Below are 288,358 nucleotides of genomic sequence, written 5' to 3' on the forward strand. Positions count from 1 at the left end.
CACCGGGTGGTGAGGGACGGGACCCGACATATCCGGACGGACCACCCCCCGAAAAACTGGGGATTTTTCGACCCGTCCCGCTCTAGAGATCCGGGATCGAATCCCGGATCTCTAGAGCGGTAGGCTTTGACCGCTCGGCCATCCTGCCACTAAGAAAGAATAGACTGTTGCGGAAGAGGGGTTGAAGTTAATTCGATCAAAAGTAGTAGTTGACCGTCCTCTCTTCCGGGAGGAAAACAACGAGTACTAATTAATACCGGTCTAGTATTAATATTTGAAAAGTGATCCGTGTTAGACAGGTTGTGATGGCCTCTCATGTGATCGAAGTTTCTAACCTTAACGTCCTATTTAAACGTCATATGACTTGTTTAAATAAAAAAAAATCCTGTAGAATGTTAGAATAATTACTTTTATGTGATAATAAAATGTTTAAATTTTGGCAACAGATTGTATAAACTACGCGGGAAGTATGTTCTCGTAAATATTACGTTTTTAGAAAAATTATCGGGCTGTAATTTGAAAAAAAATTGTAGACCTATAAATTCCGATTGTCGTCCCCTGTCTGTCTGACGGTCCCTTTCCTTAATCTCAAGAAAGGAGTTAACCAATCACAATTTAGTTAACATCATCTTTTTGTCACGTGACTGCAACCCGCCGTTTTTCAAGTGAACCACGTGTTTTTAGTATTGTGCACCAGCATTAGCCAAATATTTTTGTGTTAAAACGTCATCAAAGAAAGGACAACGCAGTCAGCGAACTACAACTTGTCAGTTCCGAGTATTAGTTAAAACACTTCGGTTCTGTCCGGGGCCGGATTTAGGCATTTTGAGGCCCTAAGCTAAACTCTGTGTGAGGCCCCTTATCAACCCTTTACAATTTTAGATTTTAGAAGTCAATCATACAAAAAAGAGAATTAACATAAACACATTAATTTTAATAATAATTGTGTTATTGTTAAAAAGTAGTATTTGCAACATATTATAAAATAAGATAAAATTTAAAAAGGGAAGCATTAAATATTTCGTTTTCTTCATTTTTGATGGCAAATAAAAAAGCTACTAAAAGCCAAGAAAAGATACCTATAAAAGCCAAATAGATTTTATATTAAAAATAAAAAATTACTAGAAATGTAATATAAACAATAATGGTTATTAATATAATTAAATACTACACAAAATAAAAAGTAACCCATTTTATTGGTTTGTAAAAACAATTTATTACAAAATTTGACTTCAATTTTCTTTTGTAGACTCGAGGCCCCAAGCTACAGCTTACATAGCTTACTTGTAAATCCGCCCCTGGCTCTAGCTTTTATCGTAATTCATTGCATAAATGTAATAGTAATGGCTTCGGAAGACGACAAAGTTCTTAAAGCGTATATCATTCAGCCGAAAAGCATGATCTCAAAGACGAAAAACCGAGATTCATGACGTCTAATACTAATTTTCTCTATCTCCAATTGCTCGTGAAGTAATATCGTCCTTGCATGTTCTTTTTACTTTCGTTACGCTCCTAACGGCAGCTCGAGAGTGATCGATAAGAAAAGCTTAGTTATCGCACGTGGCTATCGGAACCGAAAACGAAACGTACCGCTCAGAATAGCATTTTCACAGTTGATTAAACGACAATCACGTGGTTCCGATAGAAACTGGTTTTTATCGTATTCGTTCGCTTAAGGATACGACTCAGAATAGGTCCCCAGATGTAGAAAGTTTAGGGCAGGAAGCCCATATTAACTATATACGAACTTCCGGTTTGAAACGGAAGTAACGTTACTTCGATTCAAAATTTTCCTCCGAACGGACTTAGATGACCGGCACGACTCTATTGCTAACAGGAAAAGTTTGATGTACAGGGGCAAAACACTATTAGGCCAGGAACACATGCGTAAAATTGTGTGGCCGAAAACTGAATCAGAAATCAACTTTCAGTTCAGTTTCTGTTTTACGCTTTTATGCCAGAACACACATACGTAAAAATTCTGGCCGAATAGGAAACACCACTGCCACTAACATTGCTAATTTTATTAATTTTTTCCTCTCATATATCTATCCCTTTGTACTTTCCATTTTTTCTCCGCTTCCTCTGATATAATATAAAGAATTCAAATTAATAGACTTGTATTCCGAATTCAAATAAAGAACGTGCTATCTAAATACTAGGCCTATATATCGATTCTACTAGACCTGCCTGTTGTTTGAAATTTTGCCCCTATAGCTATCCATAAACGTTGTTTAAATACAGTGTCCTTATACATGACACTGATGTGGTCGAACGGATTCGATAAACCCCTCTATTTCATTTATTTTTCGTTTTTTCGAGACCGTCACAATTATAGGGTTAACCCTCGTTGCCGCCATTGTTAGAATAAAAACCACGTGTCTACTTTGACGTCACAGAAAGACTTCTCTTTATTGGAGGAATTTTGGCGTAAAAATAGAGACATGCTCTACTCTTTTTTCAGTTCTGTTTCAGCCAAAATTTCAGAAAAATTTTTACGCTTTCTGTTTTATGCTAGATTTTATGCCAAATTTTACGCATGTGTGTTCCTGGCCTTACGCTCTAAGCAGGCAAGTGCTATGTGCTACCTGTCGCAGTAATGGCGTAATGGCGCGTCTATTTCGCTCAGTTTCATTGCCGCAGTAATTCAGTAAATATAATATAATTTAAAAAATATATATATCTTTTTTTGCAAGAATTATATTTAGTTAGTTATTTTGTTTAATTTTTTCCAATAGATGGCACTACATGTGAAGCCAGAAACCAAATGTAGACAGAAATTAATCGATATATAGCAATCCAATCGATAATTTATGGTGGGATGAACGACATGATCTAAATTAGGAGTATTTGAACGTAATTGTCGAGTTTCGTAGCAATTGATCGAACGGCCTAGGCATGTACAGCAAACAAACAAACATCCTCATCCAATTAAGTTATAAATTACCTTTTTATATATCTACAAATTAAGTATGCAAAATATTTAAATATTATGATTACTAAAATTACTCATAATCAATTAGAACTCAAATTTCTTAATTAGAAATTAACAGAAATTTTATACTTAAAATTTATAAAAATTTATTAAAAATAGAACTTTATTTGTCGCAGTTATCTTATATTCTCTTTGAAAATTTTTTCTAATTACATAAACTTAATATTAATTCTATTATTAATTTATTGGTGGACTTATTACATAAAATCTCCAAAAATCCTATTTTTTCAATCTGTTTTTAGCATGAATTTCTTATTAACAAATTTAAGTTATTCGTGGTTTATCGAGAATATATTGATTAATTTTTCGCGATGTCAGCATATTCATCGTAAATGTGTAAGAGTTTACTCGATATTCATAATCAATAAGATGATATTAAACAGTAGGATACTACAGGGTGTACTGTACATAAAAGAATATAGCAGTTTAAAGGTGTTTAATTAATTGCACTTTAAAGTTAACGAAGAATAACAAACTAAATGTGAAAAGTTTAATAATACAATAAATATAATTACAACTTTTAACAAAGATTAAACTTTGCCTCAGTCCTTCACTCTGTTGTTTGCACCATCCGCAGTTCATAAAATCACAAAACTCACGGAGACGACCTTTCCTTGTAGGCTACTGCCACCGTAGTAAAATATGTAAAGTATGATAAAAGCGTCATCTGGTGTCCTAGCTGAATTTATTCTTCTTTCGAACCACTTGAAATGAGTTTACAATCTAAATTCCTCGCTAAAACTGTGATAGTGAAAATCGGTTCTTAATGAACATAGGACGATAAGAATTCTAAAAAATATTAAAATAAGAAATATATTTTTAAATTCCCGAAACCTTCACTTCGATTTAATATCCATAAATTTTATTTGTAAACGTTTACAAATAAAATTTCTAATTTTTTTTTAAAATATAAAAATAGAAAGTCCGTTTCTTTTCAATGAGTCATCCGAGATCGTTGCCGGAGTGACCGGCAACGATCTCGGATGACTCATCAAACCGGATGGCGATAATTTATCCGTCGTCGACTGCAAGAAACCTCAAAAGGACGAAGTTCAAAATATCAAACAGTATCCTATTGATAAATGAATCGTTTTCTTGAAATACCGATTACCTGGCGACAGAAATTTAGCTGGTATTAATAACATTCAACAACTGTGACCAGTTTTTATCCGGAACTTGGCTGCAGCACGTATTCTTATACAAATAGAACTGTGTTTTCATTGTTTCCAGCCCAAAAGAGCCATAATTGTAAATTTTATTAATAATTCTTTTCCGGAAATGTCTTTTTCGTGTTCTGAAATGTCGCCACACCAAATTTGTTTGCATTTGGATTGCAAGTTATTAATTATCTCTGGATAAGGATACTTTAATTACGATATTACCCGGTATGTTAGAATCCTTTTCAATTCAATATTGAAAACTTACTGTCTCTCTGAAATACTATTAAATAGTTGCAGAAACAGTTTTTCAACATTCTCTTGTTATATAACTAATTCATAAACATTTAAAATATTAAAAACGTTTGAAATTGTATAACAAAAATATTGATTATGAGACAATAAAGATGCAATATAATTCCTCATTAGTAGTTTTTATGAGTCAAACAAAGTAATTTGCATTAGCGAATGAACATTGGATTATGTATATTCAAATCTGCTTCTTGATTCTCATGAATGAGCAGCTATTGAGATGTTAAAACATGAAATAAACATTGATAATTTCGTGTTATGACTTCAAAATATGAATAACATATGAATAATCTGAATGAATTACATTTAATGAGCGGTGAAGTAAATTGTCAGGCGCAAATTTTTCGTGGATATAAAGTATTGTTAAGCACATGAAACAAAACAAGTGTTTTTATATTGAAATTCTCAATTTAGAATACTCAATTTTTTTGGCCATTACAGATTATACTAAATAAGAAATGTCTAGTTATTGTTTATGGGTTTTCTCACTTTTCATATTCAGCAAAATTTTATAACAACAAACACGTGATTCAATAAAGATTTTATCAGAATAATAAAATTTTTATTGAATGATATCAAAAATCTTGTTATCACCCGATTGTTTTATTGCCTATTGTATTCCATTATCACCGCTTCCACTCGCATCTCAAATAATCACGCGAAGAGACATTAATATTCAAAATGTTTGTTGTAGTTTTTAAAATATTTAATAAATGGAATATAAATTTTATTTTGAAAATTAAAACAACTTCATAAAATATTTTAAATTTAAAAATAAAAGCATTTAAATATTTTAGAATAAAAAGGTATTCGAATCAAATTTAAGCTATAAACAATCCAAGTTCAAAATTATTGACGACAATTTTTTTCATTTTTTACCCTATTTCTCTGTGGACTTAAAAGGGTATCTTAATCATATCTATTATGAGCTCGGTCTCTTTTCTAAAATTGTTTCCGCCCTGTAGGTTTTAAAAGGCCCGTTTTTAAGCAAGTCTATTATGGGTTCGACAGCGTCCACGATTTGGGTCCAGGACGGTGAGGGACGGGGCCCGACATATTCGGGTGAACAGCCGCTTCGAAAAGTGGGTTTTAGATCTGTCTGGATTCGGTTCCGCATCCTCCAGAGACGCAGATTCTACGTTAAACCGCTCCGCCATCCGGCTGTTTCGGGTTCCATTTTAAACAGATTTACTGTATATATTTTATGTATTTTTTATATATAAACTTGTAAATAATATTATTTATAAGTATTATGTTAAATAAAGTACATTTGTCATTTACGTGAAATTTCTTTTAAAAAATTTATCCTCGTGTGTGTAAATTAATAATACGGCTTATATCTATATCTTTTAACTAATGTTTTAATTTTAAATATAATAATATAAATTATTTATTAATTTTTCTTGTAATTTCATTTTTATTATTAATACAATTAATAATTCGATTTATTTAGTTAATTTGTTTTGAAAAGTGATTTTGGCTATTATTTGGCTATCGGATGTTTGTTATCTTCTGACGTCATTTGGTATCTCAGTGCGAGGGCGGATCAATGTGGACGGCGACGTGTTTCTAGTCAACGGAAAGAATTGTTCTTTACTTATTGCTGTTTCTATGGATTCTTTTGGATATTTTGCACGTTTTTATATGATTTACGAATGAATTAAATAGACTTTCAATTAAACAATGAGTTGGGGTGTGGATCTTTGGGTAAGTTAGTGTGTTTTTTATTTGATCAGTCGAAGGTCAAGTGAATTTGAATTGTTTCACCTTTAACCTTCCGTTGTCACTCGATTTGAACTCGTGTTTTTGTATCGGTTTCCGTTATTACATTGATCCGCTTCTGTATGTGATTCATAAGTAATTCTGAATATTATAATGGAAAGAACCGATAATAGAAATTATTTATGTATTTTTAAACTCGTAACTGCTAAAATTTTCCATTTAAAAATATTTTAAATAACACTTTTGCTTTTTATGTGTATAATTCATCAATTGATTCTTATGTTTTTTTATTGTATTGAAATTTCATCGGTTGTCATTCCGTTGGATTAACAAGGATCGTTATTTAATTAAATTGGATATTGTAATTCGATCATAATGAAAAGTGATTCTGTTTTTCTACTGTTCATGAATTACAATATTTAATGTTTATAATTTGTTTCATGGTTTCAATTGTCAGTAATGTAAATCCAACATTATTAATTGTTTTCCTGATTATTTACACAGTTAAAATGCATTATTACTGGTGTTAAATACTACAAGTTTCAAAAATAATCTAACTAATTTATCTAAAATGAGCTCTAATCACATATAATATGTTCAAAGTTTGTTAGTTATAACAAAGAAACATGGTAATCATTGATATTTTTCATAATCGAGATATAATATTTAATCAGTCTATTGTATAATAATAATAATGATGAGTAATTTTAACCAATCAATGTATAAGAAGATAGCAAAGTTCAATAATCTAAGAAAATTATATTTCAGGAAATTATACGATGATAAATTTAAAAATTTTAATTGCATGTTAATTGACTAATACATTTCTAGACTTTGAAAGTTAATGTGGAAAATATTTTTCATATTTTTTTAATTGTATTTGTAGTAATGTATTAAATTTCTTTTAATCAGACTGATAAAATAAACTTGATAAATTATAGATATACTGAAGGATTTAGTTTAAATATAAATTTTAAATATCATTAAAATGTAATTTAATACATTATTAAATTGCTTTGATATATAAATGAATTTGATTTTGATTATTTAATAATAACTAATCACTGAATTTTTATGTAATTATTCAAGTTTTCATATTACTGTAAGATAAATTATTTATAAAGAAGGAAAAAAAGTATTATTTCTAAAATTTATAATAATTATAATTCGAAAACTATTTTAAAAGATCAAAAAATATTAAGAAGTTGCATATATTTTATAAAAGACTACATATATTCAATAAACATTGATTTATCACTATATAGATAATTTATTGATAATGTACAGTACTTCATTTTTGACATCATTCAAAAAGATTAAAAATTATAAAATATCTTATCTTTATTTTATAAAAGTTATTTATCTGTTATTAATTTTTTACAGTTTTTAATTTAAAAAATTATGATTTAACAAGTAAAAAACAAAAATTTTTATTATAAATATTTTTAAAAATATATTATTTAATATAAATGCTTACTTTGAGTGATAATATGACAGATTTCATTCAAAAAAATATCTAAAATTGATGACCTCATCTGATGATGATTTAATATACATTATTCATATTAGGATTAATGAAATTCATAGTAACTCTTTCTTTCTGTATTATTATTATTATTTTTTTTTTAATATTTTAATTCATAATTTATATTTAGAATTGCAAATGATTGATTAGTATTAAGAATTCTTTATTTAAACATGTTCATTCTCAAAGACAATGAAGTACTTTGTTATTGATTAATTGATTTACCACAACATATATGGATTCTCTAGGAGATGAATCCTTAAAAGTAGCAGATTTTTAAACTTCTTTAGATAAATGAAATGAGATTAGTTTACATTGAATAATCATTTTATATTTTTCATTTATGTACATAGTAGTTTGTAAATAAGTGCTAAAAATTATCTTAATTTAAAAAGTTATTTAATTATGTATAAAATGTGTGTGCTGAACCTTTTTTTTTTTTTTGTTGAATTGAGTTTCTCAATATGTATGAATACATTCAAAAAAAGAAAAATAACATACTTTTAGTAAAAAAATTATCTACTTTTTACCATAATTTTTTAAACAAAAGATTGACTAAAAGATTAAAAATAAAATTTAGTCCTTAAGATAAATTGTAGTGCTTTTTTTCTTTTTAATTTGCAGTTGAAAAATTTGTCTTATATATAACTAAAAGGAAAATAGAATTATTTTGACATCATTTTTTGTACGCTTTTAGTGATCTGAATAATTTTAACATTTTAAAATTACTGTTGAAATAGACTTAAAAATAGTTTCATGCAGATAGAAATGATACAATAAATCAACTGAATACCACTACTTGTGATGATATTTATTATTTAAAGGCACTTTCTGAATATTTCAGTTTGCTCTCAGATCTTTAAACCCAAATAATGCTGAAGAATAGCTTGAAGCATTGAAATATTGCTTAGAATTAAAGTTTTTATTATTATAAATGTTTTTCTTTACTAAATTTGATAGATTTTATATTTTACTTTGTAATCATAAGAATAGAAAAGTATGTTTATTGTGCAGTTTAGTTGCTAATATTTGAAAAAAATGTATATTAAAGTAAGAATATATTTCTAAATAAATGGAAATATATAAACTTTGCTATGAAGCAAAACACAGACTAAATTTTATTCGAGTTGTTATTATATTACAATTAATCATATATGCAGCAAAATGCTGACTTCTAGAAAGAATGTTGTTTATACAAGAAAAAGTAGACTTGCACTGAAAATTAAAAAAAATTTAATCAATGACTTTCGTGTCCTTTTGTTTGCTTGAAAATATATTTTTACTCTTTGAAATTCTTTCAAATCTAGTAATTCTTCATGGTTTTCTTTTTATTTGTTTTAAGAAAACATACTGTTCTTCAGTTCTAAGAAGTAAACAATCCGTTTTCCTTTGATGTTTGCCAGTAATGTGACATATCTAACTGGAAATGTTACAAAATTTGGAACCATAACATATTAATTAATTCAAAAAACACTGGTATTTTTAGGTTACCAAAAAATACATTTAAATATGAAATATTTTTACCTTAATATAGGCCATCTTCGACATTAAACACATTTAATTTTCTTTTGTTTTTTCGATATTTTATTTATTTGAAAAGATAACAAAATAGAATGTAAATTTTTTACTGAAACTAATTAATAGGCTTGGCTTCAGTAAAATAAAAAAATTTTTGATGTTTTAATGTCAAATTTCTGATAAACGTTACAAAAACGTCTAATGATTAGATAATTACTACTCATTACATTAATAATTTTTATCATTTTTACTGATATATAAAGTTTTTTTATAATTGAAATTTTTGAATATAAAAAACCTTTATTGTAAAATAATTCTATTAAATGAATACATTAGAATTTATAGAATGCATTTATATTTTAAAAGAAATCTGTTTTAAAAAACATTCTAAAAAATTAATTTGTCCAATTTACACATATTATGAAGGGAATTTTTCCAAATAATATACTTATAAAGTTGAATATATCCTATACCTTTTCAAATATGGTAATCTTGAAGAATATTTTAAATTAAAATTTATTAAATAATTAAAAATTTAAATTTCTTAATTATATTTAATTCTAAATTAAAGAAAAAATATTTAAAATTGAATATTTAATATGCAATGAAAGGAAAGAAAAGTTTCGTAAAGATTGTTTTTCTGTTCCTAAACTTATAACCTATATATTCAAAATAGGGGAAAAAAGTTTTAATTAAAATGTCAAATAAGTTATTTTAAAAATAGTGTAATTATTAATAAAATTATATTTAGGTCTAACATTTATAACCTTTACAAAGCATAAAATAATAATTTAAGTTTATAATGCCAATAAAAAGAAAATATACTGGTTTTTAGGTAATTATGTAATTTTTTTTAATGATAGCTTATTACAGACTTTTTAAATTTGTAAAATATATTATTTAAAATTATTTATAATATAAATGTATAGCAAGATATTGTTTTAAATGATTTGATGGCTGGTTTTAATAAATAACTGTACTGAAATACAATTCATGCATACTATCTGGTACTATGTCAACTGACATTACAGCTGTGTGTATGAAAGTAGACTGTTTTATTTAAAACAATGCTTAAAGTTTTATTTTATTTTTTAAAAAATAACTACACTCTTAAAGTATTTCTTATATGTCATTCTCTGCTGCAATAAGAGTATTATAATGTTAAATTCAAGTTCTATTTTTGTTTGATGTGAAATTTTTTCTAGCTTATAACCTTTTTTTTCCTTACACTTACAAGTTAATATTTTCACTTAATTGGCTTACAGCAGTGTTTAAATCATTGGTAATTTTTAAAATTTTTATCTGTACTAATATGATTCAGGTAAATTTTTATGTATAGTACATTAGCTATAATCTTTTGTTGGATATTTTTTCTTTTTATTAAAAATATTGGTTTTTCTGATTATTTTCATTAATAAGTTTGTTTACATTTTTTATTTGTTGACATTTAATATTTATTATTGTTGTTATTTTATAACTTATAACAACAAAAAAGTTGTTAAAATACAATGTATTTATATATCTAGTTTATGATGTATCCATTTCTAGCTTAGTTTCATTTTTTTGTCATGTCACTGCTTGATTATTTTGTAAATATGATGAAATATGCTTCTCTTCTGAAGATGAAATTAAAATTATTCTAATATATTAAGTAATTCCAGAAATCTTAAGTCAAAGATGCTTTTTTTTTAATATTTTTTGAAATATCTTTTAAAGTATTAACTTATTCTTTAATCTATTATCAATAAGTGCATTATATTGAATCTTGTCAGAACTAGATCAGAAATATTCAAATGTTTTGAATAATTTACATTTTTAGCAGAAAACAAGATAATTAAATTATTACTCTGTATAGAATATTGTACTTGTAATTATATGTAAACCTTAAAAGATTTACATATACAAGGGTAATCTCAAAAGTAAGGTCTCCTATTTTTTAAAAAATACAAAGAAACATTTATTTTCAATAATGTTCACATCATTTTAAAGCCTGAACATGTATCTATTTTTCTACATAATCGCCATTTCGGTCGATGCATTTTTGTAGGCGCTGTGGCAATTTTTGTACGCCCGTGTCATACCAGCTCGCCGACATGTCGCAGGACCCATCTTGCACACACCTTCTGATATTGCAACTTTTCTGTTAAAATCCTATGAATGGTGCTTTGGGAAAACCCCAAGAATCAAAATGCAGAGATCATCTAGAGTGATTCGTTGATCTCCACGCATGGTTTGCTCAACCTTCTCAACTGTCTCGTCGGAAATTGACAGTCTCCTGTTTCTTTTTTTGTTGTGAATTTCGGTATGATCAGCTGCAAACTCTCTACATCACTTGAGGATGTTTTTGACATCTATGCACGACTCGCCACACACTTCCGTCAATTGGCAATGAATTTCAATTGGTTTAACACGACGTGGCAGCAAGCTGATATGACATGGGCATACAAAAATTGCATTGACTGAAATGGCGATTATGTAGAAAAATAGATAAATGTTCAAGCTTTAAAATGATATGAACTTTATTTTTGGATAAACGTTTCTTTGTATTTAAAAAATTAGGAGATTTTACTTTTGGGATTACCCTCATAAAAATGCATTTATTGATAACAGATTACAGAATAACTTAATATTGTAACATGATATATTAGTCTGGAAAAGAATTAGCAAACAAGTTCATAAAACTAATTAATTAAAACCAGGATAAAAAAATTATAATTAAAATTCATCTGCACTTGTGAAGTTCATATTACTTCTATAATTCATTGATCTTTAATAACAAACATTTTCAGTTATGTTAATTAGCCACTAAAGATTACTTATTGAGAACAGAAATTATGGCAATAATTCAAATATAAGAACATGTTGTGTTCATAAATTATGTTATATACTATAAAAATATGATTTTATTGTATTCAGACATGTCATAATGTTTTTTTTAATAATTATGCTGATAACAGCTACTTATAACCATATGTATTTGTTCTCAAGAAAATAAAGTTCTATTGGATTGTAAACGTATTATGTATATATAACATGATAATAAATAAAATATTAAAAATTCATCAAAAGGAGAAAATTAAAGAGAATTTTTTATTAAAGTATAAATTTTAAATCCTGTTTTCTTAATTTTGTTAACATATTTGAAATTCTGAATATTCATTTTATACTCTTCAGTTATATTTATTCAATTTTTTTTTATTATTATTTAATTTTTAAATAACATCTTATGTAGTTTTGCCTTTAAGGTTCTCGTAAAAAAAATCAACAACCAGTTTATTATAAGATATAATTTTAAAAATGTATTTCTATATTAAAGAAACATTAACAAAATTATATTGGAGTTTTTTTATAGCCCGTAGCAAAATATATCTTTAATTTTTAGATTATCTAAACAAGTATTTAGAATTTTTTATTTTAATTTATAAGGAAAAATGAAAAATTTAAATAACAGATTTTATGGTGATAAATGTAGATTTTTAATAAGAATTTTTTAAAATATATTCTGATAAATTATTCATATTAATATTTATTATTTAAAGTGATTGATCTTCCTTTTTTTTTTTTTTTTTGTATAATTTTCCAATGAAATTAATTTTCAATAATACATTTATCTTCAAAAGAATCCATTTTTCTCCTTAACTACATTTGCACTTTCATAAAATAAATGAGAAAATTCATCAATGGACCATTGAGGAAAGAGAGTTTAGTGAGACGCTCTTCTGTATATTGTTAAGTAGAGTCCGTTTAAAGATGACATGAATTGCAGTAATTTGTCTGGAAAGGAATGTGTGGGAATTATATTAATGGAGGTCCTTATTACTTTTACTAATTTAATAAATGATATTGTGATCTTTATTATAAGAGATAATTTATTTTTAAAAACGTATCATTTTAATATGTAATAAAATTATAACAATTTAATAATACATAGTTAAAAATTAGATTTACATAAAAAATTTTTATCAGTTTATTATCTAATTTGATTACCTAAAAATGCTTGCAAGATTTGGAATTTTTATTAACAATTTTAAATGTATTCAAGCTTATTTTTTGTTAAATATATTTATTACAAGATATAAGATAAAGTATATAATAATATATTTAATCTGTATTAGAGATTTCTTTTGAGTAAATTTATTTGAAGGTTGTTTGTTTGTTTATTTATTAAACTGATATTTAATAATTTTGTTTTTATTTATATTTTTTTAACTATAATATTTGAGAATTGTGTGTATATAAATACAAATATTTAATTCTTATTTTTTTTATGCAGTTACATTAACAAAAAGAAAATAATTCTTTTAGACGGAACAAAAATAATAATTTAGAAATTTTTTTAAAGTATTAAACTATTTTTAATTTATTGTTATCATACATTATTTGTACGTGGTTTCATTTTACAGGATTTTAAATATTTTGATAATTTTTATAAAAACAATATTAGAAATTTATATTAAATTACAAAGGACTGTAAAACAGAAGTGACGACAGTTACGAAAGAAAATTATAATTGGTTACTAATTATGTAAAAGTATTTTATTTTCACGTAATAAAAGCAATTTTTTAATTTGTACTAAATTCGTTAGTAAATAAATGCATTCGTTGGCCCCAATTATTATCTAGCTTACGATCTTGTTCAGAATCACTTGAAAAATTAGTGCATAAGAACAGGTGGATCAAATAACTGTTCAGATAACGTAAGGTAAGAAAATGCTAAAAAAAGGAGTGTTTCCAGTTTTAATATCTTTCTGGCTTGTGATAAGAAATTTCCATAATCAGTATGTAGTATAATCAACTCAAAAAATAATAATAAAAATTTGCGAAACCTTGGAAATGAATTATTTGAATTTTGGAACATTTAAGGATTATTTCCAGTAATTATTTCATTATTTATCTTTAAATTTAGTTTTGTTTAATAAAAATTTTTATTTTATTTTTTTATTTTTTGAAATTTACACTACATTGCAAAATTTTGTCACATTTAAAAAAAACAGCTGCCATTGTTTACAGCATTGTTTAGACTATATACTGTATACTCTGGAGTGTCAGATGAAAGATCACAAAATATTGTTTATTTTACAAGGCTGAAAATTTTAACAGATTATAATTTATATTCTAAATTGCAGTTTTGTTTTATATTTATTTATATAGGCTGTAAATGGAAAAATTCAAATATTTTTTTTGAAATATTAAATTTGAGAATTAAGATATTTTCAGGTGCTTGAATTTCTAAAAATTTTGTTGTATCTAATTGTGCAATTGGAGAAATATTTTGTATTTCAGTAGGACAACTATCTACTTCCTTTCAAGATGTGTTTAAACATAAGGAAGCAGTGAGATTTATCTCATAAAGCAAATAAACAACTGTTCTCAAAATTATATTTTCAATATGTTCATACCACAGACAGTTACTCATAGAATAGCACATTAGAATAACGAATAATTTTTCTATTAATTTAATTTATAGTTGTAAGTAGTAAAAATGTTTCCTTGATTCATGTTTAAGAAATAAACTTCAGATAAAAAAAAATTTAGGAAATATATTCTGTATTAATTCTGTAAATGTTAGTTATTTTTAAAAATTGGTAAGTGATTAGTTCGTTGATGGAAATGACTGGTATTTATCAAGAGCAGCCTTCCTTGTAAAATTGTTTTGATGAGTCAAGTTATTCTACTTAATTGAACATTTCCTGGGAAATTCTTTTTATAACAGTAATAATTTTGGAATTATCTCTTATATATTTTATTAAAATTACATAGGAAAGTATGAGAAATTGTCATATTGTTTATATAAAAATGTTTTGTTGGAGTTATTAAACTTAGATTTATGTTTTAGTTATATAAGATTATTTTGTTATTAAAAAAACCAAGGAACTTAGAATTGAAATTATTATCCAATTTTGTTATATATCCTATCATTTAAACAATGAAAATATCACTTTTAACAGCATGTTTGATATGTCATTTAGTCATTTTTTAGTCACTTTTAACAGCATGTTTAGACAAAAGTTACTATCAAAACTTTAAAAATAATACAAAAGAATATATAAATAAAAAAACATTAGATGTTTTTCCACTTTTTAAATCTTATAGTTTCCTATAATAAAATTAAATGTCTTAATTAAATTCAACTTTCACAACAGTAAGTTAGTTATAAGCTAAATCAAGCTTACTAAAACTTGTTTTCTACAATTATTTATAGAAAGTGTTACTGGAAATATTTTTAATTGATAATGCTTTGATATTTCAAAAACCCATTTTTTTATTAATGTGAATAATTTCTATTTTTAATCCATTGGAGTACTTTTCTTTTTCTATTATTCAGTTCTGCCTTCTTGAACTTTTAAAATTTTCTCAACTATCACAAAAGTGAAAGCTTTCAATGTGAATTGGTTCAAAAATTATAATTTGAAGCAGAAAAAATTGAAATAGTTCTTTTAAGAATCTTAAACTGTTCCTGTTTCTTACTCATTTTCTATGATTTAATGATGCTGTAAACCAGTTATCATCATCACCAATCATTTGGAAAAACCAAAAAAAACTTTATCATATATAGGTTAAATATATTTTAAAATCGATAACTTTACACAAATAAAGATTTGTCACTAGGAAATTATTTTGATTATCCACCAGAAAGAAGAGAATAAATTGTCCATAGAAGGACACACTTAAATTGTTACAAACAACCACCTTTTGTTTTATTCATAAACCACTTCACACCATTCATTTTTGTAAGGATGTTTTTCACATCCTAAATGCCTTTTTGTCCTTTTATTTGTAAGTTGTCGGCGGTAAAAAATGTCCAGTAACCTTATTTTTAATATTTTCGGTACATCTCTATGTCATATCTGTACCCAAGGGATCCTACTAACCCACTTTGCATTCTGGTTTTCTCATTGTAACAACCTTGAAAGTTATAGGAAGTTTACATACATCTTATAAGCTGGAAAATTTAACTTCGCTTACATTTAAGCCAGATTTTCAGCAGTTGTTCGATTATGACCTAGAGAAAAATGGTTATGTATGTCACCGAATTGTCGCGGTCTCTGGAGCGGCTAAACCGTGTTTGTTTACTTGTACCTTCGAGTGTAAAAATGCCGTGTTTTTTGAGCGTAACGGCTTTTGTAACCCACCTATACTTTCTTAGATAACTGGAAATATTTTCTCCTTCGGAAACTATGTTATAAAGTAAATCTTCTCCAAGTAAAAGTCTACAGTGTTAATTTTTATCAATTTCGAATTGTTACTTTAAAAAACAATTTTTTTTAAGTATAATTAATTCGTGAAATTGAAACTATATTTAGAATTATCTTGAAAAGCTGCTATAAAATTATTAAATTTTAATTTAGTATTTATATTTTTAAAGTGAACAACTGTTTTATCATTAAAATATTAGAACATTTCCGCCATTCTGTGGTATTTAAGCATTTCTTCAACTAATTATTGATTTAAACTTAATTTCGTTAACGTGCTGATTAATTCTTATTTTAAACATGACTTGTCCATTCGAGTTTAATTTTTTAATTCGATATTTTCTGTTAGACGTCGTCTCCTAATTGTTAAAAACGTATAGAGCTACAGTAGCAGAGTTCATCGACACAGGAAGAGTGTGTTTCTAATCAAAATTCTCTGTTTTAAACGTTGCTGTAAACGAGACGTTAAATGCGTTGAATACCACGTTAAAAACTATTTTTTCTATTATTTTGAAAGAATATTTTAGCATTAGATAATTGATCTAATGAATCCGGATGTATAAATGTTACAAAAATTATGTTTTAGTTTTGTAATTTCTAAATTTTTATTTAAAAAAAAATTTGGTTCCGTAAAATATTTCGTGTTTATTCTGATTATTAAAAGCATTAAAAAGCACTTTAATTTTAAGAGACTAGAAAAAATATATGTAAGTAGCATAGTAAATGATCCGTTGACTTTAAAGACAAAGAACTGCAATGTTTAAGTGGGAATTAACCGCAGAAAAAACCATTACAAACGCCCTTTTCATATTAAAAATGGGAATGAAGAATTTACCGGATATTATGTAAATGATTTAGAGTCAGAAAATTAGTTTTAGAGAGTTGTTTGTCATAAAAAATCGTAAATATTTAAAATAAAAATTAATGGCAGAAAGAGGGGGGAAAAACATCGTAAATGAACCTAAGTGTCGAAGGGTCGAGAAAATCGTAAAGAATGACATATAAGTGTTAATACGGATTTAAAAAAAGTTGCAAATGTTACGAACAGAAGCGCTACAAATGCCCTGTAAAGTATGAAAGACGGAAAAAAATTGCTTACAAGAGAGAAATCTTTCGACCTCTTTAGTAGTACATATTAAAACTTAATTAGGCTAGCGCTTCATTGTATTTATAAAAGAAACAATGGTCTTTAGAATGAGACTTTCGAGAACCCATTTATCGTCCCAATTAGTACAGGTGTTGGTGGTTCGTCCTTCGTACGTATCAACTACCTTATTTGACGCAAGCGACCATTGTTCGATGCATTTTTGGAATGGTTCCAACTTACAACATTACTATTGCCATGCAACAAAGGCTTCAGGAATCAAAGGATCGAATCTGTTTCTCAGGATACTGTTTCGTGAATGAGAAACGTCACGAGTCACGCAGACTTCTGGTGGTAGTAGCGGAGTGCATCGATCCCGTATAATTTTCGTCTCCTCGAGTTGTGGGTCGCCAACCGTTTAAATATCGCCCTCTTGGCCTCGTTTCATTCTGTTTTTATCTAGTTTTTATTAATTGCTTCGTAAGGAAGAGGAATTTTTGATATTTATATATATATATAAAAAAAATCTCAGGAAGAATTGGTGGGTGGGTCTGTGTTTGTAGCGTTGGCAGAGGTTCTCCTTCTATGTCGATGTAGTGCAAGTGCAGAGGATGTTATGTACAGTAGGTGGAGCGGTTCCACCTTCAAATTCATGTCCGTTAAAGAGTGGAAGTATTTGAGGTCAAACCGAGCGTGAATAATTAAATTTCGCCCGAAAGTCCGGACGTTGTAATTAGCATCGATACCTTTATTTTGGTATATCCGAAGTCTTATAACCTCTATAAACAGCAGGGTTGTAAAAAGTATTATAAATCTATCGCTTTGTTTATAGTAACGGCATCAAAAATGCTACAAGGACAGGAAAGAAGTGCGTGATGTCATATTTCCTGTTGAGCTTTTGTCGAAATTCTAAGATTTTTGTCCAGATTTAGTAACAAAATCGGCTAAACGTGATTCTTACGAGGGTGTTTGGAATTCCAATACGTACAATAGTTGTGTTGGTATGGCAGTTATCGCTCTCCCCAGATAACAAATAAGGTTATCGTCAGGATGAAAGTATGTTTAGAATGATTGGAGTTACCATAAGTTTGTCTTTTATCTAAACAGGAATGGTATCATAAAATGGCTATGTAGAACTTACGTGTAAGAAAGTTTTTTTTTTTCTTCTATTTTTTAATTTAGATCATTCGCAGATGAATGATTTATTTTTATATACACGGTATCTCGCTCTTCTAAAAAATTAATCATAATAATTTAGTAAATGCCTTCAGCCATAACCCAGAACGTGGCCTTAAGATTAAAAAATAGCACCAATTATTTACTAGATAACATTTCAAGGTCAAGATGAAATACAAGTTTGTATTTATAAATATATATATATATATTTTTTTTTTTAAATTTGTATTTTGCATCCGTTAACTTCAAAATTTTTTTCATCTTTTGGTTTTTTTTACAGTTTAATATGCATCGTCGTCATTGAAATCGCATTGTAGTTTATTGGCTTTTTAATTAATATCTATTTCCGACATTACAACATAAATTTAATTTCTACATTGACTTCATCCTTCAAATTTTTGTATAAATCCTTGAAATTTAAGCAAGATTGCTTTTGATTTCATTCATTTTAAAATCTTTGTTATTCTTATCTGTTTTATCCTTGAAGTTTTTTAATATAGAAACTTCACGAAATTTATTGACTATGAATTTATCATCCGTTAATATTGTGGATTTTACAGGTGCCATTTTGGAAATTTTTTCGTATGATGCATTTCCGCAAAGAAAAGATATCAAATACATCCTCTCCACGTAAACAGAACACAATAAAAGTGTTATTTATCAGCCTTATTAAATAATTATCTTATTTTAAAATAATTTAACCGTTTTATCGTTAGTTTTTTTTTATTTTTAGAGCAGAAAACGGTTAATTCCCGTCTGTGACGAAATTTAATCCTTAATTAATCTAACGAAATTCTGATAAGTTCTTGTACAAATGTCCGGGATGTTGCTTAAGTGAAGGTAGAACTTTCATCATCTGTTAAATTAAATGAATGACTAATTTTACGGGTTAATGCCATTTGTCACCATATTGCAGCTGTCGGTTTTTCCGTTACTATGGGACCATCCTAAATTTCATAAAACACGTTATGATAAACAGGTTGTTCGTTAAACTATAGCTCATCACATGAGAATATTTTTCTTTTTGCATTATTCTGAGCTTGCTTATAGTAAAGAGGAGGAAATCTCGACAGATGTTCGACTTAGTTCCACACCGTGGGGAGTTTCCTTCCTTTATGTTACGTTCCACATCTGCTAGACAATTTCCTGTCGGTTAGGATCAGGTTGGCTGCACTAGCCTATATCCACATTTGACTCCGATTTTTAAAAAAAAACAGGAGCAGAAAAAGGGAAGTTTAATCCATAACTAGGAAATGGATTCTCCTCCTCCGTGAATCATCATCTATCGATGATACTACGTGTAAAAACAACACGTGCACTTCATTGTTGTAAATTACTTTCGTACTAAGATGGCCGTTTGACATCATTCATTTATATATATATATATATATTTTAATAATTAGACTCGTTTGGGTTAACGGAGAACGTAGCTCGAAGTATTTATATTGTTAGTGGTGCTTAATTATCGCTTAAGGCGTTACAAAATCCAGAACGTTTCAAGTTCAGGAAGAGTTGTAGCTTTAAGGAGACGTTCCCGGATATATGCAAAGGTTTTATGAAGTATCACCTGCTACTTTGTAAATTATCATTATAATCGAGTTTACAAGCAAGATGCTACAGATATATATATATATATATATTCTATTTTTAAATTGCTTAATTTATAGGTAAATTGCATAAATCTGTAATTATTTGTGACCTTGAATTGCCGAGTTTTTTTATACAAAAAATGTTTTTCCTCTTGTTTCTGATATTTAAATGTTTAATCTGTACTGGAATTGTTATATATATATACACTTTTCATTCCCAGTTTATTTTTGTAGAGTCCTAGATAGGTAATGTTGTTTATCTTTATGGGTATTTTTATCTGAAAGAACTGTCCGTTGGTCTGCTTTTATGATCTTGCTTTTTTTCTCTCTCTCTCTCTCTTTTCTAATGTTGATATTTTTGGTTTGCTAATTTGTTTATAATAATAGAATTGTGAGAATTAGATCTGACTATATTACTCTGGCCTTTAGTTGTAGATACAATAAAATGATGATTAAGCTATTTTATAGGTTTTTTTTCAAACAGTAATCTTAGAAAGTGGAGGAAAAAACTACAAATATGTTCTATTTTGCTTACTTGGAATTTTTATGATATGGTTTTCTAGAGTTTAAGTATTTTTCTAGAAAAATATTTAAACTGGAAAAGCTTCTTTCAGATTAAATTATATTCTTTTACAGTTTTATAAGAATACAATTTAATAGAATAATTTTTTAACATTGTTTTGTGAGATTTCTGTTCTTAAAATAATTCTTTTTTAAAAGGAAGAAGTAGAATTTATTTTAGTAAATTACATTACAATAATATACATGGTCCAGTTGTTTAAACAAAGTATATGCAAATTTCTTTATATACAGTTCAGATTTTTTCCGGTTTGTAGCTTTAAGCATATTCAATTAATTTATTTTAAGCTGTAAGCTACACTAAATTGCATTTTAAAGACGCGTGAAAGAAATGATTACATTAATTAATTGTAACTTAATAAAAGCAATTTTAACATTGAGTCATTTACTATCTTTAAAGTTTAATTGTTAAAATATCAAAAAATCATTGATATAGAAATGTTTACAGTATGTTTTGGAAGTGAATATAAAAGCTTTATAACAGTCATAGATAGAGAAAATAGATATCTAAAAATATTTATATAAACATTTATTCTATCTAATATTCAAGAAATTGTTATTAGTAGATCTGTTTTGTAATGTATGTCATATATATTACATTCTATATTATAGTGAATCCTCTGTCCATATAAACCAACTAAAATTTTCAAATTTAAATGTTCAATTTTTTCTAATGGAGTCATTAAATCTTCTGTTTTATATTCTAATTTATAAAGCTTGAAAATAGATTAAGAGATTGAAGTATAAGGGTGACACTTTTTTGGGTGACCACTCCAAATTTGTTTCTTTCTCTAGGTATTCCCCTCCATGGACTGACACTTCTCTTATCATTTTGGCAATGACCAGAGCAGTTAGATTAGAGGATAGAAGTCTTGACCGGTGTTGGTGCCACTGAATGACAAACTCTCTGACTTCTGCATGACAATTTTTTTTTTTTTGAAATCTGAGTGTTCTGAGTGAATGTTCTGTTCACCAAAACTTCTTTCAAAGGGCCAAACAATTGATAATTGCACAGTGACACATCCAGATCATAGACTGAGTGATCCAGAATTTCCCAACTAATTCACATGCAAGACCATACTCTGAAAGATTTCTATTCTAAAGGGCATAGCATTATTGCCAAAATGATGGGAGAAGTGTCAGTATGTAGAGAAAGAGTACCTAGAGAAACATGTAAAATGGTAAAGTTTGGATTATGTAAAACATACAGTTCATCATTATTACTGAATGTCTGGACAGAAGTTGAACTGCCCTGTTACTGTCTAACACATAAAATGAGCTTTGCTAAAAATAGAACCATTTTGTTATTGAATTTACTGAAGGAAAATAAGAAATTCAAAGATGTAAATCTAAATAATAATTTCCCAATAAACACACAAGCCATAGTCATTTAAATAAATTGCCTACACTAATAATATAATATAATATATTATATTATATATACATTTCTATGAAAGTTTTTAAATTTAAAATTAATAATTAAAAAAAAAAATCATTATATTTTTGAAACTGTTTCTTAAAGTATTTATAACTTGAATATGTATCATAATTTTCAAGCCTAGAGGCAGCTTGTTATAAAATTATGGCATCATAAACAAGTAGAAAAAATAATAACTTTGAATTAAATTTATTAAATTAATTCTTAGTTACTGTACAAATATAATTCAATAGACAATTGTATTTTTCATGTTGAGGATTATAATTATTAGAGCTTGCATGCATTCTTGATATTAAAACAAAAGAATGACAAAAATTACTTTTGTAGAATATGACCTTGATACTAAGATGACACTCCAGTTATGGTTGGATTCATATATGTAATAATTATAATAATAATATATGTATATAAAATTGTCATTATGGTAATCAATTTTTTAACATTTTATTAATAAAGGAGTTATTTTATTATTTTATAATTTAACATGCAAAGAAATAATTTTTTAATATGCCATAATTATTATTTTTTCTAGTAATTTTTTAAATAAAACAAATTTAAATTAAAAGGTAACAAAAATTTAACAAGAAGCTAATCCATTATAGAAACCTAGTTTCAATTGTCAGTATTTAGTCTTCAGTATTTTATATATCATTTTGCATTCACGAGTTTGTAAATACAGTAGAGCACCAATTATCCGAATACCAATCAACCGAAACATCGGTTAACTGAAAGCGTTCCAGTCGGCAAATTCAAATTTCCATTAGTGCTGTGGCACCACAGCACTCTTTCCCTCCCTGCCAACCTAAACTGTAGGCCTACTTTAATGTTCTACTTTATATAAGATATGTATTTGTAAGACATGATACAAAATATATATATACAGTACAGTTTTGTGCTAAATATATTTTTTTGTAAATGATCAGTTATCCGAAAAAGCTTTTCTAAATCGTTTCGGATAATCGATGCTCTACTGTAAAATCATATTTTGCTTAACAATTTTGAAGCTGAATTCATAAATTATATAATTGTTTAAGAGTATATAAAATACAATACTGGATATGAGCAAGAAAGGCATCAGAATTTAACATTTGGATTTTTAACTGTTTAATTCTTATAATATTAATGTTATTAATCACTAATGTAACTTGTAAGCATTTGTTGATTGTCAACAACAATTATTTAATTCAATTGTATATCATTTGTTTTAGTTTTTCAGTTATTTTCTTCAAAGAAGTTGATTTCTTATAAACGAATTATAATTTTTTTTAAAATTACAAATAAATCACTTATTTATTAAATGCAGAGTTATCACGACAGCATAAATTATTACTTGATTTTCTTTAGAAATGTAAATGTTATTTTAACAAATTTAATTTGTATATTCAATAATTAATGCAGAAAGATACTTTAAGCATTATACAATTGTAGCCTTAATTTGTTTAAGTAACATAAAGAAAACAAATTTCTCATTTTATTACCTTGTTCAATGAAAGTTAGTGTAATGGATATGAAAACTGCAAAGCGATTATGATGATATGGCCTATTCAATAAGTGATGACTTTGATTAATTTTTGGCTTTTTTGACAATAAGAAAGAGTAAGAATAAGAAAGTAAGTTATAAAAAAACTCAAAATTAATCCTGTCTTATGTTAAATAAGAAAAAAAATACAAATTTAACTGGTTAATAAAACTAATGTAATTTTTGTATCTTTAGTAATTATTTCCTTTAAATAGCAATAACTGTATCATCAGTCTTTTAGATTAAGCCCATAAAATAGTTTTATTATTTTGATATAAAGTCTAATTCAAAAATATCACTACTTAAATCAGTAACTCATTTATTATCCTGTATTGAATGTTTAATACAGGATAATAATAAATGAGTTGTATTATTAATTTATTTATTCGGATTAAAGAGACATTACGTATACACAGCTACCACATCTGACATTGAGAAGAATATTATTAATTTAGTTAGTGATTTCTGAATAAAGGAATTATATTATGGAATCAACTGGATAAGGAAACTTTGATATAAAGTATTGATGCTTTAAAAAACAAAATGTGATATAGAGTTAATTAAAGAAAGAACTGTTTAAGTTGAAAATGCATTTTATTATGTAAAGAAAATGTAAGAGATTCCTATCTCTATATTTTATTGAAAAGAATTATGAAGACATGTAGATCCAAGAATCACAAAAATTTTTATTTAATAATAATCTATTTATTTATTATCATCGTGTGCACTAGATCTATATTAAAATTAACTATAAGTATACTAATAGAAAATTGTAAAGTATGTAAACATGCAAGTATTTGATTGTTGTTAGAGGAAAATGCACTTTTTCAACAATTATAATTAATTTACTGAATAATTTTCTATTGTATTAAAAGAACTCATATATTTTGATATTAGAATACTTATCTCTATTCAGAAAATAATCCTACATTATTTGTCGCAAGCTTAAAGAAGTTATTAATGTAAGATTTTACGAACATTTAAATTCTCTTCTATCAAGTTTGCAGAGTTGAATTAATTTAACTAGATTTAAAATTTAATAACTTAAATATTTAAGTGTTATTTGATCAAAAGCATCAAAAGCTTTTAAAAATATTGGAAAAGTATCCACACTGAGATTTAGTCTAGAAATACTCTTTGTCTATATATAATGAATAAAAAAATTTATTTAGAAAGAGTTCTTAAAAACTATTTATTAAATATTTTAATATGTTTAATTTCTAACATTCAGTATATATCTAAACAATTTTTGTTTCTGTTCGTACTATTATTATATTCAAATCAAACTTGAAAACTTTCCAATGTTATACATACAGGATAAAAGAATAATATTGACGAAGTACCTGGCATGCTGCCATTAATTTATGATTACAGGGAAATTATATATACAAGCAGGAAATATTCTGCAAGTCACGAAGGGCTTAAATAAAGCTCTTAGAACTACACTTATATTCAAAGACTTTTAAAAAAAATGTCAGTAAATGTTTTACTGTTACTGTGAAATGAAGCAATACTCTTATCAATAGAATTTTCTTAGTAGATATAAGTTGCTTGTCTTTTTTTTTTTTTATCAACAGTTCATAAATGAATGGAGTTTTGTTATATTTTTGTTGCTAACATTTATAAACGAATTTTCAAAACATATAAAAAATAAGACTTATTCATTTCATTCTTAATAACAGTATTGAATATACATTTGTTCTTTGATTGTTCTTATAAATGGATGTAATTAGTATTGGCATTTCTTATTGTCATTTTATTTCTAGCAATTGTTTAGTTTCTCATAGATTCTTATTTTATGGTTGAAATAGTAAACACATGTTTTTATTTACATCTTTGTTTTTTGTAAAAAAAACCTTTTAAAAAATTCAAAGAAATGTTTTAACCTCTTTGACTTTTGTAAATTACTGTATTATATCTTGTTCAGAAGACATTATCTACTTTATTATTGAAAAAAAAAAAAAACTTTTATGAATATTTTGCTGATATTTATGAACTTTATTCATCTAGATAGCTGTGTAAGTTAATCTCAATTGCAATTTATTATATAATTACTGTTTAAGGTGATAATCTAGTAGAATAAATGCATTTATGCTTCTTCGTTAAAGAATGTAATGGATAAATTCAGATAACTGTTACTGACATTGGTTTATACATCATATAAAAATTTTATATAAGGATAGGAGGCCTCTTGTAGTTTAACAGTAGTTCTAAATTAATATATTTTATAATTAAATAAATCAACTTAAAATTCATTATGCTAAAAATGTTCTTTCAGTTATTAAATCTTAATGTGAAATTTAGGTCAGTTATTTATATAAGTATTATAATGGTATGCTAGCTTAAAAACTATTTTAGCTGTTGTTGTGTTTGATGTTTGTATGTTAGTGATACATTCCATGCGTACTGTTTCTTCTAGGCTGATATAATTTATTTTCTTTCAAAATTTGATAATATTTTGCTATTTTACGTAGTTATAAGACAAGATTATTTATTATAACTGATAAGTTAAATGAAGTTTAATTTAAAGTAGTGCATATTAAATTCTAGAATGAGTTTAGTCAGTCTAAAATTAAAAAACAATTAAGTCCACATTAAGGAAAATTATTATTTATTGAATTATTGTTTTTGTTTTATTTGTTGTAGAAAATGATTTTAATTAAAAGATTAATTATATTACAAATCTTATTTATTACAGAGTAATATTTCTCAATCACTAGATTGTGACTCAATAGAGGAGATAATTTAAATCCATAGTCCTTTGTTATATTGATAGAAATAACAAAGTAGGAAATACTTGAAGCTAGTATAGTTAATATGAAAATATACCATATATTTTTGTATGTGAAAATCTACATAGGCTACATACAGACACATAATAACAAATTTGTAAAATTCTGATATTAGCAATTCTTCCATGAAATAGTTGAGAAATAATGATCATTGTGAAACTAATTATGATGATGTGAATTAGATTACTAAATATAACATCGGGATTTAAAATCCTTGATTTGAAACGGACTTTTTGTTTTATTTAAAACTGAACAAATTATTATTATGTTATTTAATAGATGAAGAGGTTCTAATTTTTTTCGTTAAGACATCAGATATGTAATTAACATATCTATCAAACATAATAGAACATTTTTATCAATTTATAAGCTATGTATAATTTGTATTGAAAAATTCCAGCATCTTTTTGTAGTTTCTTAATATATTTTGTCAAGTTACCAGTTATAAAGCCATAAGTTTTATGATTTACTAAAATCAAAATAATGGATTTTTGATACTGATGCTGAAATGCTTACAGAATAGCTGAAAACTATTCTGTTCATTTCTTTGATAATTTTATTAAATAATACATTCATCAAGCTAATTCTCAAAAGACACTTTTATATTAACATCATAATGCATTAATATTGGCACTATGTATGTGCATGTTTTAGTTGTCAATGATATATCTAATTTTTTTTATGCGTTATGAAAAAATTACTGCAGATAATTACCATATTTACAAGTCATAATTTAAAACTGTAAATTTATATTTAGAATAATTAATGAAAATTTAATGTAGTAAACAAATACAGAATGATGAATATGATTTATTTTTTTTATCCATTTTTACTTGTTCAAAATAGAGGTGCATCTTACAATTGATACATGCTTACATTTTCAGTTCAAAATAATAATCAGCTATTGTCATTAGTCAGTTACATGGGCATATGAACCAATTACAGACATTGGTTAAAATGTTCAACAGTAACACTGATTTAAATGAGCCTTGTTAGTAATGAGCAGTTAATTTGAATCCTTTTTTTTCAATGTGAAAAATGACTGCAACATGACATTGGGATGCAACGTTAAAATGAAAAATAGAGCTACCGAACATTACCTGTTTCGTAGCTTTTTATTCTTTACTTGTTATTTAACAAGACTTAATAAAATTAATAAAAAAATTTTTTCCATCATAAAAAAAATCTTAAAATTATTAAAATATAAAAATTTAAACTTAAATCAATGAGTTCAACAGTTTATTATGCAATTTATTGTGTCTGTGTATAGAATAAGTAGTAAAACATGATAAAAATTGAATTTTATGATAACTGTAATATGAATTATTTGCCTATTTGAAAGATGGCTACTTTTAACAAAAGGAACAATTCTGATCTAAGTACAAAATGATAACTCGTGAAGATCTCTGATGAAATTAACATTTATCTTCGTAGATATTTACATTTGATGATACAAAAAGTATAATATTTTCCAACAAAAATCAGTTTGAAATGTAAAAATTTATCAAATATGAAAGAGAATATGTAAATGACTATTTACTATGCTGTAAGTGGCATTAAAACATATTTCATGGCAATAGTTTGTATCTTATTACCATTGGACTTTTGATATAATGGCTCTTGGAAAAATAGCAAATATTAATGTGTTAGAAAGAGCATTGTATTCCATGTTATTTTTTATTTGTGAAATACAACAAAATACCTCCAGTTTAATTAAATAGCTGTAGTTAAATGATCTGACATTAAGTCCATTGAAAATTTGTGGAATATAAAGATAGACTTAGAGAAATAAATTATATAATAAAGAAAAGTTGATTTTAGTTATATTATATATTGATTTGTTTATATCATAAAATGATTATCAAGTTGTTCGAAAATATCAAATGCTTCGAAAAACTAAATTAAATTCTAAATTTTAAAGCTATATTATCTCTTATCAACTATATAATTTATTTTAGTGGTCAATATAATTTTTATAACAATAATATCTGTACAGTTCGCACAGAACTATAAAGCTATACTTATAATTATATTAAAGTAAAATATCTTTCTTCTTTTCTTTCAGGATCAATATGACAATTTATCAATACACACTCATCGAGGAATTGATTTTTTAGACAAATATGGACAATTTGTTAAAGAAAGATGCAGTATTGAACATGAATATGCTTATAAACTCAAGTTAGTTCACATAAATATTTGTTTAAATTTAACTAATAATAATAATAATAAATAATATGTTGTATAGATAGAATTAAAATCCATTAAATATTAAAATTATGTTAAACTTTATTTCTTAATAAATCAATAATATATTTTCATTTTATAAAAGATAATATTAGATTATTAAAGCTAATAATATCTACAAAGGCTGTTTTGTAAAGTAAGAATCATTTGAGCATCCCATCTATGCATGACATTGACTGAAGCTGTTTTAAGGTCAACAGCTTTTTCTAGGCATCCTAGTCATTTCTGAGATTCTTAGTATTTGAAAACATATTTACTGATAGTGTTTAGAAAACCATATTAATTGCAATCTTGCTAATTGCAAAGTACAATTGATAATTCAATTTTTTAATGCAAAAAACATTCACATTGAGAAATTCAGCATTAGTATATTGAAGTTTATGGGGAAGATGTAATGAAGAGGGAAATGTTCATAAGTGGTATTTATTCAACAAAAAAAGGACAAACATCCATGACGAGCCAAGATCTGGGCACCCATCTGTCATCACTGAGGAATTGAAAGTCACTGTTGATATGAACATTCAGTAAAACAGACACTTCATGGTTTACGAGACCCTTTTATTCCAGAAATTGTATTACTTATTCTTAAGTACAAATTCATTGAATTAAAACATATTCACTGCACTATTGTACGTTTGAATATGGAATATTTTTATATTCCGATATATTTATAAAGTGGTACAGTAAAACACAGAATAATGATACAAACAAATTTACCTTATAAGCAAAAAGCACTGGAAACAATATTTGAGTTCTCCTTATTCTTTGTTTTATCATAATATTGTACTTTAAAGATTAATGCTGCAGCATACAAAATATTTCGTTAAGTATAGAAATTTGATTTTTATAATAAAAATAATATTTTGGGATTTAAATTATTTTCAGAAAACTTATCAAAAATCATTTACCAAAGAAAATTAATGAAGATGAGTATTACAAGTAAGTATTGTTTATTCTGAAGTGATTCTTGTTTCTGTTATGTCTTCTTTTTATAATATATTTACAAATTTAAAATGTTTTAATATATGTTATGTGTAAAAAAAATTGAAATTAAAATGTCTCATTTATAAATCTTAGTTTCATTATAATGATTAGCCAAACTTTTTGAAATAATGGAAATTATTTTGCTTTAAAATTATCTTATTTTGTAGAGAAGTGATATTTTGATGTTAGATGATGATCAAAAAATTTTAATTACATTTTTAATAATCTAAAGTTAGCATTAAACAAAGAATGTTAATAAAAATAAGATTTTTTGTTGTTGAAACATTTAATATTTTTCAAATTTATATTACTTTCCTGGTGTTATAACATGTGTTCTATCATGTTAAATTTGACCTCGACTTTTCGTAAATCTCAATGTTTTAAGACCTGAACCGAAAAAAGTAAACAAAAAAAAAGGGGGGGAAAGAATTGTGTTGGCATCTATTTCATGTATTATCTCAGAATGGGATAAAGATTAAGAAGTGAAATTTGGCATGGTAAGTTGTATATAAGGGGCATTGATGCTATTAAATTTTAGACTACTGAACTGAAGGGGAATGGGGAGATGAAAAGAGGTCATGTCATATCTTGAACTAGTAGCCCGAGACGCTCCCTAGTGGGCGTTCTAGCAGCAGCAGTGTCATTCCATGGTATAAATAAATTCATATCAATAATAAATTCCTATTACAAATAAAAATAATAATATACTGAATTTCTCATGGTGTACACTACTAAAACACAAAAATAGTATAGTAGAAGCCAAGTTCTTCAGGGTAATCCTTGATCCAGGGTATCCTCTCCTCATTGGGGGAATTTTAAAAAATCCCTTCTTAATGTGCATTCTCATGGCATACCCTACTAAAACACAGTCAAAAACGCAAAACACTGCATTTATTGTTAATTTAAATAATAGCTAGGGGTGCCCCTAGTGGCCATTCTAGGCATACCGTTACAGATAAACTGAGACGTGATCAATGGCTTATATTATTAAATGGGGTTGAACTTAAAGAAAATTTGTCATTATTGCCATTTACAAATTCATTTCTTCACTTAAAGTTAAGCCTTTTTTGCCTCTTTATAACAATTAATAATATAAAAGTTACTTTTTAATAACATCACATAACAGATGAAAACACAAACAATTTAACTCCAGCTAGTGTCATAGTGTTTTTTTAAACTTAAAATATCTCCATTTAAAAAAATATTTATTATAATTCAACAAAATTACTTTTTTTTAACCTTTTGTTATTACTTAAATTTTATATCTTAGTATAATTGAAAATTAATGGGCTTCCTAATGGTCTCTTAACCTCATGTTTGAATGCTGGAAAAGTCAGGCCCTCGCCAGTTTTTTCTTAATAATTTATCAAGTTATAACATTGATTGAATTGAATCAAATGGAACTATTCGAAAAAATTTATTTTAATTAATATTTACAGATTATCTTCATGTCAGGCATTTATGCAGATGACAAAAGAAATTAATGATCTAGCTGGTCAACATGAGCTTATTGCAGAAAATCTTACTACTTCAGTTGTAAAAGAAATAACAGTTCTTGTTAAGGAAATGAAAGATGAAAGAAAAAAGGTATAAAATTAAAAAACTTTAGGTTTTTAGTTTAAATTTTCTATTTCATCAAATATTTTAATGTATTTTTAAAATTTTACAGTATTTACATGAAGGTGCTAAACTTCAAAATACATTACAGAATTCAATTGCTCAGTTAGAAAAGGTAAATGATTATATATACATATAATATTTTTATTTGATATTGAATTTGTAATAACAATGTATTTTAGGCAAAGAAAATTTATGAAAAAGCTTTCAAAGAAGCTGAAAAAGCACAAGATAATTATATTAGAGCAGATGCAGATATTAATTTGTCTAGAGCAGAAGTTGAAAAGGTACATTATTTTATATATGTAAACAATTATTTATTATGATCAAATCAGTTTATAATAAATCTAAAAACATATATTATAGTTAGTTGGATAAGTTACAGTAGTTGTGTTGATATGAATTCAAATCTAATCCGAACACTTGTGATTATTTGTGAGTAGTTTTGATCATAGCTTTCTTCCCCATTCTTTATTTATGCTCACCAAGTTCAATACAGATGACCTAGCTCATAATTGGCAAAATGAACAAGACTATAAACTATTGTAAACAGATTCTTTGAAATAAATCCAATCTAATTCTAACTTTAAACAAAATCAAACTGAAAAATTCCAGAAATCTAAATCCAAATGTTCTATAAGGAACAAAATAAATCTTTAATATTAAGATAACTCTAATATATACATAAAGTACACAGAAATTTTATCAAAGATAAGATGATTAAATTATTGAATTTCTGTTGAAACTAAGCAAACAAACTTAAATAAACATGCAGATGTTCAGATATATTTTTATATGAACAGGTACACATACCATATTTCTTCAATTAAACCTTGGAAAGTTATTTTTAAAATGTATGTATCCTCCAGGGTTTATTACTTTGCAACAGGAGATGAGTGGATAAAAATTGAAAGAATTACCTAACATACCCATACATTTATTGACTGTATTTATGGGTTACAGATACAACATTTGAAATAATTACTGTTTTTATAGCTAACCTGATCCACCATCTTCCAGTTTGGTTATTACTTGTTATCCTTGTCTGCTTTGATGTTATTGTAGTAATCAAGATCTTGACTATCATCTTCTGGTTAAAATTCACCCTCTCCTTCCAATTTTCCTAATTGGCTTTAGTTGATAAGCTCTTGACTTATGAACTCAGTTGTGACTTTCCCACACTCAATATTCAACAACATTTATACCATATTTACTCGCATATAAGACGTCCTCGCACATAAGACAAGGTGTGACTTTAAAGATCAAAATAAAGAAAATTAGATTTATTAATACAATTCTAATTTTATTTTGTTTAATCACAAGTAAAATGAACATAAATGCACACATTGTCCTGCAAAAATTACTGGCATTTTAAACTTTAAGGAAAAATCTTGTATATAATTTGACAACATAATTTGTTCATATAAAGCCAGACAATCGGGAACCTTTTTTTTGCCAATTCTTAACAGTTGAATTCACTCTCCATCAATTACACTTAAGAGTTTCTCCGAATTTTGATTTCCGAATAATCATCTGTTTTCACGTAAGTTTTAATCATCCAGATTAAAACTTATATCGGGCTTCCTTGTGATTTTGGAATTCCATTCAAAACCTTTGCTTTTTCTATTGCTATTCATTTTTACTCTTGACAATACACAAAAATGATTCAAACGATCCAGGTAAAATACTTTTATCTTTAAACACCAGAGGTAAAAAATGCACCAGAGCATCCAGCAAAAAATGCAAATACGCGGTTCACAAAAATTATTTGCAAAAATGCAAAGAATCTTTCACTCGTGCATATAGGACGACCTAGGAATTTGAAGCTGTGATAAATGAATAAAAACCTTGTCTTATATGCAAGTAAATACAGTAATTTTAATAAAATATTCAATCAGCCAGAAATTTAAATTAAAATAGTTGAAAAAATTTTGAAAAGATTTTTTTAAATACAAGGATAATTTTCAATCTGCTCCAGCTGTAGTGGCGATAAAACACATTCTAACAACACCTATAACAAGAAAGGAATTATTTACAGCTATAAGTTACCTATAGTTGCATAATGAAAGTGAGAATAAATAATTCCTTTTTTGTTGTAAGTGTTGTTTGAATGTTTTTATTGCCACTAAAGCCAGAACAGATTGAGAATTATCCTCATATTTCAAAAAAAAAAGTTTCTATGAACATTGAAGTAGAAAAGGCTATCTGACTCTAGACAATTTAAAAAGGTAGAATTTTAGCTAAATTCCTTATCTGCCATTCTAAACTACATTAAAATATATAATACTTCAATGTGTTTTTAAGCTTTTCAATCCAGGGTTTATTTTTATCAGAGCCTTTATTTCCTGGGTTTATTTGAAAACCAATATTTAAATGAGGAAATACAGTGTGTATTCTTTTTTAGAAACAAAATTCAATTACTAAATAATAGATTTGATGGACAAGCTCAACAGTTTTTCATAATAACTTAAAACTGGATTTTTTAAAATTTTATTTAACATTTATAATTAAAATTCTTATCTTTGTCAAATGATTTTAAGCTCTAATCCCATACTAAAGAATACATACAAAATTACAATTTTTAACTGAACTTTTTATCTAGTAGCATCAACAAATAACAACCAACCATTATTATAAGAAATGCATTTCCTAAATGATTCAGTTGTATTCTAAGTGAACAGTTTTTGGTTTTGGAATCTGTAGATTATTTCCTTAGTTACAGCTGTGTTACTTTTCATTTGAATTTGATAAAGATAATCTAAAAACCATTACATTCTATGTTTTCTTTTAAAGCTGGTGGTGTTGAGCCTTTAAAAAATTTGATAAAATATGAAATTGTTTCATTTTTTATTCTATAAAAAAAGAAGAAAATCCCTCAATTTTAAGTAAGTTTTCCACGAGCATCGTCACAGTTCAGAAATTTATTCGGAGCTTTTACATATAGTCTTGTATTTCTTATTGCTTTTTCAAATCTTTTCAATGTTTCCAGAAAACAAAAAGATCTTAGATAAAGACAATTATTTCAATTGAATATATTGATGTGTTTAAAAGTCATTTTGTATTTCCTGGCATGCTTAAAAATGACTATTTGTAAAAAAAAAGTGAAATATTTAGTATGGACTTAAATATTTTTTAAAACTTTTTGAGAAATAACAGTTTAACGATTGTTTATTTTACATCTTTAATTGAAAAATTGTCATCATGTAAAGTTTAATGACTAGTTATTTCATCATTCAAAAAGTTAAAAACTTTTAAAACCAAACTTTGCCATTTGGACCAATATCAACATATTTACCTTACAGTGCTGCAAATAATTTAATTTTAAAAAAGTTCTGGAAAAGTATCTTTTAAATAATGTACCCATAGTTTATCATTTATATTGAATCAATGGAAATATTTAAATTGTGATTTAAAATGCTATAAGTGCTGCACTGATTACGAATAAAAATAATGTATCTTATTTTTTAGGCAAAATCATTAGCAACTATGAAAAGTCAGCTTTGTGAAGTTACGAAAAATGATTATGCTGATCATCTACAGAAGACTAACGAATGGCAAAAATTACATTATTCTGATTATCTGCCAAAATTATTTCAGGTAAGAACTTATTCTTAATATTAGATTAATATGTGAAAGTATGATCTGATACATAGATATTCTTTGTCTCTAGGTAAGTTTAACTTGCAGAAAAACAGAGTTATAACATGTTTTAATTTTATTACAAAAATACAATTTAGAGAATAAACTTTTAAATTTTGTGCAAGTTCATTTTTATAGGGAATTAGAAATAATTTTATTAAAAAAACTGAGAGTTTATGAAAATGCAATTGGTTAATAATATATAAATTGTAATGACTTGACATATTCCTAACTATGGCTTGTTTGGACTTTGTGGTTATTAGAATTGAAAAATCTTATGAAAACCATTATTTTATATAGTGTATAAAGCACAAAGCACATTGCATGTTGTATACAAAGGACTTGCACAAAATTATAATACTAAAATTACTTGTCTGTGATTTAGGTCCTAATGTTTTTGAGAAATGAATCAAATTTTCCATCAGTATTTATTCTAACAATTTGCAAATGTTTGATCACAAATAATTTAATCGCATAATTGTACTGCACAATCCTACATTAGACAGGCTTTTTTGTAATTCTAAACAAATTTCCAATGATATAATTGTATTTAAAATAACAATTGTAGAGATAAATATTTTGAGAACCAGAGAAATTATTAAAAATATTTGAGATACTATTATTAAATTGAACATTGGAAATACTTTTGGTTTGAAAGAATTAATAATTACATGTAAAAATATATGTAATTTAATTTGTTACCATGTCATTGATATGTTATCTATTAATTATCCAACATTTTTATTAGAACAATTAATCTTACATTTATTACACAGATTAGTAATCTGATAATTTATCAGATATTCAATTGTATATCAAAATATCAACATTCGATTAATGTTTTTAAGATATGCTGATAATTAGTTTTGTATTATTTTCAAATTTACAGTCAATAAATGATGATGATAATTTTTTAATTATTATTAATTGAATATAATTATATCAAAATATTAAATGTAAAATCGCCAAGTCTAATTACTCATAATTTAAAAACTATTTTAGTTTATATAAATCATTAAAATTTTAATAATGGTTTAACTAATCGGTAATATTGAAAAACTTATTTAGATTTTAAGCATATTATTTTATATTTTAATAATGTAACTTTATTTAATATTTATAAAAAGTACTTTGCTAATGGTCTGAATTATCACTGGGTAGTATTGGTCGATGATATATTCTAAAAGAAATGGACAAACAATATGCTTAAAATCTAAATTTATATTAATATATTTTGCTATAGTATTTATATTAGATTAATTTTATTATTGTAATTTATAATTGCATTGAAAATTTTTATCTAGCAATTACAAGATATGGAAGAGAGGCGGATAGCTTGCATCCAGAATTATATGAAACAGTCTGCTGATGTTCATAAACGTGTCTTGCCTATTATTAATAAATGTTTGGATGGAATGATAGACTCAGCAGAAAGTATTAATCCTAAAAATGTAAGTCAATTACATTATGTATAGAATTATATTATAATTCAATTATATATAGAAAATTTGTTACATATTCATACTAACGATGTATGTGGTTTTGAAATTAGGATTCCGAGATGGTTTCAGATATGTATAAGACTGGACTCTCGCCACCTGAAGACATTCCTTTTGAAGATCTCAGTAATATGAAAATATCCGACCAGACAGGAAATGGTCATGCCATACAATATAATAAAACAGACACTATTAAGGGGACGGTTTCGGCTGGAAAACTGAAAAAACGAGGAGGAATTTTTGGCATTTTCAGTTTGAATAAGGTAATTTTTGTTGTAAATTTTCAATATCAATCAGTTCACAGTTTTATTTTATTAAATCAAAGATACCCTCTATTGTAAAACTTTACAAATATTTATAGTAATAATCAAATGATAAAGCCAGATTCACTATTAGACTACAACTTGGCCAATTAATTATATGAATATCAAATGATTTTGACTTAAGATAGGTGATTAAGCTGCCATCCATCACATATTGTATTTAACTAGCTGCATATGCCAGGTATTGATTGGGGCTTTGAGGAAATGGAGGATTGATAAAGTTGAGTTGGTAGAAGGTAATAAGAATAATGGTCTTAGTTACTAAAATGTACATTTGTTGACTTCTGTATTTATAATAATGAAACTTCAAAAGGCAAAAAAATTGCTTGGGACACTAACATGTTTTTCCCTTAGACTTAACATTATATCTTTGCTCCTTATTATGCCTGAACCATTGCACCTTTCTCAAATCTCTCTTCAGCAGCATTATTTACAGATAAGGACTTTCATTTGATACCTAAATTGTATTTTTAATCTCTGTCATTTACTCAAACTAAGTCATACAAACTGAAACCCTGTTTCAATTAATATATTAAATTTAATAATAAGAAACAAATTAACACTTGAAGAAAGATCAATTTGGGACAAGACTCAAACCCACTTATCTTGCAGATGCATTAAGAACTACAATACCTAGATACCAGGACCTCCATCCAATCTTTGCTTCTCGACCAATTAATTTGAGATATCACCATATAAGTCAATTACTAATATGATTCCATCTCAGTAATTTGATGTAAAAAATTTTGAGACCAAAATTATTCAATATTTATTATGGTCGGTTATATCTTGTGAATTAATTACTCTGGAAGCAAAGATCAGACAGTGGTCAGACTAATGTAATTGACAATGTATTTGCATGATAAGCAGAAGGGTTTAAATCCTGCTCTGAATCTTTTCTTCAAGAATAGTCTAAATTAATTAATTCTTTTTTATTATTAAATTAAGCCATATTGTATTAAACCATCATGTTGCATTAAATGTAGTCCAAATTAAGTAATATCTGTATAAATTAATTAGCCAAGTTCCAGTCTAATAGCTTTATCATTTGATTATTACTATAGTTTGGTTTTTATATAATTTTGTTATTGATATATTAAAACTATTTAATTTAAACTTCTGCTTTAAGAAAGATGAAATACATTTTTTTATTTTGAATTTTTCAAATGATATTGTTATGAAAGTTATATATATAAATCATAATATTTAAATTAAAAAATTAAGATCTGTATGTTAATTATTAAATATAAAATTGTTACATTTAAGTGGTTTATAATCTTTAACTGTGTATAATTATTTACAAAATTCTAGTAACTTTTAAATCAGTTTATGAATATATTTAAGTTGTTTAATGTTTATTTTCTTCTGAAGTTATTTAAACACTAAAAATTATTGGTGAATTCTATAATGAATTTGTTCCTTTTGCATGAAAATATCACCCTTGCTGCCAATGCACTCTGGTTCTTCTCAAATTGTTTCTTGTAAGTATTAATGTGGAAGTGGTGACTGTCTATTAAATCAATTATTATTTTCTTTCAGTTCATTTATGCATGTTTCATTTATTTGGTTTCTTTATTTTGTTAGTATTTTTTAAATCTGTTTATATTATACAAATAATTTTAAAAATATACAGTCATAACGTAAAAAAAGAAATGATTTTTAGGTGAATACAATGCAAAATAAGACATAAATTAAGAATGTACTTTACTTAATTTATCAAATTATACCAATTACTCATCAATATCAATAAAATTATTAATGATGCAATTAATTTAATTTTTTTGACATGTATTCCATTATCTAATGATAACATCAATGATAAAATAATACAAATTAATTAAACAATATTAGAAAAATTAAGAAAACAAACAATTCAAAGCAGGATTTAAATCTACACTTTTTACTTACCATGAGAATATATTACTAAATATGGAACATACAAGATACTTTCTAGTAATGACGGATCAAATGCATAACATAGTTGTAATTGTTAAATGATTTTTATGATTTTGTTCTTAATTGAATAATGTGTAATTAATGTGTATTAAGTAAGATATAAAGCTTCAAATTAAAAGTTGCTATTAACTTTAAATATATAAATTAACTTTCTAATATATATATAGAATTTGTGTTTTGGATACTATTATTAAATTCAAATAATTAGTATAATAAAACATTAAAATCTAGATGCAAAACATTTTATTTTTTCAAGAAAATGCATTTAACTATAATTGATTACAACTGATTACATATAAATCCTTACTATATGCACTAGAGGAACTTTGTTAGGACATACATGAGATGAAAAGATGGTGAGAGATAGAACTTGACATACTGCACCATCCATGAAAAATTCTTGGAGATCCCCATTCACATTCAAGCCCATATCTCTGAGACTGGCAGGCAAACATGTTTTTCATCATAGCTCAGCCAGTTATGTATACAATTATTGATTGATATCATATTTTTCATGTTTAGTGCTTATTTAATAAGATAGACACACAAATTTGATTCTTGACTTCCCAACACACCGGGTTGAATATATATCGACTTATTTTAACCAAATAACCTGAGTGTTTGTTCTACTATTGCAAACATTCTACGTATATTCATTACAAGCTGGCTGTTAAATTTTGGACTTTATTTGAAAGGTATTTGATTCGGGGCAACAAATGCACGTGCATTCCAAGAGATTCATATATCAAAAAATACGAGTTTCAAATGCGCGTACGTTCCAATTTAAATCCAATAGTAAAATTAATTGCTATTGTCCAGTAGTACCTGCCACGCCATCAACAGCCGTAGCACAAGAAGTATGTACAGTACTAGTCCGACAAAGATACTGAAAAATGAACAGGAAGAGGATAGAGAGAGGATCCCTCTTTTAATCCCCATTTAAAATCATTGTACACTACAATTGCCAAGAAATGTAGGGTCAATATAGCATACGGGAGAAGACCATCCTAACCCCGACAGACTACCAGGCATTTATAGCGTCCCTATCAGAGATGGCAGATGGGATAAAGAAATGGTATATGTTGGCTCTACCAAACATTCATTGGGGGTAAGGTTAAAGGAACATAAATCCTTCAACAAATTTAATCGTTTCACAGTAATTTGAATCGGAAGGCATTCGATGTATACGTTCTAATTCTACACGTTCATTCATTATATTCCTGAAGATGGCCCAGGGTGGGCCGAAAACGTTAGAACAAACGTGAAAGAAATTAACTGGAAGGATTAAGGCTATATTAGAAGTACATTCATCCAGTACATTTGATTGATGTGAGTTGGAATTATAAATCCAACATACAACATAAGTGTGCAACGGCCTTTTCAACTTATGCGACAGACCTGGATATTGCAGCTGACTTTAACAAAGCTTGTATTATCCTCATCCGGAACACCTCAAATGGTTGGAGGCGATAGAAATATTTAAGGCTGGATGCAGGACACCTGCATTAATTTTAAAGAAGAGATGTCCCTTTCTATGGTGTGGCAGGTCCTACTGGACAATAGCATTTAATTTTATTATCGGATTTAAATTGGAACCTATGCGCATTTCAAAACTCATTGTATTTTTCGGTATATGAATCTCTTGGAATGCATGCACATTTGGTGCCCCGAATCAAATACCTTTCAAATACAGTAGAGAACCGAAAATCGGAATCAATTGGGGACTGGGGTTGTTCAGATTAGGGATTTGTTCTGATTACGGTCTATGTACGAAAAAATATATTAACCTGTCCGATGTTCAAATTTTTCTCCGTTGCGTGTCGCTTTGTGTTGAATTTTTCTCCGTTGCGTGTCGCTTCGTGTTGAATTTTCGTCGATTTTAAGCCTAACAAAAATTTTTATAATAATAATCGAGGCTATCGTATCGTTAAAAATTATTTCTTTATTTTGTACAAACAAAATAAATATATTGAAGAATATAAAAACATGAAAATTATACTTTAGAAGTAAATTTAGTATCAAAAACGTTCGATTCAGCACGACACAGTCCGACTGAAAATCGTGCCGATTACCGACGATTTCCGATTACCAGGGTGCCGATTTACGACTCTCTACTGTAAAGTCCGAAATTTAACAGCCAGCTTGTAACGAATATACATAGAAGCCTGAGGAAGAGCCCAGAAGGGGCCTCGAAAACATTTGCAATAATAGAATAATTCCACGTAGTTTGTCCTAAAAGCTTGTGGAACATTTAGAGCAAAAGAAAAGGAAAACAAAATTTTGTTGACTTTTGATTTAACTATATTCATTTTGACACATACTATAATCATACAGGATTGTATCAGCTCTCATATTCATAGTTTATCCACTGTAATTTGAACAGATAATAGACTGACTATTGTAAGTTTTATCCCTAGAAAATCTCCTGAGATGAATACAAATTTTATTGGCAATGTAATTAAAAATATAACTTCTGTGAAAAACATTTAATTCAAATAATGAATTAAATTATTATCTTCTTTCACAATATTTTAAATTTGACTTTGCAATTCTCAAACACTTCTGTATCTTGTTATGTGACTATTTTATTGATACATGTGTGTATCACAGATTTTCATTTAATGTATCTTTTCATCTAATCTTTCTGAGCAATGTTGTTTCTGTTAATACTAATTATGAATCATTTTTATCATAATTATATTTTTATATATATTATATTTACTTACCTTTTCAATCATTTCTTTGTTTTGTGCTGTTATATTTTTGAAATATTTGTATTTTTCTTCATTAATATTCTATAATTAATTTATAATTTTGTATGTATTTTATTTAAATTTCTTTTAAGCGCCTTTTTATTTGAACAATTACAATCTAAAGGAAAACAACAACATAAAAGTATAAATATTTTTTATAATAAAATCTTAAATATCTTTTTGTACAGTTTTGTTTGATGTGAAATAAAATAGTAATTAATAACTATAGAATAAAAGAAATTTCTAATAGTAATATAATTTCTTATATACAAGTATTTGTAATACTTGTGATTTATTTTACATAATACAAGCTTAGGAGATTTATAGCAATGAAAATATTATAATATTAAAATTAAATTATAACTTGTAAGTCATTTAAATCAAAAAATAATGAAATACATTACAAACACGTGCAGAATAATATTGATGAATGTAAGGAGGATTGTAGCGATTTGCCGCCAAATCAGCGGAAAAAGAAACTACAGCAGAAAATTGATAATTTAAACTTACAAATTCAACAAGAAACAGGAGCCAGGTAATCAATAAAACCTTTTTTTTATAATAATACTGCTTTCCTATATCAAATGATTAGAATTAACTGTAAATTTTAAAATTAAATTGTTGTTTTGTTGATTTTTCACCCTTCTTCTTATATATATTTTAAGTACATGCTTCAGATAATCAGACAGACTTGAATTCAGTTTTATGTAATAAACTTTATTTATTTATTTATAATTATAAAAATTTGCCTTAACATTTATTTTTGAAAGATGTACCGGTACAATACACTACTTAAAAAGATCTGTAATTGCTGCTTTACATAGTGACTGGAAAAGAATTTTATACAAAATAATGACTACTTTTTAATTATTTTTCAGGGATGCTCTTATGAGAATGAAGGAAGTGTATGAACAGAATCCTTCAATGGGTAATCCTTTAACTATAGAAGGTCAATTAGCAGAAAATGGACATAACTTAGAAAGACTTCGGTTAGAATTACAAAAGTACCAGGTATCTACTTTTATTTATTTTTAATATTTGAACAATATCAACAGACATTACCATCTATTTTAATAAAACACAAACTAAAATTTATTAATCTCTCTTATAATAGTTTATTAGTTTTAATTAATTTTATTTTTTTATTTAAAAAAAGCATATAGCAAGGTACCCATTGCCAAAAAAAAATTCTTTAGCAATTAAATTAATTAGTCATGAAAAATGTTAGTCAAATTCAGAAAACTTCAGCACAGCCCTTCATGCATTTTAAATTGGAGTTTTTGTCAATCCCTCTTCAATGTCTGTGACAGAGTTTACACCAATGTTTAGCCTCTAACATCAACCATAGATTATCATGATTGATGATGGAGAGGCTGAAAAAATTGGTGAATGTCAGATTTGAAGGACATAATATTTTGTTTTACTTGTCTAAAAAACCCCCCTTTTGAGTGGTTATAGAAGGGAATGATTATATCTAACAAATATTGTTAATTTTAGCTTCATACTAAATTAATTCATTATATTTAAAATTACATTAGGATGTTTTAAATATGGTACATTCGTTAAAAAAAAAAAATTGTAACTGCATGATGGGATCCCATGTGTGTTCCATAACCATGCTGTGCTATGAGTGCTAGATTGTTTTTTTCTTTTTACTTGAATAGTTATCAATCTGAAGTGCCTCAATCTTCACAGGAATGCAACCTAACAAAAAATACTATAGATAATTATCTGTATCTATCTATAGTATTTACTAACAAAGCACTATTGTGTGAAATGACATAATTTGCACTTTACCAATGAGAGCTTACAGAAATGAGAAGGTGTGGTCATTAACATCAGTATGTTAATGACCACCCCTTCTCATTAAAGAACACTCCGAACCACTATTTAAATTGTGAATAAAAATGATTTACAGAAAATCAAACTTGGTAGTTCTCATTTTAAATTTTAATTTATAACTTAAATTATACATTAAATGTATATAAAACATTTGTTCTATAGGACAGGGGTGGCCAACTTTTGTATACATAAGATCTACTTTTTATCTTAAAAATGCGTCGCGATCGACTTGTTGTCATAGGCATAGTGTAAGTGGGGAGGGGAGGTGTGAAATACATACTATGTTTATACACTGTGTTTCAGTTTGTGGTGCACTGCTTATGAGTCGAGTCATAACTGCATGCATACTGTTGTGTTCGGTTACAAATATAATACATTAAGTCAAGACATCGCGAGCGATCGACCAAAATTGGCTTGGCGATCGACTTGTTGGCCACCCCTGCTATAGGAAATAACAAGTTTCTTATCCCATGTCAAAAAATTTATTTAAGGCAAAACTGTTTAAAATCGCTTTAGTATGAAAAAGAAAAAAGTTGGAAAGCTTGAAAAAGTATCTAAAATACTAAAACAAAAGGAAGTCTCTACGTTTTGTAAATAATTCTACCAAAAATATAATTTTTATTAAAACGTTCATCTATATTTAGGGTTACTTGAATGAAGCAGATGGAAAAACACCTCCAGTTCAAAGAAGACATAGAAGTAGCCTCTCGGAAGATTCATTATCAAGAAGTGCTTCAGATTCTAGTGTCAGCAATCCCTATGTAAACAGTAACAATAATAGAAATCACAATCCAGATGCAACTACTTTAACAACTCATGGGTAAGAATATAATATATTTAAGACAAGTGAAATATAAACTGACTATAAAGTTTGAATTTAACTTAAATTTTTATTTTTATAAATCTGATATTGTTGTGGTTCTATTAATAAAGAATTGCATTTTCCAGAATGTCTCTCAAATAATACATTGCACTGTACGTCATGTAGAACATTATTTATATATTACAGTAGAGCGTCGAAAAGTGGAACCAATTGGGGACTGGGGTCCTTCCAGTTAATGATTTGTTCCAGTTTCCGACTTTGTACGAAAAAAATACATTAACCTGTCCGATGTTCGAATTTTTCTCCGTTGCGTGTCGCTTCGTGTTGAATTTTCGTCGATTTTAAGCCTAACGAAAATTTTTATAATAATCATCGAGGCTATCGTATCGTTAAAAATTATTTCTGCATTTTGTACAAACAAAATAAATATATTAAAGAATATAAAAAACATGAAAATTATACTTTAGAAGTAAATTTAGTATCAAAAACATTCGATTCAGCACGACACAGTCCGACTGAAAATCGTTCCACTTTCCGGCCATTCCACTTACCGGCATTCCACTTATCGACGCTCTACTGTATTAAAATTTGCTAATAATTGCCCTACTCATTTTTGAAATGACAACTAAAATGTTAAATTGGTGCAGTATATATTAGGTGAAATTTCTAATACAAATTACAATGCTTAAATTTTTGGCCTGAACATACACAAAAATTTGAGAATGTTATCTTATTTTCTCAGTACTGGCAGGTTAACGTCTTATCACCTCAACCTCCATTTATTCCGATAAGTTCAAAGGAACTGATGCTATATCATGTAATAAATCACTGTACCAAATGTTAACTTTAAGATGAAAAATAAACATAACTGTGCAAGAAAGATCAAGATAAATATTGCTTCATAAATTATATATACAGTATATCCTTTCTATAACATGGTTTCGTTCTAACACACATCGAGAATTGGAGACATTCTTTTATGAACATCAGTTTTTAAGTGCAAACAGTCGTTCGATTTTAGAGTATTGAAATTTTCAGTTGTTATGCACCTTTTGCCCAGTTTTCTTTAATGAGAATATTGTATAATTTTTATTCTTCCTTGTTCTAGCCCTCCTATAAGCAGTTGTTGTCCTGGTCATTGGTGATGTGAACCCAAATTGTGTCATTGTGCCTGTCATTGTGTTTTGCTTTTATAGATTAAATTTTTAATCTTTTAATATAGTATCAGATTATGAAAAAAGTAGAGAAAAATCAAGATATTGCCAATACTTCAGATTAAGGTCAACAGGAAAGCTCAGAAAATGATATTTTGCTAAAAAGAAAACATCCTCATTTAATTTTAGCAGTGAAGAAAAAATTAATAAACATTAACTTGCAACACTTTTGATTGTGATTATTAAAGCAATCAATAATTAACAAACATATTTCTCTTAATTACAAAAAGTGCTTTTGCTAACTTTTGATTTTGTTTCATATAGCATGGATTTGCCTAACAAGGCACTTTTTTGGAACCTAACTACCATGTTATAGAGATGCTATCTGTACTACTATTAATTTTGGCAGGCGTTCATTTTCTTGCAGATAAACTAAATTCAAAATATGTAATTATCAATTTTTTTTAGTAATTTAAATGAAAAAATTCAAAAATATACTTCAATAACTGAACATTAGTGTCCCTTTCACTTAACTGCCAGAATTTTTACAAAGTTTCAGAAAATATAAGCAAATTTAGCTGATTTTAATTAATGACTTGTCAGTTTCTTTTAAATGACTTAAAAGTTTTTGTGAATAGTGTAAAGACAAAGAAAATTATACCATGGAGTTACAGCAAAGATTATTATGCAGTTTTGGCCTCGGTCAACCATCAGTTAATATGGGTCCTTGCTATTGGTTCCGCAGGAGTTAACACTAATGAGAATCTACTGTAATTGTTTATTCTGTGTAATGCATGACCTAGAGTCATTTTTTAAAATTTTTATACCAAGAAAATAATAATTGAATATTGTTTTTGATAATCTTGTTTGTATCATTGATTAAATATAGATATGTCGTCACGGATAACCATGTTCTAAATTAAAATAATCAACTTAAGTTATAATTTCAAGATTTTTTTAAACAACAACAAAATGTGAACATTGTTAAACAAAAGTAGTTTTTTCCTGTGTGTCTTTAAATTGAGATATAAATCTTTGGAAATTTGTAAGAAGTGAATAAAACAGATTTAATTTTATTTGTTCATTTTTTTTCAATTTTTAAAATCTCTGCAATAAAACCATGAAATTTGCATGAATTGTAGAGAGACTGTGCAGATTTTGTATTAAAGTTTACAAATTGCTAAATTATGGAATTTTTAAAATTATCGATTCTAACATTTATTGCCAAAGTATAATTATTAAAATTTTATTTGATCTTTAGTTTGGTGTGTAAATAATTGTGTGTTTATTTAATATTAAGTAGAAGCTCCAATAGCCCGGAAAGTGGAATCGGAATGAGTCGAGCCAGTTTGCCGGACGAAGAAGAAGAAGAAGACGAATTTGACGACTACGGCAACGAATTCGATTCCGAGCCTCTACCGGTCATAGGCACTGCCAGGGCCATTTATGCATTCGACTGTAGGTCCAAGTTAAATTACATTAGATTCGAGTTAAGCATTTTTACCATTTTAACCAGTTTTAATCTCCATTAATAGCTCAGAGTGACGGATCTATATCAATTTACGAGGGCGAAGAATTCGAAGTGGTGGAATTAGATCAGGGGGACGGATGGACTAGAGTCCGCAAAAGTAATTTGGACGAAGGATTTGTTCCCACTTCCTATATTGAAGTGTTTGTTTATAACAACTGCTAATCCCTACAGCAGAAATATTTTATTAGGTAAATTATTTATAGTGATAAAAAAAAGCAAATTAAAATTGTTTAATTATAAACATTACATTTTTTACAGTGAAAGAATTTTAATATAGAATAATATGTGCCGAATGGATTTATTCGTAAAGAATGGCAAAGAATAGTTCCTGTTGACGCATCTTCGGCCTTTATAGATATATTTCGAGTTGTACAGACATTAAAAAGCCGAAGGAATTTTTGAAAATTAGTTGGATAGAAAATCATTTTTTATACAGTACAGATCACATTTTTAGATGTATAAATTTTTTTTTCTTTTATTATTATTATTATTATTACTTTTGTTGTAGACACAATGATCAAAAGTTGTGTCAAGTGCACATAATGTATATTTTATAATATGCAAATTTTTGACTATAAACTATTACTGTTTATAGGAATTTGAAAAGATTTCAAGCAAGTGCCTTACAATTGTTAGCGGTACTTGCAATAATGACTGTTATTTTTCTACACGAGAATCATATTTTTTATTTTTAGTTAATTTCTCCTTCGGTATCGTCGTGCTTCGATCGTGTTTAATTTTGAAAAGCAACCGGCGTTTTTGTGTAATTGCCTTCATAATTATTAATTCGTCTCATTACTCTTAACATGAAATCTTACGTGCGTATACTAACCCGTATCCTTTAAGGACAGACGTCCAAAGAAACCGAACACATATATGTACCGTACATCTAGCATTAAAATTCTTCCAAACAGAAAAAATTTCTTTAATTTTTACTTGTAAATTGATTAGTCCTGTTTGCATATACATCATTGTTACAAGGCAAATAAAAGTTATTTTTGTGCACTAGATCTTAAAATTTGCTCAGGTAATCCGCAACGATATAGAATCACTGTAAATATTTTGATGGCACTACACTATGCACTCTTACAGAATTTTCAAAATTACTTTGTGCCATTTATTTATCAAAATTTGACAAGTATTACGAAAATTTTCGAGCGGAGTACTTTATACTCGTGTGATTAAAAAAACAAGTATTTTGATAAATAACTATTTTATAATTAAAACTAGTTTTCCAGGTATTATACCGGTTTACAGTTAAATTATATTTAATCGGATATAAATAGTTATTTTGTCCGTTTCTATTCTATAACGAACGAAATTAAATTGTAATCTAAAAAACAATGTTGCTTGTACATAAATCTATGTTTGTGGGGAATAAAATTTTAATCTAAATGAATACTGTGTGTTTATTATATTCCAATTAACAAACAATGGTAAAGTCAAATCATTTATTTCTCTGTTTTCCCTCTGTTATATTATCACTTCACGACTAAATTTTTACCGGTAATGCCACTTTAATATGTGAATTTGATAAGAAAGTAGACAAATTAACTGAATAAAAATTAAATAATGTGGATCTTTAAAGATGAAGGCTGCTATTTATCATGTTTCCGGGAGAAAAGCAATGCATTTGTGCTTTCACGCATTCATTTTTTCTTCAGCTTTATTCAAAATTGAATGTTTTGTCTATTACGGGCATTTTGGCGACACGTGGAAAATGAGAGCGGAGACAAATCACTTCTTCGTGGCAATAGAATATAAGTTTACATTCGCTACCAGATGGGTAATACGTAGTTAAACACGTATATATAAAACAATAGTTGTGTAATGACGCAAATATATGCGATCTTCAACCTGTTTCAACAAATCCTCTATTTTTGACATTTGAATGATACTCCGACCAATCAGATGCATGTTTGTATATAAAGTTAGTGACGTGTTAACTACGTCATCAGTTTAATTTAAATTTTCAGTTTACACAATATAAATTATAAATCAAAAAGTTAAAAAATTAAACGACGATGTTCTTATTTATTCAATCAGTTTTAAAATAACGAATAAAAATTGCTTTTATAAAAAAAAAATTTTTAACCGGTAAAAAAGCGTATTGCGCGATTCACGTGCGCATTAAAGGCACGCAAAACAAGATGGCGGCAGACACGCTTTGTTATTCTCGACAGTAGTTTTTACGATCGGGAAAATACGGAAGATGAACGCGGCCGACGATCTCGTATTTATTTTAAACAAGTATTAAGTTTTATCATTTTCGTTGGAAATTAATGAAATGAAGGTAAAGGAAAATCTTTCGGACGATTTCGAGACCAAGACAAAAATCGCCAAGGAAGAAGCTCGAGAAGAGGAAATCGTTCCTTTTTTCAAACTTCCGGAAGAATCAGGTGAGAAAAAAGTCCCCTTATCGATTTATTTCCCTTCTCCCTATTTGTTAATATTTATTCTAATTTCGCGTAAAATCCGATTTAAAAATATCCCTATCAGTTCTAAAAATTGCATCTCATTATTTTTCGTATTAAATTTTAAATCCGATCGATTAAAAAAATAAAAAAAATCGAACAATGATATTGTTTACGTTCCGTGTATATTTTTATATCCTACATTTTTGTTAGTAACTGATACCGGTTGCTATGGCAATTAGGGGAATTTCTCTAACTGTTGCTTGAAAAATCCCTATATATTATATATATATACTTTTTTAAAATGAATTTTACAGGGATTTTTCCCTAAAAATTACTAAAATTTTTTCCCATATTACAAATAATAATCAAATAAAATTAAATGATTATTTATTAAAACATATTTTCCCTTATCAAAATGATATATTTTAAAGTAGAGAATTATTGATTTTGTTGGTTATTTTCTATGAGGTACGAATAATAATGTTACCGTTGTTGCCGCCGCATTCATTTGGGAATAAATTAATCCGGCGAAAGGTATGGATTGAGCAGTTCTAGAAGTGACTTCGGAATCTCCCGCGCCACACTTTTATTTACGAGATTTTATAATAATACTAAATTTTGACCTATAAGAATAATTTATGACGACGAAAGTTTACTTAGAATGGTTATATTTGAATTATTGAATAGCTCGAAACTCTGTTCCATTGGCAGTAAAAGTTCTTATATATTTTTCTTTCCAAAATTAAAACTTTGTAGTTGATGATAAACAATATGAATCATCATCATCCATTAATGATTCATCCTATTAACTATACAGGATGTTTTAAATGTAAAAGTGTTTACCGTTTTCATCCAAAACATTGTTTTTAAACAGATTTCAGTTAATTGAGATAAATAAATAACTGATTTCGCATTTCAAAATTTAATTTTCATTATTTAAATCTCTATAAATTATAAAGAAGCCGTTGCTGAAATAAATTTCTAGATTTTTTCCGTCTCTCTGGAAATGTTTCTGAAATCAAAATCCAAGAATAAATATTGATACTTTGTAAAAATAAATTTTTGGCCAGTCTGTGGCAATGTTTTAATAGCTTAAACTGAATCTTGGAGATAAACGAGCAATTGGATTTGAAGAAAAAATATTCTTCTGTGACGTATTATTCTCTCGAATCGTAAAATATGGTCGGATGAAAATTTGATTGCCGGGTCGTTCAAATTATTTTCTTTTAGGAGAATGATTTCGAAGGACCTTGTAAATTCCGAATTCATATCTTTGAATTGGACGTTGAAAAAGTAATAGAGAATTCAGTAGTTTCATAAAAATCAATATTTTCCATTTGAAATACATTTTACACATGAAGGGAAATCGCTTGAGTTTTCTTTATACTTTTTCTAATTCCTTATTTTTGTTACGGATGATTTTATAGGTCAGAAAATATCGAATATAAAATAATCCTATAATGCATTTGCAGAAAATATTATTTTTATGATTAAAATTTTTTTAAAAAATAGCAACATAGAAAATAACCAAATGATTAGTAAACTTTAAAATTACGCTATTACAGTTATTATTAGCATTTTACTAAAAAATTATCATCAATAATCATTTTAGAATAACTTCAACAACTTAAAAATAACATTAAATTTGCAAGATAGATTTTTATATATATTTTTGAATAAGAAAACAAATATACGAAGATAAACTGTTCAAATTTCATTTAAAAACTTGTTACTTACTTTTATCTTGGTTTCAATATCTATCAAAAATAAAACTATTAAATCAAGTTCTTTTCTTAGAGATGCCGTGGAAACTTCAATTTAATGTTGATTTTGGCATGTAACAAATTTGTTACGTGCCAACCATTTTTTACGTGTATAGACCATTTTTTAAAATAGTTTATCCATTTAAATACAAATTTCGGCTTTTAGATAAGCTTTACGTTAAAGGTATACGAAAGACCAACAACAAACTTGGTCTTCTGTATTCTTTTTATTTTCATAATGCTTTAAATAACTTAATTATTAATTCATTGAACTTCATTTCTCACTTTACAAATGTTCTGTTAATTGCTGTCAGTGATTTAGATTTAGCCAGTTGGGCGAGTTTACAGTGCACATGGCACAATTTGATTTTCAACAGAAAACTTCATGTTAATTATTTAATAAAAGATTACTCAATTTCTTTGCTTCAAAACATTGGTTATATCTGGTTATTAAAAGGTCAATAATTTGCTATTTGTATCTGTTATACATAAATTGTAATGACCATAGTTGTTTGTCACAACTACAAAATTCCTTTGCACGTGTCCTAAAAGCCCTAAAACAATTTCTTACAGCAATTCAAGCACAATCCAAGGAATAGTTTTTGTAGTGAAAGCATTTTAGTTTCCAATGACAACCAAAATAGCAGATTAACAACAACTTCCACAGTAAATCAAGCACGACAGATATGTAATCAAATCAACTTTGGCTACATAATGAAGTTCTGTATGTATTCATGCATAGAATTTTTATTTAACTTATATGTAACTGAGCCATCATCTACTGCTATCAGTTAAGTATACAACCATCAATACTGTATTCCATAACAGAAAATAGTATTTAAATGATAAATAGTTTGTAGTTGTTATATTAAAACTCAATTTGTATGACTAAGAATTTAAACAAATGCTTAAAAATCAACTATTGTTAACTAGAAATTGGTAAAATTCATTTAAAACATTAAATTTAAATATATGTTTTTGGAGGGGAAAAAAATCAGATAAATAAAATCCACACATTTAGAAGAAACACTAAGAATAAAGTGTCTTCATATTCATCCCCTTTTACATCTTGGGATTGAATAATGTAGTCTGAAAAAGGCTACAATGGAGTCAATCTTTACTTTGAGGATTTGTCCTCAATATATAAAAACAATTGTTATTACTTTAATTTTATCATTGTGCCATCATCAAAGAGCTTTTTTAACTTTATTGTTATTATTATTAAGGCAAACAAGTTTCAAAATAAAGCCTGGCTTCGCTGTAGCACCCTTCAGACTACATTATCCAAAGGTACAAAAGGGGATGAATTGTACAGATACTTCTACTCTAATTTAGTATTTCTTCTAAACTTGTGAACTTTAATTGTAATTGTCATCTTCGAGTTTAAAAATCAGATTTTTATTGTGGAAAATTATAAATATATTAAATGTAGTAATCTCAAAATGTAACATACCATATTATTAATTTTTGTTATTAATTAATTAAATTTGACACCCAATGTAAACAAACCAATGGTCGAGTGGTTATTATTATTAATATAATTCCGCCGACAAAATCTGATTAAACGTAATGAAATAGCCAAAGCTAAAAATGCCATTTTATTTAAAATAAACAAACATTTTAAATATTTTTAAAATAATTATAAATAATATTTCTTTTGTTATAATCCTTCATTATATTTCGGACATCAGAATTTTGAATGTTGTATTTTTGCTTTCACCCATATTAATTCTATTGGATTTAGATTGCAACGATAAGACGGCAATCGTAACACCAATAAGCCTGAAAACAAAGTAATTTTACCTGTTTTGTATTTCTCATATCTATACTTATTTCCTTTTTACAAGATTAAAAAGCTGTAATTTTAAAACTTGTGCATCAAAGACAGTGTTATTATTCAATTATTTCTCGCTTTCTTGAATTTGTTTGGAAATTTTTCTAACTTAACAGATTGATATGGAGCATTATCATATGTAATAATGTCTCCTCCATTCGGTTTAGGAACCAACACACACAAATCATTTTTTTGAATGTATCTCTGTGATAATCTTTTTTAGATGTTGGTTCAAAAATATTTAAAGCACTGTTGATAAATCTATTAACACTTCCAATATGACTTATAATAAGATATTTTCCTTTCCACAAATTATTTTTAAATCTGTAGATCAATCCAAAATAATTTCATCGTGACTAGAAGTAATCATAACGTCTTTTTAAACAGTTTGTTTAGTATGGCCCAATTAAATCAATTCAAGTTTCATGTAAATATTAAATTCTGTAAATTTTCCCATCTGTACTGTTTTATTTTACATAAGTATTGTTGTCATTAAATGACACACTCTTTTGAGTAAAGAGCAGTAAGAACTATGATAATTAATTTAAAGATTTTAACAGTTACAAATGTAGTCATTTATGAAAAAGTTTGGTAGATCAGATTGTCATTAACTTTCTTTAGAACTCCTATGCAGCAGGTAAATTGTTTCAGAAAAATACATGCACTTTATCTCTTATCTAGAAGCATGATGAACTAACAAAGTGTTTAATAAGAGGTATTGTCTTCATTTTCTTAGAAAAGGACCTGATTTTTCCTTGTATTGATATTCCTTTTGTATTAGTGAATAGTAATTGCTTGACACAACAGAATAATTCAATGTTATTTTCACTACATCGTTTATGGTTTAATTTTAAAAGTTTTTTAATACTAAAACCACCACAAAATCAACAGTCAACTTCTAACATAGAAATAAAAAAAAATCAGTCTTCTAGATGTTCTTCACCTTAAATGAAGAGTTAAACAAGGTTAAATCAACCACAGTTGTCAGCTGTTTTAAGCTTGGAGATTTCTAAGGCTGCAAACAAAGATGCTGCTAAAGAGAAAATTGAGAAAAACAATGATAATTCCAATATGTCAGTGTCTGATTTCAATGCATGGATGAAAATTGACAAAAGCATCTGCACTGGAAAACTCCTTAAATCTGTTCTGCTGTAATGGAAGCAACAGCTACAATGCACAATATTCATGAAGCTGAAGAAAGGGAGATAAAGTCAATGTAGCTAACACCAGAAATTGTGATTTAGAGTACAATTTCGATCAAACAATGAATTTTTTTACCACTTACAATAATGTAGGATATGTTGTTTCATTTTTTTCTTTTAAATGTTTTTTGGTGTATTATAGTATTATGGTAGCATCTTCCAACAACCCACCATCCTAACAATTATATATAATAGGAAGGTATCATTTTCAGTTTCCGTTTTAAGCACTTGGATAACAAAATGGTGTTGATGGCAATGAAGACGGATCGCCCACATCAATGTATGGGGTAATTCTAATCTTATGATATTTAATCGGACTGAGAGATATTCAAGGGAGAGCATAGCAGAGTGTGTATTGTTGATGTGATACTATTTGATAATGTACTCCTTCCCAATAACAGGTTGGTTCCAATGAAGGACATGCACAGGTTCGGGAAGTGCAAAATCGCTCATGGATCTTCCCCTCACGCAGGAGTTGTGTCTCTGGGCATCAATTGTCCTTGAATCTACACAGCAAAGCGACAATTTCTGCTAGTTTTTCTAATACGAGATTTCTGTTGTTTCCCGTGTCCTCTCGACAGGTCAGGCATTTTTGCACCTTCGGTTTACATCGGGAACAAATTAAATGTCTGGTGGGACATTGATATACAGGCGGAGACATTTGGTCATAGCATATCGGACACTCGAACAGAGCCATGAGAGTCAGATCTGTCATTGAACTTGGGGTGCAAGACCTTTCTGTATTCGATGTATTAGCAGAAGGCGATGTTTTCTGCTCCTCCATCGGTTCTAAGTTCTAAATAAAGGAAAAAGAAAGTTGGTTGAGTCCCGACTCTCTAATTGACCGACGATTGTAGTAGAAAAATACATGATTTAGGTTATATATATTCAGAGGTATGGGATTCCTCCGCGTTATTTCACAAACACCTCATTTGAGTAGGAATAGTTTTGACTCTGATGGGAAGTGTAATAATGGATTCTTCTTGTTTGGGTCTCCATCAACATCAGTTGATTGACTTCTAACACCTCTAGAGTCCTCTAAGGCGGACTCGTCTCCACATTTACCGGCATCAATTCAATCATCTCCACGGGAGCCAATTCCACTCGATTTTCTTGTCGGTGCATGGGATTTGTGATCGCTGATCTTTGTTTTCTTACACAACTTGGTCGTTTGCGACAGCTCCACATAATCACGAGAGCAACTATGATGACGACAACAACAGGGGTTACAAGTGCCAGACTCCATGTGGAAGATGGATAAGTCCATACATTTAATTGTTTCAAAGAGGTGGTATCCGTCTTTATTGCTTTTATTTCCTGACTTATATCTTGAAGTTTGGCTCGGTCCTAACATGATCACAATAAGCTACCCGCTTTACAATAATCTAAACATGCACTCTTCATAGATAAATGAATTTTATTTGTATTTTTAAAATTAGAAAAAGAAGAGTACAGGTTGTCAGCCAAGTAGCTTCTTAATTTTGTTAAAAATCCTCCTAATAGGAAAAAAAAAAACAACTAATTTTTAGTAGATTTTAGTTTAATGGACAACAATTAATATAACAACTGACAGTTTTTAAAATCACAAACCCTAAAATTGAGGTTCTTTTCAGTTTACTCATTTATTAAAAATATCAAGGCAGCTTAACACTTTTGAAAAAAAAAAAAAAATATATAGTAAAATATGTTATGAATGTAACAGTAAACTTTTATACGGATATATTAAGAATATTTTGTCAAAAAAAATAAAATCAGTCATATCATTCCAAAAGTTCCTTAGGGCCCTTTTTTGCATGCAAAGAATTTACATAAAAAATTTCATCAGTCAAGTACGAAAATAGCTGTTACTTACAAATGTGTATAAAATACCGTGTCAAGTTTTAGAAGCTTAAAAACATTCCCTGGAATTGCCATATCAGAAATGTATCAACTTATCTGGAATAGTTAATTACTTTTGAAAGTTCTTTACTAAATTATAATCATTCGTAGCATTAATTTCATTTAATCCAATCTCAAGAAATTTTAGGATTCTGGTATCAGAAAGCTGTAAATTTTACAATTCAAACAGCTAAATTGTGTAATTCTTAAAATTATTTTCAACAAATTAAATCCTAATAATCCATTTTTCAGTTACCAGCCATGTTTGTAAACTGGTCTGACTACAGTTGGATGAGAGTGAAATGTTTCAGTTAAGAGTTTGTGGTAAAATTGTATTTTGGGTGAATGTTGCATAATATATAATCACTTGATATTTAAACATTTAATAATTGCTAATTATTCCCAACATGTTGCATGTAAAAAGATCATTTGATTGAAAGTTACTTTTTTGAGCATATCCTATTGTACAGCAACAGATTTTTGAACTAAAACCATTCTCTCCATTTTTTAACTAGTATGTATGTACAAATTTTGGTGACATTCCACTTAGTTACAGAGAACTCCAAATAGGAAAATTTTAATTATAATTACTCTGTATGGGTAATCCCTGTATAGCACGGATTCACTCTAACACATTTCGAGAATTGGGTAAAACTCTTGTACAACATGAGATGTAATAAAAACTATTAAAAGCAAACTTTATCTAATTTGAAATTAGGGAAATCCCTGTACAACAGTTCAATAAACGTGATAAAGCTTTTAAGTGCGAAAGATACCTCATTTGACATTTTTCATTTGAGCACGTACGTACTATCAAATTTTCCTGCATAATTTTCGTGAACTATTAGTACTTAAGTACAGTATGTAAATTTTCTTTTCCCGCCTTCTGTCAATACATGTGGTCCTTCTCCAAACTTCTTTCAGTGTTGCCAGATCTAAATGCTTCTGCTTTTGATCTTGCCAGATGTGTTTCCCCTTATTCCGTCACCGGTTTTTAGGCATTGAACCATGAATATAATAGCATGTTTTTTAATTTTTGGAACCTAACCCCCCTTTTTATACTCGTTCGTTGTTTTGTATAACACAGCAATTTTTTGGAACGTAACTCCCATGTTATATGGGGGTTACCTGTATTTATCATAGATGATGATCATGAATTCTTTTTATCTTTGTAATATTTGTAAATGCTCTCAGAAATACAACATATAAACAAAATATAACAATGAATGTCTATTAAAAAAAATGTGCAATCATATCTTCCTATGTTATTGGAAGATTATTCATTATTCTAAGTAGACAATTTTGGTTTGCTAATCCAGTAAGTAACTCATCAAGATAAAATAGTCTCCAAATAGTCATAACAACAGTCATTCAGCTGTTAAAACTGGATCCAGTGTTATCCATTAACTCCTTCTTTTAATGATCAGCTAACTAATCCTGTTCATGTTTTATAGGTTGGTCTGATCAGTCCACTCAACCTCATGTCTATCGCCATGTTGTCTTGCAGCAGAGTGTTACCATGCTAGCCTATATGGATCACTCCACGTACAATGGCACTCAGCCTCCCAGCATTTCCGAACCAAGAGTGTTTTTAGGTTTTTCTATCAACGATTTGCCCATTTTGATTGGTGCGGCCGTTGGTACGTTTCTTTAAATCTTTTAAGTTTTTAATTTCCAAATAATAAAATTTAAATATTTTCAGGTGCTGCAGGTCTCATAATAATAATTTTGTTTGCTATTATTGTTTGGCACTGCTGCCGAATAAGACAAAGACATGATAAAGGTTATTGTAAGTATTTTTATATTAACAAATGCATATGAGATAAGCATTTCTCAGATGTACATTCTATCAGATATCGATGGATCTTGTCCAGAAGATGGTTGCACGAGAAAATTGGGAAGCACAAATATTGTTCAAAGGTCTGTGTAAATTCAAATTTCCTTATAAATTTAAATTTTTTAGATAAAAACCACTCAAATAATATCTAGTGATTCCGTCGTGTTTTTGGGAGTGTCTTCTGGACGGTCGGACAGAGTTCAACCTGTAGAAACTAGGACAGTGGTGTACCAAGGAACTTTGACTCGTTCCCAATCAGTACCTTTGAAAGAGCAGACAGTTCCTGTATGTAATAAAACTTGAACTATTAAAATTTTATTTATAAATAAATTATTATAAAATTTCAAATATATATCCTAGGAAACTAAAAGTGCTATAAAGAAACGACCCGTCAGTCAACCAGTTCAGTTTCCACTGGCTAGTTTGATACACTGTACGTCGACGAAAGCGCAGACATTACCTTCAGCATACACGAGACATATGCCAGAGAAGATTTATTATGCAACTCTTGGATTGCCAAGCATACCAGAAGTAGCTCTGAGAAGTTGTGAATATTTACAGGATATAGCAGTCTACAATCAATTTGCTTCGTGCAATGGTATGTGACATAACATTAAGATTATCGTCCTTAAATCTTCTAAAATATCTTTCATTCTAGCTTTGGATGAATCTTGTCACTACACGTGCTTATATCCAGTGAATCCAGATCTAACAATGAAATCACGTAGTCTTCCTACCTGGGGACGATGCCGCCCCAGGCCTCTTTCAACCGAAGATGATCTAAATGAGCTTTATGCCAAGGTAAATCCAATTTCTTCCCAGACATTATTTAAATTTTTAAAATATTTAAATTTACATTTGTTTACAGGTAAGTTTCAGTAAGAAACGCAAAAACAGAATGAAAAATGACAGCGCAGCAGCAATTGCAATGAATAAGAGCCGCAGCACTTTTGTTGCAATACCATTCACCCACAAAGATACAGATTCCCTGGTAGATAATGAAGCGGTAGTAGTGTATGATGAGCGTACTGCATTATAATTACCAGAGCTGCAAGTTTCCCATGGAAACTTTTTAAACTGCCTGTAATTAATCATTATTATTTAAATTATTGTACTTGGAAAATTTTGGAGTGAGTAGTGAATTTCTTTTTCATGAATGTTGCATGTTAATAGTAGAAAGAGAAGAAAAAAAAGATTTCATTCATTCTTCACATATATTGTGAACTTTAAAACTTAATGCTTAATCCAAATCATGGCAAAAACAATAAAATCAAATTTTCATTTGATAAGAATATTTTCCATGTGATCAGTTCACAGTTTGATAACTAGGATGCATAATTTGTTTCTCTAATAACGATAAATCTTACATTTTGATAGCAACGTCCTTTTTTTCTATCAAATATACATATACATGTTTTCTATTCCCGTTTAAGAAAACAAAGTTGATTGTTTTCTGACAAGTTTCTTGGGATTTTTTTTATATCCAAAAACTTGGATTTTTCTGTCACTTTTACAATCCATTCAGTATTATATTTAATACATTTATAATTAAATATTTAAAAAAATTGCCAAAATTAACAATTACTGCAATATAATTTGCATGATTTACTTTCTAAATGATGAATTATGGATCCTGGATTTCAAAGAAAGAATTTTGTCGGAGGATACAATTCTTTGTAATAAATGCTAGCAATCCATCTCATCCGAGATTTTACTCATTTCATTACAACAATATGAGATATTTTTGTCAAGAAGTTAAATATATTTTTACATTGTGCAAGACACAAATAATATTTAATTTTTTTGATGTTTGTAAATCTGTTTGTATTTACTAATACACAAATCTATGAAGAAAATATAAGTTAAAAGATTGTATATTAAAAACTTTTGTGACAATTCCCAAAATTACAACTTGGGAATCTGTTATGTTGTAATTTAAAACTGTTTTAATATCGTGATAGATGTTTTTGGATGAAGAGTTGTCGGCCTTTGATTTTTTAATAAAATATTAATGTGTTTGTCTGTCTGTAATCCATCATATAAATATATCTAGACATTTTGCATTCTATTACAATATTGAAATAAAAATTGTATTCATTAAAATCACAAACACCCTCCAAAACAATTTCTCATTAATCATTTCTAAAAATTTAGTTTTTACATTTATTTATTAAGAAAAAGAATTTTAAATATTTAAAAAGTTCATTATAAATTGTTAATTACATTTTTAAAAATAAATATGCATTTTACAATTCAATACAACTTCATATAAAAATGACAAAATGGATAATCACCTCTAAAATGAGTTGCTATGTAGATAAAATTTTGATCACAAAAATCACTAGACTTTAAATTTACTTATTTACATACACTGTGCCAGAGTTTTCTTTACCATTCTGTAAAAAAAAAAAAATAGTAAAGTAATTATTAAATATAGATTTTCATAAACTAAACCTAAGTTTTTCATTTTAGTACAGTAAAACTTCCAATTCTATACAATCTAACTTGGATTAAAATATGCATCATATACAATATAAAACTTACAATTAGGCAAATAATTCATGTTATAGTGAGAGAATCCCTCCCCATTACAAGTAATCTGAATTAAAAGTCCATTGTAAGGTTTTGGACTCATACTCTAAGATACAAATTTTTAATACAGGAAAGAAAATTGATTTTAATCTTAAGACATCTTTAAATAAGCATATTGACTTCTTCATAGATCACATCCATATAATTTCATAAAAGCCAATAAAATAACTTGTAAATAACTACGATGCTGTATAAAAAAAATCAGTTTACCATATTATTTCTGGATTTTACTAATTTAACGACTCGTTGCACAAAAGTAATCACAGCACCATTAACAAATGGTCCTCAGAATCCATCTTATTGTAATGCCATTTTATATTACGTTCAGTAAATTTTTGTATTTTTATATTATTTTATGTACATTTCACGTTACAAAACTTACATATCTTTACAATTTTAAATTTCTAATTATTCCAAATAAAAGTAATTAAATTGTTTTCATTCTGTAAACTGTATGATTGAAGTTGTCTTTTTAAAACTGTGTTAAAATTCATTAACACGATACAATTATATATTGTTTTTACTAGATTTTTCCATGATTTATTATTCATTATTTCTCAAATAGTTTTTAAAACAGACAATAACTTAAAAAATAAAAGCCGACTGTAACAAGTTTTATAGCCAAACTTGGTACCCAATCTCTGTATTGAAGGTCCTGCTATAATAAATGTTCTTTAGTACTTATCATATTAATAAACTTTTATCACAAAATTTCACTGAAATCATTTTTTTAACAGTTCATTATTATAATAGGTTCACTATCTTGTTTGTTTATATTCGTTGTTGCTGTTTTTATTCAATAATATTAAACATAAAATGTACAACAGCATTACATTTTTATTGTTAACTATTGCATATTAAAGAAAATTCAGTTCATATGTAATTTATAATAGGGATACTAAAACTTAACTATTGCATTACTACTTACAAACATTTCCTGTATTAAGAAACATCACGGTCATTAAAGAAAATGGAGTTTGTAATGTTTTAATATCATATGCTAAAAGCATGGTTGATAAGTAAGTAGGTTTTTTTAAAGTGTTTAAGTCATTTCAGGAAATCAGTTGGAATTATTCAGATAGATGTAGAACAATTCTTCTTCCCATAAGAAATAAATGAAAAAAATCCAGCAACAAGTTGCATAACTTTCCCAGCTGTTATGAATTTTACTTAAAAAATAACTTTTGCCATATTATAATAATTAATAATATAGAAATTTAATTTTGAAAGTAGAGACAAATTTTTTTTTAAATTGTAAATACTAATAATGAGTAAAATATTAAGTCTGACCTCTCGAGATTTGACATGACCCTCCATCTCCCAACTCCCTTGAACTTTAACCACCAAAATTTAATAGCATCAATGCCCTTATACACGAGATTACCATGCCAAATTTCATTTCTTAATCTATATCTCATTCTCAAATATTAAACAAAATAAATGCCAACACAAACACATCCACAGACTTTTCTTTTTTACTTTTGGGTTCAATGGATCTCAAAACATTGATTTGCAAAAAGTCCAGAAGATCAAATTTGACACAATTTCAATACTTTCCTTTCTTAAGTATAGACAACAGCCAGGAGCCAGGAAAGTAAAATTTCCAAAATTCAAACAGTTTTTAGGAACATCAGATTTGGGTAACATGTTACAGCTGTATTTATGTTTTACTTACAAGTTTTTCTTTATTTCTACAAAAAAATAAAAGCAATTTAAATTGTTTTAATAAAAACAAATGCTTACAAGTTATAGTATGACATTCACATAAAAATGATAAACTTGTCAACAAGTTGATGTGACAATTTAGTTTTCAATTAGATTATCTTGTAAAAACTTAAACTTTGTATGACGTCTTCAAACAAATTTCAATTTTAAATATAAAATCAAGTTTGAATTAATCTGATTCAATGTAAGTAATAAAAACACTTTTGATAACATTTTGTAAGTTTATTATTAAAAATTTTAAATATATCCAGTTTAATATGAATATGTTTAACATTTGCCGCTTGATAATTTCGCTAAAACCATTATTCAGAAAAACAAGATATTGTCTAAAAATAATGCTTCTACTAAGCTATCAAATGCAAACCACATTAAATAAAATAAAAAACAGAATTGCAGATATGAAAGATATTTTGTACTTTATCTTGCTTGCTTTGAAGATATTTATTATTTGTTTTAGGATTATAACTTGTGTGTTTTTATGCAATGATGATATTCATTTTTGAGAAAACTTTTTAATATTAACTTTAGTAAATATTAAAAGACATCTACAATGTATTTCTCTGAAATAAAATGTTATCCAACTTTTCTTTCTCAGCCTACTTTTTGTATTGTGTTCTAATTTGTCTGAGATGATTAGAGTAATTAATTAATTACAATTACATCAGATCTAAATTTTGTTTGTTATTAATCAACTTGCAGTATCAACAAATGAGGAATGGTAGATTAAGTATAAAATCAAAAGGGTTAAAGTATCTCTGTTCAATGCTGTCTGTAGAGATTTATAGCAGTCCAAAAGTAATTACATTTTATATGCTGATGTTTTAAAGACATGAGGAAGAGATTTCCACACTGAAAAAATTAGTTCCAAAATTCATCACTACAAGATTTCTGATATTGCAAGCAGCAAAAACCGTGTTCATACGATAATATATTGTACACTATGGGCAATTTGCACTGCTTGCAATGCCACATGTCCTACAGTAGAGCTTTAGAACTGAATTTACCTCTGTGGAAATCTCCCATATGTCCTGCAACAGCATACAAAATTTGGTTGCATTTGAATTACCACACATTCCTCCAAACAGGAATACTTTAGAGATTACAGGGTGATCATAATTAGACTTACAGTGTAAGAATGATAAGTTATTAAATTAATATTATGTAATTATCATCATTATTGATAAATATTTTGAGAAAGTAACCAAATAATCTTACCTGATGTTTAATTTTTACGGTTTTCTGTGAAGTTTGAGCATCTGTTAAATTGAACTTTTTCTCAGTTAAGGGCTTTGCTTCGTTTTCATTATCAGCATTAAATTCCTCCTATAATTGTTACTAAATTAATTTAGAGCTCTTACTTTATTAAACTTTGTTTATCACTGTAATAGTTATTTACTTTGTGTAACTTACTTCAATTTTAATTGGAATTGCTGAATGAACATTAGAATTACTCTCTTTTAAAGTAGTCCTAAACCTCCGTAAAATTCTTTCTTCTGGTGAAGTAACTGGAAGAACTCTAGGATAGGAATATTCCTTTCTCTGTGGTGTTTCTCCTGTATGTTCAAAAAATGTAGTATTTTTTTTTTTGGCTATAATATTAAGATATCAAAAATTAATCAACTACTTACCTGAAGGAACATCTTTTTTCCAGCTAGAAAGATATGATTCAAATTCCTTCCCACACTCACTCACTTTACCTACTAATGATTGTGCATCATGTTTTACAATATCTTCAATCATAGACACTTCAGTTTTCTGAGAGAGAATGTGCATTTCAAATTCTTCCTTTTGCTTATTTAAAATGTCATCTTGAGATTTACACATATCTTGAGCAGTATCTGTTAAATCCTAAAATTAAAAACATGATTAGCAATTTTCAATTCATAAAAGTACAGATAAAATGTATACCTTGAGTGAATTAAGATTTGTGTTCATATTTTCCTTTTCACATTCTGAATGCTCTTTCATGTTCTTCTTTATGTAGTCAACATTATCTTCCCAATTCTAGAAAATAATAAAGTAATTAAAATTTTAAATTATTTATACTTATTATGTAAAAAGTTCATTACCTTTTCTATCTGGTTTCCAAATGTAACAAAGTCTGATTTAAGATGTTTGTACATATTCATAATTTCTTTATTGACATCATTCATCTGTAGTAAAAATGTAAATGATTATTTATATACAGTATAAATGCTGAAAAAATTGTTGGAGTAAAAAAAATATCATTACTTTATGAATTTGTGAATCAGCAACTTTGACAAATTCCTTAGCCTGATTATCCACTGTAGATTCAAATGTTCTGGAGTCATCTGTCAATTTTTCCAAGTAGCTGAAAAAAAATATAAATTTGTAAAATAAATGTTTTTTAATTAATTAAAAACCTTTTTAGTAGTACATTACCTTTCTAATTCATTCTTATGATCATTAGAACTGCTCAGAAGTTGCTGATGAATATTTATAAGCTGTAAAAAAATTTAATTTTAATATTATTATTATTACAGTAGAGTCATTTATCCGAACACCGGTTATCCGAATGCTTTCCAGTCGGACTGTGTTGTGCTGAATCAAACTTTTTTGATACTAGATTTACTTCTAAAGTATAATTTTTATGTTTTTATATTTTTCAATATATTTATTTTGTTTGTACAAAATAAATAAATAATTTTTAACGACACAATAGCCTCGATTATTATTATAAAAATTTTCGTTAGGCTTAAAATCAACGAAAATTCAACATGAAGCGACACACCACAGAGAAAAATTTCAACATCAGACAGGTTAATATATTTTTTCGTACATAATCGGTTATCCGAACAACCCCAGTCCCCAATTGATTTGAATAAACGACTCTCTACTGTATTTTATATTAATAATAATAATAATAATAATAATAATATTTTTAATATTTTAAAACAAATGTAACAACATTAAAATAGTGATATCAATGTATCTGTAAGATAAAAGTTCACACAAAAGCTATGTGCATTATCCAAAGCAAAATAAGCTGTAATTGAAAGCCTGTTAAAAAAAATCATTTCAATTAAGATTTCAGGTTTTTATTATTAAAAAAACAAATTCTTTCTTAAAATAGCAAGCACATCAATTGTAGTCACATCAGCATTTGTGCATTTCTTTCATTTGTAACTTACCTGTGGTGAAGATTCATCAACTTTTATTTTAAAATTCATGACAGTTTCATTCAGATAATTAACTATCTCTTCAAGTTCAACAGATTTCTTTTCATATTCCTGTGTAAAGCAATATTAAACTATATGATCATCAAAATATTACCAGCAAACAATTTATTATTTAATCTAATGTTTTCAGCTGTCTAAACTGCCATCTTCAAAATATCATCATCATCTAACCAATACTTACTTGTAGGATACCTGCATAAGTATCTGCAATATATTGTGCACTTTCTGAGCACTCAACCAATTGCTTTGTTGTTTCTTCATTCATACAATGAAATAATTTTTCAAAATTATTTATTTCTTCATTAAATTTATTGACATATTGCTTGATTAATACTTCTTGTTGATCTTTCTATCAAAATATCAAAAATTTTACACTTAATTTTAAAATTTAAATTTTTAAAGAAAGAACATGATTGAAATATTATGTATAACATAAAATCATACCTCTTTACATATTAATTCTCTTAAGTTGCACATATCATTTTCCATTAATTGATGAGTATTAATTATTTCTCCAAATAAAGGCATCAATTCATTTGAAATAGAATTGTTGCAATGGTTTACTGCACTCTCCTATAAAATTAATTTATCTATTAATGAATCAGACATTCTTGTTAATTAAAAAATTTAATCAACTTTCAAACCATTAGTTCTTGTGCTGCTCTCACAACTTCTTCTGACCATTTCTCCCTAAATTTCCCCTGTTCTATCCATTGATTGCTTAATTTTTTAATAAGATCTGAATGCTTAGCAATAAAAGATGCCATCATTTTTGACAAGGAAACTGAATTTTCTTCGTACAGTTTTAATGTTTTATCTGAAATACATTAATAGATTTTTATTTATAGTTTAAACTTAATTTTTCCTAAAACAAATCTTGGTTATTTTCAATTGCTTCTCTTTTGCATTAAAAACAGCAAAAATTCTTCTTCAGAAATTAGACTAATTCCCAAAAAAATTTTTATATTCAAGAATATATCCTAGACTTATTGCTTTTTATGTTTACTATATGTTAAGTTTGAACAGTAAAAAAAAAAAAAAAAAAAACAATTTTACAAAAATACAAAGGTTTCAATTGAAAATATTTAAATTTAGTTACAAAAAAAATGCATATTTGCAAATAGTACTGAGTTGTAAAGTTAAAAATTTATTAACTTTTTGTATTATTGGTACTAAATTAAAATCCAAATTTGAAAAATTAAAAAAAAAATTTAAAAATTTAAATATTAATTTAGTACCAAACCATACAAGGACCACAGCAAAAATGATTAACAGTAAATATAAAAATAATGAACATAATGATCTAGAGAAAGATAATGTAGTTTATTCATTGGATTGCAGTTGATCACATAAAAAAAAAAGATATATTGGTGAAACCCAAAGAAAATTAAAGACAAGAATTAAAGAACATATATATGCCATCAAAAATAATTTAATTTCATCAGTGGAACAACATTGCAATATGGAAGGTTGTGCAATTTTAAAAGATAGTGTCGAGAGTATTCTGACAGAAAACAATCAATTACAAAGAAGACTACAAGAACACACAGAAATTCTGAAAGTACGCAAAGACATTAGAATAAATAACAACATGGGGCTGAAGCTACATGAGGGGTGGAGTGACATCGTTTCACATAACCTTGAAAATGATGCTGTACAGATGTGGGAGTAAAAGTCGCACTGTATTGTAAAATGAAAATTATAGCAAGGCAGTTTGCTTCACACTGTCTTATGGATTTGTTTTGTTTTGTTTAAAGGTCTGAAAACCAATTATTTTAATAATCATAAGTTTATGGTTTAATTTTCCCTTATTTTTTTGGTTTTAATATATTTAACAATGTTTTATTATTAATAATGGAATGGTCTATCAGAATTTGGTAAATGTGAAAAAAGTCATTTACTGGTCAAAATAATGATATATATCACATCAATATAAAAAAATGTTATGCTTGATATTTTTTAGTGCTTTCGTATATGGTGTTGCATTAAGTATTGTAAATACAGTGCACACTATATACATCAAAAATTCCTTTGTATTGGTTAACTACTCCTGTTATAAGGAGTCTTTGCACCCAAAATGCATCCTTTCCTAAATTTGATTGTGAGTATTAAAGGCTAATTTTTTGTAAAACATCTAGTCTGTTTTTCTGGTCAGCCTTTATGTGATAAGCCCTCCAAATTATTAAAACCCTATCTACTAGTTATCTAACTCTATCTAAATCTCTTATTGCAGTTATAAATCCTAACACTCGAAAACCTCTGTTTACAGTGCAATAAGCATTTCCAATTACTAAAGACTAATGATTTTATTACACATTTCCCATCTGACACTTGATAATTGCAGCCAGGTGTTCTAGGTCAATACACTTTTCAGTATTGATCATGTATGTTTGATTCTATTTATGTTATTTACACTATTATAATAACAGTAGACTATAATTACCAATTATTACACTATTATATGGAACAATTATATACCTATTTTTTAATGTATTATGGAAGTACCACAACAATTGAAAGTAGTGAGTTTCCTGGTAAATTTTTCGACTGGAAACTTTTGATAAGACATCTTTTAGTCTAAGTAAAGTCAAACAACATGAAACCTAGTGAAATTACAGCTAAAAACGATAAAAATAACCTTTCTCAACATTTGTTTATGTTCTGACTCTGATCACATGTCTTTGAAAGACCTTGGTTCTTCGCGAGAAAATCCTGAACAGACAGTTCTGAAAGAATGCTCATTGGTTAATATTGATTCAGTCATAATTAGAAATGACTAATTAGGAGTAAAAAGCATATAAACAACAACTTTAAAGCCAATTAACAGCAAGAAAGTCTTTCATAGACTTACTACATGGAGGTGGAGTTTTCCAGGAATATTTATTGCTACACGGTTTTGAAAACATATTTACTAGTTTAAATACTGTCAAACAACTTTTCTTTAGCAAATCAGAGATCAAAAAATGATTAAAACAAGCAATTTTATAGTGATTGTTTACATATTTCAAAGATCATAGATTGAGGGACATGGCACTTAAGAGGCAATTTTAGCTCTACTGTTTTCACAGGTGGCCAATTCATTGATATAATATCAACAGAGACAGAAATTAACCAACTACAGTTTAAAAGAAGTTGACTATCGATTTTATCAGCCAATAATCTACCTCCTTACCTCTAATTACTTTACAATAGTAAGGGATTTATTGATTGAGACAGTTAAAAGACACATACAAGAAAGCAAATCAGAGCTTAGATCGCTACTGACTTGTTACAAAATGCTTCTAAAGTTAAAAATTAATATTTTTTTGTTTTCTTTATAAAATAAATAAAAATGAGATATTTTGAGTGTTCTTTTGATAAAGGCTTTAAAAACACAATACAATACTTACCTATCACAAAAACACCAACAAAACTATAATTTTTACAAAATACATTAATAAAAATGGTGTACAGGGATGAACCACGTGCCTAGTATCAAAAGATGACGCCTCAGGGGAAGTGGGGATTCTAACAGGGTGAGCACTAGTAAACGTAAATACTCAAATATAACGAGATTTTCAATCATTAATGCTAATTATATGTGAGGGGACAGTTTTGTAGTCCTATACAAAAAGTTATACTCGGTCTAGAATGACGGACATTGTTGAGGTCATCGACAATGTCAGATAGAGGAAAAATCAATTTTACCCGATTAAAGATGCAATAAATAAACATTAACTTACTAATTGAATCATGCAATTTCTGATTATTTTCAGTCTGTTTTTCAGACAGCTCTAACAAATGACCTTCTAAAGATCTCATGCTTTGTTGGAATTTATTTCTAAACATCATTGTATGTTGTTCATTTGCAATTTCCACTGAATGTTTCCTATCTAGTTTTGCATGTAAAGCATTTACATCTCCTGTACTTTCATCTGCAACTTCAATCAGCTGCAATACATAAAATTACTTTTAATTAAATCTATTAAGTAAACAATTTTAAAGTTTTGAGGAAAAAAACTACTCAAATACCTTCTGTGCATGAGAGACAAGCTCTTTTTCTGTTTTAGCTCTTTGTTCAGCTAAATATTGTTGTTCTGCCTTTTCTATTTCTGTTTTATTTAATTTCTATAAACAAACATTAAAAGTTTTTAGATTATAAGCATTAAAACTTCTAACGATTTAAATGATTAAAAACTTTTATACCTCTTCTGTATTTTTCAGCTTCTGTGTAGTTACAGTTAATTCACCTTCTTTTTCTTCAAGATCTTTATTACATTTTTCAAGTTCACTTGCTTTTTGTACCAGATGTTCTTGAGTTTCAATAAATAAAGCATTCACCTTAAATAAAATATAAGTAAGTATCAATATTCGGTTAATGTTACCTTAGGTGTCAAGATGGCGGCTCGTCTCTGATTCCAGCAAGGAAACAGTGGGACGCACGTTCTAACCTAACCTAACCTAACCTATTCTAATAAATTACCATAATTATTAGCAACCAAATGATTAGAATAGGTTAGGTTAGAACGTGCATCCCACTGTTTCCTTGCTGGAATCAGAGACGAGCCGCCATCTTGGCACCTAAGGTAACATTAACCCAATATTCAAACTTCACATTTGAACATGATATTTTACAAAACTTGCCTTTTCCATTTGTTCTTTTAATGCTTCTATTTCTGACACCAACTCTTTGATTGATTCAGATTTTCTACTTAATTCATGTTGCATATTTCTGTAAATAAAAACAGATTAATTAATGTAACTAATCAAAATAACAACTTGTCTATGCATCCAAAATTGAAATTCTTTTACAATAACTTACTCATAATTTGTAGCATCAACAAATATGCCGTTGCGCTCTCTTGCTGCAGCTAAATCTCTTCGTAATCTCTCTATTTCTTGTGTATATTCCTAATAAAATAAAAATTTTATTGAATATATTAGTTTACTTTTCACAAAAATAATAAAACAAAACATATTAAAAAAATATTACAGGTACTCCTCACTTTACAACCTATCTGCTTAACGACCACTCGCACTTACGACCAATCGAGTTTCGACCTGCAATTCGGGGAATCCCCTTTCTCAGCTTGAGTGTCGGTCAGTGGCGAATGGTGACATGTGCACTAAGCATACTATAATAGGCTAATAGTGTACTATAATAGTCTTTTTATGAATAAATTTAAAGTTTGTTGCATAATTTGTATAATTTTACAACGATCCTATATTCCCGGCGCAAGCTCCCCGCTAATTGACCAATTTGCTTAACAACATAGTCGTCGGAACGGAACTCCGTCGTAAAGTGAGGAGTACCTGTAATATGACTGATTTTTATAGCACGATGTCAGCAAAACTTTGCAACATGATGTAACACTATACATTTTGTATTAATGATTGATAGTGATATCATGCTATATAGACTATGAAATAAAATAGGTTAATGTGTACCTAGGTAGCCAAGATGGCGGCCGGGAAAATTTTTCTCTACATTCTAGACGGCGACGGGGAAAAATTTTTTCCCAGAGTCGAGACATCGACGACGTGGGGATTTTTTCCCCGTTCGGTTTCTACCCTGCGTTCGACATTGCCGAGTATCCTGTAACCTCGAAACGGAGACGGTAAATTTGCGACGGTAGAGGGAGCCTTTTCGTGACGTCGTGCGAGAGTAAAATCGGCGGAAAATTCGTAGGGGTGTTACGAACGAATATACAAATGCATGATCTGCGACGTGATTTCTGTTCATTTCTGGGCAATTTTATGCAAATGGACTAGTTTTCTGTTGGAATCGTTTACTGCTGTGTTGCGACGAATTGCGTATTGTATTAATTGCTGTTTTTTTTTAGTTTATTGCCAATTGTCGATAATGACTAGTTTTGCCGATTTGAGTTGCAACGACAAATTTTGGTCGAGATGCACTTTCCGTGATTTCTACAAGTTAATGGAAGACGACTTTTCGGAGCAAGGTTTGCCTCCCCGTATCGATAACGCATCGAATATTGCTGTAAAATTAAGCATACAGCCGACCGAGTCCGTTTGCATTCATTGCGATGAAGATAAGAAATGCTTCATATGTCAGGTGAACGACAGATCAGAAAACACTGTGAATAGGATCGTTTGTAAATACGTGAATTCCGGCAGTACGATAGTAACGGACGAATGGAAAGGATATATGCACATTGACGACACAGAAGGAGTAGCGGTCAAACATAGAACAGTCAACCATTCGAAAAATTTCGTCGACCCCCAAAGAGGAGATCATACTCAGAATATCGAACAATCGAAAAGTGAGTAAAAAACTCCTCTTTTTGTTGTTTTTTATTGTTTATTTCGGTTAAAAAATCCGCGGAGTCTGCAGAGAAATTCAAGATGGTGGCCGAAACTGCGGCCATCTTGAATGCAGGGAAAAAATTTTTCCCCGTCGCAGTCTCCGAAGTAGGGAAAATTTCCCCGGCCGCCATCTTGGCTACCTAGGTACACATTAACCATAAAATATATTTAAAAATCATCTATTGCATCTTCTTGTAAATTCAATTTCACTGTAGCATTTGCTTCGTTGATAGAATTTGCATGCAACAAAAGTTTACTCTTGTTAATATAGGTAATCATTTCAATAATTTATCTATTGTGCTCTGTATGTCATTTTTAAAATAAATTATCAGTTTTACATACTAATTTAAATGCAAAAAAATAATCAAATATCAATGTATTGATGTGAAACACAGAAATATACTTTAAGTAAAACATGAATGCATAAAATTTTAAAAATGATAGTTTTAATTGTAAAAATTCTTTTATAAAATATTTTTAAATGTAAAGATGTTTTAATAATGAAATGTATTCAATAGTGAATTAAAAGTATGATATATTTTCGATTGTCATACTACAAGATATCCCAAGATGTAATGGTATGTTATAATTGCCATAATATAAAACTATATGATAGAAAGAACTTATATTTCTGTTTTTATTATGTAGCCAACCAAAGAGGGGCTAAGGCCCAAAACGTGTCTCGGCAAATAAGAAATTACCAAATAAAAGTTGATGATAAAATTGCCAAGTGTCTGTATATGCATCTAGTAGTGATAACAAATTAATTAAAATTTAAATATCAAAAATTTATGAGGAAAAAATGATAATTAAAATATCAATTTTTTTGTCTATCCTAGTTTTAGAGAGAAGGGGAGAAGTTAATATAAGTTGAATGCTAATTAGTTTCATTTATGTCAGCAGTTAGACTGGTCAGATTACATTTACAATTTTTTCCTGCATTTCTCCTACTTACAAGGAGAGACCACAAACTTCAGATCATGGATTTTAATGAAACTTGTGTACATTAATCTACATAAAAATCTATGTAGATTATACCAGTAGAAAATAAATACCAGAAACAGTATTTTTAAGTATATTTTTAATAAGTTCGGTATATAACCTGTATAAAAAATAAGTAGATACATGTCCAAGTGTTTTGCCAATGGGCCTTATTTAAAAATGAAATTAAATGGAAAAAATTGTTAAACTCATAAAAATCATGCTTATAATCATACGAAAGCACACAGCATCATCATTAATACTGCTGCATTATGTAGAATTACTACAATCCTACATAATGCAGCAATATTAATTATAAAAACAATGATCATAGAAACAAATAAACATATTTTCAGCAACATGTATACAGTATAAAAGCTGATAGGAATCAAATTTGGTTAATATTTTCAAATACAAATCTTTCAGCAGTTAATCTTGTAGAAAATCAAGCATATTGGATCATGTTTGCAAAAGCAGTAGCTATTAACTGGTAGTGCTCAACTGAATAAATTTTAATTTTGTCTTCTTGAGATGCCAAACTTTTTTTCCTTTAACACTTCATTTGCATTCTGTATTTTTCCATTAATTAATGACTTAATCAAAAAAATAATCATCATAAGGTTGACAAAACAGTAGGAAAAGATTATTTCTATGTGGGCAGAACATCCATCATCATCATTGATGAAAGTCAGCTCACATATTTAATTTTGGTAGTCAATTTCTCATTAAATAAGGCCCCTTGACAAACACTCAAACACATGATTAGTTTTTCACATGGATTAACATATAAAGTTGTTAAAATCCTTGATTTGAAGTTCATAGTTTCTCCTTGTTAGTACTTAGATGATGATCTAAATGAGTTTGAATATAAAAATTATTTTTCATAAGAAATATATAAACAATATATGAACAATTACTTTTAGTAATGCTTGTTTTGTCATCTTCTGATTAATTTCTGGACAGTTAGTGATCTTTTTGGCACGATGAGCATAATCCAAAGTGCTCAATGTTTCTTCTACATTGCTTTGAGCTGGAGAAATGGTAGCTATAATTGACGTTTTAGTGCGACCTCCAAGAGAATCTTGAAGAAGCCGAGTGAGTTTGCTCTCTCTGAAAATAAATTTATTCGAATGTTAATTTTTTTGTTTTGTATTGAGTAATTAAAACAAAAATAAATAAATAACATTTTACCGATAAGGAATGTGAGGAGCCTTCTCAACTAAAGAAGTGATAACTCTTCCAAGTGTCAGAAGACTTTGATTGATATTTCCTGTAAATAAAATAAAGATAATTTTTAGGAATAATTAATTTAACTGCAATTTAACTTTAGTCAAATTTACATTCATACCTGCTTCTCGTGCACGTCCATCTATTGCACCAGATCGGCCTATATTTTCACTACCAGCCAAATCAACCTGCATAATGTGTGTTAAAATGTTTATAACATTTACTTGTATTAAAATATTTTTAGACCATTTTTAAAAATAAAAAGATATCGTACAAGATTAAGCTTTCCAGTTTTGAGTAATTCATCACCATTATTAGTAGTTTCTTTAACATGCATTGTAATGGAAAATACGGTGTGACTACGACTAGAAGTAGCATTGAGCATAGTAGCAGCTGTTTTTCGTTTAGCCGACCCTCTTTCCAAAATTTTATAAACCTCGTTTCTTGAATGAACAGATATTTCTTCTAATCCTTGAATTACAACAGAACCCTATGAAATGACATCAAAAAATGTTTGATTTTCTACTGATATATGTACTTTTATGTATCTACAAAATTATAAAATTAAATCAGTTTAAACTAATAAAATTTATACAATACATTATCATAATTTTTAATAAGTTCTGTATATTACCTGTATTAAATGTACAGTACATTTGTGTCCAAAATTGATTACAAATTAAAATGTGATCTACAATGCAATTTTTTTTCTTTTTGAAATGTATTTAATATATCACACAGTTATTTAAGCATACATATATTTATTCAAATTGAAAATTTTCTATACATTTACATATTTTATAATTTAATAAAAAAGCTAAAACTTGATTACATGACAATATAAAATCATACATGTTACACGTAATATAAATATTTGTTTCAATGAATATTTCTTATTATATATATATATATGGAATAAAAATAATATTTCTATAAAAGCAACTACGCAAAAAATATGATTATAATATTTGGACCCAAAAAATTTTGCTTGCTAACAAAATTGTTTTTGATTTAATAACAAAAAATATCTTTTCAATTTTATCATACTGATGATTTATGTCTCCAGAAATAGATCTTAGGAACTTGTTCGCATATTTTTACTTCAAAAATTTTACATATTGTTTAGAATAAATAATGATATTCAATAATGTCAAAAATAAAAAATCCTTTAAATATTTGTGTCTTAAGACCAAAAAGAAAAAAAACATAATATTGTTTTAAGATAGCTACAATGACAGATTAACTTCTGTCCAGAATTTCAGTAATGACAAACTGTGTTACGTAGTCGTAATTTATATTTATTTTTCTAGGTATTCCTCCCTCTCCATATGCTGACACTTCTCTCGTCATTTTGCCAACAATGTTATGCCTGCAGAATAGTCTTTTGACTGATGTCGAATTATGGCCTAGTACACAGTGGAGGTATCAACTAACTTTGTGGACCAATCAACCTACAGTCCAGATCTGTCACCTTATTATTATTATTGCCTGTTTGGTCCTTTGAAGGGAATTTTAGAAAACAGGAGATTCATTCAGAGTACTAAAGTCTCTCTTTGGAGTTCATAATGCAGTAGAGCTCTTACAGTGATGTCAGAGCCACTGCATCAAAAAATTTCTATTCTGCAAGACATCATTGCGAAAACAACAGAAGTGTCAGCATGTGGAGATGATGTACAGTACCTAAGGAAAGAAACATAAATTGTGACTATGTTAACATGTACAGTACAGTTTCATCACCATTACTGAAATTCACTCTTGTATAATTTTCAAATTTTTTAAATGAGATTATTTATTTGATAATCTTTAATGAAAGAAGGAAAACGTCTTTCATAAAAACATTTCATTTTTGAAGTAAATTTTTCTTTCTGTTCCTTTTAAGAATTTAATTGTTTTCATTTCTTAAATTGTACACTTTTTATTCATTATTTTGTTTATTATTCATTCAAGATATACATTTGTTGGTAATATTCTAACAAACATGGAAATTACCGTATTAGCCCGAATATAACGCCATATTTTTCGACCATTTATTTTCCGTTAAAAAATCGACTTGCGCTAAATTCGGGGTTTAAGTAATGGAATGTAATATAAACAAGGACATTTTCCTACAGAGATTGAAACGCGACTGAACGTCAGACCTAGCTCCACCGACCACTTCAAAACAACCATGTGATCTAGTTAGTAGGCCTGCGCTTTTGTTTGCATAGCGCTACTATAGTAAGGCTGTGTCTCCGCTTGTTCGAAGTTCATTAGTCACGTGATTTTTCGACCTCCTTTTAGTCACGTGGGCTCTCACAGACGCCATTTTTTATCTTAAAATTGTGAAATTTTTGGCTTTGCTCGAAAAATTATTATTACATCTTTCTTTTCTTTATTTTCTCTACTTTTAAACAATGTAAAATATTTCTATATTGACAAAAATGCTTTATTTGTGTCGAATTTAATGTAATTTGATACGTAAAACGCAAAAAATAAACATATCAAATTTCAACTCGCTGTAATTTATCTCATGTTTAACAGGAGTCAATGTCCGATCATTAATTCTTGTTTTGGGGCGTTATTTTTATTTTGTTCTTTTCTTTTTCTTGGTTCCTTTTTTTTGTTGTTACGGACAAACTCCCAAGCACCAATGACCAAAAGAACAAAAAAACGAAAATTTTTAACTTAGTTTACATCGTTGCCCGATCCTGGAACATCATCCTATGTAAATTAGACAGTGCGGAGCTACACTGGATGAACAATTAAAAGCGGAACAGCCAGGACCAAAAGGAGAGAGAGCTTCAGGTGACCAAGGTGGTAAACGTCAGTGATAAGTTCGAGGAAATTGTGTTTGGCTGTACACTATTTATAGCTTGAGGAGGAGATAAAACGTTTTCTTTATTATGAGAAAGCTGTACAAGATTTTGATATTGTCTGTGGTTTGTGGAAATTATTAGTTTTAAATAAAGTCCTGGTCTGGTACTTGCCTCATTATTATGTAACCTATTGTTGTTTCCGAAAACGGTGAGTTACAATGTTTCACCGATTGCCATCGGGTTTGTTTGTAAATGGGGAAGAAATATGACTCATTCAAGTTAAGTCAGTAGAAATTTCGTACTACTGCGAGAAAATTTGTCAATAGACCCGCTTTACCCCCTAACACAAAAGTCAATAATGAATAACGGAAGTCAATGAGTTCTCATTCTGAAAACAGTTCAGATTCTGAATAAACATTTCCGTTTTTTGTTGTTACTTACGTAATATTAATTTTGTTTTACATTACTTAATTTTATTGACATGAATGTAACCTGTGTTATTAGCTATAAATACCTAAATAAATGCTTATCTGATTGAATTTTACTTTCTTTCAATTCTTTTATGAGTATTATTTTTTTTTCTAAATATCTTTATGAAAATTTTGGAGTCGCGTTATATTCGGGCTAATACGGTAACAATGCTTATTTTTGGGGATATTATATAGCAGATTCTTTAGAATTTATAAGAGTACATAAATATTCTGAACTCATTTTTGTATTAAACTATTTAATGCAACAATTATGTTTTCTAGTCAGTGTGTTTGTAACATTTTTTATTTAAAAATTCAATTTTCTTAAATTCAAAACTACATTGTTGTAAGATTTGCTGACTGTGTGCAATTGTCAGGACAATCGAGGGGTCAAGACAATCGTATGTGAACATAAAATTAGCATTGAGACAAGTTTACCATCTTTACTTGTTTAATAAAAATGTTTAAAGGTTTTTCTTACAAATACCTCTATGTGCCTGTTGACACAAATATACAAGGATAGTCTGGTAAAGTCACAAATATTCCTAAATGTGTCTTCCTCAGTTCCTCGTTATGGTCGGCAGCCCAGGGCCCACTGTAGTTTGGAAAAGGATAGCCTTTGTCATAAGGATGAAGCTTGAAGAGCACAAAAAACTTCAAGAGATCGAATGTCTTGGAGATAGATGAAAGTTGGAACAGCTGATTTTTATGATAAAACAAAAGGTTTGGAACAAAGAACGTCATGTCCTTGAAACACACGTTTTTTATCAGTTTTTCCCCTCGATTCCATGCTCAGATTGGACTCCCCTCCTCACCTGGTGACAATTTGAAACCTTTCAGGGCATGGGAGAGGTCAATTTCTTGACTAAATTCTTGAACCCAATTCCCGTTCATCTAAAATTCCCTCAACTTTGATATTCTCCTTGCTATTCAAATCCTCTGTTTTCCATTTTGTTGGATAGAAGTTTTATTGTTTAAGCTAGGCTTTTTTAAGCCTTGCTTTGTTTAATTCTGAAAGGTGAAAGCTTAACTCTTGCCAGATTTTCATCATTCAAAACACACAAGTTCAATTTCTATCCAGGGACCTCACATTGTTTCATGTTATTCAATGGAACAAAGAAAAATATTGTATACCCTATTTCCTCAATTAAACGCAGGGTTTCTTATCTTGCAGTAGCAGATAAATGGATACAAATTAAAAGGAATATTTTAATTCCTGTAAATTTTCCAAACTATCAAAACCATATATTGACTGTATTTATGGATTATAGCTACAAAATTTTAAATAATTACTGCTTTCATAGTTAATTTGATCTAGCTTCTCCCAATTCATTATTATGTTGTCATTCGTGTCTACTTTGATGTAGAATCAAGAGCTTGACTACTAACTTCCGATTCAAATTCACCATCTGTTTCCAATCTGAGATTTTATTACCCTTCAGTTGATAAGATCTCAACTTATGAACTTGACTGTAACTTTTCCATGCTCAATTTTTGACAGTATTTATAATTTTATATACAAAAATATTCCTATAAACCTTGAAATCAAAAGTGATAACTGACTCTAGACAATTTGAAGAGGCAGAATTTTAAACTCCTTACCTGCCATAAATTACATTACACAGTGGAGTATTTCAATGTTTCACATGCTTTTCAATCTGGGGTTTACAAAAAAGATAGAGAAAAACTGGACTATGGTTCTAGCCATAGTCCAATTTTTCTCTACCTTTATAATCAAAGAAATACAGTATTTATATGCTTTATTTGAAAGAGTGCAAAAATTTAAAGTTGTAATTGTTTTATTCAAAGCCTCTTTTAATAAATCTGTTGCTGATATTTCCAACTCCTTGTTTAACCAATGTTAATAAATTCTATTTAAATTTCTCTGCATAGGAACATAGAAATTCAGTTTCATGTTAATATAGCATTAAACATTATTTTTTACTGTCTTTTTCCCATAATATTTATACAATAGAATTTCTTACCACCTTCTATAACCACTACAGTTCATAATACAAATAACTATCACAAATTGCAGATCATCATTTGTTGAAAGAATTATTAGATTACTTCAAAATTGTTAACTATTTCCAATAATAAAATTATGAATATCAAAACATTTAACCATTTTTGATCATTTAACAATATAGGGTTTTTGAAGTTACTTTCATTCAACAAAAAATTTAAATTGTTCAAAACAAAAGTATACAATTTATAACAACTTATTTACTCTTATATTATACAGAATTTCTGTGTCGATTTCTCAAACTTATCCAATTGTTATTTCTGTATTTATATGTTGTTTACTAAGCACAAATAAAGTTTTCTAGCACTTAAAAATAAATTTATATAATTATCCTATTAAATTACCTTGCGTGTGGCATCTTCAAAAAGTCGTAGCTTTAAGTTGCTAGTTTCAGGACTCAAAAGATCAAACAATTCTTCGTTATACAACTCAAGAAAAGAAATATGTAAAGTAAACTCAACATCTTGTTTCTCAAGCTCGTCAAACAGATGACTAAGTGCTCTTGGTATTATTCCTATCTTTGGATGCTGAAAGAAGCAAGTTTTAAAATTTTTACCATTAACTTTTTTAAAAAATTAAAGAATATTTAGCAATTATTTAACAAAGATTTTTAAAAATATTGCTAAAAACATACTTTATCCCATGCTGAAATATCCAAGTTATGATCTCCTTCCATTGTATATGTCTTTCCACTTCCTGTCTGACCATAACTGATGTTTAAAAATAAGTTTTTTTAAACCATTTTTAATATAATTTGGTAAATCTTAAAAATTCTAAATATTCAAAAGCATTCCTACTCACACAAATACTGTACAATTATATCCCATCAACACTTCTTCAATAACAGGATTCATTACTGTTTTATAGATATCATCCTAAAAAAAAATATATACAAAATAATAAATGTAATTACCAAAAAACTAGTTTTATTTTAAATTTTAAAAAAATATCAACTACCTGACCACAACTTGGGCCAAATACTTTATCAAACTTAAAGACTTTGGTACATTCTCTACCTCCATTTCTTTCTTGAACTCTTATTTCTTTCAGTTCTGAACATACTTCCACAACTGAAAATGAAGTGCTTTTTTCAGCACTGTTTATAGGCCTAAAATTAAAAGAAAATAATATAATTTATTAAAAAAAATATAAGATATAACTGAAATTATTTTTGAAGAGCTTGAGATTAATAATAATAATTCTTCCTGGAATATAAATCCAACCTTTGCTTATAATACAGTACATTGTAAATTTCAATGACTTTTAATAATAAAACTTTACTGTAAAATTAAAAACCATTCAAATTATAACATTTAATGTATCATTAAAATATCGTAAAGATGCATTACAATTTAAATTTTAAATGCAGCAATTAATTTACATAATAAAAATTATAAAGCAAGCAACTTTATTGAACAGTCAAAAGGAAATGAAGAGGACCGAGGCATTGAGATGTAAAAGATGTAGGCAGGATAATAAATAATGTGTTTTGAAGATTATGTAAAGTTAGAAACAGATTAGTAAAACTTATCTTTCATTTTATTAATACACGCTGAGAGAATCTTCAAAAAGGTATCAAAATTAATACTTTTTATTCCTTTTAGAACTGTCACCAATAAATATAAATAATAAACTAGAGATTCATGTATATGAATTTACAGACTGTCTATATGGAAAAGTATTAAAAATTTATTTACTCTACGAAACAGAAAAGTATTTCATATATTAAATTCAGTTTTTTTTTTTTCATATGAAACATTATACAAATATAAACAAATTCTATTTCGCAAATTTTCACACATTTTACAGCCTTTTCTGTGCAATTATTTTTCATAAATGTGATAATCATAAACTCTTCTAAACAACCCTTTCATTTCATTTCTGAAAATTCTTAGCTGTTAATATTGTATCATTGGTATATATTGTAAAGATTAAAGAGAAACAGTAATTTAATGATAAAACTCGGAACACTTAATATCTCTGTATTACTTTCTTTACATTTTCACTAGCTGGTATACCTGGAAATGTTCAGATTATCTTAAGACAAGTGTGTCAAACTCATTTAAACAGGCCATTTAATGCAACTGATAAGATTCATTCGAGCCACATCGCATTTACAAATTTTCTTAAAATTATAATTTGAAGTGAGAATGCAGGAATATAGATAGAGCAATTAAAACACATTATGTAGTTCAGTATTCAACTCAACAATATATAATTGCTACAGTATTGCTTTTATTTGGACGTTTATTTTATTTAATGTACATATTTATAAAACTAAAATTAATTGTTTTTGAAACTTGCCAGCACTTTCTTCCTCCTGCTAGTTTTCCAATATCGGATTCAAAGAAATTAAAGTCCATGCAAATAATAATCAGACTCATAAACTATACAATAAAGTTAGATATCTAGCAAGAGAGTTTAAACCACACACACAAATAATTAAAAATGATGAAAATGAAATCATAACTGATGCGGAAGGGATTGCAGATGTCTGGAGGAAGTATTGTGAGAAACTTTATAAAGACACTGGACAAACAAATGGTAATAATCAACTTCAGAATGGATGGACAGAGGAAGTTGAACCATCTATTCTTAAATCAGAAGTATAAAAAGCCATAAATACATTAAGAAATCACAAAGCTCCGGGACCTGACAACATAACCTCCAAAATTTTAAAAGCAATGGGAGAACTGAGTGTTGATATATTTCATAAAATCTGCTCCTTAATTTGGAAATCTGAGAGATGGCCAGAGGAATAAATTGGAATAAATATTTTTATAAATTGGTGCTGGACATGGGTGCACCAACAGATTGTCTGTTGGTGCACCCATGGACATCTGTTGGTGCTGGACATGGTGCACCAACAGATTGTAGTAACTACAGAACTATCAGCCTAATTAACCATGCTAATAATGTTGCTCCAAATAATTAATATCCATTTGAAACCCTTCCTATTACCTGAAATAGATGAAGAATAGTCAGGGTTTATCCCTGGTAAATGAACTTGTGAACGCTTGACAAATCATTGAAAAAACCTATGAATTTAATGTTAAAGCTTAGCTTTGTTTTGTAGACTATACCAAAGCCTTTGATTGTGTAAAATGGCACAAATTGTGGTCCACTCTCCAGAACATGGGAGTTCTGCATCATCTTATTTTGATGATCAGAAATTTATATAAGAACAACTCTGCAAGAGTAAGAGTTAACAAAACTATGTCTAATACATTTACATCTGAAGCTGGTGTAAGACAGGGATGTATTCTTTCCCTTTTACTCTTTAATGCTTATTCTGAAATAATCCTAAGAAGGGTATTAGATAACTGGGATGGAGGCATTTCCATCAGAGGCCATAAAGTTAACAACCTGAGATATGCTGACGATACACTTATTACCACATCCAGTGAATCAGAACTTGAATATATTATAAAATGTCTTGAAACTGAGAGCAGGGAATATGGATTACTGATTAATGGAAGTAAAACAAAAGTTATGATAATTGATCGTTCCTTGACACAGACTAAGGAATTGCAGGCTATAAAATGGTGAATGAATTAGTTTACCTTGGACCACTTCTTACGAATAAAGGATGTAATAATGAAATTAAATGCAGAATTTGCCTTGCTTGTAATGCAACCTCTAAATTATTTAGAATTTGGAATGATTCTGCAATCACTATTTTTAATAAACTAAAGTTCATAAAAATGCTTATTTTTCCGATTGCCACTTATGCCTCAGAAACCTGGACCATAAATGCCATTTCTCAGAAGAAACTTTATGCCTTTGAAATATGGACATATAGAAGAATGCTGAGAATCTCTTGGACGGAACACCAAACAAATTGCTCCATCCTAAATCAACTGAGAATCACAGCATGCCTTACCACTAAAATATACCAATCCTATTTTTCTAAACTGCTCCATACGGCATCAAAAATATCTTCACCAGTTGTTGTTCTGGGAAGAGGGATCATTTAACAATCCTTCGGTGATCTTCATGTTATTACAACCACGAGAAAAAACAGCAACTTGTGCAACATCTCTTACATCGGTGCTTTCATCAACCACAACTGAAAAGCACTAGACTTTAGTAGATATTTCCTGTAGTTGTGAACTGACTTCATCTGCAATTTCTGTAATACTATCTGCCACCGTATTTCTTGATAATGAGATATCTTGAAATGCCTGTACCTTTTCTGGACAGACAAATTTGGTAGCTTTTATCATATATTCCTTGATTAAAGAACCATCAGTGAATGATATTGAATGTTTTGCTAATAAATAGCTTATTTCATAATTGACTCTTGTTACTAATTCATTACTTTTCATGAATTTTATAAGCACTAGTTACTGGCTATTAAGTGAATTCTTCATTGTTTTTAATTTTTCTTCTCTTATTTTTCCTTCAAAGTACAAAAATTGTTCTTTGTAATTAGTGTTATTTTATGTTGCTTAATGTTGTATTCTTTAGCAATGCTAATTGTTTCTTTGCAAATTAAGCATGTAATTTTATTGTTCACTTCCAGACAAAAATAGTTCAGCTCCCACCTTTCTTGAAATTTTCTTCCCTTGTCATCAATCTTTCATTATTTATTTAGTGTTGAAAGTGACATTTTCTGTATAAAAATTAGGGCTTATATTTAAATTTTAAAAATTAAAATAACTGCAACTACATATACTTACATTTTTTAAAAATAAGTTATAAAAGAAAACAACCCACAAATCCTTTAACACGTCAATCAGAAGAAAGAAACTAGCATAAATGCCTTTTGTTAAAATTCAAAGAAAATATGGTTTCGCACTTCAACTGTGGCAGCTGTACCTACCTACTGTATATGGCTCTGCAAGCAAATAGAAGATTTTTTAGCGAGTTTTGAAGCTTGGCATCTCTAGATTGAAATTAGCTTGAAGTTACTGGCAAGGTGTGTAACCACATCCTAGTTTCCCATGGTTGACCAGTGCATCATAGCATATGTCATATGCTATGATGCACTGGATCAGTGATCAGCAACCGGTGGTCCATGGACCATTGATAATCCACTAGAAAATTTGGGTGGTCCGTGGAGAAATTTGAACATTGATCAACTGAAAGTTATGCGAAGTATTACAAAAGAAAAGTAAAATGCTTAGTTGCATTAGAGGTTTTTTATTCAAATCTAAAACCAAATATGAAGTGACTGTTATCAATAAATAACGAACAATAAACAATAATGTGAGTGCAATTGTCGTCCTTCATGGAAAAGCACTAAAAATCCATAAATTTATTTCAAACAAGCAGCAACAAACTTTAGGTTTGCATTAATTTGTTAAAATTAAACAAACGAGTTTCATATTAATATAGTAAAATTGAACTTTTATAATCATTATTCTACAGATTTTGTATCGCTTAAACAAATTCATGATAGTGGTCCGCGAGATTCAAAATTGTGAGTTTAATGGTCTGTGAGGTCAGAAAGGTTGCAGACTGCTGCACTGGATCATAGCAACAAAACAATGGTTACTTACTATTTTCTTTGTAACATATTGTTCTGTTTTTCATTTTATCACAGAGCACTGTGATCGTGGGTCACAAAAAATTACATCGGAGCTGCCAGTTTGACACCTGTCTTAAGAAAAAAAAACATAATATAGGTTTGAAAACAGATGATTTTGATGGTGACTATGCACTTGAATACTTGCTTCTGTCAGTGTCAACAAATATTGTTGCTTTTCCTGTTATCCTCTCCCAATGAAATTTTTTATTTATGTACCTTTGTATAGTCTTGTTCCATAGTATTTTACTGTAGTGTCAAAAATTCAGACTAACTGGTACTAAAAATTCAGACCCAATTCAATTTGTCCAGATTTTCAAATTTGTATACATTAGCATATTGAATACTGTAAATATACTGTAATTCAAGTTTAAGCATTCGAAGTTCAAGGCAGTATTTCACAAAGAATGCAGAATACTGGCAGATTCAAAATATAATTTACAGAATCACTATATTTAAACAAAAAATACACTAATCATAATTTCAAAATTAAAAAATTCTGAATTCTGAATGAACAATAGAACACCACCACAAGGCCAAAAGTAGACCAACAACAAAATTATCATTTAAAGGATTAAAGAGAAAAAAATTGTTAAATTAACTAACATTGTTTTCATCTTCACTTGAACTATTAGTAATAATTTCTTCTGAACTATACATTTGAGTTGCTTCATAGTCTTCAGAAGACATAATAAATGATTCATTCACACTTCTATTAAATCATCTTTTATCCAATAATCTTCAAAATCTCTAACTCGAGCAGAATACATTTTCCAGTTTTCTTCAGAAACAGATTAATTCTATCATTTATGAAATGTAGCAATCTTGCTGTGGAAACAGAATCACTAATATTAAAGTTCTGAACATAATTTTTTAAATCTGTCCAAACATATTCAATGATATTAAGTCATAATGATAAGGTGATAATCTCAACACTAGAGCACCTTTCTGATTGAACAATGTGTCAAACTTAAATTCTTTATGTTGCATAACATTTTGCTTTATCAAATACAGAAGTTCAACTTTTCTTAAAAAATCACAGTAAGGTATATTATGTAAAGCATGCCAATCCATTAATTCCTGTTTTGCCCTTAATGAATTTGGAATTTTGTTTATTGGAACAGAGTGAAGAGCTGAATTATCAATTATCACAACAGCATTTTTGGGAATATTGGGTAATTTCACAGAAGTCCATTTTCCAAAAATAAATGAATTCATCTGCCCGCAATAATCGCTAGTGGTAGCATTTGACCTGTAAATTATAGTAGTATTTGGACGAAATTTGGTTTCATTTCCAGCACATTTCCATTTCGGGTATATGCCCCTCTTCTGACAGAAGAGGGACATATGCACGAAACATGCATTGATGTGTAAGATATTCCTGAATAAAGAGTGATGTTAAAGATGCCTAGCATCTACCTAAACACCTAGTTGTGAAGTAAAGAATAAATAAAAGAAGACAGTTTCAGAATAAGTCAATAAGGTTCATTTCTCCTTACATTCCTGGAAAAATGATAAGAACAATCATTTATAGATTTGGAATTTAATGTGTGTATATATATATATTTTTATCTTTATCTGATAACTCATCAATATAATCACACATTTCATATAGAACTAAATAATAAAATCTAAAATACTTAAAATATGTCAGAATACTTAAAATACTTAAATATTTTAATGTTGTAATACCTGTATTTATAATAATGCTGAAAAGTTAGTAATCTAACTTTTCAGCATTTTTTTAATGAAAATGTAAATGTTCACATCATTAGTAGACTTCTATTCACAAGTTACTGGCACTTTATTCTTACATCTTTATTCATCATCCTTACATATGGGTACCTTAAGTCTCAATGTTATTGTTACATACATATCCACAAGATTTTTAGATGATTTACATTATGTAATTAGTGACATGGTGGCATACTCAAAAAAAAAAAAAAAAATACCATAATCAAATTTGTAAACAAATTCAAAAAATGAGAATTAGATAACAAATTTATTCATTCAAGAAGGAAACTTTAAATTCTATAAATTTTTTTAATTCAAAATTTTTATATTCCCCAGGAAACTTATTTCAAGAAAATATCAGCAATGCTATAACTTTATAAACATTATTTTTTCAATAATAAAATCTCCAAATTTATTTATTTTTCATGCACATAACATTGTAACAATCTATACTTTAGAACCAATCTGATGATATTCTCTCATGTTTTTTTTTTTATTTACTAATGACAACGATAAATGAAATCTGTATTTTTAATCCCTAAAATGTCTGTTATCACAGCTGTAAACATCAACTTATTCCCAATAGAATTTAATACTAATATATATATTTAAAGTACAATAAAGTCCCACAAGTCTGAACTAATTGGGACCGGGCCCTGTTCGGATTAGCCGAATAATTCAAATAATGCAGAAGCAAGCAGTAAAACAAGTCCGGTTTATATAGAATTTTATAGATCCAACACCATCAATGACTTTTGTTTCTGTTTTTGTGTGTAAGTACAATATAGATCTGCTGTTTTAATAGGCCGTGTCAAACACTGATTTATTAATTTTGTACAGTATTAATACAGTACTACAATAAAATACAATCTTTTCGTTGTGGAATTCTAAATCTTTTTGTACTATTAATACCATTTAAATTCAACTGAAAAATACAAAAAACATATTTTGTGAGCTAAAATATTTCCTCCCCGCCGACTGAAACATGACATTCGGTTTAGGAAGACGTTCGATTTAGCAGTGTTCGGACTAGCAGGACTCTATGCTATTTATCATTTTAGGACAAATTACTCTTATCCTCATTTTACTATTTCTCTCTATTTTCAGATATTTTGAAAAAATAAGGCTGCAATTACTAATACAGTACTGGTTGCTTTCATCATATCAGATTGCCAAAGTCTAGTTGGAACTTATTACACCACCATTCACTTGTGTGTGTGTATGATGGATGCGTGTAGGATAGGCAAGAATCATTCATAACATGCATTCAAATCCAATTTGAATATACACATTAGACAAGCGCTATGTACACAATTTAACAATAGTGTCAAAGATATGTGCACAATAACCATAACAGACAATTCAGTTACGCTGTCAATACAACTGACATAATTTAAATAGTTTGATTACACCTAAGCCAAACAAAACTTTCCAGATTCTTAAAATACAATTTATAAAATATGTTTATAAGCTCACCTTATTTCTAGGAAAATTGTGATTTATACCATTGTCAGTTTTTCCCTTTGTATTTTATGTTACTGGAATTGTATTTAAAATATAATTACCTTTTTTATTATATTTCAAAATATCCTTACCTGCAACGTACATATACTTGTATATGTTGATTTTTTCTGGAATCTTTCTGCTTGCTTAGAGACATTTTTTACTTTCTATCGCTGTATTTCACTTTTTCGTTCGTTCGCGTTTCACCCAACATTCAAACAAACCGCTTCAAGTTTGAATTTTTAACTCCAAATATGGCCGTTATGTGTCGCCTCTCGAATCAAAGAATAATTGTGTGTAATTATTTTAAGACTCTTATATGATTTAAATAAAACGTATTAATTCTTTCTAAATGTTTTACCATATTTTTAAAATAAAACTTTAATAATAAGTTTTAAAAAAAATTGCTACTCGCGTAACACACAACACCGAACCGTTACTTAAATCTGCTTCTGATTAAAATTTGAAAATATGGATTAATAACGTTTTCAGGTATTTATTTCAAAAAATTATTCATTTAATATAAATATACAATTTAAATTTAAGTTATTAAAATAAATGTATGATAAATTTTGAAAGATATATCTGTAAAATTATTTATCAATTATGATATTGTTCTTATTTTATAAATATATGAAAAAAGCAAATATTCGAATTATATAATTTTTTGGTATATTTACTATATGTTATAAAAATTTCATAATAAAACCTGTCTAAAACGGAAAAAATTATTTCAGTTTACACAGATGTTACTGTATAGTGGTCCGGATTCACGAAAATATCGTTAGTTACAACGTCATATTCTCGCGACTTTGTTAAATACAACAAACTTACAATATCGTATTTATAATTCACGAAGTTCATCGTATCCAGATTTACTATTTACGACAAAATATCAGTTATCTGATTTCGAGAGTGTACTGTTTCGTCCAATAGAAACACAGTCCGAGAACTTTCGAATTACACGAGTTGTCTTCGACATGAGATCGGTGATAAAATGGAAAAGAGTAAAAGTCTTGTATTTCTTCCGAAATACAGGCGTTAAAAGATAGAGACGAAAAAAAGAAAATAATAATAATAGAAGAGAGGATACATCAAACTGTTACTTCTCGCAGAAAAAATAATTATTTGAGAATAGGCTTAATTTGAAAACACCTGAATAGTTTTTTTTAAACTCTTTCCTCCCTGTGGGCATTAAGAGCGCCTCCTTTAACAAGCCCATTATGGATTCGGCCAGGCGCAATGGGGGGCGTCCGGGTGGTGAGGGATAGGGCCACACTCACAGACAGACCACCCTCCGGATCGAAAAATCCTCAGGAATTTTTCGTCTCGTCTGGATTCGATCCCGGATCCCCCAAAGTGATAAGCTATCACCTTGATCGCTTGGTCATCCGGCTGCTCAAGTGAATAGTTTAATAATGTACTGTACAGTACAGTACGTAGAACCATAATTAAAATTCGACGTAAATGAAGAGAAATGACAAAAGCGTTTCAAAAAGAAAAGGCTAGTAAAATTTCTATAATTGCTTACTGTATAACAATTCTGTTAACAAATTTTAACATGATTAAGAGAATAGTATGCTATACATGTACGCCTCTCCAATACTATCTCCAATCTGATCACATTAAATCCGTTAACAAAATGTCTTCAATCAACAGACTAAATAAACAATAAATTTTCCACAAACCGTGTAATTCGTTGATCGAGAGAAAACTCAATACTCGTCGGCTAGCTTGAATTGTGTTGCCTTACGACAACCCACTGTATGTCGTATGTAACGACGCCTATTTATGATATTTTCGGTTACGACGCGTTTTGTGAATACCAAATTTTGTATCGTAACTTACAGTGGCGTAGCTAGGACGGTGCAAGGGGGTGTATCATGCACCGGGCGCCACTCGCAGAAGAACGCCCAAATGGTCTCCAAGACAAACTATATGTGTTTCTGGAGGGAAGAGGGGGGCGCCAATAAAGTGTCGTGCCCCGGCGCTAGTTATGTTCGCTACACCACTGCTAACTTACGACGAACGTTCGTCGTAAGTTGCGATAATACGACGCTTTCGTGAATCCGGGCTCTAGGCTTTCATTCCTCGTGTAATGACGCATTATTATTATTATTTCCGTTTTATTATGAGCATTAGCAGGCTCATTACGAGTTTGGCCATGCCTGCATTGAAACAATCAAATTATGAATAATGTCCGATTTAGCTAGGTAAAAATATTCATAATAAAATTTCTGAATTCTCAGGTGTTCTGAAGAAAATAAAAATTCAAAAACTTTTCATAAGTAGATCCAGATCCCTTTGAGAAATAGGTATATATTATAATTCTTTCCGCCCTGTGGAGACTAAAAGAGCTTTTTATTCATTCCCATCGTCGGTTCGGATCATGTGGAAGGCTGGGTGGTGAGAGACGGAGCAGCGCATATTCTAACATTCAACTGAACACAAAATGTATAATGGGAATTTTGAATTGAGCAGTGAGAACACCATATTCGTTAAAATTTTTATCTAAATTAATTAGTGTTAACGAACACTAAAGTTAAAGTTAAAGTTAAAACGAACGTTAAAGTTTGATCAAAACTGAACCTGAATAAAAAGGAAGCAAACAGAAACAGTTCTTCGGAATGGAGCGATTTTCTGTGTTAAAGAATAACCTGTTTAAAACAGAATCCTGCCAAACTGGAAAAAACATTCTGTACCATACGATTCCAGTTTACACAGGTTTTATTGTATATTTTATTAGGCCTACGAAAAAAGTGCTGTGAAAGGAACGTTGGTAGGATTTACCGTTCGTATTAAATATATACAGTAAATGTTTTTTTTTTTTATGCAGCTGCAATATCTACATTATCATTTAAATCAGAAGTTTCCAACTTATTTTTATCACGGAACCCTTTTCATCCCTTCAAGACCTAACTCGTACTTAGATTGTAAAAATATTGTTATATTGAGGGTTAAATATTACACTCACTACTTTAAATACTGATCTTACCTTCTTTATACTAATTAAATAAATTTTTAAAATAGTTAAATTCGAGATGAAACAATTTAGATTTACATCACTTATCTAATTGCCTAAATCTGAAATCTAGGGGCAAACAAAACAGTCTAGATTTAGATAAGAAAAATAGATTGTAAAGTGTTAATTAACTTTTTAAACCTTATTTTAACTCTTTCCCCAAGGCTAAAAGAGTTTAAAAAAAATTCATTTCGATTGTGCTTATATAATGAACAGAATTATATAAATTTTTATTATTATTTCAAATATTTATTACATTCACACAAAAATATTTATAAATTTGATAAATATGTATTAAAACAGTTTGTAATATTCATTTCAAACGAGAATTACAAACTTGAAATGAGATGGCACCACAGTCGACTGAATTTCCATTTGGCAGAAATAATATACATCTACAGTGCCCTCTCGTTAATCTGAACTAATTATTATATGTAGTTGTTCGGATTAGAGGGATTATATGTAAAGAAAATAAAGTCGAAGATAGAATATATACAAATTAAATTCGCTGGTTTCATTAAAAACTAATATGACTTTTTCAAAACATTTTCATTATTCTACTCATTATTACATTTTCGTTATTTGATATATATATATATTTTATATTTCCATATTTAATTTGCATTTACTATAATTAAATACAATTCAAAATTATATAAAATGCATCATTAACTTCGTGATTGTAAAAAGACTGGTACAGATGACTTCGATCAACGTTTCGCAGTTTTTCTACTAGAGTGCGCTATGTGCAAATGTGGTAGTGTCCGTTACTCGTATTTGTTTACTTAAGCATTCTTCTCTTAAATATTAATTAAAATAAAATACTCAAATATATATAATTTTTATAAAAAATCAAACCCAGTTAATTAATTTTATATTTGCAACTGAAAAATGCAATTGCTTAATAAAAAATTTTTTTAAAAATAATATACTTATAAATTTTTTAATTAATTCATTTTAAGTTGCAAAGTTTATTTCGAAAATTATTGATAAATCTTTTGATTAAATTGTAAGACGTAAAAAATATATATTTTAAACATTTTTTAATAAAATAAAATTTTATTTTTTTAATATGATCTAATAATTAATATTTATATTATAATAAAATTTGTTTAAACGAATAAAATTGTTTATGAATATTTCAAACATTTTAATATAAATTCCGATAATAGATGGCAGCACACACAATAATTAAAAGTTTAAGTGAAAAAATATTTTAAAAGTATATGTATATATAATATAAGCTTTAAAATACAGTGAGGAAGAAAGAAATATTTTTATGCTTTTTTAAAAACATAAAACAGTTAAAAGAAAGCTAAATGAATAGTTATAATTCTTTGAAATGAAAATACCGTAAATATTTAACAAAAATGTTTAAATTAGCATTTTTATGTTTTCTACACTTATTGAATTAATATGATGTTTTTCAAATTTTAAAATTTATAATTTAAAAATCAATCACAAATAAATATTCGGGTAATAATTAATTACAACATACGTCATAATTGTATATGAAAATCCCTATCGTCTCAGATATTTCCCTCACTTCCTGTAAGAAAAAAATTTCAGATAGGGAAAATTCAGAGGAACTTCGAACTCTCATTGGTTACAAAAATCCCTACCTCGAGAGCCTATTGGACACTACACTTAAGGACCGCCCATACTGTCTCGACACAATTCCCTTTTTCCCTACAGGGAATATCCCTAATATTCGTTACAGAGGAAGAATAAATCCCTAAACTGCTTCTTGTTCATAACTCGTATTTGATTGGTTGTCGTGCTCTATTTTTAAACTATTATTACCCGGAAATTTCCCTTTTTTTTATTTCCTGAAAGGATTTATCCCTATAATTTTCCAATACTAAGAAAATATGATGATATGAACTTTCGGTTTTGAAAGATATATATATATATATATATATATGAAAAAGTAGGTTATTTAATTATCTTAGTAAAACGATTTAAATAACGTATGCTTGGACATATTTACGTTATATTTATTAAATTTTAAGAAAAAAGAATAAAATGGCGATCGTTCGAAATCAGCACGATGAACCACCGAAGGAGATCATAATATTGTCATCGAGTGATGAAGAAAGCACGGTAAGGTGTTAATAAAAATTCTGTCAAATGTTTTGAATTCAGTCAAATTTTAAATAACAAAATTTGAATTTTTAACTTTATTACGAAACGAATATTTGATCTTTTTAGTAGAATTTAATTCATTTCTTTTTTTTTTTAAACCATATTGAAATTTAAATATTTGAATTTTGAAATTAGTCACATGGTGAAATTGATTAATTTTTCGGGACGCTGTTTTTAAATTTGAATATTTGAATTTTGAAATTAGTCACATGCTGAAATAGGTACCCTGAAATAGATTAGTGTTTTTTAACGCTGTTTTTAAATTTGAATAATTTGATGGTAAGTTTATACAAATAATTTTTCAGATGAAACTTGGATTGATTCGAATTGATTAAGTATACTGGATTATATTTATATTGATATTAAATGAAAACAGTATGTTAATTTGATGTAATCATGTCAGTTTCGTTCATTTTATGTATCAAATGCATATTTACAGGATGAATAATATGATTTTGGAAGAAAAATTAATGTTCATTTATTTATTTATTTATTTTTACTTTTTATAAAGAAAAGTTTTATGAATTTATTATAGGATGGAAAGCAATAATCTTTTCTTTGATCATTTTTGAAATATATCATTTGTATACACAGACTTATTGTGTGATTGTGTTAACATGTGATAATTTTTATTATTTTTCTATCAGTTTGCTTTGATAATTTGATGGAAAATTCTGTCATTTGCTATTTTATCTCAAATATGTTGTTGTTGTAATTTAAAAAATAAAATTTAAACCTTGATCTAATAAAATTTGTCTATAAATAATATATCCTATTTTTAGTTTATTGCTAAAAGAATGGAAGGAATTTTTCATTATTGTCTGAATCTATATTTTAATATATGTTACACTGAATAGCACGAGTAAGGTATTCGAGATTAAAAATGCATTGATGTATATATTTTTTTCATAAAATTTTAGAAAGTTTTGAACATCACTACACTTTATTTATTATGTAAATAGTTTACTTCATTTCTTTGGGCAAAATTAAATAAACTGTAATGCTTTTAAGCATAACAATATATTACAAGGAAGCTAATTGATTTATTAGATTAAACAATTTTTGAGATTATAAATGTTTTATCATTAGATCCTTAACTCAAAAAATATTATATTTGAACATAAAACAACACATTAAAACATATGCAAGTACTTTAAACAGACTAAACAAGTTTTAAATATTTTTGTGTTAATGTTTAAAGCATTTAATATTACTCATACTTGAATGTTATTTTTTTGAGTTGAGGATATGATGAGGCACATATTGTGTTGAAAAACATTTAATCCAATAAACCAATTCAACACTTTAAACTTTTTACATTACAAACTGTTTATTATTGTACATTATTGTTTGTTATTAGTATTTAGTTCGTATTACCGTATATTACGGACTATAAGACTCACTTTTTTCTTTCGAAAAATTGCCTCCAAAATTCAAGTTTGTCTTATAGTCCGTAGCATCTTATAGGTGTTTTTTAAAAAATTGCTTAAAAATTAAGATGCGTCTTATAGTCCATAAAATACGGTATGTTTTTTCCATTCTGAACTAATTTGACAATATACAGGGTGTCTACACATTTGGATGATGTGGATTTTCATTAGTGTTCAGAAAAAGTCTGGAAATTTTCTTCCTTTGCAGCCTTGTTGATTTTTTTGCTGACAATATGCTTGACTAAGTGTAGTTATCTGCAGGAAGCAAGAAGTAATGTGGTGGCAATACAATTTATGAAGAAGGGTGCAGAATATTTTCAGGACCCAAAATTTCTCCCAAGCTCACAATAAAATTTTTCCAAAAGTTTATAAAGTACACAAAATGATAAATAGTTTAAATGGTATTATTTATCAATTTTTCATTTCAAAAATTTTTATTGCATAACAAAACAATTTCTGATTTTTTTTCCAGTTTATTAATATTTTATAAAGCTCGGGAAATTTATTACAAGATAAATTTAATAAATATATACTTTTGTACATGGATTATGTGGCATTTGTTAATGAATAATAAAAAGTAATTATTGTGTACAGGCACAATGAAGTGACATTTTCCTCAACACTAGGCTAGTTGAATCTTTTATTTAGTTAGCTAACTAAATAATCACTTCACTTCATGTCACTTCATTGTGCCTGTACACAATAAGCAAATACAACATGGTTTCAACATCAAAAAAGTAATTAATTTTTTTTTCTTTCTTTCAAAGTCATTTAGATTTATAGTTGTGGATTAATAACAGAATAACAGAATTTTAATAATACATTTTATTTTTAATTTTAATAATTTGGCAATTATAAAAAGTATATAACTGTTAATTAGAAAAAATAACTAGCTAAAATGTTGGAGAAGCAAAACATATGTGCATAGTAAGTCAAATGCTATTTTATTTTGTCAATTTGCCATCCTGTAAGGCAGGGATGGGCAACCTGCGGCCCTTGGGCCGCATGCGGCCTGCAGTAATATTTTTTGCAGCCCGCATGGCATAAAATATGAATATATCAATTTTCCAGCTTAACGAGATATTCGACAAAAATTCAAACATTATTTTCTACAACTTATATTCGTGAATAGTTTTTTCACAATGAATTTAGTAAAAATTAAAACGGAAGAAACCGGCTAACAGACACATCAAAACTAATTTAAAACTAGCAGTGACTAATATTTAACCAAATATTTTCGATATATTACATTTAGATCAGTGCCAGAAGCTATATTAAGTATACCTATGCTAATTTATAATTATATATGAATAAAGAATTGTGATTTACTGACATTTTTCCCCTCTTTTCTCTTGTGTGCGGCTCGCGTCAGTTCAAAAGTTTTGAAATGTGGCCCTTACATAGAAAAAGGTTGCCCATCCCTGCTGTAAGGGATGTGAGTCAAGGAATCTGTACAAAGTTGGTCAGAGAAAGTCATGAAAATTAAAACAAAATTTGAGTAGGAACCCTGGCCCACCAGTGGCCAAGCGGTCTTCATATCCTGAACACTGGGAGTTCAGTTGTGGGTTCGCACCTCGCTTGGACGGGCTGGCCACGTGGAGTTTTACGGGTTTTCTCCACGTCCATAATGCCTGGTTGCATGTGATGCTGAATCATTACCCTATTAGAATTTTACAGTTTTGGTTATGTACAATAAGTAATAAACTTAATTATATCAAGACACTACTAAGGAGAATAAAATTGCAACATTATATACCAGGATTGTTAGAAAATATTAAAAAGTTAGTGAAAAATGTTGATGTAATTATTGTACCAAAAATTGATGATAAATTGGTATAATCATCAAATTGGTGAAAGATGTCTTGTTCTTTCACCAATTTGAAAGATATGCCAGCTGACTGCACACTCTCCACTAGCTCAATGAATCATTATAGGCATGGTTTAATAAATGTAGTTGCACATGTAGAAACCCAACAAGTTATATTAGTGAAACTGGAAGAAACATAGATAAGATTAAAAGAACACCTGCAGATATCAGATTAAGACACACACAGTCACAAATTTTTCAATGTATAAATCAGTTTAATTGCAAAATAAATAAATAAATTATAAAAATATTAACAAATGAAGATGAACTTGAATTGCTTTATGATAAGAAATCTCGATTTGTATTATTTGTATAAATAATCCCATGAAAATATTATGCAAAAATTTAATTTATTTTAAAATTGGTCAGTATGGCATTTTTTTTAGTGTATAATTTTACTTTCCTTTTGCTAGTTTTTCCAGCATGTATTAACTATAATTATAATCTCAAATATGTACAATTCTATGTATATTACATAATTTGTATAAATATTTTTGTTAACTTCATGGGGTTTTGAAAGTCCAGGTGTAAGCATTATTTAATACGATATAAACAATAGCCCAATAATTAGGAACTTTGTTTGGTTTAACTAATAAATTGGCTTTAGAGATGATGTTGATATAGAAATAGTTAATTTAAGTATGTAAAATAAATGATAAATGTTTTATAAAAAATTTTGATAGAATTACAAGTGCAGAGAATAAAATGTTTAAAAATATTCTCTGAAAATTGAGGAAATGATTTTATGTTAAAGACATTCAATAAATACAAACAATTCTACTAAATCCTGATACATTAATAATAAAGCCAACCACTGCCATATGTCGCCGGGCTATAGGCTACATAATACATATTCAATACATACATATGAATATATGAAGGTATATTAAGAACAATTTCTATAGTTAAAAATAAAGTTTTCATAATACAGCAAAAGATTTAAAATCCCATATGGATTACTAAAATAAAATTATCAAATATAAATGTTTTTGAAATTAGAATACTGTTTTTTAACCTATTAATATAAGAATTTCTCTGCTGCAAAGTATAGTATGATATACTGTATTATTCTCTCTCCTGATTCTCAATGGCTTATTTAATACTTGATAGCTTCTTGTTCTTTCTTTTGTCTTTTGGAATTAAGCACAAAATTGCTAAGTAGAACTTATCACACAGGAATACTGTTAGATAGATAAAATAGACTTTATTCTGCACACTGGAACAGATATGCATTTTGGGCTGTTTATCCGTCCTCAGACCACATTTTACATTTGTTAAAGCTGGAATGTTATTTACATGTGACTGCTGAAATAACAGAGTATTTAAAATAACAGGGTAAAAAGGGGATAAAACTGTAAAACTTACTAAAAATGTAGAAAAAAAAAACACAAAACCTTAAAATAAATAAAACAAGCAGCCCGAAATGCATATCTGTTCTGTTGTACAAAATAAAGTCTATTTTATTTATCTAACAGTATTCCTGTGTGGTAAGTTGTACTTAGCAATTTTGTACTTACTCCCAAAGTAACTTATTTACTTATTAATTATAATTTCTTTATAAATTGTAAAATTTAAGTACTGTACATGTACTTCCTATTTAAAAACAAAGTTTGGGTTATCTTATGAATAATTAAGTAAAAATTCAAATAAAGTAAAATTTTTATTAATTTCTTAAGATATATTTTAAATTGATAGATACTTTAATATTTGTTAGTATCATAAATGCAAATCATATAGAAAAAATACATTTCAATGCATTATCGATTGACAAATTACAAACAGTCTAATTTGTCAAGTCACATAATATGTCATTTTTTGTGATTCCTAGTTAAATTCACTGTAATTTGATATGTAATAAAAAACATTTTATATTGCCAAATTCATACAAGATAGCTCATTATGTTTTTTAATAAGTTCTCACTATTTTATTATAGTAATTTGTTGTAAAAAGAAACATCAGCTATTTCATGAACAGTATTTTTCAGTAGTTTTGCTTTTGGTTTTGGTTCTGGTTTTGGCTTCATGATTCTATATGTAAACTGAAATCGAAACCTAAATCAAGACCTTCAGATAAATACTTGAGATAATCCATATGATATGATAATACACAATGCTAATCTTTCCTTTTTCTGATTTTTTGCTACAATATATTTTTAATTTAGTATGTGATTTTTCTTGTTCTCTTTTTACTTTCCTGGCTATTTTAAATAACTATAGTGATCATATTTTTTTTGAGAAAATAAATGACAATTCAGAAATCGTTTCATAATAAAAAAGCAGATTGCATTTATTTGTTTCACTAAAAATAAAAAGTCTTATAACATTTATTATAAAATATAAGCATATACATAGCATTTTAATAAATTAGGTTTATATTTTAAAAATTCATAAAACTGTAATTTAATCCATATCAAAGTTGCATTTGGTATAAATGCTTGTTTCCAACGTTTCAATTTTTTATTGGGTTTTTTCACTGGTTCACATATTGTTAACTAATGAAAATGCTTGTTCAGTAGATGCATTGTATCCAGGGAAGCATAAGCAAAATTTGATTGTTTAAATTGGTTTTAAAAGGTTCATGTTTATCGGTGAAATATTTAAAAATTTCAACCTATCTATGTTGACAGGACTTATTGTTTTGTTGACATTCTTAGATTTTTTAAATTAATAGTTATGACACTGGTGACATAATTTTTAATACATAAAACTTTGTCAAATATTCTGCAATCATTAGGCTGCAATTTGAAGAGATTGTAGACCTAAAAATTTCCACTGTCATCGGTCTGTCTGTCTTTTTTTAATCACGAGAATGGAGTTAGATAGATGAGACTGGATATGGAAACCTTAGGGGCAGGAGGCCCCGATTATCTATATACCAACTTCTGTTGCAAATTGGAAGTCATATTATTTCAATTGAAAAATTTTCTCATGAAAGGTGTTAGATAGATGACCAGCACGACTCCATTGTTAAAGGAAAATTATGATGTACAGGGGCAAGCCACCACTAATTTGAGGTGGAGAGCATGTATTTTAAATTAAATAAATTAAAAATATGATTAAAAATTACAGTGAACAATCACTCATTTATATTTGTTTCAGTGAGTGGAAATGAATAAAATGTTTTCCTTGATCTTCTCTATCCACAAACGGGTTTCTCATAATAGGATCTATTCAAATATTTTCATTTCCATGAAAGAACTGTCCCAGCTATTTAAATAATCAATGCAAGTTTGGTAAAATTTATAAATTTCAATAAATAAATTAGGTAAATTGAATATTGGTGTCATGTGCAAGTACCAATATTCAATTTACTGTTTCCTTTCACAAAATAAAGCACAAAATGGCCATTTTAGAAAAAATCTAAAAGACCGAGCAATGAAATAAAGGAGTGCTTCTTAACTACTTTGAAGCTTAATTCCTGTGCCTTTTTGTCAAAAATTTCTGAAATTTTGCAGGGAGGTTTGTCTATTAGGAGGATTGATTCTATTAAATTTTAAGGGTTAAAGTTCAAGGGGATGGTGAGATAGATAGGTGTCATATTTTATATCTGGAGTCAGATTTAATGAAGATTTTACTCATTAGCATTTACAATGTTTTATAGAAATCATCTCTTCCTCGAAATTAAGTTTTTTTGCTATTTTATAATAATTAATAATATAAGAAGTTTTTAAATAAAATTTTTCATAACAGATGGCACCATGTATAATTTTAACTGTTTTTGCCAGGAAAGTTATGCAACTCATTGCTGGATTTTTTAGATCATTGAAAGTAAAATTGCTATAGAGAACAAATCATATAGAAACACCAGGTGATTTGATTATACAGACTTTATTATCTAAAAAGGAAATGCATTTTGAGCTATTCAATGGCAAATAGATAAAAATGCATTTCCTTTCACCTGGTGTTTCTATATAAGTTCTCTAAAGCAATTTTATGCTCATTTCCAATGGTTTATTTTTAATACTTAACAAAAATAAATGAAGTGGATGATTGTTCAAAATTAATTCAGGATTCAACAAAGTTTTTGTCTTAGCTTATTTTATTGACATCTCATATATTCTACGTTTTCAATTTGTTTTTTTTTTTTTTTTTTAATTTTTATTAGAATAATTTGAAAAATGATAGAAAATTAGGTATGGTTTGAAATTAGGTAGTACAATAATTATTAATGCCTGAATTGTTTATAAGTTTGAAGTATTTTATTTTTCAATCTATTTATGTTTAATTTTCAGAAATTATCTGAAAGCTATAGATATATTTACATATATCTGTTGCTTTCATATAATTTCTGATATGAAATTTTTTAAGCTTGTATTGCTAAACATTTTCAATTCCTATTGATTGTACATAAAATTATATTTGGATGTTTTTTCATATATAGTACAACCTCCAAATAGCAGATACTATCAGGACCGAGAAGTTTGTCCGCTGTTTAGAGGTAAATATAATAGATGTCCTGTTTGAAGGATCTGGAAATTATATAAGTATCTGTTAAGCAGTGGTGTTCCTTATTCAGTAGTGTTCATTGTTCATTAATGGATGTTTCACTGTATTGGCATATATATTATATTGCTTATTAATACAGAGTATATGCAATAGATACACTTTGTTTTTTGTTTTTTTTTTTTTTAGATATAAAATTATGAAACAGACTGTAAGTAATATTAAAAAATATAAGTTGAACTGTTAAATTACAGTCACCTTGGATTTCAGATGCCACCCTTTTTGAAAATTTGGTTTATGAATAAAATTTTGAACTCTTTTTTGCCCCAGTTGCTGTATGATAACTTGGTTGCTGAACAAGCTACTCAGCAGAACCAGCCACAGATGGTGAACGTCCTATACCTCCTGTGTTAGAGAAAGTTGACGGCCTGACCAATTAATGACGGGACTACTGATTCAGAAGTTAGTGGCGCTGAGATTGCCTCACATTATGATACAAATCATTTATGAAGTTACTATTTAAAATTTCCGACATGCACATTTGAAATTACATTTCAAATGTGCTTGTGGGAAAGATACTATTTCCATTTCTTGGTACATGCTGCAGTTGAATTTAAGTCAAATTGATTAACAAAAACCACGTTAATTGACGTTGACATAATACATTATATATTTTAATATTAATATTTAATATTTATTAATACTAGGTGACCAGTTAATTAAAACTAAAATTAAAAATAAAAATAAAATTGAAACATAATATTTTGAAAAATGTGGATAAAGTACTTGTCAGTCTTGATTGATTTGGTTATATTTCATCCAGGCAGCATTTATTCTCTATTTATAGCCCTTCTTTGTAAAGTGTTAGTTTCAGTTTCAGTTGGAGGTGATGGAACATTTTGCTTGTAATATATAAACTGGTGTGCAAAACTTAAGCAACAATGTAATTTTTAAGCAGACAGCCATGAAATTGTAGAAAAGGGCTTGTTGCAATCAGTAGAACTCCCAATGCAGTAGAAAGGTGATTCTTATGCAGGAAGAAGATATCACAAGTGATGTGAGGGCACGCAAAATGCATGCAGTCAGCATGTGCAGTGCAAGACTACAATAAAAAGAAGGCTTTGATTCAACACTGTAAACATTCTATTCATTTTTGCACTAGTATGCTTTCTTCATCCTTTAAGTACAAAATAATGTGTCTGCATTCTGAATTTCATGTCTCCCAGGTGATTTCTTGCAGAGTTATGACCCAAGGTTTAACTGTACTATAATATGAGGGTAGTTTGAAAAGTTCACGGCCTGACACAGAGATGGCACTAGTAGTATCAGATAGTGTGGATATTTCTCAAGTATGATCCATTAGGTGGTGTACTGTAAAGTTTCAAATATGTGCATTTAGTAATTTGTTTGTTGTGATTTAGCAAACCAAACAAGTTTTGATGTTTCCTGAAAAATGGATAAAATCAAGTGCTGTGCTGTGATAAAATACTTCATTTTAAAAGGTTTAATGCCAATAGATATAATAACGGAGTTGATTGCATTTTGAAGGACTCTTTGCCATTGTTTTCTACAGTGAAGAAATGGGTTACTGAATTTAAATGTGGTTGCTCTTCCATTTTTGATGATGACTATTCAGGATGTCCAAAAACTACAACTACTGAGGAACTTATTCCAAAAATTCACAATGCTGTATTAAATATCGATGAGTGAAAGCATGTAAACTTGCTGAAATTGCAAAATAGATCATGTTCACAACATCTTACATGCATATTTGCATATGAAAAAGCTCTAGGCACAATCAATGCTTCATTTGTTAACAGTTAACCAGAAACATATTCAAATGAACATTTCTTAGGAGTGCTTGGACATGTTTAAATGCAATTCAACTAAGTCTCCATGACGTTTTATCACTGTTGGTGAAACAGATTTACCACTACATGCCAAAGACAAAGAATCAGTCCAAACAATGGGTGTAAGATAGTGAAAGTGCTCTAGAGAAGACAAAATATGTTCTGTCAGTAGGAAAGGTGATGGCTACTGTTTTTTGGGATGCTCAGGGTGTTGTGCTTGTAGACTATCTAGGAAAAGGTAAAACATCAATGGAGAGTACTATGCAGCATTTTTGGAGCAATTGAAGGATGCTATTAAGACCAAACATCTGCATTTGGTAAAGAAAAAAGTGTTTTTCTACCATAACAATATGCGTGTTTACATTTCTTCTGTTGCAGTCATAATGCTCCATCAATTGTGCTTAAAGTTGCTGCCACATGCACCATACTCACCAGATTTTGGCATTCAGTGACTTTTTCCTCTTCCCAAATCCAAAGAAATGGCTTAATGGACAAATATTCATTTCAAATACAAAGGCCATAGCTCAGACAAATGCTTATTTTGTAGAGTTAGAGAAGTCATATTATAGCAAAGATAGTTAGAATATCATTGGGCTACATTATTGAGTTGAAAGGTGACTATGCCAAAAAGTAAAAAAAAAAAATTTGGTCAAAAATCTTGTGTTTTCTTTCTCAAAACTTTTTGAACTACTATGAAACAATGGCAATATAACTATTTTCCAACCTAAGGTAAGAATGCATTTATATAGTTGCTTATGTTTGTGTAAAAGTATATACATTAAAACTATTCAAGAACAGTAAACTTCTGTTAACTCAGACTAATAGGAGATGAAGGTTTCTGAGTTGGCAGAATGTTTTCTCTGATGATATGGAAAACAAGACAATGGTTATACATTACAGTAATTTATTATGGCCAGTTCTATACAAAGTTTTATTGATCTTTAGTAGGTTATAGTGCTGAATTTACTATTTTTGGAAATGAATTAGAAAATTTCATGACAGCACAGTATGCAGCAATGTAGTGTTTAGTAACAGTAATATTATACACAGTATCACATCTTTCAGATGTTGAAAGTAAGAATTTTTATTCAATGGAAAACATTATCATATACCAGTAATTTTGTTAATTTTTATATGAATTTATATTTTTTATGCCAATGAATTTTTAATTAATAAATTAAAAACATTTAAATGAAGATATCAAACTTACTAGGTTATAACAAAATGTAAAATTTTGTTTTTAATTAGAATTATATGAGTTTTTTATTTCATTTGTAGCATATAATGTTACATCTTCACTTTCTTTAAATAATTTTACTCATAAATTCTATTTTATAAAATTTGAATTACCTTATATGTTTTCTTAAATTTTTATCTTAGGAATTAATAAACAGCACAAATTTAAAAAGTATGTTTCAAATTATAAAAATGTTTATTTTCCCAAATTCATTTAATATATATAAAATTAAGTTATATTAATTATGATTTAAGTTTAATAATTATGAAATAAAGGTAAATTATTATAAAATCGATAAGTAATAAGTAAACATTGAAATGCTCAAAAATTTATAAAAAAAAAAATACTTTTTAAAATTTCGATCTCATTTGACAAATAACCCAAGTAATACAGTTGGATAAGCAAACAAATGACCATTTCAAAAGAAACGTGATGTCAATGGTTTTCTTATCTAGTTATTAAAGCTGCTTTACTAGGCAACTTGCCCAATATCAAGATGATTATACTAAATATTGGATTGTTTACAGATACGGATCAGTTGAGATTCTCAAATGTTTGAATTTTCTTTAACAAACTAAAAAATTCATTCATGTTTTTAATTATGAAGTATAGAGTGATCTTTCGAAACTCGGGTTGCTTCTCAAAGTTAGTTTTTAATGCTAATATGATTTTTAATATAAAAATTCAAATGCTACTTTATGATTAGCATATAACAGAGGTGGGCAAACAAGAGTTCAGTGGGAGCTGAAATGTAGGTTTTGCAAAGTGCATGGGAGCCGCAGTTCTGTACTGTCGTGGCGGATAGTATGGTAAGGCAGGGAAGAATAGGGTGTCCCCCATCCGGGTCAAGAACTTGTCTTAAAAGAATAGATTTGAAATGTCAATTTAATTTATTGCACCAACTTGGAAATAAATTACTAAATATTACATATATATAATTACATATTTTCACAAAATTGTGGAAATAAAATTGTAAAAATAATAATAAAAAGCAGAAATGAACACTTTCAGGAAGAGCTGCATGTAACTCAAAAAGAGCTGCATGTGGCTCTAGGAGCTGCATTTGCCCACGTCTGGCGTATAAAATAAAATAGATTTTAGAATTTCTTTATATTTGTTTTAGCATTAAAAATTTGATCTGAAGAGAGGTTGTTCTAAAAATCAACACCCTTTAACTTTGTCTTTCCCTTTTAAATAGTTATCGATAATGAATTTATTTGTTGATGAAACTATACTGCAATATTTAAAATACTTCTTAAATAATTTGTTTTATTTAAATTGATATTTTACAGTCTGTGAAAACTTCTTCTAATTCAGTTATAAAACCACTTTCTGACGACCAAACCTATAATAATAATAAAATTAAAGAAGTTACAAATGATTATCCTCAAGTAAGTTATATAAATAAAAATTATAAGTTTTATATAATTGATAAAAAGTTTAATTACTAATTTAAATATGTAAAATGCAATTTTATTTTTAGATACTTCACTCCTTTACTTTAAAAAATACAGAATCAATACATTCCATTCCAAGTAAAACTTCAGAAGAAACACAAAATAAAGCCGATTCAGATGTTCAGGTAATGATTTATTATATAAATAACTGACATAATTAAAAATATGATGGTCAACAATTATTTAATCTATTTTAATAAATTTAAAAAAAAAAACTCTTAGATATAATAGACCTCTTGCTTTATGATATTAATCTGTCTAAAAATCCCATTGAATTGTAAATGTGTATCATGTGTTTGAATGTGATGAAATTTTTACTTCAGAACTAAATTTCGCTTTTAAAAAAAGAAAAAAAAGATATAAAATAAAGATATAAGCAAGAAAAAGAAGTTTTTTTAATGCTAATAGAGTTGTGTTTTATTTACTGTTTTTTGTAATCAAAAGTTTGTTCAAAATGATAAATACAGGTTATTTAAAACACTCAGCCTTGCCTCGCCAGTGACTTGTTTATTACTTATGCTTAAATCTTATAGCTTAGTTGACAGCAATCCCAGACCCATCATATAGTGACTATCTTATCCTTATTTTATTATGGAGTCTGTTATAAAATAATTTGATCCTATGAAGAGCCAATCATAGAGAATATGCTGTATTTTTAAAAAGTTTTGATTTTGACAAAATGACTGATACCTGAGTCTGTGACGAAAAAGAAATATTAGACTACAAGAAGCAATTAATATTTATAATTGAGAAATCAATTAACATTCAGTAAGAGAAAAAAACATGAAAAATATTTTAAATTGCATTTCTGTGTAGATAAAGACACTTAAATATAAATACTACATATTTTACACATCTCAATACAGAACAAAAGATATATTTCTAAAATAGATTATTTAAATTATTAGAAAAAGTCTTTTAATCAATATCTTAATACTATTTTTAACAAGAAGTAATTAAGTAAAATTTTAAAACTTACAAAAATATCTTAGCAATGAAGATACTAAAGTATCATTTGCTTAATGAATAGAAATTTATATGTACAGAATAGTAGATTCTTGATTTAACAGACTTTTGATTTAATGGACAAAAAATTTATAACCTTTTTTTCTTATTTGTGATAGAAGACATTAAAAGGTTGGGTCATGAGTGAATGAGTATAAGTTACTCAATGTACAGTACATTATTATAATATTTTATTCATACTTATACATTATAATAAAATTTTAATACATTGTATGTATTGTTAGTTAATTATTAATATATGTTTTAAAAACACATTCAATTTAATGGACTTTTGACAATAATGGATGCCCTTTTCCCAATTAGTTCATTAAATCAAGGGTTTAATGTATGTGTGAGTAGCCCAGGAGGTAGGATGAAGTCATACCTCTTGTTGTTGGCAAACAGGTCAGTGACCTGCCCATGTGTCAGAGGATGGCTGGTTCACGTTTGTTTTAATGGTCCCGAGGGGTTGGGATTAAATTTGTCAGATCGAGTGGAGGAGGTGAGTGAGGTCATCGGTAAGGCGATGGCGATATATGAGTAAATGAAACCAAAATTTATTAGATAACATAAGCAACAATTACAAATTCTAACATCGAGAACTATCCGACTTGGCTCCCTAGCTTCCTAATACACATAGAGCGGTCCAAGAGAGACTTTACATTAGCTCTTTACCATACCTCCTCGATTCCTAGGACCGAAGCGGCTAATCTTCAAAGGGAGAGATTCGTCGAGATGATTGGGTGATCGGGTTGAGATGATGGTTTCAGTTCCTGGAGGGTCGTCTCGGCAGGTTGCTCGGGATACAATGGGCAGTTTTTCTTTCGGCTAACACATTGTTGCTTGGACTCCAGACTCTTCACTCTCCCCTTGTGTCTCTCCCTTTTTCTCCTTGGATTACATTATCTTTTTATGCCAATCACGAAATTTAGTGCTTAGTTCCCTGTGACACATTTGATGAGTTTTCTAGGGGAAGGAAACGACTTCGGGGAAGGAAATGTAATCATCCTCCAGTCATAAGATTGCCAAAAATTGTGAAAGAGGGGAAAAAGAGAATGATTCTTTACGTTTCCATTCAATCTGGCCCTCACATATGTATGTTTATTTTACTTTTCCAGTTCTAATGGATAATTAATATCTGAAAAATAATTTTAGATAAAATACAGGTAACCTAAATTAATATTACATGGCAACACTTTTTCATACTCAATACTGTTGGTTTTAGTTTCAATTAGACTAATTCTTCTTCTTAAGCCACATAAGAAATATGACATGATACTAGAATGCATATTGTAATTGATAATATAGTTTTGTTAAGGTGAAAATGCTTGCTATAAAATAACAAATGCAGTTTACTATAAATATTTTAAAAAAATCCTCTAAAAAATTTACAGATGAAGAAAGAGAAAACCACAAAATTGTTGGTTGTTTCATACCAACAATTCAGTTGGTATGAAACAACCATTTGAAATTCAGTTAGCGATTTTTATGTTATCGGTATAGAGGCTAGGGTAGCCACATACCTGTCTTTTGAGTATTTTGCCTCTGCCCAACAGCACCTAAAGCTGTATATTAATTTTCATCATTTTAAGGTATGTGAAAAAATAACTATAGTATATAGTATGTGAAAAAAAGAATTTTATTTTTATGAAATTATTAAAAAAAAAAAATACAATAAAGTTGCAGTTTTTTTAAGAGATCAAATTATAAGAAGTGTAATGGAGGACAATGGATTTAGGTCAAGATCCCACCTTGACATCTATATATGTGGTAGCCTATTGACACATATGTAATGTTTTCCTTGAAAATGAAGGATAATAACCCTAATAGAGACTATAACAAATTTTTCTTGTTTTAATTTTTATTGGAAGTGGAAAATAGAGATTAGCAGTGTATAATTATTGTATTTGATACATATTGTATGTCAAAATTAACATAATGCATGAAAGATAATTTATTTAATAAAATAAGGTAAAGAGAAGAGAATTGCTTTCATAAATTCTTAACTCTAAACAAAAATACAACTTGCAATTTTGAAAATGCATAAGCAATAGAATTGTAATTGCATAAAATATGATACAACTTGGGAAATTATTAGCCAGAGATGATATGTTATATACAGTTATGTAGAATAATAGAGTAAGCACATAATGAAGACTGAATTATGCAGGAAGCTACTATGAAAGAAAGGAAATAAAAAAGGAAGTAACATAAAAGCAGGGAAAGTGTTTAAAAAGTATGCTTTTAAGATTTTTTTTATTGTGCTCATTTTTCTCCCATTCATTATTATATCTAAAAGATACAGTAATGAGGATGAGAAAAATGAGCATGCTTGTCTGTATTTAACAATACTGGATATTGTTAAATATTGTATGAATAGACAAGAAATCATTTTTCCAAATTTGTTAGATATATTTGAATCTTAATTATCTGTGATTAAATTTATAGAATGAAAAAAAAATTATTTATATCCAAAACTGATAGATATAAGAAGAATCACTAAAGTAATGATAGCAGAAAAAATTTTAAATAAATGTTAATCATTGCATGAGAACATTTTATGCAGATTTATGAGAAATTACAACATTTTTCTGTACCGAATGAACATTCTGCTGTGATATTTTCAAAAAAAATTGAGGTGTATATTATAATTGAGGTGTAAATTAATAATAATTTATTATAAGCCAACAATTTTTTTTTTATCATTAGAAGTATCTTAAAGGAAGCAATATAAAATAATAATATAAATTTTGATAAAGACATAAAAATATTTATTTTAATGCTTTTTATATTTTATAATTGAAAGAGGAAAAATAGATTCTTATATTACTTATATTTATTTATTTAAATAGGATACCAGTTCTATCAAGAATGTTAATTCTTCTTCCAATGTTGGTGAAATTTCCAATTCTTCCAAACATTCTAATATACCAAGGACTTCAGGAAGCAGCAAGAAATTTTTTTCAAAACATGAAACTAGTTCATCTATAGTTTCTAGATTTAAAAAAGTAAGTATATTTTGTTGTAAACTTTTAGCAAAATTATTTTTATAAAAGAATTATGGTATTATTTTAACTTTTGAAAAATTTAATCTGTGTTTTCTTTGTAATCTTAAAATTAATTCTTTAATTGTCAAAGTAAACTTTGAAAAAATTTGATGTAGTGCATTTATATGTAATTATATAAATAAATTCTTATATACAAATATGAGGATAGCCAGAGATAGAGAGTCTGGGTTAGGGTTTCCACCACTTAATTGGCAACAGGATGGTACAAGTAAATCCCGTCCCTGAGTCATAGGATGGTGATTTTATGTGGATTAATTTTAAAGGAAGATCGTAAGATTGTGAAATCTCAGTCTTTGTCAGGCTCCCGACACCAGATAGGGATTCGCGCCCTATCACACATATAGAAACTATGAATAGGAGGGCTACTACAATAATGATGAGTAGGGAAACCATGGATATGCAATAAGATTGTGACTAACCAACAAGGCCATTATAAAACAATAACAAATTTAATGAAACAAATGAAGTGGAATACAAAATACAGAGAGACCACCAATTCTAGTTGCGAGAGAGAATTTACAATACTTAAATTATACTATCTCACTTGTGTAGTATTCGTCGACTTCTTCTGAGTATGAAGTATTACGGGAGGATGATGAATTTGCAGGAATTATCTTCTTCTTTATGCAAGTGCACAAGTTAAATTATTACCGAAACTTTCTATATGGCAGTGAACTGTTCGGAGTCATATGGAAATTCGGGGACTTGGAGAACTGCCTCTCTTATTGCAAGATCAATGTTATGGTGAACTGCCGTTGTTCAGGTGGCAAAATCCTTTCATCGTGGACTGCCTTCTATGGCATGTTTGGAATCTGTTGAACTGCCCTGAATGGCAGGAAAATTCCCTTTTTTTGATGGGCCATCTGCCCAATAGCGTCCAAGGGATCGCTGTTACTCTGGGCTGTGCGTTGATGTATAGAAAGGGTGGAGAGACATATGGCGGTCAGAATTTGAAGATAAGAGCTCATGAGGAGGGAATTGATTTCCTCTTTCTCCTTAACTACAAGTGCAACTTCCCCTCTTGTAAACAACTTTATAAAATTTTATGCATTTTCCAAGCTAAATTAATTATAAATCCCAATTCTCACACAAATGTCTATGTATTTATGTATATATACAATGCCTCTGAAATGTCTGGCAAAACTTTGGAATTATATTCTTCATACTAAAAGAATGGAAATCTTTCATTTTAATATTTCTTCTTTTACATGTTACAGATCTATTTCCAATGTATCTAGGCAAACATGAAATACAGTGGAAAGCCAAAGATTAAATTAATGCACATAAAAGCATAATTTTAGTCTTATTACAATTGAATAATAGTTGTTTATATCTTGTATTCAAGTGATATTTATATTGAAATGAGTGATTTGACATAGAAATTTAAAAATACCACTTTATTATAAACATCAATTTTATTTATAGTTAGATGGTTAATTTGTATAAATACAACTTGAACATTAATAGAATGAAATCTTTTTCTATTTATAAATGATTCCTCATTATATTTGGAGGCTGTAGGTGCCTTGATTGCAATATGAGTACAATCAATAGCTTCCTGCAATAAGTAAAGAAATAGTAAAAATCATCATATAATTAAACAAGAAACTTTATCATTTTATACACTAATTTTAAAATTATAAATTGTAACAGCTATTTAAAAAAATATCCCACAAATTTGTTCACGTAGGGCTACAAGTTATAAAGAAGTTAATTACATACTATATATCCTAAAGAACAAATAAAAACAATTTACTCACCCACAACTCCCGGCATTTGACTGATGGCAAAAAATCCAGACGACACATCCAATTGTTGTTCTCTGCTCCGAGGAAAAGAAATTTTATGTCCAAATCGGCGGATAATACTGTTTACTACAGAAGGCATAATTAAGGACACTGTCGACTGGGCAACTTTAAGTTGGCAGTGATCACCGATATTTCTTTGAAATCCACCAGAAGCAAAAAAATTGTAACATTATCAATAACTGAATTTCTGGTGGAATTATGGCCCGTGACTTTCTCCAGATTAAATCATCCCACAATTCGTTGCACAGCCATACGGTAGCTTCTTTCATTAGACGAAATCTTAAGTGAAATTCCTCATCGTCTAAATCAAAAGCATTATCTCTATCTCGAAATACTCTTTCTCGAGATAGGGAATGTTTTGTAATGCAATCGTACAGCATGAGTAGCATTGAGTCATCCATATTAGATATAACGAAATTGTAAGATTTGCCGACTTTCAAGGGGGTTAAAATTTATCCCGCGTCAGGATGAGCCTAAAGGAACCCGTGTATGTGGACGGTGGCGAAGAAGGCAAATGATAACAAGTGTTTACATGCGGAAAACCGTTTATTTGGACGAATTCATGCTTACGTCGGTTCGATTGTTCCAATTCTCAGCGATCTTCAGAAACGTGAGAGTTCGGTTGGTTGATCTATCCAGTCCCAGGCGGACGAGAACGGCCGTTGGACGATGGTGACGGGCGGTGACACACTTAGAAGTTCCAAGCAACGACACTACACACACCGTCGGCTTAATCCATAAAAGGTAGTCCGTAATTCCGATGTCCACTTTCTTTGACCTTGAAGTCCCAGTTTTTATATGTTTTTCTCGTGTACTATCCACCTTTCAGATTGGTCTCTCGTCCCTTTCTCCGTTTCCCGATTGGTCACCACTTTGTTTTCAAGCGCAAAATGAGACCATGTCGGGTCGCGGGAAAGGTCCGATTTGAGGTGTCTATTTGACACCCTTTGTCGACTATGCTCCAAGATTGTTGATAGAACCACAACACCTGCACTCATAATTTAATCCGTTGTTTGTAATTGATGTCATTTTGGAATTTTAACAATCACGCAATGTTTTTCTCTCTTCAATTTTTTCCCTTTTCTGAAATTGTTTTCCTAAGTTGAATTTTTCTCTTAAGTACTTGTGTCAAACTTATACCTCTTTATGAGCGCATGTGTCTGAGTTCTACCTTTGGATTGAACATTAACAGGTCGTTAACGTGCGGTGTCGTCGTCCCGAGACATCGTTGTTTACATTTTTCGTTGCGTTGTTTTGATCAAGAGTTTTTTTTTTCCTCTCTCTCTCTCTCTCATACAAAATATCGATATTTTTTTCACAACAGGATTCTGCATTTTTTTTGCGATTTCGGACCTCGTCTGGGTTCTTACAAAATCGAGGCGAAAGACAACTATCCACTCTGCTCTGATAAACAAGAGAAGCAAAGAGAAAAAAGTTATCCAGAATCACAGTTAGAGAGACGCGATAATCTCTCAAGATGTAAACAAACGATTAGCCAATCAGCAACCGGCTTGTGAGAGACGATGACCAGAATACGGCCCCAGATATGCAAACCGTAGGGCAAGCGGCCCCAATTAACTATATACAAACTTCCTATGCAACCAGAAATCATATTATTTCAATTTAAAAATTTTCTCCTGAAGGGTGTTAAATAGTTGACCAGCACAACTCTATTGTTAAAAGAAAAGTATGATGTACACGGGCAAGTCACTAATTTCAGGTGGAGAGAATATATTTTAAATTAAATAAATTAAAAATATGATTAAAAATTACAGCCTGGCATTGTGACAATGTCACAATAAATAATTGCTCATTTTTATATGAAAAGCTTTCATCCTTTTCACAAGTGATGTGCTTCCAAAATCTTATTAGGCATTTCAGGCCACCCCGAAGTAGGGAACTGGCCTCGGCATGGCGGGGATCTAGCGGCAAGAGGCAGCAGATATAGAGGATCCGAAGGTCTCGCTTTGGCCTCAGTCGTTGATGGAGTCTTTAGGCTTGGGCCTAAGATGTCAGAGGTGTCAAAGTATCATGGGCCTTGGGTCTATGTAACAGCCTTAGTGAAGCTTATTGTCCATGTGCTGTGTCCCTATCCGTGGCTTCTAGTGGGGTTTCTAACATCTCTCTAAACTAGAACCTATTCCTATTCAGATGGACAGCAACTATAGCTGCATTTTGGCATAGCACCATGCAGACTCACATAAAAATAGAAGGGATACTGGTACAGCTGAGGCATAGCAGTTACTCTCTTTGGCTTCAGCAATAAGATGGTCCCTCAGTAAGTCCGAGGCCAGAAGATGATTGCTATAGCTGCTACAAACAGGTTTCCCACAGAGGTCTTGTCTTCAGATGAGATAAGTGGAGTGTAGTTGATTGGACTTGTCTGATGCAAGTTGTAGTCCTGCTGGTGGAAGCGTGGGCACTGCTGGGTCTGTGGTATGGTGTCACTCGATAGGGGCACTGCTGAAATGTGGTAGGAGCCTTCTGCTTTGGCAGAACAGTCCTGAGTCCCCTACTCACAATGGTTAACACATCTGCTTGTAGGGAGATGATTGCTGTATCATGGCTTAACAAGTGAAGTCTCTGACTTGCCACAGAGGACACCAAAACTTCTGGATTCAATTCCCATGTTGATACAGAGGCTGGAAGCCATGGATCTGACAATCCTTACCCTCCGGAATCTGAGACACACAAAGCAAATTCCTGCATCTACCCTAGTGGTGTAGGGTCAATGTTTGCATGTTCAAAAGGCAGCCGAATGCAGTCGATGCCACCTTATTCCACAGTAACACAAACCACGTAAAGCTCCTGTCTGGTAAAGGAGAATCAGTTTCCCAGGAGGAAGACTGGGTCTTGCATGCCCAATGGTGGCCTGGGGCCATGGCCTGCATGCCAAAGCCAGTGGGACAAGGAGTCGTACTCCCATAGCTGAAGCCTCACTGGTGACCAGGGGGATAGCGCATGTAGTGGATTACAGGATACTGCTAACTGATATCTACTGTGACAGGCAGTCAGCAGAGCCAGTCTATGACATAGGATCAACTTCCCTTATGTCTTCAGGGAGAGTGGTGCATAAAGGCCTAATGATGCATTGGGTGGCTGTATACAGTCCTTGAGAACTGGAAGCTGAAAGGTTTCCGAGCAAGGATGATGGGGTGGCTCAAGCCAAGCAACCAGCTGGTCTGGGGTGATGTTGGGTAGGCATCCATTTAAATGGATGTGGTTTATGTACCCAAACCACTTGTGGGGATGCTCTTAAACACATACTGAAAGAACTCTGGGCATCCGTGAAAGGTTACGGAAAACACTCCCCCCTTTACCACCAGGGAAGTTTATGACGCTTTTCAAGGACTAAAGAAGGAGAATGCTCCCAACCCTGATGATATATCCCTGATAATGATTATCTCTGACTTTCTCCTTGACATGTACTGTACAATGCTTGCTTAAAGCATAGTATTTTCCCTGATCCCTGGAAAGTGGCCAAGATTGTCCCGGTACCTAAACCAGGCAACTATAAAGATTTCCACCCAATCTCTCTCTTGTCTGTACTTGGAAAGATTCTTGAACGTCTGATCAACAATCGAATATCCTGGTACTCCGAGAACAAACATCTCTTCCAGGAGAATCAGTTTGGGTTACGACCACAAAGGTCTGCTGAAGATGCACTTCATGCTGCCATTGACACCATTTGTAATTTATTGAATGACCACAAATATGTGCTCGCAGTCAGCTTGGACATCTCCAAGGCTTTAGACAGCACCTGGTGGCCCTTCATTCTAAAACAACTCAGGACCTTACATTGTCCCTCTAACCTATACTATACTATGAAGAACTATTTGAATAAGATTTGCCATATTACACAAGGGCCAACACAATGCCCATAAAAGGATCACCAGAGGATGTCTGCAAGGTTCCATATGTGGGCCACTCCTCTGGAATGTCACATTCAATGCATTTCTACAGGAGAACTTTGGACAGAACAGGTTGATAGCCTATGCTGACGATGTCCTGGTCCTGGTGGGGGCCGCTCTAGGGCTGTCCTCGAGCACAGTGGCAACCATGTGCTCAAGGAAATTCACTGCTGGGGCATAAAACATAAACTCAATTTCAATCCTCTAAAGACCAAAAGGATAGTCTTCAATAAATCAGGACAACTAAATTTATACTGAAGGGTACCACATATTAAGATGGACAACAAAACCATCAAAATTGAGAAAAACCTTAAATACCTGGGGGTTGTCCTGGATCATTGCCTCTCCTGGGATGTACATGTTGAGACCATCACAAAATGCACTGGCCTAATTATGCAGACCTTTGCCCAGGTAGCCAAGAAAACATGGGGCTTTTCTTCAGGTGCTATGAGCACTATTTATGATCATATTTACATCCCAATGCCTATGCCTGCGGCTGCTAGGGCTGGACATCCAACAAAGTCTATGTGAAGACCCGAATATAAGAATAACGAGATTTGATTTAAATTTTTTATTTTATTTGCCAACCGATTTTCAAAAGTTAGGGTTAAATCAAACACAGAAACAAAAAAACGGAAAAACACCCGACAAATTTTCTCGTAAAAATTAATCATAAACCTTCGTTCCCACGGTAATACTTCCTTGTAGAAGATGAGTTAACTGTTGAAAAATAATTATATCATGTAATTCACCATTGGTCAAAACGGTCTTCTTCCCTTGACGTGCATCGTGAAATCTCGAACTCGAGATCCCGAAATAAAAGGAAAACGAACGATGACGCAACTGGAGAAAAGTTTTGACAACTGTCAAGTGATTGTGTGTGTGCCGTGGACTATCATCTCCCTCCATTGAAGCCGTCCATCCCAATATTCTTCAGTCCATTTGACTCTTATACTCAAGCGAACTCTTGTTCTTCGGACTTTATCAACAAATATCAGGATTACTAAGGTATTTATCCTACTCGCGATGTTTTGTAAACTCTCTCTCTCCAGTCAATCGAGACGTGGTTTAATAATTCAATTCGATAATATAAATAATACTTCCAATTATGTTAATTGATGTATTTCATATCAATCCCAAAATAAACGGGTATTTTTATTTAACTATAGAAGAGTGTGTGTTTCTTCCTCCATTATCATCATCCGGCATCCCGTGATTCCGAAAATAACGCATATCTATCTGCGAGAAATTTGATAGATTGGTGTCAGTTCCTGACGTGAACAGGATACTACAATCCTCATCCGTAAATAAACATTGACCGCTCAATCCCTAGTCATCCTTCCGACAAACAAGGTCGGACCTCAAGGTCTTGTGCCGTTAAGAGGTAGAGAAGATAAGAATCATCTTTCATCTCCTACCCTCAGTTAACCTCACATTTATATTAAAAGAAAGCTCATTTCATCACAACATTGAGCACTCACTCTTATTACCAAATGTGCCCAACCTCAGCATTCAAGTTATTGCCAAAAAGCCCCCCCATTGACCTAATAATCCAATTTAACAGAAAAATTCAAAATATTAAGTGGGGTGAAGAAATCAACACCAGTGCTGGAGGGATTAACCTCAACAATTATGAGAGCCCTTATCCATTTATGGATACTTTGTTACCTGGTGATGAACTTCACTGCCTGGATGACAATGCCCCTTAAACTCCTGATGTGGAGATCTTCACCAATGGATCTAAAATTCAAAACTCTGTTGCCTGTGTTTTGTTGTCTTTATTAATGGGGAGGAAACTCACTTCGAAAAATACTGCCTTAGCAATATATGCACCGTCTTCCAAGCCGAATTACTCGCTATAAAGATGGGCCTCCTTGGGTTTAGTAACAAGTATTCCCAGAGCCATGTCCATATCATTACTGACAGCTTATCTGCCAACCATGTTATTAATAGTGAAAATTTCCACTTGATCTCTACTGAAATCAGGAATATCATCAACAACACCAGCAATACCATATCAATCGCTTGGACTCTGGCTCACCTGGGCACTCCTGACAATGAGTTTGCTGACCTCTTGGCTAAATCTGCAGTTGGGGATTACTCAATTCCTATAATCTACAACAAAGCCACCAAAAACACATTACACCAGTTCCTTTGGAAGGATACTCTCTCTGCCTGGCAGGATATCTGGAATGAAAAAAATAGCTGCATCACACTCAATTTTATTCAAATCTTAATGACTTTTTCAAACTTGACTGGTTCACTCCTAACTACTTCATGACACAATTCCTCACAGGTCATGGCAAATTTGGCACTTATCTTTGACGTTTTACCAATCATCCTTCTCACCTGCCAGGTGGACAGCAGCACACACTACATCAGGGATGGGCAACCTTTTTCTATGTAAGGGTCGCATTTTAAGACTTTTGAACTGATGCGGGCCGCATACAAGAGAAAGAGAAAAAAATGTTGGTAAATCAGAATTATTTATTCGTATATAATTATAAATTAGCATAGGTATACTTAATTTAGCTTCTGGAACTGATGTAAACATAATATATTGGAAATATTTGGTTAAATATTCATCACTGCTAGTTTTAAATTAGTTTCAATGTGTCTGTTAGCCAGTTTCTTGTTTTAATTTTTACTAAATTCATTGCGGGAAAAACTATTCACATACATAAGTTGTAAAAATAACGTTTGAATTTTGCTGCATACTTCCTTAAGCTGGGAAATTGATATATTTATTCACATTTTATGCGTTGCGGGCCGCAGGTTGCCCATCCCTGCACTACATCTTTGACTGCATTATCCTCGAAGCGGAACATCTGGAGATAAAACTTCTCTTAAATGACCCTGGGAATTCATGGCCTTGTCATCCCTCAGATCTTCTCCAGGATGGCTAAAAAATTCTGCAAACCGTCTCCTGTGACAACCTATTCCCAATAACCTTCCTCTCTTCAGACTTGTGACACAATAAACGTCCTGTACAATCATTATATATATTAACTTTTATATCATTTCTACTATTTTGCATAATGTATTATCATCAACTCATTTTGTGTTTTATGTATCTTTTATATTTTACATTTTACCTATTTCATGCTTAACTGCTTATTTTAATCCAATTTGCTGTAATATTTTACCTTAGTAATCACTGCAATCAAGTCCTGCATAATTTCACATATATATTTTTTATTACTACTTTGTATACTGTTTTATTATTAGTAGTTCATTTCATGTTTCATGTATCTTAAGTATTTTATCTATCTTATGTATTACTGACCTGATTTATACTATTACTATTACCTGATTTATGTATTATCTCAATGTAATATCCACTCTAGTTTATTGTCATACCTTATCTGTTTTGTATCATGGTTATACTTTATGTGATACCAAGCATGTACAATGTACTGTACATTAATAAACTATTGATTAAAAGGTTAGAATCACCTCAACCCCCTTCTCTATATTTTTATTTTTGTGGTGACAAACAAGAGTGTAAGCAAATGTTTAAATTGTGCATCAAGTGTGATTGATGTGCCAAACATTACCAAACTTTGAAGGTCACCAAAAATCCAGAAAGAGAGGAAGCAGGAGATACAGTCATCCCCAAACCGCTGGATAGGTGGGTCCTGCAAAAACAAAGACCTGCCAAAAACCTTCAACTAGGACCCGAAGGGGATGGGCCACAGGAAGGCGTGAAAGCATCTGTAGCAGATGGGGCCAGAGAATCTGATTCAGCCTCCAGCCCAGAAGAGGTGTTTAACATCATTTTCTCAAGTGAGGAAGATGACTGAAAGGCCGTTCCAACCACTTCAGCTTTTGCCACAGTAAGTAGGTAGCTAAAGCCAAAGTGGTGAAATCGGGGGCGATAAGGCAACTGAGGAAGTCACCAAGGTTGCAGGTGGAAGTCGCTTGGTGCTAAATTGGGGCTATATGTTGAATGTTTAAAAAGCTCCAAGCTGGGTGGAAGTTTCCACACCTTTAATGTGTGAAGACTTCCACCATTTTCTTGAACTGAAAATGTGGCTAGGAGAACAGAGGTTTGAGACTAATAGGATCTTCAAAACGATGTTAAGGCCCATCTCAAGTAACTGGTGGCAACATTCTATGAAGAGGAGATGGAAAAGCTCATCCACAGATATGACAAATGTCTCAATCTTCATGGTGATTATGTCAAAAAGTAACCGTGTTTGTATCTAACTTTTGGTAATAAATTAATTTTGTTATTTACATTTGTCTTTGTTTTAAGGACCATTGGAGGTTGGAAAAAAACTGCCCTCATATTTGTTGAATGCATTATGGAATAATGCTTATAATAAATATTAATAATTGAGGAAATCATAAAATGTAAAAAAAAAAACATATATAATTTCATTAATATGAAGAAGTTTGTTATTTTGTTCTTTAATAATTTTAAGTAATAATAAACTATACAGAGATTTTAATTATATCCAGAATATCCTCATCTTATTCATAACTTTTATAATGAAAATAAATAATTAAAATTTTAGTATTACATACTCAATATCAAGAATGATCAAACTTTATAAATTTATGAAAGAAATACTTATAGGACTCTGCTTACACAGATTGTTATTTCATTTAAATTTTACTTATTAATGATATATTTTTTCATCCAACAATTGGTTTTATATGCAGAGAAGAATGTAAGATATGACTAAATAGATACAAAACACCTTTTTCCGTTGCCGAGATTTTGTGAGATACAACAATCAAACAAATGTATCTTGTTAGCAAAGTATATTTTTTGAGATTATCAACAACAAAAAACAATTTAATTCTCTCAAATAATCTGTTATGGGATTGAAGCATTTACAGAAAGTTGCTCTATAAATCTGTATTGATGTGTAAACAGTTATAATTTTTGGTAATTTGATATTTTTGGAATCAACTTTTGTAAATTACTTTCTATAAAAAGAATTTTGTTTATTTGTTAAAAAGTAATATTACTTAAGAAAGAATGTTTTAAAATTAGATACATTTATACATTTTCTTTTCTAAATTCTAAAAAATTAAAATAACGTATATAAAATTATATAAAATGACTTATAATTAATTTGTATTTTAATCTATCAATTTCAGTTTCTGGAACTCTGTAGATGTTCTATGAATGACATTGATGAAAGCGAAAGAGAAAAAATTATTAATAAATTGAGGAAACGTTACAATTCAGCTAATCCTCTTTTTATTTCCTCTAAAAACTTTTATTCGTTCGTCGATAAAAAAATCGAAGATGTTGTAAATGATTATAAAAATATATATGTGCATATTGAGGAAGTTTATACTGAATTAAAAGGATTTTCTTGTAAAAGGCATAAAAACTCAAGTGAAACTTCTGCACCAAAAAATGAAACAAGTGCCAAAATTGGTGAAAGTAACACATCTAAGGAAAATGATGCCACTGTTAATTCGGTTGAGAGTAATTTATTACGAACTAATCAGTTTAAAGAAGAAAAAACTGGTGAATCACGTGTCAATAATACAATACAAACAATTGAACATAAACCAAATAGTAAACATATAAAAAGACTGGAGATATTACTAAAGGTAAGATAATTATGTAATTATATTGTATCTATGTCAGAGAAAATTTTTTTTTAAAGTCTACCTTCTGCCCTTTTTTAAAAAATATGTACCCCCATTAAAATGCAAAATACATGTTGCTAAAAGTGCTGGACTTCACTTTACTATGTTTCTTGCTGCTTTACCAACATCAAACATAGAAGTACGGTAGCCATACATATGTTGTTCAGTGATCTTACCTTTCTTTACTGTCTATCTCCTCTCCCTCCTTCTTCCCCCTTTCCCTTACCCTCTTTTCCGCCAGCTAAACACCTCGTGTATGGCCGAGGTCTTTCATGTATGTATGTATGTTTCAGCACTGTTGGCAGTACAAGGTTGGTCTCTGTTTGCTGCTCTGTGAGGTCATGGAGTCTTAACTTCAGTCATATATGAAAACAAAATGATAATTTTTGAAATTTTGATGCTTTTATTGAAAGAGACCATGAGTAGATGATGTGAGCAGAAAGAGTGTCACCTATGTGGATGCATAAACTATGAATGAAAGAGGATTTGTTCATACATGATAAAACCTTACAATACCTGTTGGACTGCAAGAAAAGATCAATGTCAACAATTAATTTGATTGTGAATTCAATCTTAATCAGAGGATACTGATTAAGATTGTGTATATACTTCTAGACAGTTATTGTTGTAAAGTGAAAAGTTATTTGTAAATTTGACAGGATGTAAAAAATTCAATAAAAAAAGACATTCTTTTATAAAATTATTGAGGGAGAAGTGTTAAGGTTTAGCTACTGCATGATCCCACAGCTGTTACAGCCATTGCTCTTCAGAGTAGGCTTTTCACTAAGTTCTGGTAAACTTCTGCTGAGATTTGTTTCCATTCCTCCTGTAGTAAAATAAATAGCTGTATATGATAGTTGACCATGTATGTCTAGCATGTAATCATCACTCCAGCTCATCTCAAAGATGTCAAATTAGGTTTAGATTGGGACTTGGATCAGTCAAGTCCTTCCAACTGCAAGTCTTCAAATCACAAAGATAATACTAGAGATTTTTGCCTTGCTGATACAAGAAAGGGCCTATTCCACACTATAGCCACAATACAGAAAGAACAGAATGTCTTGGTAGATACCAACATTTAAAGAGCCAATCACAGAAACCAATGAGCCCATTCCAAACCACAAAAATACTCACAAACTATTATGCTATTTCCAAATTTTACATTAAATACAACATATTCTTGTAATTTCTGTTTACCAGGCATCTGCCAAGTCTAGATTACAGCTGGAAACAAAACTAGGTTTTGGAAAGCTATGGTTTTTTCAAAACCAGTTTGGAACAGACTATGGTTTTTCAAAACCAGTTTGGAACAGATTGCCAGGTGGCCTAGCAGTTAAGGTATCAGCTTACCACTCTTTGTGACCTGGAAACAAATTCAGATGGATCAAAAAACTCTAGGAATTTTTAATGGATGATCATCCCAGATATGTTGGGCCCTATTCTCACCATATGGCTGTCCTATTGTGGGCTTGACAAGAAGGCCCTCTTATTATCCACAGGGCAGAAAGAGGGGAAAAAACATTTTGAACAGGTAAAATGATATGTTAAATTATGTAAAGCTTTTAGTCCTTATTATTACAATACACGAATTTGATAAAAATATAAATATCTGTAATGAGGGCAATCATATCAACCATTAACTGATTATGCAATTTTAGTTTTTTATTTTTGACAATTTTTTTCTGAGGAGTCAAAAATGATGACTCATTCATCAACACTAGCTTGATTTTTTTTTCTCTTTCTCACATCTGTTATTGATGTGTACTCTTTACCAGCTTCTGGGTCTTTGTAGAAGTGTCACTGGTGAGCTCATGTTCTTCACCTGTAGTACTAGTAGTTGACACTATTACTCATCATCTGCATAACTCTACAGCTTCCTGTGAAATTTGTCATCTTTTACAACCGCCAGTGTATTGATGCCAGAACCTTCACTCATCAGGTTGCTTTATTTAACACTTCATCCTGGTTCTACATTGTTCAGTTTCTGCCTTTTGCTCCTGCCCCTCTCTCTACGTCATCTGTTCCTAAATGTCTTCAGTGAAGAAACAACTATTTGCAAAACATGTTCTAATTATACATGTGTGTCTGCTTGTATCCAGAATGTGATGTAGAATGGGTATCAGGTCCAGAGAGTAGATGCCAAGAGTGGCTATTTAAAAGCAACTGTGTCACATTGATCAGGGTAGTCCTGCTGATCAAAGTAACTCTGCTCTAAGGTAATATGTCATTGTACAAATAATATAGATTTATTTAAAACTAAAATTTAAGTGATTATTTTATTTTATTTTATTTAGAAATATGCAGGATGAGCCAAAAATCCCCAAACTCTGATTTTAACATTTTTTTACATTGGTGTTAACGTGTGCCATGAATTTCTAAAATCATTTCCTTCCTCGCCTCTGAGAACATGTAAAGACAATAACAATGCCCCTAAACGTTTAAATTAGCTCTGAAAAGGACAAATTCCAAACCATACCAGATCTCTCCGTGTGAAAACATGATGATGCGCTAATATGTACCAGTTCCCTATTGGCTCTCTGACCTCATAAGTCAAAAATAACATGCATAAGCATGTTTTTTTGACAAGTACAATGTGGGTTTTATTTATTTATTTATTTTATTTTATTATTATTATTATTTTTTTGAGGCATTCTTTGAAACCAAATCTTATGCATGATGCAGAGAGATTTTCTCTCAGTTCTCCTGATTTGTCATCATCCAGTTTCTTCCTTTGGAGAGGAAGAATTGAAAGGAATATGCATATTGAGATAATCCAAGAGATCTGCAGTTCTTGAAAATGAACATTGCTGCTATCATCAATAAAATTTCTTCAGTTATGCTAAGATGCATGGCTACAAACATGTGTTGCTGCATGAATTTGTGCTTGATTCTTCCAACATCTGTAATATTGTTTTCAAAGCCCAAGAAATCAGCAAACATAACTATAATATATACCATATATTTTCACAGATAAGAAGACCTTCAGATAAGACGAGGTATAAATTTTAGTCAAAGTTTTATAGTTTTAGCATATATCTGTCCTATAAGACGACCCCCAAACTATCAATGGCCTATGAATTTAGTTTAGATCGTCGATCATCATCTGGATAATAATACTGTATAGCATATACGGAATTATGTCCTATTCATAATTTTTCGAATGAACAAAATTTTATTTTCTGCCTTGTTATTGTTGCAAACGTTCGCACTGATTCGGGCATTCGGGTAATGACCTTGACTATTCACAAAAACGTCGTATGGGTTATTCTATTTTGTGGACATGCCCTACTCTCTACTAGTAAATAACTACGGTTTGTCCGTTTTTTTATAATGGTTTTAATTTATATAAATTTCAATCTAATTTTTTTGTATCTGTCCTATAAGACGAGTCCGGATTTTGGGAGCCTTTTTTTATGATTCAACTATCGTCTTATCTGTGGAAATATATGGTAATTTTTTTTATTTGCATTAAAAAACCCACCAAAAGTTTTTGAAATCAGTGTTTGGGGACTTTTGTCTCATCCTGTGTAAATTAATGTTAATGTTAAGTAATTCTTTTTGAAACAACAGTTTCTGAAGAAGAAGGAAGATTTTATTCTCATATTTTTTTAATTTATAATTTCAACTCTTTTTGGTCGTCATGTACTAAAAAGGGACCTTTATTAGTGTTATTGGTTCATCTAAGCCAAGTAATGGGGATAGGATACCAAGAACATATCCACTCATATCAAATCACTCATGAAAATTTCTGAGATTCTAACCTGAACTTGAACATAAATTTCTAGGGTGACAACTTAAAAAATTAAAAATAAGTCTTGGCCAACAGTATTTACATTAAAATACATATTAATAAAATATATATTTTTAATGAACTGTATTGTGAATTATACATTATATATATTAATTACTATAATACTGCAACTTGAACACTAACTATATAGTGTATTTACTCGGACACATGGCAAATTTCATCACTAATTTTTATTCAGTTGATACGTGTATTAAGTGCTTGTACACGTTTCGGGCTGTTGACGCCCCTCTTCAGCTAACTAAAATACAAGTATACGATTACAAATTGAAATATATAAAAAATAAAAGGTTATGCTGTATAAAACATACCTTCAAATCACAGATCTTTGTAAACATAAAATTGTTTTAAAACTTCTCTGTACATTAATCAATTTTTGTCATCTGATGGAGAATTATACATTAAGTATTACTTTTTTATCAATTTCGATGACAATTCCATAAGTCTTTTTTTTATAATACAACATACCTAGTCGATCTTTTTACATCGAAGCCAGAGGTTCTATTGTACAAACAAATTCTTAATGATTTAATGCGTATGACTGTGTTCATTTACATAGTGATGTGGTAGATGGGCCACCTTGTGGCAAACTTATGTTAAAAAGACATTAATTTTTATTTTATTATTTTACATAGAGATAATTTACTTAATTTTTATTTTATTATTTTACATAGAGATATTTTACTTAATTTTTATTTATAATATGCCGAGCCAATTTTCGTTTATTTTTATACTAAAGTTTTTATTTATACATTTTTTACTTTTTATGATTTCTATGCTTTCTTTAAACTTTCTTCTATATGTTTCTTTTTCTTTATGAAGGATTTTCACATTATCTTTATCTATTTTGCAACCGTTCAGAGTACAATGGTTATGAAAAACGGAATTTATTCTATGATATTTTAGGTCAGCTATATGTTCTTTTAATCTGACTCCCAATTTTCTTTTTGTTTCTCCTAAGTTGTGTTTATTATTATTACAAGTACAAGGGATCTTATATACTACGTTTTTAGTTTCAGTTATTGCTTGTTGTTTTTTCAATGGGTTGAGGTGTTTTAATCTGTTAGACATTTTTTGGTATGACGGTGCAAGTTTAAAGTCCATTTTTTTGATTTCGTTGTTGATTTCTTTCGTATAGACCTTTGATGTATGGGAAAGCAGTATACTTCATATTATTTGCTTGTTCATTGTTATGTGGTATTTTTGGAGTATTTAATTTAATTTCCCATTTATTTAGTAGTCGTTGCAGATAGCCCGCTAAAAGAAATTTCTTTTTTTAATTCAGCTAGGTCCTTATTTATATATATCTTCTATGTTTAATCTTAGAATATTCCATTTTAAATGTATTATATTTGATATGTAGTGGCATATTAGATTGATATCTTATTGTTATGTTTCCCAAGCTTGGCTTCTTGAACGTTCGAAATTCCAAACTCTGTTTTAATCTTTTTATTGTGATATCCAAATAGTTAATTTCTTGACTGGTTTTTTTCTTCTACTTCTATTTTGAATTTTATTGCTTCGTGTATGTTATTGATCTGTTTTTTGATTTCTTCTATTGCGATTTTTGCTTCATTATATATTAATAGAATATCATCGACATATCTTTTATAGAATTTTACACCTCGTATGCTGCTAATTCTGTTATCTATATCTATCATGATTAGTTCTGCTAATTTTGGTCCTATTACTGATCTCATGCTTATTCCATTCGTCTGTGTATAGTAATCTCCATCAAATTCAAAGTAGTTGCTTCTGTATGTAAATTCTATTAAATTTATAATTTCATTTTTAACTTCCAGATTTTTTAGTTTATCTTCTATTAAGTTCCATGTTATTGACGATACATGTCTACAACGTCAAGGCTAGCTATCCTAGACTCTTCTTCAATACTGATTTGGTTTAGTCCTTCTATAAGTTCATCTGTATTTTTAATTGCAAATTGTGTGTTCTGGTATTGCTTAAGCTGCTGCTTTAGAAATTTCTCTAATTTTTATAACATGGAATACTTAAAATCTACGATTGGTCGAACCTTTTCTCCTATTTTGTGGGTTTTATGTTTGTAGCTGTATGTTTAGTTTTGGTGTACGATCATTTCCTTCATTTAGAATAAACCACTTTTCAGTTTTGTTGATTTCATGTAGTTGCTCTAATTTTGTAATTCGTCTTTTAAGTTCCAAATATATAACTTCAATAGGGTTTATAGGAAGTTTTCTAAATTTTGTATTATTCGTTCTTTCTTGTTTTTTATTTTTAACCCATTCCTGGGTAGCTATTACAATTTGTTTTGATTTATCAGCCTTTATGATCTCTATTTCATTTTCTCGTAAAAAATTATGTAATGCTTTGATTTGATTTATATACTGGAAGTAGTTCCTGTCTTTAATTATTGATTTTTTCCCCTCTTTAGTTACATATTTTTTAATTCTATTACTCAATTTCATTTTCATAATACTTGAATCTGCTTCTGGAAGATTATTACATAATTTGTCTAAATTTGGTATTATATCTAAAATAGCCCATTTATTCGGACCATTAAAATCTAGTCCTTTATATAATATTTCTTTGATGTTTGCTGGGATGTTGATTTTTGTTTTATTTAGAATAAGGTTCTCTTTCCATACGGTTATTTCGTCTATGGTTGGATATTGGAATTTCTTAACTAATCTTTTATATTTGTTTTCTTCATATCTCTGGTTATGTTCTATTTGCTCGCTAGTGCCTTATAACCTTTTATTTTTTATATATTTCAATTTGTAACCCTATACTTGTATTTTAGTTGGCTGAAGAGGGGCGTCAACAGCCCGAAACGTGTACAAGCACTTAATACACGTATCAACTGAATAAAAATTAGTGATGAAATTTGCCATGTGTCCGAGTAAATACACTATATACAGGTAGTTAGTGTTCAAGTTGCAGAATAAGTACCGGCACGGTTTCATAAATACTACTATAATACTATAATACTATAATTATAGTAATTGATCTCCAGAAGATGCTTTTATCCGTTTTGCATTTTATTGCGAAGGCATAGCCTCAAATAAAAGGTCATCTCCATAACTGAAAATTGTTTTTGGAAGTCTCTGGTGTTTTTAATGACAGATCAAGAAGACAATTTTGTAGCTTCAGTAAATTTTATTTATATTATATGAAGTAAGAATTGTCTTCTGTGTGAACTGTTATGACAAATCTAGTGAAAATTGGATAGAATAGCCAATCACCAAATTGACAGTTAGTATTTCTACCATCAAATCCTCCTAAATTCATTATTTGTATAATCGGAAATGTAGAAAATGAAAAATCAAACAAAATATTTTTAAACAGTAGCAAGTTGTTTCATTAAAAATCTTCAAGTTGCAAGTCAAGTCAAGTCACCGTATTAATGTATTTGAGTCTCAAGTCAAGCCACCTCAGCAACTTAAGTCCAACTCGAGTTTGAGTTGATCAGCTCAAGTTGACAACGCTATTTATGTGATGTTCATTCATTTACAAGTGGAATTATCATATTGTTATTTAAAAAATATAATAATCCTTTCAAGAGCAACATGCTATTGCATTATTCTTAATATGTAAAAATGGACAAATGTAATTACAGAGGATTTTATTCTTGATCATTGTACACAATGTTTATTATTAATCACTGGATTAAATAATCTACCAAAATAACTATCTGTATATTGTATTGACTTGAAGATGGTCGATTCTCTGCTTTGGCATAATAATAAACTGTTTGTTAGCGAGTGGACTGTAGTATTGTATAAATTTCACAATTCTGATATCAAACTAGCATATTTTGCATAATCCTAAGAATAGATTTCATAATACAAACTTCAAAGATAGTAACTCTCTTCTGATAGTAGCAAAAATGTTACCAAAACCCCAAATTATATTGTAAACTTATTCTGAGATAATGACATACAATTGAAAGTGAAAAAGATCTCATAAAAAATAAGATTTTTACCTGAAATAAGTGCTGTATATGAGAGATACATCAATACTGTATTATAATTATTAGTTTAAGAAACTTGTAAATTATTATATTTTATATGATTTTGTGTAAAATATTTTTTTATAAAATATATACATATATTTCTTTTGACCATAGAAAATTCATCATAAGATTAAAAGTCTCCAGCAGAAGGAACTGAGTTTGGATGATATGGATGATCCAGAATCAATTTATATCCAAGAAGATAGATTCGTTAAAAGATTTAACAAAGTATGGAAAAAAATTTGTGTTTTGACTGGTAGAACGACGAAAACTGGAAGGCAAACAGAAAGGAGATTCTGTTTTAATGGTTCTTTTTATTTCATTTCTAAATTTAAATTTTCTAGATATGAAAGAATAATTTAAAATTTTTATTAATATAGGTAGCAGATATCCAGAAATAAACAGTAAAGTAGAGAGATTTATTAATAAGAAGAAAATATTTCCAGATTATAAAGACATTTTAAACATTGTTATGTCAGTTAACGATGTTTTAAAGTTTTCAAATAATCAAGCACAGTCAGTAGGTAAATGAACATTTTGATTGTGTTCCATTTTTATCAAAATTTCCTTCATTCCAAAAGCCTACAACATTTAAAATTTACTTTTCACTATAGCAAGAGAAGTCTTTGAAGAAGTTGGAAAATTACTACAAAAACGAAGATTACAAGATAATAGGGACCTAATGGGTTGTTTTTTAACGGATGATGTTGACCTTAACAATGATCCTGCTTGGGAAAATGAAGATTTAAAAAACCGCTTAGAAGAAAGCTCAAAAATTGCATCAAAAAATTTAGAAGAAGTTAGTTGCAGATTTATTTTTATTATTGTAAACATAACTGGTTTTTTTTAATTATTGTTGTATTTTTATAGTTAATGGAGAGTTATGTATTAAAACAAGTAGAACAAAAACTTGAACCAGAAGAAGTGGACGATAATGCAGATTTGTCGCCATCACATTCCAGCAGACATGATGATGATGAGGAGGAGGAGGATGCTGAGGAAGAAGAACCAGAAGAACTCAGTGATATTGATCTCATAGAAGATATGCTAAATAATGACGGTAAAATTTTAATATTGGCATTAGAAATTTCTCAATAAATCAAAGTTTAGAATATAGACAAGAAATATGTTTTGGGAAGAATAAACTTCTTATGCACCAGTTACAGGTTCAAGTAGGTAGAATTTATATAATAGACAAGAAAATTCACATTGAAATTATATCTTAAGTTAGATGATAAAATAAGCCTTTTTTTTTAATACAACGAAGTGCTTTTTCATGGAAACGTAAAGAAGCAAAAGTATATGCACTCAAGCCTTTCATGTTCAAGAGAATTTCACATTTGGTTCTGCCATTAACTTATTCCATAGACTCAAAAAGCTTTTAAAAAATTAGTGAAAATAAAATAATAAATCTTTAACTAATTTCTTTCCTGTTTTACTCGATTCTATACGTAAATAAATTATTTATTGTGACATCTCACAATGTCAGGTCATAATTTTTAATTTAAAATATATGCTCTCCACCTCAAATTAGTAGTCTTGCTCTGTACATCATACTTTCCTGTAGCAATAGAGTCGTGCCAGTCATTTATGTAACACCTTTCAGAGGAAAATTATTGATTTGAAATAACGTGATATTTGTATATAGTTAATTGGGACCTCCTGCCCCTAAACTTTCCATATCTGATCTCGGCTTTCATCTAACTAACTCTGTTGTTGAGATTAAGGAAAGACAGACAGATAAACGACAGTGGAAACATGAAAACATTCATTGTTCTTAATTGGGCTGCAATTTGAAAAAATTGTACATCTATAAATTCTCACTACTGTCTGTCTTTCTGTCCTTTCTTAATTTCAAGAATAGTATTAGATAGATGAAAGTCGAGACCAGATATGGAAAGCTTAGGAACAGGAGGTCCTGATTAACTATATATGAAACTGGTCTAAACCAGAAGTCATGTGATCTCAATTCAAAAAGTTTTCCCAGAATGGAGTTACATCGATGACCAGCATGACTCCGTTGTTATCAGAAAAGTATTGGGTTGTTCGGAAAGTTCGTAGCGATTTTTGATAGCTGACAGTTGAGACACCGATTGACGCAAAAATGATTAGAATTGTACAAACCAATGAATATTACGATAAATGACCTTGAGACGCGTCTGTTACAAAAAAACCGTTAAGATTATTCAAATAGCGTTTAATTTGGCTCATTGCAAAAATGGATGCGAACAACGTGCATTATCGACACTTGTTTCTTTTCTTTTTTCGTAAACGCAAAAATGCTGCACAAACAGCAAAAAAGATATGTGATGTTTATGGTGGGAGTGCTGTATCAGAATCAACTGTTCGAAAGTGGTTTGCAAAATTTAAAACGGGTAATTTCAGCCTTGAAGATGCTCCTCGCTCAGGAAGACCTCCTGTTATTGAAGAGGACCAGATCAAAGCATTATTGGATGAAAACCCTCATTACACAACTCGAGAGATTGCAGACATAGTGAAGTCATCAAACAGTACTGTATTTCAACATCTAAAGAAGCTCGGATACGTGAATCGTTATGACATTTGGATACCTCACGACTTAACGGAAAAAAACTTACTGGATCGCATCTCCATTTGTGATTCTCTTGAAAAACGAAATGAAAATGACCCTTTTCTGAAGCGTTTAGTGACAGGTGATGAAAAGTGGATCATTTATAACAACATCAGCCGAAAACGATCGTGGGGTAAAAAAAATGAATCACCATTAAAAACTCCAAAGGCCGGTCTTCATCCAAAGAAGGTCATGCTCACTGTCTGGTGGGATTGGAAAGGAATCCTGTACTATGAGCTGCTTCCACAGAATCAAACAATTGATTCTGATAAGTATTGTTCCCAATTGGATAAGCTGAACATGGCAATTAAAGAAAAACGTCCGGAACTGGCCAATAGAAAAGGCATTGTGTTTCACCAAGATAATGCCAGACCTCACACGTCTTTACGAACACGCCAAAAATTATTGGAACTAGGCTGGGATGTTTTACCCCACCCCCCTTACTCACCCGACCTTGCCCCGTCGGACTACCATTTGTTCCGTTCTCTACAAAATTCCCTTCATGATAAAAACTTTGATACTTTGGAAGCTTGCAAAAACCACGTGGATCAGTTTTTCGCGGAAAAAACTGGAAAGTTCTACGAAGAGGGTATCATGAAGCTGCCCCATAGATGGCAACACGTCATTAAAAACAATGGCGCATACATAATGGAATAAAAGTATATTTTTAGTATTAAAACAATTTCTTTTATTTCTCTTAAAAATCGCTACGAACTTTCCGAACAACCCAATAGTTTGATATACAGGGGAAAGACACCACTAATTTGAGATCAAGAACATATATTTTAAATTAAATAAATTAAAAATTTCAGCCCGATGTCACAATAATTTTTGCTCATTTTTTTTCTTTTATATCTTTTCCATCTATTAATATAAATTATGAGATGGTGTACATAATAGGGTTTGGCTTCCAGGATTCCCGAATCTTAAAAACCAGAGGAATAAGACAAATTCCTGGGAATCCCATTTATCCCAGTTAAATGTCACATTATTTATTTCATTTCATCTTAATTAATTACAGATAATTAAATACAGTATATCAAATAACTCTAAATACAAGTATCATGATATGTCCCAACTAAAGTTCACTTTACGAGTTTACAACTTTAAAGTTGCTGGACCCTTAAAGTAGATTTGGATACATTTTTGTGCTATTATGTTAAAATTAAATTATTTTATGATTTTGATTCTTTCTATGATGTCAATAAATAAAATGTTCAGTGAATCCACTTTGCAGAAATACATTTTTTAGCAAACGATGAGATTGCAAAATGCAAAACATGCAGAATTAAGTATTTTTTTCTCATCTGTTTAATTAAATATGGTGCAAAGCTCAAGTATTAATTTATAACACCAATAACTGCCATAAATCATCGGGCTATAATTTTGTAATAATAATTATAAATTACGAATTAATTTGGCACTGTAAAGAGGCATTAGGCACCATCTCTTATTAAAATTAATAATTATAATATTTAATTAAATAATTGAGATTAAATTGGCACCTAACACCTCCCTCTAGTGCCAAATTAATTTATAATTTATGATTATTATTTCCAAATTATAGCCCGATGATTTACGGCAGTTGTTAGTGTGTTATTGCAATGCATCGGGTTAGTAGGGATGTTTATTTGTATTAATTTATGTCAATTCAAAAAGAATTAACCCATTCAAAGAGTTTTTACTTTGTGGCGAAGTTATGTATGAGCATATACTGTAGTATGCACCAAATTATAAAGAGACTGTGAGTGCACCATCAAGCTGAATGACCTGTACTAAAAAAAATTACATTTGAGCAAAAACCAGCTGCTTTCTATTCTCTAAGACATCAATATTTGAGTTACTTATAAAAAATATTAATTAATAGTCTGTAAGGTAAGGTGTTTATCAAATTTGAATTCTGTATCACGTGGCATAACAAAGACATTATATCTATGTTAATTCTGGTAAATTATGGGTTTGAGTAATTCAAATTCAATTACTAAAAAAAAGTTTATTAATAATTAAAATTTGACTGTTTCAGAAGAGTCTTCCAAGAACGTAAGAGAAGTGATATCGAAGGAAATGACTTCTGAAGATCATACATCAGCTAATTTAAACGATGATGATAATGAATGGATAGCCAAGCCACAGTTACAGCCTACATCTTCCAGTTACAATAGAGATGTATCCAAATGCAGCACGGAATCATTCCTACAGAAAAGAAAAATTAAATCCGAACGTACAGATTCCTCTAATAAAAAATTGTGCCTTAATAATGGAGAAAACAAAGAAAAATATGAAGAAATCATAATATTGGAATAATTATAAATTACAGGAAGAGAGTAATGATCATTTTTTTTTTTTTTTTTTTTTTTGACACAAATCCCAGACATATTTGTGTATGTGTAAATATTTTAGATCCGATTTGTTTTTATAAAACAATCAATCGGAAACATTTCCAAAAACTTTAAGGATCGGACAGAGAAAGTCTGTGTCATTCAGGTCAATCAAATGCCAAAATGCAATACATTTTATATATTTCTCATTGTACAAATTATAAGAGACTGCTTATTTATGTTTTGTTAAAAACTGTGTGTAATTAGTCATAATTTGATCAGATTTTCATAATTTTGTTTCCTGTAAAAAAAATGCAAATTATAAAATTTGGAAGTTGTAGTTGTAAGAGAAATTGATTAGCAAATACTTTCATGTCTTATATAGAACACCCTCCTTTTTTTTGTAGTATTTGTTATAATTTAAAATTCATTTATATTTTTGCATTATCTTTGTAAATTAATTACAATAGAAGAGAATATGCAAATATTTATATTAAATTTCATGAATTTCATGTTCTTTACTGTTTAAAAGTGGTTCATTTTCATAAATTTATGTTATAAATAAATACGAAGAGAGTCTAACAAGTGTACCTTTTTCATATTGATCTGATTTGAATTTTTTGTGAACATTGTATTTTTGAGAATAAGGCTAAAATATTTATTTATTCCATTATACATTACAAACTTTTTAGTTGAATTAATGTGTCAAATAAATATTTAAGCCTGAGAGAAATATAAATTACATGGAATTTGACTTATTCGTTTATTTAATTTTTCATAAAAACAATGTAAAAATGTTTAAAAATATATTGGAATCTACTTTCAGAAAAAAATTCTTGTTGAAGCTATTCATTTTTTTTGTAATGTATAATATCACTTTTCACGAGATCCTTTGAAGGTTGTGGCTGATCTCACAGATACATTTAGAATAATTTTTAAAATGTTACTTTCCTGGCCGTTATAAGACGGGAAGTATGGCAATCGGTCAAAAAATGACCCCAAGATTTTTACATTTTTAGACTCGACCTTGAAATACTAAAAATTTGGGAGTTTTTTTCCTATATGCAGGAACGTTTGTGGGGGAGCACAATTTCGTTCATCCTCTTTGAAGGTTAATAACTTGTGTGCTTTTTGTTGAAAATTTCTGAAATTTTGCAGGGAGATTTGTGTATTAGGTGACGATGCTATTAAATTTTGGTGGTTAAAGGTCAATGGGGCGAGGAGATAAAAGTGCTGCCATGTGTTGCATCTCGAGAAGGGTCAGACTTAATGATTTTACTCATTATTAGCATTTACAATTTTTTATAAAACCCATCCCTACCCTCAAAATTAAGCTATAGTAATTAAAAATATAAAAAGTTTTTTAATAAAATATAACAGATGCTGCCACCAAAATTTTAAATGTTGCCAGGAAAGTTAAGAAACTCATTGCTGGATTTTTTAAAGATGTTTTTCAGTTTTGTCTGAAAATTAAAAAATTTCACAAATTGAATTGAGAATGAGATGATGTTGAAGAATTACAGCAGCTGTTACTTCAGTCAGATGATAAAAGTTTGACTTTTGAATTTGAAAATAATATTCTGATACTGAACAAGAAATTTCTGATGAAGTTAAGCCTGCTAACATATGTTTACTAACTGTGCTAAATGCATTAATAAGCTTTCTCACATTATCAACTAAAACAGTGTTTCCCAACCTTTTTTTCCTCGCGAACCAAAAGAAAGGTCCGAAAAATTTGACGAACCCCCTATGTAGTCGTTAATGACAGGTAAAAAAAAGCAATAAAATTTGATAGAATATATATTTTACATATTGCAGAATAATATTGATTATATTAATCGTGAAACATTTAAATAAAACATTAATAAGACTAAAATGATGGCTATAAAAGTTGAAAACAAGATAAATTTAACAAACTGGTTCTTATGTTTTACATTTGGAAAAACTCTTAATGGGATATTTGTGGCTGTTTGATAGAACAAAGCAATTCAAAGTTAGGCTCAATATCTGACAATTTCAGTCTTAGATCAGGTTCTGCATTTAACCTGTTTCTGTATTTATCTTTCAGATAAGTATATGTTGAAAATCCTTTCTCGCATAGATATGTTGTGCAAAATGGTAATAGAACTTCAATGGCTTTTTTTGACAGAACAGGATATTCATTTTGTATACTGAGCCAGAAGTCAATTAAAGATTGATCTTTAAAAATTGCTTCTAGAGAACTGTCACAAGATAACTCTATGAGTTTTTCTTTTTCCAGTATATTTAGAGAGGTTTCTGAACTTACATTTCCTTGAAATGGATTACGTATCCAGTTGTTTGAGATGGATATATTGCATCTGTTGGGAAAATAGTCATCGAAAGTTAATCGAAGATAGTTCAGATGTTCACATATACTCCTTTTAATGTTTTCGTCAAGTTTAATTGAATTTTCTGATAAAAAAAGTGCTGACAGAATCGAAACATCCATACTCATTCATCTGCAGGCATTGAATCCAAAAATTGATCTTTTTCAACATAGCCTCAATTCTATCATGTACACTGAAAATGGTGACACCCTCGCCTTGTAAAGACATATTTAATTCATTCAGTTTACAAAAAATGTCAGCTAAATACGCAAGCTTTTGCAGCCAAAGAACATCGGATATACAAGAAGACAAATGAAACGGATGATCAATAAAAAATGCTTGAACTTCAGACTTCAATTCAAACAAACGCGTCAAAACTTTACCACGGGAAAGCCATCTAACTTCTGTGTGAAGTAGTAAAGAAACGTGGAAACTTCCAAAATCCTCACAAAGCGTACGGAATAGACGGCAATTTGTAGCACGCGATTTTATAAAGTTCACAATTTTCACAGCATCACTTAAAGTAGTAGATAACTCTGCAGGAATACGCTTACATACTAAAGCTTGTCTATGAATACAACAATGAGTCCATTGAATTTTCTCGTTGATCTTCTTCACCCGTGCCACAAAACCAGAAAATTTTCCTGTCATTGATTTTGCACCATCTGTACACACACCCACACAATAAGACCAGCTTATTCCATTCTTTTCAAAATACCCATTGATCATATCGAAAATCGCTTCTCCAGTTGTGTAGGTTTTCAAAGGTTTTGCAAATAGTACATCTTCTTGAACAATATTCGTAAAAAGATATCTAACGTAGACAAGCAAGACTGCGGCATTTGTTACATCCGTCGATTCGTCAAGTTGAATTGCAAAATAATTCAATTTTATTCTTTTTAGAAGTTCGTTCTCCACATAATTAGCCAAGTCGTCAATTCTACGCGACACCGTGTTGTTTGATAAGGGAACTAGCTCAATTTTCTTTGCTGCCTTTTCCCCAAGCATACATTTGGCGATATCTTTCGCACATGGTCCAATTAAATTTTCTGCTATTGTATGCGCTTGTCCAGATCTTGTAATTCTATAGCTTACTCGAAATGATGCTTCAAGGGCCATTTTACTATCTTCGTTTGAAGTCAAGAAAGAAGAAAGGCTACACTTTTTGATATCTGCTAATTTTCTTTTGAAATATTCAAGAGGTTTATCTTTGTGTGTCGGATGTTTTGTTTCAATATGTCTACGAAGAAGTGATGGTTTTAAACTGCTGTTGGCAAGAACTTCGTTACATATAACACAAAGCGGTTTAGGTTCCGACTCATCCCCAGTAAAATGAAAACCCAATTGTAGATAGTCGCTGTCATATTTTCGCTTTTTCTCTTTTCTATCATCATTTCCTTTGTTTTTCGTCTGGTGAAACGGTACCTCACTACAGCTTTCAGTACTATCATCTCGATTATCGTGTCTCGTTTCTAAACAACCCGTTTTTAACCATCGATCCATAATAAAAATAAGCTATAATAATAATTAAATTAATAATTATTAAATCATTTACACGAGAACTTGACAGTCACAGTATCACTATCACTCAAGCTTTACAAGTGCTAAGCCTATGTATGAACGTCAGTTAATACAACACTACTCTCCCAGTTTCCGGTTGTGAACAAGTATCTAATTCTAAAATCTGTAGTAAACTGCCTTAATTTGATATTTATTTCCAATTGTATTGTAAAAGAAAATATTACATAGAAGGGAAAACTGCTGCAATGATTTTAAATATAAAGCAGAACATGATACTAATCACATTGATAAAATGTTTTAAATATAAATAAATGTTTGTAATAAAAAGAAAATAGTATTTGATTACTTGAATAAGAGGAATAAATTATAATGTATAAAATTGTTGATATAATTTGATATTGATGAAGTAATTTTGAAAAACAAATAAAGAAAAAAGAAATGAAAATATTGAAATTTATTATAGATTTCTTAACAAACAGGCAGCGAACAATCTGTTTTACAGTGGGTGTGTTCTTTAATTTTTGTGTTTTTGTTTTGTTTTTTTTTTTTTGCTTTTGATTTTAATGGCGTTTTAAAAAATCCACCATTACAATATTATTTTCGCGAACCCCCTCTGCAAACACTGCGAACCCCAGGGTTTCGCGAACCACCGGTTGGGAATCACTGAACTAAAACATTCATAAACTGAGAATATTGACTATAGGCTATTTGTAAATCAATTATTGCAGTATAAGAGCTGTATAATGGCCTCTTTTATTTCCAGAGTTATCATACTGTCATCAGACACAAGTCTAGAAATAAGAGAGGCCATTATACAGTTCACTTATACATTTTAACCTACATAAGCATATTATGAGTTAGTGCAGGTTTTACTTCAATTTATTTCTGTAATTTTTTTTATTAAATTCTGTGAAAAATTTAATATTTCTTCTCATAATTAAAAAAAATTAACATTTTGATTAGAAATGTTGTTTTTCATTTAAACTTTTGACAATCAACACATTTTAGAGCAATTTTTTATTAATGTATCTTACACTTTGACCTCACTTGATAGTTTTGACACCACAACCTCACTCCGTAATTTTGACGCCGCGACCTCCACATGGTTAAATTTACTCGAAGAATATCGATATAATCCTTCAACCAAAAGGATCTTTGACTCTTCGGAATACAGCGAGATATTTTTCTCCACAATTTCGAGTTACTTTTTTACCTTCTTCCGTGCTGTCGAACAATTGTTGAACAACTATATCTTCTTTCTAGAAATAAAGAATAATTCAGATTATTTCTTTATAGTTATGATAACCTGGTATACAATTTATTTGATTTATGTTTGGCAAAATATCCTGTCAACACAAGGGCTGTTAAATGAATCCAATTTAGACCATAATGATTTTTCACAAACTGTTTGCATTAAAAAAAATTCTCCATTGTTCCTTTATGTTAATTCATAACAAGTAAAACAAGTAACCATAAAGCACATATATGGCCTAAATCAAAATTTTATAAATATGTATATAGAATTCTGTTTTCTAATAACTAAACTATTATTATTATTATTAATTAATGAATAGTTGTTTTGTAATTTTAACTGCAAGGTTTGAAATACAGTGTTACTGTTTTGATCTTAAATGAGAATATGTGTTGTGCAGTCAGTCTTAAATACACTTCAATGAAAGTAAAACTTTTATGCAAGTCTTCCAACATAAATAGGAAATAATGTTATAATCCACCCTACCAAAATATATAAAGATCGAGATCAGATTTAACCTAATTTTGTTTCGATAATAAAGATAATACTCTTCTGTTTTTGATCTTTTAATATAATTTTAAAAATTGCTATAGAACTATTGAATTTTTGCTTTTCTTCATTACCGTTCAAAAACTTTCATATTGAGAATTTGTCAGACCCACTTCATGTAAATAACATTCTAATTGAAAATTTTTTTAATTTAATGAGCATAAATAATGTAATAAGGAATTTGAAATGAACTTAAAGTTAACCAACATGGATACTCTGAATATAATCTAAATCTTTGGTAATATTTAATATATAAAAATATATATTAGAACAAACTAAATATGGAATACTTTATACATGATAAAAGTTTGGTGTATTTTTGGCTTTATTTCATTAATAGTATAAGTATTTACAGATGACCGTGTTCAAAATAAACACCTACAGTTACACATGTATTTTTTTTATATATTCAATGACTAGTTGCTCTAGTTGACTTATACCCTTAGCTTCCATTTGTTATTCCTGTCATCAAATAGGAAATCATCTATTTGGTCAACTATCTCATTACACCCATGATATAGCCCCTCAAACTTTTATCTGTTCCCTAAGATGAGAGAAATTGAAGAGTTGCAGATTCCAATTGCAAGTGAGAATTAAAGGTTTCACAAAAATGGCTTTTTAGGTATCTTTGAAAAGTGGTATAGACCAGCAGTTGGCAAGTCTGTGGACCATTGATGGTCCGCAAGAAAATTTGGGTGGTCATGGAAAAATTTGGACATTGATCAACTGAAGGTTACACGAAGTATTACAAAAGAAATGCAAAATGCTTAGTTGCATTGGGGGTTTTTTATTTGAATCTAAAACCAAATACGAAGTGACTTATCAAGAAATAACAAACAATAAACAATATTGTGAGTGTGATTGTCGTCCTTTGTGGAAAGTGCTAAGAATCCATAAACTTATTTTAAACAAGCAGCAATGAACTGTAGGCTTGCATTAATTTTTTATAATTAAACACAAGAGTTTCATATTAATATAGTAAAATTGAACTTTTATGATCATTATTCTACAGGTTTTGTATTGTTTAAAAAATTCATGATAGTGGTCTGTGGGATTCAAAATTGTGAGTTTAGTGGTCCGTGAGGTCAGAAAGGTTGCTGACCGCTAGTATAGAGCAAGGGTGGGCAACCTTTTTTATAACATGGGCCAGAATAAATTTTGTTTTTTCTGCGGGCCATAGTAGTTAATTGACACCTTTTTGTGACCTGTAATTTTTTAGTCTGCAAATATGAAATAAATAATAAAAAAAAAGAACTTAATTACTACATTTATCTCTCTTATCATTTTCGAAAAATTACAAAGATTTGGAAAAATAACTATTAATTAGTTATTTTTCCAAATCTTTGTAATTTTTATTTTAATTGTTATATTATTTTGATATATTATCTGAAAAGAAATTATTGAATTCATTATGATGTTATACAATTCTTATAGATATGATCCTCATTGTCTAAGAATTTAACTGAAAGTAGATAAGATAACATTTACTAAATTGGGATGGTATGCAACTTACAACTAAATGCAATTTTCCATTGTTTCCAATTTTGCTGTTTAACATTTTACAAATTTTATTCTCTCAGCAATTCTGATAAAAAAGATTGCATGGTAAACTGATATGTAGCTAAATGAGTCATCATTACAACACGCACACAATAAGATAACCTACTCAGTTATAAATATTCTAAAAATTACATTAATGTAGAAGAAAATTATTTTAGTTTAAAAATTAATGATTGTTTTAAATTTAAAGCAAAATTCAAACTAGATTAAAGTATTTAAAAGTTTAAAAAAACTTTCAAATTTTAAAGTTTCAATTTAAATGATAAATTACTAAGTTAATTTATCATTTTAAGAGATTTATTATTTATAGTTAGAGATATTTAAAAACTAGAGTTTATAAATAATTTTCTGAATGTTAAATTATTTTTAACATCTAGTTGTTTTTGGTTATTTAATTCTAATAAAAAGAAAAAAGCATTAGAGATGTTTAAACTAGACAAATAAAAACCAAAATCTTGGAAAAACACACATGATTTTTGTTATTTGTTTGTTAAATTTAAACATTTTTGTTATAAATAAAAATTAAGAAATTATTACCAATTCTTCATCTTCAATCCTCTCAAACAGAGGATGTTTAACAAAGTGTTCTACCATCCATTCATTCAAATCTTTAACATCTGTAATTGTATATGCTATGCCCTGTAAACACAAAATATTTTGTAATTGATATATAGACTATGAGTACGTTAAATAATTTCAAAATCTAACCATAATAGACGAATTTTGATCATCTTAACATTGTATTTGATTTATAGTTTTCATTTGTTAGATTAATGAAAATTAATCAAATTCAACTTTCTCAGATTTCTTCCTATAAAATTCTTTACTAGAAGCTATTTATTCAACTATTCTATATTGAATCTTAAGAAAAGCTAAATAAAAAAATTTACTTTCACTTAGATATCTTGATGTACAGTACTTTCCATTAAGATATCTACATTCACTTAATATCACAACGAACAATGTTAAATCAGAATATTTACTGGTTAAATATAAAAATTGAAATAAATCTTTTAAAATTAAAAAAATTTTGAACTGTTCTTTAGCTTATGTTAATCAGCATTTACAAATAGTAACACTGCAAACATTGAAATGTGGTCATACTAGATTGAATAGTGGTACTTTATGATCCTGCAATATAACAATTTAGTTCATTATATTCAGCTGCTTCATAAGACAAGAGATGCTTATTTTCTTTACAAATTGTATTTGCAAATATATTATTATAACAAATAAATTCATATATAAGTTATGATATTAAGGTCAAATTTTGATTAAAACTTTATCATTATGCTGTTATCCATACAGATTACTAAGTTCTGTTGAACATTAGAAAATTTTGAAGATTATGCTTTACTAACTCCAATTTAAAGGAATATAAATTGTCTATACATATTTTGTACAGATTTGATATTAATAATAATATGAAATCTTATAAAAAAATGTGTTAAAATAATTTAATTAAAATCTTACCCCAATTCTTAAAACGTATGCATATTCTGCTAATAATTGTGGACTAATTATTCTCCATTTATGCTTCTGTCTTTTAAAATGTGGATCCGGAAATAAAAAAAACATCTTTGATAACTAAAAGAAAGAAAAATTTAATTTAATAATGTTTATATACTTTAAAATTCCTGATTAAAAAATTCTTAAATTATATTTTGGATATGCATTTCACATTTTAAATTATATGAAATATGAAAATGTATAAAGCCACAAGTAACTTTAACAATCAAAAGCAAGCAAAATTTACAGAATAAAATTTGTATGTTTTAAAATAAAGTTTCATTTGTATATTTTTCACATATAATTTAAAATACAAAATGCATATCCAAAATATAATTTAAGAATTTTCTCCATAAGAATACATGGTCTGAATATTATTTTTATATGACAAAAAATTATAGTTTAGATGATAAATACTAACTCACTCACTCCCTGGTTCTTGGACTACAAGGACCTTTGACCAGAATAAACTATACTCAAGGTTTCTCTATTTTGAGACTGATCCAACTAATCTTCTCTTTTCCAACTGGTTTAATGTAGTTTTTAATTCCATATTCCTATTGTAATGGAGGTCTTTCTACTTGCTATTTCTATATTTGGAAAATATACCTTTCTTATGATGTACTTTTTTTTCCTAGTTTTTGAATCTTTCATGTGAAAAAAGTATTGTAAAAGTCATACAAACTGTATAACTAATTAGCGATTTTCATATGTTTTGATAAAGATTTTCAATAAAACTTTTAAGTTGTAAAAGTATTTGAATATCTTTTCTTTTCATATTTTAAATTATACATTCTGATTTTGTATATTATAAACGTGAAAATTACGTAAATATACACCAAATAAACACCATAACTATTCATATTTAGTTAAAGGAACTTAGTAGTAGTATAGTATTAATTAAATAAAGGTATAGAAAACAACAGATACTAAAAATTCTAAATGATTCATAAAATATTTATTTGTTTAAATTCAATCTTTCATACATGATATTTCAAATAATATGATTGTAACATAAATAAATTAGACATAACAACTTTTAAGTTAAAAATTATATTTTTTGTATGAATTTTTAGAATATCAATCTTAATAACATTTCTTAAAATATTTTTTCATAAATTTAAAACTTCCTAGTCAATATTTTTAATAAAATATAACTTATATTAATTAAATTACTTGTATAATTTGACTGATTTTATAACAACTTAAAATCATGCTTTTAATTGAAACCACACTTTGAAATGTGATAAAGACAGTCAAATTACTTGAAATATCTATCATCGTTATTCTTCAGCAATTAATATTTTTACTGGTATATATTATAAATATTCTGTTATAAATGTATAATGATTAAATTAATAACAGTTATATCTCACCTGCCCTTTATAAAAATAATTCGGTAGATATTTCATAGCATTTGTTCTCAAACATGTAATGTTATTGTATTGTCCCGGATGTTGCAATCTGAGGGCTTTAATGCGATCTTGAACATAATCAGACACTTTAACTCTGATTTCTAGTCCTACCATTAATACATCAGGATAAATAGTAGACAAGTTCACTAAAAAAATGAACAGAATAAACTGACTCCATGATAAAATAAGTATAAAATATTTTTAATAAAATATAATTATACATAATTATTCAGGATAATTTTCACATTTGAAAATCAAGACAATGCGAACAATGTTCAAGTCCTTTAAATCCTTTTTTCACTCCATTCAGGGACTAAACAGTAGGTGACTTGAAGCAAAAAACTTCGTAAATTGACTGATAAAGCGCTATTAAATTACACATTAAAAATGATCTCAATGTTGATTTTTCATTGTAGGATTTTCAAATGTAAAAATATTTTTTCAAATTAAAATATAATTTCTAAATCAATAATAAGTGCTGTAAATTAAATAAATATTTTTACCTAGTAAACCTCCATAACCACATCCAACATCTGCAAATTCAATTTTCTTTGAATTTTCCTTATTTTCAGATGTAAAATATGTTGGAAAGTAAGAAGACCAATCCATGCATTCTGGAGAAGGAGGACTAAAAAAGAATGAAAAATTTTATCATTTCACTGATTTTTATAAAATGAATAAAAGAAAATAAGAATTATTTTGGTACTGTTTCATTATTATATACAAGTACAGTATATTATTATTCATCAAAATCAAAGATAAATATCTAAATAAGATGTAAAGTTATCATGGATGAGGATAATGGTGGAAGTTATATTTGAGATGTGTTTTTGTGTGTCAATCAGTTTTCATTTCATTAAAATGATTTCTATTAGAGCATTTTCATGTCTTCTTACTCCCACTTTTGTCATTTGTAACACACACAACTGCAGAAACAGGTTGCATGATTGCAACTCCTACTATCAAAGTTTTATAAACCTAATCCTTGGTTAAGGTATAAAGCTAAAGGTATAAGACTAATTGCCTGTAAGGTATAAACCTGCACTTATGTCTACAGAACGCAGTTCCTGTCCATCTGCATAATATCTTCATAGACATGTACAAGTGAAATACCTTTTGCTTGTGACAGACAGTATCACCATAATTTTCCAATTTAACATCCTACAAATTTAAGATTACCTTCTTACTGAAGCAGCCAGACTTTACCATAACATAAATTTAACCAATTTCATACCATCTGGCTCTCAATACTGAGGTAATTCATTTATTTTTACAAGTATCATTTGTGGTAATACTAAACTGCACTTGTACATTTCTAAACTAAGCAATAACTTGATTTTTCAAGAAGCAATCTATTCTATCATTCAACTTTCTTCAACATGACATAAGCTAGTAATTATTAATTGCCATTTCAGGCTGATTGTGTTGGACTTCATTATGCTACTTTGTCAACTTCATTTCATATGTTGATCATACACTTCAAGCATTGAGTGCATGGAATCAGCTGCACAATGATAGATTTTGTGAAAGATTGTGCAAGAGCTGATGTAACTAAATGATTGCTTTGTCTTAATTATCTTCCACTGCTAACATATTCAGCTGGACAGTATAGTTTCAATCTTTCACTACTATAGCACCAACTTTTATGAATGATGTTGTGGCTTGCAGTTGCCATGCAAAATCCTATGAGTGATCCAGCAGGCATCATTGATCTTCAAAACCATTCAACATTAATCAATTGTCATCATCTACAGATTATCTGTACAAGTGTCATCTCTGTTCAATCATTGAAAATTTGCCAATTATATTGCAACCTGTGTGAGAAGCTCTGCACTTCTTTTTCCTATTGGCATCTGTGATCAATATACAGGCAGTACTACTACAACACTACATCTTGATGGCAGTTGATCAAGTCCTATCAAATTAAAGTTTCTCAACAGGTATTTAGTGGTTCTACAAAATAAATTAACCCAATCTGCAATAGTCAGAGACATCATATACACAATTATATGAGAAAGATGGGCAAAAATCACAAATGATGTTGCAATGTGCACCTCAGCAGTAGGTAAATTACTGTTCAGAAAAGCAATTGTTTGCACGTATTACACAAGTGCAATTGCACAGCACGCAATGACATGCAGATCCAGAGACAGTTGCAGCAATATATTTAAAACAGTGGAATCAAAGAGTTTTACATTATATTTTCTCATATTACTTTGGGTGAAGAACAAGAGCCAACAAATTCTGTGATGACACATGGTCAGATACATTGCTCTAGGAACAACAATAGTTTCTGACAGTTCAATCCAATATCAAAGTTGTATGGCTTTGGACTTCTCAAATCATAAACTCAAAAACCACAACTAGTGAGGGTGAGAGAACAGCTGAAATGATCATTGCAGCTGTTCTCTCACCCTCACTAGTTGTGGTTTTTGAGTTGTGGTAACTGAAGCAAATGAAGAGGCATTATTGAAATTTGAATTTTTTGTGCAGATTTGTTGACATTGATGATTCTGAGGCCCATACTTAGAACATCAAGAAATTGCTGGCTGAAGAAGTCCATTAAGTTGTTCTGAACAGAGTTGAGCCTGTAAGGTATAAACCTGCACTTATGTCTACAGAATGCAGTTCCTATCCAAATTGCCAACACCATTGTCACAATTCCAGCATTTTTTTGGGAAACATCATGGCCATATATCTAGATTCCATTCACAAGTGCCTCCAACTCTTCATAATCAGAGTGCCTGTAGATCAACTGCCATTCGACAAGCCATATTTTGAAGTCCCTACACACAAGGACAATAACAGCAGAGAGCGGATGATGACCCAGTGAGTGCATTTTGTGTGCGTAGTGCAGGTGACCAATTGATACTTGCAGATGTAAAACACTGAAAATGTGATTTTTAAGACAATATCAGGCATCTTTGACATTGATCACCAGAACCTAGCTGAGTTGAGGCCCAGTAGCATCACCCCATCTAGTACTGAACATCATAAGGCATCACCTGATAGCTAGAGGGCATCTCAGGGGACATGGACAAAGACTTTGTTGAAAGTAAATTTACAGTAGTTCTTTGCCTTTTACATTGGTAGTTAGAATAAGTGGTAGAGATAGCAGCATTACTAAGGGGGAAAGCAAAGGTGAACATATGCCCTAGATGCCAATCTTAGGGCCCCAAAATTAATCCATAGAATTTTTTTGTAATCAACATTGAATCAGCAGTGCTAGATAAGAGGTTTACCTCAAGTATGAAAACTGTTCAGTATACCTCTGGAGTTAGCCTAGAAGTGCAACACTGGCAAATCTATTTGTAAGGCAGGAATGACTGAATGAAACGTTGGTAAACATAGTTTAAATAGTTGACTGCTGTAATAATTAAGTGTTTCTTTATTCTTTATCAATAAATACTAGAATATCTAACCAGGCTGCTAATTAATCATGTAAAAGATTTTATATAGCACACAGTGTGATTCCAATCAGATCCCAGAAATAGAACTTTAAGCCATTTTTAGTAAAATGAAAATGGTTGATTTTAGCATTGTTTTGAGAAATAATGGCTGTACTATAGATTAACCTATGGAATTTCAGGACTTTGAGTATATATTTGAACTGAAGGGACTGAGATGAGTTCAACAATACCCTACTTTTGGACCGGAGACCAAAAATAAGAAAGTTATAATATTTATGATTTCTTGCCTTTCACAGTGCATTCCACGCCATTTCAGATTTTTCTGCCGCCTAGCGGTGACAGTCATCTCCCGGAGGGATAGATTAGGTTTGTTGGACAAGCTGCGATAGCGGCGCGTAGTACTAGCTGATACTGCAAGCGATAGCGATAGTACTGCAAGCGATAGCAAACGTGTCGGCGGCCGAGGGGCCGTAGATCCCAAGGTCGAGGAGCACAAGGGTGTGCAAAAAGGACTTAACTCCAACTGCAGACAATCAGTGTGCTCATGGATCAACATCTGCCTCTGTTGAAGACATATATGGCCGATTAGCTGAACTGCCTGTTAATCACATGATAGGCTTAGTAGAGAGAGCGGCGCAACTCCTGATCATCACGTGATCGCCAGAAAAAGTATGATAACTTTCTTACTTTTCATCTCCGGTCCAAAAGTGGGGTATTGTTGAACTGATCTCAGTCCCCAGTTCAGAAATATACTCAAAGTCCCGAAATTCCGTAGGTATCCCCTCTGTCTCCATCTATAGTATCCCCAAAATAATTTTTCACTTAAATTTTATCCTATATATAAAATATTTGAGGATCATCAATATTCCAGGTAGTCAAATTTTGTGGAGGTCCCTAGCTCACGAAGGATCACACGTAAACCATCGACTCCTTTGACTTTTTTCTCCTACAAGCAGGGTCTACAACTCTGATAAGGTCCCACTTGCTTCATTCAGAGCTGCATTTGTACCTCTTTTGGTACACAAGAAATTATTTAGTTCGTAAGCAGAATTTCATTAATCAACAATAAAAAGCGAATTTTTTCGTAAGCCTTCAAATTATTGTTTTATTTCAGCTCGCTTGAAGCCAATTCATCTACCTCCACCGCATTAGGTGCAAGTAGATTAAGTTTATCTCTATACGTTGTCCGCCAGAGAGCAAGGATTAGTTATTATCAATTGTTGTTCTGCATTAGAAAAGCATGTACGTGTTATATGGTGTCGCGCATATCGATACGGTTGTAAACAAGCTGTTCGCGTTCGAAGGATAGCTTACTTTATAATAATGGAAGAACGAAAATATTTTTTTAGGAAGGTTAACAACGGTACAATTAAAGGAAGAATTAAAAAAGTACAATGCCAAGTTAGCTGGTAGAAAAGCCGATTTAATAGAAAGGTAAGTTAAAATAATCTACATCTACATTTTTATCGTTAATTATTACATTTATAATTTCAAGTCCTTATAACTATTACATGATAAGGTAACTTACCAGTAGATGAAAGTTTTAAGGATAAGATTTCACAAAATGCACATTTTTCGTCGATAAAAACATTTAAAGATCAGTAAAGTTGTCATTGATTCCTTTCACATTTGTCTAACCAATACATAAGGTCAAAACTTTAATTAAAATAAATTTTTTTTTCCTTTGGAATATGGTCATGTACTGAGCCTGACATATTATAACCAATTTATACCAGTATCTGAAATGTTAACTGTACCAATAGGTTATCACTGTAATTTAGAACAACAATCAACACAAACAAAACTACTTTCTATGAAGTTCTAAGACAATATAAGAGATATATATCTTAATCTTTTACCAAGAGAAAACAATATTCGGAGTATTTAAAATAAATATAATCAAAATGTCTTTTTTATTGGTCACAAGTCTTCTTGTTTCAATAATTTAATGCAATAAGACTAATTTCTTCACCAATAAACTTTTTGTACAAGTGAATTTTTGCCCATTTTCTTTTACTAAATCTGGCATACACTATATATATGCCATATTTAGGTGCTTGTCAATACTGTTCAGTTACCTTATACTGTTTATTTTTATATTATATGTAATATATTAAGGTAAGAATATAATATATAATAATAATTTTTGCCTTTCCTGTCAATGAGACAGAAAAAACTAAATAAAATATTGGTGATCATATGTTAACTAGTTATTAAACTTGTTTACAATAATTTTCAGGTTACTGGCATATGAGAGGAATCAGAAAACTCATAATTTTTCTATATCCTGTGATAGCTCTCCTGAATTCAAACTTCCTGATTCATCTGAATATAAGGATCTCTCTCCAAGTTTACAAATACCAGTTTTGACTATAGAGACAATTGATGCCTACATGCAGATGTCAGATCAAAGAATGCCACTGTCTGCTGTGCAGATGTATTTTAATGAATTCTTATTAATAATAAGAGGAACAAAAGAGAAACATTTTTTATATTTTAAAGGTAATGTAAAATCTGAATTAACCAAGGGGAACAGATTTACACAGATTTAGTAATTACAGATGATGGGGTTATAGAAAATGCAATATGTGAATGTACAGCAGGTAAAGGGCCTAAAGCGTATTGCAAACATGTATGTGTAACACTATTGGCAATAGAAGAATATGGAAGAACAGGCACATATAAGTGTCACAAAACATGCACACAGGTTCTACAAACATTCCATCAGCCTACCCGCCAACATAAAGGTTCCCCAGTTAAGGCTAGTGAGCTTCCATTTCATTTATTTAAGAAGAAAGGAATGAAAAGAAAATGATTGGAAGACATAAAATTTGACCCCAGACCATCTGGCAGTACAATCCCTGATTATACAAACTTTGTTATTAATTTGGCAATGAACATGCAAAGTGGTTGTGCAATACCGATATTGTAATTAAGGCAACCAGCAAACATGAGGGCTTTAGAGTCAGATCATGATTGCAAAAGCACAATGTCTGAAATGTGTTTAAGTGCTTTACATGTAACTGAAGCAAGTAGGGAGTACATAAAACATTTGGAAAAAGAGACCAGATTACAATGAAAAAGTGCAGTTTGGAAGAAGGAACATTTGTTGCATTTGACATCTTCAAACTTTGGAAAAGTTTGTAAATTAAAATTAACAAACAGACTAAAATTGTGTGGCTCATTACTGTCAAGTAGGCCAATAAAAAGTAAGGCAATTTCTCACGGCTTAAGGTATGAAAAAAAAAAGCAATTGAAACATATTCTTTTGTAAATACTCCTGTGAAAGAATGTGGCATGTTTCTTCATTCAAAATACCCATTCTTAGCTGCAAGTCCAGATGGGCTAGTGGATGATGATAAAATATTAGAAGTTAAATGTCCTTACTCCAGTTTTAAACTTCCTGTGAATGTGCTAAAGATACCATATTTGGAATGTACTGATGACAAAATTACTTTAAAACGGAATCATGATTATTTTCATCAAATCCAAGGACAATTAGCAGTGACAAATAGACAAGTTGCTCATCTGTTTATTTACACAAAAAGTGACTTCAAAGTTTGTATCATTCCAAGAGATAATAAATTCATTGCAGACATGATTGAAACACTAATTATGTTTTTCCATGAGCATATTAAGCCAGTTCTTTTTTAAAAAAAATGTTTTATAAACATTAAGTTTATAAAATAATTGAGCTAATTGTTATTTTACAATTTGAGTTTATGTAAAATTTTTCTAGATGGTGTATAGTGTGAATTTTTTTAAATAATAAAAAGAGATTTTGTTTTAAAGATTAAAATTCTTTTATTAGCTTACAAGTATTTATTCAACTATAGTACAAATTTTAAAACCACTATATTACTTTGAATTGAAGTTCCACAATGAAGACCTTACTGTGTATGATAGTATACATTCTTAATCTTAGAATTTATAAACAGACAAAAATTTAAAAATACTATAGATGGAAAACTTAAATTAGGCTAGGGTCTAGAATGGAAAAAAATTTATATACGGTATTAATAGAGAGCTAGACTAACAGTGAAACAAATTAAGAATCTCTGCCAACAATGCATGGTCTAAAATTGCATAACATAAAACATATAAATATAATTTCACTGCCAAGTTTGGTTACTGTCGGATGCATGTGTTGCTTCAAAATTTTATATGTACAGTACGAGCCATTCCTATAATACGTTCAATATGTATTCTTTTACTAGATATTTTTCTGTCTCGAGATGACAAACTGCTGCTCAGCTGTGCTTTTCCTCTCATAAAAGTGGGTATATTTACCACAACATCTTTAGTAATTAGTTATTCCTGAATGTTAAAACCTCCATCAGCCATTACCCAGTCTTAAAATAATTATTGGATTTTTGTTTAAAGAATCTAACAAATCGTACTTTAGAACCGACAACGTATCGATTAGTTTATCTCTCATACGTTGTCCGCCGCGTGCGGAGTAGTTATTTCACTTTTGTTCTGCATTAGAAAAGCATGTACTTGTTATATGGTTTTTGTATCGTTTTCAGTTGCTACAATTGTACGTAGTTCATTTAAATAAAATTAGACATTGTTAGCAATTATTGATTGAATGCATTATACATTATCCTGATTTTTGAGAAATTCTGACCAAATAAAAACAAATATATTTTGTTTTGGTTGATTTAAAGGCTCAATTCAAGCGTGTAAGCAATCGTCATTTATAGTTGAAGAATTAAGTTTTATAATTATTTCTATTTTATACTATAAAGATAACACTAAAAATATTAAACATTCTTACTAAATTAAGCAATGGTCAGCTATTGGATTTGAATGAGCCCTCTGTCTATAATATCTCTTCTGAGGAAGACACGCTTCAATGGAGGCCGCCATGTTTTTAATGCGCCATCTACAATATAATTTGATGTTTCAATTATTAAAATAGCTGAGTTTTTTAGTTAACATAATTTAAAATAATTTTAAATTTAAATTCGTGAAATTAAACATGGATAAATAATAAATTCTTAAAAGGTTCTTTTTGGTATATTTATGACTTCTCTTAAGCAGACGATATGACAAACCAAACGGAAAAAATAAATAATAATGATAATTTCTACAATAAATATTTTATACTTTTTACTTAAAACAGTATTTTAATTAATAATGATTAGTTTTTAAATGCATCTAGGCTTCACAGAATTTAAAAAATGGCTTACAACGATCACGTGACTCGCGAAAAAAAACGCGATGTTTGTAAGCGTATCCAAGCAACGCTTTTAGAATTAAACTAAACGTTGCCAGATAACAACTACAAAAAATCAACGCAAAACAAGAAAAAAAATCTTTCATATCTTTTAATTTTAAATATGTTTTAAAAAATATTTAAAATTTATAAATATAAGAAAATATTAAATGTTTATTTAAATGAAAATTTATAACTTTGCATCAAATTATGGCAGATTTGTTTATCGTTTCCAGGCAACGCGGTAACAAAATAATAAAAAAAAATTCTAATCGTATTTTTCGTCGCATCTACATTTAGAGTTTTGTATAAAAATGGATGACGCCAGCGAAAAACAAAGTTTAAAAAATGTCCTAACAATCTCTAAGTTAAAAGAACTCCGATCTTTCTTTTTTGAAAGGTAGAAATTTTATAATTTATTTCAAATTCTTATTTAAAAACTAATCTGCTTGATGTGATTTATTTTTATAAGAGACACCGTAGGAGAATTGAATATTAATGAATTCAGAAATGCCATTTGTCACGTTCTTTCCGATAAGTATGAAACTGAAGCCACATTATTATTTAATCAAGTAGGTTTTTTTTTACTCTTTCCGCCTTGTGGGCCTCATTTAGCAAGCTCATTATGGGTTTGGCCAGGCCCACAATGGAGTGGCCGGGTGGTGAGGGACGGGAATCGACGTATCCGGTCGGACCAATCCCCAATCCGTCCGAATTCGAACCCGGTTCCCTCAGAGCGGTAGGTTACCACCTTGACCGCTCTGACCGTCATCCGGCCTTAATCAAGTATGTTCAGTTATTGTTATGTTCGCTTTAATGCTTAAAATATATTTAATTAAACTTTAATTCTGCTTAATTGATATTAGGCCAATAGCGAATCGGATTTGATCAAGAAAATTACATGGAAGACTTTCATCGATATTCTAGAAAATAAGACAAAATCCGATGTGTCGAGAAATATATTAAATGAAAAATATAATTGGAAAGAGTTTGAAGTAAATAGGTACTTTATAATTATATTTAAAATGATCAACGCATACATTTTTAAATATTTTATTTGTTTCTTTCAGAATGAATGTTTGGTTTCCATTTTAGCGATTTCTTCTTCACAGTTTCTGTATCTTCTTTTCAATAAGGTAGAATGTATGTCTGCTTAACGTTTATTTTGCATTTAGACATCCAATTATGATTTTTTATATATAGATAGGTACAGTTGGTGTCTACGATTCTTCATTTTTATGCCAGAAGACATACAATATTGATATTCATCGAAAGAACGATAATCAAAGATGGAAAGGAAAGAGAGGAACTGTAACGGATGTTGTACTGATGGAAAATTGCACGTTTTACGTTATAGCCACAACGAATCGTTGTCTTCATTTTGTAGACATTTCTGCTAGTTTTCATTTAGAATCTTACGTTGTAACAGGTTTTAATTTTAGTAAAGTAATTTAAGACACTTATATAAGTAAAACTATATGCATTTTAACAATTTAATATTTTTAGATTTGTCATATATTCCTTCATGCTTATTTTACTGCTATGATAGAGAGGTATGATACACTTATTTTAAGAATCACGCTATGGATTCAGGAATGATCGTTTTGAATTTTAAAAAAATTTAAATTTAAATATTTTTTCTTTGTTTCAGATGCCAGAATCTGCTTCTTATTTATTCTGGGGAGATCTGAATGGATCTGTACATTTATTAAAATTTTTTGATTCAACTAATTACATGTTTGATGTTTGTCAAAAAGAGAAAACTCAATGGATTTCACTTAAGGTAACATATAAAAAAATATGTTTTGCAGCAAATTGAGCAAATTATATATATTTTTTAAAGTCATTAATAACTTTCTTAGAATATTGTGGAACATAAAAAATATGTTTTATACAAATGTCTCGATAAATACCATGAAGAGCCGTTACATCAGTTGGTTTACATACAAAATATCGATAGACTAATTACATGCAGTTCTGAATCGAAACGTTCTATAGTTGTGCAGAGTATTTTTTTGAAAAACAGTCCATACGTAATGAAATTAAGAAAAGTAAGAAAAAATATATGACACATTTTTATTTTGTAGTGTAAAACTTTTACGGTTAATGTTACCTTAGGTAGCCAAGATGGCGGCTCGTCTCTAATTCCAGCAAGGAAACAGTGGGACACACGTTCTAACCTAACCTAACCTATTCTAATAATTTGGTTGCTAATAATTATGGTAATTTATTAGAATAGGTTACGTTAGGTTAGAACATGCTTTCCTACTATTCCCTGTCTTCTGATTGCTGGGATCGGAGACGAGCCGCCATCTTGGCTACCTAAAGTAACATTAACCACTTTTACATTACAGAATAATTGAATGAATAAAGAAAATCTATTTCAGGGAGTTCAATGCTTGGATTATTGTGAAAAATCTTGTATCTTGGCCACAGGCTCAAAGGATGGATTAATTAGAATATGGAATCCATGTGTTGCTTCTACTCCTGAAAGTATTTTTCGTGGACATAAAACAGCAATTTCATGCTTACGTTTTAAAGAAGATTTTCTTTTTTCTCTTTCAAGAGATATGGTAATTCTTTAATAAATTATTTAATATTTTCCTGAATATGAATATACAGGATTTAAACAATTTTGCAGAATCTTTTCATTTGGGATATCAATCGTATTTCTCTTCTTCAACAATTACAAATGAAATTCCTAAATCCAGAAAAAATATTCGTGAATAAAAATTCTATACAGTGCCAAACTGCAGATCAATCAATAATAATCATCTGTAGCAATTCTTTCAGCCAATTTCATTTCTTAAATTATGCAGAGGTAAGTTTTCTAAGCTTAATCTTATTTGTTTTAAATGTAAGGGTTCGCATTTGAAAATTTTTTTAAAAGGTTAAATGCGAGAAGAATGCCGAAATTGATAAACGTGAAGAAATCCGAAGAAAATTGCTTACGTCTACAAATACAGAAGAAATTCAAAAAGTAGATAATTGGATGAGCTATTGCATTTCGAAAGGATGTCCGTATCTATCCTTGAAAATCGATGAATTGCCAAAATTAGAAATTCAAACTAATCTTCCAACAACTGACAGAATGAAAAGACTCAATTTTAAATACGCAAATCTACAAGATCTTTTACAAGTTGAAAATTAAGAATTTAGAAATGATTTTTTCGAATTTTGAACTTACTTAAAAGGTAAATTTATTGTATTATGTTACAATATTTTGGACAGGTTAATTATACGATTTTCATAGTTAATATAAATCGAAAGAGATCATGTGAATGATGTGACCCTGACCTCAGACACCCTCCAATGACGTAACGGATGTATCCGATTCGATTTCCGTTGATGGACATTCAACTGTGTCCTCTGATCTGACATTTAAATAAAATCGAACAATGGATCAGCGGTTTGTCTTAATAGCGCAAACCAAATTGTTCATTTTGAGTATAAAATCAAACATTTGTTCAAAAGTATTACATGAAAACTTTTTTATTTAAAACATATTGAACATAAGAGTTAACATTATTCTTTTTCACGATATGATGGTGCTGTGTTTAGTCCAATATTTAAAAATAATAAAAAATCTCATAGTATTTTACTTAGCATAAAACCATTCTGAAATACTTTTAAGATTTCAATAAAAACTGAAATGATATTGTTGAAGCAATAGAATCCCAATAACAGAAACATCATAGAAGATTCATATAAAAAATTCTTGTTGTGATATTTGTAAAAGTTGAGGAAGCAAAATTTAGAAATCAATACAAATTACATTAATTGTTTCTTCCTTTTCCAATATAATTGTATCAAATTTATAAACAGTTAGGCGGATTTGCAGCCAATGCTCATTGATTGTTCGGAATCAGCTAACCCAATGACCTCAATTAAACATTATCTATAAACAAAGATTAATTCAGGAAAGATAGAAAAATAAATAAATAAATAAATTTGTTCAGATCTTTATCATAAAATTTAATTTGAAAAGAGTGAAAAGGTGAGCTATTTTAGAATCCAACTGATAGATTTATCAGTTGAAGCGGATGATGGCGAACTACTAAACTGAATTTTCTCTCTAATAAAATTACCGGGTTTAAATATATAATTAGAGCATGCCTGGTTGTACATATAAAAAAAGCAAGCTCTTGTCAAAAAATAATAATGAAAGTAGAGATGTAATATTCTGAATTCCATAATTTAACCACCCTTCATTGTTGAAAATATGTAATGAATTACAATAAATTTCCATGTATACAACAAGTTGCGAAAGTGTTGATTCCGTTTTTAATATTCATAAAAAAAAAAGAAAAGAAAGAAAATATGTTTGTTGGTTACGTCAGAATGCATGCTGGAAAATTTCGGCTTCGGGACCACTGACCTAATTTTAAACGTGAGAAGGGAGGTCATAACTTTCGTCAGCGTGATTCCTGTCGTTATAGTGTGTCAAGTGTGTCCCATGAATCACAGACTCTCTCTTCTCTCCCTCCGACCATTCTTTTTTTTTACAGTTTTACAGTTTTTTGCTTTGTTTTCTACAGGAAATGTTGTCGACCTGTTTTAAAAGTTTTTAATGGGTAGTCAATGCAGTTTAACGATTGACTTAGTATCTGATTCATGTTCAGTAATTTGTGAAGGGAAAAGATCGATATGGATGCTGCGTGTTTCCTCTCATTCTATCTGCTGAGAGGAAAATGAAAGTTGAGTGAATTTTGCTAAATGAGATATAACAGCGTGTTTTTAATTTTGTTTTATTGTAATTAATCTTCTGTTAAAACTTATTTATGTTGGTAAGTTGCAAATTGAAAATATAATCAGTTTTAGGAATGCTGATTTGATTATTTACTTATTTTATATTATGTTTACTGAAATTCTTCAAATGTCTTCAGATAATCTCGAAGAAATAATTATTTTCAATAGAAATTCAAAGAGATTAAATTAGTATTGTCTCTATAGTACTGTAACTTTTATGGCTTTTCATTACTAAAGTATTTAGTAGTGAGAAACTACAATAATGTCACATATTTTGCAGACTTCTTCAAGCATTGTAATATAATGTAAGTGAATTTAAATATTCACATGGAAATGTCTTGTTTTTATTTAAATTCGATCAATGATAGATTATATTTGCCATTGATTATATTTTATTCTTAAGTAGATGTGTAAGGTGGAGTGACTCTCTCCTATCATGATGGCCTTGTTTAGAACTCAGTCATAATTTTCAGGGATCCGTGGATTTTTAGTGCGGATTAGAATGATATCTATATTTAAAATGTAGGATATCAATTGGATAGAATATTCTTTTCAAAATGAATGACACTATCATTTAGAGTTTAAGATACATTGTGGACAGTATGATTACATTGTTTAAAATCTGATATGTTAACTGTAATACAGACTTTGACCTTAAATTACATATAGATAAGAACTGGTATAAATATACACGAAATCATGGAAATCAATTGTAACTACCTTAACTCTAACGAATTTCATTCATTTATTTATATTTAACTGTTTTATAAAATTCGTATTTTGAGATAAATTACATAATTTTTATGAAAAATATACAAATAAGTTTGAAAAATCTGAAAAATATTAAAATATATGTTAATATGTCAACATACGGTTTTAATATGTAAACTGATTCTAAGTACAATTTCATTTATAATTTTATAATATTTATTTAACTTTCTAACATATAAATATGTAAAAATATGTAATTATAATTGCCTTATATACATATATATATAATTAAAAAGACTAACTTGACTAACAAACCGGCATTCAAAAACGTAGATTGATGAGTTTATAAGGCGATTAAACTAAGATAACAAGAGAATCACTAGGATAGAAAGTACAGTAGATGTTTTTTCTACCTTTTTTAATATTTCTGCCACATCCCAATTTTCAATAAAATTGTTTGTAAGGCTCTAGTCCGTTAACTTCGTCGTGCGCTTTCATGAGCGATAGTCATGTTTGTGCTCAAGTAAACGGGATTTTAACGCACGGCAGGTCGTAACTACGAATGATGAAATGCACGAGCCTCTAGTCAATGGAATTTTATAAACATCTGATAGTTTCCAGGATTACAGGGATCTCTATCCTTAACTACAATTCTACGTAACGAAGGGTGAATGCAAATGGCAGGTCTTATAGACAAACATCTAGTAAGGCATAATCGCCCTATAAATCATTTTCTACTCAATTGTGGTTTCGGTTTCGTTAATATTTACTTGTAGTTGTAATTATAATTTTGAACTTTACAACAATTAGACACCTAATTACCTAAATGTAGACATTCTGAACGCATAAAATTATAAATAAATGAATAAAACAATTTGAACGTTGTTGTATATCAGAATTTACATAATCTGATACATAATCCTTTAAAAGTAATTAGCGCTAAAGCAAGTAATTAACAAAATAACAGTAAACCATAGCATCCGACCTAGACCTAGATTGACCAATTCTTTATGCAGCTTGTAATATTTTCACCCTCCGACCCGCGCTTGCAACATTCCGTGTCCCAACATATACCGAGCGAATAATGGTAAGGTAAAACAGGTGGGTTTCCTGTCAAAACGGGATGTTGGGTGGAGCAAGTATCAACCATTTCGATCACTGACCCATTCCATTTACAAACCACAGTACCCGCCAAGTGAACGCATGTATTTTTGTAGTTATGCCGGCTCCCCGAAAAAAATTTGGAGGTTCTTTGATTTAAATATAACCCGATAAAGTAAACTTTCAGGAGGAAAAAGTCATCTGTAGTAAGTTCTTCTAAACATATATATATTTTTTTAATCTTATTTTTATTCTGAATTTCAATCTTTCACAGATTTTTCTAGTTATTGTAAGGATTAAATCAGTTAATTTTTATCTAAAATATCTATTTATAATTTTTAAAACGTGCGTAAAAGTCTGAGAATTCGGATAAATATAATTATAAGTTAATATTAAATAGTTTTATTAATTTAATCTGTTTAGAAAATTGTTTCTGTATCGCTTATAATTGAAGGTTTTTCAAAAAGAAAATAATGATTAAATCGTTAGTAATTTATGCTTTATTCTTAATTAATTTTGAAAGGAGATGTCGGAAATTATTCTGAAAGTTTTCAAGAATTTAGGGAATTTCCTTTTATTTCAAATGAAATTCTTTACACCGCGCTTCCTCAAATTCCTTATAATTTCCAGAAATTTCCCTGAATTTAATTAACTTTCTTAGAAATAATTTTAAACATAATATTATTACATATTAACGAAACGTTTGTTTAAAAGCCGGAAATTCGGATGAACATTTTTAAACAATTAATTTGAAATGTTGTAAATTACACGAGTTAAAGCTTAAAATAACTTTATTACTTTAACAAATTATTCATAAAATCTATAAGAAGTAAATTAATGAAAAGTGAGAAAATCTTAATCAAGATGAAGATATAAAATTTAATGTTAAATATAGACGATGATTAAAATTTAATTATCTAAATGCAGTAGTATCAAGTAATCCGTTATACCTTACGCAGGAAGTTGATGTTTATTCAACCATTTTATTCAATGATGCCGAAAGATGCTCAATTAAAACCTGTTAGATTAATTTCTATTATGTTATTAATGATAAATTTTTCTTTATCTGATTTGGCAATATCTTACTGGCGTTTATATGTCATTTTTCTTTATTATTTTCAATTTTAAAAGCTATTTCTAAACGTAATTTACTTTGGAAAAGAGATTAACTATATAATAAAAAGGAAAATTTCTACCTGAATTAACAACAATATTTACTTAAATTGCCTTATAAATATAAAGACTTTTAGAAAATTTCAAAGAGTTATTATCATAGTTTTCTTCGTAGAAGCTTTACAGATAATTATTATAAAGTTTATAAAAGAACCATAATAATAATAATAATGTATTATACAAAAATATCATTAAATTTTCTAAAGATTAAAAGAATTTTTTTTTTATGAAGGGTTTTGTAAATTCTTAATAATGTTAAGTGAATTTAAATGTGAATGGTTATTTTAAAATTAGTAAAATATTAAAAAGAAATTTTTAAATTTGAGAAATTGTTTTTTAATAATAAACTAAATAAAAATTTAATATAAAAAATAAAATAATTTATTCATTAAAGAAAGTTTTTTTTTGGAATTTTTTAATCTTAATTTAAAGTTTTAATATCGAATTTAAAAATTGTGTTTTTATATATTAGAATAATTAATTAATAGTACGAAGTTTTGCGAATTTTTTATTATGATTTTTATATAATATATTATATTTTTTTATATAAAATTATAAATAAAGATATAATTTTGATGATTTATATATATATATATAAAATTTTCCTCTACTGAAATTATTTTTAATTTTTGGCTAAACTAGCGATGCATTCATTAAAATAATATCGATTTTAATATAAATAATCACCTTTATACAATTTATATTATTAATTCTAACGTTAAAGTTTCTTGGAATTTGAATAACAGAACTTTTTGAAAAATCACGTGACAAGACCCATGGTCAGTTTTTGAAAAAAAGCGAACGGATTGTGGTCCTCGTCACGAAATGCCAGTCACGTGACGCTGGAGTCACGTGAATGGACAGCACACGCTATTCGCGGAAATATTAGAAAGTGTGTGTGACCTCAAAGCTTCCTCGAATGGCGTGCAGACATTTGTAGTAGTCAGGGTCAACGATTGATATATTTTTTTATTCCTTTTTTCGGTATATCAAAACATCACGAAAATCATTCTATGAAAACGAATATGTTTATACTCAAGGACGTCTAAAGAAAAATTAGGATTTAAGTCAAAACATATTCAATTTTTTCACATTTATATATATATATATATTTTTTTTCAAATTTCAGATGTTTTTCCTGGATATATTTCGTCGTTTCCTCTCGAAAACTTAATGGTTTTAAATATTTAATTACCTTATTAAAATATTTATAAAGTTCTTTAAATGTTCACTTCAAAAATCTTATATTAGATTTTAGAAAATTAATAAAACAAAACAAAAAAGAAAGAAATTAGAAGATTCTGGAAAAATGCCTTTTCAAAAATTTATATAAATTTTCACTACTAAATTTGAAAATATTAAAATAATAATTTATAAAAAAAAATTTTCAAAAATATAAAACTTAAACGTAATTAAGTTTTAAAATATTTTATAAATTATTATTATTATTTAAATCCTAATATATATATATATATATATATATATATAGCGTTTTTAATCTACAATTTTAGAACTAAATATTAAAGAAAATCAGTAATTAAATATCAAAAACTTCTACAAACTTAATTAATGACATACCAGAAAAAATCAGCAACTAAACGTTAAAATTTCTACATTAATTTTTTTTTAATTGATTTAATGAAATCTAATTAAGGAATTATTCACAGGAAAATTTTCTAATTATAAAAATACACCATATCAAAAAGTATATTAAAGAAATTAAACGCTGATTTCTAAGTAGATGAATATAATTATGTTAAAACGTCTTAAGATAATTTATTTTTGTTAATTTTTATTATAAAAAATTTACTCCTTACAGCATTAAATTAGAGTATATTTTTGGAATTTTTGGAATGATATTTTATGTTTTCAAGCTATTCATTTAAGTTTTACAAATAATTAAAAATTAATATTTTTACTTAAATATTTCTCAACAGATTCTGAGAATTTAGGGAATTTAAAGAAAAAAAAATCTTTTAAATTGTTTTTAGAGAATTTTCCTTCAACAAAAAATGATATTTTTTGAATTAGAAATTCCTTTGCTGTGAATTTAAGGAATTTATTTATTTCAAAAGAAATTTTTGGGATTAATTTTAGAGAATGAGCTTTTAAACTTCAGTTTTTTACATTTGTTTTTGATTTTAAAATATATATATTTTTAAATATATATATATACATAAATCTATTTCATATAGTTTTTATTTAAACAAATTTTTAAAATTTTTCAATGCTATCTTATAAACTGTTTCCTAGATTCGTGATTCGGAGAACTAAAATATTCGTTTACAATTGATGTAGGTTTAAAGTCAACGTGTAAAAATGTCCATTTTATTATAAAGAGCAGGAATTTCCTGTAGATTTTATACTTCCGTAATCCTTATTGCACCGTCGATATATATATATACAAATTACTAACAAAAGTAGCAATTTTTAAAATATGTAAAGGTTAATCACAATAATAAAAATAGGAATAAACTACAATATTTTTCTAGTTTGTTTACAAAGTAATTTAAAGAATATTTTGTAAACATACCTGTAATGTTTTTTTTTTTTTTCAAATAATGACTGCTTCTTTGCTTAATCGCATCGCGTGGCCCTGCAACACACTTAAATTGCTCTGCATAATTTTTCAGTTTGTTTTACCTGCGAAAGATACATATAAATCTCTAAAAATTAAAGAATTTAAGGAGAAATTATAATAAAAATGAGCTATGAATATCAGGAAGTACTTAGTTTTGGGCACGATTTGATACAAAGCTACGCGACTAAGCGTTGCAGAAGTAGATATTTGAAGGCTTAATTTAAGGCCGAATTTAGATTGAATATAAATAAATAAATAAATAAATAATTAGATAAATTTTATCTAATATTTATGAAGATAATCATAATAAATTTATACTTATGAATGATTATTTATTGTTATCAATATTGCAAAGTAGCATCGCGAGTTGAAGACTGTCCATAAATATATAGTATATACTATTAAAATTTAATTAAAAAATTACATTATAAATATTCAAAGAGCTCAGACGTGTTTTATAGGATATTTTTGAATAAAATGATTTATAGAATATTACATAACTGAATATAAAAACGTAGACTATAAATTCTAAACGTGAAACGATTAGAATATAAAATGGAGGAATAGTCTCTTCAATTTTATAAAATAAATGTTGATTATTTACGTTAAAAGGTTAATTAACTTAGTAATAGTTAATTTTATATAGAATTTTTATCCTTTTTTTAAATATTTGTATGCTTTAAACATAGATATGAAAGAGGATTGTTGTTGTAAGCTGTATAAACTGAATCACTCCGTTGACAGCATATTAAATGATTAATCTAAACAATTCTTTCATACATTGTTTATTTATCTATAAGATTGATTCCCAAATAGAAAAAAAAAGTAAATAGATATGAACGTTATGAGCTAACAAGCTTTTATTTAGTCAATCAATCTCCTTCAAACAATTTTTTTTTTTTTTTTATTGCGTGAAAATCCTCAAAAACAGTTTACTATTTTCAGGAAAACGGTAAATTGTATAAAACAGGGATGCAATAACAATAACATTCTATATATATAAACCGAAAAAGTAAACAATTTCAATCCATATCCTTTTCTATTATTTGGAACAATGCGAGCAAATCAGTACAATCTACTTTATCTGTCACTATTGATTTACTAAAATAAAATCATTCAATATCGTTTATATCAAATAATGGCAAATATTTAGCAATATCTGATCAAACTGTAAAACGTCTTTTTTTTTTTTTATTTTATCACTCGATATTTTATCATCTTATTTACTTAAGAATTATATCCAATATCAGGAAAAAAACCAATTATAGCGATATTTTTATTGTAAAATACTCTGAATCAATTGTTTCTGTAAAGTTTTCGTGTGAATTATTCCGTATTTATTATTTATTTCTGGTTAAAATTTTTAAAAATATGGAATTATTAATTATAATTTTTTGTTTGTAAAATTTGAAGAATAAATTAAATGAAATTAGCTAAAATATGAATAATTTAATAATTTTTTTTACGTTTTAAATTGTAATTTTATAATGTAAATTTATTATAATTGCTTTTTATCCTGTATTGTAATAAATATTCTTAATAGCTATATGTAATTTGCTGTAAATTTTAAGGACTTATCACACCACAGTTTTCAATTGAAAAGATCACTGAGATTTTATTAAACCAACATGTACTGTACATTTAGTATACAATGTAATTAGATATTTTCATGTCAGAGAAACTAGGAGAAGAATCCCAATTGTAAATTAAAGTTTAATGTTAAATGCAAATTGGAAAATACAAAAATACTTAAATTATAACAAACTGAAGACGGGTATATGGCCCGAAATGTACACTACATAATGTATAGTACATATTGGTTTAATAAAATCTCAGTGAGCTTTTCAATTGAAAACTTGTGATAAGTTCTTAAAATTTACAGCAAATTTCAGCTATTAAGAAGGTTATATGTGATTTTAAACATTTATTCAGCAATTTTTTTACGAATGATTGTAAAATTGTTATTATAAAAATGTAAATTTCCTTGAATTTATTTACGAATTTAACACGTGTTAATTTATAAATGTTTTTTAATTTAATGTACGAATTAATTTATAAATGTTTTTTAATTTAACGTACGAATTAATTTTAAAAAGCTTTAAATTAAATATTAAATGACAATTAATTGTTTACATTATACAATTTTTTCTGAAGTGATGATCAAGCTGTTAGTTTATGTCTTTTCATTCGTTTCACCGTAAAATAACTTTGAAAAATTTTTTAAAAAATCATTAATTGCAATAAAAATCATGTTGGCATTTGGTTTACATTTAACTCTAAAGACCTAGTTAACCATATTTAAACTATTCATTACCATGAATAGTTTATATTTTTTCTATTTTTAAAAAAAATACCAAGCGAAGGTCAAAGGAGATAAAAGGCTTATTTTAATTGCACTCAAGCGATTATATGGGCAAACACGGAAGTTTTAAAAACATTATATAACGAGATAGAAGGTCGAATGATCATTTTTCATCCACAACTCAACATTTATGTTCTGCTGATGAGTCATTGTTAACTATAAATGGGTAATTTGGAAGACGTTGAAGAGTTTGAATTTCTGCACGGTAAACTGTTTTAAATGGATGTAAAAATTTTATTTTATTATTATTTTTCTTTTTATGTTTAATGTAGGAAATTTACTTTAGAGAACTTAAAGATTTTGTAATTATAAAATTAATTCAAATGAATTTATGTTGATATATTGGCGAGAATTTTCCATCCCAGATACGAAGAAATGATTTTTTTTAATTTAGGATAAAACAGTATAAATTTTAACTGGTGTTTCATAAATTTCTTAATATATTTTTGAAGAAAATGTTAATTAAAAGTTGATTTCTAATACGAAATGTTTAAAAATATTTAAAAATTAATAAGCATCAAGAAATGTCTGAAGTTTTTTTTTAAATTTTTAAAAATTATTATTTTATTTTATTTATTTATATAGTAAATTTAAATGTAAGCAATTATTACTTTATGTTTTTAGCTAATATGTCTGGAGTATTACTGATTTTCATCGCTTCTTTTGCACCACATCTGACTATATCAAGAGGTAAGATATTTTAAAGATGTCTTAAGTGTACAATAAGTACAATATTACAATTATATTTAATTTTTAATTTTAGGACAAGCATGCTTCGGATTTGATACATTTGAGAAAATATTTTCCACTGGATTCAATCCACCAGGAGCGGTGGTTACAAAACTTGAACATGGAACTCCTGATGCTCCTACAAAGCATTGCTTGCATTTATGTGGAGAGAAACGAGAATGTCTCTCTTTTACATTGGATTTGCAAAACAAAATATGCTATTCTCATAACGTGAATTCGTTGGGAAGTAAAGAATCTTTAACCACCGCTTCGAACAGCGTTTTCTTTGAACAAATCTGCTTTCAAAGAAAAGGTAATGGAAATTCAGCAAAGAATTTCTGTTAATTTCTTCATCTTCCCTGTATTTTAACTAATGATTATTTCAGATAATACCGAACGTTGCAAAGAAAAGTTGTGGGCGTTTGAAGTAGAGAGGAATGCCTTCCTCGTAGGACATGTGGAAAAGGAATTAGACCATATCTTATCACGTTATGAATGCGAAAAAAAGTGCTTCAACGAAGATACGTTTGCATGTCGATCTGCTGATTACGACGAAAGAAATAAAATTTGTAGGCTAAGCAAAGAAGACCGGTGGACTCGTCCAGATGATTTCTTGCGAGATCAATCTGGAAGCCATCGATCTTATTTAGAAAACCAATGCATTTCAGCTGGTAAGTTTGATATTTTATACAATAAACTCATTAAATAAAATAAGTAAATGAAACGTAATGTATTGAAAAGCGTAAAACTCTAAGAAATTCACTTTGCAATTATGGATTTTCTATGATCTAAGGTATTAGACATTATATTTCTTAATAATTGTTTGCTAGCGTAATTTTGCAAAAGCTATGTAGAAAGTACTTTATAATTTTTTCTCTTATTTGCTACTTCTCAAAATTATTATAATTATTAACAATTTACTTAAAATATTTATTTAATGTTACTATTATTAGCTCCAACGGCTTGCCGTTTTCAAAATCAAGAAGGTTTTATGTTCCTATCTACCGATTTGATCAAGTTTGCAGATAACGTCGACGATTGTAGAAATCAATGTGAACAAGAACCGTCTTTTAACTGTAGAAGTTATTCGTATGTTGATAACAAATGCTTTCTAAGTAGTGACGGAACGTCTACTCTAGGATTCGAATTTCTCAAAGAAGAAAGTGGTGTAATTTTCGGTGAAAAGAAATGTGTAGTAGGTAAGAAGATCGAATTATAAATAATTCATAACTAGTATAAAAATTTATTTAAAAATTTTTGGTATATTATTTTCCAAAGATCGTTGTAACGATGGGACTATCACATTCGAGAAAATCACTGGTTACATCTTGAGATCTTCTGTAGAAACAAACATCGAAATACCTAGAACTGGTAGTACTTGGCTTCAAGGTATTACCTTAGATTGCTGGAAGCATTGCAAAGAATCTACGGATGATTGCCCAGCTTTTACGGTCTCGTATCAAACACAAAGATGTCAAAAATTAGACAGAAATTCTCAAGGACGAATTGGAGATTTAACACCTAGACCGGGTGGAAATTATTTTGAGAAAATTTGTTTGAGAGGTTAGTAATTGAATTAATAAATTTCGTCTTCGTTTCATTCTTCAAAATTATTTCTCGAAACTCTATACTTTATTTAAATGTCGAAAATTTTCTTTAAAACTTAGTTAATTTAATAAATTTTTGGAAAATATTTTTTAGGTACCCAAGCAGAAGCATGCAAAAATAAAGCTTGGGCATTCGAGAGAGTTCCAGCATTCGAATTAGAAGAAAGTTTATACGATAGACATATACCAAACGTACAAAATAGAAGTGAGTGTGAAGAATTATGTCTAAGAGAAATTACATTTGTTTGTCGATCAGCCTTTTATCACGAAGATGACCTTATCTGCAAACTAAGTCGGGAAGATCGAAGGACCCAATCGCAGAAATATCATACCAATAACAATATAAGGACTAGTTACTTGGAAAATTCTTGTATTCCCGGTACTTTAATTTTTAATGCTAATGTAAATATATAAACGATTTTATTCTTATGTTTGAAATTTATTATTTATTTTCTAGTTTTAACAACTTGTCCCTACGAACATACTTTAGACCATTATTCAACATATACAGATACTGTTCATAGGGGAGCGATACAATCGCACAGCGACTGCGAGAAAGTTTGCGATGACTTTCAAGGTTTCAATTGTAGATCGTATGCTTATTACTCAGCACAGGGTCAATGCTTTTTCAGTGGAGACGACACAGTTAGCGTGGGAGGAAAGAAACTCAGTTTGCAACCCAGACAAGGTATTACATATTTTGAAAGAAATTGCAATTTGACTACCGAAATTACAACTGGTACACCATCCAGACCGCCTCCTACAACTGTTCCACCGCCAACTGCTCCCAGTAAGTAATTTCTTATTTGCACTATTTGAATTTTTCTTTAATCAAATATTGTTTGACTACTGTACTATTCAAGCTCGTTATACAATTCATACTTATATATATATATATATATAAGTATGAATTGTATAATATAATAAGCTCGTTATACAATTCATACTTATATATATATATATATATAATTAATTGAGTTATAAAAATGTATAATTGTGAAAGTTGATCGAAAATACATATGTTGATCAAATTTAATGTTTAAATTGATTTTAATTTTCTATTTTTTAAATAATTATTTCAGAAACCGTATGCGCCAGTGGACAGAAATTGACTTTTGAGAAACTGATCGGGTTCGAATCTATTGGAAGTTATCCAATTTACTTATATCGTAGCACTTTCCAAATTCCAGGAATAACATTAGAATGTCTTCGTAAATGCGAATTAGACTCAGATTGCGAATCATTCGTCTTAGATTACGAACGTTTCGAATGTTACAGATTTAGCGATTTTGGTCCAGTTAACATTAGACCTAATAAGGGCAAGAGTTACTTTAAAGCCTTGTGTATATCAGGTACATTTTATATAATATTATAAAATTAAATTAAATTACTAGAATAAAATTTATACACAATTTCTCTTAAATGTTTCAGACTAGTTTTAAATAGATTTTATTGATATTTCGATTGAAACGTATTTAATAATTACATATTTCATAAATGAAATGAAGAACTGGTTTTAGAAGAGAACTAAATTCTAATAATGAAATGTAAATGCACTATTAATTAATTTATATTTAGGTGCTAATTTTATCTTCAAAGGAAGCGCTTGGAATTTGCTTTCCTGTCTTACTAATATGTGTTATACAGAAAATACTGTTTTATAGGAGATCCATTCCATTTAGCTTCCTTCGAGTGATTTCTCTGTTGAGTTTATATTACAATTAAGCCTATAAATATGAAATAATAATGACAGCTTTCTGTAGAATATAATCTATATAGTCTGTAGTATAGACTCTATACTATAGATTCAATAGAATCTGTAGTATCTATAAGAGAAGTAGATTCATAAACAAATTTCTTTTTAAAATCCTTTTCAAGTTAATATCTGTTTTCTTTTTACTTTATTTTCAGTAATTGCTAAAATCAAAATGATATTTGCTAAAAATTCGATATATAATTTAATATTATTTTTAAAAATTCGAATTATATATAGAATATACTAATACTTTAAACGTATGAAGAATTGATAAATAAATAAGTTAAACTAATATAGTCGTTTCAGCGCTAAAAGCGTAGAAAGAGTAAAAATAAAAATAATATAATATTAATGATATAAAAAAAACTAGAGAAACTTTATTGAATTTCATCTTCTCGATTTTTCACTACGAGTATATCTAGAATAAACGATTGGATATAATCAAAAGTTTGTGATGTTTATAAAATTTTAAAGCTGTTTGGTTATATATAAATATATCTAGAGAAGTGAATCAAATAATAAATAATTTTCTTAGAATCTTTTATAATCTTACTTTTATCTCAGAGGATGAAAAATATATTTGTTATATATCTCTCTCTACGTATATTATTTTTCATGATTTATGGTTGACACTAAACAAAACATTAGGATTATTAAAGTTAAAATTATAATAATAAAGCTTGAAAAATTGTTTTCACATTTATCTCAATTTTCTGTTATCAAATGAAACTATAAAATTATCGCTACGTAAAGACAATCAGTAGGTTACGAGTACGCTTGAAAACATTGAGAGCCTGAATTTTAACGAAAGGAATTGTTAAGAATTTTATTAATTTATTAAAAATTTATTAATATAATATTAGATTATAAATATTATCTTAATTTTTTTCAACTAAGAATACTGTAGTTTACGATTGTTTACATATATATAATTTGCTTTATTTATCTATAAAATATGGAAATAGAATCCTTCAATGATAACAATTTCTGCCTTGTTTCATATAGATCCTTGCCTTATGATATAATTTATTATTATTTTAATTTTAGCTTTAATTCCGTGTGAAAAACTTTGGGCTGTTGATATATTAATGGATAGAGAACTGAGAGTGTCAAGACCAGTCGATGTCATACGACAGGTGAATCGAGAGGAATGTGCACGTAGATGTTTGGAAGAAAGACGATTCCGCTGCAGGTCGTCAAATTATTACAGTTTTCGCAGAGAATGTACACTTTCTACTGAAGATAAGAATTCACCAGTAGCAGAATTGCATTTCTCTGCTGGAGTAGATTATATAGAAAATCAATGCATTTCTGGTAAGATGTATATTTAAAACAGTTTAAGATCATAATATTTTACACTATAATAACTAATTATTTATTGTTCAGAAACGTCAAATTGTCCATATCAGTCACCAGAAATAGGGATTTACATGTGGTATGTAGATCGTACTCTTCATGGCATCATCACTTCACAGCAATGCGAAGAAGAATGTGATCGAGAAAGAGCATTCAACTGTCGATCTTACAGCCACGTTGATGGAACTGGAGAATTTAAATGCTTATTAAGTTCTGATAATAAAGAAAGTTTACCAAATACTGCATTCGAATTACGCCACAAATCCTTATTTGCTCAAAAGGATTGTAAAAACCAAATTACAAGATCCGTTCCACGTGAGACACCTATCCTAACTCCTCCAGTAGTATCTCCTACTCAAAGACCAGGTGTATGTACTTTCGATAGATATACTTACGAGAAAATAGTGGGTTACGACCCTCGTCTTTTAAGAAAGCACAGAATACCCATTATCGATAGTGTAGGCATTTTGGGGCAATGCCAACACGAATGTCAACGAATGGGAGAAAGATGCAAAGGATTTGTAATTCTTTACACGCCTGTGCAGATTTGTTATTGGTTAGAAGTTGCTGCATCAGAAATTACAAACGCTCTCATGCCGTCTCCTCTTGCTGCTTACTATGAGAAAGTTTGTTTAAGAGGTAAACAAATGTAATTCTTAATTCAAACGTATGTTTTAAAAAAATTAGATTTCTTTCATAATTTTTACAACGATAAAGATTTAGTTAAACTTAAATTGTTATATTCTTACAGATATGGGTTGTGGAAAGTATTGGACGTTTGAAAGAGTTATAGGACACCAAATGAAAGGAACAGCGCTCATTGATATACCAAGTGTACTAGAAAGAACCGACTGTGAAGATTTATGCATCAGAGACAAGAACTGTTTGTCTGCTAATTACTTTTATAAATTAAAGTTATGTCGACTTTTTTCTGAAAGTCGGAGGAGCCAGCCTTCTGCTGTCGTGAAAAGTGAAGATGTAGATTATCTTGAAAATCAGTGCATAAAAGGTAAAGTGTATGATATTAATTATAAATTATATTTAAGAGAGACTCTTTCCTCAAATTCTACTTTATTTTAGAGCCACCCACGTGCCAATATAAAGATTATCCAGATCGTTTCTTTCCTTTCATCGATAGACTTTCTAGAGCTCACGACATACACGACTGTCAAAAACAATGTGATCTAGAAAGACGATTTCGGTGCCGTTCTATAAATTACGAAACTATGACTAGGCATTGTGCCTTATCTAGCGAAGATTTGGCAACTGTGGGCGATAGTACAGATCTTCTACAGTTTCGAAGACAGTCGATATTTAGCGAAAAAGGAAACTGTGAACAAGGTAAGAATTAACTTGAAAATATTTAACTAGTTTATAGATTATTCTGTAAATGAATGAAGTATCTTAATGATAGGAAATGATATTATAGAAAAACCAATACAGCAAATATTCTTATAAAAATAAATACTCTTGATCGTAAATTTTGCTTAAAATTTATTTTAATAAAATATTAATTGAAATAGAAATAAAGTAACCCGCAGATATTGTAATAGTAATACTTAAATCGTTGTAAATATCAACCGTTTCAAACACAGTTTTATTTTTAAAGTGAATAACAAGATTTGTGTGATTTTTAAAATAATTTATAAGGTTTATTATGGTGAAAATTCAATATATGAAAGCATTCCTGGCTATTTCTGATGGTATTTATAACTTTATAGAAAATAGAAAGGCTAACTAAGATCGAAAACAATATAATTAAGAGCCGGAATTGTATGCAGATTTTTCTATTTACAACAATTAAAAACTTTTTAAAGTTTTTCTATTATAAATCTTAAATATTTGTGAGGTTTTGCTTTTACTTCCGTCAGGCCCAAACGGTCGGCCTACGCAAATCTCAGCTTATGATAAATTGACATACCTGGGAGGAAGATGAATGTCGCGTAGATCCTGATAGAGAGCGACAACTTTTATTAACAAGTTAAACATTTATTTAAACCGAAAGGAATCACCTTTAAGGCACTCTACTCAGAAGCAGAGAAGAGAGGAGAGGAGAGGAAGAGAGAACATTGCGACCGATGTCACCCGAATTTGTGGCGTGCGAACAGGAACACTGACGACTCGAACTCGGACACAATCAGACAGATGTTCGAGTAAAGAAAGTTTGGAGATTTCTTCTTGAAGTAATCTTACTATCAAAACTTCCAACTTTTTTTGCCCTCTTAGCAGCGAAAAAAGAAGGAAGTTCCATTATTCTGCCGAAGATGGTTCGGACTTCCATCTCTTCTCTTCTGTGGCATCGTTGACTTTGCTCAAGACTCTTCTTACCGTATCTCCTGGTTTTTATTCTCCTACTTCCATCCTTTATTATTCCATCCCTCGTTATTCTTTTTTTTCTGGGGCTAGCCAATCGACGTTGGTTTTGGGGCCCAGCTTTCTCCTTCGGGCCAATTATAAATTTTTTTTTTTTTTTTTTTTGCATTTTATTTCCGGTTCCAGAGGAAAATGGATGATACAGAGGCGTTATCGCATGAGACGATCGCGATAACGCCTCTAACTTAGCATTAATATCCTAACTTAAACTTAAGCTTAATTCTTTACTTTTACGAAAACTTTAATGTTATTTTACAATTAAATAAACTCCATAATTACATATTTTAAACCTCACACATTTATACATTTATGGCTCTGTATTTGAAAAAGTTTTAGTAAATCCGAATAAGCCATTTAATACATCACTTCTTAAATAGACAACAAGGAAATGATTAGAATAAGTAAACAGCAAAGAATAAATAGCTTTCATTTTCTTAAATATGTAAAAATAAATTTAGAGAAAATATTATTTTTTTTTTATAAATTTACATTTATTGATAAACGTTCAGAGAAATTGTCAATTCAACTTAAATTATTTAATTATCCTTTCGATTCATTTGAAATTGAAATGATGAAGACCACATTTTCTGATAAATTAAATGTTTTTACTTTTCTACTATAATTATTTCTGATGATTTTTATACACAGAAGTGTTTCATGTTAATAAGGTAATTTTCTTGTTAGAGAAATTTTATTTTAAACAAATTACTTACCATTTAAAAACTGTATATTTAGAAAATGATGATAAATTGGTTAAATTTAATGGTTAAGGCGCAAATATTTCTAATTTTTAAGTTTTTCCTCAATTAGAAAGTTATTTCTGCTTAGAAAAATTATAAAAAAAATCACTTCGTAACAGAATTAACGTATCTAAAACGTAACACATTGTTATTGCTTGATGTTTATTGTTCAGATCGTTTAACTTAGTCTTCAGGGAAAGTTTTCTCGTAGACTAATAAACATATTAATTTTACTATTAATTCATGCTTGACTGTATCAGCAATGTTATGATTCTCTTGTATATTAGCTTGATATCGCACGTTTCGTTAGCGATGACAATGGCAAACTCCTTGGAAACCGACTGTAAACTAAATGCGAAAATATCAAGCTAGCGTTAAATTTTTGGATTTATAACCATCTTATAAAATGATTTTTAATAAAACTATTTTTGTTTTGTCGTGAAATAAAGATGACAAAACTTTTTAAAGGGACTTTTCCCTTGTAAAAAAATTCTTGCACCTGTACAATTTTCGTGAAAGCATGCCGACTTATAGTTTTTTTTTTTTTTTAATGATGTACTTTACTTTAATAAAATTAAGATTTTCTTACAGTTTTTGGCAGTAAAGAATTATATTTTAAACAAACAAAAATAACTTAGTATAGATTATACTAACGGTTAAATATAATCAAATTTTTATGATGTAATAATTGCATTTTATTCTCACAATAACTTTTTTTCGCCTCTCCTAGAAAAGATTTCGCTCCTCATTAAAGGTGTGAACTATTGTGATAAGGAATAGCTTTCTAATTGGAAAAAAAAATGGTTTAACAAAAAATATTTGGTTAGAAATTATTATAACCTTTATGTTTAACGTAGGATAACATCCACTATTATAACTTTCAAATGATAAATAATGTAATTAAAAATTAAAATTACACTCTCAATTATATTTGAGTTTATATCCCGCTTCGTTGAAAGATTTTTAAGAAATAAACTCAAATATAATTATGAAAATTGCTGCAACAAAGATTAAGATAAATAATTTCATTGCCTTGAGTGTGTTGAGAGTATTTCATCATTACTGTGATTAAATTTATCATAATATATCTGATGAATGTGAAGATAGTTTTGAGCCAGTTTTTCTAAAACGAATTTTCTTCGTTCGAAATTAGTTTTATTTAATTCCATCATATATTTTTAATGCACAAATAATTCATTTTTCTTCTACACAGTTAGCGTTCAGTGCAATCAACAAGACATGATATTAACAGTTAATTTTGCCGTGCCATTTAATGGACGAGTTTATGCTAAAGGAAATCCTGCACAGTGTTACATGTTAGGTACTGGTCAGCAATCATTACAGTTTGCTGTTTCAATGGGGAGCCGTTGCGGAACTAAACTTGAGGTAAATGTGTTTTAAATAAGGAATTACATTAATATAAATCATAAATTAATGTTCGAATGTAAGTAATTTGTTATCGTTATAATTTATAGGGTCCTGATCTTTACGTAAATGAAGTAGTAATTCAACAACATCCGGTTATAATGACAGATAACGATAAAACAATTCGAGTTATGTGTTCTTTTGAACCCAGAGAGAGGACATATACTTTAGGAAATCCATTACAGTCTGATCATCCTGCCATGGAAGTAGCGTAAGTGCTTAAAAAAATAAAGAAACATCAATTATTCACAAATTTAAAAAAAAAATTATTGTAATGTTTTTTTTAGGACTTTGTTTCAGCATCCAATTAAATCAGTAGTCACCAATACTGTTCCTCCTCCGAATGTTGTCATGAGAGTTTTGGATCATCAAGGTCAAGATGCTCGAAGAGTTGGACTAGGAGACGAATTAACTCTTCGAATAGAATTGAGAGAAATTAACAGTAATAAAAAAATTAATAAAATGTTTATATTAAAAGTCATTATTAGTCCTTAATTTACGTTAATTTTTCTTTCTGTTTCAGGTGCTTTCGCTCTGCATGCTAAAAATTTATATGCAAGAAGTACTAAAGGGGAAAGCCTTTTTCTCATCGATGGCAGAGGGTATAATTATATTGTTATATAAATATTTTAAAATATTTATAAAATTTTAAACAAAATTTACCATTAGATGTCCAAATGATCCCAGTATTTTTCCAACTCTTCAAGTGGATCAAAGAGATGGGAAATCTCTTTATGCTAACTTTAAAGCTTTTCGCTTCCCGTCAACTGGGATGGTCAACTTCGAAGTACAGATTAAGTTTTGTCAAGATCGATGCGAACCAGTAAGTTATATAACGTTGTAAAGATTTGTTTTGAAATGTAAATGAAATTAATAATTAAAATATTACAGGTTATTTGTAGAAATGGAGCAAGATCTCATGGAAGACGAAAAAGATCTTTACATGATAATTCTAATCAAGAAATTCTTTCCCTGACAACACAGTTTCCGTTTCAAAAAAATCAAACTTTCAAAAATAATTACATGTTAAATTCTTCTTTATCGACTAATACATCTGCTATCTTCGAGAGAAAATCACGACTTAAATACCAAAATGTAACTGCTCCAAAATTTTCAAGTTCAACCGCAGACTTTCAAAAACGAAATTTTATGAGGACTTCTAATTTTACCAGAGAGCAAAATATTTGGGAAAATTATTCAAACGTCGTTAACAATTCTACAAGCAAACCATTTTTTCAATCCCATTCTCCAAGGGAGTTAACGCCTTCCGAAATGTCTAATTTAAATCGTCATTATTCTAGAGATCAAGATTATACGCATTCCTATGATAACAGACAATTTGACAGACCATCCGAAGGATTTGGTCCTCATTATCGCGAATATCATCAAAATTTTCGTCAAGATTTTCGGCCAAATTCACCTCATCCTCCTCTTTATCCACCATATTACAATAATCGCGGTACCGAACATCAATACAATCAATTTCAATTCCATTACACGGATCAACAATTTGATGATCATAGAATGCGTCCCGCTTCTCATCCAAGACATTATCATTCTTCACATCAAGTACATTCTTCTCCAAATTTTCAAATTCGTGATCGTCCAAGCAACGACAAATCGTTTTCTGAATTGCAAAGTTCTTCGATACGTGTAATTTCCAAAGATCGAGAATACGAGAGGCCTTTAAACAATCATAATGGACCTATATCAGTTCATTCGTCTACACCTTACTCGCAGCAACAGCCTGTATTTAATCCTCAAATTCCTAAAGAACGTTACGACTTTCCTCCCAACGTTCATAATGTACCCAATTCTCCAATGTCTCAAAATTATCCTAGCCCATGGCCCGGATTTCGTGTTTCAAATCCGGATCAAACTTCTAATTTGCATTACAGGCATCCGTACAATAACAATCAGCATTCGAATACTCGAATTTGGACTTCTAATAACGCTCAACCTTCAAGAGAAGAGACAAAGAAAAATTCTTCTTATACACTACATCATCCCTCTTCTATTCGTAAAGAAAATCGTAATTTCTCTAGATCTCCACCTGTTCATACCCGTCTACCTTCACCCATACATCCACCAATTCTGAGAAACTCTAATGTGAAAAACTCTTCTCGTCCATCTCTCATTTTACAACCACCTCCAAATAATTCTCAAACTATAAATATGGATAGGAAAAATCCAATAAACGCTCCTCCCTATTTAAATTATCCGTCAAACGGTAATATGAATGCAGGAAACAGATTCCCCCCTAGAAACCATCACTGGAAGCCGGAAGAGAACAAATCTAGACCAACGTATAAATCGAGGCCACCACAAAATAATCACAGAATTCCACCTAAAGATGAGAAACGTACCAATCTTCCTGACGAACTTCCATTATCTTTTGCTATTATGGTTGGAGAAGATCAACCAATGGCTGATAAATCTGCTTGGACTTTAGAAAGAAAAACTATACCCCCGCCAACAGGTAACTAAATGTAATTTTTACAATTAACTTTATGTTTTCAATTACTAAACATTAGTTTTATCTTAGTTTTACCGGAAACATCCGAAGACACGGTATGCACTTCAAAAACAACTGTAGTAGTCACGGTGACTGCAGTTACTGTCTTGTATATAGGAGCGGCAATAGCGGCTATATTTTTCTATCGTTGGAGACGAAAACAAAAGAGAAAAAAGAGAAGATATATCGATCCTCAACCTCGTTCTCAACCGAATAATGCTGATGTAACGTATGCCAGTCCTGAAGTCACTTTCAGAAGTATTTATGGGGCATTCCCAAATGAAAGCTAAAGTTATCTGTGATGATAAATTACTTGATGATACTTGAGAAGTTGGAGGTAGGTTTTTAGTATGAGACTAAGAACTCGAAATTCCTGTATAAAAAAGTTTTATGTACGAGTTTTGTAATACTAAATGAGAATTTTTTAAATATTTACGTGTAATTGTGTATACCTTGCGTATAATTTTGCATATTTTGCAATTATATTTTCAAATTATTAAGAACATTTTGCAGGTTACACTCTTGTACGAATGAAGTTAATTTCAAGATGTTTAATTAAAATATAAACTTATAACTAAAACACTGATAAAAAGAAAAATGGAAATTACATTCAAAATTCAATTATTTCTCAAGTATTAATCAAGAATAAAGAAAAAATCGCGTTGTAAAATATCTATACCAATATTTGTTTACTATTTTTATTATTTTATTTTTTAATTTAAAAAATGATGTTTGTAATGTTTTTGGGAATAAAATTATTACGAAATTTAAAAAAAATGTTTCAATTAAAATTATTGTATATTTTTAAATAATTAAATAAATTTATTTACGAAGCTTAAAAAACACATTTAATCGTGTAAATGTTTCAAATGTAAGCTTCTCTAGTTAATACATTTGTGAATATTTGAAGTAACCAATAACGATAGACTATTTAATGTAATTGACCAATGGCGATGGACGAGCATCTATAACTTATACTGTTTATACGTTATAATACATTCACTTATTCATATAATAACGTAATTTAATTATTTTTAAAAATTCTCCTTATAAGGGTACAGATATTAATACAACTGATTACAGTAAGAAGGATTTTAAAATATACAATGGAAGTTAGCAAATAAAGATTTCTAGGAGTCCATTTTGTACAGAAAGGTTATAAATTTTAAAAGGTCGAAAATGATTGAGAAAGTTATTTGGCTTAAAATAAAATAAATAAAACTATAAAAGCCCTATTGTTGTTCTTTGTCACTTAAGACAAAAATCTCTTAAAGGAAAAACAAAAAATGTCAGTAGTACCGTTACCATGACGACAATGACTGTCCAATGGAGAGAACATAAGTAATCCTTAAAAGGATCAAAGGATTTAAAACTTTTTGGATAAACCGAAACGATTGAATTGATAAAAAAAATAAAAAAATATTTGTTAAGTTTAGCTGTCATGCAACGTATATTTGCTTTTGATGTTTTCATTAGTACTAAAATAATAATAAATATTGTAAGATATTAAATATATGAGTTTTTTGTGGTATAAATTAGCTCATAATTTCTCATTATGTTTGCGAATTAGCTTAATTCTCAGACTAGATCAATTCAATTACAATATTATGAACTATTGATACTAGATGATGAGAAACATTGAATCGATTCATTTGATACTCTAATAAATCTTAGACTAATGTACAAATTATATGAACTAGACAATAATTTCTGTAATGTTATGTTAATTTGTTCAAGTTTTATCAATTATTATATAACCTTATTTGAAATTAGTCTGTAAATTTATAAAGATGTCTACATTATAGCATATGTCTTACTCATACACACATATATATCATAAGCTTAACTTCACAACTCATATATGTAACGTTTAATAATCTTTTATATACAAATTCAAAGTATTATATAAATTAATTTTATTGCACTTAATCTGTAAAATATAAAATAACTATAAAATTTTTAAGCCATTATATAAATTAATTAAATTTTCCCATAAGTTTTAAATACTATCACAGCAAATTTAAAGAAGTTAAATTAATTATCTTAGTATTTTCTCATAGTTTAGATCATTAATTAGCTTAAAAATTTAATTACTTAAGTTATAACACTGATTTAATTAGACAGAAAATTGTTGAAGTCTTTTAGATTTCGAGAATCCCTAGAGTTATTAAGTTTAGGAAAATTATGTAAAGTATTAATTTAACATGATTATGATTTAATGATTATATTTAGATATTAACAATCAAAATAAAATCTTATAGAATAATTAATCCCGATAAAATTACTTAATTAATTATTAATTATTCAAGAAGAATAAATTGATTTTCAAACAAATTAGGCATCCTAGACTAATTTTAATTAATAAAATTTCTAAACAAACGAATTAACAGATTTTAAATTTGAAAAAAAAGCGATTATCCAATAAACACATATTTCAATATTAGCTGTCCAATCAGCATTTGACAAGATAAGACGTAATAAATCTTTTTTATTTTCTTTTTTTTTTTTTTTTACATAATTTAAATCGTTTCTTTTAACGCTTAACGTAAAGTGTAATAAATCTAATGTAACGTAAAAAAATAAAAAAACGCATCGTTTTACGAATATTTTAAGTGTTTAAGTCATTAATTAATACGAATTTTTCTTTTCTTCCTTCTTATCTCTTTTATGTCCGTCATTTTCAAACCTAATTTACTAATATCGGAACAGGTAAAAGTTTTATTAATGGAGTCATTAATGTCATTGGTTTCTTTTTATATTATTATCTTTTATCCCCTTCGAGCATCTGGTTCAGATCTGAGCTTTAAAAAAATAAAATAAAAATAAAATTTAAAAGAAGAAAGTTGGAACCAATTGATTGATGTATCTAATCTTCTCTCGCCTTCTTTTCAGATATACATAATTTTATTTTATTATTTTCTTTTATTGGTAAAAAATGTTCTCTGTTTAAATAATAATAATAATTTTAAAAATAATTGTTTTGTAGCAATGATTTTTCTACTTTGAAAAATGTAATTTTTCTCAAAAGTTGAATCAAATTTATATTTTCGATAGAAACCAATTTCTTTGGTACACATAAGATATGTTTATATTACTCTATCTCTCTACCTTATCACGAAATATAAGTAATTTTAATGAAATATGGTACGTATATATACATATATATACACTTTACAATACCCTATCATTTAAGTATCACACTTGCTATTGTATTAATTCTGTAACTTACCGCTTAAAGGCGTTATAAAAGCCATCACGTCGGCCATTTTTCATCCTCGACATTATCGAGATCGGAAATATAGATAAAACTTTTACTATAGGTCTCAACATCCGAGAATTTATGATTCACCTGAGGCTACTCTGTCAAAATTCTGGGGTTTTTTTTATTTATTTTTGACATTTAAAAAAAAAATAAATGTCTTGTCATTTTAGAAATTATAATTAATTATATATATATACATTAAAAATTATAATTAAGTTTAAAAATTATTTTTTTTTAATAAAGTAACGGCGTTTAAAAATTAAACTGCGTTCGTGCTTTGATCGAGTGATGTCAACATGTATTTTGATAAAGGACCCTTTGGCTGTATTTAATTAGAATCTGGTTAATTTGATGTTTGTAGATAACGGATGAGAAAATGCCTGTCGTTCTTTTCACATGCATAAGTTAAAATAATCATTTTTAAATGTAGATATAAGTATACTGATCATTATAACAAAAAAAATTATACTTTTAATACATTAAACAGAAGTAATATTTAATATGCGAAACACCCTCAAACTGGAAAGTGAACTCGTCCGCCGTAATTAACACATAGGCCATGTACGATCTTCTCATTCGAATAAGACTATAGTATATTTAAACGTAAAATATAACAATAAAAAAATTAATTTTGTGTTTTAAATTCTAAATTATTTTATAATTAGTAGCATACTAATACATACGTATATAATCTAATCTTTAAATAATTTCGATATTAAATATTATTATTTTGTTTTTTTAATAAGAAAAATATATCTTTAGTATATGGCGCCATCTGTTGATAGAATTGACTAAAGATAATGCGACAAAAACTTTTAATTAAATTAATTTAATTAATCTAAATACAAATTGCACGTTTTAATAGGTTAAATAAATAATAATGAATTAGCTATTTGATGAAGAAATTAATCATTTTCCTTTCTGAATAACTTTATAATTAAACTTTCTCAATCTATAATTTTAACATTAAAGATTGCCAAAAAAAAAGGGGGAAAATTTGTTTTATAAATCATTCAAAATGAAAGAGGCATTAAAAAAATTTCATTTTGACTTATAAATGGCAGAATGATATTAAATTTAGTTTAGTTTTTATCTGAAAACAATTTTTATAACATTGTTTTTTATCACTAGAAAGATATTTTAATGCATTCGAATTTTATTTTATTTTTTTAAGTGTATTTTTTGCAAAAAGAATTTATTTATTTTGTCTCAGTTAGGAAACAAAACAATTAATAATAAATTCGGTAGGAGAAGAAGAAGATTAAAATATTTATCGCATCCAGAATAAATATTTAATACAGAAATATGATAAGAGAGGGCATTACGTTTAATCAGAAGATGTATACATTAATTATACAGATGATACGGTATTTATATAATAATTCTAATCTGTGTGGATGACTTTTCCATAATTTCCATCACGTAGTTTCCTTCTGCTCTTATCAATAACGAGCGCGATGGTTGATAGGTTGACGAGTAGAGCTTCCTGAATCGACAAAAGGTTCTGATTCCTGAATGACTTCCAGAGTCATCAGCAATAGATGACTCTCAATTTGACGTCAGATCACGCAAAGTATCATTTTGCACCAGATAAATTCTGGTTATTTTTCCCTACTATGATTAAAGAAAATTTCTAGATATAAAAATTTCTTGATAGATGGTAACGATAATAGAATTTTTTCCGTATTTATATATTTAAAATATTTTATTATATACAGAAAAAAGTGCTTTTTAGATTAATTGTTACGCAAATTAAAAGGTTTTTTTAAATTTAATTATTACGTAATAATAGTAATTAAAATTTTAAATTATGACGCAACAATTAAAAAGTTTCTTTTCTAGAACGTGACTAATGATCTAGAAATATTAATTGTTGCAAGTGACGTCATAATAAAACTTCACAGAGAGGCGCTGTGACGTAACAATTAAGTTATGAACGATTGCCATTTCGATCGCGATAACGCTAACAAAAATTTTACTGGAGTTTAGATAAAATTAAACCTTTTTTTCTAACAATTTAGCGATTAAATTAATATAATTTTTATTTTAAATATTAATATATATGTTTTTTCTTTAAGTGAATATTATTATTATTATTATTTGTGGCGATACCGAATCGATTCGCATTAACCGAAATATTACATTACTCGAGTTAATAGCGGTTAAAAATTGATCGATATTTCGGAAGATCATTTGGAGATAATGACGCATAAGATACCAGAATGGACTGATCGATGATCTCGGTCAAGTAGAAGCACCGTTAGCACCTCACCAATAGTTTATATGCAACCGAGTCTACACACCAAACTCATATAATTCGATTTGTACCTTCCTGTAGATAAATGTATCAATTAGCGAATAGTTTCCTAAGGTTAAATGAATTCTAATCAAGTAGTCATAGTAAATATTTCTATCAATGTCTCACTGACTGATAACGATTACTATGAGGTGACACTTGGACATCTTTAATTAGACGAAAGCGGGACTGAAAACCGTCCTCAATCCCTGTTAATTGTCTATCGTAAATCTTAATGCTACCAGTTCGCATTAAGGGGGATTAGTAAGAACAAAGATATAGAGATGTAACCTGTGACGAAAAATATCTTCAAGGTGTCGAGTATGGATTACGTACTAACAACGTAAACTTTTGTATACGTTGCAAATGAGTAATGTAACAGTTTTAATTAGTGCATTTAAACGATACTTTTGTATCTGCTGTTCAAAAATTGTATCTTCTCTAATTATATTTGCTTTATTAATTTTAAAATGTTTTAATATTTTTAAAAAATCTTATGAATTTTAATTTAGGAAGTCGGAAAATTTTACTGTAGATTATCAAGCAGATACATTAATTTCATTTATGCATATTGAATTATTTATGAAGAACCGAAAATTTTTCCAAGTTGTAAAGTGTTTCAAAGAACGAAAGCACTTTACATAATTTTAAAAGGAAAATTTTATTATGAATGATGCTATATCAATTTACTTGACATTCTGTTTACATATCCGGTATGTTTAGACATAAAGGAAATTAAACTGATGAAACAAGGGAGAAAGATGAAATATTTCAATAACAAATATGTTTGCCTTGATTTTATAGTTTTAACTTTATTAATGATATTTTCATATTTTACTGGTTTCACTTTTTTTTAGCGTTGTCATCTCTTTTGTGATAAGTTTAAACTCTGCTTTTGTCAATTTAATGTGGCTGAAGTTGAAGATACAGTTATGAATTTTTTAATGATTCAATCTACTTGAATAAAACAGATTGTGTCTTCTATAATTCTAATAATATCGCTGTTTATTATTTTATTTAAATAAATTCGAATATTTTTTGATGAAGTAAATTAAAAAATACATTGTTTATATCATCTTTTGTAAGCCATATTAATGAACGCATCTCATTGCTTTGCGAGTCGCGTCGAAATGGATGCAAAAAAAAAATCCTTGAATTATTATTATTATTTTTTTTTAATGCAATAATACAATACCGTATACGAATTAGCAAGTTAATGAACTATTTTAGAAATTCAATGATTGTTATTCTCTAGACTATGTTTACAAATTAACAACTTACGTTTGTAATGAAAAGTATCTAGTCTATTCGCATGAATATGGTATCGCGCTTAGCAATTTTGCTCTTAACAGTCTACTTATAGCCAGTCTATCTCTACATTTACGTTAAGGAGCAAAAATATTTTCAAATTTATATTTTAAATAGGCATAATTAGGTTAAACACATGATTACAATTAAGAAATTTGCGATACAAAGCGATCGCGCGCGCGAAACGAATGCAGCAAGCTTCATTTAAAAATATGAAAATGTAAATGAACCATTTCCTGGTCGGATGTAAACATTTTAACCTTATTTTCGACCCCGATCAACTTTAAAATGCTATAACATTAACGTAATGATGTTTATGTTGAATAGAATCTTTGTTGTGTAGTATTATCATTGATACAAGATAAATGGAATTAGTTAAAGAGTTTTAATCCTCTTAGTATTCACTACGTTACTAGTAATGCGTTAACTTACATCAAAGCGCTTAAATAAATTTGCATATAGCGCTAATAGATTGCTTACATTGGCGTAAAATAATATCCAGCCATTTAGTAACATGTTTTTGGCAATCAATCAAATGATGCGTGTAAGATTTTAAAACAGTAAAAATCGCCCTTAATTGAAATGCAAATTTTAACGAAGAATTTTAATTAGGATGTGTGAATTATCGGATTAATATTTAAATGAAATAAATTACCTCCGCATATGCTAAACAAATATTCTAGAGTATTATGATATAGAAAAATGCATTCTAGAATATTTAAGTTAGGGGAAAAAAATATGTTCTGGAATTATGCGATATAAAATGTTGAATTGTGATAAATTATGGCATGAAAAAAATATATTATAGAGTAATATGATATGAAAACAACTGTCTTTTAGAATATTGTCGTATGAAAAATGCATTCAGGAATTTTTATAATATGAAAAAATAGGTTCTAGAGTTTTAGGTTATAAAAATTATACTGTAAAATAGAAACTGGAATATTATAATAATAATAATAAAAATTCCAGAAAATTATACTATCAAAATATTCTAGAATACTCTTACTGAGAAAATTATTTCATAATATTTTAATACAAAAAAATATTTTTAAATATTAAAATGTAAATACAGTTAAACCTGTGGACAGCGGTCACTGACGGGAACATAAATATGAACGTTGTTTGAAGTGGTCGTTATTGTATTATTAATTTAGAATTAAAATAGAGTTAAATCCGTAATAAAAAATAATCTAATTTTAGATCTCTGCTATATTTTTCAAATATTAGATCATAATTTTAAAATATGGTATAATATTATAATTTCAAAATGCCATGATATAAAAAATAAAGATGACTGACATTTAGAACAATACGATATGAATAAATAAATATTATTTACATAATTCTAGAATATTACAATATGAAAAAATATTCAGGAGAAACTCTAGAATTACATTATATGAAAAGAAATAAATACATATAAATGAGTAATGCTTTGATTTTGACAATATTATACACAATATTTTACTTTTATATTTTTAATAAAATAAATTACTTAAATAAAATTTTAATTTGTATGCGCCTTAAATAAACATTTAAAGAGCATAATTCTAGAAAATCATATAGTAGTTCACATATAATAAGTACTGTAATTCAATGGATATGACGAACGTAAATAAAGTATTATATGATTAAAATATTTTTAAAAAATAAGCGAAACTTAGAAGTTTCGCTTATTTTTTAAATTTTTATCGTATAATATATTCAAAACTTTTACATTAATTCATTAATTCTTGCAGAATTTTTGTTATAGATTTAAAAAATAATAAATTACAGAACATTTCCGATTAATCCTGTAAAGTTCACATCGTAGTTTTCGTAATAGAAAAAGGGGGATAAAGAAGGAAAGAAGGGAATCGCATGAAAATTAGAAAGAAAAAAGTTATCATTATTGTTATTATATCGTGTTCAGCAAGTTATTAAAATTCGTGACCTTATTCATTTTAGGAAGATGCGAGATGCGGTTGTCATAGAAACATAATGGCAAACTAATTAATTTCGGCAGATTGAAGGAAATTAATTGCGAACAGATTGCTTCACAACCATAATAACTTATTCATTAAAAATGATTGGAATTTGATAATAATTTTATTAAAAAAATAAACTAAACCGTATTGGATTTATTAATAAATCTAATAGAATTTTTTGAAAAAAGGAATGATAAATAATTCAAATTTATAAATAGCGTAATTTTTTCTTTGCAGAAATACCACATTTTTACATCGAAATTACGCTGTTTTATATTTAAAAAATAATAACAAAATTTATAAATTTAAAAAAGTAATAATAATAATTTTGATAAAAATATATTTGAAAATAATTTATTATTCATGAATTGAAAAAATAGTTTCTACGGATTAAATATTCCCTCTCTTTCTCTCTCTCTCTCTCTCTAATATATATATATATATCTATATATATATATATATATATATATATATATATAATGTGTGTGTGTGTGTGTTGTGTTATATATTAACATACCTTTTTTTCAAATAACGTTTCAAATTTATAAAATTAAAATTAGCAGACATCTAAGCTTTCTAAAGAAAGCATGTGATTTGATTGTACTGCATCACGTGTGCCTGTATATTTACTCTTTCTACTTTATTTTCTTGTTTGAAAAGAATTTTTTTATTAAAATTTATTTTCAAAAGTGAATACCAGATTATAAGAAGCTTGCAATAAAAATATGCTTGAATTTATTACTGAATTATTCAGAAATCTATCCAAACAAGCTTAGTAGAGTGAAGAGATGTCATATTCACTTTAGATCGAAAGTATCCATAGCAAGCTTAACCTAAGGGCATAAATCCGATTCTATCAAGAAAATGGGTTTACTCACGTTAATCAAAACAATGGCATATAATTATAATAATTATTATTATTCTATAAATATTAAATATATAATAAACTAAATAAGAATTAAGTTATTTGTGCCATAAAGTTGACTTGTTACATCAAAGTTATATATTTATAGGTCTATAAAAAATAATCCTATATATTTAATATTTTATGATTATAGTAATAAAAATAAAACAATTTTGATTTAGTCAGCAGCATTTATTTTATTTTTGAAAATAAAATCCAGATCATGGATTTAGTCGACGATCCACAAATCATGTAAGTGTAACGATTGGTCAATATCATTCGTTGATGGACACAAAATGGCGCCCGCGCTTTATGTGTCCAGTGTCCAGATAAAATAAAGATAATAAAATATGATATTTTTGCATAACATAATCAATTTTAAAACTCCTTTAACTATTAAAAATAATGCATTTTATCGGTTAGAAAATAATAAAAATGTTTTGCTAAATTATTGAAATTCGTAATGGTTTATTAGACTGATATCTATGATTTTTGATATGTAAAAACAGATATTTTTAAACTTATTAAATTAAAAATTTAAATCTAAAGTATATTTTCAATATTAATTTAATATTTTTTCAATAAAGATATTAATTCATAAATGATTTTGATAGTGTACCGAGTTGTTCCCGTTTAAGATCAACGTCTCATAGTAACAGTTGGATAAGAACTATATTTTTACGAAAAGGGCCATCAACGTCATCACTGTGGCGTCTAGCTCGTCTGTAAATCAAGGCAGATGTCGTTTGTGAAGCACTTTCGAATCTCCATCTACGATTTGTTCAATTTCTGAGACAAAAAAAAAACCTTCTTAGCTTATTTTTTAATCATTAAGTAAATATACTGCGGATCGTATAAAAATACATGTATAAATTTTAGTTTAACAAGTCATAAGTCATAAAAAATTTTTGAAAACTTCTTAGGAGATGGAATTATCTTATATTTTAGAATTCTTCCAGGGCATCTTCATGAATTGTAAGAAAAAGTGAAATATTAACATATACATAATTTAGATGAATAATATTTATATTTTTATATGTTATAATTTATAAAAATTTAATCAGATAAACAGATTACATGTTTATTCTTATATAGTTCCATCAAATTTGAATTTAATATAGTAAAACGTATATTGCAAACTATCTTAAATTGTACCTCCTCATCAGAGATTGTTTGAATTTTCTACAATGTTTATTATTTAGTCATAGTTATGTTTGACATTTTGACTTGTAAAAGTATATATTTTAATTTACCAAAAAAAAAAGTCTTATTTTAAAGTATTTCTTACAAATTTATATTGAAATTTTCCTCTTATAACATTAATTTGAGATTTTAATGGATTTTTTTTTATTTAAAAATTTTTAATATCCGTAATGGTTTAATTATATTTCTTTAGATTTATTTATTTTTATTAATTTAAGTATTATGTATTATTAAAATACTATCCAGTAATTTGAAAGATGGTGGAAAAAACTACATTAAGCTTTAAAAAGAAAAAAGTATATATACGGTTAATATAATTAATATTTAAGTTACGCCTTTTTCTGTTCGTCTCTATTTCAGACCAATCATAATCACGATAATCAGTTACCGTTAGCATCTTTAACGCTTGCTTTCTTACGCATATTTCAGGGACCCGCCCATGTTTTTAGAAATTATTTTCTCTCTTCTATAAAATGTCTCTATTTTTCAGTTATTATATTGATTTATATTAGGCTATACACGAATGAAAGTTGTGGGAACTAAATTTTCGATATAGAATATTATAATTAATCGATGATATTAAATTTAATTGTATTAAATTTAATATCATCGATTAAATATTAAATTTTTAAAAATGAATTATATTTATTTAATTTATAAATTAATTCTTGAAATTTTTAATTGCTTCAAAGTATATAATTAACTCACTCGTTCTAATTAATTAAGGATTATACTTATTAAATTAAATTAAAGATTTATAACGAAAAATTTTAAGTCCTAAACAATGAAAGAAAACAAATTCCAAATATAGATTTATCCAAACCAAATCGTATCTACTTTAATTTTTAAAATATTAATTTTTGTCAATTTTATTTATTTATCTTTTTTAGAAAATTTTGATACGAATAACATATTTTGAGAAATCGTATCACGTAAAAACATCTCCTTTTAAATTCCTTTTATCCAACAAGCGAATTTCGTTTCATGCTCATCTTTAAGGATCAAGTTAGAAATACGTGACGTAACTCTATATATACTTTAATATATTTTTTAATATTCTTTTTTTAAATCACTAATGACAACAGCACCTGTTGAATATAATCCGTTCATCCGAAAACAAACAACAGTTTAAAACTGAAAGAAAATTGATCCAGTAGACACCCACCTTACCTTTAAAAAAAAAAAAAAAAAATACTTTTGCAATAATGATAAACAACTTAATGGATTTATTATTTATTATAAAATTTTAAGGTTTTTTCTAGCAAACAATATTTTCCTTGTTGAATATCGCAAAAAAAATCTCTTCGAAATTTAATTAGACTTGATATGAGTCTATGTCCTTATAGTGCGTTACGGACAGATCGATTGAGCGCCTTGAGTAGAAGAGGAGCCAGACAGGAAAACGTTGAGACAAAATGATAACATCAGCATTCCATAGAGAACGGTGCTGCTAAAGAGAAGATCATATCTTGTAGAGCTATCTTAATCTAGAAATCAAACAGTTCGATAAGATTCTCACAGACCGTGACAAGTCGGTTGTTGTTCGAGTGGGGAAGAAGGTATTAAACCCTTCTTCAACTGTCACTGATGGAAGAAAATTGTGAGCAAACGAAGAATGATGTTCTTTGTTCGTTCATCGTGTTTATTATTAAGTACAGAATCAAAAATAAAATAAAATAAAAATAAAATTAAGAAAAAATATATTCAAAATTTAATCACGTTCTGTTTGTCAGTTCGCTCTACACATATATATATATATTTAAATTTAACTTTTATATTAAAATGCCTCAGGGTATAAAAGTGTGAGATGAGTGAAATAACATTATTAAATCATATTTTTTATAAGTACTTTTTTATTATCATTATGTCATTTACTTTCATTACTAATGCAAAATCTATAATTGATTACTTTTATTATTTGTAATATTTTTATTCCTTTGATGAATATCTTTATATAATTTTTTTTTAAAGTACTTAAAATAAAAATTGCAGTGGTAATGATTGTTTTAAATTCTTTATTGATTATTGAGGTCATTTAAGTTTTAACCGATTCTCATCCTACTGATAGCAAATATAACAAAAATCGATTATCGAAAAAAGTACTAGAAATTTTATCTTATTTTTTTCTTTAAAAATAAAAATGTAAGGTAATAAAATAAGGAAGAAAAATAAAATGAGATAACCTTTTAAAGATTAAAAGACGTTTAAAATTATAAATCTTAATTTAATAGTTTTTAACGTTAGAAATAGCTTATTTAAGCTATATTTTAAAATAGTATCATCATTATTTGGTGAATTATAGCCAGCAGTTATACGGTTAATAACCTTGAATGTCTTTACGATGCTGGAGAAATGTTTCTTTGTAATTTTTGAAGTGTCTGACTGTCACGCTCTATATCGCATAACTGTTCATTATATAATAAAATATAGTTTATGCCAAGTTGTTTCTATATGTAAAGGCATTTTTTAAAAAATCTTATTTTGTATATTTTCTGATTTTTAAACAAAAAGGCAGCCTTTTAAAATGGGATATAAAAGGATTTGACATTATGTCATGTTCCTTTTCAACTGAAAGAAAAAGTCTTTTATACACTGAATAAATATTGAAAGTAATAAAAGAAACAGAAATTAATTACTTTAAACAATCCATAAATATTGCATAAAACTATATAAAAATTTATTGAATGTTTTTTTCTACATCGCTTGAATTATAAACGATGTGTTTATTCCACAAATAGGTTGTACTATAAAATAATTAAAAAAAAAAGTAAAGTAGTCAAAATAATAAATTTTTTATTTTAAAATAATTCAAATATTAAGCATTAAAAAATATAATTAATGATAAAACGTAAAAGAAAAATAGTTTTCTATTTTTGGCGCTATTCGAAAATGTAGAAAGTTTTTGTCATCTCATAAACAATTTGAAAATTTAATAAAAGCAAGAAAAAAAAATATTAAAAAAGTTTGATGTAAGAGGAAAAAGTAGATGTAGTTAATAAAACTCTAGATCAGCATCAAAAGAAGGGAGAAAAAATAAATAAATGTGGTTATAACACGTCAGACATTGATGAACTTCATAACAGGAGACAATAAATAAAATCTGTATTGTATGAGCACTTTTCATACTCGTATGATATTTATTCTAGCATGAAGCAGCTGACATCAAATTTATGTGCGACATGCAAAAAATAATAATAAATAAATAAAAGAAAATTAATATAAAAAAAATTATAAAATAGATTTTTTAAAATATTAAATTAACTATTTAAAAGATAAATTCAATTTGCATATTAATTGTAAATTATTTTAAATAAATTTATATGTTAATCATCAGTTAATTAGAAAGTAATATAAATTTTAATTTATTAAAAAAATATAAAATATATTTTAATAACTTTCAAATAAATTATTATATAAATAAATTGTGGATTGTATATAAATGTATCTGCAGATAATGTTTAAATTATTTTTAAAATTAATGTGTAGATTATTTTAAAATGAATCTGCAGTTAAAATATTGATTATATTTAAAATAATCTGCAGATAAAATAAATTATAAAAAGTAATCTACATTTTATTTCTTTTTGGAAAAAAATTGAATTTTTTATATTATTTTTTTTCAAATTGAAACACGACATTATTGATTATTTGATATAAGATTATAAAAAAAAGCAATAAACTGATGAAATAAAGGATTTTCTTTTCAAAAAATTTAATATTAAAAAAATTCTCACAGCTGCAAAGGTACATTCTTTATATATATAATATTATTAAAAATTCAACTCCATCGACTTTAAAAAGAATAAATAGGTAAAGCTAAAGGTAACATTTGGTAATAATTTTGAATATTTAATTTATTTTTTAAATATTTTTCACAAAAATCCGCTCTTGAATTATCTCTCCCTTTCGACTATTTAAAGCTATAAAATGAGTTAAACAAATGCGAATAAAAATCTTACAAAAATAAATAAAATAAATGAATTCGAATTGATTTTTATTAAAGAATGGCAACTACAAAATATTCAAAATAAAATGAAATTTTATACAACGTTTATTTTTATTAATATTTTTTAAATATTGCAAATTGAAAATTATGGAAAGAATGTTATTTTTTCCCTAAATTAATTTAATTAAATCAATAAAAAAATATAAAAATAATTTATAAATTAATTTTTAAAAAATTAATTAAATTATGGAACTTTTAAGAATTAACTTTAAAAAATTAATTAAAAATTAACTTATGGAAGTGTTTTTTAAAAACTTAATTATGTAAATTAATTTTTAAAAAAATTAAACTTATGGCATTTATGGAAGTAATCAGAATTAACTTATGGAATTAATTAATTAAAAAATTAAATTTTTAAAAAAATTAATAAAAAATTAAATAATTGAATTAATAAAAATTTATTTTATAAAATGAACGAATACGAATTAATTTAAAAAATTTAATATATAAGATTTAATTTTTAAGAAATTAAGCCATGGAATTAATTTAAAATTAACTTAAGGAATTAATTAAGGAGGGAAAAAAGTTAAATTCTAGAATCGATTTAAAATTGTGGAATTCGTAAAATTCTTTTTTAATTGCATAAATATTGCATAAACATTGCATTAAAGAAAACAAACCAATTATAATTGTCTTTATTGGACAATTTACCTACATTTTTTTTCGCTTTTTAATAAATTTTTTTTATTATTTAAATCGTACAACAGGCATTCTCGAAACAGTAATCATAATTTTTTCAAAAAAACGTATTTTTATATCCATTTACTATAGATTAAATCTTAAGACACTCTTAAAAAGGAGAATCGAACTTAGAAGCTACTACACTCCAATTAAAGTATTTACATTTTTATTAGATTCTTTTTTTTCTTAAAAAAAAAGGGAAATTATTTTCTCCTGATGGAAAGAAGAAAGTAATTCTGTACTCTAAAAATATTAATTAAATTATTCATTATTTAAAATTTTTTTTTCTTTTTCCGATTGAAGTAAATCCATAATTTTATCAGATTAAAGATGATTTATTACATTAATGAACACTGATGGAGGAAAGAAACTGTGTAACTTTTGTAAATTTTACAAGTTTTTTCTTTCTTTTTTGAGTATATTTAAATTATAAAATTTTAATATTAATTAATATACATATATTTTTTTCAATTTTATAATTTTCGAATGATTTTTTTCAAATTTAAGTTAAAATTTGTCTAAATATATTAACTTCGAATATATTTATAAAAGTTATTCTAAATAAAGATCGTGTTGAAAATCTCAATAACATATTTTAAAAATGATTTTAATTAGAATTATTTTCACAAATATGTATTAAAGAAGTAATTAAAAGAAGCGAAAAATTGCTTTACAAATTTTTAAAATCCGTCCATAGATAAAACCCACATTTTGTATAACCTAAATTATAAAAAAAAAATCCTCTGAATTTCGAGGACGAGTCCATAAAATAAAATAAAATAATAAAAATAAAAAAAGGAAATGATCCACACCCTATCTCGGTGGATAGGAGACTGATTGGCAACTTTCTGATTGGCTGAGCAAAGGTGTGTCCATCTCTTGGGGCACACTTATGTGATTTTAAGATTGTGGAAATAGCCTTGTCCTACTAGAAATAGAAGCTCGACTACTACTATGGCTTGGCATACTTGGATATCCAACTGGTTTACGTCGGCATGCTACCAATAAAATACAAGCAGCTAACATTGCAACTTGAATTCCTGTAACTGTTATCACAATGGCGATGAGAACTGGTTTAGTCATGCATAATGCGTTATCTTTTCTCTTCAAGTGAGTTGCTTCCACTAAAAAAAAAATAAATAAATAAAAATTAAAATATATTTATTTATATATAAATTACTTAATATCAACTTAAAATTCAAATATTCCTTAAATTCTACACAATTGCTAAATTACTCTAATAAAAAAAAAAAAACAAACTCAAATCCATACTTTTAGTCTAGAATTTATAAGTTATAGTGTTTTCAAATTTATAGTGACGTAAACATTCAAATTATCCAATAGTAATAAATTCTGTATTTAAAATTGACCCATAGCAATAAATTTTAAATTTAAATTGACTAATAAACAGAAGATTTGTCGTTTTATTTACGAAATAATAATAATAAGAAGAAGAAGAAGAAAGCTTTAACTATTTTAGAACATTTATAACATCCAATTTGTTTTATTGTAAATGGTTTAAATTAACCAATAGCAATAAATTTAATATTTAAATTGACCAATAAACAAAAAGGCTTCTCATTTAAATTACGTTAATATGTACGTCACGAAAACCTACCACCATTCGTCTGTAATCTGAAAGATCAACGAAACTGGTTCGAGAATAAGATATGGTTGTTTTAACTTAATTCCAATGAAAGGTAAATAGAAAAAAAGTATTTTTGAAATGATTTTTTTTTTATTTGGATTCAACGCTAGAAAACTTTAGTTGCTAGGCAACTCTTACGTCATTGCAAGCTGTCATTTCTCTCCACTGAGGGGAGGGACCATCGGTACTGGACGGGGAAACATTTGAACGAAAGAGAGAGAATTTTATTTAAAAGTTCCGAAAGAGAAAAGAATGGAAGAAGGACGATGCGGGCATCCATCACTCTCTGCAGAAATGGAGTAAATCGTTGTGGATGGTCGAGGAATAGAACCAACTGAGTGCTTGAATTTAAAAAAAAAAGTAGAAAGAAACTTTTCTTTCAATCGTAAACAATACCTTTTGTGAAAAGTTCTCCCTTCAAAAAAAAATCCTGTTATAATATTTAAGTATCTACACCGATAAATAAATTTTAAAAAAGTACATTCATAATTTAAACGTTAATGTTTTATTAATGGAAATGCAATTTATTATTTATTATTTCGAGGATTAAATAATTTTGAAAATATAATAATTACAGTTAATGTATTCGAGGGATTTAGCGTATAAAATTCATTAATTGCCTTTGGGAAATTGCCTATTCTTGTTGCAATATCTCTGTTCTTTTTTTTTCTAATGATATGTTGTTAATTTAATAAATTTTTCTTTTAAACGGCAGATTTAATTTACCGACATTTCTTATCTTTCCGAACACCTCTCATGAATTAATAATAAAATCTTAATTAGAATTTAAATTATATATTTTTAAATTTGTTTAAAATTTAAAAGTATTATAGTATTATAATACTTTTATAGTAATATAGTATTATAAAAGTAAGACTCGTAAGTGAAACGAAACGAGAAAAAAGTAAAATAAAATTTTTCTCACATGAAATGAGGTGAGACGAGATATAAGAAAAATTTACTAAAATCCTCTTTAACGTAGATTCTGTAGTGATTAAAGTCTTATTTACAAAAACAAAAAAAAAAAAAAACAGCTAAAGAAAGATGAAGAAGTTTGTAAAATAACAATTTAAAATTTAGAATAATAAATCATTAAAAGGGTATTTTTTTTATTCAGAGTTTTTGCTAAAACATGAATTGAAAAGTATCTGCTACAGAATTCAGAAATAGAAACGTATCAAGTACAAAATTCGCTCCCGAAACAGGAATGATAAATGAAAGAAGAGATGGAAGGATATCGGAATACTGTCAAGCGAAAGTATTCGAATGCAAACTGAAGCACAATATTCACAAAAGAAATCTTTTATAGAGAAACCAGTCACACTCCGATAAACAGTAAAATCTTTGGTAATATACAAGTTGTTATATACATATATAATACTGAAAAAAAGAAAGAAAAGATGAGAAATAAGAAGTCTGTACAAAATAGCAGTTCTCGCAGACAAATAATGATAAATGAGAGATAGACTCGAAGTCGAATTCGTTTCAATATGTTTCCATTTATTGCAAAAATTCGTTCGATAAATAAGAATTTTCTGGATATATTTTAAAATTTAAATATATACATTTTAAGTCATCCATTCTAAAAATACTTTTTTCAAAATATACAAAAAATTATTTTATTTCATATATTTTTTTTTTTAAATAAAAATTTCAAGACAGTGAAAAATTCTTAATGCGGGATTGAAAAAAGGAATATATAAATGAATAAAATATTATATTGAAATATTTTAAATGATTAAAAATATTTGTAATTATTTTTTAGAAGATTTGTACTTTTTTTCATTTAAAAAAACAGAAAATTTGTTGGTATTGTCATACATTTATAAACTCGGAGACTACGTATTGATTAAATATGAATTGCAACCTTCTTTTAACCTACCAGACGCACTCTGGGCCATTTTCCCACGATCATTCGCTGTCTGACTGGATTTCAGGTTATTTACCACAAACATATCGCTCTCTGTCGTTATGTCAATAATTACGTCACCAGACTGTAGCTCTAATGATCTGGTATCAGCTACTGAAGAGGAAGAACGTCTTCTTCTGCCATAAGATTGAGAAATCGCATTATCGGCTTCTTCTCTTTCGCAATCCACCTACAAACATTAAATATAATTTGTTTGAATAATAATAGCTTTGTTTTTCTATACATTAATTTAACAGTTGAAGATTGCACTTCTCTTCTTTGCAGGCATTCAATGATTTGGTCAGATAAAAGAATATTTTTATAATTTTAAACTGAAGATATAATTTTTTTTTTTTTTTTTTTTTAGATTATAGAAAGAAGATAATTCTTTTTTAGTTGAATTTATATAATTATTTAAAGGATTGTGTTCAGAATATGTACTTATTAGTGTATACTTAGGTGTACCTATGAGCTTAGTGTATACCTATGAGAAAGGTATTAAATGTTTATTTAAAAAAATATGCATTTTTAAGAAGGAAAATCTCAAAAACTTAATTAATGACTGATTATGTTTATACTTTAAGCGATTTGTAAATATATTTAAATTTTTCTCATAATTATTTTCCAAAATTTGTAGAGCGATTTAGAAAATGACTAACGAATCATTAGAATCTAATATTAATGATTTATTAGATTTTCTCTAAATCACCCATTTAATTATGTTTATGTTGAATTTTAAGAGAACCAAATTTAACACTTAGAAGGTTGAACTTTTGTTTCGTTATAAAGCTATTCTATCAAAAGGTCAAGGTATAATAGCTCCCTTCAGAAAGCTAAAGTGAAGACATTATAGAAGGTCTCTTTAGTTTGTTAGGGGGAAGATATAACTCTCTTTAGTTGTAGGTTGAGTGCATAATGGCCTTCGAGTCGAGGACACAAGCTTAATGGTCTGTACGCTAGAGTGAAGACATTATGAGGTAAGTGGGGACTAAGTTTAAGACCAGGACATACGATCGTATAAAAAGCAATTTATTGCTTTTTTAAGAGGGAGAAGAGAATTAGAAAATTATAATTATTAAAGATATTAATTAATGCATTTTATATATAAAAAAACAATAACTCTCTTTTAAAACAATATTCTTTTGTAAAATATGTCTTTTAATATCAGGAAAACTCTTAACGGAACTAACATATCTCTTGTCTAATTTAGTTAATTTAAAGCTAAAGTCGCCACTAATTTGTGGATATCTTGCTAATTGGAAGAAGCAAGGAGTTTCAATTCCAGTCAGAAGAGATAAAAGAAGGGACACGTTTAAGACGTTTCCAAATTATAAATCTTCGTTAACGCTACCCTAAACTGTCAGACGTCAAAAGGGGATGTAACAAAGCCCTTCCTGTAACAAAGCCCAGATTTCTCCTAACCTATCTGATAAAAATAATTGATTTTTACAAAGAATAATCAAGTAAAATAAACAACAAAAAAAAAATTAAAAAGTTTAACCCGTTGTCTAAACGGCCTGATATTAAAATCATGAACAAAATAATATTTAAAAAACTTTTATATTATTCAATAATGATTTTTTTAAATTTAAAAATTACTGTATTCAGAAATTATATTAAAATCAACAGATGGCAGCACTAGTTTAGATTCATTATCATTAAAATAAAATTTGTAATGTAAAGTTCGTTAGTTGTGTAAAACAATACTTTCAAAAATTGCTTTAACGTGATTAATTTTACTATTCAAATATTTTTAATATCTATATTAATTATTATTAAATTACATTTGCAAATCGTATAGCCCGCAGTTATAAACATCATTATATATTATTATATTTGTATACTTACTTATTTATATTTTATTTAAATATTTATCATTGTATATTAAGATTTCATTAGTCTTATAATTTCATGAGATATAAAATTTTTGAATTAATATATAATTTCAATAGATTTAATTTTAAATTATAATTTTATTCAATTATAATATTTAAATTGCATCCGTATTATTAGAAAAACAGAAAATTCTATGCCAATTATGAATAATAAAATCCATGAAATTGAATAAATAGATGGATACGCCTACTTTGTCTCTTTCTATTTTTTTAACCAATCATTTTCAAAATAATAATATACGTAATCAATCTCAATTAAAATAAAATAGGTATTTTATCTTCATTATTAAGCAAATGACTGCCTATATTCTTAAAAGTTTTATAAATTGCTCTTCTATCAATATTTTAAAATTATTATTTATATTTTCATAACAGTTTATTTCAGATATAAAATTATTGATACATTTCATAAGATAAAAGTCTACTTTAGATATTTTATTATCAATTCAATTGTTGATAATTATTCATAATTGCTTTGACTTCCGTACCACAATTCAGAATTAAATTTTAAAATTTCTTCCATAATTGATGTCTTTCACAAATTATAATTTCCTATTATTTCTTGAAATTTTTAATATGTTGATATATATAATAGCAAAATATCAAAATATTACACGAAACAAGTATTCTACACAATAATATAAACATTTTCCTATAAAAATAAATATGGTATTATCATCAAAGCTCAATGAACTGTCATAATCTTGAAAGATGAAATTGTTCTTCATAACAAAGATTTCTCTGTACATATTGTTCGGCATTGTTGATAACAATATTGAGAAAGGCTTACCTTTAACACAAACAGCAGTTGATATGACAACTTGTGAATGAATGATTTATCTGTAAAGATAAGAACCCCCGCCGTTCCAACAATCATTTGAATAGCGAGTCGATAGAGTAAGAGAAGTGTTTCTACCAAATCCAAACAATTCGATCCCAAGAGCCAGCATTAACTTAGGAATTTTAACAACACCGTTTATAGAATCTTTCTTTAACAGAACTTCCCTTCAAATTTTACAAGATGCGGATGCAGCAGAACATTTTAGATGAAAGGAGCGGTCTTTTATGAGGATTTCATCATTCAACTAGAAGATGACACACTTGACACGCACCTCGCCTTCAGTGTTAAATCAAGTTTCATTGATGCAGAAACGTAAATAAGAAAAATATACTTATGAGAAATGGAAAACTTTTCATTGTATTTGAAAAATTAATATAATTTGATTTATTATCTTCTGTAAATAAATTACTGGCTTAATTGTCTATCAGGATGGATATTGCTCGTTTTAATTCGAATTTGGATTATTTAAGAATAAGCAGATGTTTGAAAATCAACATTTAACTGTCAAATTTTTTATCAATATGGGATTAAGAAATGTCATATCAAGACTAATAAGTGCCAGAATACAATTTCTATAAAGTAATGAATGTAATAACTACTGTTTTATGTTAAATGAATTATAAATTAGGTCTAAATATATTGGAAAATAGTAGTAGAAACGAAATTAAATAATTTACATGCATATAAATCATTCTCTGCAAAATATTTAAATTATTAAACACAATTAACGATAATTAATTGAGCCATTAAAATTGTGAAGTAGGCACATCTGCATATTTTATTTCTTGCAAAAACGTGTATCTGCAAACGATTTCCGTTAAAATATTTATGTTTAATATCTTAAATATACCACAGAAGACGACCTATATTTACAAATACCAAACGAACAGCCGTATTGTTTATCTGGTAATAAGGCTAACTAATTACTGTACTAAACAATTTGGCAGGAGGCAAGCCTCCAGGCCGCCATCTCTTGTTAAATATAATAATAAATTAATTAATTTTAATAAATATTTATTGAAACTTCAAGAGTTTCTACTCGCATATATGCTTGTGTAATATTAATATACACAGTTAATATTAAACAATTTTATATAATTGAAAATAAAAATAAATAAAATTGCAGAGTTAGTAGAATATCCTTTAGTATTCAAAGATCAAGTTACGATTTTGTTTCCTTATAATAAATTTTAACAACTTTTGCATCCCGAAAAATTTAGATGCAAAAAAACGTGTTATAAATATAGATATTCCGCATACTGTATTCAGAAAGATCGATACCTTTTTATAAGAAAGGTTTCTGTTTTGAATTATAGTCATTTCTTCGAAGTAAAAATGCTATTCGCCATTTAAATATGGACTAGAAAAAATCATAATCATAAGATGCAATTCTGAATTTTTTTCTAAAATTATATGGCAAGGCAATTCACGAATTCATTTTTCTGTAGACTGAAAATTACACAATTATAACAAAGAAGGGGGAAAATGGTTGATAGTTTCATAAATTTTAAAAAGTTTTTTTTTTACTATTATTATTCTAATTAATAACATTTTTAATTATGATTATAAATTTAAATTCTTTTGCATTGTTAACTTGGAGTCAGACTTTAAAAAATGTTATTTTTAAACCAAACTAAAACTAATGGTTTGTGCCAACACGAGATCAAAGATTTATGTTATTCAAAACTTCTACCTTTTCTACCAAAGTAATATTTTATCTTTCATTTTTTTCCTATCCTGAAAAACTCGATTTATTACACAGCATTACGTCTATATAAGAAAATAAATTTAATCAAAAGAAAAATAATAATAAAATCAATGACGAATATATTTGATGAATTCTTTAATCTCAGTAATTTTTGATTAATTAATTCATTCATTTATTTTATTTAACATCTATAGAATCGATAAAATAATTCTAAAATATGTAATTATTGTTAATTAAGAGGGAAAAAATTTGCCAAGTGTTCGTACCATCTTTCCACGACATGTTTTATAGAGATGCAACTCGTTAATTATTCACTCGCTAAAAAGTTCTGACTAATTTCGTTTGATATTTTGAATAGTCCTGAAAATTTATAGATATTTTCACAGAAAAATAATAAATATTATATATAAAAACAGTTTCATTTTTAAGTCTTTTTTTTTTTCCTACTTATAGTTGAAAAATTGAAACTCTTCCTCGGCATCAGCTATTTTATTGCTTTCAAACCAGTGATATAGGGAATTACAGAGTATATTTTTGAGTCTTTTAACAAGCTAAAAGTCTGGAAAACGTTATCAAATCTTATTGGAAACACTTTAAATTGTATATTTCTTTCAGGCATCGAAACAATTAATCACAATAAAGATTTAATTAAAATTAAATCTTATTAGGATTTTGTTATTATTTTAATTAAAAAAACATTTTTATTTAAGTAATTAATCAAATTTTACTGATAATTAAATATATAATTATGAAAATAGAAGAAAAAATTCTGTAATTTCTGGAGAAAAAATAGGCTTTACGTCCAGAAATTGTTTTATTATTAATTAATTACACTTAAGACAAAGGAAAATTTTAATTTTTCAATTAACGAATCATTGAGAACAAATATAAAAATCAATAAAATAAAAAAAACAGAATATTATTTCTTTTTTCATTTCAATTTTTTGTTATTTATAAATGTAATCGCCTTAGTTTCAGCTTAATTTTTCAAACTAGGTACAAGAAATATTTTTCTTTGAAAGTAGAGAATGAAGAACAAAGAAAAAAATAAATAAAATATGTGAATCTATTTACAAGTTATTTTTCCAGTATTTAAATTATTCTCTCTGAAAGAAGCGTGTTTAATTCCTTAAGAAATAAGATTTTGCATGATTATTAATAAACTTTTTACATTTTATATTTTTATAATTAATTTTAATTTATTCTCTTTTCTGTATTATTATTTAATAAATATTAATTTCAATTTATTTATTTTTTGTATTATGAAATTTTATACGGAGTCGTCTTTATTGGATAACAATAAGAAAAATTTCTTTTATTACGTATCACGAGAAAAAAAATTGCCTATATTACGTAATAATAGTAGGAAAAGTCTTTTATTACGTAACAATAAATAAATCATCTTTATGACGTAATACATAAAAATTCCTTTTGTTAAAAACGACAAAGAAAGTGCCTTTATTACGAAACAGAAAAAATGCCTTTTATGACGTAACGTAGTATAAATCGTTTTTATTACGTCACAATGGAAAAAGTAAATTACGTAGCACGAAAAAAATTATTACGTAGTAACTAAATATTTTAAAATTTATTTAATTTTAAAATAGATTCGGAAAACTTACATAAATAATTCTATAAAGTATTATTATATTTCAATAATTTTGTGAATTAATTTTAAACATATTGATGAAATTTTTTTCCATAAACTTATTTAAATAAAACTTACGGGAGGACAAACATCCAAGCAGAAAGATACAGTCATTTGGAACTTGATTGTGCTTTCAGAAGCAAATTTAAAAGCTTGAAACGGAGCGGTTAGAGTTTTGCTATCTAAGGATTTTTCTAATGACGGAAACACTGTCGGATCAATAGGACATCTGAAATAAAAAATAATAAAAAAATAATTTAATAAATATAGTTATATCTACAGTTTTTTGAGTAGAAAAAATATAAAAAGTTACCCTCTATCATCTAAAAGAAGAACAGTTTCAGCTCCATGACCACTTCTAGCTACAAGTCCACTTCCAAAAATACCAAAAATACCTGAAAGTAATTAATAATATAAATTAAAATTGAGAAAATTGCATTATTTTTAAGGTAGAAAAATTCTATATTTTATTCATAACTCATTTATAATGTATAGCTTTAATACTAGACTAGTTGAAAAATGTGAAGAAATTACTATTATGGTTAAAAATTATCATTTTATGTGGACACAAATATAGACAGATATTGATTAAAGTCATTATTTTACTCGAGATTCTTTATGATAGAGTGGCTAGGGTCAAAGTGTCAGAGTTCAAAATGCGATGACCCTCAAAAGTTAAGAGATGCGTGCTATTTTTATTAAGGATGCTGTGTAAGTTCAATTCAAAATTTAAAAAAAAAAAAAAAAAAAGGTAGACGATTTACTTACTTTCATCTTTCATTTCGACTCTTAAGTAAAGTGGTTCTCCCAATTCTACTCCTCTGACATCATATCCGCTTGAGTTAACAACACGAAGTTGTACAGGAGGTGTTGGAGCGATGCCTGTCACCACTTGCATCAAGTCACCTAAATCTCTAACAAAAAAGAAAAAAAAAAGGCAAAAAAGAAGTTTTTTTGGATAAAATTAAATGTACTTATCTAAAGATTATTTAACATGCGGTTCCGGGTTCGAGCGACGTTTCAGTTAGCTTAAAGAGACCCTTCAAAAAGTAATTACTTGAAGTAGCTTAATGTTAATATGTACTTTTTTTTATTAAAAAAATCCGACATCTCGTTGTGTTTTTAAATGTTGTTAATTTGAATTTTTAAGTAGTTAATGATCGAAATGAAAGTTTCCGAAAGAAATTATTGAATTTTTTTAGATTAAAAAGTAAAAACAAATTTACTAAAATAATTCTAAGAGTAGAAGAATCGATATAAAAAAATTCAAGAGTGACATCAAACAATAATGACATCATTAGTGAAGTTATTGTGTTACATCCGTAAGAATGTAGTAAATTGGCTTCATTACTTCTAGATATTTATTTACTTGGTCAGAAATGAAAAAAGATCGGAGAAAAATCAAATAAAAAGAAAATATATATATAAGTCTATATAAAATAATAAAATAATGGCTAAGAAATAATGGACAAAATTCAATATTAAAATAATTATAAATAATGAAGAGATGAATTTTTTATCATCATTATATTAAAAAGTTCAGAATTTATATTAAAAGTCGATAATTAAAAAATGCATTTAAATTTTATATTACTTATTTTTATAATTATAAAGTTAAAAATATATTTGGGAGAGTTGCCTCAGTAAGGTAAGATGGCCAATAGGTTTAATTAATTTAAGGTTGGATCTCACATTCTTATATTGAAGAACTTTTTAAGTCTAAATATATTTTTATTATTAATTAAAAAGAATTTTTTTTCGAATTAGGATATTATTCCTGATTTATCTTTCAGAATTTTCAAGTTTTAAAAGAGTTGTTAATTATGTAAAGATATTGAATATTTATATTATAAATAAGATAATTTTAAGATTTTATAGTACATATAGGAATAGATTAACCTATTAAATATAAGATAATTTACAGAATATAGTATAAATTTTAATTTACAAGGCTGCATTTTTTCGTTATGATTTAAAAATAATAATAAGTTTTTGTAATTATTCATGCTTCTATCTTAAGCTAATCATTTTCACTAGTAACTTTATTTTAAAATTACTGTGATTTTGAGAGTTGTGTGCTAAAGAAAGACATATAAATAAAAATAAGTAGTAAAATACTTTTAAAAATGGGGTTATATGCCCAAAGGATATTAACAGAATTGCATATCCTATGCAAAATTGTTCATAAGTAAACTCAAACAAACGAGGGAAAGATGAGAGATAGCCTCATAAGATATTATGAGGCATCAATAAACAAAAAAACATAATAGTGATACAATATATATATATCGTATAATCTTAATATACTTGATTTAATATAGCTTAAACCTAGTGATAATGCACGAGGGAGATTTTTTCATAAACACAAATGAGGGATAGATGCCTCATAATATCTGTTTTAAATTCTATAAACAATTTAGTATTTTTAGAAATGATATTTTACACGAAAAAAGCAATTCAAAGAGATAAATGTGGTGGCGAATTAAACGTTACAGTTCATCCCTTTTACTAGAAAACTGCTTCTCATCTAAACGAATCGTTTTCTTGGCATTCGTCTCTGAAAAGGAATGTCACGACATTTTGTACTTAATAGCGAACAAGTTGGAAAAGAACTGTTACCGCTCCAAGCGATTCGTTCACCGTTACGAACAAAAGAATCTCTCAACTGATCTTCCCTCATTAGGAAAAGAAAAAGTGGAAAGAGAAAGAGAGGCAGTCTCTTTGTCACTAGATGAACACAAAACGAATGACTGGATATCTCGGTTTAGTTCTAAGGATTTTTGATGATTTTTACGTTTTAAAACTCGAAAAAAAATTGTTTTAAACTTAGTTGTTATTGGAGAAAGTTTATTTTCTTACTTTTTTACAATTGTTCCAAAATAAAAGTTTAAAAAAATACGAAAAAATAATCTCGCGTGTATTTTTTACTTTGCGGATAATCAAGGATTATCGTTAGAATTTAAGATTTTTTAAAATAAAATTCTTTTTATTTTTATCGTTGATTAATTTTTTTTTTAGTTGTAAAAGAAGTAAGGAAGTGATTTGCTTCGTGATAATGAAAATAAACCATGTGATAAATATATACTATTTTTCTCTCGTTTCTGATTCAGTTCATTAAAATTACTTTAATGAACAAACAATCTGGATAAATTTTTTACGAATATTTTATTCCTTCTTTTGTTAATTTTCGGAAGTATCACATGAATAAACACCGAATCAGGTGATTAAACATTATTTTAACTGTCCGATAACCAAGAATTAAATCAGTTTCGTTTTATCCGTTCCGTAATAAAATATTAATTGCAAAAAAACAAATATATATATATATAATTTTAAGTTTATATTCTAGATTTTTATAATTTAAAATAGGTGACTTTATAAACTATTGATCTGTAAATGTTGAAAGATCAAAAAATTTCTGTTTCTATATTTGTTTTATACCATTTTTGGACAGTATCCAAATGGAGAAGTTAACTTGTAAACAGAATTTTGGCCTATTTTCTAAGTGATTTAAGCGATAAAAAAAAAAAGCTAAAATTTATTTTTACTAATTTAACGAGCAATTTAAACACTTCACTTGTTACAGACATTTAAAATTATTCTTTTTTTATCGAAATTCCATAGCATTTTCAATCTATCTTCTTGCTGTTGAAAGCATCTAGCTCTAAGAATAACGAAAAGTTGATGGGTTGGACTTATAACTTCAGGTATTTTTCAAAGGTATGTGATATTTCCATCACGTGGATGAAAGAAGATGATCTAAAGAACGAATATGTCTCAAATGGGATCTTAAGAAAGGAACGTTAAAGGTAAGCATCTCTATTAAATATAGTTCTATACCGGAGGCCACTCATGATTCATTCATGAGATCTTAAAGGAGACTATAGAAACTGAATCCAATCTTGTTCGGGAGGATGTATATAATTATATAATTCCCAATCCGTTGTTCCTCGAAATTATTATTTTAAAAAATAACAACGTAACCTTAGAGCATGAACATGAATTTTAAAAAAAATAAATAAAACACTTATTCTTCACTGAAGCGTTTAGGTGAGTAAAATAATTACAGCATAGAAGAGAGATTCAAACTTGTTGAATTTAACGTATAAATTTTAAATTTTTAACTAAATTCTATGAATATATCGTATTGAAAATATTAAATATAAATATTTTTTTTTATTAATTATTGTATATTATAGTTTAATCAATGCGAGAAGAAAGCACTAAAAACTTTTGAAATTATAAAATAAGGATAAAAATTATTTATTTTTTGGAATAAACTACTCATTTTTTATATTCTAAATATTAAAATCTAACTTTATATTAAACATATGAAGCATTAAAATCAAATCTATCACATGTTAAGTCACTCGTTCATGTGTAAACTCTTAAAAATTATAGATGAAAATGTGATTTTTCTGGTTATAGATCTTGTTATAAATTAAAGATGCAATCTTAAATTCACAAATTCAAGATTTATATAACAATTTTAGACTTAATCGTAGATCTAAAGGCGTAATCTAGAAGTTACACGCTAGTTACAGACTATCTTGACCTGTCAAAAGTTAAGATTCACTAAAAGACGAAATGTATCAGGGGAAAATTTTAAGATAAGTTCGATTAAAGCACAACGGACATTTAATAGCGAACTAAGGCATTTATTTAATTACAAATAATTATGTAAGGAATGCATCAGTACTTTAACCTGCTAAATATTTTCTGAGATAAGAATAAAATCAATTGAAACAGAAGCCTTAGGAATTTCGCGAAAAGAATTTTTCTTCAAAGTTAGTCAATTCTTCTGTTTTTATTTTACTGAAAAGGATCGAACAAGACTAAGCAAATAGATAAAAAGAAGAAGAGGAAGAAGAAGGATAGAAGGATATATACGCAACCTATAACAGATTGGAGAAAAAGGTAAAAAGGATAGGTTTACGTTCCGTTATTTCTAGAAAGCGAGTCCAGATCTTGATCTTTCTTCTCTTTGATGTATCTTTCTTAATACTAGATGAACTATTGAAAAATTCCTCCTTTTTTATTTTTCCGAGTGACTAAATAAAGGTCTCAAAGAAAAGAATTCAAATTGTTATCGAGTTTTTATTGAAAATCGCAATTTTTTTTTATTTTTTTCCCCTGACTGCATCTTGAATATTTTGATAATCTATTGCTAAGTTACTTCATTTTCCATTGCTGTTTCAATCTAACGTGATTAAAAAACTACACAAAAATTGATCCTGAAGTATTTTGAAGACATAATTATTACTCTGAAACTATATTATTTATCATTAGATAAATTATAAAAAATTTACGATAAATATAAATCCTCCGCATTATACGTGAGATAAATATTAAATTTTTTAAAATTAACTCAAGATATTATTGATAATTGGCTATAAGAATAGCTGAAAGTCTTACGGAGCCTACATTCAAAGAGCCTTTTCTCATGCCCATCAGGCTATATATAAACAATTATAGACAGCTTTAGTTCGTTCAGGCTATATATAAACAATTGTAAAATCTCTTATTTGTCACGTGAATTTTTAAAGATAATTTTAAAAGCTTAAAATATAAAAAGAGCTTTGTTTTATAAGCAATGTAGAAAATTTTTATTTAAAATTATTTTTAAAAAATGGCTAATTTCTTAATGAAGCGTTAATATTATCACGTTTAAATGTACCGAGTTCTATTTGTGCGATATATCAATACAAATTAACTTAATATTGGGTAATTCAAGTCGAATTGTGTTACACAACGATAATAATTATTTATCATGTTTCAGTTGTAGTATGAATCACCAGATAGAAACGATAACGGTGAATTTCATAATGAACTAACGGGTCGATCGGAGATACATTTCTACTCTATAAACGGACTGATTGAAATAACACGTTTATAGTAATGATATATCGAACAATACGTTAATTAAAATAACATTAATATAATTAAATTTGCACAATTAATTAATTTTTAACACGTGTCAACGTCCTTATACAATATAAACGACCCGAACGACTTATAGGTTTAAATAATTAGAATTATTTAAAGACTTGTTATAAATTCAAAATTCATTTTACAGTTAAAATAAACGAGCAATTACTTATTGTAACAACGTCGCAATGCCAGGCTGCAATTTTTAATGACATTTTAATTTAAAAAGCCACGTAACTTCCGGTTCAGACCGGAAGTTCATGTACAGTTAATCGGGAGCCCGGGTAAGCTTACTCTATCTGATCTCGATTTTCATCTATCTAACTTCATTCTTGAGATTAAGGAAGAACGGGCGGACAGACATCACAGTGGGAATCTATAGGTCTGCAATTTGAAAATCCAGCTTAATAATTATATTTATTTTAAGTTATTCATAATATATTAGAAGTAAAAGCATTAATATGCATACAGAATAAAATTAAGCTTTAATAGTATAAGAAGTCCTCTGTAAAAGTTGTAAGATATCCATCATAAAATATTTTAAAGCTGATTGGTCGAGGATTATGATTTAATTAACGATGATTGGTCGGAGATTATGATTTAATTAACGGTAATTGGTCGAAGAATTTGAAGCAAGCACATCTTGCTTATTTGAATTTTAACATAATTAATGTTTTTTTTTTTAACGCGAGGTTTCGAATAAAAATGAATAATATTTATTAAAACATTAAAATTTTCGCTTCTAACATTGTTTAAAATGATTTTATTTATCTACGGTTTATCAATAAAAAATAAAATAAACTTATATTTTTTTACGATCTTTCACTATCTTCACTAAAAAGAGAGAGAGAGAGTATACAATAGGATGTTTGAGATTCCACAAAGTCTATACTTTTGAGTTGTGGTTTCAGTCTAAATTTAGACATTTCGATACCACGAAAAAAGTTTTATGGGTTTTAAACTGTCATTGCCAAAGCTCAATGTAATTGAAGTTTAACGAGAAATAAATCTCAATTCAGCAGCCATTTTTTTCCTACAGATTACCAGATATATACATTTAATAGCATAATATTCCCTGCAGATTCACCCAAAATAATATCTTATAAAAGTATAAAATTATATTACATTTAACAATTATAATGGGTCCTGTTTATGAAAAGACCATAATATGAGGAGACAGACCGAAAAGGAAATAGGAGAGACTCTACTTTTAGGAATTTAGGAATGAAGGGTATACTATTACAAATCTAAACACAAAACATTTTATTGATTTATTATCCTTCTTGACTTTTAGGTTTTTTTATCCATTTTTTCGATTTCCGATAAAGTTGAAGGAATTGTTATAAAAAAAATATAAAAAAAACGAAGAAGAAGGGGAAAGCGGAAAATCATGGAAAAAATTTCAGATCGTATTACAAATCCCGGGACAATATCTTATCTTGTATTTCAAGCCACAATACAAGAATATTTTTCCCTTTTTATTCATCAGATATTTCAATTTCTTTTCTCTCTTTTTTTTTATTTCTGTGCAGTAAATTTGGGGTGCAAACAATTCAAATGGAAATTTTCGTGTATCATCTCTCTTTCTCTTCCTTTCTCTTATTGTAACGTATTCTTTCTCATTTTGAATGAAATTGTCTTCAAAAAATTTTATTTCTTAAATTCACATACAGGTTCGCATCTTATTAAATTTATTAAGTCAATTTCTTTTTATATTATATATATTAAAATTCCTTCCGGATAACGCTAAACAAATTGATAAAATACACAGGATCCGCCTAACAAATGTATTATTCAAATTATTGTAATTGTTGTTATTAAACAACAGTTTTTTTTAATGAAATCTATAACAATAATAAAAAAAAAACTTTCCAAAGTTCCTCCTCTTTAAGCAACAATCAACTTAAACCACGCCCAAATTCTAAAAACCGTTTTTCTCGACTCCTCCCAAATTTTGCCACCGTTTCTTTTAATTCCGCCTAAAACGCTAATTCGTAAACATTGGCTCCGCCCATAAAGTTTCAATAACAACAAAAGTCTCCACCCTTAAATCTAATTATGACCAATCGCGTAATATATCACGCCCTTAATTTTATTTATTCGATAAATATAATTATTTCATTATTATTTTCTTTATTTTTAATTTTTTAAATTATATTAAAATTTAATATATATATATATTTTTTTCCTTCTTTCTTTCTGGCCAAAACATCGCGAAAATTTATGTGATACATAAAGTGAGATTTCGTTCGTAGATAATGCATTATCTGATTAATTAGACTATCTGAAAAGATTAAAGTAGTAAAAAAAAAGTTACAATAATTTTGGACGTTATCAACATCAAAACACGAAAAAATTATATAAAAAAAAATAAAAATAAAATAATAATTCTTGGCAGATCCCCTATTTCCGGAGGCTATCAGAAAGATATAAATAGTTCTTCTTTCTGTCACCAGAGGGTATTTCGGATTGAGTTCCATCGGTCGAGAACAGAGTTAAAATTGATTTTTGTCCGTTTTTTTTTATTTTGTTATTTTTTCCCCTCCCTTCATCCTGTCTTTCCGATGGACTTGTTAGTTTTCCAAACTTGCCAAGATGATCGATCCTGGGACAAGTTCAAATGGAGTCATTTGGCTCACGCGCGTTGTGGGATTTGCTGATATCACCGACGAATTTTTGTATAAACTTTAAACTCAGTTGTTTCTTATTGGGCATTTCTTTTCTTTATTTAATTTAAAGTGTAAAGGGCTTACATTTATAAATTTTAGCTTCGATAACAGCGTTTTTTATTTTAAAAAATAAAAAAATAGAAATTTTTATGTGAAAAATTTAGAAAAATTTTATGACACGCGCTTCGCCATGATGATAATTTCGCGACGCGATCTCGCGATAAACGAATGTAAATTTCTTTAATGAAATTAATTAGTTTGCCAATAAATGTTGATAAAACTTTCGAAAAATAAGTTAATTAAAATTGAAACTTTTCGCTTATCAAATTTTTATATAAATTAAGTAATTTTTATCAAATTATTTTATTAATTTCTAGTACAAAAATATTTATTGAAGATGAAGTTTAGCTTAATAAGAAAATGGATTGTTCGTGTATTCATCAAGAAATTCAGAAATGCACTTATTTTAGCAGACTAGACATGTTATATTACACTTTCAATGGAGGAAAATATGGCTTCAGGATGTATGTTTTCTAATAAGAGCTTGTAAATCTTACTAGAAAATATGTCCTAAGCTCAGAATCTGTATATTCTATTAGTAAATATATGTTTTATAGATTTTTAAATCTGGTAAAATTTGATTTTTTTTAAATTAAAAAATTTAATAGAAAACTTCACTATAAAGCTACTTTTAACAAGAATTTGGAGAGTAAACAAGTATAAATTGGCTGACCAAACCTTGATAGTTAACTTATATTGTTACTATAAAACTCCATTTAGAACAAAAAAGCAATTTTCTATTAAATCTTTTATCGAATTTTAAACTGATGTTGAACTTTAGGATCTCGTAATGAAATTAACTTGATCTCTAGAGCGCATCACAATTGATACGGATGTAATAATCAATGTTGTTTCTTATACATTGTTTTATTTTTTTTATATCCGTAATTTGTAAGAAATTTTATAAAAGAAAAAGAAATTTAACGTTATAATATCGTATTTTGATATCTCTTATCGGTTGAGAAACAATATGCGGCCATTCTGTGACATGTAAGTATGCGCTTAGACATCTTTTAACGTATGTTATAGTTGTGTTGTGTATATTTATACTTATCATCACATTTTCATCTAAGCTATATGTTTACATATCTTCTCTTATCTCGTCAACAAAAGCCTTTCAATATTTGTATACTTACCCATCATTTATTTGCTTTCCCCCTCTAAGTTTCAGTTGAACCTCTTCATAATCGCAAGCGACATCAATTTTCCTGTCGTTGGATCGAAGCACAAAAGGATGGTGTTGAACTACCACACTGTTGATGAACGTACCGTTTCCCTGGTATAACAAATGCACGGTTGAATATTTAATATAAAGGTAATTTTAAAGATAATTTTCAATTACTTGCGACTCACCAGATTCTTTGTACCGCATCTTCTCCCATGTAAGGGCATAGTTAAGGCTACTTCTCCGTTTCCTATGACGCTAACGGCATAACATTCGTAAGGATGCCCTAAGGCATATACTCTACCACGAAAAGGTGTTGTTATTCTGACAACCGTGGTCATTGCTGTTGCTTCACAATGCATTTCAACTGAAAAATAATAAACTATAATCACTAAAATTATAGTTAAAAAATTGAAGAATATTTTTATAAAAATTTTATTCTGGAGTTAATGGGATTTGGAATTATTTACTTAAAACGAGTTTTGAGAAATGTGATAAAATATTTTGAATTTTTTTTCAGCTTAAAATTCAAAAAATTGTCGAATTTAGAGGCGAAATATAATAAATTAAAATTCCTTAAGGTGCAACGTATGACATGATTTATGTTTTAAAACACGTATTTATTATGTTTTTTATCGTATATACTCATTAAAGTGTAAAAGTTTCGATTTCTGGAGTTTAAAATCTGTAAAAAAAAATTTATATTTTTTAAATAAAACTTTTACAATGTTAAAAATTGAAGCGGGTTATTTAGTTTAAAAAAATTTTAAATTTTAATATTTTACGATTTTCTTATGAGCAGTGATGACGACAAATTCACACTTAATATAATAAAATACTTTTTAAAAATTCTGTCTTCGTGCTTTTAAATCACGAATTCTGCATTATCTTAAAAGCGTATGCATTTGTATAAATAAAATAAATTAATTTTTTTTTTGTGTGTGTTAACGCATACAAAATAAAGAAATTAGACTTATTAGGTCCAAAAGTATTAATAAAAAAAAATTACATTATATTACTATAGAATAAAAATATTTAAAATTAGAAACTCAATATAGAGAAATTTTTGTTAATTAAAATAAAAATTTCAAATAGAAGTATAGTAATTAAAGAAAATGAAAGAATAGAAAAGAAACTAACATGCAATGCAGGTTTAATTTTCTCACATCAGTAATTTTTTTTCAATAAACTGCTACTGTATAATTGCAGATTTAACACAGAGCGGTACAGGTGTAACGAATGAAGTCTGTTATTAAAACTCTAGCTACTGATAATTACGCATTACAGCTTATTGTTATTACTACATTTTTTTATATTTTCGAGATTTTAATTTGCGATTGTAATTGAAGAATTATAAATTATTATTCAATTTGCATAAAATTTACTCATTTACAATTATCCTGTAGAAAGAATTCCCCTCGATTCAATCGAGAGAAAATCGTTAAACTTTTCTATAATCATTATATATATTTTTTTCCCTTTTCTGGATGTTATCATTTTTCTTAAATAATGCTGTAATTTTGTTGAGTAGTTCTGATACTATTGAGCTATAAATTAGACCGTTGGTTACTTGAGAATGCAATATACGAACCTTGAAAAGATTGCGTAAATCTAACAGAAAAGCCAACCCCTAGAAGAAAGGAGTAACAAACATTATCATTTTAAGGAATTCCTTTCGTGTACAACAATCATATTTTATGGTTTGTCGACCAAGAAATTCTTCGATTTCCAATCTCTAGAAAGCATTCAACTAGAAATGAAATTATTTCCTAAAAAACAAAAATTTCATTTTGTTTTAGGATAATAAAAATGATTTTTCGATGATACAACAATAACAATGTTAAAATATCGATGTAAAGGATTTCGTTAATGATAGAAACAATTACTCCTTTTTCTCCTTTTCCAAAAAATTTCAAAATATTAAACAAAAATAAATAAATAAATTTAATTTTTTAAAGATATTTTAAAGCTGGATTTAAAGCCGATTTACACGTTTAATATCGTAGAAAAATGTTGACACTTTCACACCATTAAAAAAAAATCCCATTGTTATTTTCTACAACGTATAAAAATGGAAATAAACACCTGGTAACAAGGTATTGAAAATCAATAAGATTGAAAATCTGGATTGAAAAACATGACCTACAACTTGAAGGGATTTAAAGAAAGTTTTGTGTAGATGTGATTGACCTGTTCAAAATGAATTTTTCTTTATGATAAACGAATGCGATTTTCTTTTGGAAAACTTTTTGAAGTCTGAAGAAGGGGTCTGTGACCTTGCTTCCCGTTAAGCTTAACGGCTAAGCTTGGACTTCCTGATCCTTGTAGCCACACATTTTATTATGTTTCTTGTCCTTTATCGCGTGTTGTTTGTTACGTTTTCTGACTGTCACAATTTGAACTCCGACCTCTAAATAGCAAGAGTGTTGTTTCTTGTCCCTTTAGGGTTTTATTTTGAACAATGAAGGTCGAAAACTAAGTTTGCCCTAGAGAACTTCTGTTCTTTTTCGTATCGTATTCACTACTTTATTTTTTATGTTCAAGTCATTTCTTGCGACTAAAACTTTTATAATATCGTAAAATCGTTTTCTATCTAACTAATTTTCAATTTTATTTATTATTATATATAAAATAAAAGCATTAAAATCCATCATTTCGTCTTGATGGGAATATAAATACATTAAAATTTTTAATAAGCCGTGCCTTAATATATAAATATTATAATTATTTTTATAGAGTTAAGCCCACCCTAGCGAATACATAGAAATTGATTATAATTATAAAAATTTTATAATGTAAGCTTTTATTCTTGATGGAAGAGTCTGTAAAAATTATTATTAGTTTTTTATAAGAATTAATACTACTTTATATCCAACCTTTCATTAAGGAATAGTTAATGTGAATATATATCTACATTTATTTATTTATTACAGATATTTCGTTTCATTCCGACGATCACAAATTACAATTTTCTCTAACCAACCGAAAAATTACGATGTTAAAAAATCGATAAATTTTTATTTAATTTTTTTAAAAATGGAATAAATTAATAGATAGCAGCTTGTTTTTTTTAATTTTATTTTATTTTCGAAGGTTATTAATTATTTTTGTTTTGTTTATACTTATTTATTTTAAGAGTTTTTTTTTTTTTTTGTTTCTACTCTTTGAAGGAGTTCTTATCCGTTTCGCTCGATTCTTATAAATATCTACAGTTATTTATAGAGTATACAGGAGTTTTTTTTTCAATATCTTTGTTGGAAAAATAAAGAAATAGCAATTATAAAGGTTCTTCTTGAGATAAAACCACTGGTTCAATCTGTTCTGTTTTTTTATTTTTACTTTTGTTTAACGGGCACAAAAAAAGAAAAGATTGGCAACTTATATCTTCATCAAATGGAAGGATGGACAACAAACGTGATAGGAAGAACTACATTGTGTTACCAATTCCCCAAAGACTTAAAAATACGCTGTAATCTTTGATTTCATAGATTAAAAAAGTAGTTGAATATACTTTAATTTATTTCAAAATTGGGTATTTCATACATTTCGAAATTAAGAATAAATCAACGTTTTAAATAAAACATGCTTTAACTGTATTATTATTATTAATCATATAATTCACTTTATTAGACCTGTTAAAGAATACATTAAAAATAATTTAATTATATACATCTATTTATTATTTATAAGAATTATAACTTAAAATTTAATAAATAAATTATAATTCTATATAAATTATATCTTTATATATAATTATTTATACGTTTAATAAAGGCGAGGTCTCATTAAACTTATAAAATTATAAATTATATTCTGTAATTTTGTTTATAAATTAAAAGAGGTTTTAAAAGTATTATTTTAAATTTGATTAAAACAATACTTAGATTATTATCTACAGAAATTACGCGTTATTATATAAAATTATTCGCTATTAGGGCGTGGTTTTCTTAAACTCTTCCTTGTATTTAAAAAAAATAATAAAATAAAAAATACTAAACAAAATAATTATTCACAATTATTATTAAATTTAAACTATGAATTACAAATTAAAAAAAATAATTTTCAGTCCATAAAAGATAATAGTTTACAGAAAAATAAGATGAAAAGAAAGCAAGAATTAAATTGTGATGTTATTGCTCGTCCTATAATTAAAACTGACAACTTGATTATCTTACAAACTTGAACTAAATTTGAAGTGAAAGTTATAAAGAATGAAAGTTAATGTACAGTACCTTCGGATAAATTGTTTGTGTGATTACCGAAGGAAGTAAAATAAAAAATAAAAATTCTTCCAATTTTTAAATGGTATTTTCTGTAGAAAGAAAAATACTATAACAATGCGGCAATTATTTAAATAAATAATATTTTAAAAAAAAGAAGAAGAAAAACGTGATTAATATTTATGTAGATTAGTGCATAGAATTAAAATATTTCATAAATTAAATATAATCACGTAATTGATTAATCGCGTAATTTACTCATAATTTTTGTTTTTCTATAATTTAAACATTATGTGATTGCATAAATTATTTGAATGTAGTTAGATAGAGTCGAATACTATAAATTATTTTAGAATATATTTAATATTTATATTCTCTATAATAAAATATAAAAAACAAAAATTAAGAAATCTACAAGTAGGTTTGTGAGTAAGGAAGAATATAATATCGTAGAGAAGTAAATCGATAATACGGAATAGATAGTTTCTATTCAGTTATTCTTATTATTTACGAGTTAGATATTTTAAAATTTAAAGAAATCTAACAGTTTTCCATCTATAAATCTTAAAAATTCTAGAGATTTACCATCTATGCATGGACCTTTCTCATAAAAGCTCCTTTCAGTAGAAGATGAAGTAGATGGTTCGGGCAATGAATAAGTATCTTCGGGACTGAGTAAGCATAAAGATCTTTCTTCATCAAATTCAAAAGCTCTGCATCTAAAATCTGTATGATTTAAACACGAATCCTGACATAGTTCTCTAGTTGATGCAGTCTTCTCCAAATGAATATGATGATGAATCAAAGTACGACCTTTCTGTTGATAAAATAAACATTTTGGTGGTTCTATACATAAAAAAAAAATAATAATAATTTTAAAATTGTGTTTATTTATTGATAGAATTTAATATTTTAAATTAATATTTAATTTCAAAAAATTTTCCGCAGTTATTAATTAACCGTAAAAATTGGTTTTTATTCTCAACATGTTCAAGAAGATTTTTAAATAAATAAAAATTAATTAATATTTATAAACACAATAAGAAAAATTTTACCATTTATAAAATTGATAAATTCATGAATTATTTAATTATTTAAATCAATTTATAATAATCACATTCTGGCATAAATTAGCATTAATTAGCATATGAAAATAACGTAAAGAAAACACTTAATAATTTTAAATTGTGTATTTTAAAGGGAATATTTTCGAGTCGGAAATGATTTCCTCTGCGGCTAACTTATCTTCTGTCGACTTTCTGCATGCAAAATTTTGTACAAATTACCAAATCGATGCAAACCTTCTTAATATATCTTCAATCTTCTTATACATGTTAAACACGATTCATCGGAAGCTGATAAATGCAACCAATTACTAATATTACTTATAACTTCCTTTTTTTTATTTTAATTTCTCAAAGTTATAAATGAGTATTTTATTATTAGAATATCAAGTAAGTAATTTAAGAAAATTATTATTATTACTTTTTTTTATATTATAATTATTATTCATAAGATACAATATATCAAGTGCTAAGTAAAAATTATTAAAATAATCCTATTTAATAGTTCAATAATATAAGGACTTATTAAAGTTTCTTATTTGTAAATTATTAATATTAAAAATCGGATTATGAAAATAAATTTTATTTTATTCTATTTTTACTAAATTTATTTTCGAATATTTTTGCTCATTAACTATTTTTAGTTTGCTGTTTATAGATGTGTTTAATTAATTTCGTTTCAACGTTAAAGTATAGTAAATTAATTAAATAAATAACGTAATTCAATTTTGGAAACAATTCTAATTAAATACATTTTGTCGATAATTCAATTTCAATAATGGAATTTTGTTTCCACAACATACTTAATTGAATTATTTCAAAATTCTAAATTAATTCACGTTTAGCAAATTAAAAAAAATTTTAAAAAATAAACAATTAAAACAGAGTATAATTTATAGTTGATTACAAAATAATTGAACCTAATTATTTAATTAGTTTTTCTTGACAAAAATTTCACTTATTTTAATTTCTTCCAGAGAAATTAATTAAAGAAATAATTAAAATTAATATTATTATAATTATTTTTTATTTTTACATAAATTTAAATATTTTTTAAAATTAAATTTTATTTATTTATTTAATTTATACATATATATATATATATATTTTAAATTTAATTTTTAAAACTTGTATAAATTAAAATAAATTTTATAGGAAGAAAAACAATCTTATAAATATTTATTTTGATAAAATATTAATTTTTATTATATTAAAAATTTTTTTAAGTTTCTTTTTTTTTTAAATTAAACTTTAAAATATGAATAATTAATTAATTTAAATTAAGTTAAAATTTTCTAGTAGATGCTTTTGGTATATATATAAAAATACATTCTTAAATGAAAAACTCGTATAATGAATGTAAAATTTGTTATTTTTCGTCAGTTTAATTAAATTATATTTATCTGTTTACTAATCAAAGTAATTTTAAATTAACGTTTTTTTAAAAAAAAATATTTACTTTTAGATTTAAATACAATTTTAAAAAATATTTTTGCATAAAAAAATAATTATTTTTGTGATTTATTTAATTCGTATTTAATATCATTATTTGATAAAGGAAGAAAAAAATAGAGAAATTAAAATTAAATAAAGAAACTTCATTTTGTTTGATTTAAATAACAAAAAAAAATTATTTTTCTACTTTAAATTTTTTATACTTTTTTGTTTTTTTTTGTTTTTTAAAGGATTGCAGTAAAGAAATTATTTTTCTTCCAGCAAAAAATTATGATAAATTGTATTTAGAATAATTTATTTTTTTAATCAAATATCGAATTTAAGTTAAAAATTAATTTAATTTTAAAAACGAATACTTTTTTATTCTAAAAATAATACAAAGAAAATACGTGTATATATAATCAAATATATTAAAGAAAAGGAGTAAAAAAAAACAATAATAATAACTTAGTTTCAAAAAATTCAATTTAGCCAAAATAATGATGTGGTTAAATAAAAATATCATGATAAAATGACAGAACATTAATTCTAAAAAAGTAAAAAATTTGAATAAAATTTTCATATGTTTGCTTCTGTGTAACATTGCTCATCTATTGACAAATTCCTTTTAGAATAATTATACTTTGATGAAAGTATGGAAGATAATAAATTTTATTTAGGGAAAGAGCTCATGATTTAAATATTTTAACCACAAAAAAAAAATCGATTTTTAAAAAGGACTACTAATCTAAAAAAGTAGTAAGATGCGGTGTGGGTATGTGTGGGGTATCCTTGAAGCTATTTCACAAATTGAACTTTGATAAATCCAACAATTGAAGCATCTCTTTCATTGTTGCTGTTTAACGTTCACTCCCCGGAGACTTTTCTTGGAGCAGATATAACAAAAACACCAAAATACCAAAAAAAAAAAAAAAAAAATATAGTAGAAAAGAAGACATTTTAAAAACATGTTATTCATTCAATCCAACTCAGAATTGAAAAATCACCCAACAACTCAATCTATTGTTTTCGCTTTTTTTAAAATGATTTTCTTCGATTTGTTCATTTTTATTAATAGAAAATAACACAAATTTTAATTTTATTTCTTTGCTTTTATATTAAATATTATTTTTTTTATTTGTATTCAATTATTTTTGCTTCCGCGAAATTCAATATTCTGAAAGTATGTTGTCATCTGTTTAGCTTCTAAGAAATATTACATTAAAATTACAGAGAGAGAAATATATATAAATAAATATAACTGTTCATTAAACATATTATTTTTATTGTTTATTTCAGAAAAATAATAAATCACTTGCTACGAATATAACAAATTAATTAATTACATATAAAGCTTCATAAATCATAAAAAAGTATTAAAAAAAGTTTTTTTAATTTAATTTTTAGCCTGATTTATAGAGAAAAATTATAATAAATATTACTTATTAATAATTTATATCATTCTATAGAAAGTCTCACATATTTTGTATTAATTTTTCTATAATTTAGTAAAATTAAAGTGATTTTGTTTATTTTAATCGCTTCACTCTAATGTGATTTAAACTTTTCAATTTAAAATACATCTTTTATCACTTCTATATAATGCTAAAAGATAATCGCGTTAAAGTGACAAGTTCTTTTTTCAATATTAAAATCGTTTTTGTATAGGCTGTTACACTTGAAACTCGAGCACATGGATGCTTTCTCGCAACTAGTATTGAGAACAATGTGATTTTGACATTGATTTCTTCGCAAAGATAATATTTTATATATTTTTTATATATATATTTTCAAATCTAATAATACTAATTTAAAAATTATATACCTGACACGCATTGATTTTCCATATAATCTACAGGTTTGAAAGATTTTCTGAACGACTCGGGCGCTGATCTTCTATCGTGTCTACTTAAAACACAGCTTCGATTGCTTCCATCGTATCTTGCTGAGCGACACACAAAAGTCGATTCGCTACTACAATATTCTAAGCATTTGTCTTTGGTTTGGATATTTTTAAGAATTTTATCGTCGTATCCGTACAGTTGCACACCTTGAATAACATCAAAAGACCAATGTCTGTGACAGACGTTACCTAGAAAAATAAGATCATAAAATTAACACGCATCGTTACGTATCAAACATCAGCTACTAATACGAAAATTATTGTTAACTCCTGTTACTGAACGATGATTAGGAGTGACTTATTAATTAAAATAGCATTAGCGAATGCTCGGCTTATGACACGGACAATCAAAACAAAATTCGAATTATCGACAAATTTCTAACAGAAGCAATTATTCGTTTAGATAAATTATATTAAGAGTAATCTATATGAAAATTTTTTCTAGAATTATTTTTCTACAAGACGTTGTTTTTTGAATAATCCAATATTTTTGATGGATAGAATATTTGAAAGTTGATTATTTCCAGATGTTTTATGGAAAACAGAAAGAAGAGGAATTCTAAAAAAAGGAGGAAGTTCTGGTGTTTAGGAATAAAAAACAAGAATATAAAATGAGATGCGATTTGAAGAAGTACCCCAGAAACGAAGAAAATACGAAACAAAAACCTGTTGAGAAAGTTTCAGATCAAATCAGAACGGAAAGAGATTCAGAATAAGTAGGACGGAAAGTGGAAAAAAGAAACCAAGTCTCTTAGGGATAAAAGGAATACAGACATTCTGGACGAGTTCATTGTCCTTATAGCATTGTCAAGGCAAAGAGTCGATAGGGATATTGATAGAAAGACGGAAGACTAAAGAATCATTAATAGCACCAAAATTGTGATAAGGCTATCTCTTTGTGTGCACGCCCCATTGCTCTGAGAATTTTTTTTTTCTTTTTTTCGAGAAAAGAGTTGTCTGTTTTGGTTTAAAACAAAGCGAGATGAATCGTTGTATAATATATATATTTTTTTATTTAACCCTTTTGTCACGCGGGTATCGCTATGAAATTTTTTGTGAACTTTTAGAAGTAGTCTTCTTTGAATTTTCTGCGTAATTATATAAATTTTTAAACTTTTTTTTACAATTTATCGACAAGATGTATTTTTTATAGTAAAAAGAATAAATAAATACAATAAATTGAAAAGGATAAGAGAAAACGAAGCAAATAAATTCACGTAAATTTCAGAACCATTGATATATATACTGTAATATGAAAGATCATTTTTTCTTACTTTTATCTTTATTGTCCTAAGATTATTATTTACAATATTAGTATTTCCTGTATATAAGCTATGCGCTACATCAGGCCTGGCCAACTCATTGCCTCGAGCCTCATGCGGCCCACCGACTCTTTCTGGGTCCTCCGATGATTCTTACCCGCATTATGTTCAATTAAATAGCCAGAAATGTAATGTTTGTTTCACACGATTAAAATAGATTATTGTCGATAATTTCAATAATCTATCTAGATTTGAACACGAGATAATCACGTGTGTGAAGCTTGAAATATAATATTTGCCACCAGAGGAATGGTATATATAGCGACCTACTGTTCTTTGGCTTCACATGTCTTTGGCTGCCTGTATCAATTGTTTCTGACAAGGAAGATATTGAAGAACGCGTGATGTCTTCAGTGTTGTGAAGTTAGTAGATTTTCTACTAAATTTGGTAGATTGAGACACCTCTCTTATGTAACTGCGGCCCGTGGAACGATTTGGGTTGGCCAGACCTGCACTACATTAACCTTGAGAGAATGCAAGGAAAATTACCATGAATATAAGTACCGAAATAGACAAAGATAAGCTTACATCCGCCTACTTTTCCTTCTCAACCAATCGCCGTTCAGACAACAATATCTTCAACCAATCTTTAAAATTTTATAACATTTTTATGTGTTCTTTCTCATAAATTTGACCAAAAGCTTCCTACATTCTTAAGCTTATCTCCTCCATCATTTCACAAAGGATGTCATATCGAACAACTATTCATGCCGTGTAACTTATGCAGAGATTTATTCCACGTAACCGAGTAAATATGACTTTTTTTCCCTTTATAATATCATAACTCACAAAAATTACGAAAATTAAACATTAAACTTAAGAATAAACAAACCATAATTATTATTTATTAGATCGCGTGCAGGTCTTCGAGTGATACAAATTCTTTTGACGTTCCAATTTTATAAGAAATTTATTTACAATTTTGCTCGAATATACAAATGAAAAGTGAGGTTTTAAATTGATACAAAATAGAATTTTTTGCATATTGTCGTGCGATGACATCCGATGAATAATTCCGGATATTTTTATGATGGGTCACTGACGTGAGTTGTCTTTACTTTTATCCGTTTTTATTTTCAAACTTTAATCGATTAAAAAAAATAATAATAAAAATATTTTTATGATATTTTATATTCCCTATTTCAAGTAATAACGCCGAGTAATAAAAAACCCATTTCAGATCTTATCATATTTTTGAATTATTTTTAATATATTTTTCACTAATACATCTACCTTTTTGTCACGTTTCAAAGATGTTTAAGTCGAGATCAAAGTTGGATTAACTCGAGAGAAATTTCAAGAATGATGATTCTAAAATTGAATTTTTTTTTCTTACGAACAGAATTTTTTAAATAGTATAAATTCTGTGAATTTTCCAGAACATTAAACACATGCAAATTTCACTTAAAATCGAAGATGGCGGATTTTTTAAAACTTGTAAAAAACACATCATTTTTGTATTTTTTTAAATAAAAAAAAATTTGAATTAAAATAACATTTTTTATTTTACCTTTTAAGCATATTTTTCTATGGTAGCTCCATGCTGAATTATCTACTAACTGCTGTTCGATGTCATGAGCTAACGCAGTCATCAGTATACAGGTAGAGTTGACATGCCCAACAAAATAAGAAGTGCAATTCTCTTGGTTGTAGCATCTTTTGTGGCACTCACTAGACGAAAGGTCTTCCTTGATGCTATCCATTTCAACTTCGCTGTCTTTGACAAGCTTAACTGAAGGCATTCGGATGAAAGTTAACTTGCCTTCAGGACATATTGCTTAGGAAGTGAAAGAATAAAAAAATATATATATAAAAAAAATTGAAAAATTATATCTAAAAAACTTTCTTATAGAATAAAAGAAAGAAGTGATAGTAATCTAATCTATACAACACTTCTTTGTCTGAATTTTTAAAAATGTATATATAAAATCACGCAAAAGTTGCAGAAACGATACTACTAGTAAAAGAAATTTAAATAATTGATTAAAATAAAGAGAGACAAAAAAATGTAAAAAAATAAGAGTTAATAAAATTAATTTCCCGGTTGTTATATTGAATTTTTACAGTTTTAAATTCATTGAACTGTGTGTAAATCTGCAATAATCAGTGAATCGATCAGTAAATAAGTTGTAGAGAATGAGCGAGAAGCGAACGTGTAAATTGCATTTATTCGCATTACCCGCAGCAGTAGTTGTAACTTTCACTTTATATTTCATTTGAAAATTGACGTCAGAAGAAATTTTGATAAAAATTTTTCCTTTTTTTTTTTTCTTTATTCAGTATATCTGATTTAATTTACGAGACTTAATTCAATTTATTCATCTACTAAGCTACGTAAAAATGACAATTTAATATACTCTTTTAAGTAGTCTATATATTAATTCGTATTATTATTATCGTTGCTTAAAACATAGAATAAAAAAAAAAAGAAAATGTTATTTTAGGACAGTAACTATATTTTTTAACGTCTTTTATTTATGACAATTCAATATTTTATCATAGAAAAATGCCAATAGCCAAACTTAAAATTGATTTTATAGAGTTTATATTTCTTGCCGTTCATTTAAGCTATGAATTTTATGTCTATAAAATTGTTATAAATGTTGAAATTTTAATAAAAATTATAATTTTTTTCACCTTCTTTTTGGGTAAATGTAATCAAAGGAAGATAATTAGTTACAGGAGAAAGTTTACTTGATCATTAATTTTAAGTTCCTGAGATTCATGGATAAAAAAAAAAAAAAAAAAAACATGAAACACGATTTATCAATAACGAAATTTTTTCAGATTTAATTAGTAAAGAATGAAAATTGTCATCCGAATAAAATGTATTTATGTAAAAAAGTATATAATTAATTAATTTATATCAAATTCGTTTTAAATAAAATAAAAATACGTTTAAATTAAGCATAAATTATGCTAATTTATTCGTAAAATATGCTATTTTCTTACTTACCAGTAGTCAATGTATACGTACAATACGTAAAAAGAATAAACCATCGTATTAATTCTGAAAAAAAAAATATATAATGTTTTTTATAAATGATTGAAAATTAAATTTTTAAAAATAAACATTAATTTATTATTTACATGATTTTTTATTAAATAAATAAAAACGTTTTTAAAAAAATTATATTAATTTTTCCGATAAATAAATGAGCAAATCGCATGTTAAATTACTAATAAAAAAATATCAATAAATATGAAAAAACAGAAAAATAATATTGAAAAAGTCAAATTTATATTTTGATAACGTTTTTTTTAAAAAAAAAATTAGATTTTTCTCAAAATTAAATGTTTTAAGTTATATTTTTATTAATAATAATGAATTATCTTTAATAGAGTTTAAACGTTTTATATATTTCTATAAATAAATCTATATTAATTTTATTATTATTTTTTAATTAAAAATTCAAAAAGGAGATTGTTTTTCGTATAAAAATATCCATTTTTACAGCAATTTTTTATTAATAGTTATTAAATAAATTCAATTTTTGAAGACCGAAACATTAAAAAATTAAAGAAAAAAATGAAGTGTATAAAGTTAGACATTCAGGAAGATTTTCTAAATAATAACTATTTTAGAGAAGTATAGACTCAAATAGTAATTTTAAGCTTAGAATTATTTCAGTACAAACTTAAGTACATTTTTTGTTCTCTTTTTTTTTGAACGATTTTTTAAAACATTTATTTACAAAATGAACACGCGAACTCCACATTAAGACAAACAGGAGACTATTGATGTCATAGAAAATCTTTTTAGTTACTTAATTGAGCGACAATGCACCATCATCTGTATCAAAACAGTAAGAAAATGTAATTGATTCCACATTTTTGACTCAAATTTGTCGAATTTTTTCACGACAAATAAGGCTTTATTATGATACTTCATCATTTTCGTCTATCGATATTTAATAACTGTTATAAAGATCTGTATATAATTTCGACTTTTAGAGACATTTTAAGAAGAAAATGATTAAAATTTAATTTTAAAATTGATTAGAAATTCATATAATCTTGTTGCAGTCATTGATAATCATTGTAATTTAATATATTCTTAACTAATTCGTATCATTATTTAAATATAAAAGATTTAAAATTATAGAAGTGGTAGCTGTAAAGTGGTAATTATCTATGAATTTTTCTTTTCTTTTTTTTTCTTAATATTTTCCTTCTTTTAATTTTAGCTTCTAACGATTTCTCTCCAGTTCAAGAATAATTAATGAGAAAGTCGAGAACACTTTATGAAGCTGTTTAAATTAGAATGCCAATCATTCTTTTATGAACGTTCTGTTGTTAGTGAATTAGTTGAAGATACAAATCATGAAAGGCTCTTTTATACTGCATTTTAAAATATTTGATGTATAATTAAAAAATTTTTAACTTCGAGCCATATTATTCAATTTTTAAAATTTATGACTTATAAGAAAAATTAATTAAATTTTGAAAAATTAATTTTGCATTAAAAAAAAACGAAAAAATTCTTTAGCTAGTTCCTACTTTGGTATATGAAGATGGAATCTCAAACATGACCTCAAGCATCTTCTGTACACTAACGAAGTTTAATCTCGTGGGAAAGCTGCTTAATCGAGCAGCGTTCAACGATCAATCAAGGCGCGATGTAACTGCTAATTATGACGAATTGATCAAACATTTACTCGTAAAATGAAGCGAAACAGTAAATATATTGATCGTTTATAAACTTTTAACTTAAAACTATAACATAAAACTGAATGTAAAATGCTTCAAAATTAATATCAATAATTCTTATTTTATAAGCATTTTAAAGGAATAAATTGAAGTTTAATGATTTTTATGATGTATTTTATGTTATAAAATCATTAAAATACCATATAATGGTTAATAAATCAAAATATATAACATGTCTTGTATTTTAATGATCATAAATTTATTATCATGTGTATTATGAAGTATATTTTAATTTAATTAATTGAATTTTTGTATTATTCTTCAGTAAATAACATGCAACAACACTAAAATGAATTAATAAATTATAGAAAAGTATAAATATTTTAACCATTTTAAGAACTTCAATAAAAATAATTATAAAATTGTAATTGTCTGTTCGCTGAATTAATATGTGAATATTATAGCATCTAATTAACAGAAAATTGGAATTAAATGGAAGAGTTTTAACTACTATATGCACAGAATATAAATGTAGGCGATATGAGTTATGAATGTGTTTGTTATACGTGTATATATATATAACACAATTATATATTGTGACGTATAAGGTTAATTGTTTATAAATGATTATATAATCGAGAATTTGCGAGCCGTTTTGTCATTGTTGATTCATTTTCCCAACTTAGCAAAGCTGAATAAGATAACAATAGTGCAACAGACATAGCTTCAGGACGTCAAAATGTAGATGAGATTTTGTTTGACGTTCTAAATAAAAAATAAAATTGAATCTTTAGAAAAGTTCTTAGTTCTTTAGAAAAATTGGTTTAAAGTTTAAGAAACTTTCAACATGATTTGGTTCAAAAGTTAAAAGGAGAAAGGAAGAATGGCTTCTGTTGAATGGAACAATTACTCAAAAGAATGTAATTAAACATTGTGCAATATGTAACCATACATCCAACTTTTAAAAAAATAAGGAAAAAATTCTGAAATCTTGTATGATATAACAAGCATCGTAGCTAAAAATATTGCGTTTAAAAGTTATTTTCAATAAAGACCTTTCATTTCCTAAGTGAGGGCATTGTCGTGTTCACTAACGATTTTAATCATGAAAGTTGTACGAGTGACATTAATATCCCTTGGCAGATTAACAAGTAAAACTTTGATTTAATATCTAAGAGCAAATGTTACAAACAGTAAAGTGATGTGTAATAAAGACTCAGAAGATTTGACACTTCTTATTTTTCAACAAATATTTGCTTCCAGACATCATTAAAGTGGATTCTAAATCGTTTGATGTGTCACTTCACTCGTTATACAAGTATCCAATTAGTTTAATTTTCAACTCTTATTTATTTTATTAGAAGAATGTTCACTAAAATTTCTTTGCCAATAATTAAATAAATAATTAAAATGCTAATTGATAGAAGAGTTCTTTATTTATTTATTTATTCTTTTTATTGAAAAATGTTCCTTTCAAAAATTCTTATAAAAACGTATTCCGTGTTCAATTCAGGTTAGAAAGTTGAAAACGGAAAAGCATTTAGAATAACGTCACGTACCATTTTGGTCGTCACGACATCCAAACAAGTCAAAATGGTTCGTGAAGAGAAAAATCCTTTTTTGTTGACTTTAAAATATCTATCACTTCCTATATATATATGTGTGTGTATTGTTAACTCACACAAGTAATTCAAGAAAAATTGCAAATTAATCTTATGTAATTGTAAAAATTTCAAGAACTTGTTGAAGAATTTATTCGCGTAACAGTTACGATGTCATTTAAGTTACAAGACAAAATAACTTTAAGTATTTTACTTTTTTCTTTTAAACCTTTTCTAACATCAGACAGTATTGAAGTTAATGCTTGTTGCACTTGAATTATCCTTTGCTGTTATGCCACTTTTTAATGGAAGATTTTCTAAAGTAAAAAGCTTTTAAAAGCTTCAGTAATGGATGAGCTGATCTTAAGTAAAATCAGCCTTTACTTACTTCAATTCGTTTTGTCTCAAATGTCTTTTTTTCTGGAACAATTTGGTATACAGTATTTAACTTTTTCTTTATTTTTATGTTTGTTTTTTTCGATTATAAATCTCTTTCTGTTATAACTTAATTAGTTAACTAACTTCGGATTGAACAAAACTCGGCACCATATTTAGATATAATAATCGAACTTTCTGCTTATTAACGAGACTAATTAGTTAACTGAGTTAATTTTTTTCGAAATTAAATGTTAATATTCAATCATTATCATAATTTATTTCTATTTAATTTAATATTCAATCATTATCATAATTTATTCTTAGATTAACTAAATTAGCTCTCTGATTGGTTGCTTTTACTTTTAAAGATTCGAATCTTCGCATCTGATTGGTACAATATAACTTAAATCATTTACGACAATTGCTGCTTAAATTTTAAATTATTTGAATAACGACACCTAATTGGACAGTTTAAATCATTCAATTTCTAAATTATATAACTTAAAAATAAATTTATTGTAAAAGTTATTTATAATTTTACTACTTTTTTTAAAATTTACTTTTAATAATAATATTATTATCATTAAAATTTTCTACGACTTCATAAAATGGTATTTTACTTATTTAAATGTAGTTTAAACAAGTTTTAAGTTAATAAAAATATATACAAATGAAAATTATGTTGTAAACAATTTAATGAAGTTAAGATAATAGCATTTTCTTGATTAATGAAGATGATTGAATTTGACACAGGCTCGAGCTTCCTTCCTACATGATAATAATTCTTTAGTAAAAAGTTGAGAAATAAATAAAAAAGATTTAAATTAATAATAAACAAGTGGAAATAGTCGAGAAAATTAATGAAGTAAGTCAAGTAAATTTGTGATTTACAATTTAATAGTCGGAATTTATATTTATCATAAATTCTTAGACATTAACTTAATTATCCAACGTCAGCAGGACGGTAATAAAACATGAAAAATTGTACAAACAACAGTTTTGATTAGTAATAAAATATTTAAATATAAACTTGAATAACTAAAATACTTTATTGTCCGTTTTATAAAGTATATTAATTCATAATCATTTACATTTTTAAAGTGTAATAAAGTTAAATATTGATCATTATAAATTAAAGAGTCTCAAAAGAAATTACATTATCGATAATTAATTAATAACCGTAGATAATTGTGATATATTATCAGATTAAGCAATTAATGTTATGTGATATTTCAATTAATGGAAATTAATTACCTAATAGAAGCAGATAGTTGGCACTTTGTGTTGTAAGTGGTTTACACGTGCAGTTTATCATTCAATGCTGCAAGTACATTTATCTTTCTGCTGTTTAAAATATGGCTTTGCTACAAATTTTATTTTATTAAGTTAAAAATCTTCCTTTTTTTAATTTAGTAATTATACATATTGTTATTATCTGGTTTTTTAATAGTGAATCTCGAAAGTTTGAAGTCAATTAAGTGAAGATTTTAGAAGAAACTTTAGCAATAGTTTAAAGCCAATTAAACTGTATTTAATTGTAATTTTAAGCTATAATTGTATTTAAATTTGCTTAATGAAATTACGATTACATTTAAATATATTAAATTTAAACTTGCTTCATTTTACACCTAATTACAATTAATTGTATTAAGATTGTATTTAGAATTAACTTATTTTGAGTTTAATTCTAATTGTGGTTATAATTATTTGATTTTATATTCTAATTGTAATTTTTAATTATTATTTGTTTTTAAATTAGCATTCGAATAAAATTTATTATATTTATATTTAACTGACATTCAAATTTTCGTATTTTAATAGCATTTTAGCTGTAATTACATGCACAAGAGCCGATTAAAAGTTAAATGAAACTTAAATAATATTTTTTTAAAACAAGTTTTAAATACAATTATAAATTTGCATTTGATTTAATTCTTAAATTTATGAAATAAAAATTTTAAATAAATTGACAATTCGTTTTGAACAATAACAACTTTAATTATATTTAAATTTATGCTTAAACTTTTGATTTAATTCTATTTAAGTCTACAATTTTTTATTATAATTTTCTTCCGAAGTATTGTACATTTTTTTTAACGTTTTTATTTAACTGCAATTCTTTATGGAGTTATAAAATAATAATTATTAACTATATAATTTTTTTCTGGTGACAAAAGTTTTATTCTACAAGCTATTATCATATTAATGCCTTTATAAATATTAATAATTTTATACAGAAAAAACGAAATTTTTAGAATGATAATGAATGCGATTAAATTCTTACTTATTTATGATAATATTTACAATGTAGTAAGTCGAATGTGTTAATTTGAAACTATTTTTAGAGTGATATATATTATATTGTTGTTTTTTAGATGTGTGTGGTTCAATATTGCTTAGCTTGATGCTCTTTTTTTTTACTTTCTTGTCGCTGTTATTACACATCGTCTTGCAGAAGATTGCTTTCAAGTTTATGACGCTGTTAAAGGTCTGTTTTTAGTGGTGTCCATCTTTCAATTTTTGATGGGGTCGAAATAAAAAAAAAATATACAAGGGAAAAAAAGGTCATCTTTTCAGGTTTTTTACTATCATTTTGGATATTGTAATAAAAATGATCAGTTTATTGTAGCTCGAGTTTAACTCGAAGGTAAGCACGTCTCCTAACAAATTATTTGAAACATTAGCTTTATTATTATGATCCTTTCTATCAGTTAAAATAATTTAAGTTTAAAAATATTTGAATATAATAAAATGGGTGTTTTATATACCTCTATATGTATATTTAATTTTATTTTTAGAATATTTAAATATAAATCTGTGATTATTTCATAAATCATAATAAAGGTTTTAACACCTCTTCGGTTTAATTTGTCATTTTTGACTTCTGCTATCATATATCCAACTTCGCTCTGTTAAACACAGAAGTATTCCAGTAAATTTCGTGTCGTCATATATTCGCGACGTCGTTAATTTTTTGAAATAAGTTTGCTTTTATATGAAAAATCAGAGCATATTTTTTTTCTAATGTTTCTTTGAAAGAAAGTGACATTCTATCTTACATTTTTTAAAAACATTTTGCAAATGATTAACTCGAACAATCAACTTCAACTAGAAACTTTTAACTAAAAACTTTAAAAGTTCGATAAGATTTATTTTAATTACGTTCGTAAAATAATTTAATAGCTTATTTGTTAATAAAAAATAATTCCTGAATTTTAAAGCTGTGTATAAACTGCATATTCATGTAAAAAAAAGGCCTTTAAAGGTGTAGGTTCGATTCTTTTTCTTTGTGGCAAAAGTAAACGTATTTGGTTATAGACGAAAATCGAACCATGATTCTTAATGGCATGGGTTCGGTTCTTTATCAGACTAAATGTATTATTTTTTCGATCTGAGTCTTGTTTTCTTTTTTTTTTTTCATTGGCTATGTAATTCATACACGAAGATAAGATACATACTTTAGGCACTTTTTATAATTAATTATAACTTAATTTAATGGTTCGATAACTTTATCTTAATTAACTATAACTTATTCGATCTTAATAATCTTTAGATCTTAATCTTTAGTTTATAAATTTCAAATAATTTTCAATAAATTTCTTGTAAAATTACATTTTAAACTTTAACATAATCATTTTAGTTGCGAAATTTATTAAACAAAACTATTAACCTAATTAAAAAATTAATTATTTCAAAAATTAACTAAATTACAATTAATCGCTTGTGAAAGTTAAAATTATATTAAACATTTTTAACAAGTTCAAAAGGCTTTTAATTTTAATAAAATGTCGAAACTTTTCAGCAATTAATTGAGGAGTAAACAGCGAGAAAAGTTATTTAAAGACGGTGTTTTAAATTTTAATACAATTTTAAATTTTTAAAGAAAATTATAAAACTTTTCTGCATTTATCTTAACGAAAGTAAAACTTTTTTTTAAAAAAAATGTGTTTTCTGATGATCCCTATACAGTTTTAATGTGATGTTTTCACAGAATTTAAAACAATTTTTAAGAAATTCTACAAACTTTTTACACTTCGAAACTGTTTTAGAAACGTATTTAAAATTCATTTTTGTGAAAAAATATAATGTACTTTAAAACAAAGAAAAATCCCTGCCTGGGGTGATTCTGTAACAAACGGGAATCCATTTAAAGCGCGAAAAGATGATGACTGCATCCAAAAGTATTTGTTTTATAGCACGGTGTAGAAGCATCAAGCCAATATCCAACCGAGGATGTAGTAAATAATGAATCGTTCTAATCTCATCTCACCTAAAGGCTAAATCGATTTCTTCCGAAATGTTTGCATGGTGTGAATAAAAGAAGCGCAAAGATCCCCTACATAAAATAGACTCGATCTAATCATGCTTAAATATTAATAAACTTGGCAGGAACATCTTAACTTGAAGCATGTCACTAACATCTGGTTAAAGGATAATTATTGAAATTTTTGTATCAACTCCTCTAAAAATTACTCTTTTATCAATTCATAATATAAGTAGTAAAGAAAGTTAAGAATTTTTTTAAAAGAATATAACTTTAAAAAAATCAGTTTAAAATATTTTTTTAAAAAGAAGTTTATAAAGAAATCCTTGTATGTAGTTCATCGATGTAAGTCTTATCCGCTTGTCTGTTCGCTTCCATCCATCATAAAGAAGAGAAAAGCAGCCAAGGTTAGAAGTCATGACAAGACCCTTGTATCCATCCTTTATGAATAATTCATGTTTTAACAGAAGTCAGTTTTGGTTAGAGAAGACTACAGCAATTTTAATTAGATATTGTTCACAATATGTACTGTACTACTATTTTACCAATAAATATGTTAAGTATGGCTTTGAAGTAATGAGGATTGATGTTTGGAGTATTACTTTTGTCTTGTTAAGACATTAAGATCAGAAAGATATTTGATATATTTTTTCAGAATTGTTACATCCCGAAGAAACGTGAAGATCATCCACTTACATAAGAAAGAATTGAAGAAAATTCGAACATATTCAAGGATGTAACATAAGTTGGATATTAGACGAAATTGAGTTTTGATCAGTTAATTTATCAAACAATAGAAAATGATCTTGTTTCAGGTGGAGATGTTAAAGATATTGAACGCTTTACTTGTCAGCATCGTCAGCAAAATTGTCTTAAATGAAAGTGAAGCATGATTTTAGCTGACATGGACGATGACAATTCTCATGTAGCCTTTACTTAAAACCAATTTTCTTTATTAAGCATCTGTTATCAAAAGCCACTTTCTATTCGACATCAATACATAAAATTTTGTCAAAGTTATCATAAGTTGAAATAATCTTTTATTATATAACGATAATTATCATTATTTTTTTTAAAGATTTGATTGAATAATTATTTTAATAATTATCGATATCGCTAATGCTTGGATCAATAAGCAACAGTTCGAGTGAGAGAAATTAACTTTCCCCTCTTTCTTTCTTTAAAATATGAAAATGTAAAATTTTTATGCCATAAAAATAAGAAACGATATTCAGAAACTCAGCTTGATGATCAAAAAAACTAAGATAAAATAAAAAAAAATTGCAACTCTATCAAGATCAACACTTAAGTCACCTCAACCTGATTTATGAAGAGTCCCAGTTGCTTGATAACCAAATAACCAAACCTCGACAACTCTCTACGTTGTTATTTTTTCAAGAAATTTTAAATTATATCTTAAAATTGTTCGATTCTTATAAACTTTACTGAAGTCTAAACTTTTTTACATAGCATTATATTAATAAAGAATTAAAAGAAGAATGATGGAGCATGACTTGTAGAAAAGCAAAGAGCCAAAACTTGTCACAAGCAGGTCCTAGGTCATCGACCTAGGAAAACGGGTGGGGATATTACAATTCATCTGAAGGATAATATCATACACATAGCACGTGCGGAAAGAAGACAACTAAAGAAATTTTTTCGGAGATATTCTTCTAAAAAAATAACAAATAAATTCGACACAACTTAATTCTTTGTAGACAGATCGCAATATATTTTTGTTACTTAAGTTGCAAGATGGATTAATCAGTTTAGAACTTTCAATATGTTTATAAAAATCTTAAAAATAATAATATAAATACAGTTTGTTGTATATAATTACTGAGATATATAATGTTAAATATGCAAAATTAGAGAAATTATGCAGAATTATTATACAATAATCTTCATAATTTCATTCATAATATCTTGATTAAATTAAAAAAATTTTGTATGTATTTAAATGAAATTAGGAAGATTTTTATATATTTCGATGAAATTATGAAGATTCTTGTATATAATAAATCGAATATTATGCGGTTTTAACAGAGTAACGAATGTTACCAACATTGGTAAGATAAATGATAAGAAACACTCCCTTTTGCATTGATTGACGCCGTAGGATGTCATTTTGCAAGTGAAAACATTGCTTTCCTTTATCGATCAATATCAAGAATTGTGAAGTTCATTTGTAGCAAAGCATTAAACGATACAGGGCATGTCATGCATAACAATGTCTTGATCTGTCATGCAATTTGAAAGGCTCTTTTCCTGTACTTTTTGTAATTATCCGACTTGTTTTACAGTAAAAGACTATTATTTAAAGCTATAATTATACTAAATTAAAATTGTTTAAAGTAAATAAAGCTATATGTTAAGTAGAATTTTTTTTTTTTTTTAAATTAAGCTATAGATGCTTTAGATAAAAGGGGGAAACTGATAGTTGGTGTCATCTGTCATTTTCGACTGCTGTCCTCTAGGTTGTTTGTTCAGAAAACAAAAGTAGAACCATACAAAAAAACATAAAAAAAAAGAAAGTTACTTTCAACCAATTGCCAAGTAAAGAAATAAAAACAGCCCAGAGGAGTGTGCTAGACGTAATGGGAACGTCCCCGAACTTGTCTTACAACATCTTATAGAAAAAAATAAGAAAAAAGATGTATTGGCTACCCCAAGTGGATGTTGTTCGTGATTCGATACGAGAAAATAATCTCTAAGGTATCTCTTTTCCCACATTGCACTAGATCTAGCATTGAAAGACTTTGTTAAAATGCATAATTTTCAGAAATTTTGTTAACAAGATCATAGATTTGTTGTTATAATAGCCATTTTGGTCGAAGCATTGGAATAAATGTAAACTGTGGAAACTATAAAATCAACGGTAATGGTATACAAGAGACCTTTATCCTCTAACTAACCAGAGAAATTATCATCCTAGAAAGAGCCATCGTCTCGGAGTCATAGATTATCGAAGGACACATTATCTGAGAATTAATGGACTATTATACAGAAAACGAGTCTTATTATCCACGGAATATACATTACTTTAAGAGAAAAATCTATTATTTATTAATTCAATTCGATATACAAAGTCGTTACTAAATTTATGGCTCCATTTTTTACGCGATTGAAGATTATATACTTATCTTTTCCAACGATTGATTCTATCTTAATTTCTAAGCAAATAATCAATAAAACAAATTAATCTGAAATTTTTGCTAGTAAATTATACTTTTAATGTATGAAATTTCTGTTGCGATAAAGGATTTTTTATTTTCTTTATGCTAATTTATGCTAATTATATGTATCATTTTCACATAAATTATTCATATGTTTGTTATCATATTATGGATATCAAGCTAGGATTATAAAAATGCTGTAATTATGGCTACAGTATATGTATAATATAATATATATAACTAGTGACATATGTAATTTGCAAAGCATTAATTCCATATAATTATACGGTATAAATATTACCATAAATGATGCAAATAACTCTAAAAACATGGTTTTTAAGTATAATATGAGAAAATAACATTGCGTATGATATATTTAAATATACCAATCATTTATATGAAAAGTACACTAAACAATATAAAAATTAATTATTTGTAATAAAAATTAGCATAAATAATGCAAAAAATACCTTTAATATTTTTAAGAGTTATTTTTATTATTTATTATGATTTTTGTGCTAATTATAGGCTTTAATTTTCCATGTTACATTTATATATGTAAATTATTGCCATAGATCATATGCGGGTTATCACGTCATATGTTTACCATAACATTTTTAATAAATAAATTTATATTATCTCTAGTTTTGTACTGGAATTACACCAATTTTTTAATGTTAATATATTCAATCATATTTTATGTAACAACACTAGACTGTAACTTTGTTTAATGTCACAATAAAATATCTTTAATTTGCATTACTCGTGATAATTATGGCATTCATTATTATATACAAGTTAAATTTTGATGATGATTATACGAGCGAGTAATTAACATAAAGTAAAACGGACCAATGAAATGTTTACCTTATTTCGATTTATTTATTCAAATTGACCAGTAAAAAAAGAAAACTTTTATCTAAAAACAAAAACAGAAAAGAGAATTCGTTTTTACAAACGGATGAATAAAAAATTAATAAAAAAGAATGCAACAGTTTCCTTAAACACGCTCTTATTGAAAAGAAATGTGAAATGATAATTCTCCAACATCTAACGTTGTTCAAGTTAAAAATTTAGAAAGCTCCAACTGACTATAAATTGAAATTTTGCAGCAGAATACCGCTTTGAAATCTTCAAAGAACCGGATGTTTCCGCTTCTGATATAGGGTCAACAAATGTGGCCTTACTCGAATGTATCTTACTGCGATTTGAATAAAGTTTTTTAAAGTGGGAAGTAGCAAAGAATATACTTTACCACGCTGTACGTGGAACATACTATACAATAAAATAATTTATACTTAACAGTATAAAGATTTTTTCTTTTTTTCTTACGTTTAAAATGCACATATTTTACAAATACATGAATTTATAGACCCTATATAACATTTACTCGTCTTCCATTTATATTCCCCATCTGGATATTTTTGTATTACTTATGTAACCCGCTTGATCTTGTGGTATGTAAATACTTTATATAAAAGAAAGGCCATATTTTTTCCTAAATGTAGGCATGTATAGAGTGTATACAAATATAGAGTAAATTTTATATTTAAATGTGAAAGAAAGAGGATTGACGTTTATCATTCAAAAGCTGTTCATACAGGTATAAAGACAATCACGTTATCTTTACGTCCGGTTTGTGTGGAAGTTTCAGGAAAAGGGAGAGAAAAGTCAATAGGAAGCTTGTTACATTCACCTCCCATACATACTGTAGCCAATATTGATCATTGGTAATACAGGTAAAGTTCAATTAGTCTTAATTATCTCTTAGTCTCTACACGTACGAATGTGTTCAAACAGATCGATGTGAAGAAAATTTATTTTTCATGTTTGAACTTCATAAATTATACCTAAACGAAAATAGCAGTTAATAAAGAAGATAGATCATCCTTCTGAGCTAATTTAGATGTTAATTTTTAAAAGACGTGATTGATATCCCACATAAATTTATATAATTAAGCAATTTATAAAAGTTGATTGGACGATTTTGTTACACGTCACTGTGACATAACAATGTAAACGGCGATTTCGTAACAATGAAAAATTTGAAAAATCCGTTTAAATGTTTTTCATTTAATTTTTGGCATTAAAATTTAAAATTTACATTTATTTATTCCTTTGTTTGAAACTCTTACACAATTTTTTTTTAAATTAAAAAATATGCGTTTAAATTATTAAAATTGAAATTTTTGAATAAAAATCTTATAAATTTAAGTTGAAAAAAGTGGTAAATTTCCCAAAGGCTAACTCAATACTTGTATTATAGCTGTTAGAAGATTTTAAAAAAAGAAAAAATTAATAATATTTTATATATTTGCGAAACAGAGAACTTAAGTCACATGAGAAATAAGTCAAGAAATGTATTTAATCAATGAAAGAAGATTGTCGATCTGGTTGTTTACGAAAACCTTGTTCTAAAATTTCTAAATTAAAAGAAAATGTAAAGAGGAGAAAAAAACTAGCATTTAATTTTTATTAAAAATTGAATATAAAATTAGATATATGCATTATAAATGTATTTATTTTTATTCATGCTGCAACAATTGCTTAATATAAATAAAATTGCATTTATTATTCATGAAAATACTCTTTAAAACATGTAAAAAAATAATAATAACAAAAATGCTTTATTTAACATTTAACTCAAATAATAATTTAAAAGTTTCTTTATAAAACATTTCACGATAAATAATTTCTAAATATTTATTTCTTTTTTACTATTTTATATAAATATACATAAGTTTTGATTAAATTTACATCAAATTCATTTATGATTTATGCGTATATTCTAAAAAATATTATTATATTTTTGAATTTTATTTAAAATATTAAAAAAAATAACAGACTTAAGAGACAATATCCTCACTTGAAATCCTAGTAAATCTTATACAAAATGTGACGAAATAAGTTCTTATGTCCATAGAAAATGCTATCAAACAATAAAAGGTCTAATACTTTTTTAAAGCGAAAAAAATACTCTTTCATTCGAAAAACATTTCTTAAAGAAAAAAATATAGTAAGAAAAGTTGCCATAGTAACATTAATAATGAAATTTAAAAAACTTTTATGAAATTTTAACAATGAAAGAAGAAATTTTTTTTTAGAAAAACCAATTTTATATACACACACATATATATATATAATTTTTCCCCTTTGTCAAAATATACAAAATATTTCTCATAAAAATATTTGAAGGAATGTTAACAAACAATCAAGAATCCATTTCATACTAAAATTCAGAAAATTCGGTTATTTTATCAACAAAAAAAAAGGAGAGTTAAATAAAGAAAAAAACGAAATTAGTTAAAATAAATCTTGGTGTTAAATTTTAATAAGTAGGAAAGAATTCGATAATGTTTTAACCTCTAAGAAAATAATTATTCTTTATTTCTATTAAAGGAACAATTAATGCAGGAATTTTAATTAATAAAAACAATTTTTGTAAAACATTTTTAGCGTCAGATGTCGCATCGATTTCGTTTTAAATTCGAAAGCTTAAATAATCGTCTTTGATTGGTTTAAAAAAGCTGCCAAAGCTCAGTTATTGGCTACTTTTAAATTGAAAATTTTTTAAATTTTAAATAAATCTATTTTATTGGTTAAATCATTAATTTAATTTAAATTGAACTATTTTTGAAAGATTTAAGTGGAAAAGGTTGGTTAATTAATTTTAGATGGATCTTCTTCGTCGAAACATTACATTTTATAGAAATATTTAACTTTTATTAACGTTTATTCTCCATCTGATAAGACTCAATCAAACAATTTCGCCAAAATTGGAACAACAAGAAGCGAAATTACTCTGGAGGGGTGTGACGTCATTCAACTCACGATCATTCCGCGTGGTAGATGGAAAACAGTCCCCGGATGATCGTTATATCAAACGTATGTTTGTCCTCCGGGACGAGCTTCCTTTCTGTCAACAATGTCCTATGGCCTTAGTGAGGAAATCTATCGCAAGGTGGCGCCACTGAGTGATTTGTGGCACAAACCCTTTCGCAATTATAACTTTTTCATTGTTGCCAGCAGTAATATCTTTCGATTCACTAAGGGTTGATAATTTATTTTATAATTAATGGTTTACGTATTATTAATGAAAATTTTATTATGGCTCTGATTTATTCCATTGTGTTGCTTGTTATTTAAATATTCTTTAACGAATTTTTCGAAACTTGAAATAAAAAAAAAACTAACTTTATCATAATTGCGTTAAACTTAGAATATAAATGAATCTAGTCTTTTCTGCAGGGTTCAGTTATACAGCTCTACTCTTTATCCTTAATAAAAATGAAAAACGGAGACGGGGATCATTGGTTATCACGTGTGACTGAGCACCGTTCTGCCGAAATTAGGCAGGCTTATTAAAGTTTCGTCCAAAGTGTCTTAAGTCCTTTCCAAGCCACTGCTCAGATTACGTCATTTAACGGATCTTAAACACTCTAAACGCTAAAGGTTGTCCTAATAGAGTCTTCCCTCTTAACCTTAACTTTTCTCATTCCTTCCTCGATTACATACGAAAAAACGGGAAGAAGTTGTATAGCATGTTTTGTCGAGATTTTCTGAAATTATGTTCATTGAATAAGATGAAATTTAGCATATGTAAAGCATTAAAAATAAATTTAATTAAGTCAGGATGAAGTGCTGCAAGATGCGAGAATCTTAATTTTCTTTATTTTAAATATATATTTTTTAAAGATTTTTTTTGTTTTTTCAAGCGGAACCACAGTAATAAGCTTCCTTACAAAACACTGAGTAATGCTGCTATGGTATTAAAATCCGAGTGTCTTGGAAAATTTAATCAGTTTGATCTGTAATTTGGAAGGTATCCATTTTGTCGATCGAATACATCTGTTTATACGTAATCTCCTTTCTACATCAGCAAGAGAATCAGTGTTAATCCTGCAATGTGTCCGATATAAGCTAACCTTCGATAGTCGATGCTACTAAAGTTCTCGACACGATTCCCTGTTGCAAAGATAATTCTAATCAATATAACATCAGTATAAATATGCAAAATAGATAATACTTTAACATTTTATTAGCCTTCAACTTTATTAGTATTCTTTCACGGGTTAACATTAAATTTTTTATTGCTTTTTAATAGTGTTCTGTACTGTTTTGATATTATACATTTAAGTATTTCCTTAAAGATTTAATGATGCAATACATAAAAACTTAATAATATTTTATTTAGTATTATTACACGATTATTTTTATAACGCATATATATATATATATAGTCCTATATCTGTTTATTATATTAAAATATGATTGTCAATACATTTAAATTCACTTTAATTGTATTTTAGGCAACATTTTCGCATTAATATATATATATTTTTTCCTTCTTTAATTTTACTACAGCATTTTAGTGCCGAATAATATTTCTTTTATTACAGAAATTTACTGAAAAAATTCCGTTTAAAGTAATCGCTTTCTTTACTTTTTTTTATTACTCCAATGGCCATTTTTGTGTTGTTTATACCGGTTTTTATTATTAATAATCAAGTTTAAGACATTTTTAAAATGAACAATAAACACACACTTCTTACAACTAGCAATTTTCTTCTTTAATAAGTTTTCTTGTTCTAATCATTTTTTTAATGTTAAATCTTAATAATTTGCCAGAAGAATTTTTTCTCTTACTTTCCTGTAATGAAAGTAATTTTATTCTTCAATCTGATTTTGATCTATAAAGGGCTCAATTTCTTGCTAATTGACTACTTATGTAATTTATCCAAACGTGAACATCAAATCAAAGTGATTGAATACTGATAATGATTCAATGTGATACAAACATATAAATTATTCAACAGCCTACTGAACTTGTTTCCTTACTTATTTATCTGTGCATTGCTCCTATGTTTACTGAATATGCACGATGCTTAAAAGGTCTATCAAATCATTAAATATAAAACAATAGTCCCTATTATATAATTAATTATTTTATACATTTAAGATCTGGTAGAATATCAATCCATGTCTCAATACATCGACATTAAACGCTTACAGAATAAATGCAATTATATAATATATATAAAAATGTATAAGAAAAATCTAATAAACAGTACTTATAAATTATTTAAGAAAATAAATGATTAAATTATCAGTTTTGAGAATGATACCAAAAAAAATTTAAGTATTTTTTTTAACGTCTCGCTAATTGCTGCTTCATTAGAGTTAATTTGTTATTGATATCGAATACCAAATTATGAATTAATTAATAATAATTAAAGTTTAATTTAAATTAAGACGTAACAGTTTGATTTTGAAAGAAGGGAAAAAAGTTACTTTGAAAATAAAAACAGAATTTTACAATTAATTACGATAAAAATTCTATGTTGCTTTATTTAAAAATAATTCAATTTTAATATATATTTAAATTATTATATTTACATTGTTAAAAGTTTAAAATTAAAAATATTAATTAAAACTTTTATTTTATTTTGACTTTCTCTCGAAAGATTCGCTAGTTAATTTAAGTAAAATGTCAAAGAAAATATTTAGAACAGGCTAAATGAATTAAAAATTTTAAAATGTACATCTTTAATAATAAAATTTTATAAATTTCAAAAAATAAAAATTTATATAAAACTATAATAATAAAGAAGTAATTTTTAAATAATTTAATTAATAAATATAAGTAATTAGCTTTAAGAAACGAGTATGTAAAGTAAAGAATACGTCTGAAAAATAAAATAAAATATGAAAATTTTTAAGTAAAAATAATAATATTTTTAAGTTCTTGAATTTCTGTGTTATTTAATATGAACATTTTAAATATAAATAAACTTACTAAAAAGAAACAGTAAAGATGTAAACAAATAAATATTTAAAAAAGAAAAAAAAACAAAAAAAAAACAACTAAAATTTTCATTATTTATATTCAATAGTTAATTTGATTAATTTATAGTTTAAAAACTCGGTATTTAATTTAGTTATTTAAGTGTTTAACTTTTTAGATTTGAATATTTTAATTCCATTTATAAATTTTCTACCAAAAAATTTAATCTGTTGCGCGGCTTATACAACGATTTCGATTGAGACACTACGTGTTAATTAAATTAATTATAGAAAATTGAATTAATTCGAATCAATTAATTATTAATTCGAATTTCAGACTAAATATAATTCATTTTTCTTATTTAAAAATGAAAATAAAAGACATAAAAATTATTGAACCGCTTCGTATCGTTGCACTTAATGTTATTTGGTGCTAATGGTTCGCTTTTATTTGTTTAGTGATAATTTAGATCGTTAAGTTCTTGTTTTTCTATCGAACAAAAGATGAACGAGTTTTATTTTTATTAATTTCTTTTACTTTAATTTTTTTTATATTTTTTATCTTGTCCTTGGACCGGCTGGAGCGGTGTCTCGAAAGATATACTAAATATCTCCGGTTGTCGAACTGCAGTATTAAGTGGATTGACATCTTTTAAAATGTTCTTTTTTTTTTTTAATTAATTTAATAATTAGAAAAGACGATATTTTCAAGTTTTGTGAATTATTAAATACTTGAATTTATTTAAATATATTTTTAAAATATTTTTAAAAATCTAACGTTTTGTGTTATTAATGTTTTAAAGTAAGTAAACAGAAAGTTGAGTGCATTTATATCATTTAAAAAAGCTAATTATTGCAAAACCGAATTGAGCATAGGAGAAGGTACTTATAAAGTTTTTAACACGCGTTTCACTAGTGTTAATTATTTTAAAGTGCATAATTTAGGAAAAGCTTAAGTTTAGAAAAATTTTATTAAGTAATTAAAATTTCGATTATATTTTATCTCACCTTTCATATTTAAATTGCCAGGTTGTTTATAATAACCGTCGAGAAGCTGCTACTAACCGCTCTCGCCCAACGACTAAAGCTATTTGACAGGATGCGACTCAAGACCATTGATTACCTAACCGGCTAACCACGTGGTCGTGACGTCATTTATGTAGTTCGCCTATTATTCACCAGGTGGTACATAAAATCGCGCATTTATGACGTCGATGGTGAGTCTATAAAAAAATACTTCAAATGAAAAAAAATAAAATAAAATAATAAAAAAAATTTTTCTCCTTTTAAATTTTCAAAATTAAAAGTAAATTTAATAAAATAGTTTTATTTAAAGGAATAAAATAATTCGGATTTGTAAATGGCTATCAATATCTTTAATGAAGTTCTGATGTCTTAATGGAGTTTCTAAATACCATTAACAAGAGTTAATTGACTTTAATTAACTTGGGAACAAAGGTAAATTTTGTTGCGGAATTAAGGACTTTTTATAGAACGTTAATGATCACGTTTACTACAAAAATTTTGTTTTATTTTTAAACCGCATCATGAATTATCTTTAAAAAAAAGCACAAGAATCATTTTTGAAACTCTGAAAAAGTGGATCCATGCTTATAAGAAAAAGAGTCATTTTTGTTACAATACTCAAAAATCCTTCTTCGTAACTCCTCCCATCTAAAAAATCTATAGTTATACTTGATTCTTTCAAGTCTAAATGGTTAAATCAAAAAGAAGAAGAAGATAAAAACTAAATCATCTAACATGTTATTTAACTATCGATATTCAAAAACGAATTAAAAAATTACCCGGATTTCTTCGTCCATTGTTCTAGGGCAAGAGGGTAGAAAGGTCATCATCTTCAAGACTAGTCTTGGCGAAGAGATCTTTATCTATTCACGTTTCTTAAATGAAAAGACATATTTTAATCCTGTTAATAGGTTCTTCACCCTTTGGGTATCTCGTTAAATTTATAAATAATCCAATTGCTATTCGATCGTGTTTGTATGTACGAACCTAAAATCGAGCCGAGATTTTAAGTTAAATGTTTGGATATGGTCCAAGATTTGCTGTTAATGAGAACATTTCTGTGGTTTTTAAATTGAATTTTTCCCCCCTAAATAACCAAGGGCAAAACTCTTGATCTCGGTGGTCAATGAGATTTTGAAAGATATTTAGAGATGTTTGGTTTCTTTTTATGTTTAACGTGATTAGAAAGATTCTGAAGAGAAAAGAAAGTATAAGACCAGGTGCAAGGATGTAAGAGAACTAAGCTGATGACCTACAAATTTCATTTTTTTTTATTTATTTATTTATTAGTTGTTTCTTCCAGCTGGGTGTTTTGATAATACATCAATAAAGGTTTGTGTTTTTCGCTTCGATGCTCTTTTCTTCGACTCATTTATGATATTAATTTTATAGAAAATAATCCTTTTATCAGTTACATTACAATTTATTTCGTTGGATTTCATATTATTTCTGTAATTATATATATTTCGTACACAAATGAAATATTTTATGCATTAGTTAAATTAATTTCTGTTACGTAAACACTATTATATTGTATACATGAATATATTATGGAATAAAAATGTAAAATATACAATTTAGACAAAAATAAACTTGTAAATAATTTATTTACAAATTCACAAATGTTTAAAGATTTAATTTAATTTATTCATTTGTAATTAAATTTGACTGTTTGTAAAATCATATAAATTCAATTAATTTAAAATTTAATATAAAGCACTTATTAGTAAATTATATTAATTATAATAATATTTTAAAACGTTAAATTGATAAATAACGCTTTGAAATTCAAAATTATATTTGCTATTCTCGCGCCATCTGCTGTATAGAAACGCAAATAATAATACAATTATGAAATTTTGATGAAATATTTAAAAAAAAATAAATTTATTTCAAAATATCATTTAAAATAAATTAATTTATTCATGTTTGAAGTTTTATATTATTTTTTTGCATACGTTTACTGATGAATAATACGAAATGAAATTTTTCTAATTAAGATATTCACAAAGCAATTCATTATCTGTTTTGATATTAAAAATTTTAAACATAAATCACGAACAATTTTAACGATTTTTTTGCATATAATCGAGACTTACATATGATATTCTCTTCATATTTATGATGTTTATTCCTACCAACATGTCTTCCAGTTAAGTTTTTCTTATATAAATACAACTGGGAACGTTTCGTACAAAATTAATTAGCTTAATGTCATTTGTTTGATGGAATTACTCAGAAATCAATGAGGTAAATGGTAATTTGTAGCAGTTGAAAAAAAAAATGAAGAGGCCGTCTATCACTTTTAACTCAAGTACAAGAAGAACATAACGATATTTAGAAGTATTATTTGATTAGGTTATGAAACATTTTCTGTACTCTATTCGTATTTAATTAGATTTTTCTGTGACAAAATGCAATGAACGTTATTTTAAAAAATTTAAATGTTTGAGTTAAATGGGATTTGAAATTATTGAAATTTGAAATAGTTTTCTTATTACTTTCCAGGCTGTTGTATAGAACAGGCAATCGGTGAAAAAATAACCCCCCCAAAAAATTTTTACATTTTCTGAGTCCTGAGTCCAAAAATTGAGTCCTGAGTTTTGGACTCAGGACTTTGAAACGTCGAGAAATGCAAGAAAAAATATTTAAAAAAACAAAAGAAAACGTTTTTTATGTATTGATGTTAGTGTGTGTTTGTGTGTGTGTGGGGGGGCACGATTTTGTTCACCCTCTTTGAAGGTCTCCTGTGCGGTTTGTCGACAATTTTTAAAATTTTGCAGTGAAGTTTATGTATTAGGAGAATTGACGCTATTAAAGTTTGGTGGCTAAAGATCAATGGTGTGGAGAGAAAGAGGGGGGTTCAGATTTGTATCTGAAGTGAGGTCGTACTTAATGAAGATTTTACTCGTTATTAGCATTTACAATCGTTTTTTTTAAAATAAAACTCATCTTATCCTCAAAATTAAGATTTTTTGCCATTTTATAATAATTAATAATATAAGTTAAAAAAAATAAAATTTCATAAGAGATGGGGCTACACACAATTTTAACTTTTTTGCCGGAAAAGTTACGTAACTCGACTTTTCTATCAATTTTACGCATAAATTTAATTAAATAAAAAAAATTAAAATAATAATAAATTGATAAATGCTTAAAATTATCACTTAAATACATTGTATATTACGAGAAAAAAGTTATACACAAGATTATATATTTAAATAATTTAAAAATGAAGTTGTTTATATTGCTGTAACGTAGGCAGTTATAACATTAAAATGTAAATTAAGTTGGCAACATTCTATTATAGTTAATTTTAAATTTTAATGAAGTATTTAAACGTTTGATTGGATAAATAAACTAAACGGCATATTTGATTTATTTTCTTAACAAATCAAATGTATTTTTGGTATGTTTATCTGCTTGCATATTTTATAAACTGTTGTCAAGAATTGTTATATATGATATATATATTCTGTATTAAATTCCTTTTATGTTGCAATTAGGGGGCTTTGCGCCCGTCCTGCTTGTTCAAAAATTCCGTGAAGACTTATCGATTTCTTATGCTACCGTTTCTATTTTTTTTCTACGACGATTTTAAACTAAATACAGTATTCTACAAAATTATGTAGAGTAGATTTAGGAATGAGTATGTGTTAATAAAACAACGAATTATTTTAAATTAATGGCCTTGATTACACGGGCGTCCGATGCAACTTTTCCAAGAGGACAAAAGGGATTACCTCTATCATAATTATTGCTTAAATCAGGCTAATCGGGCTTATATCAGGTAATTTACCGTATTAAGTGAAGCAGAGAACAGAATTTTCCTTACATTTCTTAAAGAATTAATTATAAAGTTTCAATGTACAAAAGGCCTGATCTAGTGGGGCAAATGATCTGTTTGGCCCACCAGCGGACGTCCGTGGTTGATTGCCTATATACGAGATGGATATTTAAGAAAAAATTTATAAAGCAAAGAATTTAAATTTAAAAGTTACTTTAAAAAATTAAGGAACTAAATTTTAAAAGGTAAACTAGAACCGTACAGTAATGAAACCAAATGATCCGCCATTATTATCATCCGGAATAGGAATCCTTTTCGTCTCAAACAACTATAAATACGAAATTAACTAGGAAAGTATTTAATAGATATATAACTACTATCAAAGTATATGCAGATTATGACAAATTTATAAATACAAATGTGCTATAGGGCCTAAATACTTGAAATTGTCGATTAAATTTTCGAAGAGAGAGGCACACAGTATAATGGCGTCACTTCCGGTTTACTGGAGTTAGACCTGTATGATTGGCAAAATATAAATCACTTGCCATAAATAAAACTTTGATTCTGATTGTCTGTCACATTTTTAATGCTTATTCCTTTACATAAAATACAGTAAAAATTTATCCGTCAGGGTTAGAACCGAGGCCGTGGCGGCAGGGTCGGATTATCGAATAGGCAAAGTAGGCAAATGTCTAGGGCCCGTAATTCGGAGGGGCCCGGCTTCAGTAGCCATTACCTAAAAAAAAAAAAGATCAACAGCCATCCGTGCGTCAGAAGTAATCTCCGCCACGAGATCTCTCGCACCATCTAGAAATATTCCTAGGGCCGCCTCTCATAGTAATACTAATGTATGGTTATGATTCATTTTCTAAATTTAAACTTATACGTCGCGACATCGCATATTCGATGTAGCGTTCAAGTTGCTCGAGTGCGAAGTTATTACAATTCAATAGTGTTTTATAAAACAGTTAAAAAGGGTGACACTACGGTGTGACTTGGGGTGACACCACGATATCCGCACCGGGTGTCACCCATGCTAGCTACGCTAATGTCACATTATATAAGATTTGTTTAGAAGCAACTTATTTAAATGGGGCCCCAATTTAAATTTTGTCTAGGGCCCGCTAGAGGCTTAATCCGGCGCTGCGTGGCGGATACATTTATGGTATAATTATCCTTACCAGAACATTTACATTTACATTTACCAAAGGATTAGAAGGCCTCCACCAATAGGTATAGCCTTGGAAAGAGAAATATGAAGAGTTATAAAAGTTAGAAGAATGAAGAAAAGAAAATAATGACAGGAAAGTGTGAAATATGAGACTACAGTGTGCCACCCGAGAGCCAATTGTATAACATCAATGAATACAAAGTACAAACATATAGTTGTGTACAGAATGACTGCCTCTACAACTTCAGGCATTAGGAGCCCCATAACGGCTAACTTGCCTTGGTGCTCAACACACAAAGCGCGTATGAACAGTCCCTTTGGGGGAAAACAGACAAAGCCCTCCATGGCTTAGGAGGTAACATAATAAAATAAAACAAACAAATTAATACAGTTGCATGTGTACAAAAGACAAGGCCTCCATGGCTTAGGAGGTAACATAATAAAATAAAACAAAAATTTCTACCAGAACAGAAAAATGAATAGAAAATCCTATACATACAGTACTGTACAATCAATGAACTGTTCAGTTATTAACTGTTCAGTGCAGTGTTCGATTGTGGTGCAATTTGATATGGACACCATTTTGTAAACAGCGTAATGGACGCAAACGACATCTAGCATTGGTACAGAGTTGCATTACGATAGTTTTTAACTATTAGTCTCAATCTTGTATGCTACGTTATTTCTTTTTTTCTTACAGCGCTGCTAACCTTATTTATTGAATCTGCCTTTTAGCATACAGTATAGGAATAGACGCTTATATAGAGTAAGTCAGTATAGTACGATGTGTACCGTACTTCATTATAGCAATAACAAGAAAAAAAAACAACAAGTAATATAAAAAAAATTTTTTTAAAGTCAATTCCTACTTTGGTCAACAAAGAAAAATTTTATTTTAGTTACTTTTTATTGAATAATTACAATTAACATAAATATGTATATACATATGACAGAATCACAATATTAAGTGGCAAAATAGAAAGAGAAATCGGAATTGAACCCAAAGCATAAAATTTCTTCAATTTTATTTTTTGAGAAAAATCCTTCATTCTAACCACTAAGCCACAGCTGCTAACTCACTCTCGAAAATCATTTGGATAAAACGTCTACTTAAAGCAAAAATTTTCAAAAATTTATTGATTTTTCGCAAGAATTGAACTCTCATTCTTCACCTTCACGTGAAAAATACTGAAATCCTTGCATTTTACCGATTGAGCTACTGCCTGTTGATTTCAATTTTCATTACAAACTGCTAAAACTCTATTTAAAGTATTAATAATTAGGTTAATGTTACCCGTGGTATCGAAGATGGCGACGGGGAAATTTTTTTCCCTAGATACTAGACGGCGACGGGAAAATTTATTAATTTGCATAATGCGACAGATAGTACGGGTACGCCCCCTAACGTTTAGATCACTCGGTATTCTACTTCGAGATTATCCATTGTTAATCTGCTTCCAGATTATCACTCGATAATCTGATTCGAGATTACCGGAAACGCGGCCATCTCGAACGTAGGGAAAAAAAATTTCCCCGTCGCCATCTTCGATTAATCGGGCATTATTCATAATGCCCGGTCATTATGAATAATGACCAAAAAGGGCGGGCAGTGTAATAAATATTGATTAATTTATCAAATTGACCGGTCATTATGAATACTGCTATCACCTAGTCGGGCAAAGTGATGATAATAAGGTGAGGAATGATCATCCGACATACGCTAGCTAATCGGCACTCAGTTGCGTGTGCGTATCGTGTTTAGTACCAAATTTAAAATTTGATTGAAAAACCTCCACTTATTTCATTTAGAAATATTTATTTTTGTGAATTATTTCAAAGTATTTTAAAAACAACATGTAATCTTTTAAACCTAAGTACTATTAACTATATTAAGTAAATGGCAAAATTTTACCGATGTGCACCATCTTGACAGTGGTCGCGACTGTTTGTGCTCTCAATGGATTTCTCCCGGAGGGGAGCCGCCGGCAGGCAGCTGATTGTTTAATGTCACTAGATATTGATACAGACTGGTTATTGATACGTGTGTTCAAGAACTACCGTGAATAAATAACTAGTGATGTTAAACAATCGGCAGCCTGCCGGTGGCTCCCCTCTGGGAGGAATCTGTTGAGAGTACAAACAGTCGCGACTGCCGCCAAATTCAATACTAAACGCAATACGTACGCGCAATTGAGTGCTGATTGGCAAGCATATGTCGTATGATCACTCCTCAATTTATTAACATCACTTTGCCTGACTAGATATCTTAGCAGTATTCATAATGACTGGTCAATTTGATAAATTATTGAAATTTATTACAATGCCCAATTTTGTTGGTCATTATTCATAATGCCCGTATTAATCACTTTGTCCATAACATATATATAGGGAGAGTGTGAACTAATAGCAGGAATTTAAAAATACAGTAACGCTACTCCCAAACTGAATTTAGTACTCTGACGGTCAGTGCCGTAACTAGGCAGGTGCAACAGGTGCACCCGCACAGGGCCCACTTGAAAGGGGAGCCCAAAATGCATGTATTTGTTTTATTATTTCTTCAAATCTAATTAATCAAGGGTCCTAAATGCGAATTCTTGCACAGGGCACAAGAATGGCTAGTTACGGCACTGCTGACGGTTAACAGAAACTGACGCTTAAAAGAATAACGGGCAATTGAGTTTTTACTATATGCAAATATTAAAGTAAATCAAATATAGTCCAACGGAATAGTTCGGAGGTGGCCGTTGTTTGGAGGTTATTTTATATGCAATTCAAAAAGAAACGTTCCTATAAATGGCTACCGTTTAAAGTTGACTGTTGTTGCTTATTAGGGAGGTGGCCATAATTGGAGGTTAGACTATTGATAAAAATATAATACAGTCGAACATCCAATAGCAAAGCGCTACAGATTTCAAACAATTTATAGTTAAAAATAGAGGTATTTCAATCATAAATCAAGTTATTAAAAAACTTAATCCTTTCTAATTTTACTTTATATTATATAAAAAGTATGACTTCTTGTCAGTTTAACGTGGATTCTTCTGAAACCAATTATGTAAATTAGGTTCTTAATTATATCAGAAACATTGATTGTTTCTGATATAATTATTATTGAATCTTACTTGTATATAGAAATTTGTACGTTCTTAAATGTTTTTAGGCACATATTTAAAATTTATGATCATCAAAAAAAAGCTTTGAACATTTAAATAACTGCACAAATGTTATCTGCATTTCATTAAATATTCTGCAGAGAAATTACAGACATGCTACAACCAAAAGTAATACTTTATCATTCTTGTATATCTACATTTTTTTCATATGTTACACTGTTCTGTTTTTTAATTAATACGTAAAATGTCAAACACTTTGCTTATTCTCTTCGACAAGAATCAATCTTGTAAACATTTCATCTTAAGCAGTTATAGGGAAATTTAGAAAATGTTTTAAATGTCGAATGCCATCGATAACCACAAAACCATACAAAAAATTAGGATAAATTTAGAATATATTAGCAAAATATAAGTTATAATACATTTAATTACAATGATGACATTTAAAATTAAAACTGCAACTTAAATTATTATTATTTATTTCTGATTTTTGAGAGAAAAATAGAGTTGTTGATTTTACATATATTCAACAACTGACATATATATACAAACGATAACACATTTAATTTATTAATTAATAATGATATAAGAGAAATATTTAAAATAAGTTTTGAGAAGTTATCTCTATATTGAAATTATTATCTGGAGAATTTTAAGTTGTCAAACATTAATAGATAATCTAATGAAAATTATTGTTATAAGAGTTCACATTCTACGAGAAGTTGTCTTAATGTTTTGTGCGTCGTAATATTTCAATTGTAAGTTGCTTCATGTCTGATATATCGTATCTCAGCGTGACAAGCGTAACGTTACATAAATAATAAATTCTCTATTAACTTCAAAAGAGTCTCATTTTTCGTTTCTTCTCCTAAGAATAATAACAACACTGTTCATAACAAAAAGTTTGAATGAACTGGTTCAAGACGATACCAATATTTCAGACCAAGAATTCTTTCAAGATTTTTACAAAAGAAAGTTTATTTTTATATTCTCGTATACTTGATAAGCATTTTGAGTATATTATACAAAATATACTACTCCTATAACCAAAGCCGCCCCTCGAATCTGCGAGGCTCCAGGCAAAAGTCGATATTATTAAAAACGTCTTATTGGAAACAAATAATCAATTTCTGTACTTTGTGTGCCATTGACACTTGGCGAAATCTATTCTAACACTAATGATCTGCAAATGTTGCAAATATATTCATTTCTTAAAATAATATGTAAGTCAGTGATGATGAGCAACCTTTCCTGGATGCCGGTTGCAAGTGACTTTCCGGTGTGCCACATGCATTTTTTCTTACGGAGTTGAAAGCTTTTTAAGCATGCTGAGTACCAACAAATTTGATAATCTCCACTATACTAGCTAATAAAATAATATGTGCTAACTAGTAATATGTAGAGTTTATTTTCATTTTTTTACTAGTTTAATTTAGTTTGAATGTTTATCATTATGAATATCGCTTTAATTAGAAGCGATCGCATAATGGCAAGAGGCAGAAAACAGGAAAATGAAATTACGTTTCCAAATCCCTATGGCTTCAAATTAGGTCTCGAAGACCTCGGTCGCCTACGCTGATCTAAGTTCATAGAACATCAATTCTTTCATATTCTGTGGCATGCATTTCTTAGTCCAGCGTCGAGTGGTCGCCATCCTCTTTAGCGTATTGGCGTATTGGCTACAACAACTGCCGCAACGAAGTTCTAGAGGTAATACGTTTATGTAATGTATCACGAATGCCAGAGAAAATAGGAGAATTTATTGAGTAGAGAATTTATATAGTAGTAGTAAGTATTGAGCAAACTCGGGAGGTTTTAATGGAACTACTTGCAGAGAGAACGAAGAAAACAGAAATACTGAGTACAATACTACAAAGTGCAACGCTACCCTACGTCAAAAAACCCCGGTTCTAGACAGCTCTCTACATGGAAACTACTCTGCACTTAAATGTATTAACGTAATACTTATATTTTGCAAAGATACAAGCATAATGGCGTTAAATAAAAACTTTCGAAAATTTATAGCCCTCTAGCAGAGAAAATATACCCAAAATATCAATGAGAAGACAATTCCTATAAAAGTGGTGATTGCAAATTGGATTTTTTCAATAATTAATGGTTACTTTGCGATTAAGGTATATTTATGAAATTGTCGTACAAAACTCCATTATCATACATCGTACTGAACCTGAAGTAATCGTATAGATGGCAACCTGGTGAGACTCGACTTGTGCGGTTGGACTGTTCATATATGGTCACAGCAATGTTGCCAGTATAAAAATTCTAGGCTTGCTTTCAGAAAATGGTGGACGCCAAATTGAACATGCTTTGTAGCACGTTTTAGAAACGATTAAAAACATTTTCAACCGATGTCTTCATGTCTTATCTCGTTTAACAATATTACATATAGCACCATTTCTCGCTGGTGGTGAGTTTTTGAATTATTACTATTAGTTTTTTTTTTTTTTGCTGAAAATAAAATCCCCATGACTTCCTGTAAACTATTACCAAGTTTGATAACATGCTGTCCAGTAGTTTTCCTTTAGTGGCCATTTTAAAATGAAACTTTAATTATGATGACCCTGTATATCATGTCCTTTTGTCAAACTGGTAACATTAGTACAGAACGACTTACGGATCGATTGAAATACATTAAAACAGGAAAATGCAGATGATTAGCGTCTGTCTCACGTCATCGTATTATTCGACAAGCCAAAGCTACGGGAGCTATAACCATGTAAGAAAATCAATTATATTAAATTTGCAGCAAGTGTGGCTTTCACCGGTATAAAGCCCTATTAATACGTTAAGTATACTTTGGTCATACAAGGTGCATCTGAAAAGTTCGGTGAATGGTCCCATAGTTGAATAACCGTGCTGGTTAGGATGTTGAGCTCACGCAGACATAGTGAGAGACTTGCCAACTAGTGCACCTAGCGTCGAAATTACGACAGTTAAGCAGAAGTGCGCGCAACAAACAATGCAATGCAGTGTGAGAAAGAGTGTCACTGCGAAATGGAACAACGCGTAAACATTACGGCACTTTCTCGCTACACACCAGGTGACAGTTCTTCAACACTCTCCATATTCTCCAGATCTGGCACCTGCAGATTTCTTCTTGTTCCCCGCCTGAAAGGCCTACGCTTTTCCGACATTGCGCAGATCCAACAATGTGTGACAACAGTGCTTCGTGCAATACCGAAAGAAGTGTTTGCTCACAGCTTCCAGCAGCTGTACAACCGATGTCAAATGTGTGTTGTCGCTAATGGCGATTACTTTGAATGCCAGTAAAAGTATTTTGTTTGTATCTCTTGTTTCCTTTATTTTATGAGACCATTCACTGAACTTTTCAGACACACCTTGTAGCATTCAAAGAATCTTGAAACTGGCCTTATGTCTACAATAGGCATAGTAAATATTTCTTGTTCCGGAAAAACTGAAAAATTATTTACACAAAATATACAGCTGTTTGTAATAAAACAATAATTATGGAAGTTACACCTAAAAAATATCATGATTTATAATATTTTCACAATATACAGTATATTTTATAACTTAATACTTTCTCATCATTATAACATACTGGGAGTAGATTTAGCTTAAAATATTTTTGCACTATTATTCTAATTAATTTTTTAAACTATTTTTATTTCAATAATTGTATTTTTTTTATTTTTTATTTTTTTTCAAGATTTCCTCCAAAAGCTATGAGAAGTAAAGTTTTAGCAATGATAGGAAGATCTAGTAAAAATAGTAGAAGAAAGTGTTTACAATGTGTTGAACTTCTTTCAACAGTACAGACAAAAATCGCCCTTTGATAAGTTTAATAAATCAAGAAAATTGGAGTGCACTAAGGTTCATTTTGCCTTTAAAAAATATAATTATATTTTTGTAATATTTTTTTAATATTAATATTTATTTTTTATAGATAGACTAAATTAGTTTTTATATTGTTTCTCCTGGAACTAAATGAGAACCTTCAAAAGACAATGCCTTTTATTCGTAAGAAAAAAAGATTTTATGCACATTAAATGAAATTATTCTTTTATGTTAAAAAATGATATATTCAAGTGTCCTTCCTTCCTATTTTAATAATGTTGAACACAAAGAATCTGTTTACTTTTGCTTACTAAATTTATTAAACCATATTTTAAAAACTATAAAAAATTCTACAGTGATTTATCTGACTATCACAAATTGAAATGTAAATTCAGCAAGTAGAAAAGTTTTAAAATGAAATTAAATCAATCCCGATAAGTAAGATAATGTTATATGCACATTATGGCAAAACATGTTTCACATCAGTTTAAAGGAATGGTATACAGCAGATGATTTACTATATTTTTTTGCAATAAATCTAGGCACTACTTTGTTCTAGTAAAGTTTATTACTACTACTAATTCCAGTAAGCAAACATACTATTTTAATAATACATAAAATTCAAAGATGTTAAATATTTGTATATTCTTATATTGCTGTTTAATTTTTAATTTGTTTAGATAATGTTGATCTTTACTCCGTTAAAATTTTTCTTTGTGTGATATTTAAACTGGTATTTGTTTAGTATTTTAAATAAAAATAAATTAAAGAAGAAAGAATATTTCATTTATTTCAGTAAATTATCTAAGAATAAATCTGCTAAATTCAGATAACAAAAATTATGGTTAAAACGTTCTATGTATTAATAAGCCGAACACATAATCACAAATTATATTATATAAAATATAATATATATTAATATATAATTTTGGATTTTACTTTGTTTTTTAACATAGTAACATGAATTTATGTAAACTTGTAGTGTTTATGAAACCGTGCCGGTGCTTATTCTGCAACTTGAACACAAACTATATGGTGTATTTTCTCGGACACATGGCAAATTTCATCACTAAGTTTTCCTCAGTTGACAAACGTCCAGTCCCTACAGTAACCACCGGGCGGTGGACCGCAGGTCTGGAAAACTTAGTGATGAAATTTGCCATGTGTACGAGAAAATACACCATATAGTTTGTGTTCAAGTTGCAAATTATGTAAACTTGTTATAATACTTCTTCAAAATATACTTTGGTCATACATAATACTTGGATACAAAAACACACAAACAATTCAACAACACACAAACAGTCTCTTAATATTTTATTGTCTGGTATTTATTGTTATTTACGTTATTGTATTTTAAATTTTTTTATTTATTGTAATATTTTAGAATGTCGTGGTAGTAATACTGCTGAAGAGGGGCAAGTTAGTCCGAAACACGTATGGTATGTGTTCAGGAAAAACTACTAGAGGTGATAAAATAAAGATTTTTTGATTTTTTTATTATAAACTCCTCCTTGTGTTGATAACCAATACACCGGTATAAAGTCCTATTAATACATTAAGTCTAAGTAGATAATTTATAATAAGCATTGTAAGGCAACTAAATTTAATTTCTCTACATATTTCCTTGGTAAAAGTTTGGTAACGATAACCAAAATCGTTGATCAAATTGTAGCGAATGATCCAGATTTTGAAAGGAGTAGAAAAGCAAGACGAGGCGTTTTGCAATCTTCTGCTACCGACATTTGCTTAATTTACTGAACGATTTGTTGTTTTTGTTATCCTGAACGATTCATATAGTGCACAATTTATACACATGTAATGGTGCAGTATCTACATATCAGTCTCTTGCACTTCTTGGCATGTTTTCTTTGTCTATTTTTGATGGGAATGAGACTTATCTATTTCTTACAATTATTTGCTCCTTCTTTGAAGCATTTTAACTTCAACAGTGTGGTTCATAACATGACAAAAGTCAAAATGTCGTTTTTCGTTGTAAATATTTTCACAAATAAACTATAATTATAATAAAAACACAAAAACACTACTTATATTCTGCAAAAGAAAAAAACACTGTCCGAAAAAAATGAACAACGTACTGAGTATGGTACGGATCAGAGTGACCGGAAGACAGTATAATTAATTAATCATACTACTGAGAGTAAAGCTCTTTCAAGAGTTGGAACGCACTTACATTATAAAAATATTGGTATATTGAGGGTTAAGTACTACACATACAAGCTTAAACTCTGATCTGACTATATAATAATTAAAAGAAAAATAGAAAAGAGAGAAATTCGAGATGAAATAATGTAGATTTATATCACTTAACTAATTGCCTAAATCTCAAAACTAGGGGCAAACACAACAGTCTAGATTTACAGAAGAAAAACAGATTCTAAACGCGTTGTATAGACTTTAGTGTTTGGACTTAAAGTAAAATGGCGGTGGATAGTGCCGTCGTCACCAGCAAGAACGCCATATCTAAGGTCACAGCCAGTGTTGTTTCAAGCCTTTCTATAAAACGGTACTAGAAAGAGTACTAGATAACAAAAAGTGGTATTAAGTTTTCTCTAGAAAGAAATCGATCAGTAATGTGCGATAGTATTTTTTAAAAAATCGATATTAATATCGATAATACGACATAAGTATGTCGTCTAGGAACGTATCTCCCGCGTTAAGCGGAGTCTTACTCTATTTGATTTATATAACTACAAAGGTCATCTTAGATAGTTCACTTGGTAACTTTTACCTAACGCATTTTCAAAATCCTTTATTGCTCTACTGTACACAATTTAAAGAATTTTTAAAATGCGTGACACTAGGCACTTGGTGTTTTAAACCCTTACGTAAGATAACATTGGTACTGAAGTTATATAAATTAAGTACTATAATATAATAGAAGGGTTAGAAGTATGAAAGAATCTAATAATCTTTATTTTTTGCCCGAGTAACTCAGGACTTATTTGCTAGGTTTATATATAATCGTGTGTATGTATATATATATACAAAGTTTAATTAAAACAATAATTAATTATTACATTTAAACCTTACAAAAATTAATCTGTCAATCGGGTGTTAAAAACGACAAAGAAAAACTAAGACAATTTTTTGTATTTTCATGAAATTTAATATATCTTAATATAATTCGAAAGAAAGATGATAAAAATCGTTGCGGGCTAGTAGTGCAATATCTCCAGATCATAAAAAAAACTGTATGCTCATCTAAGAAAAGTTCATCAGATGATCGGATAGAACGACCAAGATTTTATGATAAATAAATTATTACAGTGAAATTTGTGATACATGCGATAAAAGATTTTCGTTTTCGTGTAGGTTGAGAAGATTAGACCTCAAAGGTAATTTTCATTTACCATACATTTCAACGCTTTAATTAACAGATAATTATTATTTCAATTGTCTTTTGAAAGTAAAATCTTTCGTATAATCATTAATTTTTACGTATTGTGGCTTCCTTTATGTTCATAAGTCCAGAAAATATGAAATTTAGAGAACTTCCCATCTAAAATAATTAAAAAATTAAATTAAAAGCAGGTATTGGCATTTAAATTGTATTTTAATTTAGTATGCCCCGATGCTGCGGAGCATACTAAATTAAAAAAGTAATAAAATACTGAATATTTTACTGTAAAAATATAAAATAATTTATATTGTTAATTTAAATTAACTTAAATAATAGCTAGAGGCCCCCTAGTGGCCCTTTTTGGCATACCAGGAAAAGCAAGGCGTTATGTCCGATATATAAGGAATTGTCATACAGAGGAAGAGAAAGAAATACATTCAATAAAATATTTCAATACAGGAACTGTAAAAGTTCATGAATTTCTGCAAGCAAGCGTTGGGTATTGCGACGCAGGAGCAAGGCATAAGAAAATCCCATCCGTAGACCATCGAGACTGACGTAAATGAAGACAGGAAACACAGCAAACATAGCTCCTTTTCTAAAGCTAAAATCGTTGGTCTTTCACTTGAAAAAATGCGTATCATATTTATTAATTAAAATATATATAATAATAATCTGTTTAAAAAAATAATAAGTGATTATCTTTGCTTCACTTAAAAGAAATTGTGGCCTGCCGTTCTATACTGAAGCTATGACAGAGTGAAGCTTTTCATTTGCAAGATATCTGCGCTTTCTTTTACGTAAATATGTATCCAGTGTTTTCTTTTACTCTAACAGATTTGATTGATCTGCAATTTTCAAATTGCAGATGTACACATAATCACTGTCGTTTGTCAATCTCGAGAATGAAGATTGATATTTGAAAATAGAGATGATAGACGGTCGTGTAATCCTTTTACAAGAACTGCTTTTATTTCTTATATAATAAATTAATGTAGTGAAATAAGTATTTCTTGTGTTCTTTTGTAGAAATTCATTACTATAATATGTATCAAATGGTAAACCTTCCGATTTTGGACTTACATAAACTCTACGTAGAAATTGTAGCCTATTATTATATGTATTCATTATATTATATGAAATACAAAAGATGAATAATCTTTCAATTTTCTCCAGTAAATATTGACATAAGTGCAATAGAAATTGATGCATATGAATGTACTGTATACATTCATTCAAATTGACTTTCCTGAAAACAAATTTTATTATGATATAATCGAGATGGGTTGATAATAATAATAATAATAATATTGATAAGCGCAGAGCCTAAACGGTTAGGTGTTGAAAGTTGAAATTTGGTACACGTCATGAGAATGCACATTAAAAAGGAACGTTTGAAAATTCCTCTTGCGAGGGAGAGGATAATGGTTAAAGATTACACTGAATAACTCGGCTTTTACTGTATTATTTTAGATGCTGTTTTTGCGTTTTGGGGGGAAATCGAACATATTTTTACACCCATCTTGTATTTCTCTAATTAGCTCGGAAGAAGGGAAACCTAATTCTTGCACCCCGTGAAAACGGGTAAGATCGGCTATATAACTACAGTATATTTAAAGACATAAACCTATTCCAGCATCTATTTTTTAATATATCTAACACTTTAGACTATCTGTGTAACATCATCAGGATCGAACAGTTTTGAATATAATTCTTTAAAGTTTAAATATGTTTCAAACAAGAATTATTTAAATATATAAAATTGGTAGAAAATACAAGTAATGTGTACAATATTGACGAAAATATACAGAATGAAATAAATAAATATGAAGTAAATAAATGCGTATATGAAATACTTGTTTTAGTCTTTGGTATCACAGTTCACTGCATTGAGAAGGTACAGTTCCAAGCTGCTGATAAACACGTGGCATCTTTATGGTTTATGCACGAATTCTTGACAATTATATACAATATGTATATTTTTTGAAGATTTTTACCTGCTTGTTGATCACCTATTGTTTTTAAAAGCTTAGTTTCGTTAAAGTTAGGGGTATTGTCTGAGATAGTGACAATTATAGTAAGGCTGTTGTGGTTTTGCCTTTAGCACGTCATTGATGCTCTTTAAGTCTTGTAGGGAGGTTTCTGCAAGTATATCCTATGTATTTGCTTGTTTTGTTTTCCAGATCTAGCTTAATAGGTATCTCGTATACCCCGTCAGGATTTATTGGGTCTTTATCATTACGTAACCAGCTGTAAATAGTTTTGTTGTGCCTATATGCAATACTTCTGCTGTTCGATCTAATGGTCTTTCTATAGGTGTTATCTAATAATTTTTTATATGTCGTAGGGATGATTAAGGATGGAGGGTGTTTAAGTTTCTTGCGAGATCTAGTGTTGTTGTGTTAATTAAATACTCAACCATGGTTTGGCCGTGCCCGTGCGTAGCAGCGATGCTTTTGATTCTGCTCAACTGTTTAATAGATGTGTGTGTTCATTAACAATATCATTCTGGTATATAAGGTGATTCAAAACTCCGGGTACAAACTCTCACGGGAGGTAGAAAACGTAAAAACAAACCATATTCTCATAGGAATGTATGATCGGAAACGTCATCCTAATGTGCTAGAACATACACTAAGATGCAGTAATGACAAGACAATAAATGCTGAAAAAAATCTTTATTAAATCCTCTAATACATTAGGATGGTGTTTCCGATCATACATTCCTATGTGAATATGGTTTATGTTCTTTGTTTCTCGTAAAAGTTTGTACCCCGAGTTTTGAATCGCCCTGTACATAAAGAAAAACAAATTATGCAAAAAACAATTGAGAAAAAGATAACTGTAGCGAAACTTTTGCAAGTTTCAAGCGCTTAAAAATTTGGAAACAAATCATCCAACGTACAGTACAGTAAGTCGAAAAAGCAATTACAATAGAGCTAGTGGAACTGCATTGAGCGCCACCTGTACGCAGGCAAAGGAAACTTTTTCGGGAAAACACGAGCGTCTTTGGGTTAGATACGTACTGAGACGCGGTGCTTGTTTTCTGCCTGTGATAATGAAAAACAGCTTTCTGCCAACAAAACTTCAAAAAATAACTGTTGTGTGGTCGGTTGTAGTGTTACCTATATTACTGAGCCGCCAAGTACAAAGTTTTATTCGTTCCCGCATGAATAATAGGCTTACCCTGGGACGAAAGAGAAATGGCTGACTGCAATTTAATTTCTGAGGTTAATTACATAATGATGTGTTGCATTCTAACCAATCTCCAATCTCCTGTTAACCTTAGTTGGCTGTATTTTAAATTTAGTTCTTTAATGTAAAGTTTAGTAATTTTCTTTTTTTATGTTATTTTGTTAATCTGACAGATATTAATTGGCATACGATGTGATATTTGAATTTACGAGATCTGTGGAAGAAAGGAGTAAGAAGCAAAATTAGTATTTTGAGGAAATGAGGATAAGAATTTCCCTATTAATACAATACTATTATGCTATGGTCCTTATTGAAGTTCTTTTATATATATGGTTAGTTACAAATTTCATTATTTACCACGAAATAGATATATAGTTTATTTCTTCCACACCACCCTTTAAATTGTACAAAATTAAGAGTATAATAAATATAAGAATATTAATACTGCTCAGTCCCAATGATCTACAGTCACTTCTCGAGTTACGACCATTCGCACTTATGACGAAAAATTTCATTAAAAAATTTTTAAAATGTATCAATTTTTTATAGGTTTTGTGGAATATATATCATATACATATATATCTTGCACGCTTTTGGCGATTGATTGCGTCATCTTTAGTTTTGTTGTGTAATTAGTTACCCTTAGCGTGTGCTTGTGTAAGACAGCTAACTGTTTTGTTGAAGTACAGTCACTTCTTGACTTACGACCATTTCGACTTACGTCCAGTGGTGATATTCGAAATAGTTAACAAAGGGTTCGCTAGCAGAAAATTTTTCCCTGACAATCACCGACAAACGAAATAGAAGTTTTGGCTAGAAATAAATACAATACCTTTTCTGGCGATATATCTAATAATCAGTGGCGTATTTGGAACGTAACGAGCCCTGGGCGAAGACCAGGTAACAATAGTATATTAGTGCTGTCGACCTCTTTTTTTTTTAGGCAGAGAAATTTTTCACCCCGAATGGCACTGCTGATAATAGATAGATGTCATCGTCTCTCGAAATACAATATCCTTTTTATTTCGCTGTCCATAGCCCGACATGTGTTCTGCAGCCATCTTGTATTATCTCGCGCGCGTGAGATTGTGGGATCTCTCACATGACTGGATCTAGTTTCGAGAACTCTCTCGAATCGATCGCGATTAAACCTCGTTTCGGTCGAGATTGAAACGGTCGAGAGAGATCGCGCCGAGACATAGTCCCCGACCTCGCTCACAATCTAGATTGAAATGCTCGGTGCGAACGGGGTATAAGGCTCTAGTTTAGTAGTACAGAGTATAATTCGTATATTTTAATATATTTAAAAAAAAAAAAAAAACCACTGAGAAATGTTCCGTGTGTTTAACAAGGTTCGGAAAAACTGAAAATGTTAACAACGGGTTCGGCCGAACCTGTGCGAACCCGCTGAATATCACCACTGCTTACGTCCGAAGTTGCGGAACCGAACCCCCTCGTAAGTCGAGAAGTGACTGTATTGACTAATGCAGGCATTACTTTGACCTTAAACTGCAGAATGTATGTATATATTATATATTATTAAATATATACTTATAAATAATATATAAATTTATAATTTATCAAATTTCTATTTATTAAAATATAAATAGTTTTACATGTAACATACAAAATTCATACAGGATAAATTCATATGTTGCAAGAATGCTATTATTCCTCAACAACAATCAAATGAACAAAATGATGAAACAAAAGTAATGAACATGAAGTACTGAACTTTAAAATTATCACATTGAAAAATCACTGGTAAGATCGTCATCATCAGAATCTTCCTCACTAGAATGTTTTTGTATGGTTGAAGCAGATGATGGTTTCCAAGTGTAACGTTTTATCATTGTTGCTTTTAAGAACTCGATTTTGTAGTTTAATTTTTATTAAATTTAATTGCAAAAAAATACGTTCAACTGCTGCACTTGAATGAGGAAGCAATAAAAACATCTATTTACTGCCAAAGTAAAGTAGAAAAATATAGAAATATAGAATTAAAATGAATGTTTTGAAAGGTACTAAATTGAAAGGAAAGATATTAGGATTTCATAAATAGTACTAGGAAAATGGTGTTGGGTATCTTGGTACTGGAACAAGTAAAAAGATATTAGATTAGTACAAAAGTACTAGATGAAACAACACTGGTGCTGCCTTTGTAGCCCCGATTCTGTTACCCGGCGTCGCCGCTAGAGGCGCCTCAATCTAGTTTCGCCTATATAAACAGAGTATGGCCACTCTAACGTATGGACGCCATTTTGAGGCCAAAGTTGCAGTGTCACAGTACTGCTTAACATTTAAATAAGCAATGTTAGTTAAAAACAGAAATTAGATTCAGAAAGAAGTTATATTAAGTTAAACATTTTTAGAAATAATTTTTAATTATGTTCAGAATAATTGTAGTTTATAAGTGATGGACAAAATATATAACAATAACAGGGCTAGAAGCAAAAAAGTGAATATATTAAAAAATTATATTTAGTGGATTACATTTATTCGCAGCACTATTGCAATATAAATAATCTGAAAAATATGTATTTAAATTTAAAAATATAATAACTAAAGACAAAAATTATTTAAAAAAATCAATAAAGTTTATTTTTCAACAAGAAAAACTCAAGTAACATAGTGTAACATAGTAACAAATAGTGATTCTCTGCATTTTTTGCAAGGAATGCAGATAATTACTAAATATCAATCGTTTATTAATAAAAAGGGTAATTTCCCTGTTACAGGGGGTGTTCTGTAGTCGTCTTTACAATGTCCGTAAAGAGGGAAGAGGCAAGCCTTGTTCAATTAACATTTCATAGCCTGATCTTCCACAAGCAAATTTTAACTGCAGAGCCTTTCTTATTGTATTATTTTGCCATTTTATTTTCCGTGTTGACACGTTTCCAAGAGCTGTTATTTGATCAGGATTGAAAATTAATTTTATGTTTGTACTCTGTGTGTTGACTCTAGACTTTAATTTTCTTATCTCTTCATAGAGATCCTTATTCTTTTCTGCACTCTTTTAACTCTATGTAATGCATTATGTAATTGAGATTACAATTCATTAATTTGTTTTGATTTTGGTGACAGTGGCTGGCTAACAAGATTACCGGAGTCTTGAAATACTGCACCAGATGTCTCATTGTCTTCATCTTCATTCGTGCTTTTACATTCTTCAGCATTTTCTTCAAAAAGAATCAAAGTATGCAATAAAAAAATAGAATATTTAATAAGAATATTTTAAATTTATATTATAAATATACCTGTACTGGGCTGCATAGATGTCATAGGAGATAATTTGTAGCATAACTGTGGTCCAAGGTCGGATCTATACGCTCACAATTGTTTCTATGCCCTGTTTTTGATTCAGAGCATCTTCTCTTAGGTGCAGGTCTGTGAGAAAAAAGTGTAGGACGGCATCAAGCTTCAGCAATCTTCTTCCATCCTTCCTGTGATTCTCACACTGATCTTTCTCAAAATGAACCTATGAGAGTTAATTGTAAACATTCACATCACTAAACCAATATACTTATAAAGGTTAAAATGTATTAACAGACTTAATACTCTTTAGCTTTAGTTTATTAATGTGCAATGTACAATTAAATAGGTAGGCAAAGCAGAAGTCCTTTCTCATAAAAATTCTGACAAAGTAATGCATGTTTTCCAGGAATCCATAATTTCTTATTTTCATCCAGCCTGTTTACTTTAATCGCCAATGCTTTTTTTCCTAGCTTTATCACTTGGAAATCGATGCAGTTTGAATTTAGGAGCTCTATTTTGAGCAATTAATGGCTGATCAACCCAGCATGATCTATTTTTATGTGGTAGCTTTAAGAGCGATATAGATGTATCGATAGATATAAAGGCTAAAATAATAATTTCTGACGTCAGTATAGCAAAGTAAGAACTAACTTGATGTTTAGAATCTATTTTAGATTGGAACTACCTGGTATATAAAGTTTCGAATCCTCTTATTTATCGTGATAAATAGCTGATTGAAACTCACTTGTCATAAGCGAATCGGAAGCTGGCCTCATAATGGCGTCCACAAACCAGGGTTAAAATATGATCGGCAGTAGCCAATCATATTTTGACCCCCCCAGTTGACCATACTCTGTTTATAGAGGGCTCTAGTTTCGCCGTTCTTTCCACTAGCTCTATAGAACCCGATTTACCTGAGGCGAACCGATAATGGAATACACTACTTTTACTATTATTTAACGTCAGTGTGAGAGAGAGCATTTATATTAAAATGTAACTACAATAATTGGTCTACACATTTTATTCTTGATTTTTATATCGTACATATTATCTGTATAATAAATTATGTAAAAATCGTTATGTATGACAACATATACCGGTATAACGATTTCACATTAAATTTCGTTACTGGACGTTAAAGGTTTTGTTGATTTGGTTGATACTTTGTAATTCGTTCGTTATTGAGAACAAGGTAATTTGCTTAGTAAGTCCTGTAAATGTACTTTAAATTGCTTATAAATAGTTCGTAAAAGAGTACCAACAATAGAAATTCTCTCTATTGGTGGTTCTGGAAGAAGGGATGGCAAAAACAGGATTCTGAGATTGGTTCTGAGGTTCAACCTGATAAAAGTTACCATCTAGTCAGCTCTGGATGAAGGATTTTGTGTCACTAAATGACTATGATCATTGGAATTGGCTTGGCAGATAGATTTTTTTTATAACACTTCACATTCACACACACATAGTATAGTCTACTGAAACCTTTATTGTATGTATCCCCATGCCAATTGACTCACTGGAAGCATTACTGTCTGCATTATGCAATTTCAAACTTTGTATTTGCCCAAATATAATAGTTCGTGGATATATCTTGTAATAATAAATAAGTTGAATTTCTAAAGCTGATTACACTTTAATCAATTTTAGCATAATCACACTTTAATCAAGTGTGATTATGCTAAAATTTTGTAAATTAATGATTTTTTTTTAAAAATCTAATCAGTTTTTGTTTGTTTTTAATTAAAGTAATAAAATTATTTGAATTTATCACTGCATATTGCAAAAATGATTAATTTAACTGGCTGATTTTGTATAAAAATGTATTGTAATTTAATATTTTTTAGCAGCTCAGATTTTAATTTAATAAAAAAAAACAAATGTGGTAAATTATATTAGCTATAAAATATTCAAATCGCTTCAAGCATGTATATATTAATATTAAAAGACACCACTGTTTTATTAGTTGTGTTATAGTAGTAATTAATAAATCAGATACAAAACAAATTGCAGATTTTTTTTATTTACATTTTAAAAACAGATATATCATATTAAAATATGTATTGATAAAAACATTCAGATTTAATTAAAAATATATATAATTCTTTCAATTTTTTAAAAGGAAACACTCATTTAAATGTTCATTATAAATTATTAAAAGAAATTTTACTTAGAAGATCATAAAATTACAAGTTCTAATGTTATGTACTTCCATTAGAGTGTTTTTTCTTATGCTTCTTTAAAGGTGATTTAAATTTAAATCTCTTTCCACACTGTTCACATCCATACAGTTTATTTTCAATATTTTTTTTCTGTTCAGTGACTGATGTACATAGTTCAATATCATTGTGATTTATTATATGAGTTATAAACTCATTATAGTCATTATATTCATTACCACAGAGGTTACAAATGACACAAGTTGAGTGAACTATATGACATTTTTTATGTAAATGAAGTGATTTATCTGATGTATATCCCTTACCACAGACGTCACAGACATATGGTCTACTTGTACCATGTTTTAGTTTGTGCTGCTCCAAAGTCTTTTTTTCACTAAAAGTTTTTCCACAAAAGTCACAGATAAAATTGTTAGTATGCTGTAATTTGTGTCTCAATAATGTAAACTTCAATGTGAATCCTTTACCACAAAAATCACAAATGTGATGTGTTTTCAAGTGGTTCGTATAGATTTCTTTATTTGAAAATACTTTTCCACATTCTTTACATGTTTTATATTTTACATGTTCCATTTCAGAATTTAATTACATCTTTGTATTTCTGGAAGAAAGAAATATGAAATTCAAAATTTAAATATGCAAAAACTAAACAAAATAATTTTAAAATATATTTTAAGTATTAATTACTCTAAAAACATAAGCAACTTAATAAGATGCTTACTTCAATCATGGATAAGGACTGGTGCACACTATCCACTATCATGCTACACTACAGCAAACTCAGTGCAGCATTGAACAAATAAAGCCCCCCCCACACTCCATGTACTTTACAGCATGCTTAAAGTGACCAGACATCCTAGATTAAATGGGACAGTCCCTGTTTTTGGCTGTTTCTCCAGCTTGGAAAAATGTCCCCGTTTTTAATAAAATATCCCAGATTATTCAATTTCATTTATAAGTAAATATTATTCTTTGATATAAACAACATTATTAAGCAACAAAATCTTTCAAATAACAACCTCACACCCTATATTTCTTACCTCAATTTTTTTCAGCATCCTGGATTGAAATTCAGAAAATCTGGTCACTTTAAGCATGCAATAAGTTGTGTGCATTTGTATAAGATGGGAGCTTTTGTAGCATTATAGTGCTCTATATTTTAGTGGTTGGTGCACTAGCCTGAAATGAATGATTTTACTATTACAAAGCAATAAACAATTTTTAAAACTATATTTTTCAATAATTATAAGCAATATAAAGGTCATTATTTGTTTTGTAATAAAGCAAAGGATTACATTTTACATTAATTTCAACAAAATCTTATTTGAATTCTATATATCAATCAATCAATACCTTTAAGAAACCAGCAATATTTTTTAATTTTCAAACATTTTTAGCTTTCATACAGCTGTTTTCAGGAAATTTCGAAAACAATGAAGATCAACTGTATGTAAAAGTTAAAAATCTTTAATTATTATTCAGACATTAAGAAGCATATTATTTTACTTTTTTCAAAACTAACATTTATATAATGGATTAGATGGCAATATAAAAAGAAAGAAAAAAAAAAGGACTACTTTGAAGTTTTCAGAATGAAATAGCAACATTATATATCACTACTGAAAAATATTTCTTTATAACTATATTATTAATGCAATCAAAATGTATATTTCATGTATTGGTTAAGGTATTCCCCAGTCACTATCAAGAGAACATGATTAAATATTGTAATCAAAAAATATTATCATGGTATAGATAATAAAACAAAAAACAGTTTGTGTAATTTAAGAAGCTTATATTTTAAAACAAAATTTGTTTCATAAATACATGTATTTTAAAAAATTTTGCATACATGTTTACATTGATTATATTATGAAATAGTGATTTGCTGAAAGTATTCTAATGAATAAAATTTAATAAAAATATCACCTAAAAACTCTCTCCAGCTTGCACAGTTTTGGAGAAAAAATAATGTTATGACATATACACTTTATATTGCTGAGAACCAACTTTATTGCTTTAAACAAGCATTTTCAACCTAATCAACAGGCCATTGTCAGGTTTTAAATTCTCTGAAACATTTGCAATCGTTCTATACTCAAATAAATTCGAACAAATTCAAATTCAATTTGTTATCACATATTCATTTGAATATAGAACGATTGTAAACGTTCCAGAGAATTTAAAACCTGATGATGGCCTGTTGATCAGGTTGAAAATGCTTGTTTAAAGCAATAAAGCTGGTTCTCAGCAATATAAGGTATATGTGTCATAATATTTAAGGAGTACAGTCTGAGTATATGTTGAAAAGAAAAAATAATGGCCAGAATATTGCATCCTCATGCCATTATTGTGGATTTTTAAATAATATAGATTTTGGAAAAATATAGAATAAAATTTTGGGATGCATATAATTTCTGGATACAGTATAAGTATAGAAGTTAGATCCAGAACACCTATACATATCCTATACCAGGCCTGGCCAACCCGCGGCTCGTCACGTTAAATTGTGTGGCCCACTAAGTGATATTATATATCTATTACATCTTTTGTTTCCCGTTATATGTATACCAAAACAATTAAATAAATGAAAATTTGCATGTGTCATTGTTCTAATGCGCAAGTGCAAGTACAAACTCTTGGTATAACAATAAAATCTTATTCATTTTGTGTTTGTTTTACTTTTTTAAGAGCATGTTTGCCTAAATTGTGGCCTACCATAATGTTACACGTGATCAAAGTGGCCTGCGAAACAATTTGGGTTGGCCAGGCCTGTCCTATACCATTTACAGGACCATTTGAGGAGTTTGTTTTAACAGCAGGAAAGTTAAAATATTAAAATTACTCACTATAAAGTTATCTTTCCAAAGATCAGAGGAAAACCTACAAATGGATTGAAATGCTGTTTGCTTCCTAGGTTCAATAGTCTAGAAAAAGCCTCAATTAAGTAATGAAATTGCAGCATTATGAATACTTCCTAGAAGTGCCGAAACTGAGATAACTCCTTCATACTTTAGGAAGAATCAACCAGATAAGAGTTCTCTGACAGAACCAAAACATCCTGGGGGGGTTTGGATAGAGAAAAAAGCATGTCATATAGAATAATTTTAGGGGTTATATCTTGCGAACGGTTGCTCTTAGAGGTATGGTTCCTTTACTTTTTTGTTCCTGAGTATGCTTTACAGCTCTGATAAGGTCCCAACTGTCTCATTCAGAGCTTGAATTGTACCGCCAGTTTGCCGTAGTTACTTAATGTTTATATGATATTCAACCGCTCTATTTATGCTTACGTGTAAATTAGACAGACTTAAAAACTTATAAATATTTAATAATTAGTTTTAAAGTATAAAAGTAGTATTATATGCTCACGAGTTTGTCGTTTCTAACCTTTTGTTCATAAGAACATTCTATTGTGCTGCCCCCTCGACGAAATTTATTACACAAATTTAAAAGTAAAAATAGTAAATTAATTTTTACAGAAATAATTTATTATTTCATATTTGTTAAAGTAAAAATTATATTGATAATAATACTTATAACTTTTATAACGAAAAACGTTATGTTAATATTCTTTGATTAAACGACAGTGTTAAATTCCAACGACCAATCACGTGATGCGACAAAAGTTATATAAAATAACTAATGAAAACAATCGTTTCAATTGAATTTTTTCGATTCGAGTAAGTAGATTTAATACATTGATTTATTTTTATATATAAATATATTTTATTTATTTATTTTAATTATTAATTCTTAAAATAATATTAATTTATTATTTTCACATTTTATTATTATTATACACACATTTATTTCAAGTCGCGAACTTCATGTAGTTCGCGGCCTACTGGTTGAGAAATTAAAAGAACTTACAAAATGACATTCCTTATTTTCAAAAAATAAAACACTGATGCTAATAAATGATGATAAGTATTTTTTTAATATTAATAATAAGATATATATTAAACAATTTTTAACAAACAATATATTAAATATATCAAAACAATTTTTAATTCCGAAATTTTATACATAAAGACCGTTTAAAGTCATTTAATATCGATAAATTTAATGTTTAATAATACTATAAATAGATATAGTCAAATGAAGATTTTGCATATGATAAACAGAATCACGAGATTGATTCGTCACTCGTCTTATGATAAAATATAACAATAAAAATTCTCTATGCAAATGCATTTTAACGGAAATATTTTATTAACAGATTATACAGTATATATATACAACTACATTTAAAATCTAAAATAACTTTTCTATTGAAAATTATTTATTTTTAGGTGATTATATTTTTTGAAAGAAATTTTTATACGCTTGTGTTAAATATAATTTAAATTTATTACATCCTGTAATTTCTTGCATAGTTTTTTGCCGATATATTTGATAAAATAAGGACCGAATAGGGGCATATGCCCGAAATGCATATCCTTTTCTAATTATAGAAAATAAATTTACTTTATCAATCAAAAAGGGGTGTTCTTGTGTGATTTGTTCTCAACAGCAACCTTGTTTTAATTCCGAAGGACATACTATTAATTTTAAGTATTTTATATTTTTATAACAACTTTTGAAATTATATAAGACGATATCTTTAAAGCGTGCGTGTAATTTTTTACTTCGTGTAAAATAGTAGTACAACAAGCTAACCTTTTTAAATATAAATATATTTATGTATTAAAGTTTCTAAGCTGCTTGTTTATAGAATGCGTGTTGATAGTTTACCAGTATTCAACCTATGAACAGTAAATGCTTTTGCAATCGTTATCTTTTTAATGCAAATATCTTACAAAATTATTTAGTCTTTTAGTTTATGTTTTTCATTTAAAATATATTATTTGAAAAGATAAACAAATGAAAGTTTAAAAATAATCTTAAATCTTGTGACCATACTTAAAAACCGCTATAAATTATAATTAATTGTTAAACTGTGAATATACATTTCTACAATAAGTTTAATGTAACATATATGAATATAAAGTCTTTACTTTTAATTCTCATGATAAAAATAATCATGTAATATTTAAAGATAATGTAATTTAATGAGTTTATAGTATTAGCGTGTGAAGAGATTAAGCAGAAGTGCATCTATACTTTAAAAAAAAAAAAAAAAAAAAAGATTAAAACATAGAAAATAAATTGGATTTATAATTTCAACTTGAAATTGTTAATTATTTTACAAAAAGGTTGTAAATTTATGGTGAAAATATTATTACTGTAAGAACAGACAGCAGGATGGTCGAGAGATTACGGTGTCAACCTACTTATTTGGGATTCGAGATAAAATCCGAACGGATCCAAAAACCCCAAGAATTTTTCGGGGATAGTTCGTCCGGATATGCCGGGCTCCGTTTCCTACTACTCGACTGCCTATTGCGGGCTTGGACGAACCCATAATGTGTTTGGTAAAAGGCCCTCTGAGTGCCCACAGGGCGAAGAGAGTTTAAAAAGAAAAGACTGGAAGAATAAAATATTATGGTATTGGAAACAATAGAAAAAGACTTTTCGAAAGTTCTTTAATATGTGGACTTCTTTATTAATATATAAGATTTATGTTAATATAAAGATTTTCTTTTAGTATTAATTTTATGTGTCGCATTGTTCACAAGAGTTATTTAATTAATTTCATTTCAATATTAGTTTTCATTGACTGATCTAGATAAATTATATCCTATTAGATTAAAAACCATTGTAGTAATATATATATCTGTGTCTATCGCTTTATCAGATCAGTCAACATAGATAATTGTATATAGTATCACAAAGAATTATAATTAACAACAGGGCTCAGCAACTATAAATTAACGGAAAATATTTGTATCATTTTAAACAACGTATTTTATTACACTAATTATTAATAACATCCATTTGAAATTATAAGCAATAATTTCAAATAGATGTTATTAAACTATAATTTAATATTAAAGTTTAATAACTTACATTATCTTTCAAGCGATTGTAAATTAATTCTCTTCATGTTATTAAAATAAGGTGCAGTTCTCATTGTAAAAAAAAAAAAAAAATGTTCAGACATATTACGATATGAGAAAAATCAAATAAAATCACAAATATGAAACTTATTGAGTGCATATTTGTACCATGAAAAAAAGACATTGCTTTTAATCAGACAGAAAATACTGTGAAAAATAAATCATTTCTTTATTGAAAAATATAAGAATGGGATGAGAGCTGTCCATATAAGGGCTCTCTGAGAAACCTGAGTTTGAATCCAAGTCGGAAATTGGAAATTTGAATTGGTATTCGGTGCTTCTTTTGTGAGCCTGACCGAATCCACGGTGGACATGAAAATAAGGTGTATTGCCCACGGGGGGGGGGATTTTAAAAATATGTTAGCTCTTCCACATTAAACAATTATACCAAAAGAAATCGGCTGAAAATTTATGCTTTTATGCGGCTTAGTTTTTTTTTCTTCTTTTGCTCAACCCTCCCTGGAGCACTAAGAAAGCCTTTTACAATACTATCGTGGGCAGTGCCGTAACTAGGATTTTGGACGCCTATGGCAAAGAATAAAAATGGCGCCTTTTTAAATTTTATTAAATAAAAATAAAAATGGTGGTTTATTTTTTAAATATATGTTTGTAGAAATTACAGATCCTAAATATCATATAAATATAAATATAGACTCTTTTTGTGTTATTAATTTCGAATACATATTATTCCGAAACCTTCTCGTTGGCGCCTTTATTAAATCTGCGCCTATGGCCATACCCTAGTTACGGCTCTGATCGTGAGTTCAGCCGGGTGGTGATTAACGGGGTTCCCGCGTCCTTTGATGTCTTAAGATTTAATCCTGGGGATTATTCGACCCGTTTGGATTCGATCCCGGGTCCCCCAGAGCGGTAGGTTGCCACCTTGACCGCACGGCCATCCGGCCTACCTACACTTATACTTAGGGTTTCTAACTGGAGAAAATCTCTTTGGGGACATGCTAGTAAAAATTGGAGAATTTTCAATAAAAATGCAGAACTCATACGAAACAATTTAATTCTTAAACATATATTTATTTTGAGATCGTACTTCGGAAAGCTTTTTATCTTTTAGCACTGTTGCATACATCTATTGACAGGATTCTTTTGAATTTAACTTAATTATCAATTCACTATTAATTTCATAGAATACCTATTTCGGTTTTTCGTCCAAAGCATGATCATGAGAGAGAAAATTCTTTCTACAAAAGCATTAGCAGCTGGAATACCCAGGCAAAACGATAATAATTTGACTAAGTTTTGAAGTGGTTTACTACAATTCAAAATTACATTGAAAAATTAATTTTTATTCCATCATGGCGAGATCATTTGTTGCATAATTCGTGCATTCTACTTTGCATATAAAATTAATGTTCTCGATTTATCAGTAAATTACAGTTTATGCATATATTTTGAGTTTTGCGATACTTATTTTTGGCAATTTACAGGTCTGTTTCAGGCTTGTAAATTGGCCGACATTTGTTCTGTAATTAAAGTTATTGCTGGAAAAGTACGGAAGGTGTCTTTTTGATTTTATCGTCAAATCTCAAGTTATTTATATTTTAAAAAAATCTGTTTTCTGAATTGGCTATTTTTTGCTAAATTTTATCTAGAAAAGCTAAAAACATCTGGCAAGGTTAAAAGAATTTTGAAAGCAAGTCCGATTCTTTATATAAGTAGCGGCACGAATCCTTACGTGGCCAGTGATTGATTAAGCTAACTTTGCTTGTTGATCTATCACATGTCCATGGTCCACACTACACTTAGATGTATTTCATTTTCAATAAATATGTTTTTATATTTTTCTTTAATAGTATCGTTTAAAAATATTTTGCGGAATTTTCACGTGTCTTCGCGTGTTGCGGGTTTCGTTCGAAAATGCATGACAGTCATGCTACACCCAGAACCATGGTTACTAGATAAACTGGTTGGGGAGCTGCTATTGTTTTCACCCTTCGTTTCTGTGCTATGGACAACTGCTCCTGATAGGGCGGAGTTCGAAATTCTTAATTCTTAAACATTCGGAGTTCCGGCAGGCGAAATTGGCGAGTTCGCGTTAGCGTGTGTATATTTTAAAGTGGTTTTTGTAGCGTTTTTATTTATTTCAGTTTTATTTTTTGAGTTTTTTGTAACACAAGGTTGTCAATTCGGCTCTAGATAGTTTCTTTTGAAAGAGAAGAGGCTGAAAGTATCGGTTTTTACTAAGAGGCACGTAGATTTAGGATCTGTGTATTTCTAGCAAGTGGGATGTGAAAATGTCATGCACAGAGTTATAACAGCAAAAGTGCATTTTTACATCATTTGAAGACTGCACTTTTTTGCAAGATGCAGAAACAAAAAAGGTAGAGAAATCGGCAAGAAAGTTGTCCCGCTTACATTAAATTCGTAACCGCAATAAAACTGGATAATTTTATGTAAATATTGCTAACAAACTGGATATTGAAGTACAGTATATACTATATTTATTTATTTATGTAACCTTCATTGTTCTAACACTGGAACAGTTTTATTTTAAAAAAAATCATTTCGAATTTTTAATTTCCTATCCAATTCTAACTGTGGTTGGATTGCCGAGCAGTCAAGGTGGCATCCTACCGCTCTGGGGGACCCGGAATCGAATCTAAACGGGTCAAAAAATCCCAAGGAATTTTTCGGGGTTGGTCCGTTCTGATATGTCGGGCCCCGTCCCTCACCACCCGGCCGCTCGATTATGGGCCCGGCCGAACCCATAATGGGCTTGTTAAAAGAGGCCCTCTTAAGGCCCACGGGGCGGAAAGAGTTTAGTATATACTCGACCCACTTTTAGTCTGAATAAGCCTAACCGCAGCGCTCCTAGTGAGCAAAAGTGACTTTAGACAGAAAATTCTGTTCTGTTCCCCCTACCAGTTTATCTTTTTTTTTTTTTTAACTCTTTCCGCCCTGTGGGCACTAAGAGGGCCTCTTATAGTAGGCCCATTATGGGTTCGGCCAGGCCCACAATGGGGCGACCGGGTGGTGAGGGACGGGGCCCGACATATCCGAACGGACCACCTCCCGAAAAATTCCTGGGGATTATTCGACCCGTTCGGATTCGATCCCGGGTCCCCCAGAGCGGTAGGCTGCCACCTTTACCGCTCGGCCATCCGGCCGTCCTACCAGTTTATCTAGTAACCATGCCCAGAACTTAAATTCATCTTTAATTAATGAAAAGTATTAAGTAATTTTTAATATCATCTATTATATAAATAATGAATAATAATTAATAATTTCAACATTATTATCGGATTCGTTAACGTAATTTTTTTTTAAAATTTTATTCTCATCAGCTCCGCATGGTGGTTGATTTTGCACAATAGTCACGTGTATAATTAGGCAGCTAATCAGGTGTTTTAGGTAATATCTTTTTATATTATCAAGGGCGTCGCCAGAGGGGGGCAGAGGGGCAATTGCCCCTCCCTAGACATGCGAAAAAAATTATTTAAATGCTAAGTCATTTATTGCCCGATTTATAATTCCCGCGCGAAAAACCCAAGAAGATTATGTTTTAATTAAAATAATCTTCTTAAGCTTCTTAAAATTTATGAATCGTTTTTATTTTACCTACATACAATTCATATCCTCTATCAATTTATATCATCTTGCCCTCCCTGGCCCATTGGCTGGTGACGCCCTTGTATATTATATTAATTCTTTAACATTGTTACCGTCGTGTGTAAAATTATATTATTAAAGTAATGAATGAGCTTGCATATGAAAAGTTCTTAAGCTTAAGGACTGAATTTCGGATGTTTAAAAATTAAATAATTTGTTGATTCTTGAGAGAATTTTAATTATTATGGAATATTTTCATAAATTTCATATCTTTGTAACGTTTAGGATCCATGAACATCAGTTTAATGTACAGAAGACTTAGGAAATTATTTTTAAAAAAATATGCATATTTTTTTTGCATATTTAATTAACAAAAATAGGTTAATGTTACCCTTGGTGCCAAGATGGCGGCTCGTCTGTGATTCCAGCAAGGAAACAGTGGGATGCACGTTAACCTATTCTAATAATTTGGTTGCTAATAATTATGGTAATTTATTAGAATAGGTTAGGTTAGGTTAGAATGTTCGTCCCACTGTTTCCTTGCTGTTTCCTTGCTGGAATCAGAGACAAGCCGCCATCTTGGCACCAAGGGTAACATTAACCCAAAAATACAATGAAGAACTTGAAAATTACAATTTTTTATTTGTATAATTGTATTTATTGATATTGATATTGTATTTTGATTGATTGATTCTCTTTCCATTTTCCGTAATCAAATTTTCCAATTAGAAATAATTGCATAATACATCATAATTGTGTAATATTTCAATATGATGAAAATATTGATATTTTTGCAAATTTTATAAAATATAGATATAAATAATTTGAAAAAATAATTGTCAGGACAGAAAGAGTGAGGGGAAAATCTGTGCCTTTTTGTTGGGTCTATTGTGGATTTGCCCAGACTCACAATGGGGCATCTGGGTGTTGATGGTCCAATCCTGACACATTTAGGACATGCCAACCTTGTAAAAATTCTTGGAAATATTTTTTGATTGCCCAGATTTGGTCTCAGGTCTTCTAGAGCAGCAGACGGCAACTGGTGGTCTGTGGACCATTGATGGTCTGCGAGAAAATTTGGGTGGTCCGTGGAGAAATTAGGACATTGATCAACTGAAGATTACGCGAAGTATTACGAAAGAAATGCAAAATACTTAGTTGCTTTTTTCACTCAGTGGAGATTTTTATTCAAATCTAAAACCAAATAAGAAGCGACTGTTATCAAGAAATAATGAACAATAAACAATATTGTGAGTGCAATTGTTGTCCTTCGTGGAAAGCACTAAGAATCCATAATCTTATTTCAAACAAGCAGCAATGAACTGTAGGCTTGCATTAATTTGTTATAATTAAACACAAGTTTCATATTAATATAGTAAAATTGAATTTTTATGATCATTATTCTACAGATTTTGTATTGTTTAAAAAAATTCATGATAGTGGTCTGCAGGATTCGAAATTGTGAGTTTAGTGGTCCGTGAAGTCAGAAAGGTTGCCAACTGCTGCTCTAGAGCAATAGCAGAGCATATACTAGTATAAAAGTTTGTGAGTCACAGACATGTTACATTTGTAAATGTGAGTCAACTTAAGTAATCCATGAGTCACATCAGTCAGTTTCGAAGAATGCATTTATTGTATACTTTGTACTGTACATTACAAGGTCAAATACATTGTATATATTACAACTGTTAAGAAATACAACTGGTATGTATTTATAAGTAAGACTCAGGGCAACCAGATTTTTTTCATTGTCCCATGCCCAAAAATGTTTCTTTTCAAGCTTATTTTGCAGTAAATCTTGGAAATTTTTGGCTAAATTCTTATATTTATAATGTTAATTTTTGAAATTTTAGCCTTTTTTTTTTGGAAAAGTGAAAATTTATACAGCATTCATCCACATTTGCTATGGATATAAAAAAAAAATTGTGTATGCCTAAGCTTGTCATTTTTTTTATTAATTTATTTAAAATTATGAGAATACAGAAATATTTATACAAAAAAATAATTTTGTATAAATATTTGTGTGTAACAATGTCTTTTTGTTGATTTCCTATTTTTTTTATTTTTATACTTTTAGGTCACAAATATGTTTTTGTTCATAAGTGCAGTTATATTTATTTCCATAAATTTAATTACTGCGGCCACAAATCCAGATGAAGTTCTTAATCTGCCTGGTCTCACTTACAAATTAAATTTCCGTCATTATTCAGGATATTTAAATGCTTCTTCTGGAAAATATTTACACTATTGGTAAGTAAGACTTTGCAATGAATCTTTGCTTGTATGTTTATGAAAATGATAGATGTTATTTTTGATTATTTGTAATTGCTATATCGTAATTATTAACCACTTATTCAAAAATTTTTCATTTAGTCATGACAGCAATAAAATATGAAGCAGAAAAAATAAATATTAAAAAATTTACTATTTAATTTTTTTAAATAAAAAATCTAACTAATAAAGATGTTAGACCTTACTTCTTAAATTAATTACTTATTTAATATTACTAATACACTGCACAAATAACCAAGATCCAGCAAGAAGAAACTACAAGAAAGCAAACATTTTCATGTTTAACAGAGATCGTCGGGCCTGACAATGCCCATTAAATGGATGAAAATATTTGCTTTGTTTTAGAGTTTCTTGCTAGATCTTGGTTATTTGTGCAGTGCTTATTAACATATACCCAGTTTTGAGTAGTTGAATTAATTAATACTACTAAATTCATCTATTTTTAAATTAAATACTACTATTAATAGAAATTAATCTTTTAATTTCTTATTAGAATTAAAAGAACTTTGCAATTTAAAATTTAGAATGAATGATTATTTCATGATGATAACTTCATAATAACAATTATCCTATCAATTCTAATCTTCAATCTTAATAATATTTATGATAGGAATAACAATATATTGAAAAATTTACAAATGAAACAAAATTAAAAATAAAAGTCTCTTGTTAAAAATTCTGATTTGTCATCTTATGATTACTGAGAACTGACTCAAGTATAATTTCAGTTTTAAAAATGTTTATAGCTGAATTGCAATCTTAATTAAATATATGCCATATTTATAAAACTTTCAGTTTATCTAAAATGTACAGTACAATGGCACATTGAGTAACAATTTTAAGCGATATGTTTTCTGAGTGTTAAATAAAACTTTTTATTAATTAAATACGAGAAATAATATCAAGAAATGTCAAGCACATTTTGCTTAATAAGTAAAATCCTTTAAATTTGAGGATTTAGAGAATTACTTTTAAATTGGTCGAGGAATTGGAAACAATTTATATATAAAGGCAATGCAGTATCTCCAATTTTGTAACAATGAATTACTGTATAATTATAAATAAATGCCAACCGTGAAACTTTATTTTTATGCATTTATATATTCCTATTTTTAGATATAATATTACAGTTAATGAAAATTTAAAATTTTTCAAGGTTTTTTATCTGATTATTAATTTAATTTTTTTTTTGGAACAAGTTTAGAATACATAAAAAAAATTTTAAATGTCTTCTGGAAGAAAATTCACTGAGTTCAGCGTTAAAATAGTTTCTTTTATACTAACACAAGCACTTTCGATGAGTTTATAATCGTCGTCCTCAGGTGAAAAGAACGTAATTATGGACCTGACGTAAAAACATCAGGTCCATAATTTTAAATGTATGTTGTAAAAATATAGTAAAAGAAATTTTAATGTTCAGATCTTATTTCGTTATCACTGTGATAAATCTTACTTAAAACCTGTTTTAATCTGATTATTAAAATTAATTTTAAAATAAAGCTAGTTTCTGATTAGCTTTACTATCTCCGAGTTAACAGCTGGATATTAATGCAAGTTATATCCTGGATCATGGCACAAAAAAACGAATAAAGTTAATTATAAAATCAATAAATTTTATAAAAAATTTAATCGATATAAAGTCCTAATAAAATATAAGGAGAAATAACTATAATTACCATTATTAATTTTTTTATATTTCAGATTGCTAAACTGATTTTTAAAAAGATTTATATGTAAACAAAATTATAATAAAATTTAAAAACTGATGTAAAGCATTCAGTGGTACAGAACAAATTTGTGCATTTTATTTATAAGTTAATAGAAAACCATTAAAACAATTTTGAAGTTTTTGATATTATTCTATGAACAGAAAGAATTTTTTTTTTCTAATTTATCAAATATACAAAGTTCTTTTAGATTAATCTGTGTGCAGTTTTATACTTCAATAACTAACCACAAACAAAAGTATGCAGTAAGAAGTTTTACTATGTGTGACATATTTACTATAATGAAAAGCATACTTTTTCTAATGGCTATCTTTGACTTTAATTCTTCAAACTAAAACATGCTCTCTCTTCAACTGCCACAATTTGGGATGACTAATGAAATCTGTAAATAAAATGAAAATAGGTTGTGATAATTTTATTAATGTAGAACTAAACTTTAAAAAGGCTTTTAGTAAATATTCAAGAGCCTTAGTTTTAACATTTGTACATATTTAGTTTTTGAAGTATAAAGCTACACACACTTTTGAATCACACTGTATATTGCACAGTAGGCTAATTAATGTTTAAATCCATTTATACTTATTGTTAATACTAAACTGTAATTGTATTAATATAATTTACATGAATTATGAGACATTAAATTTAAGAAAGAAATTTTTTTTTTCTTTTTCTTTCTGTAAGATGACTTAATGACGTTTTTTAACATTATTTATAAAATAAAAATCATTAATATTCTTAAATCAAGGTTTGTGGAAAGTCAGAAAAGCCCTTCAGAAGATCCATTGGTTCTCTGGTTGAATGGTGGACCAGGATGTAGTTCTTTGGATGGTTTATTAAGTGAAAATGGACCATTTCATGTTAACCCAGATGGAAAAACATTGTATGAAAATGTTTATAGCTGGAATAAGGTAAAATTAATTAAATTTTATTTATAGAGGTTTGATAAGAAAATAGTTTTTAAAATGACAATTAATTGTTGAATCAAAAATGAATTTAAGTTTTTATTTCAGAGATGGACAAATATCACTTTTCTCAAATTTGAATATTCTAGTATCTTAAATGCTCAAATATTCCGATACTTGGTGACCTTATTTAACTAAATAAATTATATAAAGTAATTAATAAATAATTAACTTTTTTATTTATTTCAATGTATTAAATAAATTTATTTTAATACATTGAAATAAATAATTAATTTTTTTATTTATTTCAATGTATTAAATAAATTAATTAAGGAAACAAAAAATAAAAAGGAAAACAGTTTACTAAATTTTAAAAAATACAACTTTTAATTTTGACTTTAAACTTTAAAGTAGCTTTTTTTAGGTATTCTTATCTGAAGTACAATAGATTAACAAATAATTGTTCTCATTCACACCTACTGCAGATTTTTATTTATGAAAATAAGAATTCAAAAACGTTCAGGATCAACACTGCTTCTTTTCTTCTCAAATTAAACTAGAGGTGCTCTCTGTAGCAGTAGCAGATACAAAGAGATACCATTTACACAAAAACAATTTATATTTATTTGTTTGACTCCAAAATATTGTTTCTAAAACATTTTATGATGGCAAATATACTGTTTATTGGATCATCTGTAGTATAGTCATTGTGTACGTGTTAATAAAAGGTACTTTTGTTGTATTAGCTTTAGATCTGCCACTACTACAGACAGAAAGCACCTCTGGCTTAATTTGTGAGAAGAAAAGAAGCAGAGTAGATCCTGAATGTTTTTGTATTCTTATTTTCTTAAATAAAAATTTTTGAAAACAATAAAAATGATTCTTTTAAAAAAGTAGTTTACCTTGTATGATAGATTCGTAAAGAAGATAATATCTAATTATAACAGAAGATACTTCAAATATTTTAAAATTTTTGAATAATTAAACTTCTGGTACTTCTGGATTCATCACTGTGACTATACGTATGGGATAATATTGGAAAATTTGTATGAGTAGATTCAAATTTTTTTTTCATTAACATAATATTTGAGCTTTCAAATCTTGAATAATTTTGAGTATTTGTGGATAGTATTTGCCCATCTCTACTTAAATGTCTCTTCATTCCAAAAGAAATAAAGTATCAAATTTGTTATTTTATTTTTAAGTAGATAAGTTGTCTTTTTTAATGAAAGAAATATAATTGCTGAAATTTTTTAAAATCTGATACATAAAACAAATATTTTCTTTTACAGGTATTATTTTAAAACTTAGTTTTAGATTTAATTTTGATGTAAAAAGAACAATACTAAAATATATATATTTTAATAACAAACATTTTGTATGTATAACATATTATGTTATATATTATTATTATATATTATGTTATAGAACATATTTTGTATATATAACATAATAACAAATGATTCCTCCTCCACAAATGCATCACTGGTATAAGTGAGGGCAACCTGTAATTGGTTGGAAACATATGTATTTTTTTTTTTTTTTTTTAAAATCAAATTTAATCTTTATTAATCATAATAGGCCATAGCCTGTTATAACAGGGTGTTACATTGTATCAAAATTTACTTAAATCTACATAAACAACAATCATGTAAACTTAAGTACCCTGAAATTACAATACCTATGTGTATCAGGTTTGTTACATAGAAATTTAGAGAGATTGGTTACAAAATTTTTTTGCGAAATTATACAATTTGTATATCATTGTAGTGTTTGCTAAGTGAAAGAACCGATACATTTGGTTTTCCTCCTTAAAAGTATTTAGTTGTTTTCTTAGTTCCTGACCTTCCTTGCACTCACAAGACATATGAAGTTTAGTTAATATTTCTTTGCATCTTGGACAGTGTGCTTTCGAGAATTCATAAATTTTATTATTTACCATAATCATCTTTTTGTTTAATCTAAGTTGGATAAAAAATTTCTTGATTGCAAAAGGCATATTAAATAACATGTAGTTATTATTAAAAGAATAATGCTGAACCACTCTGGTTCTTTCCAGTTGTACATTTCTCCAATGTCTTGAAATAAAGAAATTTCTAATGTATTTTGGATTAGTTGAGTTTTAACCAAGTCACTAGTTTCTGATTTTTCCAGCAGTTGAGTTTATAGAAACACCAAAGTTGTTGACAATATTTGTCATTTGGTTCACCCAAGATCTTCTCTGCAGGTTATGACAAGATTTTTGACATAACAAGAACAACAGTTTAGAAGGTAGATTTCCATTATCTCTAATCATGAAAAGAAAATTAATGAACCTTTTTACAAAGAAGGGAGTTAGTTGGAATCTATTAAGTTCTAATCTGAGGGCATATCCAGGAATATTATATTCTAGAGTAAAAATTTTGCAGATGAATTTGTTTTGAATTATGTCAAATTTTTTATAACTTGTAAGGCTCCAAATTGGAGAGGAGTAGCCTATGTCATTAATGATTATCGAGTTAAACAGTCTAAAGTGAACAAATATATTCTTAAGTTTAATTTGTGAAAACAACTTCACCATATTGATCAATAGATTAGATTTGGAAATAATTTTTTTATATTGTTTTTCAAAAGTTAGTGTAGGAGTCAGGACTATTTCCAAAAACTTAACTTCTTGTACTATCATAAGCTGTACATTGTTCAGATAAAAGGATGTACTTTTTTTAGCAACTCTAGACCTGTTCTGGAAAATCATTGTTGAAGATTTGCTTGGATTAATTTTTAATTTTAATTTATTGAAATATTCGTGAGCTATTTTAATTTTTCTATGAAGAGCTGCAGCTGTAGGGGCAACTATCATGACATCATCAGCATATGGAGTGAACTATTTGGTCATCAATAGAAAATCTATCATCTTCCTGGTTGAAACATTCATTTATATCAAACAAAAAAAAGTTAAAAAGATGAGGGGACCAAGGGTCACCTTGTAATAAACCTCTATCCACTTGTAGGGATGGCCACTCTCTGTTAAAGTGTTTAACTATCACATCATAATGACCGAATAATTCTCCAATTACTCTTACTATGTTATCATCCGCTCAATATTTAATCAATTTACTTTGAAATAAATGTTGTAATAATCACAGAATCGTATGCTTTTTCTATAAACAAAAATAATGCAAAAACTTTGTGTCTATTTTTACAGAACTGAAGTTGGACTAGAGCAATTTGGGAACCTCCATTCTTTGTAAAAGCAAACTGCGTATTGTTTAAGTAGTTATTTCGATCAATCCAATTGGTGAACTTTGACATTAGCACTGATGTAAACAACTTTTGAAAGCCTGACAAGAGGGCAGTTGGAGGATAATTAGCTGGACGATTCCTCTCACCCTTTTTGAATATCATTTGAAAAATAACTGTATTCCAATCTTTAGGAATAGTACCAGTGTTATAAATTTTATTATATTGACTAACCAAAAACTTGATGGCATCTGTCAGAAGATTTTCGATTATATAGTTAGGAATAGTGTCAGTGCCAGGAGCTGATTTTTCTCTTAGCTTTTTAATACAATTGTGTACATTTTCCACATTGAATACTTCTTCCGATGGTTGGTTCAAGGTTATATTAAGTCGTAGGATGGAAAACACATGTATTTATTTACTTTAAATTTTGAATGTGTTCTTATAAAGTCATTGGATAACAATTTGTATTATAAATTATATAAACGTATTATGTTCGTTGAACCTGAAGATGATTCTTTAGAAAGAGTGAAAATGTTTGTTTGAAACACAGAACAAATTCTGGGAAATTAAAGGTGGATTAGTTATTCATGCTGTAGCTAGTTCTGATGCCCATTTGAAACATTGCATTGATATAAGGACTAATTCTGTTATTACTAATACTACATTATAGTGCAGTTTCTATTTGTCATTAATTAATATCTATTGTTCATCTGATAGGAGCCTATCAATGTCAAATTCTGTTATCATAATTTTTTAGGTTTTTTTAGATCATCAATGTTGGATAGATTCATTTACATGAACCATTTGTCACATGGTTCTTCAAGTGATGTCTCTTCAAAATTTAATGAGTAATATATTATCAGTTATTTAAGTTACTCATTTCAAAAAATTTGTACAGTTTTTCATAATCTGTTATAAATATTTCATTCTTAGGTAGCCAATGTGTTATACTTAGAAGCTCCTGCAGGTGTTGGTTTTTCTTATGATGATAATCAGGAGTACAGTACAGATGATGATAAAGTTTCAGAAGACAATTATTTGGCTCTGCAGAATTTTTTCATTAAATATCCTCAATTTAAGAAAAATGATTTTTATATATCAGGTGAAAGTTATGGTGGGATTTATATTCCAACACTTTCCATGAGAGTATTTACTGGATCAGCAAAAATTAATTTTAAAGTAAGTTATTAGAATATATTCTACAGTTAATTAGACACTTCTGAAGTTTTTGAATTTCAGTTATTAACTTCAGTTAATTGCACATTTGGTTTTCAGGGATTTGCAATTGGAAATGGTTATTTGGATGTTTCATTTTTAGGAAATTCCTTGATATTCTTTGGTTATTATCATGGTCTTTTTGGTAAAAAGTAAGTTGTACTTATTTTGATATTTATAAAATATATAGAATAATTATAATAATAAGCAAAACACACTCAAAACACCTTATAAATGTGAAGCCAGATTTATTAAATTCTAACGTTTTCGGTCATATTAAATGACCTTTATCAAGAATAAACCGAAAAACAGAAAAAATTGAACACTTAGAACGTGTTTTTCGGTTTATTCTTGATAAAGGTAATTTAATATGACCGAAAACGTTAGAATTTAATAAATCTGGCTGCACATTTATAAGGTGTTTTGAGTGTGTTTTGCTGATAAGGTATGCAGTCTATGATGAGTTATAATAATAATAAACTGTTTCCAAAAAATTCTTAATGGAAAAACAATAATCATATAATGATTATGGTTAATGTTACCTATGGTTCCAAGATGGCGGCTCGTCTCTGATTCCAGCAAATAGAAGAAGGGAAACAGTGGGGACGCACGTTCTAACCTAACCTATTCTAATAAATTACCATAATTATTACCAACAAAATTATTAGAATAGATTAGGTTAGGTTAGAACGTCCGTCCCCACTGTTTCCTTGCTGGAATCAGACGAGCCGCCATCTTGGAACCATAGATAACATTAACAGTGATTATAAAAGTCACAAGTTTAATTCTTTTTTACCTATTAGAAGAAAGTGAAAATTTCTAATGTTTACATTTATTTGAATTAACTTGCTTTTTTTACATATGTATTTTTTTGAACATATTTAATTATTAAATAACAGAAAAGTTAAAAGTGAAAAATTAAAAGAGTAATAAAAGTCTGTTTTATGAACCTATGTTCACTGTTCAAATATATTTATTTAAAAAATGTTTTGTTTTCCAATCTGAAGGAATTAATTTTTACTTGAAATTTGCTCACTAACTTTAATTTGTAATGAAAGAATCTATAGTAAATGGTAATACTTTACACAAGATATTGTTGATATTTCATTATT

The 288,358-nt window shown here is 28.2% G+C and overlaps 10 protein-coding genes and 1 long non-coding RNA gene across 17 annotated transcripts in view; 7 read left to right on the forward strand and 4 right to left on the reverse strand.

The window, feature by feature from the left end:
* The first annotated feature begins 5,996 nt into the window (after positions 1-5,996).
* On the forward strand, positions 5,997-48,366 carry LOC136973749 (formin-binding protein 1-like). Of its 3 annotated transcripts, none has more exons than XM_067268496.1 (15): positions 5,997-6,171; positions 28,665-28,780; positions 29,732-29,785; positions 31,270-31,417; positions 31,500-31,562; positions 31,630-31,734; positions 34,916-35,044; positions 36,391-36,537; positions 36,639-36,848; positions 42,034-42,152; positions 42,496-42,628; positions 44,104-44,279; positions 46,737-46,894; positions 46,972-47,155; positions 47,226-48,366. In XM_067268496.1, exons 1-14 carry the CDS (start codon positions 6,148-6,150, stop codon positions 47,127-47,129), a joined length of 1,740 nt encoding a protein of 579 aa, XP_067124597.1. In that variant the 5' UTR covers positions 5,997-6,147; the 3' UTR covers positions 47,130-47,155; positions 47,226-48,366. The 3 variants fall into 3 exon arrangements, with proteins under 3 accessions (XP_067124597.1, XP_067124598.1, XP_067124599.1); XM_067268497.1 differs by having other exon boundaries at positions 46,740-46,894; XM_067268498.1 differs by having other exon boundaries at positions 42,055-42,152.
* Positions 48,367-49,090: 724 nt separating this feature from the next.
* On the forward strand, positions 49,091-59,916 carry LOC136973755 (uncharacterized). The gene is made up of 8 exons (XM_067268508.1): positions 49,091-49,366; positions 57,516-57,701; positions 57,764-57,850; positions 57,915-57,981; positions 58,051-58,183; positions 58,259-58,496; positions 58,557-58,699; positions 58,767-59,916. The coding sequence occupies exons 1-8, from the start codon at positions 49,255-49,257 to the stop codon at positions 58,935-58,937; spliced, it is 1,137 nt and encodes a 378-aa protein (XP_067124609.1). The 5' UTR covers positions 49,091-49,254; the 3' UTR covers positions 58,938-59,916.
* Positions 59,917-60,046: 130 nt separating this feature from the next.
* Positions 60,047-88,248, reverse strand: Klp61F (Kinesin-like protein at 61F). Its single transcript, XM_067268490.1, has 26 exons — positions 88,080-88,248; positions 80,178-80,328; positions 80,022-80,095; positions 79,855-79,930; positions 79,565-79,747; positions 74,204-74,419; positions 74,051-74,117; positions 73,894-73,972; positions 73,620-73,812; positions 70,217-70,305; positions 70,039-70,126; positions 69,601-69,735; positions 69,427-69,522; positions 69,138-69,345; positions 66,060-66,232; positions 65,860-65,988; positions 65,597-65,764; positions 65,368-65,466; positions 64,619-64,680; positions 64,448-64,547; positions 64,285-64,368; positions 64,124-64,219; positions 63,844-64,063; positions 63,626-63,768; positions 63,431-63,538; positions 60,047-60,294 (listed from the first exon to the last, which is right to left on the reverse strand). The coding sequence occupies exons 1-26, from the start codon at positions 88,142-88,144 to the stop codon at positions 60,253-60,255; spliced, it is 3,144 nt and encodes a 1,047-aa protein (XP_067124591.1). The 5' UTR covers positions 88,145-88,248; the 3' UTR covers positions 60,047-60,252.
* A 4,486-nt stretch (positions 88,249-92,734) lies between these two features.
* LOC136973748 (death domain-associated protein 6-like) lies at positions 92,735-134,158 on the forward strand. Of its 3 annotated transcripts, none has more exons than XM_067268493.1 (10): positions 92,735-93,112; positions 105,274-105,372; positions 105,465-105,563; positions 109,296-109,451; positions 120,343-120,807; positions 128,760-128,952; positions 129,026-129,169; positions 129,260-129,444; positions 129,516-129,705; positions 133,259-134,158. In XM_067268493.1, exons 1-10 carry the CDS (start codon positions 93,035-93,037, stop codon positions 133,537-133,539), a joined length of 1,890 nt encoding a protein of 629 aa, XP_067124594.1. In that variant the 5' UTR covers positions 92,735-93,034; the 3' UTR covers positions 133,540-134,158. The 3 variants fall into 3 exon arrangements, with proteins under 3 accessions (XP_067124594.1, XP_067124595.1, XP_067124596.1); XM_067268494.1 differs by having other exon boundaries at positions 133,262-134,158; XM_067268495.1 differs by lacking the exon at positions 120,343-120,807.
* A 1,343-nt stretch (positions 134,159-135,501) lies between these two features.
* LOC136973872 (zinc finger BED domain-containing protein 5-like) lies at positions 135,502-137,404 on the reverse strand. The gene is made up of 2 exons (XM_067268650.1): positions 136,026-137,404; positions 135,502-135,952 (listed from the first exon to the last, which is right to left on the reverse strand). The coding sequence occupies exons 1-2, from the start codon at positions 137,402-137,404 to the stop codon at positions 135,502-135,504; spliced, it is 1,830 nt and encodes a 609-aa protein (XP_067124751.1).
* A 1,020-nt stretch (positions 137,405-138,424) lies between these two features.
* On the reverse strand, positions 138,425-152,331 carry LOC136973761 (tRNA (guanine-N(7)-)-methyltransferase B). Its single transcript, XM_067268514.1, has 7 exons — positions 152,313-152,331; positions 151,898-152,005; positions 144,211-144,335; positions 143,669-143,853; positions 142,257-142,370; positions 141,321-141,422; positions 138,425-138,681 (listed from the first exon to the last, which is right to left on the reverse strand). The coding sequence occupies exons 2-7, from the start codon at positions 151,987-151,989 to the stop codon at positions 138,562-138,564; spliced, it is 738 nt and encodes a 245-aa protein (XP_067124615.1). The 5' UTR covers positions 151,990-152,005; positions 152,313-152,331; the 3' UTR covers positions 138,425-138,561.
* A 1,667-nt stretch (positions 152,332-153,998) lies between these two features.
* On the forward strand, positions 153,999-157,025 carry LOC136973758 (uncharacterized). Its single transcript, XM_067268511.1, has 6 exons — positions 153,999-154,121; positions 154,201-154,389; positions 154,726-154,911; positions 154,980-155,159; positions 155,229-155,532; positions 156,877-157,025. The coding sequence occupies exons 1-5, from the start codon at positions 154,074-154,076 to the stop codon at positions 155,487-155,489; spliced, it is 864 nt and encodes a 287-aa protein (XP_067124612.1). The 5' UTR covers positions 153,999-154,073; the 3' UTR covers positions 155,490-155,532; positions 156,877-157,025.
* A 9,279-nt stretch (positions 157,026-166,304) lies between these two features.
* On the forward strand, positions 166,305-178,191 carry LOC136973743 (uncharacterized). The gene is made up of 17 exons (XM_067268489.1): positions 166,305-166,415; positions 166,698-166,943; positions 167,023-167,307; positions 167,446-167,730; positions 167,809-168,141; positions 168,434-168,703; positions 170,155-170,421; positions 170,494-171,102; positions 171,215-171,472; positions 171,544-171,804; positions 174,790-174,962; positions 175,052-175,212; positions 175,289-175,443; positions 175,525-175,603; positions 175,671-175,824; positions 175,893-177,480; positions 177,547-178,191. Exons 2-17 carry the CDS (start codon positions 166,736-166,738, stop codon positions 177,804-177,806), a joined length of 5,346 nt encoding a protein of 1,781 aa, XP_067124590.1. The 5' UTR covers positions 166,305-166,415; positions 166,698-166,735; the 3' UTR covers positions 177,807-178,191.
* A 15,503-nt stretch (positions 178,192-193,694) lies between these two features.
* On the reverse strand, positions 193,695-244,520 carry LOC136973747 (uncharacterized). The gene is made up of 12 exons (XM_067268492.1): positions 244,421-244,520; positions 225,517-225,570; positions 224,071-224,337; positions 221,161-221,427; positions 217,423-217,683; positions 212,806-212,984; positions 212,589-212,728; positions 203,564-203,709; positions 203,109-203,190; positions 202,874-203,024; positions 196,677-196,893; positions 193,695-194,270 (listed from the first exon to the last, which is right to left on the reverse strand). Exons 1-12 carry the CDS (start codon positions 244,425-244,427, stop codon positions 194,047-194,049), a joined length of 1,995 nt encoding a protein of 664 aa, XP_067124593.1. The 5' UTR covers positions 244,428-244,520; the 3' UTR covers positions 193,695-194,046.
* LOC136973764 (uncharacterized) lies at positions 212,324-215,668 on the forward strand. 2 transcript variants are annotated; one of them, XR_010880549.1, is made up of 3 exons: positions 212,324-212,442; positions 212,618-212,767; positions 215,551-215,668. It is a non-coding gene; the product is annotated as an uncharacterized lncRNA (long non-coding RNA). The 2 variants fall into 2 exon arrangements; XR_010880548.1 differs by having other exon boundaries at positions 212,369-212,470.
* Positions 244,521-277,604: 33,084 nt separating the features above from the next.
* The window catches only part of LOC136973751 (lysosomal protective protein-like), a 15,846-nt gene continuing 5,092 nt past the window's right edge, over positions 277,605-288,358 (forward strand). The window contains exons 1-5 of one of the 2 annotated variants that reach the window (XM_067268500.1): positions 277,605-277,690; positions 279,966-280,138; positions 282,653-282,815; positions 286,965-287,210; positions 287,307-287,398. In XM_067268500.1, the coding sequence (XP_067124601.1) occupies positions 279,975-280,138; positions 282,653-282,815; positions 286,965-287,210; positions 287,307-287,398 (665 nt within the window). In that variant the 5' untranslated portion in view covers positions 277,605-277,690; positions 279,966-279,974. Of the gene's footprint in view, positions 277,691-278,122; positions 278,196-279,965; positions 280,139-282,652; positions 282,816-286,964; positions 287,211-287,306; positions 287,399-288,358 lie in introns of those variants that run through there. The other variant, XM_067268499.1, reaches the window with a different exon arrangement.

Source organism: Centruroides vittatus, unplaced genomic scaffold, assembly GCF_030686945.1.
Source record: "Centruroides vittatus isolate TY-2023 unplaced genomic scaffold, ASM3068694v2 contig_329, whole genome shotgun sequence".
Lineage (NCBI taxonomy): Eukaryota > Metazoa > Arthropoda > Arachnida > Scorpiones > Buthidae > Centruroides > Centruroides vittatus.

Coding starts and splice junctions, on each gene's coding strand:
- LOC136973749 (XM_067268496.1), top strand. CDS start 6,148: ATGAGTTGGGGTGTGGATCTTTGG. Junction 31,735..34,915: donor CTAGAGCAGAAGTTGAAAAG/GTACATTATTTT, acceptor CTTATTTTTTAG/GCAAAATCATTAGCAACTAT. Junction 44,280..46,736: donor ACTACTTTAACAACTCATGG/GTAAGAATATAA, acceptor TTTAATATTAAG/TAGAAGCTCCAATAGCCCGG.
- LOC136973755 (XM_067268508.1), top strand. CDS start 49,255: ATGAAGGTAAAGGAAAATCTTTCGGACGATTTCGAGACCAAGACAAAA. Junction 57,982..58,050: donor AGCACAAATATTGTTCAAAG/GTCTGTGTAAAT, acceptor AATAATATCTAG/TGATTCCGTCGTGTTTTTGG. Junction 58,497..58,556: donor TCAATTTGCTTCGTGCAATG/GTATGTGACATA, acceptor CTTTCATTCTAG/CTTTGGATGAATCTTGTCAC.
- Klp61F (XM_067268490.1), bottom strand. CDS start 88,144: ATGTCTCTAAGCAAGCAGAAAGATTCCAGAAAAAATCAACATATACAA. Junction 73,973..74,050: donor TGGACGTGCACGAGAAGCAG/GTATGAATGTAA, acceptor TTTTATTTACAG/GAAATATCAATCAAAGTCTT. Junction 69,736..70,038: donor TAAAAGAACAAATGGAAAAG/GCAAGTTTTGTA, acceptor ATTTTATTTAAG/GTGAATGCTTTATTTATTGA.
- LOC136973748 (XM_067268493.1), top strand. CDS start 93,035: ATGGCGATCGTTCGAAATCAGCACGATGAACCACCGAAGGAGATCATA. Junction 105,564..109,295: donor AAGCCGATTCAGATGTTCAG/GTAATGATTTAT, acceptor TTATTTAAATAG/GATACCAGTTCTATCAAGAA. Junction 128,953..129,025: donor AAGGAGATTCTGTTTTAATG/GTTCTTTTTATT, acceptor TTATTAATATAG/GTAGCAGATATCCAGAAATA.
- LOC136973872 (XM_067268650.1), bottom strand. CDS start 137,404: ATGGATCGATGGTTAAAAACGGGTTGTTTAGAAACGAGACACGATAAT. Junction 135,953..136,025: donor CAATGCCTGCAGATGAATGA/GTATGGATGTTT, acceptor AAACATTAAAAG/GAGTATATGTGAACATCTGA.
- LOC136973761 (XM_067268514.1), bottom strand. CDS start 151,989: ATGGCGGCCTCCATTGAAGCGTGTCTTCCTCAGAAGAGATATTATAGA. Junction 141,423..142,256: donor CATACGTTTTAAGAATTGGG/GTAAGATTTTAA, acceptor TTGTGTTTACAG/GGCATAGCATATACAATTAC. Junction 138,682..141,320: donor GGATTGAAGATGAAGAATTG/GTAATAATTTCT, acceptor CTTTATTTCTAG/AAAGAAGATATAGTTGTTCA.
- LOC136973758 (XM_067268511.1), top strand. CDS start 154,074: ATGTTTGATGTTTGTCAAAAAGAGAAAACTCAATGGATTTCACTTAAG. Junction 154,390..154,725: donor ACGTAATGAAATTAAGAAAA/GTAAGAAAAAAT, acceptor AATCTATTTCAG/GGAGTTCAATGCTTGGATTA. Junction 155,160..155,228: donor ATTTCTTAAATTATGCAGAG/GTAAGTTTTCTA, acceptor TTTTTTTAAAAG/GTTAAATGCGAGAAGAATGC.
- LOC136973743 (XM_067268489.1), top strand. CDS start 166,736: ATGTTCCTATCTACCGATTTGATCAAGTTTGCAGATAACGTCGACGAT. Junction 175,825..175,892: donor GTCAAGATCGATGCGAACCA/GTAAGTTATATA, acceptor AAAATATTACAG/GTTATTTGTAGAAATGGAGC. Junction 177,481..177,546: donor AACTATACCCCCGCCAACAG/GTAACTAAATGT, acceptor GTTTTATCTTAG/TTTTACCGGAAACATCCGAA.
- LOC136973747 (XM_067268492.1), bottom strand. Junction 203,710..212,588: donor GGAAAGCAAATAAATGATGG/GTAAGTATACAA, acceptor CTTTTTTGTTAG/AGATTTAGGTGACTTGATGC. Junction 203,191..203,563: donor AGTCGAAATGAAAGATGAAA/GTAAGTAAATCG, acceptor AATTACTTTCAG/GTATTTTTGGTATTTTTGGA.